Source organism: Anomalospiza imberbis, chromosome 10, assembly GCF_031753505.1.
Source record: "Anomalospiza imberbis isolate Cuckoo-Finch-1a 21T00152 chromosome 10, ASM3175350v1, whole genome shotgun sequence".
Classification (NCBI taxonomy): Eukaryota; Metazoa; Chordata; class Aves; order Passeriformes; family Viduidae; genus Anomalospiza; species Anomalospiza imberbis.
The window spans coordinates 10879770-11167092 of record NC_089690.1 but is presented as its reverse complement, the minus strand read 5'-3'; the positions used below and the strand labels follow the sequence as shown (position 1 = coordinate 11167092).

The following is a 287323-nucleotide window of genomic DNA, read 5'->3' as shown; positions in this document are numbered from 1 at the left end:
CAGCTTCATCTCTGGCCATACTGGGAGGATCCTTCCTCTGCTGCTCCTGTCCACGGAGAGAAACTTCATATCCACCCACCCGAGGCTACCCAAAAAATGCCTCCTCCACAGGGAAGGATTATGTATAATGAAACAAAGAAGAGGAGCCACCAGCACTGGTAGTGAAAGCATTTTGGAGAGGACACTACAATGCCACTGTCCTGAGCAGAGTCCAGGCTCTAGGTTCTGCCTTCCTCTTCGCCCAAAAATGTGTATATTTTTGTAATCCTCTTTGCTACTGGACGTAACTTCTCCTTTCTCTCCCAGCCCATGGAGGAAGGCTAGCCTAGATTCATAGGTATTGCCACTGGAAAGATGAAACCTCCAAGCTTGGGTTAAGTTTAGTATTTGGGAGTAAAAGGGAAAATGATACTGTTTTTATAGACGGATGTTGGTGCTTTTTTTAGTTGGTTGTTTTTATTTTTTTTTAAATAGATGGTAACAATTCAGTCCCATATCCCATTAAGTTAGAGCCCAGTGTGGTGTGTGTAGAAATTAAAGGGACATATATTATATACAAAATCATGAAACCAATAGCTTAAGGGGAAACATAATTTTGGGGAAAAGACTTTACATGTAAGAATGTTTGAAGAGATGTAAAATGCTCTTGTACTGTCTTATTGGCATCATCTTCAGCACCCTCCTTTCCATGCAGACAAAGGGTCAGAAACAAATTGCTGTGGCTTAAGTGGAAATCCACTCTGTCTGTGCACATGCTGTTGGCTAATGGAAGATGCAGTGTAAGGTAGAGACCACAGAAGTTACCAGACTCCCAAAGCATCTGCAGGTTTCCCTGGTGCCAGGGAAGAGCTCAAGGAAAAAGGATTGCCTTCTGTTTTCACTGTGTGTCTCTGGTGAGGCTGTGGCTGTTCCTTAGACACCAAGTGCTGCCAGTGATTGATTCTCCATGTTCCCATCCTGGCAGCTGAGCATGAAGCTTTATCCCTGTGTGTGTTGCTGGTCACCTTTTACACTCTCCTCTTTCCTTGAGGCTTTCTCATTGGGGCTTAGTTTCCCAATCTCTGTTTGCCTGATGCAGCTAGCTGTGTTAAACCAAACTGAATGCACTGCCACTCCCTGATGTTTCCCCAAGGATACCTCACACACTGCCATTCCATCCTGTCTATTTCTTGTAAACACTTACAGTGATGATATGAAGGCAAATTCCAAGAAAACTGACCCAAAGGTTATGGCATTTGCTTGTAATCCAAGCTCACCAAAGAGGAAGAAACAAACATTTTAAAGATATAGCCATCCTTACATATTAAATCTTACCTAAAAAAATAATAATGCTGTTCATCAAAGGGTCCCACCCCTTCCCTGAAACACCCACTCAGTCACTTGGTGTTGGCTGACATTGGGAGTTAAGTCTTGTGATTCCTAGAGGGATGGTGCCACTTTTCCAAAGCTCAGCCTTTTTGTATAGAAGGAAACTGGTGCTTCTGACCAGGCTTTATGATTGTGTTTATGTTCAGAGGCATCAGATCTTTGATTTCCTTCTGTAGACAGGGAGAGCCTCTGGCTGAGCTGTGTACCACATTGGTGGTCTGTACAAGCCTTGTACCTCTGTTGTACCTGACTCCTGCAGCATAAAGTTACTAAAAGAAACCAACCAGAGCATTTGCTTGAGGCTCGAGTTGATGTTGGCCTGTACTCGGAGCTGGGCCATGTGGACTTCCCCTTCTCCATGGGGAATTGCCTGTGCACAGCAGCTGCCTCGGGAGACCTCTTGTCTTGGGAGGTGGCAGCTCAGGTCACATTAAAGAGCTGCTGAAGTCTGCTTTTGTATTTGCATTAACCCTGAGCCAGGGAGCAGATGCTTGTACTGGGAACTTGTACAAAGTGTTTAAACAATTTCAATAAATGGACTTTTTTAAGGAAAATCAGACTATTACTTCATTTCTTGTTTTTGAGAAGAACTTGGAACAGTGCACATGGAAGTGAAGAGTGGGACTTGGGTTTTTGGGAGCCTGCCTGCCAGGATGGAGCTTGTTTAGCTGTGTGTATCGACAGCAGACCTAGGTGGGGACAGATCTTCTGCAGTGAGTCAGGCAGTTGTGGCCTCTGGCAGAAACTCACCCAGTAATTGCTCCGATTGCGGCCCAGGAACCAGAAGGTCTGCTCTGCTCCTCGGCAAGGCAGGCTGCACCCTGGGTGGAGCAGGAAGGGGCAGGGGCAAGGCACACTGTCCCTGGCAGGGGAGTGGGAGCTGCAGGAATGGGGAAGGGATGGGGCACTGGGCCAAGGTGTAGGAGAGGTGCTCTGGGTTCAGAGCAGGGAGAGTCCTGCTGATCCAAGTGTGACTTCTTCATCTCACTCTTAAGGCCCATCAGGGAGTGTGCTGTGCTTCTATTATGACAGCACAGCCTTTTTTGCAGGCCAGGTAGAGAATGGTTCCTGTTGGGCATGGGGTCTTACAAACCTGCACTGATACCTGGCCAGGACAACAAGGCTCTATCCCCCTGCTTCTACCTGCCCTGGAAACCTTTTTCTGTTCATCGGGGTTTTGAGTTCATCCCTTTCATATTTTTAAGTACTTGTGGTGAGAGGCAAACTGTATTTAAAACATCTTCTTAAGCTCAGTCAAGGAGCTGCCTCCTCTAGTCCCTCACTCTCCAAGGGCTGTTTGCTTTTGTAATTACGAACAATAGAAGCAAAGCTAATTAGGCCTTGTAAAGCTGGCAGAGCAAAACAGCCAGGCATGTGGCTGGCTGAGTGAGCTTGCAGTGCCTGGAGCAGGCTGGTTGCCTGGCATAGTTTGGGGTCTATGGTCATTCTTATTCCAACCTGTCAATTAGTCAAGGATTTCCATTGAGATTAATTTTTTCCCATGTTTTCATGCTTTCTCCCTCTCCAAGGACTCTTGCAACTTCTACTCTGAGGCTTCCTGGGCAGAAGAAAAGAGGAAAGCAATCCCACCTACAAAATGGCCAGTAAGACTTCTCAGCAGCTGGCAAAAATAGACCACTGCAGGAGGTGCAGATCTGTGTGTGAGGCTGGCACAGAGGCAGGAGCCAGAGGCTACCTTGTTTGTTTGCTATGTTTTAACTTGGCTTTAAAATTCAAAGCCAGACTTTCATTTCCTCTCCCTTTCTGCCATGATCATGCAATTCTACTCGGCCACGTTTCCTACAACCCTTTGGCCGTCTCTGCTGTAGTTTGCATAGAAAATGAGTGGGAAATGGCATGGGTTGAAAGTTGGGGGAGTTTCTCACTGGATTTCAGTCTTTGCACGTGACTGACATTCCTGCTGCTAAACCCATCTTGCAATGAAATGATGGCATTTGTCTCTGCAGACAATGGGAACTTTGACTGCTTTTTGGCACCTTCTTCCATATCATATTTATCATTCACATGGTGCCAGAGCTCTGTATACTATGCAGGGAACTTCACTGTCAGTGGGAATTATATGCTCATTTATATTGCTTAGATATTTTGAAGGAGTAAGAGACCTCAAGATATTTTTGGAATAGCATCAGCCTGTTGGATTTCTTGGCTTCTCCAACTCAATAATTTCAAGAAATCATCCATGCCCAATGCCTTTTTCAGATTCAGTTTCTGATTTGCACATGAGCTTCTTGTAATAAATCTGGCTTTGTTTTCTGTATTGCTCTGAACACATAGCTAAAGAGTGTTAAAGCACTGAAAACTGACATTTAAGATCACAGAAACAGCTAAGAGACCTGGTGACAGCTGTTGACAGCTGTTAGTGAAACACTTATACAAGCTCAGAATCTTTTTAATACAAGGCAGAAGCAGAAATAATGGCATTACTGAGGGAATGAAGTTAATGAAGGACTTCTTCTTAAGAGAAAATCCCAGAAATGTTATTAACCTGAAGCTGCTCAAAAGCAGCAGCTTTACAAATGTAGATGAGTAACCAGACAGAGCTTGAGCCATTGTCCCTGAACATGGAGACATTTGGTGTAACTTTGGGGCAGCCAGTGAACTGACAGTGATGTGAAATTGTCTCAATCCTTTCACAAAGGACAGCTAAAAGCTGCCAATGGTAGCAGCATCTTCCAGGGTCTTACACCTAAGTCTACCCGAAAAGTTATTTTGTGGTCAGCTCTTTGCACAGTGTCAGCACTGCAGTCAAATCACAGAACAGCCTGGGTTGGAAGGGACCTTTACTTGTCACCTTGTCCATGCCCCTGCAATGGGTGGGGACATCTTGAATAAATCCTGCAGTGTCAGACCTCACAAGTGGCCAAAGCCCTGGCAGCTAGTGTGCATCCTATCAGGATTACTCGCCCACCACCTTAGCACCTACCAGCTGGCAGAGGAGATGGCTGGTGTCAGGCAGGGCAGAGGAGCCACCGGCTCACAATAACCACGTGTTTCAGCCAGGGCTTTGCATCCAGCTGAGCTGAGCTTTCCAAACTGGCCTTTGGATTGCAGCACAGACAGTATTGCAAGGGTGTCCTCCCCGTCCCCCTTCATTAGGCTCTTCATTCCTCCACTCCCACTGGTTCTTCAATTTGCCTTGTAGCTGTTTCTCTGCTTCTAGAAGTCCAGCCTACGACAAGGAGCTTGTTCTTCTACAGCATATTGCTTTTGACCCTTTCTGCAGCTCCTGAAGTCCTGTGCTAGGGCATCTGCATCACTGAGCAGAAAGAGAAAATCACTCCTTTGTTGAGCCTCATGTGCTTGATTGGAAAACATCCCAACTCCTACAGCTTTTCCAGAAAAGCCCTGCCTGGATTCCTAGCATACTGCATCAGGGACTTTGTGTTCCTAGGGTCTACATTTCCTGCAGGGACCTGCTGTGGATACCAGGAGCCCCCTGAGCTATGGAGCCTGTGGGTGCTCCTGCTTTGCTGCCACAGGGGCCACAGGGAGCCTTCAGCTGGTGGGTCCTGCCTGGGCTGGGGACCAAGCCCTGGGCAACCCACCTGGATAACACATCTGCTGGGTTTGCTTTGAGGCACAGAAGCTGCCCTCCACTCTGATCTGGTTCATCAGCCAGGCCCGGGAACAGGTTTCATGTCAGAAACGTGAATTTTGATGTTAAGTTTCCCATATTTTTGCCTTGCTCTAGAATGGCTCTGCTTCCATTGTGTCCTGATTCACTGTAGTTGTAGAGGTCCTCCCTCTGCTAGAAGGAGGACTATTGGGAAAAGTGTTTTCATCACCAGGCAGGTCCATCTGACCATTCCAGGCTGTTGCTGGCTGGTACAGCCAAGCTGGGTGGCACATTCTGGGACATTGCACAAGTCTGCATTCTTACCATGGTGTTTTTGTACTTCACCTACCACATCATAAAATTCCACACTTGCCTCTTGTCCAGGAAGGTGAAGGATGTGACTGACATAAAAACCTGCGTTTTCGCATCAGGGCAGAGGATCCCCAGGACTGAGGGGTACAAAGACAGCCTTTGCTAATGTCCTATAACTTGCAGGTGGGTTTTAATGAGAAAAAAAAAAGGAGAAAGTGAGGGAAGAACAACATGAACTAGCTAGTGCCAAGCTTTCTTACTTCCTAAGCTCCTGGAAAAGTCCCAGCTATGTGAAAGCTGCTCAGTGCTAGTTCCAGTGTTCTCCCCTGCCATGGATTCACCTCCCACTGCAGCCAAGGGCTTTGACTTTTAGTTTCGAACCACACAGCAAGGTTCAGCAGGTGGGAGGCATGGGATGCTGCTGCTCCCAGCCCAGCACTCCTGGCTGCCCTTGGAGCCAGCTGCCCCAGCAGGACAGCAGCCGAGGAGTCTGAAAACAAGCCCAGCCAAGGGAAAAAAAGCAAGAAATAGCATTCTTATTACAAGGTAAACAGAATTAACTCCGTCTTGGGGGAGTAGAAGCCTCACGGCGGTGATCGGCTTTTCTGCCCACAAGCCGTGGAAGGGCGGTGGAACGCGCTCCACCCTCCCCTTGTGTAACACTCCCCAGGCAGCAGCTGTAAATAATCATTTACCTGTGTCTGCTCCTCTTTCGCGGCTTTTCTCGTTCAGTGCAGCTCCCGGAGGTGTGCACGGCACAGCCTCAGTGCCGGGGCTGGCAGAGCTGTGTCCCAGCAGCCGGAGCTGGGAGCCCCGGGCTGCTCCTGCGAGCAAGGCTGGCAGCTGCGCCAAGGGGGATGGGAGAGTGTGGGCTGCATTTGTTGTTTTTTCAGGGAAAAAGAGCTCAACGGTTCCTGTTAATTATTGTTTTCCCAGACCCACAATAACATTTCTCCAAACTGCATTTTCCTAGAAAAGGTCTGGTAAAAACACATTGGCCAAAACACACCTGTCAGAGAGCCAGGTCTGCTTGTTTACCTGACTCCAGGATTTCAACACAGGTGATCTGAAGTTTTCTCTGAACCTTTCCTGACTTCAGGTCCTCAGAAACTCGGGACAGAAAGGGGAAGCTAGTCCCTTCCTATGTGCTTTTCCCCCCTCAGTGAGTAAAAAATGCCTCAGAACTGACCCAGACCTACAGGTAGTTGCTTTTGTTGAGATTTACTGGTCACTGTCATATTGTAACATGACAAAAACATCCTTTGGGAAGTATGCGTGGGATGGGTGCTCTGGGAACATGAGCAGAAATGGGACCATGCCCAGGCAGCCCTGTGCACAGAGCAGGGGAGATGAGGAGGAATGAAACCCTCGGCCGCTGCCTTCCTTCAGGGAGGGATGTGGCCTTGGCCCAGCAAGCAGAGTCTGCACAAGAGGGAGTCTAATTTACAATGCCCTGTAATTTGCTGATGCTGTAATGTGTTTAGCTTGGGGAGAAGGCTGTGTTGATGTTAACGTGTTCACCCACACTGGAGCTGTGGTGTGTTCCATCCACATGGAAAACAGCTCCACACAGGGCTGGGGCTGGGCCATCCCCATGAAAATAACGGGCAGTAGCTCAGCTGGGGCTGAGCTTTGGGGCTTTCATGGGTGGAGCAGCCCCCTGAACCCTCCAGACCCAGTAGGACGTGACAGCCCAGCATCTGCTGCAGTGACACTCACTCTTCATTAAGAACTACTGCCAAGGTTAATTAGACGTCAAGTGCCAGCACAGGACCAAGCAGGATTTCCCTAATGCTTTTGAGCTGACCCCAAATCACTGATTGCACTGTCAGAAAACATAGCTCCATCCCCCTATCTATGACTTTTTCTCTAGCTGGTGCTGGTTTTGAGTCCAGGCAATGAAGGTGAGAATATTGTTGTCAGTACCAACAGTGATAGCAGAAACACTACAAATTTATCTCAACACACAGACTGGGGTGCCAGGGTGATACTGGACAGACAGACAGCAAATAATTACTGCTCTGTGATCAGGTCCTGCTTTGGGATACAACATTATCCTGGCTCAAACACACCTCTCTGTTTGCCTGGTAGAGTTGTTAGCAGTAATTGCTTATACCTGTGCAGTGCTTGAGCTCCTAGGACTGCTCCAGGCTGTCTGCTGCATCTTTCAGGGTAAGACTGCAGGACTAAGCCCTGAAGATACAGAAAACACTTGTTTGAAATTCAAGCTAACTCCAGAGCAAGTACTTCTCTCCACAAGACTTACGTGGCTCTTTCCATCTAAATTCTTCATCATCTTCAGAGCAGCCAAGTGAGGTAGGACGGTGTCTTCACTCTGCTTACAGATGGGCAGCAGGCCTGAACCCTAAATGTCTGAAACCAAGTGAAGTGCCTACAGATCCAGAAGGCTTTGGACTTGTGTCTTCTGTCATCTGTGCTGGTGCTTCTCCTCCTCCACAAATTCACCACACACTCAGGGAGCTCTGTGTGTGTTGGTGTGGGGCTACCCAGATGTGAAGGTTTATTAACTCTGTCTGCAGGCACAGACTACAGATGGACCACTCAATCCTCAAGCTGCCCTGGAAAAGGAGAAGTCTCCCTTTCTCCATCCTTGCCAGCCATATGTTCTTGAGTCCTTCTTTTTGCCATCTCTGGACTCTTCACTCACACTGAGCTGAGTGAAGAGCTCTCTGCTGGGTTTGCCAGTGTGTGGTCAGGCCAGCAGGGAGCTGGGCTGAGACCCTGCAGCTCAGAGGCAAGGGAGAAAAGCAGAGTAGTGGGGTAGGACCACACTTCTGGCATCAATGACTCCCTGGGTAAGGCAGATCAACAAAGATCCCAGGCTTTCCACAGAATTCCTCAGAAACTGGAAGATTAAGTAAGAGACTGCCTGGAGTCCAATGTTTCAGAGGAATGATGAAATTTTCCTGCACACACCTATTTCTACTGAAGGCAAGAGTCAGTCCTGATTCAGAGCAGCTCTTATCACTGCAAGACAATGTTTTAATAGGAATTTCCTTACAATTTGTTCCCAGAACCAGGCTCAGGCCAGCTTTGAAAGATGATGACCAAAGTTCAGAGCAGATGAAAATTGCTCTTACAGAATTGCACTCGGCATGAACCTTTTTCCAAAGAAGACATATCAGGTGTTTTGAAACAAGTTAAAAACATTAATTACAGCCGTAGCAGTAGTTCAAAATGTGGCAGGCCTTTTAGAACTTGTTGCCATAGATCACAATGTCAATATTGCAAAAGAGTGGTTTGTTTCTATCATAATCAAGTTGTCTAGCACTGAATAATGGACTACTGGAGGCTGCCTCGTTATCTTGGCATACACAGAGCTCAGCAGTGTGTGTCAACACCAAGAACACTTGAAGGATTGCATTGCTTTATCTGCTTGGACCCAAAAATACAAGGGCTTTGGAGGGGATTCAAACTGTTTTGTAAAGTATCTACTCTAAGCCAGCTTACCCCCTTCTAATATGGACAAACTTGCTTATCTGTGTCCTGGTGTTCAGAACTTAGCCCTCCCTTTCCTCCTATTATTCACCTGGGTAATGGAATCTGCTGTGCAAAAGGGGCAGTGACACAGAACTTGCAGAGTGCACACGAACTTGCAGAGGTTTCCATTGGTGCACTTCTACCCAAATTATTTCAGTGTTACATAAATGGTGTCAGCCCTCAGCCCCTCTGAGCAGTGGCTTCAGCTAAGCTGTGCCAGGTGCCATACAAACAGCTCAGAGCTTGTAAAAATACATAATATATTAAGGGTGGGACAGAACAAAATATATACACTTAAATCAACTTGTTCATGCATGACTGGAGTGCAGTAACAGCTCCAGTGAAGCAGCCAGTGTTGAGCTCAGTGTTCCTGAGCCTGCAGCACTTGGACTCCCTCTGGGGCATAACTCGGCTGTTCCTATTAATTTTAAAGAAGGCATACCTATGGAAATGATAGGACAAATACAGCACAGAGGGTCTTGGAACTGACCATAGTCTTGTCCCTGTTTAGTTCACTTAAGCATTTCTTACAGAACAGCTGCAGATGGCACATTAAGTGCAGGGCAAGCTCTGCTCCCTTCCTGCTACAGCACAGATGTGCAAGTAAAGCAGTGGATCTGCTAATCTCTTCCATGATGAGATTTAGATAAAGGCTTGTCTGAGACTCCCCTGTGACATGGGTAATTTTGATTCACATCTCTTGGACAAATGGAAGCTAAAAGCAGTGATTACAACATCCATTACTTCCCACAGGAGATTCTTTCAGGACATTTGAGGTTTTATCTTTTTGCAAAATTAATAGAAGTTCAGGAAAAAAATGCTGATAAAACCTAAACACACACTCTTCCTTCTTTCCATGGAATTGAACTGCAAAACAACTTACAATGTAGCTAATAAAAAATGGAAAGTTTCCTCTCAGAGTCATAGCTTTTCCTCTCAAGAGCAATTGAGGCGATTTCCTATGAAAGCCTGTTTCTGCCCAGTGCCAGTAGCAGTGTTTTTCTTCCCAGTATAGGTGGCTGCACACATTTGTGGAGACCACCTGTGCACTTGCTGCTGGATGTGCCATAACACCCAGCCTAGGATGGCAGATGTCCCTCCCCACAAGCATGGGTCTGCTCCTAACACCAGTAACTCTTCATCCCCATGATCCTTGGGGCTCCTGTTGGCAGTGAAATCTCTTCCATGTCAGAGATTTATTTTTTCCTGCTGGATGTTTCTCATGTGGCTTTAATTCTGTTTGTGGAGGCAGCTGCATGCACTGATCAGAGGATCGGGCTGGGCGCAGAGTCAGCTTCCCACAACTTATCTCTGGTTGACTAGGGCAGGTGGGGAAGGGAGGATGTGGGCTCCATCCGTCCCAAAACCTGTGGGATGGCTCAGGATTGTTACTGTAGTGATGATATCTTCTTGCAGAGAAGACCAGAAGAATGTGGTGGGTGCAACCTGGGACACATTCCCACACCCGCCTCTCTATATTTACATTCATTCAGCTCCAACATCCCATTAAGTTTGATGGAAGCAATTTAAAAAGCAGCAGTAGCTGTTCTTTCTCATTTGTGAAAATCAACTAGTGAGATTCTGTTACAGATGAGCAGTCAAATTTTAAGCTGATTGGTGAAGTTAGGCTCTCAGGGTAATTCTGTCTTTTGGAAAAGTTGTGTGTGTGTATGTCAGTGTAACATAACCCAGCCCAGCACAGGGAGCCTTCCAGCAGGGCGATGTTTAACTGCTCAGTAGAGAGGAGAATGGGGATCTATTCTGAGTAGGACCAACAGGAGAAAGAGTGTATTTATGCAAGCATGCACATCTGTAGGTGGCACACACACACACACACGCACACTGGACTGTTTGCAAAGGCCAGTGCCAGGGCCTTGGACATGATTCCATCATCTGAAAAAAGACCTCTAGCAGTATCATAAGAGTAATGAAAGCTTGGAACTGCTGCCATTTGTGGGGCAATTTCTGTTATTTATGTGTGGAAATCCCACTGGGAAAAAGGTTAAGTCCATTTGTTTGTTATAACAACACAGGAAGGGAAGAGGTTTTCCTTTTATCCTGCTAGAACAGCTACCTTTGGCATCATATCCCTTTTCTCATTTGGTTGAGATCCATATTCAAACCAACAGAGCTTGTCCATAGCTACCATTCAGTAAACAGTAAAGAGCTACAGCTAGCTTTTATCTAGATTGAATTAAGCAGGCAGCAGATTGAAGATGTAACAGGTTCACCTTTCCTTTTGCTGGAGCAGGAAGGGATGGATTGGACCCCACTAGGAAAAGGCCTCCCTTGATTCTGATCACAGAAGCTTGTGACTGCAGCTGATTGAATAGGAAGCCCTTGAGTTACAATAAAACATCCTAAATGTGATTGACAAGCCTCTGACAAAACCAGTGGTGAACCCCTGCTTCAATTGGGTGCTCACATCAGTTCTAATCCAGAAATGATCATAATCTCTGCAGACTTGTACTATTTGAAAATGCCATCAGATTTTTCCAACCTGGAAGTGCCCTGAGGCAATCCTTGGCTATTGACTCTGGACTTCCAACAGCAATCGAAACTTAAACTGAGTTCTTTCTCGTTTTGGATAAACAAACCACCCTTTGCCTCCCTGTTCCCCATCCAATAGAACACTCACTCTTGTAAATGAAAGCAAGCTAATTTACTGATCTCAGCTGCTCTTTTCCCAACGTGATACTCAGTGCTGTGAGTCACCAAAAAAGGCTCTCCCCTTTTCCATTAAGGTCAGCAGAAGCTTTAGCAGGGAGTAGGTGCCTGATCATAGCTCCAGGCTGAGCTGGCAGCACCAGCAGCAGTGTCCAGGTGGAGGAAGATTTTTCTGCATCTGCCTCTGCCACAGATACAACACTGTAATGTCAGAGGAGGTCAGATAAGCAAGGTAAGTTGCATTGTCTGAACCTTCTTTTTTAACAACTCTTTTCGTATGCAAATAATTCAGTTTAATACAGGTAGGTGCTGCCCCAGGTCTAAACATAATTTGGGTGACAAATGAGGAATGGCTTAGGGGCAGGGAGCAGTCACCTAACTTTAGAAACAGTTTAATCTCTCTCTTAGAGCTGCAACAATGAGGACTTTTCTTTGTGTTTCTGTCCCCAAACAAACTTCCTTTGTTCTGGTGCAGTTTCTCCTCCCTTGGAATTTGCTGTCCCAACTGCCTCACTCCAGTCATGCTCAGGCTTGCTCCAATGCCAGCAGTGTCTCAGAAGTCTGATGAAACCTGAATGATCCCTTCTCCCCCTCTATGCCTGTGTCCAGCCATCCAAATAGAAGCCAGGAAGCCAATTCCTGCAACAGTGTTGGCCCAACAGCAGTGCATGAAGAGTAGGAATGGAGGGATGGCACCTGCTGGAGCCCAGCCTTTGGATACAGATACTGAGTCACTCAGATGTCCAGAGTGGTGGTTGACTCACCAGGAGCATGTGAGGCTTGTCCTGAGTCCCTGATGAGTGTTTTCACACCCAGACACACCTCAGCTGGAGTGGAGGACAGGAAGCCACCAACTCAAGGTTAGGCCTTGGGGGGAGAGTTGCAGCCTCCATACTGACCAGAACATGAATTAAACCTCCCCTCTTTCACATGGATATGCCAAAGGTCAGCACCAGCACAGGCTGCCTTAGTTCAAGGTGGCCCTGGCTTTGGCTTTGAGCCTATCTAGGGCAGAGGATGGAGAAGTGCACATCGGCTCTTCAGGGAGTCCAGCCTGAGCTGCTCCCTTTAAGGAACTCAGCTCTTGGACACCTTGGCACAGCTTGGTGAAAGCTTGGGATCCTGATGTGTACAAGGACACTCTTGAGTTAGGAGCTACAGGCTAGGAGCCCATCCCATTCCCAGCTGAGACCAGTCTTGGTGGCTGACTGGAAGAGCCCAGCTCTCCCATTCAACCTTACTGAGGAGCAGCTTCTAAATCATGGTGTGACTTCAGAGTCAGAAGAATCAGACACTTGATCAAGAGTCACTCCAGGATTTATGGATTTGAGTGCAAGCTCACCTGTGGCCATATGTCGAGGTCATTGTCTAAAGGGCAATGTTGTAGTACGGTGTCCCTGGCTGGGTAATAGTTAGTATTGACTCTGTGATTCCAGAAGGCTGATCAGTCACTTTACTATAATATACTTATTAAGAAACCCATTGCCCTTACAGACAGACTGATACAGTTTTACTTAATTGGTCCTTGATTCCAAACCACCATCCCTATTGGCTAATTAAGAAATCACCCCTTGGTAAACAAATCTCCATAACACATTCCACATGTTCACAACAACAGGTGCAGCAAGTGAAGATAAGAATTGTTTCTCATTCTTTTCTCTGATCTTGTCACAGCCTTCCCCAGGACAATGCCTGGGAAAGTTGTGTGCCACTCTCTGTAGCCAGAGAGCTGCAGCCACAGGACAATGTCAAAATGCAAAGTCAGTGAGATGCCTGCTGCAAGAACCCCCCTCCATTTCATTGCTGCTGATGGAGCTGTGCAGATATTTCTTCACAAAGAATCAGAGCAGTCCGAAATCTCCTGTGTCATCCTTAGCCCTTATCATGTTCCTCTATACATAATTGCAACAGATAGGATCAAGCCTAGAGTGAAAAAGCAGCCCCATGTTCAGTGAGGAATTCTCACTGGTAGTGTCCAAGCCGTGTTGCTCAAAGGGCCAGTGTAAATTTGGGATCTGGAATCATCAGAGACAGCAAAGTTTTACCTGGAGAGGCTGTTTCCATCAGCACTGCCTGCATCTACCTGTGTGATACCCACTTTGAAGTTGTAAATGGGGGAGCAGGAAGGGACCCACTCTGTCCCTAATCGAGTCTGTATTTACACCCTCACCTTAGCTTCTTGCTATATCCTGGTTTGCATTTTGTCCTGTGCCTTGTGGGAGCAAAACTCAGGTTTCAGGAAGCGTCTCATTAAATTTTCCGTATTTTGAAATGGAGTGACTCACTCTCACCAAACCAGCCACTGTTTTGTCCTTGCTTTGTGCACTGAGACAAGCACAGGACTCACCCCTGCCCCACGACTGGCCCCAGAATTCTGGGGAGTCGGGGGTCCAGGCAGCAGCAAACAATCATCACCTTCCCTCTCAAAAAATGTCCCTCTGTGGCTTTTAGACACAAACATGAATGCACATGAAAGGGCAGTGGGTGGGGGCTCGTGCTGAATAATAAACAGCAGCCAAACAAGTCGAGCAGGTCTGTGGAAGCAATTCAGGCAAGCCAAAAAGATCGGTAAGGTGAGATGTAATTATAATCCCTCTGAGCTGGGACACTAGGAGGAGCCGAAGGACCCAGAACACAAACATTAGCCATGCAGCCCTGTTACACCAGGGGGAACTGGGCCTGAGTAACGACTTGTTTACAACTTCATATTGGTCCTGGCTGAGCCAGCCCCACAAAGATGTAACTCTGAGCATCTTATACCTTGGCCAGGCCACATTTTTTTGGGGTGTAAAAGGACATAGGGAAGAAGCACACAGGTACATAGGTCAAATTTTCTTTTTTCCTTTCATGTGTCCTATCCTAGAAATATTTAACTGAAGAACAATTTATTCAGGATTTCCCCCGTTTTCTATTGTGTGTCATGTGTTTTGCTGGTGTGTCAACGATGGAGGAACGGCAGAGCAATAGCTCACATCCAACAACAGTACAATGAAAGTTCAGAGCCCAAGCAAATGGTCTCCAAAACTCTACTACCCTTTTAGACAATAAAGAAGCCAAACGGTACCTTGGTTATCACCAGAAAATAGCCTGTGGGAACATCCTGCTCGTTCAGCTATCCCTAACTCGTTTTCTTTCTTTAGCTATGTGAGGTTTCCAGTCTCAGTTGTCCAATGGCACAATATGAAAGGGTGAAAGGGTGGCCCTTGGGAACCAAGTGCCCAACCAGAAGCTGAAAGAAACCAGTTACAGCCAAAGACAAAACTTAACCTAATGAGCATCATCAACAGAGAAAAATATGAAAGCAGGAGAGTTTCAAATTGTCCTGTCACTTCAGATAAGATCTGACTTCTACACGTAAAAATGGAAGTAAAATTAAAGGGAGTGGGAGTGAGAAAGAAGCTGGGGAAGTGCTGAAAGCTTTCAGGCTTTGTTCTTTCATCACAAAAAAGAAAAAGGGAAAGAGGGGCACGTTTTCTCCTTTGTAAATTGTATTTAAGAGCTGGACCCTTCTTCATTTCGAGCCAAGGGAATTTTTGCTTTTGAGTTTGAAAAAATCAGAATCAGGGTCATGATTTTTAAAAAGCTTAAATCCCAGGCGTGTTTTAGAAACAGATTCAAAAGCACATGCTCACTGCAATTATCTACGCCTGCGGTGTTTTCAGACATGTGGACTTCAGGAAAACAATAGCCAGCCCTGTTATCAGCACAAAGGAGGATCAGTTTGGAATTACCATACCTGTAACGTAGGCAGCCCTCAGCTCTGAGAGCTTCTATTCGCACTGTTGTTCAGCTGTGAATTTACTTACAACATTCCTGGAAAAAAAATAAAAAGAAAGAATGGCATTCCTGACTGAAGTGTGGAGCAATTGAGAGCTGGCACCCTCTAAGCAATAACTCTCAGCACAGATCTTGCCTAAAATCAGGGGGATATTCTGCTACTGGAAACTGATGGTTTTTAAAGCAGGAAAAAAAATCAGAGGGAGAGGATGTCTGAACACAGGGATTCTCTGGCTCCAGTGCAGGCACTGCACAAGGGTAAAGAGGTGAAGGATGTGTCCCTGGCTGGAATACTCCCCTGTACAGGAGCCATGACTCCTTCCATCCATTTAAAACAGAGGACCGTGATGAACCATTGCAGCTCCAGAAAATGGTTTAATAGAAAGGTTTGTTGCTGGTGGCAAATATCCAGATGCTACCCGGTGTGATCACTCAAGAGGCACACACACCTTGGGTAACTGGTCTGGGCTGGTGAAAGGCTGTCCCTTGGAACCCCTAAGCTTGTTATTTAGGTTAACTGCATGTGACTTTTTTAATGTATTTGAGTTTAAAACTCCCAGGGATAATATTGTTGAATCTCAGAAGGCTCAGTGGGCATCAGGCATGGGCAGGCAAGCCTTAAGGACTTGAGCTGGGGGAAAAAAAGCGATGGTGAGTTTTAGCAGGTCCTGGCTCCCCTGAGCAGCTCCAGAGGAAGTGGTCCCTGTGTGGTGTTTGCATTGCAAACTATGCGGAGCAGGCAGTGACGTTGCCTAACCAAAGTACCAGAACCATCTTAAAAACATCTTAGAAATCCTGGGTCTCTGTGTCAGGGGCTACAAATCCTCAGTGGCCTGGGTCCCGATCTCTGTGCAGCCGAGGGACAGGGGCACAGACCCACACCCGGTATCTGTAGCAGCCATCTCGGCTCCTTCCATAATCGACGGGGAGAAACTGGGAGGAAAGCGTGATTCATCCCACCTGCCCGGCGCTCCGCCCCGGCTCCCCGCGGCTCGCAGCCCTCCTGCCTGGAAAGTGCTCTGCCAGACTGTGCCCGCACTGCCCTGCCTGTCACCCGCACCCCCAGGTGTCCCCTTCGGTGTCCCCCGAAGCCCCGGGCCGGGCAGAACGCTGCCATGTCCCTGCTGGCAGCTTGTGCTGAGAGCCGGGACGGGGCAGAAGCCGCGGTGCGGAGCAGCACCCCCACACCAGCACCCTGCTCCTGCACGGCTGATCCCTTGTTGGCACTTGGGAACGGGAGCAAGTTTGTGTCACCCTTATCTGCGTGATCTCAGCTGTGCATTGCATTTCTGTGTGTGCCGCAGCAGGAGCTGAAACCTGCCCCGGGTGTGATTCATGTGCCATTACCATGGGTAAACCCCGTGGTGGCGATTAGCAATCACTTATATAAACCGGGTTCCAGGGTACTGAGCACCTGTGAACTATGTTACGTCGTAGGCAGAGCGCTTGGGAAGCTTCTGGACCTTTCTGGTCTTTGGCAGGGGCACCCATGGGCTCCCCCCTGCCCCAGGCTAGCCGAAATTGTGATGCTGCGTGGCAGGGAGCCAAGGCAACAGCCCTGCCAGAGGGCTTTCCCCAGCGTGGGGAACAGATACCCAAACCTCCCTGGCAGGCTTACACGGAGGGAGAAAATGCCAGCAAGAGAGAGGCTGGGGTGGGGAGGAGGTAGCTGGGGTGATCCTGGAAGGGAGGGTTGGTTTGGAGAGGGGGAAGTGCTTGGAGGCCTGGCTGGGGAGGAGAGGCTGGTGGAGGTGTAGGGTGAGAAGGTGACAGTGGAATGTGGGGACTCTGAGAGCAGCCTTGCTGGAGTGTGGGATGGAGCTGGGAGAAAACCAGTGGAGGAAGGGCAATGAGGCAGATTGTTTTCCAGCTTTCTGTTGCAAATGAACAGAAGTGGGAGAGGCTCTGAGGATAGATAGGGAGATTCAGCTAATCTCTATCAAATTAACCATTCTTTAAAGACTTGCTGAGCAGGCAGTGCATCCGTGGGGGATACCGGTGCCGCTCCCGATCCTTATCCTCCTGTACCCATGGAAATGCACTGCTCACCACTAACACAGTATGTGCAGAGCCTGAGTGAGTCCCGGCTGGGGGCTGAGGGTGCCCCGTGCCACCCTCACACCCCCGGGTCTCCGGCAGGGCCACACCGAGCCTTTGATGAAGCTGGATAAAGGGATCTGGGAGAACTGGTCCTGCAGGGAGCCCGGCAAAGCCCACCTGACACCTTGTACCCAGCTCTGCTATGCACTGGTTAAAGTCAGCTCCATTCTCAGCCAGAAAAACCCTCTGATAAGTAGTAAGTCAGCCAGCTGCATATTTACCTTCCAAGGCTGGCCAGCACTGACATGCTCTGCAGAGCCAGGCCCGGCTCCAGTGAGAGGGGGAGTGCCCGGGAATGCTGCGGCGGGGAAGTGGGAGGATTTATAGCTGTTTGCGATGGGGGTCGGGTGGGTCACCTGAGCCGAGGGGGCCTCCCAGGTCCTTCTCCTTTGCCAAGAAAGTCTTTCCTTGCTTGGCCTCCCAGATAGTTGGATCGAGCAGCCCCTTCCCAGGGAACGGGGTCACTTCGGAGCAGCTGAGCCTGGGAGGTGAAGCCATGGGTAGGGCTCCCATCCCGCCGGGAGCAGCATCCTGCTGCTGGGACGAGGAGATGGCTCAGAGGGCTGTAGGGAGCTCGGCAGAGAAATGAACTGGGCTGCAGACATTGTTAGACATTGTTCTGTATTGCTGAGTTGTTTTTTTTTTTTTTCCTCTTTTGCCGGCTGACCATCTCTTTATACACCCCCACCCTTCCGGGCTGCCCTCACACCGAGTAACAGCAAAAAATAGATATTTCCCGGGTAAAATGGGGTCAATTCCTGACCCAGGAGGGGTGCATAGGGATGGACGTTGTTTTCGAAGTGCAATGGCTTAGAGAGACTGCTTTACCATTCAGCAGAGCGTTCCACAGGGGCTGTAGCGCCCCAGTGTTCCCCCCAGCATGGACTGACACAAACGTGGCTACAGCTGAACTCCCCCAGCTCTGCTCACGTGCTGGGTTGTTGGGGGTTTTTTTAATCTTTTACCAAGAATGCAGGAACCTGCTGCTCCTGGATGGCTCCGAGATGAGTTTCCTCTTCTAGCCCTGCCACTTCCAAAGCGGAGCGGAGAGTGCAGCCAGCCGAGCTGCCGGAGAACTGCACCGCGCCTTGGCAGAGGCGCTGAGCACCCTGCAGAGCCCGGAGCAGCTGGCCTTGCGCAGGGAAGGGCCAGGGGGCACCCAAGGAGATGTGCAGGGTGACCACGCTGGGCAATACAGCCGTGAGGAGCTGGGCGACATTGTTCTGGCCACTGCTCCAGGGGAGGCTGTGTGCAAGGAGGGCTCATAGGAACAGTTTTCCACAAAACTGGATGAGGTCTCAGAGCGTTTTGAGTGACAATAGGTGACATGTAGGCTTTTCCTCTGAGAGGAGTTCTTGCAGGAAAAGGTAGAAATCTGAGTAAGGTCTAGCAGGATTTCCTACAGCCAGGCCCTGGGGACAGGGTCAGTCTTTCTGGGTCAGTGAATATTGAATAGTTATGCTAATTGAAAAGCCTGGCAAGGTGAAGGCTGGCTCCACAGGTTCATGGTATGGTAGTCCCACTCCCTGTCTTAAACTGTGCTGAACACCATTTTCAACTAATTTTCCCAGCAAATGCCCTGACAAGGTTTGGGTGCTTCTGCTGTTGGCAGGGCACTTTTTTCCAATCCCTATCTCTCATCCTAGTTAGGAAACCAGTTGCAGAGCACCATAGATTCTTCTAAACACGACTATTTCCCAGCCTGGTGAGCTTCCACCTTCCTGAGACAACATCTGTGGCCAGACGAGAGTCTCTGTGTCCCTCTCCAGCCCTGCCTGGCCGCTCCACGCACGGGGCTTTGCAGGCAGGGGATGCTGCTGCTCCTCCTCGGGACCTGCTCTTGCAGCTCCATCTGCAGGAGCTCACTCAGGCTGTGCCTGCACTGAGCTGCTCCCCAGAGCGTGGATTTCCAACCAAACTACATTGCTCATGCTGGGCTTGCACAGTCTGTTGCTGTCTGTCCCTTTCCATCGGGTTCTTGCCCTCGGTTGTGACACCGGGATGCGGCTCCTCCTGGCTGCCCCACTGGCTGCCTTTCCACGTGGTGTGTTCTCATGCCTTGCCTCCAAACTCTTTGAACCAGTCTGTAAGATCCTTCTTATCCTACTCCAGATCTTCCCTGAGAGGATTTATCTAGGACAATAATGAGAAATTAATTGTCTAGCTATGAGGAGAGGAAGGGTGTGGGGTGGAATCTTTATCTCCCATCCCTGCTGGGACATTGGCTCCTGATGTGATGTGACCCATTTGCTGAAAACAACATTTTCAAACTGTCCAGCAGTGAGAACACCCAACAGTCCTGGGTGAGAACAGTCTTTGGAGAACAGGATCACAAAGCCACAAGCCACGGCAGCAAGTCCTGGGAAGGTGGTCCAGGCAGTGTGCAAGGCTCCTGTACCCATCTGCCCACGTTACCCTGTGTCACAGGCAACTGTCCCTGGGCAAGGCAGGAAGGTGTGTTTGGCCTCAGTGCAAAGTCCAGCAGCAGTTAAAGCAGAGCCTGTAACAACATTTCATCATCCCAGTGTCCCTCTGCACTCAGTGCTCCTCAGGACACCCAGGGGACTGTGGCAGCCTGTCCCAGCTTTGTGCAGCCTTTGGCTGCAGCACTTGTGATGGAGGCTTTCACAAACCTTTGAAAGCTGTCCATCAATCCAGGTGGTGGACAGTCAGGTTAGGATCTACAAGGAGAGAATATGAGGGCTGAGAAGGCCTTAAACACAAAAAACATCTCCAGATCAAACTGATACCTCAGGAGCAGTCATGACTGAGGAGGGGCCTTTGGTCTCTCATTACTAATAACATAAATCCTACAAAACCTCGTGTGGGGTTTACACAGGCAATTCATGTCCTGTTGACTGTGCTTTGTGAAAGACCTGCTCTGCGATGTCTGTGGGCAGAGCTTGGCAAACTCTACACAAGTGGGAATATTGAGATATTGGAGCAGACTCTGGGTTTACTTTCCAGGAAGAAAAAGGATCCTCTGCCCAGGGCTGACTCACTGTCAAGTAAGACAGGAGGCTTTCAGGAGGCTGTTGCACAAGATTATAAAATAAAGAGGAACACCAGCCTACAAGGCTTTTAACTTGACAATTTTCCTTGATACATGAAAACAAAATCAGCTGGAGGTGGTCAGTCCATCAGGTTTCCAACTCTGTTTAAGGCAAAGTGTTCAGCCTGGGCTGCTCATGGGATGTGTGTTGTTCCTTTAACCTAAGAAATCAAGAACACAGTCCCTCCTGTCAGCCAGATAAGTACTTTGCACCCTGTCTCTTGTGCCTACATGCATGGGCCTTGCTCATCCTCCTGTCTGGAGAAGATGGCAGCAAGGGCAGTTAGATTGACTACTGGCCTAGAGTCTGGGAACTGTTGGCTCTGAATTTTGGGCTTGGAGAAATTCTACTACTTGTGATATATAAAATGGGGGGTAATGATGCCTCAGCAAAAGTTGCTTAGAGTGATTATGGGGGTTAACTAGTTAATCCTGCAAAATGCTGAAGGTATCTGAAGTGCGATGGTTAGATTACTGCCTTTCACACAGGCACACAGTGTTCACGTCATCTGAGAGCTTAAAGCAGATTGCTCTCATTAAGACTCCCAGAAAAGTTTTTGCAAACTCTTTGTGTATGTGACCTTGTCAGTACTGACATGAGCAGTCTGTGTGAAATAAGCTGTTGTGATCCCATTCATTTTTCTAGCAGGCAAGTGTAGTTCTTTCATCAGCTCACTTGTCTGATGCAGTGACCAACACCTGGGATTTCAGGTTCCTGGACCAAGTCTGGTGCCTTCTTTGGCACAGCTGGGCTGGTGTTGGACTGGCTTCACCTGCAGGTCTGCAAGCTCTCCATCCTGAGTAAGCTGGCAAGAAGCACATGAAGAGCATCAATCCATTTACACATTCCCACATGGTAAATCCTGGCAGCCCTGTCTGGAGCAGAGCGTGCCTCGAGCATTTCAGAGCTAGGAGTGATGCCTTGTGAAGCTACCTAGAACACAGTTAAAGGAATAAAGTAGGTATTTATTAAAAAGGCCTTCAAAGGATACACCTTGGGCACTACCAGAGCCTGGCCATGGCTCCACTCAAGATGAACTTCAAGTAACAAGTTTTCACACTTTTATAAGTTTTGGTCCATTTCCATATTGGGCTTAATTGTCCAATTACAGTTTCAGGTTATAAAGGCCCATCCTCCCAGATTGCTCTCCTCAATTCACTGTTGTTTATACTTCTTGAGCCTGAATCTGCAACAGCGTCCTTGGTTCTCAGGCTGGAAAAGGATTGCTTTGTCTAATTAAACTGTGAGGAGAACTTGCTAACACTTTATACGAAGCTCAAAGTTGTCTACTAATGCAGTACAGAATGCAATACAGAATTCAATAATAATGCAATACAGAGTCTGGACAATATGAAAGCTAAAGCTTAAGGCACCAGGAGAGGGCAATGAGGAAGAAGCTGTTGCAGAGAGCTGGAAAAGGCGGCGCAGCGAGGAGGATCCGTGCGGAGCCGCCCGGGCGCGCCGAGGCGGCTCCGCGGGGACGGCCGGCGGCGGTGGCGGGCAGCGGCCGGCAGGTGGCGCTGCGGCCCCGGGCGCGCCGCGGGCGGCGGGAGCGGAGCCGGTGCCGGGATGCCGGGATTCGCCCCGAAGCGCGCCCCGCAGGCACCGAGCCTTCGGCTGCCAGGAGCCCAGCGCCCCGAAACTGCCCCGCATCGCACCCGGCCCCGCGTGTGCTGCTCATTTGTGCTGCTGGATACCGGCCTTTGTTAGCCGGGCTCGGCCGAGGGGCCGCGCGGAGGATGGAGGAAGGAGTGCGCCCAGGATGGAGGCAGGAATGCTCCCAGGAGCCGCCTGGTCCTGACCTTCCTTCCACTGCCCCTTTCTTCCCCGCTGGAATGCAGGGGTGGCTGCTCGCCCGCCTCGCAGGGAATGAAGGGCCGAGGGGTGGATCAGAAGGAAGGCATTGTGCCCTGCCAATCCCCTGGAGCCCACACTTGTCACTAAAATGTGTGACTTTGTTCCCAAAGCGTGTTTTCTGCCTTCCCAGTACAGCCAGGCGACTTTGTCCCTGAAATGCTGAGTGTTCCTTTCAAGAGGCTGCCAGCTATAACTTCAGACATCAAAATGGGATGGCAGAACTGCTCTGTGCCTCGCCTGTACTATCACTTCTCTTTTCTTTGCCTTGTACATCTTCACTCTCTTAGCAAGAACTATGCAAACTCAATCCTCATACTTCGGCCAAATTAAATTTCCTTTTTACCTTTCCCTAGTAAAGGGAAATGCTTTTCAGGTAGCAAGGGCTCCCTCCTCCAAGAGGGAATGAATCGAGGGCTCAGGCACTGCTGTGTTTTGGTGGGAGTGGATGGGACACCAGAGAGCAGGGGGCTGTGAGGGGGAGCAGCATGTCACTGGGACAGGTTATCAGCCCTCTGCAGGGACAGGACAGTGCATGGGAAGGGAAACAGAGAGATCTTCCACCATGGGCTGATATTTTCCCATTTTATCTTTTAGAGCATTAACAGTCCCAGGATGAGAGCCTGGGCAAGTGTCCCCACGCCCAGGAGCAGGGAGGACTCCCTTGTGGATCTCTGGCAGGTTTTCTGTCTCCTCGGGCTTGTCTGCACCCAGCATGACCCTCAGATCTTCCTCTTGGCCAGCTTTGTCTCTCCTCTGCTCTTGCTTCAGTTTTCAGCTATCCTCCCTGCATTCCAGCCCCAAAGGAAGAGCTGGGAGGAGGGCAGCAGAATGAGACAAGGAGCTGGGGTAGGAGTTAGAGAAAGATCAGAGTGGCCATAACTTCTTTCCAGTGGTTCATTCTCCTCACATGCCCCCCACAATCTCACTGCATCTCATTGCATCCCAAACTTCTTCTGCAATGCAGACCCCTTGCTTGCTTGCTACCCTCCAGCTCCCAAAATAGAGCCTGTACAGTCCTGTACTTTAACACTCCCATACTCTTCTTTTTGCCCTGCCTCCCATTCCAAGGAGAGAAGGGAAACCACTCTCACTGTTCCAGTTTACAGAGCACTGTATCCCCATTCTCCCCCCTGCACGCATCCTAGCCAAGCAGATGAGGACAAGGGGCTGTGGACAAACATCCAAACTCCTGGGGCAGCCATAGAAACCATAACATTGAATAATAGCCTCCCATGAAGCCCAAGCCAAGGGCTGCTCCTTGCACATGCAGCATGCTGAAGCTGGCCTTGATTTTCAGTACACTTGTGAGGCCAAATCCTGATTTATTTATGGCAGTTTTCCAATCAACTGGAGTAGACCAGGACTTAGACTGAGATACATTCTCACTAATGTTTCATAGAGCTGTACTTTTTCTTCCAACACGATGGTCTTGTTAGTAGCTGGAAGGCTTCAGAAATGTGCAGAACAGATGCAGGTAATTTGGGATTTCCAGTCTTGGGAATATTTTGTGCACACTGAAGTCAGTGGGAAAGCTACCACCGCTTCCAGTGGGTGCTGGAATGCCTCTGAGCTATTTGGCAGAATAAATTTGTTTGCCTTAATGAGTAAAGGAGGGCTTAGGTTTTCCACAGGATAAAACAATCAGCAGCAGTGAGCTCTGGAAATGGCTGTGTTATCACTTAGGTCTCTCATAAAAACAGATGAAACCCAGCAACAGCAGCAAAGTCCTGAATGAGGGAAAAAGGAAACAGTTTTTCTTAAAAGCTCTGGGAATTTTGAGCACTGGGATCCATCTTAGTGGAGGGATCAGTGTGAAAATGAGGGTGTTTCTTAACCCCAGTTCGTTGTGGGAATATGCAGCCTGGTATTTCTGTTCTGAGCAAAGATCTTATCTGGCAAATGAGCCAAATTACCCAAAAGGCCTGTGTTTATCCCATTTCTATGACACAACAAGGTCCAAGTCCTGCTCCACAGACTCACACAGCTGTGTGTGCAGCAGAGCTCATTTCAGGATGACCTTTGAGATGTAGATTTCCAGGAGTTCCACAGTGTCCATGGGCTGCTTTTTTCCCACATCATGGGTGTTCCATGCACTCAGCTCACCAAGGCTGTGCCTCCTCCTTCTCAATGACCCAAGGAAGGTTGCAAGTTTGGAGTGAAAGGCTGAGATTCAAACCTTTGCTGCAGCTCTTCTGTTCTATTATGCCCTGATTTCCCTTCCTCCAGTAAGGAACCTCTGAAAAGAGGCAAAAAGAGCCCTCCATGCAAGAACCAAATCTCTTGCACGGTGTAATGACAATTCACAGCCTCCTGTTACACCGATAGGTGACAAGAGTGTCACCTGTGTAGTGGGGAGAATATTCCCAGGAGACCTGAGGAATCTTGTACTAGATACAAAAGTATCTCACTACGGAGATTTTACATCATTAGGCATCAGAGGCTGTTTACAGAAATCATGAAAGCCACAGCCCTCTGAGCTTGTTGCTCAGGGAACTGCATGCTTTCCTCATTTGGGAACAGGTGATGGAAAGGCTTCTTTCCATTATCAAATGCTCGTGACTGACCCTAGCCAGGACAGTGTTTTCCCTATAGTGTATTTTCCCTTCATATTGTGTTATTTCATCAGTTTAATATCCCCTGCTTGTATTTCTTCAGTTCACAGCTACAGAAAGTACCTTCGGCTGTAGCTGTCCTGCAGCCAAAGCGATGTGCTGCACGTAGGAGGCAGGTGACCCTGAGGTGACCCTGCAATGACTTCACTGGGTGCCTCACAGTAACCTATAGATACTGGTGCTGTAAAAATGGTTTTGTGAGAGGCATAAATACAAACACTGTGAGATCACATATTCCGGGCTGTAACTGAATGCAGACTCTTGGAAGAAAAACAACTCAAAGCCCTCCTGGAAAAAGCTGTCAAGTACAAGCACACTTCATAAATTTTTCCACAACCCCAAATGTACCACACAACAAACAGGCTACTCTTAGAAAGTGGGGCTGTGAACCTCACAATGGCTGGGCATTAATTGTATTATTTGTGCAGGATGGGGAGGAGGAAGGGTTATCTCAAGCCCTTGTTGTGTTGATGTCCTTAGGATCTCCATGGGAACCAAGAACATCAGGAAGGAGTCGTGCTTGCTCTGCAAAGAGAGCATGGTGCCAAAGAGAGCATGGTGCCTTTGGTCTGGTGCCACGCAGCAGCTCCCCTTGCCCAGGAAATGCCCAGCATGGCTGTTTCAGGCAGTCCCAGCAGTATAACCAACCTGTGACTCAGGAGATCAGATCAGCCCACCCAGCCCAGCACTGACATGGGCAAGGAGGACACAGACTGTGCAGGAAACTGCTGAACCTCTGTCTTGCTGGACTCAAGTGCCACCAAAGGACCTGAGAGTCAAACACGGACCTGCCCAATACTTTAATTTTTGCTGTCTTTTCTCCCTACTTCTAGGCAAGCCAGAGCAAGGACAGTCCAAGCAGGATTCCTAACAGCTTGCTGTGGAGCCGTCATCCTTCAGATTTCCTTGGAGAAGGTTAACCATCCTGGCAGATGCACCTGCTTGCAGTCAGAACAGCAAACATCTGCTGTGCATGTGATTTAGTGACAGTTTACCTGTCTGTGAAAGGCGCCCTAACGATGACAATTGCAGCATGGCCATAGGGAGCTCAGAGCTCCCTACATTCCATCTCACACTTGTCCAGTAGTGTCTGGTGATGCTGCACAAATGCCTAGAGCAGGCAATCAAAAAGAATTATGAGCTTAATTAAAACCCACCATGACCATTTAACTAGGCATAATGAAGCTATCCGGCCTGGAATTTGCCCAGCACTCAAACACTTGCTATTTCAAAGGAGCAAGAGTGGCCAGAAGTGGTTTTACAGTTCAGGGGAAAACGGCATGTCCAGTCCTACAGTCCCTCTACATCCATGCCAAGGCCTCAGAGCAGCACAGTTGTTTGTGCATCTCCTATCGAGCCCTGTCTGGGCACAGAGCCACCCTCACACAGCCCCTGCCAGGAGCCTGGCCCCAGCTCAGTGTGCTGCACACCACCTTCTGCCACTCTGCATGTTTTTCTCCCTCTTTCCAGCAGTTACTCTTTAATTATTCACTGGAGCAGGGACTGGATGCTGTGACAACAGAGCTTGTGCCACAATCCTGCAGAGTCGCTCCCGGACCAGTAAATAGTTGTTGATATTGAAAATAATCCATCTGGGCTTCTGTTCATCCTCAGAGGAGGAGAATGCAGAGGCTGCACATGGCCTCCACTGCCATCTCCTACTCATGCTGCTTTTAATGATGCTTAGCCATGCTCCTTAAGGCTCTGTCCCAGCGAGGGCCAGCAGCACAGGGACATCTGGCTCGGGAGAGATGCCAGAGCTTGGCCATGATGCAGGACCCTGTCTGTCAGCAGGGTCAGCCCTGCTGACTGCTGCAGAGTTGTCCCCACAGGCACTGAGCATGGGTGGGGGCCCACCTGCACTTCTGGGCAGCACCTCCCAGACCTTCTCCTGTGACTCTGTTAAGCACTCTGATCTAAAGGTTTCCATGTGATCTGTCTGTCTCAGGCATTACCGTGGTTTTGGAATGTTTCAGCTGTAATTGTCCTATTCTCTGTGGCCAAGGTTTGGGACAGATATGTAGTTCTGTGCATTCTTGCCTCTGGTTTGTTGCGAGAACAAAGTTCTGACCAAGCCTGGAGGTTTGGCAGGGAGTGCCCACTTTGAGGTTTTCTGCTTTGCCCAAACTGGACAAGTCACAGGTGTCTGAAAAATTTATTGTAGCACTTGCTCAGTGTGATGGGGCTGGTAGATGCTCACTGATATGGCTGATGTTAATATTAAATTGTGTTCTAGGTAGAACAAATATGCCATACTCTGAAAAATCAGCACATTGATGGCCCAGTAGGCACACCAAATTTGTTGCTATATTCAATTTCATTTTGTGTGGATTAATTTTATACAGCTAACATGGAGCTAATAGTATTTATTTCTTGCACAAGGAAATTAATGAATGTCAGAGCAACATTTAGAGACAGCACAAAACAGTAAGAGAAAAGTTGAAAGTGAAGTTGTGTCCTCAGAGCAGCATTTAAACACTTGTACTGAAGCTACAAAGTGAAGAGGAGAAAACAAAGGATGAAATTGTTTCATGTGACATGAACATCTACTCTGTGGTGTGAGCAAACCACAGTGCTGAGGGGGAAGGAGGAAGGAAGAGTGAATAATGGACAATATGCCCTGGAGATCTCCTGTAGAGCACTCAGCTCACAGGAAGAGCAGGAAGCAAAATAAAGCACCCTCAGCTCTGACACCCTCTGATTTCAGAGAGCTTCACATTTTCCTTCATTTTCCTTAGCCAGTTTAGGAACAGAGAACTTCCTTGCATGACCTGATAAAGCCATTTATTTGTGGTTTGCCTTCAGTGTCCCTGGCTCTTCAGCCTCGCCTGGGCTTGCATCACTCCTGTGGATCTCTGGGGTCCAATGCCTCTTTTGGAAACCTGGCCAGGCTCAACATGGATGTCTTTTCATCTTCCTGGATTACTGGATGGATGTCAAACCCACCTAACCCTGTAACTCACAGTGGGGGTTCATTTCTTCTCCCATGTTCAAGGTGCCAGCTTGGGGCTGAGGGCAGGGAAGGCAGCAGGAGGCTGGGACCCTTCCCCATAACTGGGGGCTAGGAGGGATGAGGGAAGGGGGAGCTTCCCTGGGTTTGTTTTGTGTCATGAACTTAGGCCTCATAAGTTTCTATTTTATTCATTTTTCTCAGTGTCTACCTGCTTGCTGTTTTTATATTGTGAGATCCTGAGAGAGGGGGACTGAGGTTTTTTTATTCTGGATTTTTACAGAACTTTGCACAAACTCTGAGTGCTGTCATAACAGATAAATGATGTAAAAATTCCTGTGTATATAATAGGCTGTGTTGTTTCCTGGCCTCATGATGAGGTGCCTAATTAACATTGCATCTAATGCTTGGACCAGCTCCATAACTGGTGTAAACCAACACAGTTGCCTGTTTCTTGCCCTGTGGTAGCAGAGTTTAACATGACAGCCACTGAAATATTCCATGCGTGGAGAGACTTCTGATTTTCTTACATGCACACGCCACTGTGAGAGATCATATTGGTACAGGGCAGTGTTAGTTATCTCGGCCCTTCAGAGGGAAGTAGTTGCCCCAGGGGGATGATCTTGGATCTGTGTTTTGCTGACCTTACAGTCTGTGCTGGAAATCAGCAGAACCTTTTTGAAATAAATGGGTAGCACTGATACATGACAAAAGTACAGCTCAAAACATGTTCAAGGGAGGGATAGCTTGGCCTTTTCTCTCCTAGCTGCTTGGATAAAGGAGTGAAAATATAGCTAAGACAAGACTAAGACAACCAGGATGGTTGGACACCTGAGGAAGAAGAGGTTGGGCTGCATTCATGGGTGCCTGCCTGGCACCCCTGCTGACATGCTGAGAGGCAGTTCACATATGCAAGAATTTATTGTCTGGGTGTCACATTGCTGGATGTCACAGAAATGTTTCAGACTTCAGGTTTTCTGTGCTAAGTGCAGAAGAAATCTCCATGGCCAAACCACTGCAGAGATGAAGTGCTTTAGCATCAGCTGGCAGCTGCTTTCTCTTGTATTTGGGGCTAACTCTGGCCACTTCTGTGTTGACCCTGCTCATTGTTCAGGGCAGAAGAAACCCAGCCTTTACATAGCTTTTGGGCTGGACACAGGAAAACCTCGAGTATTGCTTTTTTGAGCACAGAAACTCATTCTATTCGCACAGGAATGTTTGTGTGCTTGTGAAGCTGGGGGTGCAGCATGGGAAAGAATGAGTTCCTGTGAGGTTTTGTGATGAAAAAGTGGACACACAGTTAAAGGAAAAAGGTCCCATTTTATCCCAGCCAAGCCTCACTGGGGAAACTCCAACAAAATCAGTGATGTTTGGCCCAGAGAGTGAGCATGTTGGCATAGGCATAAAATGAAGCATCCAAATGGTCATAGATGATTTATGAGAATTCCTCATGCCTTTACTGCCATTTCCTCCGGCTGTCCGAACTCCTTCCACACAATTCTCCCATTGCAGAGCAGGAATTAGCCTCCTTTTTCCTAAATGCTACATTTGGGGAAGACATCTGACTGAGCAGGCCCCTCTCTGCAGATGGGAATGGCTTCAGATATTGAGGGGTTTCTCTTAACACAAACATGCTAGCTCCAGCTCCCCTGGGAAGCCAAACACCTCCCTTGGCCTCCTTTAGCAGGCGTCGTTTTCCCCCGTGGAAAGTCTGTGTGGGATGGATACAGCATCAACTGGGGAAAATCCGGCACCAGCTGATGGGCAGTTTGGTACCTGCACAGTGTAAAAAGGACAGAGCTGTTTTACTTTGGGTTCTCTGCTTGCTTGTTATTTCTTCCTGTCAAGTTTGTCCCAGAGCTGAAGAATGCTTTTACATGTGTCCTTCTCCAGCCTTCAGCTACATCTTCAGGTGTCAGGGCAGGGTCCTCTGGGACCTCTGCAGAGCCACATTTAATGTCCTGCAGAGACCTGCCATGACTGCTGAGGGAGGAAGAAGGCCACAGACTTCTGGTGTTCCTGTCAACCTGACCATCATGAGCTCGAAAAATCTCACTTCCACCGGAGCACAGTGCTCCTAACAGGTCTTGCTGACCCCTCGTGAGCAGGGAGCAGTGCTCAAAGCTGGCTTCTTTGCTCCCAGGTGACCTCTGGCTGAGATGTGTCATGCTGAGGATAGGAGCCAAAAGGAATGACAGTTTTAAAGCAGCTGGGGCTTGAGGATGGGTCACCAAAACCACAGCCCTGGGAGATGCCCTTGGTTGCTGCTACCTGGTGCTGACCCTGATGTCAATATTAGCGCTCAGCACTGTCATCACAGCTGGATTTTGCTATCTTCTCTCCTCAGGTTCTGTCTCTGGCTGCTGTGTTGTCCATGAGCCATCCCCCGGCCTAGGGCTGCCCCTTCCATCTCCACCAGGATGCTGCCCTTTAGGGAGGGAGGAGTTGAAGGAAAAAGCTGTGGGCACAGCCACTCCAGGTGCCACTGATAGACCACAGGATCCTGACTGCAAGCTGCTTTCATGAAGCTGGGGAAAATCCCCTGAAGCTCTACCAGGCAGGGAAGCTGTGGCCAGTGCAGTGTGAGCTATTCTGCTCAGATGTTAGTGCAGAGGCAGAAAAGTTTCCCAGGGATGACTCACAAATTCCTGAATGTGCTGAGGTTTTTCTGAGATGAGGTCAGCTCTCACAGAAGCAGGACTGCTGCAGAAGGGGGTGAGCTGATGGCTTGATCTCCATCCCGTGTGTGTTCAAAGAGACACCACAACAGCCCTGGTGCAGAATCCAGTACTGGCACACATCCCTCTCCAGCGGCTGAGCAAATGCAAGGATCTCTGCCAGCCTCCCCTTTGCCACCTCTCCCTACTGGATTAGTATCTGCAAACTCATCTGGAAGCAGACTATCAGCAGTTCCTTGGGATTTGGTCAGTGCTTATAACCAGCAGTGTAGCAGGCTCAGAGGCAGACACAGAAGCAGAAAGAAACACAAGGAAACACTGCAGGCAGTGCTAACATCAGACATGCTTTTATTTCAGCTTTCAAGGTGGTTTTCCAGATCTAATTGTGTTCAGTAGTTAAAAAGCACATTCATTTCTTTGCTACCTGCATCATATTGGATGTCCCTGTTTTTATGTTGTTTTGATTTCTAGGTGTTTGAGGCTTTAATAAGGTCTTGTGTTTGCTCAAGGAATTATTGCCCACCCAATTGAAAGATAATGGGATGCTGTAGCCTTGCCAAGTGTTTTTATGCTTCAATAAAACAACAAACAATTTACACAAGGCAATAAAACAGTACCCTGCCTTCTCAATGAAGAAACACAAAACCATGTCTAGCTCAGAAAAGAAATCCACCCTTACTCAATGCACTCCATAAAATTAACTGGGTACAAAATCCCCTATATGCTCTCCTTTTCCCAGAAGTTTGGAAAATCAGCACAAGATGTGTTTGAAAATCCTATAACGTATCGGCAGAATTTGTCCCAAGACACGCTGTGAAACAACAGACTGACTACTCATTAAGACTTCCAAAGGGGCATGGGTTTGATCACATACCCCATCCATCCCTTATTTCTTTTCTCTCTGGGCTTTGTCACTCTTTGAACCCCACCTGGTTGTGTGGAACATTGAAGAAGCCCCTCTGATGTAAGGCATTGCCTCTTTACCCTCTCTGCTGCAAGGCTCAGGCATTTGAGGGCATTTTCCACATCAGCATTCAGAAAATTTTGAAGGCTGTGCTGACCTTTTGCCCTCTGAACAGCTCTGGCATCTCTATTCAAGGCCTGAGAGCATCCTTGAGCTCTCAGGGTGGGCTCTTGTTGCATTGCCTGCTTCTTCTGTAGTAGCAAAGGAAAATTTTGGAGTTCCATGGAGACTGTAGCAGGGAAGTAAGAGTCCTGTTCCCTGAGCAGTGTTTTGTTATGTGTCTTACCTCAACTTGAGTCCTGGGCTTCAAAAGCCTGCCTGGAGCTCCATCTGAAAGACCTCCTGGCCATAAGGATGCTCTGGCCTGCCCATTCAGGGACTGCCACAGAGGAGAGATTTCAAACTCTGTCGTGACTAAAGTGGCAAGAAGAGGTCTGAGCCCATAGTGGAGCCCTTCTTGTTCTCACACAGCACTTTACTCTTCAGCAGAAAAGGGTTTCTGCTGGCTTTTCCAGTGGGAAATGCCACAACAAAGCTGAGCTTTGGGTTTTCCTCTATGCAGCAATTTGTACTGTAAGTATTGCTGTTGGTAGTGCAGCATGGGCACCACCTGTAAATACAGGCTCAATTTTACCTTTGCAGATGCCAACCAAAGTGAGGCCCTGAGGCACAGGATGGCAAAAAGCATGGTGGAGACTCACAGCAATTCTTATATTATATATAATATAATATAATATAATATAATATAATATAATATAATATAATATAATATAATATAATATAATATAATATAATATAATATAATATATATAATATAATATAATATAATATAATATATATATATATATATATATATATATACACACACATATATTTACTCTTGGAGTCGCAGTCTCTCACTGCTCTCACAGTAATACTGCCCTAGATTCCAGCTGGGAGCCAGCGAGGAACACACTCCCCACATTCCCCAGTGAATCCCCTGCTCTAAACCCATCCAGCCCGGTATATCCAAGCATGTCCTGGTTAAAAGCTTGGAGTCAATCACAACAGCATTATCCCTACTGGCACAAGGCACCCCCAGAGCAGCACCCAGCTGTGGCCAGGGGCCTTCTGAGATGCTTTTTAGGCCTGCATCTCCACCCAGGCGACTGCTAATCCTCTGGAAGTGCTCTGGTGACCTTTGCTTTGGGGCTCCCACCAGCCTCTGCAGCAGCTGCTGCTCTGAGTGACCTTCCTGGCTTACAACAATGGAGACTGTTTAAAGAAATAAATACACAATCTGGCCCATTGCAAAGCCAGGTTCACAGCAATCTCTCCTGACGAAAAAGGTCAGAATCTCCTTAAACAGAAACATACCCTGGTACTAAGATAAAAGCTTTCCCATATCTCTTCTGCCATTAAAATCTCACTTCTCATGAGAAACAACTTTTCTCCTTCCATAAAGGATCCAGCTCATCTGAGCCATCAGCTTGTCAAAGTATGATGGATTAATGCAGCAAAAGGTTGCTGAGGCTTTTAGCTGTTCTTCTCTGGACATATACTTCAAAAAAACCCACTCTTGACCTGGCATACAGAGCAAATTTCACTCCTAGTCCTGAAGGCTTGGCCAGGGGGATGCTTGTGAGACCAGATCACTGCTCTCTGCAGAAATGACAGGGGTCAAAGAAGTAACCACAGTCTAATTTCTAACAGCTGAGACCTTCGATGCAAGGAGTTGATACAAAAGCAGCACTGTCTGTGCCTTACTTCTTTTCCATTAAAAGCTGGAACAGAAACCAGAAAATTAAGGAAAACTGAATCCTTGCTACTGTGTTTATACATCATCTCCTCTTGGCTACCCTCCAGAATCTTTTTTTGGACAAGTCCCAGAGGTAATGCAATGTAGGAGAGAGGGAGAAAATGCACACTAGGGTCTATTTTTAGTGATTACAGTAAGGCTGAAATCTGTTCCCTCTGCCCAGTCTATCCTCAGCCAAAAAAAAGGCCCCAGAGAAACTGCTGAAGCTGTACTGAACAGGCTGTGCTCTCTGCTGGGGTGCTCACCTTCCATGCCTGAGCCAGCAATGGGTGTCCCATGCAAGGAGTCAGGAGAGCTGGTTCCTCTGTCCTGGGTGATTTCAGGCTGCTTGCTTCCCTGCCTGGGTGCACAACATGTGGTATGCTGGGAATCTGCTCCCTCCACAGCCTTCTGCTGCTCCCCTCAGAGAAACAGCCACTAATCAGAGAAACATCAGCTTTCACAGAGTGCTACACCACAGGGAACACAGAGGCCGTTTCCCTTCCCACTCTTCAAGAGTGTTTCTATTCTGCAGCTTGTATAATTACAGGGAACACTTCAATGAGACAGGGTATTTGCTCCTCTCCACTTCACTATCACCATCTGGGTTTGCTGCTCTTGCCATATGTCCTACAGCTGATGTTACAGTCACCCTCTGTGCCTCTGCTGCTGGCTGGTGTGCAGTTGTTTGCCCTGGAGCTTGGCGTCCCTTAGAAGGGTAGGAGAGGGTGGCACGGGGAAGCCTGAGACAGATACTGATCTCACAGTGTTGTTCTTGAGCAAACTGGAGTCACTCCAGGACTCCAGGAAGGATTTGTCCTTACACCTCTGCTCCACCATATCCCATGGTTTCCATATCCACTCTTTCTGTAATTTACACTGCTGTGAAACCAGAGTGAGCTTGCTGCTGCAGGGGGGTTTGTCCAGCTTTACTTCAACTTTAATGAAGCCTAAATGTTATCCATGGGGGAAGAGAAGGAAAGAGAGAATGAGGGAACATGTCATTGCCTAGATTGGCAGAATCTTTTCCTAACTGAATGTTTTCAACAAATAATGACATGAATCCACTCCTCCAAAGTCTTCTTCCTCCATTCACCCCTTCCAGCCCTTTCTCCAGCAGCAATGGCCCTACAGAGTATCTGTGCAGCATTCATCTCTCCCCAGTTATTGACACAGGTACAAGGGATGGGATGAGAGGAAGGATGATGCTGCAATCTCCTGCACACCTTGGCTGGCCACAGAACCTCAGCTGCCTTATTCCTTTCAGCTGGAGCTGACCGAGTGTTAGGAGGTTTCTCATGGATTGAGGGGGGCAGGAGGTACCCCTGCTGCTCTGTGTTCCCAAGCTGGTGTCAAGCATGGCAGTGTAGGTATTATGGACCCACTGCCAGGGGAATCTGGGCATGGTCCATCATAGGCTCCCAGCACAACTCTGAAATCTTTGTGTTTTCTCTCATTTGCCCCAGGGCCACACAGTTGGCTCTAGCACTCTGACTCCAGTATTACATTTGTAAAGAGTGACCAAGAACCCCCAGAGGACTCTGCATTACACAAAATGTTAATAATTCCAGTTCTGCTTCCTTTCCCAGGAGTAATTTCCCTTAAGACAGGATTTTGCTGAGATATCCTGGGTTGGTTATTCCCTTCCCACATCTGGGTGGGAAGCAGTGTGCCAGCAATCTGTCTGCCTAGCAGCTGTAGTGAAGTGAGTTTTATGTGTATAGCATTAGCAGAACATTTTAGGATTCTCTAGGATGAAAAGTATGGCCATATAAACCTAACACCTTGCAGTAAAATGGATTCAGCCAAATGTGCTCTGGAGTGTAGTTTTAATCACCTCTGAGCCTTTCTCTGCATGCAGTGTGTCTGTAATCTGCCCCAACAGCACTTCACCCTCATGAAGGTTTTTGATTTTCAACCAGGGCAGGTCTTTAAGGAGATCAAAAGCTATTCAAATTTATACTTAAATGTACGTAATTTCTTCTGCTTTCCCTTGTGCTGCAGTTGATAGAGCTGTAGATGTTATATGCACCATTGATGCAGCTCAGTCAGAACTGCATTAATGTACAGGAAAGATGGACTGTGAAAGGGGAGCCACAGAGAGCCCAGTGCTTGTGAAAGAAGACAGCTTAATGTCTTTCATAGTCTCTCAGCCCTGCACTTTTTCACTGAATCATAAAATTAAAACTGGGAAAGGCTGGAAACACAGGAGTCCCCTCTACACCTCTGCCATGCCACTGTTGGTGAGAGCCTCTTTTGTCTGCTGTGGTCCTGGTGGGGGATGGCCCCAGAGGGGGACGGATCACAGTTATCACTGCTGGTGCTTAACCAGGGAGCTCCTCTCTGCTGAGTGTGTCCTGCCATTGACAGATTGTTTTTTCATTTCCTCAGTGGACTTTGCCTTTCGGGCTTCCACTGCTGCTCTCTTCACCCCTCTGGTTTCACAGGCAGGATGTTGGGTTTCCCACTGTGACAGCTCTCCATACTCTCCTGTTGGGTTGCCCTCCTTGTGGGCCTCTTCCCCCTGCCTGACATTTCCTTTTTCTTCAATAAGTTGGGGTCTGGCTCATGTGGAGGGCTCTGTGGGGAAGACAAATATTTACTCTTGGAGTCACAGTCTCTCACTGCTGGGCAATGCAGGGAGAAAAGTCTCTGGATAAAACCTTGCTGTTTGCAAATTATATTTTGGATGGGATGCAACATCTACCTGATCTGGCTCAGCTGCCCCATGGCTTATGCATAATCTTATTTTAAAATGTCTTCTGAGTCCTGAATGATATTTTGAAACTAGAAAAGAGCTGGTAAGAGGAATGACAAACCAAACCAAATCAAACTGAACCAAAAAAAACCCCACCAAAAACCAAACCAAACCAAAAGAACAAAAAAAAAAACCCCAAAACCAAAGCATCAAGGAGCTCAGATTATAAATTAATGCATACAAAAAATAAGCATGAGGTCATACAGAAGAAATATATGGCCCCACTGGATTTAGTGGTAGTTATATTGATTTTAATGAGGGTTTATTTACCATTTCCACTAAAAAGACAGACAGCTTTTGAGAGGCCCTTGAGTATTCCCCTGTTGTCCCACTTCAATGCCCACATCTGACTTTCACAAACTCTGATTCTTCCATGTCACTCAAGTCCTCACTCAGCTGAGGTGAGGCAGCTCAGGCCTCACACTTTTGGCAGGAGCAGCCCCATTGCAGGCAGCAGAGCTGCCAGCACAAGGAAACCTGGGAATCAAATCCACCCGATGTTTACCCCACAGGTTTTGAAGGGCAGGATTTTCATGGGAAGCTCTTCCCTGGAGAGGTGGTGAGTCTGCAAACGCCCACACCAGCTGCACGGGAGCTTGGGCCACTCCTTCCGCACACACACACCTCCATCAACCTCATTCTGGGTGGAAGAGGAGGTTTGCTCTGCATGGCCTCTCTCTGCCATCCCATCTTTCTTCTCCACTCACACACCACCGCAGATTATCCAACAGAAGTGTCACCTGTGGCTCTACATGACTTCTGTGTCCCTCAAACCCTACTGAAAGAGGCCACTTCGGCCAGCCTGTGTCACCATCCACCCACGCCTGTGGCCTCCTAGAGCTGCAGCCAGGCTCCGGCTGTGCGAGCGCACGCTCTACACTTGACCCATCATTTTGGCAATGTCACCGACTTCGGTCCAATTACAGCAGTCATGAATTGGACCCTGTTCACGCTCTGAAACTGCCACAGCTCACAGCTAAACTTCAGACAGTTACACAATGGAACCATTCACACGCCTCATTAACTCCGGACTATGCATTGAAAATAACTGTGTCATATGAGTCTCCGATTAAATTTTCTCAGTTTATATCATTTATAGGTACCTTCCTGTTCATAACAGCAACTCTAGTTATGTAAAACCTTTTGTCTGTCAGTGTAGGAAAAGTGGTATGTAGAGCACAATAGAATAATTCTTTACTGTTATTAATTGTTGTCATCCTAAATAATATAGGCCATAGAAGTATTTTAAATCCAAGCTCAAATGTGATAGGCATGGAGCCAACTCCTTCAAGACACCAGTGTGCTTTTGGTTCTGTATTTTATACTTCTTGAACTTGTTTTTATTGTTTTTTAATTTACAACAGAAGTCAAGTCCAAGTTTCCAAGTAAGAAAAGTGTGAAGGCACTTGGAATTCAATAAGGCTCATACTATTGTCTACACATGGGAAGACACAAGGATCTTCTGCTCATGTGATTTATAGGATTGTATTTCTCTGCCGAGTGCCAACAGCAAGCCTTATGTTGTATTTGTCTGTGCTCTTGTATCAAGGTTTTTATAACAGATGCAGCACAGGGGTTTCTGTGTATCACACAGCACTTGCAAACTAAAGCACACATGTCCAAATCTTCAGGAGGCACAATGGAGGGATGATTGCAGAGATGGCTTTGGGGAGTTAGTTTCAGTTTGTGCTGCAGTGGAGAAGCAATGACAAATTCTAGAATACAAAACCCTGTTCAAAACAGGCAGAGGTACAGTAAATCCCATAAAATGAAGCATAGAGACAGGACAGACAAGGACAAAGAAAAGAATGAGCTGTCAAAGCTGGTATTAGTAATGGTGTGCAGCAGAGAGAGAAGTGGACAAGCCTGTGCCAAGGCAACTTTGCTGGATGCTGCATAGGAAGATATGAGATGACCTTGACAGTCTGTGTGAGGATACAAGAGCAGGTCATGCACTTAGAGCAACACTGTAAGCAAAGCTTTGCTGGCAATCATTTTGTGCTTCTGCAGAGGTAATGTCAAGAGGAAGTCATTAAGGAAAACGAGGCTGTCATCAGCAAGATATGAGGTGGACATGCATTGGAGAAATGTCAGGATGGAGGGCTGCTAGGACAGAGGACATTCCAGGTTCTTGAGACAGTAGTTTATGAAATAACAACAGCTGGCATTTGATCACAGGTCAGATGTCTGGGAGAAAGGTATAGGTGCTCCCAGGTCCTGAGCCAACAGAAATATTGCTAAAAGGAAGTAAAAGTTAAAATGCTTTGGAAGAAAAATTAAAGACCTGTTCACCTGTGCTGACCTCAAGTTATCAGCAAGCCATGCAGACCAATCCATCAGAGACAGACCCAAACATACAGGGGGACAGCTGTGGGGAAGCAGATTTGTAAGCCACCAGCAAAGAAACAACAGGTAAAGCCTGGAGCAGATGCAGAGGCATCCCCAACAGGCACCTTGTGTTCTCTCCATCCATGTTCTACACTCTTGCAATGTGCTACATCTTGCTACACCAAGATTAAAAATTTACAGAGAAAATTCCTCCTAGGTCACTCATCCTTTCACTCTGCCCAAACCCAGACTAGTTTTATACAACTCTGATGATGGATTTTTCCTGAGAGTCTCAAAATATGGTGCATGATTAATACTGCAGCACATCTTTTCATTTGGTATTAATTTCCTGACATTTACTGACATTCACTGACATTCACAACCACTCTCACACCTTCTTGAATAAAAAATGTGTTGGGTAGATGGAGGCATTCAATGGAATTCAGGTATGGATTTGAGTCTAAATCATGAAGTACTTAACGAATGGATGTGATACATTCAATTAACTTTCAGTTTTGTACATGAGGCAAAACCCAATGGCCTTTAATAAAGGTATGTTGTACTTCTCCATCTGACTCAAAGCTCTCTGTCTTACTAAGGTACATGGCTGAAAAGGTCACCTGTGTTTCATTTGGAATTATAAAGTTTGTCCATGATTAAATATGAAAGCAAGTCTACAAATGAAACAGAGAGGGCTTGAAACCTAGGTCTGCTTGTACGGTGCATGTTGGAAAGCCATTTTGAAAGTAATTTTAAGTTTTGCTCTTATCTTGTTGCCAAATTATCAGTGGTTTGACTCACATATCAGAGTTTTCAAGCAAAAAAAAAAAAAAAAAAAAAAAAAAAAAGAGTAAAGCTTCAGATTAACCTATTTACGTAGGAAAAGGTTTTTCAAAACAACTGCATAGGTGCCAGGACCAAAATCTGAACACGGGCTGAATTGTTACATTTGTAGAATTATTCCTTTCATTAAAGGCATGAGGGATATCTCAGGCATCTTGGGGTCTGATTCAGAGTTGTAACATCCTAAACCAGTAATTGCTGTGCTGGGTGAAACCCTCTCTTTATATCTGCTTTGGAAGCAAAGTTCCAAACCCAGTACCTTTCCAGCTCCATGGAGGCAAACCTACCCTGCCTATGATGAGGATGGCTGTAGCAGCAGCACTGCTGGATGTTATGGTGCAGATCTTCTGCAAGAAAAAGGCTCACAATAAAGGGACCAGCAAACTTCTTTCCATCTGCTTGCTGCCCTGGCGGTGAGCAGGCTCATAAAACTGAAAGTGGTTGTTCAAGCAACTGCACCAAATGTTGGAGAGATACCCTGGATTAAGAGCCTCGTATGTGCCAACTCTTGTTGAGGTCTTTGCTGCAATTAGCTAACAACAAACCACCAAGGTGAGGGAAAGCCAAATGTCTGTGAACAACGAAAGTGTGACTCCAGGCAGGGAGACTGCAAAGTGGGGTGGTGGCAGTCTGGTCCTAAAGTGCCTACAGAGAAAACCCTGCAAGAAGGGCAGCAGAATGGGTCAGAACAAATAACTTTTTCTTTGCTGTTTTAAAAAAGACTTTTAAGAAAGATCTGGGCCAGAACATGCAGCAGGGTGAAATAAAACATTTTGTTTGACTTCTCTCTCTCTCCAGTCACTCAGGTACTTTCTGCATTCCTTCCTATGCAGGGCCTCAGTTACCGCTGCAAGCACAGAGATGTTGCTGACTTGGAAGCAACGTGGAATTGGGTACAGCACTTCTGCAAACAGATCATCTGAGATGTACCCTTCAGAACATTCATCCAGGGAGCCAAGCATTTTATCCCTGTGATTTAGGGCAGAGCTCTCCCCAGCTCTAAACTTCTGCAGTCACCAGTGGCACCTCTGGAACCCTTGAGAAGGTTTAAGTAGCCCTCTCATAATGTCACCTCTGGTCCCAGAGGAGTGCTGATAAACTTTTCTTTGCAAAAGGCTTTATCTGGACCTGAGACCTTTGTTCTGCACAGGCAAATGGTTACAGTATGTACCCCTCCCACTGCAGATACCCTTTCAGGGTTGGGTTCTCCTGTTGTAATACTCTCCCCAGCATGCCAGCCTGGCAGGCAGAAGGGTGGAGGGACACCCAAACCTTTAAAACATTTTGTGCCAATTTGAAAGAAAGCAACAAGGACAATTGTTATGAAATCTTTGCCAGATGGGAAAGATCTTCACCAAGAACTCTAGTAATCTCTAGTCATATGGAAAAAAAACTTCCTTTATGAGAAACTGTGGTAAACTGACTCCATAATCTGATGACTTGCCCAATGAGAGGCTGTTGAGCCCTGTTTCTGCTCCAGGACGCAGCAGTATGAACAAGGCATGATTTGATCAAAGTCAGTGGAGCAGCAGAGGGGGATGCACAGCATGACCATGAAGAACATCTGGCTTATTGCAGTAACAAAGTCTGGACCAAGTGGATTTCAAGCATCTCACATTTGCAGCTGTTTTAGTCTAGGAGAAGATAGGCAACATCTGCAGAGATATTCCTGAAATGTCTGAATGAAATAAGGCCACAATGCCTTGTGAGAGACCCTACTGAGAACAGTGCTGTCTGCACAGACTTTGGAGTAGTAGAGCCCAGAACATTTTACAGCTAAGCACCTAGCCAAATCCAGGGTTTGGTCATTCCCCCTCACTCAGGAACAGCTGATTTCAGCCAAATTAACAGTGTTAATAAGAAAAACTTCTTGGTGACAGGTGTTCAACACTGAGATTATTTAAAATGCCAACTAAGATTTTTTTTTCATGTGTCACCAGTCTGCATTGCCAAGTGTCTCGTCATAAGAAAGCGTTAAAATTCATGCAAAAAAAAAAAAAAAAAAAAAACCAAAAAAAAAACAAAAAACCCCTAGTAACATTTTTGGCAGGGCAGGGCATTGCAGCATTGGAAGAGAGAAATCTTGGAGGAATCGAGACAAACACACAGCTGGAAGCTGAAAAAGCTTTGCCAGCCACTCACTGTGCCCATCCCAGATTATTTATTTGCAGAATTCCCGAAGGCAGGAGGATGCCGGGGTAAGAAAGGCGAGTAGGCTGGAGAACCCAGCGAAAAACGGCTCCAGGCAGCAGCCTCGCAGGGAGACAAAACCCAGCATCCTTTGAATAAGGCCGCCAGCGCGGGGATGCGGGGCGGCAGGAGGAGGTGCGGAGTACGGCAGGGGGAAGCGGGAGGAAAATCTGCTGCCGCTGCTGCCGCTGACATCACCCCGGGACGATTTACATTTCCCGACGTCACTCACAAACCCCTGCGGCCGCGGGGGAGCGGGGATGCTCCGAGCAGCCCCGGCTGCTGCCGCGCCCCCTGCGCGCCCCCGGCTCGCCGCGGGGGGGCCGGGGCCGGGCCGGCGGCGCGGGCGGGGCGGGCCGGGCCGGGCCGGGCCGGCGGCGCGGGGCCCTTTAAGAGGTGCCGGCGGCGCGGGAGGCGGCACAGGCCGGGCGTGCATGGAGCCGCGGCCCCGCAGCCACCGCAGCCACCGCAGCCACCGCAGCCGAGCCCCGCGCACGGCCCCCGGAGCCCGCCGCACCGAGCCCCGCTCCCACTGACGGACCCCCGCGTCCCATCATACCGAGATCCATCGCACGGATCCCCGGACCCCGCCGGGCGGACTGCACGGCGCGGACCCCCGCATCCCACCACGCCGGGATCCACTGCACGGCGCCGCTGCACGGACCGCACTACACCGAGTTGCACTGCGCGGAGCCCCGGACCCTCCCGCATCCCGCCGCCCAACGCCGCGGCCCCGAGCGCGCCCGCACCGCGCTGCCCACGGCGCGTCCCGGCGGGCATGGCACCCGGGAGCCGGCGCGGCGGGGCCCGGCTGCTGCCGCTGCTGCTGCCGCTGCTGCTGCTGCCGGCGGCGAGCGGCGGGTGCGCGGCGGAGGGCGGCCCGCTGGAGCCCTTCGATGCGCTGTACGCCAGCGGGGTGGAGGCGTACTACGGCGGGGACTTCGCGGGCGCGGCGCGGTGCCTGGAGCGGGCGCTGCGCAGCCGGCGGGAGCTGCGGGCGGCGCGGCTGCGGTGCCGGCGGCTGTGCCGAGCGCAGGTGCGGCTGGCGGAGCCGGGCCCGGGCGCCGGCGGGGACCTGCCGTTCTTCGGCTCGGTGCTGCGGCGCGCAGACTGCGTGCGGCGCTGCGAGGAGCCGCGCCTGGGGGCCGTGTCCCGCCACCGCGCCGCCGAGGAGGTGCGCGCCGACTTCCAGCGCAGGGTGCCCTACAGCTACCTGCAGCGCGCATACATCCAGGTAGGCACCGCCCGGCCCGGCCCGGCCCTCTCCAAAGGGTTCCCCGCGCTTCCGTTCTCCCGAACATCCCAGGTGTGCCCCCTCCGCCATCTCTGCCAAGCCGTACAGGTGTGGTCCCCCACGACGCTCTCTCTGATGTGTGCGGTCAGTGGTCATGTCTAGTTCCCGAAACAGGGAATCCTGGATGGCAAAGTAGATTCTCTCCAGTTTTTGTTAACCTGTGCTTTTCCTGTCTTGTTTTGAATGGTTTTTCTATTTGCTCTGGGGAAAGGATATTTTTGTTTTACTGTAACATAGTATAATTATGAAAATTGTCTGCCTTCAGTTTGCAGAGGAAAGCCCCAGAAACCCCTCAGTAACCCCCCACTGCCCTCTGCCAGAGGTGTTTCCCTTTCAGACAGCCTGAACTGATTCCATGTTTCAGAAGCCGGGACTGTAGGTGAAGCTGGAAGGTACATAACCTGTAGGTGAAGCTGGAAGGTACATAACCTGTGTTCCAGGGGCCTAATGGTCATTGTCCTGATGTGATGTGAACTACTTTGCCGTATTTCTGCAAAGTAACAGTGTGCAGTCAGTATTTAGCAGCTGCTGACATCCTGAGTATCATCCTCTTATCCCAGTAACTTCTTCCTTATACCTGGTGCCTTCCCTGAGAAAAATTGTGTTACTCTTTGAACTTCCTTGCCAAAAAGAAGAAAAAAAACCCAGAGGAAAAAAAAAACCCCAACCTCCTCCCACCAACCCACACCATGATGATGGTTTTTTTTTTATTCATTCAAGACTTGTGTTCTGTCAAGCCAGCTACCTGTAGTAAGTCTTCCTGTTCATGACTAGTAAGGACAGAAACTCTGGGAATTTTGTTTCATGCCAAGCGGAATGTTTAAAGCATTTCTGGAACATCTCCCTGTGGATTTCTGCTTTATTTGAGCACATTCATAAACTTTCAGTTGCTACAGGCAACTTAATAGGTGAAGACCTGCGTAGCAGAGCACAGGGAGGGTGATTATGCTGAAATCCATTTTCTAGGTGGAGAAGCAAACATCTTTCCTAGGCAATGCTGGTGCCTGTGGTGCAGTTCTTAGGCAGCAACACATCAAGGAGGCAAACAGCACTCTGAAACCTAGTGGAAAATCATAGCTACATTGCTTTTTCTATGCTTCCTTTTCTGTCATTGCCTTAATGTCAGTTTTACAAGTGAGGGACTAGAACTGCATTGGCTTAAACTCTAGTGGCCATGTGATACATAGAGTTCCTGAAAGAAATCCTGGAGGTGAACTGGAACTGTAAATTGGCTTGTGTGCAGTGCTAGTGCAGCTGATGGCCCTTACTATAAAAGATATTCTATGTAGTGTCAGCATCTGTGGGAAGTGACGCAAAATTTGTCATGCTAAAAAATTAAGTGATTTCTCAATCTGTTTTCAAAGCCTTTTTCAGACTCACTGATGTCAATCTCACTGAAGAATTTTCCTCTAAATTAAATAATAGGGTTTTTGTGTCCCACTTCAGTAAAATTGATACATAAAACCCCAGAAAATTTTAAGGTATGGGCTGTTCTTGCATGTATGCTTCTACTGAGACTGAGGTTATTTTCCTCATTTAAAATGGCATTCTAAGCTTATCAAAGCAATGTGTTGAAAACAGCCCTTTTAAAATTTATTTTATGTGTGACTCATCCTCATTTGTTTTTGCAACATCTGGGGATTTTATGTTCATGCTAATGCTGATTTCACTGCTCTCAGATGGAGTAGTGGATGTTCTTGTTACCTGCATGGCTGTCTGGGTGTCGGGCATTGGAGCCAAGGGATGCTACTCTCTGATTAGACTTGTTCATGTTTTTAATACCTTTTTTTTTTAATCCTTTCTGATGCTCTTGGGTTTTGTAAGCAGCACTCTGACCAACCTGGTCCCTCACAGCACCCTGCAGGGATTTGTCCACGTCCTCACCTGGCTGCTGCCTGTACCTGAGCTCTGCTCCCAGGATTGCCCTTTTGCTCTGGCTCAACAAGTCTGTGCACAGGAGAAAATATCCCCCATGGGATTTGCCTGCACTTGCACCAAACACGAGGTCTACTCTCGTACACTTGGATGTGAACCATCCCCTCATGCCAAGGCTGAGTGCCAAGGCTTTGGCATGTTCCCTGGGGGTTGGGATGCATCAGCTCCACACCCTCTGGGTTGACTTTGGCTGCAGCATCTGCTCTGCATTTTGTCTGAAAAGAGGAGCTTCAAAGTGGGGCTTCTGCAGAGCCCCCCTGCCGTGTTGTAGGTGCACAGACAGGCTGCACAGCTCTGGGGGTGGCCACTTCACCCTGGTGTTTTGCTTCTTGAGACCAAAGAGGAAATGAGATGAGGTTCAACACCCTGCTGTGTACCCTGTCCAGCTCCTCCCTGGGCTGCGTCACGAGGCCGGGATGCTGAGCACTAGTACAGAGCACTGGGAGGATGGCAGGGTTTGGTGCCATTTGTGGTTTGAGAGAAGAGGAGCAGCCTGGAATGTGCTTCCCACCTCCCACTCTCGCTGACCTCGTGCTTGTTTGTTTCTCAGGAGGGGAGAAACACATCCCGTCGGGAGGCAGTGACAGAGCAAGGAACAGATGAAAAAAACCGGAGAGTTTGGCTCTTGTGCAGTGCTTTGAAAAACGGTGCTGAATATACATGAACTAATTCTTGCAACACTCCTGTGGGGCAGGAAAAGCAAAGGCTTTCAGTCCTGCTGGACAGATGCACAGCCAAACATTGGCCAGCACTGTGTGTGCCTCTGCTGTTGTGGGAGCAGCAGAGCCACCCAGATGCCCTGGGAGCAGGCAGGGCTCCCCACTGCCTTTTGGTGCCCTGGGAACAGGTTGGGGTCTCCCACTGCCTCTGGTCCCTCACTGCAGAGCAAGCACCAGCACAGCCTGGCCCTGTCGTGATGACGTGAATGAGACTCTGCAGCGAATTGCTGGAAAACTGGTGCTAGATTTGGAAATTTTGGACTTTTTTTGCTACTTTTTTTTTGCTTTTTTGGGACTTTTAAAACTGGATGATAGCAGCAGGTGCACTGGGCTGCACTGCTCCTGCTTCTGAGTAGATGCTGAAGATATTCCTGTGTAGAGCATTGTAAAGGGGCAGAGAGGTGATGATGTATGTAGGTGAAGTGCCAGTGCTATCCCTCTACAAAAACATGTTCTATCAACCTTTGATGTGATCATCCCCATCATCCTATCAATTATTTCCTAATTTATCCATACTTTTCTGAAACAGAAACAGAGGTCTTCGGACAACCATTTTTCTATTTCACAGACATGATCTGAGTGTTTCTGGTGACTCTGGCATGATGTGAGGGGAGGCTGTGATGCACTGCAGGAATGGGACAGCTTGTGGATTCAGCTAAGGGTTTCTGTCAGCTTTGGGCTCAGGCTCTTGAAGTTGACTGCAGACTCCACGGACTGTAGACAGATTGCATTGAACAAGCAACCCAAGTCCAAATGTGTTTGCAAGGCTGCTTTGTGGCTTCTCAATATGTATTTAAGTAGGAGGACTCCTCCTTTTCCTAGGAGAGCTGGTGTTTTCAGGTAATTTGGAAATATAGTGCGTGCATGTGTTTGAGGCAGTTAGGGTGGGGTGGGTTTGAGGTGCAGAAAGAGAGGAGATGAAAACATGCAATGCATGTAGTGGGCTCTCCAGCCCACAGTGGAAAGGTTCTTCAGTGGGTTTCTGCTGTCATGTCCCATGGCCTGGACAGTTTGCTAAATGCTGATGAGTCTCAGTTCTGTGCTGGCTGCTTGGTCTTTGTCAAAGAAATAACCTCTGGGCTTGGCAGGTGGGTGTGGTAGGATCACTTTGCCCTCTTAAACATTTTATTAGTCATGTCCTCCTTGCTTTGCTGCTGTAGTCATATTGTTTCTGTAAAAACCTAGCCTGCAGGCCATGATGTTCTTAACCCTGCTTTTTGGAGTTTTTCTAGCTCTGAGAGTGAGTGGAGGAGGAAATGTACACAATGTACACCGTGACAGTGTTTGCTGCTGCGAGCTGCTGACTCAGGAGCTGTGCTGGAGCTTGCCCTGGATGGTCTGCTATGAACCCTGTGACAGAGCATTACTTCCAGTCCCCAGTCTAACTTCTACAAGTCAGCTTGGTCCAAAAACACCAAGTAACCTGGAAAAGTTGATCACTGTGTCAATTGCAAAACCAAATCTCTTCTACTTACTGACCCTCCCCTTGAAGTCTCTTTCCTTTGTCTTATCCTGTTACCCACATTCCCTGGCCTGCTTGCTGGATTAATAGCTATAGCCTGTTTTAATTTTCTGTGGATATTGGTGTGCTGTTGCTGAGCACTTCCTCCCAGTTTGTAAATACTGAGTTGCAGTGGTCTTGTCTCCCCACATGCCTGAATGCCCCGTTGCACATCAGTGAAGCATGGCAGGAATTGTACTTACGTAGTCTGTAACCACCAGCCTTGGATCTAGATGAGAAAAAGCCTTTTAGCCTGTGCTTGAGTTTAAAACAATAAATAAAACAAGTCCCCATCATGTTGGACATTGCTTCTCTCATAGTAATGCCAGATTGGAGGTGGAGCAAAAGGGGCAAGAGCCTGACTTTGGCTTATCCTGTCTTTGGCTTGAGCTCTCCCTTGCCATGTCTGAGATGTTCTTCAGTTCTGTTACCATCATGACTTCATGTGTTGCAAGCATAAAACAATAATGTTTAGGTTTTCCATGTTGTAGGAGAGACTGTTTATTTGTTCTTAAAAGCTGTTTCTTTTTTTTTTTTTTTTTTTTTTTTTTTATAACGAGGTCTTGTTTGGGGAGAATTTCCACTTTTATCTTCAATGCTGGGTTTTCCACACTGCAGCAGATGGGGCAATGCTGGAGGCACCAATGGGAATGTGTCCTTGGTCACACTGGGCTGCCCTGCCCATCCACACCACCAAGATGAAATGCAACAGGCACAAAAATCACTTGATAAAAGACCACAGGAGAGAAACAGAAGTGGGACAAGTGGGAGGCCAAATTTCAGAAACACTTGTGATACAGATTATTGCCTGACTCCACTTCTCCCTTTGAAAACTCCCTATTTATGACAATCCAGACCCAAGGGAGGAGAGCTGTGTATGTAAACCTCAGCATTTAACCTCTCCACTCTGGTGGATCTGTCCTGTGCCAGTGCTTATGTGATCTCTCCATGAGCCACATTTGGGTGTCTGAGTGCCTGTTCCAACCCTCAGGACAGTGGTAGTTGAGACACTTCAACCAAATCCTTTCCACCTCGAGTAACTACTCGCTCGCTGCCCACCTCTGTGTGTTTCACAGGGCCAGGGATTTTGTCTCTGTGACAGATCTGTGGATCACCTACCTAGGGGCTGTAGAGTTATTCTGGATTCTCACCAATGTAGTTGCTTAGGGAATTTGGTTTGTTTCACTTAAGGACTGCTGTTTTCCATGAACATTTTGCTTAGTTTTCCTTAGTGCCACAATGCTGCATGGACCTAAGCAGATAATGGGGTCCTGTCCTGGGGTATGCCACAGCCTCTGGGGAAATGTGATTTCACATGCAGCATCTCGTGGGCAGTGACACAGGATAATGTGTAAAACTTCTTACATTAAAGTCTTTGGGGGAGCAGCTGTTTCTCACCACAGGCACCGCCTGTCCTGCAAGGCCTGCCTGTGCAGTTGGTCTTGTTTTTGCAGGATTTATGTGACATCTCAGATGAAGACCTATAGTAAAACTGTCATATAATCATTATTATTTGGATTTTTACTATTAGTGGTGTTTATTTATCTTCAATCTTGAGAATTGGTATTACTCAGATACTGGATAAATAAACAGATCTGAGACTTAATCTCTTGGAACGTCTCTTTATTTAGATTTTCTGAGAAAGCATTCCTGCTCCTCAGCAGAGGGTAAATGTTAGTGCTCAGAAAGTTAAAATTATTTTGGACAAAAATAAGCTGAGTTTATGGGGATGGAAAACTTTTGAGTCTTGATGGTTGGGTCAGTGTCCTGGGTTTAGAGCAGGATATTTAGTCCTGCCCTAAGCCCGGGACACTGACCCAACCGCCCCTGCTCCTGTTCTTGCCGATCATTTCAAATGAAATGCTTCTAAAATGTTTAGAGTTGAAAGTAATTTCAGAGAGGGAAAGAGGCGACCCAGTGGTTCAACTCTGCTGCCAGCAAATGCAGACTAGGTATATCTTTGTGGTGAAGGTGTCTCAGAGTCTTCACAGGAGTCTCAGTCTTGACTTTTTGGACTTGAGTATGGGCTTGTGATGTACTAAAAATTGGACTAGCTGGCTGTAGTGATTTTTCTGTTGGTTTATTTTTTTTTCCTTTTTTTTTTTTTAATAGAGCAAATCCAAAAGAAAAACTAAGGTGTTTGTAGTTTGCCACATCATTTCAACTGGTAGTAAATTAGCACAGCACTGCCCAGCAAATCAGGACACAACCAGTAAATACCTACTGGTCTTAGACCCACTAAGCTTGTTTCATACAGCCTAGTAATCATCCATTTGATAGCCAGGGCTGCTCTTTTTGTCTTGCTAAATTCCTCTTTCTCACTTCATAGCTATGCAGTTGTGCCAGGGCTTCAAAATATACTATACAGAGTAATATAGAAAAACATACTAATTATAGACCCGGTGCAGTGGATCCTTGCCTGCAATATTTTGCAGTCTTTTGGAGAAAACAAAGTAAGCCTGAATTCCTCCTTATTTCTTGGCAATCTCTGATGACGTGGTTTGGATGATGGATAAGAGAGGTGTGACTCACATGGTTTGAATGGATTTTTTGAGACCTTGATCTAAAGGCTTCCCAGTGCAGGTTAATATCCCAAGTGGGATAACAAAACTGGGCACCAACAGTGCAGGAGAGCCCAGACTCCTGCTGCTGGGATGGGACCCAGGGACCTGCCCCTTCCCTGTTCTAGCATCTCCTTAGTTTCTCGTGGCTATTGCACTTTTCCCTGCTGGCTGCTCCTTGGCAGAGCCTTGCTGCTGAACTGCCCTGTCCATGTGCCTTGGTGTGCTGGGATTTGTTAAGTGGCTTTTTGAGCTGCCTGTTAAATCTCATCCATACGTCCGAGAGCTCTGCTCTGGCTTCTGCAGAGCCCTTTTGTTGTCCTTGGCCACAGGAATAACAAACGGCAGCTGATGATGAACTGCATGTGAATGAGCAATGCAGCTTAGCCCTGCTAAGCAAACCTGCCCAGTACTCTTGAGTTGTGGCTGAGGTTTCAGCAAGGATTATTCCAATTTCTTGTACAACTGGTGATTTCATCGTGGATGGCACCAGCAGTGGTGAGAAACCATCCTGTCAGTAGCTGTTGCTTTACTGCCAACCTCCTGAGCACTGCTGGAGCTAGCAGGATTCTGGGCTCAAAGCACTGCTGCACGTCTGGAGCAAGGGACTGAGGGGTTATTTATCTTAGTTTTTTCCTTTGGAGGTGGTATGAATTAGTCATTGTGATTGGGTTTGTTCCCAAGGAGTAGGAACCCCTGTACTCTGCACAGGGCATATTTCCATGTGTGTAGTCTGGATTGAGGCCAGGCTGAGTTGGGATAAATCGATGTGAACCTGGAGTGACCCAGCTGAGGGCTGTGGAGTTTCTCTCGTAGCGCTGGGGAAGCTGAGATCAGGACTTGGCCAGTGTATTTCAGCAGTAAGGGATGGCAGGAAGGAGGGCACGAACTTCCCTGGATGCTTTTGTTTCCAGCCAATGTATCAGCAATAAGGTACTGACATTTTTATTTCTTGCCCACGAACTGGTGATGACTAATGAAGACAGGGGGTCTGCCTGTGGGTGGGTTCAGGCAGCAAAGAGCTGTTCCTCATCAGCCTGTACCTCCCAACCAGTCCTTCTCCTTTCCATGACAACTGGTCAGTTAAACAGACCCTCCAGGGCTGACGTCAAGGGTCAGGGATTTGGCCACCAAATAATTATAGCAACAAAATTAGCATCACTTCCCCACCCCTTCCTTCCCACATGATCCTGCTGAATCCCAACTCATAAATGTCCTTTTTTTTCTTTCTTGGATGAGAAGCAAAGCCCACATGTATTAGCTGGAACATATGGCAGGGTTTGGCTGCAGCCCATAAGTTGTGAAGGCCAAATATTCACTTGTAGCTTCTTGTTCACATAAAAAAAACAAGAGGAGAAAAACACGTTCTTTCAGGATTGGATGAAAGGCTGAGTCTGTGCTTGTGCTGGGATGGGAAGCAGATAGGCTGTGGGACAGCATGCTGACCGTGCTGTTGTGATGGGGAAAGTGTCCCCTCACAGCCATTGAGAGGTGGCCTGGTGGCAGTGGCCACTGTCCCCTGCTCCCTGCCCTAATGCTGTTTCTCAGGTCAGGCAGAGTTAGCACACAGGCTGCTCAGGAGAATGTCATCAGCACCAGGGGTGCAGAGCAGTCAGCAGGTTTTACATGTGGGTTAGCCACGGACAGGAGAGAATTCTGTCTTTGCAGCACTAAAGGTTTTATTAAGGGTCATGGGAACATCTGGGAGGGCGCAGAAAACTTGTGAAGGAGAGGAAAATGAAGGGACATTGTCAGAAATTGACTGTCTGCACCACCAGAATGTACCTGGTGTACCCAAATTAAAAAAATCAGAAACATCACAAAAATGCTTGTTAGACACCAACAAGTTGATTTTCACCATGGGTTTTCCAAAGCAGCTGCAATGGTGGCCTCGATCTCACATCATATTCCTGCAGAAAGATGAGCCTGAGACTCTGCTCTGTCCTGTCAAAGTCAGAGGTGGGAGCACATGAATCCACAGAGCCTGCTGCCTGAAAAAAAAGGGTGTGTAAATCCTGCCTCAGAGTATTGCAAGTAGGGCACTGCGTACACCCACAGCTCTGTGAGGTCAGAGCTGGACTCCCAAGGGTGCACTGGGGAGATGTGCTGAAGTTCATTGCCCAGGGCTACGAGTGCAACTTCTTTTGAAGATGGAGCCAGCCATATTCCTTCCCAGGAAAGATCAGTGGTGTACAGAGAGAAAATATCCTTCAGAATATTTGCCGAAGGTGTTGCTGTGACTGCCCAGAGACTGAAGCACAGTCTGTTGGTTGCCTTGCTTAGAAAGCTGCTTTTAAAGTGGTTTTGCCAAGGCACTGCCTGTTCTAAGGTTTATATATATTCTGGGGCATCTATGACCTGAGTTACTCTATGTCTTTGGAAGCAGATGAGAAACTGCAAAGTTTCATTTAAGTAGTCTGAAAAGAAGCTTTTAGTGAAATATTTTAGCAAAAGGGAGGAAAATGTTGTCTTATCCCCATTTTTCCTATTTATGGAGCTGCTGGTCTCTCTGTTGCAGGGGCTGAGAATGGACAGGAGTTTTCTTACCTGTGGGCAGCACTGATCCTGGGGATGTGTTTGCAGGCTGTTAATGAAGAGTTGTGAGATGCACTGAGCTCCAGAGGTGGGTGAGGAAAGGCTGTTTTTGTAGAGGGAACTCATGCTGCTTCAGGAGAGGTTTTTATTGTATGGTGATGCAGGGTCCTGACCTGTGCTGCTGAGAGCAGGTGGTTGGGGCAGGGCTTGCTGAGTGAGTGGTGCTGGTGCATCTTGTGCTCTTAATTACCCTGGTGCACTCAGCACACTGTGTAGGCACTGCAGGATGCTGCTCTAACTGCAGATCCTATTGTGGGCTGCTGGGGAAGCTGGTCACCCTGTTCCCTTTGCTTTAAATATCTTTTAAGGTCTTTTAAATGTCTTTTGGCACATGGTTGTTCCTTGGTTGGCAGCCCTACTCCATTTTCTTTAACATAAGTGTTGCACCCTGGTACACAGGTGGCTCTGCTGCTTCTCTGGAGTGGTCACTCCAGGGTCAATCATAGACTACTCCAGCCAGCTACCTTGGCTCACTGCGGTGCTGCTCAGTAAAACTTGGTTTCAGCTTGGTTCCTGCTACAAGGCAGGCAAATACCAAATAAAACAGTGATGTGCCACTTGAAGAAGCAGCGTGTCCACTCAGCTGTCAACTGCATGTCCCTTCTGTGCAGCCTAGGCCGGGCTGCAGGATTGTGGTAGCTCACTGCAGGCGTGTGCTGTGTGTTGTGAGGAGGCAAAGGACATCCTCAGGCTCCCCCAGAGCTGTTTCCCCAGGTAATGTCCATGTCTGGGCTGTAGTCTCCAGCTGAGTTCCAGCTGAAGCCTGGCTCGGACTGGCTCCTTGCAGCACTTTTGCCTGCATGGGGGAGCTGAAGCTGTTGCACCCCTGTCTGCCATCAGCATGACTTTTATATGCTCTCCCAGCCATCCTTCCTGCTGCTGGAGGTTGCTCCCAGCCTTCCTTCCAAGGTTGCCTCGAGCCTTCCTTGACCAGACTCACCACCCTCTAAAGGGGCAGATCCTACACACACTCAGTGCTTTAATGCTGGATTCAGGTCTCATTCCTGTAGCCTCAGTGACTTGGGTGTAACAAAAGCTCAACATGGGACATCAGTGCCTGGTTGTTCCCCAGTGCAAGCACTGTGAGAGGAGGCAGCTCTGCAAGGCACTGCTCTGTAGAGGAGCTCCCTGATGGCCTGGGATGTGCAGGGCAGTTTCAGTTTTGGCAGCTGGACTCTTCCATGTGATAGCTAAAGCTCTGGGAGTTGGAGTAGGCGATGATTCTTTGAATGTTGCCAAACTCAGATCTGAGTTTAACAATAGAGATTTTCCCATCTTGGGAGAGTCATTCCAACCTGATTACTGTTTGGGTTGTTCAACAAAACAGTCCCTAGAAAATGACTTTTGCACTGTAGCACAAGGCTTCCCACAGTGGTGTTTTTAACTCTGAATCACTGTTTCTTTAATCACTGTGCTTCTGTTTTCCAAAGATATTTTTGGATTCTTGCTGTGAAATCTGGCTAGATGACAGACTTGTAAATAAACCATTTTTAGCTTCTAATAATTTTTGAATCAAACCAAACCAGGTAGAGAGACCTGAATGACCATTCATCTGGACTTTCTCTTTGAAAGTTACAGCTCTTAAAGTTGTCACTGAGTTGCTAGCAATCAGTACACTCATCTGTCTTGAAAAGCACAGTGTAGGAGCCACAGTGTCCCTTCATGATGCTTTGAGAAGTATTAGATAGTGAAGGTTTGCATGTTTCAGGCTTATTGTTTACATTCCTGTCCCTCTAGTGCTGTTTTACAGTGTGGATGTTACAGCTCAGCTCTTAAGTGGTGGAGCCCTGCTCAGAAAGGGTTCCAGGTCCTTTGGGATCTTCTGTGCTGCTCTTTGGGGTTGCTTTGGTATTGCAGCCAACCTGTGCTGAATAACAAAGTCCTGCTGAGTAGGATTGCCAGCTGAGTTCCTGCATGCTCTAGGTGTGTGTTACTGGCTTTTGTTGCATGCACAGATGTGCATGGAGCTGGGGAGATGGACAGGAAAACCCTCCTGGTGTTTGTCTGTGCTGCACACCTGAGATGGAAGGGAGTGCTCAGGTGTAAGAGCTGGCAGTGCTTAGCCCTTGAGTGAGGGATTATTTCATTGGGCTAAGAATGTACTCAAGCCTAGAAAGGACTGTGTTTGGGAAGTGATCAGGATTACTGTGCCAAGTGAATGCTGATCAGTGCTTTTAAGTGCCAGTTGGTCAATGGCACAGCTGGGTCAATAGTGCATTATATCAACCATTATATAAGCCACTTAAGGGCAGCTTTGGAAGTTATTCTCTGCTGTTGAGGGGGGAGAGCTAAACCCAGACAGCTGAGAGTTCAACTGTGTTTAATTTTGCTGTTTTCTCTTGAGTCTTAGGGCTGGAAAGGTAAAAATTATAGGAAGACAAGGAAGGGAGAATCTGCTTTTCTTTTCATAAGTGTTCTCTGTGTCAGGAGGATCATCAGGCGTTTTGGAGGTTATCCTTGTAGATTCCCCTGTTGCAGAACTGCAGTAGAATTATTGCTGTGCTGTATTCTCCCTTTTATATGCCAGTAAACTTGGCTCTCTGCTCTTATCTACATTTAGTGCTTTAGCAGTCCTGAGCACGGAAAACTAGATCTGCTTTTGCTTAGCATTATAAGCCAAAAAGCAGCACTCAGCTATCTCTTATTTCAGAGCCAGAGTGCTGCTGAGTGCAGTCAGAGACTTTGTCCAACCAGTGACGGGTGACAACAGAAGGATGTCAGTGCTAGGGAATTTCAGACAGAGATATGTACCAAAGGCTGCTGAAAATAGCAGGGTTTGAAGCCTTCTGAGCTGCACACTTTGATCTTGGTCCATGCTGAGGACAACTGCTCTGACTGATGGACTGCACTGTAAGTTGGTGATGGATTTAGCAGAGTCCTCACAGGTGTCTGGATTTGAGACCTACTGATATTAGCAATAAAGCTGTGTAAAATGTCTAATGGTGTATCTGTCCTTTAATCTGAGAGCACTGAGATGGAGGTTGTTAGGATAAACGGAAGGGAGTGTGACACAGCTTATTCAGAAAGAAAAAGAGCTGAAGTGGTGCCTATATTTGCTGTGGACTCACATCTGTTCTAATGACTCAGGTTGATGCCTGATGACTTACTAAAGCACAGCTGCATTGTGCATTGAAGCGTGTGTTGAATCCAGACTGTTGGGTTTTCGTTCTGCACAGAGCTCAGATGGGATCTGGCAGACCTCAGGCTTAGACGTAGCAACCGCCTGATCACCCCAACTGTGTTTGATTTGGGAGCGTGTGACCCAGACACCAGAACAGTCCATGGGGCAGGACAGGAACGGCTGGGTTTGCTCCAGCCCAGCACTCCATGCCCTGATTTGCCCATCTGTGGAAGGGTTTGATGTGCAGTAATTACACACCAGGCACTGGGCGTTGTGAGACATGGCTGACATCACATGTTTGGGGAATGGCAGATGCGCTGCGTGGTGTCCGTGCTCTGTGAGTCAGTTCCAGCAGGAACAGCACGGATAAACAGTAGCAGATTAATTAAAGATGTCCTGTTCTGCAGAAGGCCAATTATGGAGCAGTTTGCTCAGAGTCAGTAGTGCTGCCTGGCTTATTAGCAGGGCATGAGCTCACTGTCCCCTCAGAGGAGAGCAGTCATACAGCTGTGGCAATTCACTGTCACAACTGTCCTGCACATGAAAGAGGAGACGTGGATGTCAGCCATGCAAGTCCAGGCTAGGTCAGCTTCAAACCCTTTGTTAAAGCTGCTCCACAGGCAGTAGAGCAGTGTCTGTGTTCCATCCAGCAGACATTTGCAGTCAGGTGTTCCTTACTACCTTTGCAGAGATCTCATTGACTTCAGTACCTTTGGTATGTTTATTCCAGATGTTTCTCCTTGAGCTGCTGCTGCTGCTGCTGTTTAAAGGGCCCTCAAAACCTGATAATATCCCTGAGACCTGGGGAAATTGAGCATTTCAGATGAGTGGGAGTCTAAAATCATCACCAGGCTGCAGAATAATGGTTGTTCTTGTTTTAGGCCTTCAAAGTCTGATAGGATCATTGTAAAAAATGTGACTCAAGGGTTTTCTTTGGAGTGGTTCCTGAGTTACAAACATTTTCTGGTTGGGACCTGGACTGAGTGTGGAAAGCCAGCTGCCAAGTCCAGGGGCAGCAGCTTTCATTTCACAGGACTCATCTGGCTGAGGATGAAGTGTCCTAAATGTCCTAATGTCCTAAGCCCAATCCCATCCCTCTGCCACATCACTTTATGGCCCAATGGGCCATTTATGGCCAAATGCCATAAATCCCATTCTATAGCTCACCATAAATTACCCTGTGAATCTTTTCTACATGTATCCCTACTTCTTTCTGGTGAACATCACCAGCAAGACCCCTACAATCACCATGAACTACTGCAAGGAGAGTCAGACCCATCGGCCATAGGGCTGAGTAGAGCTGACAGCACATCCTGTCTCAGCTGCATTGCTTGAGGAGAGTTGCTGAGAGGGATTCTCCCTCTCCAGAAGGTTTTATCTATTTTTCATATTGCTTTACTTTAAACAAACAAACAAAAAAAATAATTGCTGGAAAAATAATTATTTCAAGGTCCACTGGGATTTGTTTTGGAAAGCTGATACTCTGCTTGATTTCAAATTCACGAGGTGAACTGAAATTTCAGCTCTAGAGCATATTTCGCTTTGTCTTCCACCCATGGGAGAGCTGAAAGAGAAGTGTAATCAAGAAAAGTGGGGCAGGGAAGAGAAGTGGCAAAGGAATCGGAGAAAGGAGTCACAGCAGCAAATGTGCTTGGCAGACTCCTGTGCCAAACTGTAGGAGGACGTCATGGGGATGCTGTTGTATGGAGGGGCACTTGCCTCTACCAGGGTTTGAGAAGGATAAGTAGTGATGGGTTTGTTTGCTTTGAAAGAAGGAACTTGCCAAAAGGTTGGATTTGAACTTCTTCCTGTAGAAAACTGGAGCAAGAGTTCCTGCTGGGGCTAAAGCAGCCAGGCAGGCTCACTGTGGCTGGGAAAGAGAGAGCTGATGGTGATATCTCACAGGGTCTCAACCCTGCACAAAGCAAACAGCTGCTGCTCATGTCTCTCACTTGTCACTTTTGAAGGTTTTGAAGGCCATGTAGCTCTGCTTTCACTCCCTAAAGCCTGTGTGCCAGGTGTATGGAAGAGCCAGCACTCTCACACAGGGGATTTGGTCCTTCCTCAGGAGGGACTCATCCTCCAGGCCAGGTAGGCAGAGAGATTTAACCAGGGTTATTCTCAGGTAGTGTGCATTGGGTTTTCACATTGCTGAAACATGTACAAAAATTGTTATTACTTTTTATCCTACTTCATAGTAGAAGATTTCATATTTACAGTAGGACACTGGTCTTCAGCAGCAAGCATAGACACATTTCTTTTCTGAACTACAGAAATGTGGATTGCTGCAGAAGAAAATTCACTATGATTGGTGTTTTGATGGGCCCCAGGTTAGCAATTGGGAGTGTCATAGCCTGTCCATAAACACCTTTTCTACTATAAAGCAAGGCTTTCCAAGAGCTTTTGGCCTTTGCCTTGGCAAAAAGGATACACTTCCCTGGCATGGGATGCAGTACCCCAAAACCTGCTTTACCCCAGACATACATCTTTGTATCCAATTGCACAAGTGTTAGTGTGTTAAACTGCTGTGTGGTATCTTCCACAGAGCTGGGCAAGAAGGTTTGTAAATGTGGGAAATCTTGGAGCTTGCTTGTGCATGCACACTCATGGGCACTCATGAGTGCAGAGCCTTAGGAAAGAGCGTAACAGCTGTATTCCTTGAATCTTTCCTAGTTCCTCAGTAGAAGAAAACTTGCCAAAAATATGGCACCCTGAAGTTGTAACTGCTCTCTTTGTTCTCATTTGCTCATATCTCCAGAGGAATGAAGTCATTTATTTGATTTGCCCTGCTGCTTCACACTCCTGCTTATGAATGGCTGGGACAGGACTGGGAGTATGAATAGCCTGGCTGCGTGTGGTTTGGAAAGATGTGTTCACTTGCACGTTGGTGTCCAAACAGAGTAGCTGGCTCTGAAATCCTATCAGTAAGGCTTTTGAGTAACTTAAAACCCTTCTTGTAGATGCTTTGAATTTCTTCCACTCTGACATTGTGTAAGCCCCTGTTGAGGTTTCATTACCTCAGTAACCACAGAAAAGCAGCCAGCCTTTTCACTGAAACCTTCCCCACAAAGGTCTGGATTCATTCCCTCACCCCCCTTTTTCCTTGAATGCAGAGCACAGCTTATTGTAGTTTAAATAACAGGGGAGAAGGCCAAGACTGCATATGGATGTGGGTGGCATCATGCTAAAGAAGTAAGAATGTGTCCTGTCCCCTGGCTATCTCTGTGCCACTCAGTACTAAATATGGAAGGTGACCTGTATAATTTTCAACATAATTAGGATATTCAGTACTTTCTTTAGAGTAGCTTATAACAGACCAGTCCCAAGCAGCTGCTGTTTCATGGGCCATTCTTGGTATTTTCTGTGCTTTAAATAACTCCAGAGTTTCGTGATGTGCTCTGGTGAGACTTTTCCCTACTTTCTTTCTAAAATTTGTTCCAGAGCCTTGTGTATTGAGTCATTGATTTAGCAGGGCATTGTGGTGTGAGCAGTCAGAAGGTTTCTCTATTGCTCCTTCTCTTAGGGGCAGTATTCCTGGCAGAGGAACTTCAGCCCTCCCCAGAACGGTACAAATCCTCCTCAGCACAAATGTCCCCTTCCCACATTCACTACCAAGCCCCATCCAGGTTGCTTCTAGCCTGACTCCTCCTGCTACTTGTACTATAGATCAGAAGAGTTACCCAGGAATAAAAAAATGTATTTTTTTGCCAATTTTTCATCTCATCTGGTTTCACCCAAGGAGACAACCACAGTGTATGTCACTGCTATGTAGAGAAGCTAAAATATCCTGTTAAAAAATTGAGACAAACCTGTGCCAGCAGCTGAGGAGCTGCTGAGGGCTTTTCCTTGCTGTGGAATACTGCTAGAATTTGGGAAAGATTTTAATTTTTGCCTTTGTTTATTTTTTTTTCTTTGAGTAGCTTAAGCCCAAACAACTGAAACTGATGGCAAACTGAACATCAAGTGAAAAGGTTTTTATTTGAACCCCACAAATTACCAGTTTAAATCAAGTCCAGTTCCACTTGCTGATGCTTGGAGAGGAAAAGGAAAGACCTTTTTAGACACCAGGCAATATGTTATATGTGCTTCCCCAGACACTTTCATTTTCAGCCTTTTTTAAATTCAGACACCTATAAAATTAGGGGATTATTTTGTTTGGCACAAGATTATGTCTATTTTCAGAAGCACCCAGAGCTGCTCCAAATGCTGCAGTTACTGCTGCTGGGGGAATTGGTGCCAGGCAGCTGCTTTTCATTTCTAGGGAATTTAAGAAAAGTTCACTGTGCTTAGCTGATGTTTTGTGTTTAGTAAAGCCTTTGTTTTCTCCCTCAAAATTTCATTGATCACATTATTTGTTGCTTAAGCAGCAAGGTAGCAGTCAGGCAGAAATGATTGATGTTATTTGCTCATATGCAATCCAAAGTTGTTGAAGCAAGGAAAGAACATGAGAAGACTTCTCGGTCCTGAGAAAGAAAAGCTGTTGCTTCTGGCTGTGCTGTGGGAGATCCAAGGCAAGAAGTTTACCTTAGCTGAGTGAATAAGGACAAAACCCCCATCTAACAGCTTTCCTCTTTCATGCTGGTTATGGCTTTTTTTTTTTCCCTTCTAACTAATGATTTTTCCATGTGTAATCTGCACAGAGCCAGTGTGATTCTGCTCTGTGCTAGAGGATGGGATGCTCAGAGCCAGTAACAGGTGTACAAGCTTTTGGAGTTCTTTCATCTCAGAGAGCCTGGAGTGCTTGCACTGATGTGGTAAATAAATTACTGAGAGTGTTCATGCACATGTTCAGCAAGGTGAAAGCAGGAAGGAGAGTTCCTGCTCTTGGTTTGTGCCCATAGTCAGAATCTGCTGGGCATCAGGCACTCACCACCCTGGTAAGATGAAAAGATATGAAGGCACTAGAAGCGTGATCATGTGCTTTGCCACAGATCACACCGTGTATTATTAGAATTATTCACTTTAGAAGACTAAATGAGCCCAGTAAGTTGCCTTCCATAGAAAAAGTTAAGAAAAAGAAACGAAAAAAGCAATGTATGCCAGAAGGGTGGCAGTGGGAACAGGACTTCTGTCAATCCCTTTCTTAATTTGTTAATTAATTTCTGTGGTGTAGGTATTGAAACGCCTGTGCAGGTGGGAGGGTTTGCTCTGTACATTTTTATTGCAAGTAACTGCAGAAGGAAAGAGGCTTCACCACACCACAAGGGGGACTGAGCTCTGTGTGTTGGCAGGAGGAAAAGAATTATTTCTTCATTAGCAAGCTGTGAATGTTTGCTCTAAACGTGTTGTTGTGCATTGAGTCCTGTAATTCATGTCCTTCCCATGCCAGATGCTGTCAGGCTCATCAGTAAAGCCACTCTTGGCCACCCTGTCATTCTGGTTAGACCTAACCAAACCCACAAGTGTGGTGTGAGGGGAAAAAATTCTTGGTGCATACACGCTTGTGAGCGGGTGAGATCAAGAGACACACTCTTGGTCTTTTCTTAATGTTTCCAAGACAGAGGTTTGCCATTTCTTTGAGTGGATGCTGGTATTGCCCCAGGTCCCTCTCTGGCTGATATTCAGGAAACCATTTTACCATAAAAGCTGTGGTGCTAGGGCTGCTTCCCTGAGACAGATGACATTTCACCCTCCTTGCTGAGAAAGCCTTGCTGTAATCTGCTAGATAAGGAAAGTATTTTTATTTCACCTCCAAATACACTGCTTGCTCGGGGTCTGGCTCAAACTGCCACAACTGCACATTTTTGCAAGGAGAGGGGGAGGCTCTTGTTTACCACAGATGCTGATCTTACCCCCTCACAGCTTGCTGAGTCACGCAGATGCATCCCAGACATGATGTAGGCTGCATCTCAGACTTCCCAGGTTTTTCCACCCTTGCAGACCTCCCATTCTGGTTCCAGCTAAAAATAGAATTGAGGGACTTGATTCATCCTTCAGGGAAAGAACAGGGGAATGACCTGGATTTTCATGTCTTTTCCATGCAGGAATTGAAGTTCCAAAGGCAAACATTGGTGTTGGCTCTTGGAGAGACGATTGGCTTCCTGCTTCATTCCTGGGGACTTGGGACACTTTCTGACTACGTTTTGGGCTGTGTGCTAGCTCCTGTGGCCCTTAGAGGTGGGAAACCTTGCTGGGCTGGGAACTGGCGGTGGTGCCGATTCAGGGAGGCAGATGGGGAAGCTGCTGGAAGATGCCTGTATTGTGACATGTGACCAAAGTGTTTCCAGGAAGAGAGCTGCTGTGCTTCTTTCACAACTTCAGTGATAAGCAGCCAGCCTGGAGCAGAGCCTGGAAAATGTAGAGAGTCATAGGCTGTTTCATTTTTGGTTGTGCACAGCTTCTTCATCTTGGCCCTTGAGAAAGAACAGAGCTCTGGTTTATTATTTTCCAGCTCACAGCCAAGGCAGACTAGTCTCATGGAAACTGGATCCTTGTGGGAGGAAAGCTTAGAGGGTGTTGGTTTGTTTCCTTTGCCATTTATCTTACTTGAGGAGATGATAGACTGGGAATGAGGCAGGTATATCACCATCTGAGTAGTGTGGATTGTCCAGTGTGTTTTGGGATGAATCCCAGTTTCCTTTGGCTATTTTTATCCTAAAAGGTGTCAAGTGCTTAGGTAAATTTCACCAAGTGACTTGTTGATGCTTCTCAAGCAATAGATGCTTCAGTTGAATTGAGACATGTTTCCCAGCATGAGGAAACAGAGGCTCATGAGTGCCCTGGGTGGGAGCAGTAAATTAGGCAGAAGCAGGAGGTACCAGCTGAGGAGAAGGCTGATGGAGACAGTGGTGTACCAGTGGCTGCCTGCCTGCCCCTGACACACTGATCTTGCTCTACACATTGATTTTCTTCTCTGTTTTCAAAGATGTCCATTGTATCAGTCCCCCAGCTCTTTTTCATCTCTTTTCCTTTGTCTATACTGTTGGGTTCAACTGGGTGCCAAGGGGCAGCACAAAATCAGAGGTGCCTGACCAACACAGGGCTTCCTTGACTTCTGGTTTCAGGAGGAGGCAGAGTTGGATGAGAAACAGTTTCCTACCTGGAATTTCCTGTTTGGGTGCTGGGAAGGTTGTTAGGGATTCCAACCTTAATTACGAATTTTCTGTTTCAATTAAGATCTCTCCCAGATAAACTTGAGCCCGATACCAGATGTGTCACAAACTATTGCCTGCCATTCTGCTCCTTTGAAGCTCCTTGCAATGACAGACTATGGACATGCAGCGCAGTGCAGAAACTACATTTGGATTTTCTAATGAGAAGACCTATTTGTCCCAGGCTTTTTGTTATTGCTGTTGTAACTCTTAGTAAGATTAGTGTGCACTAGAAAACACATGAATAATGGTACTGGGGGAGGAGGAGGTTTGCTTTCGGTTTGTTTTTATGCAACTCACAGAGAGAGCAGCTGTATCCAGTTACAATAAAGGTCCCCAAGAGTGGCCAGCACTGGGCACTCAAGGAGGGACAGAAAAACATGTTCAGAGCACAAACAGGATGCTTGTTTTCAATATAAAACACAGTTAGCAATTGCAGTGCTTCATTAAGAACTGGGGCAAATGATCTGGCCTGGCAAATTTGCTGAATTAAAAGTGCTCAAGATCTTTCAGAAATTGTAATTAATTCTCAAAGATCATTGATTCGTGTGAATGCTGCATTGAGAGATACATTAAAAAACTTACATAGTCCAGCCATCTGCTTGGGATGGGTACATGCCAGATTATTACATGTGTTTTTAAAATCCTCCTGAGGAGAATCCTGAATTCCCAAAGGAAAATGACCTTGAAGTTGGGTATTCTTTTTCCTGCTACCTAGATGAACATTTTTACATGGTACAAATTAAGCCAGTGGCTATACTCTGGTTCCTCACCACCTTTCTTTCTGTATGTCAGCCTGCATCTGAAGTGTGTTTTCAGCTCCCCTCTGTGTTTTCGATTCTAATGTGAGAAAGCCAACTGCTTTCAGTCCTCCCTCATGGACCAGACCTTCCAGAGTAATTTTTTCTTGCATCCCGTCTCTGCCCCAACTCTGCTGGATGGATCTGTGTTTAACTTGGTTCCACTTTCCCCAAAGCATACACTTGGCATTTCTGGCTGCTGGTGTCCTGCAGTGGGAATGCCAGGACTGATGTTACTGTGAGATAGGCTGTTTGCAAGAGCAGCCCACATTTTTGGGTTATTCTAGCCCTTACATTTCTGCAGAAATCAGATCATTTGCAGGGCAGGCGTGGCCTTCGTGTTTGGAGGTGCAAGGCTGAGTTAAAGGGCAGAGTGCTTGTGAAAGGGCCCTTCCTGCTGAGGGAGGCTTTCCTTGTCCCAGGCAGGGGCCAGAGGGGATGCTGCCCACCCGAGAACACTGACAGCATGTGCAGATGTTTTGGAGACAATGGGATGGACAAAGGCAGCGTTTCCTGTCAGAGTAGGTTCATGTGCTGAGGAAGGTGGTTTCAGGGCCAAAAGAGCAAGAGCGGAAGAGTCCCTTGGGTGGTTTCTTGCAGTGTTTTTCCAGAGGAGATGCTGATTTAATACTTCCTGTTGTTCAGTGGGATTCTGCAGTTCCCAGGGCAGGAGAGTTCATGGTGCTGAGCCCTTGTGTAATGGTGTGTAGTGCAATGGCCACACGTGCTCCCCACGCCAGCAGATGTGGGAGATGCTGGGTGCTGCTGCCTGTCAGGCTGGAAAACACTGCCAGATTCATGAGGAGGAGTCTGGAGGGCAGGGCCAGAACTGCAGGGTATTGCTCTGGAAGCAGCTGGGATTGAGGCAGCCTCCTGCCTTGCTGGGAGCTGGTGAACAGGATAAGGTCATAGCAGGGGCTCTGAGCCAGCTCCACAGCAGCTCCATAGCTCCATGAAACTGCAACTACTGGTGAAGACAACAGTTCCTTAGTGTTTTACTTATAAGCAAATTCCTTTGCACTGGATTATGAATTATCAGATCCAGACAGAGGAAGTCTCTCGTAATTCTCTTCCTCTGAGGTAACGCAGATTCTTTGTGAATTGTTTTACAAACTAGAAGCACAGGATACAAAAACAGTGGTTAAGAATCTCCTCCAAGTAGTACTCCAGTGTATGGAAAGTTAATGTAGGTCAGACAGCTGTGCCAAATCCCAGCTATCCAAACTGGGTAGCAGACTTTCTGCTTTCCTATATCCCTTCACATCCTCTATGATGTAAGCACCAATAAGCAGCTCAACACGTGTCTATTCCAATCATGTCAATGGATAAAGCCGCGCAGAATGTGTGCTCCTTGGGCTAAAGTTGTCTTTGGAGAGCTGGAGATTGTTTTCCACCCCTCCCCCTCACTCTGTTCTCTCCAGAGAGCTGATAACCTGTCTTCCCTTCCTCCTGGCTTTTTACTTGCCATAAACTGCTGATAGACAATAGCAGACCAGTCTGTGATGAGCTGTCACAGAGCAGGGTTATCATCCCATGCCACTATGAAAGTGGCAAGTGTTTGATACCATTTGTTTTTTTCCTTTTTTCCCTTTTCCATTTTCCATCCTATAGTGAAGCTAAAGTTCACTTGTTTATGGCTGATCACATTTTGTCAGCCTTCCCAGCAGCAAGTAGTGCTTGGCAGGGTAATGCTGAGAATGCATGGACCAAAAATTATAAATACCTTGAAATTCAGGTTGCATGCTCCAAATTTCAGTTTTTTTATGGGAAAAAGTATTGCTTCATGTTACAGAAGGGAAGTGGAAGAAGTGGAGAAAATCAAATGCTTTGAGCAGGTCTTGTCCAGGAATGGAATCCAAACGAATGCTGTCAGCTTGTGGCCTCTACAGACAGAGGCAGTTTGGGAAGGGGACGTGAGCTCGGCACTGCACTCCTGTGTCCAGGGACTTGGCTCTGCTGCTGCTGGAGGATGGGGAGCAGGGCCAGTGGGAGGTTGAAGATGTTGTTTCCAGAATGAGGAAGCCTCCTTAAAAGGAGGAATTAGATGACAAGGGCCCTTCACACTGATCAGTGAAAGAGGAGATGGACACGTGTGGGTGTCCTCCATAGGTGACCTCTGTGAGTGGTGATAAGTTATGGAAAGGAGGGTGTGTGCTGGGGTCCCATCTGGAAGTGTTTGTCCTGTAAATTCTGCATTCCAGTGGAACCTAGGTGAGAGGGAGAGGTGTGTGAGTGACATTTATCCTGCAGAGTTTTGGGATGCTCCAAGGTTATTCTGGAGTGTTGACTACCTGGATTTGTCGTTTCAGTGTAACCACCAAAGTTTTCACCACGTGCACACCTGTGAAATTAGGCTTGTAGCCATGGATAAATTCATTCTATTTGGAAATTTTCATCATACATACATAATAAAAAAGGCCAGATACAAACCTGCGTAAAATTCTGGGTGAGAGCTGTTAGAAAGAAATTTTAGTAGGAGATGAGCAGTGATTTAAGGGAGAGATGATAGTAGGGATTATGGAACAGTTGAACTGATATGTTTCTGCTTTGTTAATTGAAAAAATATCCTGGGGAGAAAAAAAAAAAACAACACAGTAAATTTCTTTCAGGAGCTAAACACCAATGTTTAAATACCCCCTTTGGTTTTGCCCTGTGGTGTGAGAGAGTAACTCCATTCAGCAATATATTCTGATTAATGTGTCAGTTCCCTTCTCTGGAACACAGAGATCAAAGGTTTTTAGAAAATTCTTCCTTCCCACACGGAGGGCTATTCCTAGTATTATTTTTGGAACTGGGGTTACCAGAAGTTTTCCAGGAAGAAAATTGCAAATCTCAGAGCTCTGTGGGCCATCTGCTTAATTTAATTTTTTTTTTCTTACACGAGACATTTTGGAGCCTCTTTGTAACCAGACAGTCGTGTTGACTGATTCTGGCGTGTCGCAGAACGAGCACCTTGTAGCCTGAACCAGATGTGGGGAGGCTAATGAGGTGTCTGTAACCTGAGTGTGAAAACCTGAAGCTGCAGCAAAAATTTGGAATTTGATAACTCTTGAGGTAATGGAAATTAGTGCATTAGGCAGAAGAGAAAGTACAGATTTGGGATAAAGTGCTATTAAAGGCAATGAAGCAGTACATTAATTAGAAAAGAGGGATATTACTTTGAGAGTTGAATACTGGCCTAGAAGGTGAGGTCCCTGGAAAAGCTTTTGTGATACTTCTTTATATTTGGTTATTTTTAACTGGTTCAAGAAAACGCAGCTTGCAAACATGGAGTTTAAATCCATAGTCCGCGTTTACCTGGAGTATGATTTCCTCTCTTGCACTGAGATCCAGAGCAGTGCTGGTGGGAATTGTTTTCCGAGTCCCTGCACAGGGTCTGGAGCTCAGGAGTGGGCCATGAGTGGTGACACAGCCACTTCTCCCACTACTCACTTGTAGATAGAAATGGGGGCATTAGGGAAAGAAACTATTTTGGAAGCCACCTTTTGGATGGTGGGTTTTCTTCTGCCTTGGCAGGAGCAAGAAAACTCAGAATTCCAGCTGCGGGCAGTCCCTTCAGACCACTGTCAATCATTTCGACATGCTTGGACCTCCAGCCCTATAGCTCAGAACTGTTAATGACAGTATTTTTCTCTTCACCTGACCTTTTGACAGCTCTCTTGGAATGTGAAAGCCTGTTGGGCTGCACAAGAACCAGCCACTCTTGTTAGGAGATATGGCTTTGCCTTCACTTTTCTGGTTCTGGATCCTTGACATGCTGATAGTGGGGCACATCCCACCATCCCTGGATAGCTGGGAGTCTGCAAGCTATCTTCTGAGAGCTAAGGCAGGTCCCCCATGATCCCAGTGCCCATTGCCACCTCGGGACCTGAACCCAAGGAGTGGTGCCAGATGGGACAAGCCATGGAGCCCAGGACATGCAGTGCTCGCTGTTGCCCATGTTGGTGAAATCAGGGCTATCCTGTGCGGTGGCTTTTAACCTGGAACTTGCAATTTAGTGTTCCCAGAGGTTTCAGGCTGTAACGAACTCCCTGTTCTCTGGGGTGGGATTCCTGCATGCTTGCAGCATAGCACAGGTGTTGTGAGCTGGAGTGGAGACAAACTGCTTGTGCCTGACCTGGGGCTGCTAAACTCCCCTCAGATATGAAAAACTACACTTAAATTTGAATGCAGAATTTTTGTGGTGTCATTCTCATAAAGCAGCAAGGAATGTTTTTATCATCTCTTGGAAATAGAAGGAAAACCCACATAGCTTGGGGTGTCTTGCACCCGGGGACTTCATGTGTTACAACTATCTAGACAGATAGAAATAACTTCTTTAAATCATCCTTCTTGCTTAGGGCTTTTGTGTTCCATTGGGAGAGGGCTCTTCACTCTCTCACTCATATTCCTTTGAGAAACTTCATGTTTGTTTTCGTCTTGTCTGTTTGGCATGTTGAAGCAAAATGATGTGATTGACCTTTAGGGTTACAGATGAAGCCTGGTTTCCGAGCCTTGTTAATTTAGGATAACTGCAGGAAAATCTCAGAAGCACTGAGATAGATGTATCAGATGAAAGCAGAAGCTGAATGACTTGAAGAGGTTCAGCACTTGGGAAGTTTGTAAATATTCAACTGAGAGGAGCGGAGCATGTGTGTGATTTACTGGGTGTCCTTGGCAACCTTCGCCTGTTTATTGGAGCAGAGCAGGAATAGCCATTATGGGGAAAAAAAAAAAAAAATTCGCCTGAGGCTTCCCTGAGCACACCGATTTGGTGCTCTAAAGTCCCAGTGGGAGGCGCAGGCATGGAGAGGAGGCAGAGAGCAGGGCGGTGCTGGCACTGCTGCTCCTGCCGTGCTTCCCGGTGCATCCCAGCCCCAGCCCCGGCGCTGCTCGCCCCGCAGCTGCTCACGCTGCCTTGGGAGAGCCGCTCCGCACTGTTCTCGGGGATCTTGGAACGTGTTTGCAGCACCACGTGGACCACATGAAGCTAGGTCCAGTTCCCTGCCCGCGGGATGGAAACCTGCCCATCCCTGTTGTCTGCTAGGCCCCTCCCAAGGGAGGGAGAGAGAAGGGAGCAGCAATATCTGAATTCAGCTCCGAGGGGCTGTGGAAAACCAGCCTCTCTCCTATGCAGTCTGCTGTAACAAACATCAGCCCAGAGCCTGGGACAGATGGATAAATCCTCCAAGACTGCTGAGAGGGACCACTCCACGTCACCATGGCTCTGTCAGTACAACACTGAATTTTCAGCGAGGTTGTTCCTGTCAAGGGTTTTGGTTTGAGCATCAGACTAACCCCTGCTGCGTGCAGCATCCCTGCGTGCTCGCCCAGCCCCCGAGAAGTCGAGGCTCTAATGGAGCGAAGCTGCAGCAATTCACTGGCAAGCACTGGGGTAATTACTGACACGGCTGTTTACATATCAAGTTCCCTCGTTGTGATGCACTCATTTGGCACTTTGTACACAGCTGCCGGTTTAATGCTGAAGCCAGCCTTTTCCCAAGCTCGGCTGTGAGAGAACCGCTTAAAAATGTGTTGCCTAATTGCTGTTGCTTAATTAACGGTAAGAGCATGCCAGCTCTGCATCTTGGCTGTGCCAGGGAAGGGAGGCGAGCAAAACTGGAAGGGGGGAGCTCGGAGGAAGCCTGGAGCACAGGCTTGTTTGTGCAGGTAGGTTTGTGCAGGTCTGAATGATCTGCCAAGCACTGCTGAACTTTTTCACTGGGCTGCAAAAAACTGTTAGAAAATTTTCTTTCTCCTGTCCCTTCTTCCCCACATGGAGCCAAGCCTGAGAGGTGGCAGCTTGGTACAGTATAGGTTGGAAGGGAAGGTGTTAGGCTTAACAAGTCACAGAATCACAGAATATTCTGAGTTGGAAGGGGCTCGCAGGGATCATTGAGGCCAGCTCTTATGTGAATGGCCTGTCCTGGAGGTTTGTTTCTGCTACCCCCGTGTTTGCTTTGAGTGTGTGGAGCGTGGGTGTGCTGTGGTTGCAGCATCTGGGGCAGCCAGACCGCATGCAGCAGTGCAGCACCAGCGGAGTTACCAGCAGGGGCTGGAGGCAGAGGGGCTGTATTACTGCTGTGCACTCGGGGGTCTCTGCACCCGTGGGGTGGACAAGCCTGGTGCTTCACCCGTCTCACTCTACGGCTCTAATGTCACCTGATTTTTTTTTTTAATTATTTTTAGTATTATACTGTCTTGCACTACTGGACTGGTACTTACAGAGGTAGGAAAGGCTTGCATAATCTCTTCCCCTTTGGCTGCCTGTGCAGGGGTCCTCTCCTGGCGAGCTGGAGGCTGAGCAGCATTGGCCTGGCTGCCCTTCCTGGTGGGAAGTTCAAACAGGAAGGTGCTGATGTTCAGGCTCAGTCAGCAGCACCCAGCCAGCCTGTTTTTAGCATTAACTGTCTGCTGCAATGGAAAGGCCACGTTCAAGCAGAATATTCCCCTGTAGGTCTAGGATGACTGTGGCATGGGTGAAGGTATGAATGAGTGGGTGTTCTTTTGCTGCCTGCAGATGAATATGTGCAGCTCCTGCCCTTGGAGTTCAGAGAGGGGTTTAGAGCCATCTGCAGAAGTGCACTGAGCCTCTGCCGTGGTTAAATGGCTGTTCAGACTTGGAAGGAAGGAGTGGAACATAAGATCAAAGGTAGATGGATGAGGCTGTAGGTCTCAGACATCTGCTAAGTGCATTGCAGCTGGCTGTGCTGCAACATTAAATTCCCAATGCCTCTTGCAGAGGAGAATTCCCATTGCCTGCACTACATGGCAGCCCAAAAACACAGCCTGTGCTGTGCTGCAATAGAGTTTAATATTTTTCCAGACCAGCTTTTAATCCACTTACTTTTCAATAGGCCTTTTTGAACATCAATGAATGTAATTAAATGTGTGTTTCCCAGCTGGGCGAAGGCAAGGTAGAGGAAGGCAGATGGCCTGGAAGGGAACACAAAGACTTTGGAACATGCTGCTGTGAGGTGCTCTTACGTGGTCTTTGGAGTTCATGAGCATCCAGTGAGGGAGATGCCAGGGAGAACGTGGCTTATACCCATGTGAATTGCCCTGATCAGAATCCTCCTGTTTGTTGCAGAAGTGCGTGGGACTCATCAGGGGAAGTGGTGAGGAAATGAATGTCTTTGGGATCTCGGTTATTGCTCTGTAGGAGTGTGAACATGCTGTGCTGTTGCTGTAAATCTGTTGCAGCTGTGTCATCTGATGAGGTGCTGAGCAAAGAGCTCTTCAGGCCAAGGGGTATCGGTGTCTTTCAGTGTTTTGCAGGATTTGGTGCACCAGAGTAACTTATAAGATAGCTCAGAGTGTGTGTGTGTATGTGAGAGGGAGCATCTGGGTATGAGTACGGGTCAGATTTAATTCTCACACTGCTGTGAAAGCAATTCTTCATTTCTTGTTCAAGTGTGGAGTGGATTGACCTGGACCAGTGGAAATTACTTCAAGTCCTTTGACTGGTGGGACAGCAGAGTTCAGTGCCTGCCTGTGATCAGATAAAACATGAAGCTTGCTACATGGACTGAGGAAAAGGAGTCCCACAAATTTGTCCATAAGTTGGAGCTGCTTAAAAGGACCTCCTGGAACTGAATCTTTGGTTTGTTTGCCCATTATTCTGGGAGGTGAAGTGGGATGTAGTTTCAGTGCCTGAGTTCAATACTTTCAGAACTAGACTGTAAAGATTTTTTGATGGAATTTCTCTGCAAGCTTTAAAGGGAAAAATCCAGTTTACCATCAAATCTTCTCCCCAGGACAAGGTTCCTCCCAGCAGTGCTCTCAGAATGCTCCCACTCATGCTGGCACCAGATCAGTTTGACTCTGGAGGAGGCTCAGGGTGCTGCTGGGAGCAGATTAGTGGCCAGCCTGTGCCTGGGGAAGGTGGCATTGGCTCAGCTGCTGGAAGGGAAGGTAGCCTGAAGGTTAAGGAATAGTTAAGCTGTTGATAGCCTAGAGCTGTTGGCCACTGCTGGCTGGTGGAAGATGCTGCATGTCTCTGAAGCTCTGGATTTTTTTCTCTTCTCATGCAGCCAATGCTAAGACATTCATGCACACTGAGGAAACACGGTAAAGACCTCTCAGGCTGCGGAGCACCAGTTTTGTTTCAGCTGCAAGGTCCTGAGCTGTGTAGCATCTCCCATCAGTGGAGCTGGGAGAAAGGGGCAGGAGCAATGTTTTTGAGGCTTTGGTGGTATGGGCTGTAGCTGGCCTGCTCCTTGCCTCCCCATGGCAGCTGAGTGGGGACAGAGCTGTGCTCGAAGCAGTTTGCTCGCCTCATGGTGACAGCACAGCAGCAGTGCTGTGTGTGGAGATGGAGCACAGCTGCTTGGAGCGGGTGACAGATGACAGAGCTCCTGCCACGGCCTCCTCAGGCCCCTCGGCACCGAGCCCAGAGCTGCTGCCTCAAAGCTGCCAGGGGGGACAAGGTCAGGGAGGGGGTGCAGGGAAGCCACGAGCTGGGGCAGGGTGACCTCTGAGCTGTCCTGTTCCCTCAGTGAGGGCAGCAGGGCAGGGAGGGGGGGGTCAGTGTTTCCAGTCTTGGCTTTTACGCTTTATTGCTGCTGCTTTCAGCAAACTGGTTTGGCCAGAGGAGTTGTGGGGGCTTGCAGACAATGGCTGCTCACATTTTCCAGCTGTCAGATACTTAATGACATTAACTCCCCAGCCTTCTATTTTTTTACTGATTTAATTTATTTTTTTCTCTCTGGCACAGCCAGCTGAAGTGCTTCCAGCAGCCAGATAGACCCAAATCCTGGCCCCCATCAGATGCCTTTTCCATACACAAAATGAATTATTTCCTTGCTCTCCCCTTCCACTCTCAGGGACCCTGCTCTGCCAGGCTGCCCTCCAGCAGCAAAGGGGTTTCTTGCTTATTAGAAGCAAAGTGCTGAACATCTGAGGTGCAGTGGGGATCCCTGATCTTTCCCTCCCTGGCAGAGCTGTAAATGTGCATTAACCTGATGGATGTGTAGGAGGGAAGTGTCTCCCCCTTGAGAGCAAGGAAATAATTCATTTTGAGTATGGAAAAAGCATCTGTTCTTTGCACAGACTACTGAAAGCAGCAAAAGCCGCAGGGTCTGAGCATCGCAGAGAAGGGGAGGGCGCAGGGCTTTGCCAGCTCCATGGCCCTGCTCACACACAGCCACCAGTGTCCCTGCCTTTGCCCCTTTGTGGGCCCTTCCTGCAGAGGGTGGCAGGTTCCCATCGCCCTGAGTCAGTCGCTGGGCTGCAGGGTCAGTGCAGCCCTGGGCAGGGCGAGCTGGAGCCTCACACCCTGGTGTCTGCAGGCACTTTCTTGAGCTATGCCAGTTTTGGCTCGAAGGACAGCTGAGCTGGGATGTGTGCTAAGCCCTGCTGCAGCCCAATTTGTTCACTTATTTTTGTCAGTTAACAGACAGTTTGCATTCAGCTTTTCCTGAAGGGAAAGGGTGGTTGGGGAGAAGACACTCAGTACACAGAAAAGAAAGGACAGGTACCTTTGAACTCTGTCCAGCTGCTTGAATTCCGGAGCTGAGGTGCATCACACCACTTCTAAACTGCTAACTGATCCTTTCCACCTAGCTTTGACTCCAGGCATACAGTTTGCCCTTGATATATATGATATGATATATAATATAATAGTATAGTATATAAAGTGCACGCAGGTGTGCAGACAGTTGGCATGCTGTCACAACATGCTGCTGCTGTGTGTGAGCATGCCTGTGTGTTGAGATAAGAGCTGTAATGCTTGAGACTTTGGCTTGGGAACATCCTAAAGGTTCACAGTGCCTTTATGCCCCACTGTGGGGTGTATCTGCTAGCCGTGTGCTCTGGATTTTGCACAGGATCTGCATGAAAAATAATAATAAAAAAAAGCTCATTAGATCAATTAGGAACACTCTAGAGAGTTTCGGTAAGTTGCTTCAATTATTCTTTGGCACTCCTGCTTTTTATTTTCTTTTTTTTTTTTATAATGCTATAGCAGTAGGTAGCACAAAAAGTCAGTGCTTTAGTTTATTAATCAGTGTACAGGCATGTTAGCAAACCCTTCCTGTCCCAGAGAGCCCAGACTCTGTCTGGGCTGTGGGGTGGTGGAGTGTGAGGGACACAGCATGGGAGAGCCACGGCACCAAAGTCTGGCAAGGTTTAAGCTGTCATTCTGTGTAGCAGCAAGGAGATGTCCTCTGCAGGTTTTGATTTAAGAGCTGAGGGCCTTAAATCAGCCAGGCTCAGACTCGTGAACCAAAATTCATTACTGGAGTTAAACGTCAGCAAAAGAATCTTTGCTCCCCTTCGTGCTGAAGAAAGTGAACTGAAATTGTTCTCAGAGGTAGCAAGTGAGGATGTTCTTCCCCCAGCCATCTGAGTGGGCAGTGGGACCATCTGGCTCGTGTTTCCCAGGGGCTTGCTTTAGCCTGCAGACACTTGCCAATTTACCAGCAGTGCAAAGGCAGGAGTGTGGGAGGATTCCCATGGGGTGGTGAGTAGGAGGTGATAGCTTGTACCTCACAGACCTCCCGATGTGCAAGAGAAAAACTCAAGTATAAAGGGCACTTGAGGGCTGTTGTTCCTGCAAACCTGACATTATTCCAGTCCACTTCACCTGAGGCTTCTCCTTTTTGCACCATTTCATTTTCTGCTTCACTGCCAATGAAAGCAATGTTCTGTTTTGATATTATTAGAGCTAGAAAGCCTAATCAGCCCTTTTCTTTCCTTGACAATATCTGCCCTGCCTGCCTGAGAGCTGATCCACCCTGCCCAGCCAGTCACGCAGCAGGATTTCCCAAGGGCTGTGGCACAGCATCCTCCTCCCTTTCTTGGTGTTTTTCCCATTTACCAGGCACAGAGGGCTGTGGGAAAGAATCAGGCTGACTTTGTCATCCTCCTCTCTCTGAACTGACACATACTGAAGTCATTAACTGGACTATCAAATCTCAGCCGTGGGCTGAAACTTGGCAAAGAAGGTTTTGGGGCAAAGTGTGTGTGTGGAACAGGATATAGTGGATTTTCCTGTAGGAAGCTACCTGGATCAGGGACGTGAGCAAGAGAGGTCATAATGACCATGCCTTCAGATTTCTTCACAGCAATGTGATTTAAGAGCAGGGCACTCATCCTAGTTCAGATTTCTTTCACTGGTAACTGTGGGCTGTGGTTCATGCTGATCTGGTGTGCCTCTGACTCCTTCTTGCCAGCTAAACACATGGTTGAGTCTTGTTAGGGTCATTCATTACAGTGGTCAAAGTACAGTCATAGAAATATGGATTTCTCCCTAGGAGACTTCAGAAGTGCCCCTCTCCCCATCTGCAGATAGGATATTACCAGCCAAGAAAGCTGTGAATTAAGTTGCTCAGAACCAGGCAAACCTGGAGCATCTGTTTTTTGGGCCACTTTACCTGGGGTTGTATTTTGGCCTCCCCTTAGCATCAGGAGATTTGCCATTGACTCTCATGGCTCTAAGTTTTGATGTTTTCCTGTACCTGTATGCGAGCTCAGAACCACCCACTGATATGCAGTAGTTGAGGAAATACTTGGGGCCTGTGTTGCCTCTTCTGGTGTTCTACAACAGAGGGTAGGCTGGGAAACCCACCCAGCACCAGTGTGGCTGGCAGCACCCTGTGAAGTGTGGTGCCCATACTCACTCATGCAGGGCACTGGCTTGCTGCTGTGTGCCAAACATGTGGACATGGCCATCACTCCACTAGAGCAGGTGGTGGAGTGCTGGAAAGGGCATTTCCCTCTGGTAGAAGAAGGGCCAGAGCCCATCTGTGTGTCAGTGCAGCACTACTGTGCCCTGACACCTCTCATGCTTTGCACACCCTGGATGCAAGCAGGGAGAGCTGAGGAGGATTTTCTTTCCTTTTGTTGCACAAGCTTTCTAGTTTGAGTCTGCCTGTCACTTCCTTGATCCAAACTACTTATTTGGCAGGGTCACGAGCGTGAGTCACGGCCGTGGCCCAGGATCCTACCTCCTGCTTTGGCCAGCAGCACTGCAGCTGGGGCAGAGCAGAGCTGCTGCTGATGCTCCAGGGTGCCTGCTTGCTGCAGGGCATGGAGGCACTCACCTGGAGCAGGGGAGAGGGTAAATTGATAAGTTAATGAGCACAAGCACTTATTCTGATGTCTGAGCCCAGACCGTTGTCTAATGTGTTTGCTTTCCAAGGACAGGGTTGTACATTCACTTGGTAACTTCAGCAAACTTCTCCCAAAGGCAGGGTCACTCTCAAAAGAAAAAGTCGGTGGGAGATGCATTTACACACAGGCTGTCTCTAATATCATGGGCTGGGAAATGAAACTGGATTCTAAAAGGAGATATTCCCTAGAGATTGAATGGGCTTTGCAGAATTTGTGCTGAATCGAGGTAACCTTTCCATGCAGATTGTAGGGAACACAGGTTTTGTTCTGTCTGCTGGTATCTGACTACGTGACTTGTGCTGGACCTGCTGCTGAAAGAAGAAAAGCAGTTTCACTTGGCGGCACAATGAAATACAGGGTTTCCTGGAGATATCCCTCCTGGTGTCCGTAATGGCAGGATCCTGTGGGCCAGTCCTCAAGGCTCTTGCACCCCACTGCTAAAAGAAGCAGAGAAAGTGAATATGCAGACCCTTAGAAAAACTGCCTGGCAACTTTGTTGGTGAAAATGCCAGTGCCTGCTTCTAATAAGGAAGACGGAGGGAGGGAGGGAGCAATGTTTTGTTTCTGGTGTAGAATGTTAAAAGCAAACAAAAAGCCCTCTTAGGGATAAAGGAGACTCTCAGAAGTGCTGTAGCCTGCTTGAGACGTGCAGAACCTTGTCCACAACCTTGAGGACTTCCAGGCCAGCTTCAAGCATCGTGTGTGTTGGCCAGACAACAATGAACCCTTTGAGCACACTTTGGGTCAGGGTACTGTTTTCTTGGAGGGGGAAAGGGAAGGGAGGCTGGTACTTTGGTCTTGTATCAGCAGCCGCCTGTGGTGAGCCGCAGATGATTTCAGTGGATGGCAGGGCTGGCTGTGGCTTCTCTGTGCAGGGCTGGCTCCTGAGGCACTGAAGCCTCAGCAGCGGGTCTGCTGCAAAACCATTGCTGTGCAAGACTTGAAGTGCCTCTGCCCTAGCTCCGTGGTTTCAAAGACAGCTTTTAAACTAACGTGGGAGTCTGTGAAATTACCCTGCTGCGATGTGTCAGCTGTTGACACAGCAACATGACAGTATGTCATCACTTATTTCCTGCTTGAGGGATCATAAAGCCTTTTTGCATGGTTTGGTCCCATCTGTTTTCCAAAAGAGAAACTTTATTGTATTTCTCTTGCTCTCATTGTCCTCCTCTTCCAGACTTGGCCTCTGGTGCCTTTCCTGAATCTCGCTCGTGAGCTCTCTGGGGTGAGGTGAGAGAAGGAGTTACCCACCTTTCGTACATGTTTGGGGCTGCACTGGCCCTGCTCTGAGCCATCTCTTTGGACTGCTGTCATCTGCTGACAAAGATGACTATTCTGTGCAGTTAATGGGTACCTAAGTCTGACCTCTTAGCCTGAACAGCCTGGGACCAGAAATGCCAGCAGGCCAGCTGACCTGTTGAGCATGAGACAAAAAAGTGTGATATGGTACTTGGGAAGCAGTAGTTGCTTTGCAGCCCTGGTTTGAGCATCTGGACATGGTGGGAAGCCCTCAGCCCATACCCGAAGGTGAGTTTGAATCTCTAGCTGCAGGGGGAAGCCCACCCTGTCCTGGGCAAACCAAGGGGTGAAGCTCCTGAGGCTTTGGTCCTCCCTGGTGCTTCACTCAGAGCAACTATTTTTTTCCAGCAGTCGAAAGCTGCTACTGTTGATGTTGGTCTGGTGTAAAATGCAGCCCAGAACTGATGGAAAATTGGAAGTTGTTGTCTCTCCTGCCCCATCGCAAGACAGAGATTTGCTGCTGCTGGTGTCCTGCAAAGCAGAACCTTTTCCCTTTACCAGGGCAGGGTCAGGCCGGTGCAGCGGCAGTCGGACATGTGGGCGGTCTCACGGCAAATCCTTCAGAGAGCTGCTGAAGGAGCTTGGCTCAGGTCTCGTGTCAAGTAGGATGAGGGAGGAAAACGCCTCCAGCTTGTTTGTGGTCTGGCAGCAGAGAACTTTCTGCTGCTGTCACTGGAAACCAGTGTTCTTTTTTACATTTACGTCGTTCCTGGAATGTTTCTGCTTCGAGTGGCTGTGCCACAGCCCGGCACCATGAGCTCCAGGGAAGTGCTCCCAGAGAGCCGGAGGAGAGGGATGCTGCTGTCATAGACAGCATCTGTAAATAATAACCCAGAGAGCTGAATGCAGCACTGATGCAACTCTGCAAGTCTGCCCATGCCTCCGTTTGCCAAGTCACCATTTAGGTCATGCAGATTTTATTCTATGCCCAAGATTTATTTTGGATGGAAAGCCATGTGTCTCCAGTGAAGTTACACCTGCAGGGGTTTATGTTTTGAATTAGCTTCAGAAATGACTAAAACACATTTTTCAAAAGTTCTTCATATTTGTACTTTTTAAAGTACAATTTTTTTTTTGGTAGTGTTAGAAGGATGCTCTGCTTTTTTAACAGTAGTCTGATCTGGGAGCAGATGAATGTTTCTCCAAGAGCTTCTTGAAATGAACAGCTGTTGTTCACTAAGTCAAACAGAAGAGTTTTGTGGAAACTAAGTCCAAACTGATTCTCTTAAAAAACAAAACCAAAATTAGATGCGGTATTATGGGTATGTGCATGTGCCAGAGGCTGAGTAAATGTAACAACAGACTTGTGACTTAGTCTTCACCCTATTTAATCCATCAATAGTTGGCTGTAAATCTCCGTTTAGAACAGAAATGTTGGAAAGTGCTGCAGCTCCTGCACTCTGGCTGGGATGCTCTGAGCTGTTGTTAGAGGTGCGTGGTGGCAAATCCTTCTCACTGGCTGTGATGGGATTTCTCAGGTTTTGTAGTTTCTCCTCAGGGGTTTGGGGCAAGCCCCATAGGATGGCTTTACATCCTGCCTGCCTCGCTGCTCTCTGTGACTTTCTGTCTCTGCCTGTCTGTGTTGTCACCCTGGATTGTGTTTAACCAAGTTAAAGGATCTTTGTGAACCAGATGATGATTAGCATCCTTACCAGAAGTTTTGTTAAAATACTTAGCTATGTTTTCTTTTAAAAATCCCTACACTAACATACCTGTTTCTTCAAGCTTTATCTTTTCTGTGCCAAGGAAAACCAGACTTGGTACCAGTGAGAGGCCAGTTCAATTCTGCTGCTCCAGGCCAGAAAAAAGTTAGTGGCATGAAGTCTGCTAGATGGCAGAGTTCCTTTGCCTTCATCCAGGTCATGTGCTGCCGTTGGAGCTGCTTGCAGATTTTATTTTCTAAATAAATAATTTTTAAGGGTTCCTGAGTTTGCTGATAGGGTTTTCAACAAAATGGAAACATTTGCAGAAAGCAAAAGAGTGAATCAACATCTGGCAACTTGCTCAGCCACTATATTTTTTGTTCTTTCTTGTGGATAAATGCAAAAAAGAATTCAAGTGAAGTCTTTATGCACATAAAATCCTCTCTGTCCAAGCATGATTGATTAGGGACGCTTGCTGTTTCCCTAATTCTCTTTCTTAATCTTGGCATCATCCACGTTTTCCATCTTAACTATTTCCAGTGGAGATGAAATGTTTCTTTGTGGAGGGGCAGGAGACACCCACCCACCCATGTCGGAGGCTCCTCAGACAAATGGGTCAGTGTTCCCTGCAATCACGGGTGGGAGCAGGAAGCCAGCCCCTGGCCACAGCTCAGGGCAGCAAAGCCATAGAGAGCCTGACCCTATTTGACTTCTCTTTTCTAGATCTCAGTCTCTATAAACAGCTTTTTATGGTATTTGCCTTTCAAAGAGGAACCAGGGTGTGGATGGGAACAGTGACAAAGAGACACTTATAAGGACTGAGTGAGCTCTTACAGGAGTCCACTGCATAATTTTCAGATCAACAGAAAAATCTTGCAATGTCTTAAGCCCTGACGCGTCATCTGAGGTTTTTAAATGCTGTCATTCAGCTTCTCAGCAGTCAGGTCCAAAAGGTTTGTGCTCCTTTTTAACAGGGAAACTGAGTCATGGGGGTGCTTAGTGCCTGGCAGAAGAATTCCCAGTAAATCAGACCCAGAGCCAGCAACTGAAAGCAGAGCCCCAGTGCTTAGAAAACACTGGCTTCTCACAGGAGCATGACTTCATGTGTTCCTCAGCAAGGGCACACAGCTCCTCATTTTTTGCATAGTCGAGCACAGCTCTGCCCCAGACAGCAGGTACTGTCTCTCAGGGTGACATCAGTGCTGGGGCTGCAGCAGGGGCACACAGCGGGCCAGTGCTGTGAGTGATAACAGCCTGTGCTCAGGGGGTCCCCACAGCATCCCTGTGGGACACACAGGGTATCCTGCTGCGTTCCTGTCCAGCTCCCCTCGCTCCGGGCTGCGGATCGTCCTGCAGCGGCTGGCAGGGCTCCCTCTGCGGAGGGAGCCATCCTTCCCTGGAGCTGCACCAAGCAGCTGCTTTCTCCATCTCAGGCAGGCAGAGCAACGCAGGCAGTGATGGAATAAACACCTGTGTCCTGCCTCAAGTGACACGTGCATCCTTCAGGATGTTGCTTCCCGGTGCCAGTTGAGAATTGAGAAACTGAGGAGCTGGTGCTTGGGTAGGAGACCAGTGAAGGTCATCCATCACCATGGATGCTTTTCAGCCCTTGATGTGAAGAAGGTTATGGAGGGGTGTGTCTGTACAGGGTTTCCAGCAAGCAGGGCCACAAGAGTGTCAGAAGATGGAGCTTAACACTGTCTGTGATTAACTTCATCCAGGCTGTGGCCTGGCTCTATCCACATCTGGCCCCAGTACAGGAATGTGTGCAGACCACGTGCCCAGTCTGTGCACTGCTCTTGCCCAGGGTAGTGGTCTGTGTCTCATTTCTAACTTGTGAGGAAGAAGGGTGAAGGTACGCACCTGTAGGAGAGCATGCAGAGTCAGAAATGTGGCATGTGCCACTGATCAGCCCTTGGCAGAGGGCACATCTCTTGGCTGCTCTCAAGGACAGACATGCACCTGCTTCCCCTTGGGTCACTCACTCCTTCCTTTGGCCACATGTGAACTGGTCAAACTGGGAGCTGACACATCCCATCCATGTCATTCTGCTAATTGTTTTGAAGGGAAAACTGCACCACTGGGAGCACCCACTCTGCATTTCTGTCGATTCTTTACCAAGCCAGGGTAATAGAATCAATGAGCATGCCTGTAAGCCTCAGTCGGTGGAAGCACAACCTCTTAGCTCAAGTCTCCTTGCCTTTGTTCTCCAAGCAGGTTTGCCATAGGTCTCTCCCATTGGATGTGGATGTTTGGCAGCCCGCCGGGATGGATAGCAGCTCCTGGGCAGCTCACAGGGTAAAAGTGATGCTGCAGCAGCAGATCTTGTGATTTGGTGCTAATGGCACTCCATTACTGTGCATTCGTAGGGGGGTTTTTATTCACTAATTAACCAACAGTTTGATTTGATGCCGATACTCTGGGCTCTATTACAAGTGAGTAATTGTAACTCAACATCCCAGTGGGGCCCAGTGGCACAAAGGAGGGGTTTGAAAGCGCTGCTCTGTGTGCAGCACATTTGGCAAAGGCTCCTTCATCCCACCGCTGGATCGAATGTCCTGATAAGGGGATGGAGCTGCAGGGCTTGTTTCACTCCTTCGAGGAATGGCATTAGGAGGCGGCAGCCCCGAGGTCTGGTTCTGATTTGCTGTGAGACATCAGACTCCTTACCTGCAATTCAGGGAAAATGATACCTCTTTGCAGGGGCCTCACAGGGTTCAGCTAAGATTAACAGGGGAGGGAGGGGAGATGAAATATCTGTGGCATTTTATTGTTACTATTAATGATGTAGAGTGAAGCCAGGGCATCTCTGTGAATGATCACTGCATTTGCCTCTTGAGATCTGGCTGTGTTTTTGCCCTCCCCCACCCTCTACTAATCAGAACAAAGTTAAACTTTGTAGTAGAAGGGCTCAGAAAACAGCATTTCTCAGTGTCTGAAGAAAAAGCGGCACGTTTCCTGGTGTAATTAGGTCCAGGCTCTCAGGAAATGAAGGCTGTCTAGCTGATAAGTGTTTAGTAATGATTACCAAGCCAAGGCTGGCGAAAGCAAGCAAAGTGTTTTCATTTCAGAAGCAGCAAATCCAGCTGAGACTTGTGGTGTGTGTCATGTATGCAGACAATTGTCCGAATGGTATGCGGCCTCGCTCGCCGCAGCACGAGCCAAATCTGCCCTGGTGTAAATCCACAGGAGCCTCTGGAGCTGCACCAAGGGCCTGAGAGCAGAGCACACATCTCCATACAGTGCCTCTGGGCTGTCAGAGGTGTCATTCTGGGGACTGGTGTCAAAACTCTGCTCTCAAAGCCAGCAATTTCTCTCTCAAATTAGTAACAGTGCTCATCAAAGCTGGGGGAGCTGGAGGAGGGTCAGAAGCACATTTGCAAGGGTAGAATTACATCCTCTCCAAATGAAGTACACATTTCTTCAGTGGTGCTGGGTAAACTGGATGTGGCAATGCAGGAAGGTGGGTTCTTCAGCATGCTTTTGTTCTGTATGTCAACCCTTACGAAAGGGAGCCTCTCCCCCAGAAATTTCAGGGTCAGATTTTGCAGGGAACAAGTCTGGAGGTTGCTCTGCTGTGAAGTCAACACAGTCCATCCCATGCCAGCTTACTCATCCTGTCAACAACCGTTGAGACCTGATGTGCTCTCAGTGTTCTGGATGAGAAGGTGCCTTGTGGAGCCCTTCCCCTGCCCTGTTTTGTGTCCCTTAATTTCAGAAGATGCCTTTTGGTGGGAAACCCTATCCCTGTTGTATTCAGATGGGTTTGAGTTTTATGAACATTGAGCATTAGAGAAACTGAGGAGTTTTGCAGCGCTGCTGCAATTCCTCTTGCCTTCCAGATGAGTCAATGTGTACTCTGCAGTTCCACGTTTTCTTAAAACTCTGACATAGCCTAGTGGTAGCTCTTTCTCTACCACATGTGTACTCTGGTGAAAATAATATACTGATGTCTTAAAACCTCTCAAATCCCTTGTTTATTGCAGCCTGTATAAATGAGTTCCAGAAGGGATTACACAACTCCAAGGAGGACAGGGCCATCAGGGCTTTTAAGCACAGTGGTCCAGAGGCAAATCTTGGTTCAGGAAGCCTGTAAGCTGCTGGACATTGCTGACAATGCCCTGTGTGGGAGGGTCACTGTGTACCTGCCATGTACTTATGGCTTGCCCACAAGTGTCCGCCCCTGGCCCCTGCTGGGGGAAGATTCCTGGGATAATCAAACCTTTGGACTGAACTTGGCAACTCATACAGGTAGTGTTCCTGGCAAGACCTCTCCTTTGCTTTTCAGACCAACCAAGATTAAATTGCACAACTATGGATATATTTTCACTTCTTCCTTGTACTCTCTCCCTTTCTCTGCAAACTTTGTTTCCAGGGCAGTGCCTTGATGCTGGCCCAGTAGTGGCAAATCAGCACTGAAATTTCTTTTCAAATATGGCAGTTTTCTTCAAACCCACCTACGGCATAAGTTGAGTTTGCCTTCCCTTGGTGTCAGTCAGTTCCCCTCATGGTGAGCAAAGCCCACCCCCAATCTGTAGATGTTCTACAGACTTTGCAAAATGCTTGGATTGGAATCGGATGGTTTATTTAATCCGATCTGCAGTGCCCTAATGTCCATCACCATCATGATGGTTTCCATGAATTCAGCAGCTCTTAGCCATTATTTGCTGGTTTATGACTTGAGCCATGGAAAAGGTATTCAAGAAATATTGTGTCTGGAAAAAATGTGAATTAAAACCATTTCCTTGAAGACTGTCAAGGGTTTTGGGTGATTGGACAATGCATAGATGTGCTGTGTGTCTGTTTTCTTGTTGAAATTTTTGGTTTGTTTACTTCTGCCTTTGCTGCCCCATCACAGATCAGGGAGAGATAACCTCTTCCTCAGATTGCACAATCCTGTTTGCAGCCCACCCTCAGGGCTCTGCACTCTGCTTTTCAAACTGGAGCTCTGGTGCTAATACCACAAACTGACCATGGTGACTGTCCGAGTCAGTCAGCACCTCCTTCAGGAGACCTTTCTATTGCTCAAGGGAAAGGTAGGGAGGCAGTCCTCAGGCTGGCACAGGCCTTAAGCCTGTTGACAAAATTCCATTTACAGCATAAAAGGGCTGCAAAAAACAAGTATCATTTATCACCAGGTCGCTGTGGCTTCCTGGCTCCAGGATGGTGGTGGAAAACCATGTGTCTTCTGAGAAGGGCGTTTTCTAAGGACACACGTAGCTGTTTGGATGTTGTTAAGTAGCAGCAGACAAGCATATACATCTGCACAGGAAACTTTGGCTCCCAAAGGGCATTCAACAGTTCATCAAGTCTGACTCTTCTAAGAGGTGCTGAGCCATTGCTAAACCATAGAGAGGGAGGAAAGTTTCTGCTGTAAGAATTTTTCTGCTTGTCTCAGATTTTTCTGTTGTGTTTTTCTTAAGTGTTTTAGTAATTACTTCCATAGAGATACCAGTGTGGAGACAGCTGGGTTAGGAGTCTGACCCAGTTATCAGTCAGTGCAGCTTGATTAGCTGCGGTGTCCAGGGAGGCAGGATGATGGAGAAAACTCACACCTAAACTGCAAAGCTGCTTTTAACTGCCTGCCAAGTTTGTTTTGTTCTGGTTTTCCTCTAAAAGCATGAGACCCTCCTCCCTTGATAGCAAAGGCTTCCCTCACTCCTCACCAGTGTCTTCAGTAAGATTCACCTTTCTTCTCCCAGGTATTTCCATGACTCTGGGGACAACCTGCCTCTCAGTTATCAGTCATTATCAGTTATCAGATGAAAGCTCATTTTTTGTCTAACAGGCACTGGCCTACAGGAGTGCTGGTGATCCCTTGGGAGGGGATGGTCACATCCTGCTTGTTCCCAGCTGCTCGATTTCATTAGCTTAAAATGCCTGGGCTAATCTTTGATACATTTCCAGGTGAGCAACCTGGAACCAGGCAACCAGGAGGAAGGACATGCAAGAATAAATTCTGCCATGGAAAGCCTGGCTGGTTTTATACTGTCCACCTTTTAGTACCAAGCACTGCTTTTTGCCATTAGTGTGTGAGTGTATTGCTTCTCCCATGCTACTAATCTCCAAGGGAACTGGTTAATTACCTGGCCAAGGAAAACTCCGGGGTGTGGGAACTTCATGGGAAACCATCTGCACAGATTCATGAAGGCTGAATACATCCCACCTTTTCCTCATTGAAAATACTGTTTCACACACAGCTTAGCTGCTCTCAGAATTTGTTATGCAGAACTGAGTGTCTGCACAGGACAAAATGTGGCTCAGTGTGTATTTCACAATCAGTCACATCGAAGGTTCAGTAAACACAAACACATTTCCCACTGCTTGCTCTGCAGATGAATCCTGCAATGCTTCAGTGTGTTGGAGATTTATATGGGAAGGGTACTTCCTGCTGGGAAGTGGTTTTGCTGTGAGTAAATGCCCTGCTCCTTGTGCAGGATTTGATACACAAGTGTGCACTGAAGCATATCATGCACAGCCAGAAACGTGTGGAAATCTTCATTCCTACATGCCTGGGAACAGTTCAAGAAGAGCATGTCAGAGAGGGAAGGAAGGGAGAATGTGAGGGTCAATCTAATTTGTGTTTTTAATGTCAAATGGCCCTTTCAGACAGGGTTATCCAGTTAGTCTGCTCAGCATGGACTTGTGCACACATAAAATAATGCCAGCATGGCTCAAGTGAGAGATTCGTTAAGAAATACGATTTCTGTCTTCATTAATTATGAGAATATTTTTTCCATAAAGAATATTGAAGTGGTGTTTGGTTTTAGATTTCCAAGGATCTCCCACTTTCTGGAGACTTAATTCATCATCTAGTTAGCTCATTTGACCACGCACCTTCCAATCCACATATGTTTGTGTCTTGAAAATTGCTTGTTGGAATACCAAAAAACCCCAAGCCATTTCTAAATTTCCTTTCTCATGAGAGATTTTCCCTGTGCCAATTCTGCAAATTTCTGTTCTGTTTTGGATTTGGGTCTACCAGAGTGATAGGTAGGCAGCAGCATACAAGTTGGGGTGGTCTAAGAGGAACTGTCCAAAGCAGGCTAGCAGGCTGGAGGTTGTCTTCGTTTTGAAAATGAACAAACCTCTGAAAAGATACTTGTGGAGCCTCCAGAAATGCATCATTATTGCCCTCTATCACAGCAGTAGCAGGGATAGGAGGCAGCCCTGTTTAGCTTGAGTTGGAAGACAAGAAACTGGTAAAAGGTTTGGAGAGCAGGGGATGGTGTGGTACTGAATTTAGAGATGGCCTCACACCTTTGGCTCTTGGTACCTATTCCCTGCCCTCAATTAAGGTCCTTTCCTGCTGTGTGCTTGCTTAGCTCTCTGATTTTGGTGGTTCTGTGGGGCCAGTTGGTGCCATAGTGGGCTGCAAACACTTCAAGCATCATTCTGCAAATGTGTGACCCATCAGCAGAAGGAAAATTTCCTCATTAACTTCTCTGGAGAATTTCTTCCTTCTTATTTGCAATAGTAAAATAGTTGAGACAAGGTCAGGTGCTATTTATAGCCTTCTCAACGCTCCTTGCTCCTTCTTGCCTGGGCAGAAAGCTCTGCACAGACACAACGAGATTAATCCTTCATGACACTGAACCTTTTATTTCCCTTGTTGTGCTTGCAGGCTCCAGAGCCTCCTTCTTCTGCAGAGCCCAGTGCACTAAGCCTTCAATACAACACAGCAGCAGTGGAGCTGTGGAAAAGTTTAGAAAAACATTATCTGTTCAGCAAACCAGGGATTGTCTGCGAGGTTGGAAACTTTGGTTTCTAGGTCAGCTGAATGGTTTGAAGTTTTTCATCACAAGCTCCATGCCAGGTTCATATGCTCTGCAATTAACTGAGGTTATGTGCAGGTAGGTCCAGTCCTGGCATGGCAAGAAATGCTGAGGGATCTGACATGTTTTCCAATATATAAACCTTACTTCTGTTCCCCTCAAAAAAAAGGTTTTAATTAAAACTATATTTTATATGACGAAGATACCTTAATATAGAAGCAGATTGGATTATGTTGGAATCCTGGATGCTGAGAATTTTAAACTTTATGTGCTTAAAGGCACAGACCCTCAAGAGAGCACTGCATTTGACCTGAGGTCGTGGAACAGGCTTTTGAAATTGATTTATTGCGCTGGGATTACAGGTGTGTAGTTGATTAGAAGTGTGTAGTATCACAGGGTGGAAAACTTAGAATTTGGGATTTTAGAATATAGAAATAAATATGAAGCAAGATGGAGGTTTTAGGGCGGAGGCAGGTTGTTCTTCTTTACCTCCTTCTTCCTTCTTCTTCATGGGTTTGGGTGATGTTTTGTAATTGGACAGAAAAGTCCGCATTGCAGGCTTTGAGGGATGAGTTACTGGGGTAAAAGGAAAAATAATCTAGGTGTCATTTCTTAAATGTATAGTTTAGTCTTAAAAAGACCTTGTAACAAGAGATAGTTAGCCATTTGTGCCTTCCTAATGACAAGCTGCCGAACTGATGGCTGTGAGACTGTTTCACTGATAAGAAATAATAAACACCTGAGTCCGAACAGGGAATGCCGTCTCAAGTGCCTTCAATCCCGACCTCGAGAAACCGATTGCATTAGGACAGTCAGCGCAGAATGCATGACAGCTGCCAATATCTGATAATAAGTTCAATGCAATGGGAACTCTGTATGAAAAACAGTCTGAGGTCTTGGTTATACCACACCTGTGACCTCTTTTCTCAGGCAGTCAGAATCTGTATTGTTTTGGCTACATTCTCTGAAATCCTCTGACTTTCACACCTCTTTCATCCTTGTTTTTACCCTGAAAAGCTCGGGATGAGCTGGAAGCAGCTGAATACCTGCAGTTTCTCTGGTTACAGCTGCTTTCCCCCATAAGCTGCAGTGTCAGTGTTCAGCACAAACAGTGGTGGTGGGAGGGCAGCCCTGGCTGTGTGAGCTGACTGTAAAGATGTGCAGTGCTTGTCTCACAGCCCTGGCACCCTGCCTGTTCCACTTCCTTATCCCCACTGCCAAGCTCCAGAGGGCAAACTTAAAGGACTGTGAGTTTTGGGTCATTGTAGCTGAAGCCATGGTGCTGCTGTGAGGCCTTTAGGGAAGGGGACAGAGTTTGTGCCAGCTTGCTGAGCATCTGCCACGAGAGGGGCTTTGGTCAGAATTCATTTGTCTGCAAAGAGTGAAGGCAAGTGTGAATTCAGAACATGTGCCTGCCCGTGGAGCCGAGCCAGTCTGAGGTGTTTGGGGCAGGTGTCAGTGATGAGGTGAATCCTCTGTGTTTCTCTTTAGGGGACCCAGCAGCTGAAGTGGGGGTAAAATCAAGCAGCAAGTTAGACATGTTTCAGTGAGACAGCTTGTTTCTTTAAGCCCAGCAGGTTGGTGACTGTGGCATCACAGGTACAAATCAGGTTGCTCAGCATGGAGTTTACTGGCTTAAAGATACCTTGACAGGTACCAGAATGACAATGAATAGTAAGGGTCTCTTAGCATTGTGTTATGTGTCACCATACAGCCCATGAATGCTCCATAAAGGATTTTCTCAATGGTTATCAGTGAGAATTGGGTTCAGTTGTCTAGTGATGATCAAGATGCTCACTCCAGGTCCTTTCTCCAGCCTGTGTTTGTTCCTGCACAAAGCTCCAGTTAACAGCAGCCTTCCTAGTCCAAGCCACCTCTGCAGGCTGGAATCCACAATCCCACTGAAGCCCAGGCCAGCACTGTCCCAGCTGGGAGTGAAACTGAGCAATTGCAGTTTGCTGAAATTCTTTCATCTGAGGTTCTGCTGCTTAAAATATTTTTTCCTATTTTTCTGTGAAACGAACCACTCCTAAATCTCATTGAGGAAAACAAACATATTCCAGCATCACTTATGTGTTGTGTTTTCCCCTTCTCAGCTCTAGGTGTTGGCATGTTAAGATCAAAATGGACAGGGCAGGGTGTTCCCAGGGCTCTCTCAGTGCTGATGCTCTGATTTCTTGTGTCTTCTCTGGCTGAAGTACACAGGGTTTGGTGCAAAGCTGCAGCAACAGTCCAGCGATCTCATTCCAGTGGGGTGAGCAAGCAGACCTTAGAGCACATACTGAGGTTGTGAGTCTACATTTGTCATTTTTTCCTTGCTGATTTTCATTCAGCAGTTGTTGTGCAAAGATCAAAATCTCCTTGTGTTACGTACTTGCACATGCTTATGGCCTCCAAGTTGCTTGCCATCCAAATAAACAAAATTACTACTCTCTGGGAGAAATGCTATTATTTTTATTGTTATTAGTTAAAAACAATGGAAAATCAGGCATAAAGAAAACCAAATTATTTTTTTCCAGTGGCTGCACAGTGAGCTTGTGACAGGGCCAGGAACTGAGTCCAGGTGTCCTGAGTCCCAGCCCAGACCTTTAAGTACCGAAATATCCTGCTCCTTGTGAATTCAGAGTGTTTTGGCAAAAGTTTCCCCAGAGTGTTCCATAACTAATGTCAGAGCTAGACGCTGAACGTGACTTACCAGTTAGGAATGTTGCTTTTATATACTCTCACTGACTTAGAAACTCCCCCCAAACTTAGCAGCTGTTGGCTTCTTTGTGTTATTTGTATTTTTCTAAGGCAAATATGGAACATGATAAATTGAAAAGCATTGAGTTGAAATGTTCTGCTTTGAGTCCACTTAGCAAACTCCAAAGGTCATCTCTGCTGTGTAGAGCCAGCAGGACTAGACACAGAGTGAGCCTTGTTTGAAAGGGATTTTCTGTTGTCTAGAAATCAGGCTTGTCCTATTTCACAGGGGTGGATGTTATCCAGAAGAGCTAAGCCCATCCTGGGATCTCTGACAATTTTTGACAGTTTGCTGAAAAGGATCTAGAGCTAAGGGGAAAAAGAACATCCCACAGCAGACTATTGCAGGTTGTGTCTTGAGGGACCACTTCCCCTTTTGAGAGGTCTTTAGTCCCTTTTAAATCTGCACAGGTAGGGTGCTGTTTGTGAATAGAAATCTGTAGTATGGAAGAATCCAATTCCCCCAGCCAGCTCAAATAGTGGCTTCTTAGCAGTCCTCTGGATCAGGTCAGCAGCTCACAACTCTAACAAACCTTTTGGTCCATCTTGACTGTCTAATAACCAGCTGCAGTGGCATTCCCATAGACAGCAGCACCTGAAAATTCCCTTTGTGAGATGCTCTGGTCAGTCCTTTTTCCCACATCTGATGGTGTCCAGCTGCAATGAACTTTTCCAGAGTAGGATTATGTTGAAATGATCTATTTCAAAATGGAACATATGTTTCTGAAGAGGAATGTCTCTTAAAAACAAACAAACAAACAAACAAAAAAAAAACCCGAAAAACTCCAAACTTCTACTCTGAAGGGGTTTTGGTTTTGTATGTGCTGTCCTGGGTAAAAATTTCTTATAGTCATTTTTCATGCCTGCTGGAAAGACAAGGGATTATTATGGAGAGTGGTGTCCTTTGGAAAACTCCAAATGAAAGACATAGATGTTGGTTTTGCAGTAAAAACTGGCTTCCCTGCACATGTTGTCAGTACAGAGATAATCCTTAAAAACTTCTGAAGTTTACAGAAGGCAAATTTTTTTGCGTTTCTGTGGGCACTGCAGCCCAGCTGTGCTTTGGTGTGCAGGCCTGGGGCAGGCTGGGATGCTGTGGCTCTCACCTTCCTTTTGGGGATATTCCTGTGTGCTTCCTGGGCTAGCTCTGCCCTGGAGCCTGTCTGCCCTGCTGCAGGCTGACAGGATGTCGAGCTCTGCTTCCCTGCAGGTCTCTGTTCTCATTCTGCTGGCAGGGTTTGTCTGCTGGGTGCTGTGCAGGTGAGCTGCTGTACATGTCACATGGATGTGCCTGAGCTTGCTGGCTCTGGTGCCTCAGGAGTAGCCTTGCAGCAGTGGCACAGGGCTTGGTGTGGGTTTTGTTGTCAAGAAGAACTCTTGGACACAGGCTAGCTTGGGCTAGCATTAGCCTGGCCCTGGCTGACAGGTTTGGGTCGGACTGCTGATGTTTCCCAGGGACCTGACTGCAGCTTGCTGGTATTCAGTGGTGTTGGCTTTCTTTCAGAAGCAAGTGTTTTAGTGTCTTCTCTCTTGCTAGCTCATGCAGAGGTTTCACCTGAACATCTGTTCTACTCCTGATGCTCCCAGCAGCTGCCATGGATGTGTTTGGCACTAACAGTTCTGTTTGTTTATGAGGCTTTCTCCAGGGTGAAACTGATGTCTGGTCTCAGTTCTGAATCTCTAAACCCAAAATAATTTGGTATATCAAAATAAACTTCTCTTTAGACCTCTGTCACCATCAGCAGAGTCTGGCCTTCTGCAGCTATACACAGCTGAGCTTAATAAATGGTCCTCAGTCCCTGTCTCCAAGCAGAAGCCCTCACCTTGGACATAGCTCAGCCACCAAGGCTTGTGGAGGAGAGCAGTCTTTGCAGCTGCTTTCCCCTCCTCTCTCCATCTCATATCTCATGAGAGCATCTTTCCACCTGGGACTGTGCAGGGGGTTGGAGTAGCTGAGTTGACAGGAAAACAGTCTGGATCCCATCACCAGCAGACCCTGTTGCAGTGACTTGTCTGGCTCTCAGGAGCTCCAGCTCTTTCCATTTCACTTACATGGGGCTTTCCTCTCAATTCAGCTTTTTTCTTTAGCCTCTGCATTCAGGTTTTCCTTGGTTATCCCATCATTTCCCAATCCAGTGGTGTCAAAAGAATGTCAGAGGATGCAGCATAACCTGCTGTGTTCACCTTCTACATCAGCAATCTCACTTGGTCTCTCTCACCTTGTTACAGCTGAACAAGCTGGAGGAGGCAGCAAATGCAGCTCACACCTTCTTCATGGCAAACCCTGAGCACATGGAGATACAGCAGGACCTCGAGAACTACAAGACCACATCAGGGAAGGTCAGCTTGATTGACCTGGAGGCCAGGCAGCACATGGTGAGTCTAAGGCTGAAGTGGTGCTCAGCTGAAGTATCAGGAAGTCTGGAGAGGAGAGATTAGGAGGCCAAAAGAGATTAATCTATGAATGGGGAAATTCTTACCAAAACAAACTCTCCCTTTCAGCATTTTCCCTTAAGGCAAGCCTGCTCCTGCCTTCTCTAGGCACTCTGCTCTTTGTTTGATTGCTACATCCCCAGCCTGGTCCCTCTATTCAGAGAACTCTGGGGTCATCCATGGCTGTGAACACACACCAGCAGACAGCTTTGATAGAAGCCTCCAGGACATCTCAGATCCCCTGCGTTTCCTCCATGACAGATCTTGGCTCCTGTGTGTTTCTTTTGACCTGAGTTCTCCCACCTGGGCAGGGTACATGCACATGGGTGGCTGTGGTGGTGAGGGTGCAGAGTGGCAGGCAGGAGAGTGTCAGCTCTTTCCACCTCCACAAAGCAAAAGCCCAAGTCAAATGCCAGGGCCACCCCCAACTTCCCAATTTCACAAGACTCAGGGGAGCAGGAGTGGCTGTTGTGTGTAATTAACGGAGGTGCTCATTAGGGGCCATTCTTAGAAACAATTAATAACAAATCAAAGCATTCTAGGTCAGGACCAATCTGTTCCCTTGGCATTCAGTGTTGTTGTTTAGTGGGAGGGTAAAAACAAACAAACAAACAACAACAACAAAAAAGCCCAAACCAAAACAAAACAAAAACCCAAAAAACCAAAAAAAACACCAACCAACCAACCAACCAACCAAAAAAAAAAAAAAAAAACAACCAAAAAAAGACCCCCCCCAAAAAAAATTTTTTAATATAATGCATGATCTAGGAGTGGCACTGAGGATTCTCTAAGTATGAAGGAGTTCAGAAGGGCATTTAGGCAGGTTATTAGGTTCCACTGGTCTGAAAGTCCATTGATGGCTTAAACATGGTTTGGTACAAGTGGTTATATCTGATAGGTATCTGGGGAGATTGTTCTGTCCCTGTCCCAGTCCCCTTGTACCTCCTTTTGAGAAGCATCTGCAGGTGGCAAGGGCAGGATGCTGTGCTCCAGGCAGCATGGCCTGCTCATGGTCTGTGTTCTGTCTGCCTGCTTTGCAGGAGGACTACAGTGCTGGGGTGAGGCACTATGACAGGGAGGAGTACGAGCTGGCCATTGAATTCTTGGAGCGTGCCTTGAAAGGATACTACTCCGAGGATGAGGATTGCCAGGTCATGTGCGAGGGACCACAGAGATTTGAGGAGCACGAGTACCTGGATTACAAGGCTGGTCTCTATGAAGCTATTGCAGGTGAGATCTTTTTGCATTTTTAGAGTTCTCACCCTTGGCCCTGAAATGATTTTAGTTATATAGTTTGGGCCTTTGGCTGGATTTGTTGAAGTGTCTTCCCTTCCATCTCTGCTGCTGGTGAGTAACACTGAAGGAGGCACCTGGAAGCCCAGAAAGTGCAAGCTCAGAGGACAGTGAACTAGAATATCTCATTTTGGTCCTGAACAGAAGCTGGGGTAGACAAATCGCATTTCCAGATGCGTGGAGCATTTGCAGATTTCTGTTAGAGCTGGAAGTTTAGGTGCTTTACACAAACAGCTTCCATTTCCCCTGTACACAGTCTTGCACACCTCCCTGGAATCTAGACATTGCTGGCCTTTGTTTATGTTTTCTGTTTCTGAGAGCATGTGAAGAGAGCAGCAGAGTTCTCTTGGACATCCTCCAGGTGGCCAGGAAAGTTGCCAGAAAGACTCGTAACATGGATTTTCTCCCCATCCAAAAGCATGGATTTGTCATTAGTGGAGGCCCACCTAATTATGATCTTGACTGAAATCTCTGGAGAGAATTGAACATTGCTGTTTAATCTTTAGATTTGCATTTGTGGCTCTGAGCCAGAGAGGATTAAAACAGTTCATTCTCAGTGGAAATGAGATTACATTTAATTAGTCATAAGGGAAGGAAGAGCAATAAATAAGGGTTTGTTTGGTGACAGAAATCTTATTTATTTGCTTATGGTCTTGGAGTTGCATCAAGCCCTGAAATCTTGCTTCTTATGTGGAAAATACTTCACTCAGATGCAGAATGTTTTTTGGGTTTGTATAATTCTGTTTGTGTCGAGACAGGAAATCTAATTGAAACAACCATGAGGAGAAACCACCAGCATACCGTATGGGAAGCTGCCCTGGTGGGGTTTGTTTACCCTTGTGAGAAAATAGAAGTGTTGGAAAGGCCGGCTGGTACCAGTGTGGCTGTCAGCTGATCAGGCCTTCAGAGCCTTGACCAGGACACCAGGACACCCGTCATGAGAGCAGCCCTCAGTGGCAAAGCAAACCCAGCATCCTGCTCACTGGAAGCTGCTGCTCTTCAAAGAGAACAAGCTGTTCCTGTGCTGTGCAAGTCGGGTGCAGCCCCAGTGAGCTGAGGTGTTTCTGTGCTGGCCTTTCCTGAGCACAGACAGGGTCATGGCGTGGTGGTGCTCAGAGCAGGACGTCACCTGGGAGGGACAGCAGCCAGATGGTCCCTACAAGCGCTGTGGCTCTGCCATGTGTGCCTGGCCATAACAACCCCAAACCCCAGCACCATTCAGGCCCCCAAAGGAACATGGAGTTGAGGGAGGGAAATAAGATCCTTGATGCAACTGCTTTTCTGTAGGAAACTGCATGGCTCCTTCCAGGACAGCGTAATCCAAAGTTCACGCCTGGTCCAGGCACTCAGGCCCAGACGTTTCAGTAGGGAGTGGGAACACATAATATACCAAGAAAATAGAGTTTAGGTTTCTTCAAAACTCATTTCTCTTTTTAATCCCAAACTAATTTGCTGTGCTGCTGCTTGGGGATGAAACACTCTCACCTTTCCCCCCCAAGGACAGATACATTTCAGTGAATTGATTACAGTACCAAGAAAAAGCAGTGCTTCTCGGTAATGGATTGATTATTTCGGATCTGGGATATTTAAACAGGTTTAAATTACAACAATATGATTTATGATTTATGTCTTTTCCCTTCTTGCTTTTCCTAATGTAATTCCCTGGATGTGCATGGTAAGTCAGATAACTGCTCAGGCTACCTGTCAATTGCACATAGGCACTGTTCTGAGTTTCCACTTGATTTCATTGCAAATTCCTCAGGCGGTTTTTATGGCAGCTCTAAGAAATGCTTTGGTAGCTGAGCACATGGTTATTTTCAAGCCTGTGTTTGTTTCTTAAGGTTTTTAATGGTGTGCAGAGACAAAGCAAGCAAATTAGATTCGTAAGTACATTGCAGCAAAGGCTCCAAAATGGAATCAGATGTCTGTTGGCTTTGAAATTGTACAGCTGGTACAACGCCTATGCTGTGGAGTCCCACTAATTAAGAAACTTTGCTAATGGCAGATGTTTACCATGTGCTTGTGATGCTCTGGGGGATGCCTCATCTTTGAGAAGCAGCAAACATGGGGATTTCTGCTGCCCAAATTTGCACCTCGGACCTTTCGGACTTTCAAGCCTTGCTTGGCCGTGCTGAGAATCTGCACCACCCCCTCTTAGCTAAACCTCCCTGTGCCCTCCAGAGCTTTCTTGCTGCAGGAAAGGATTAAAGATGAGCTGAAGGAAGGGACTCTGGAGCTTGATGTCATGCGGCAGCACATGTGGCCACCTTGTCTTCACCTCTCTGCTTGCTCTGTGGGTTTGTCTCTTGGGGTTGAAGTGCTACCTGCCACCTGCAGTCCCTGCACGCTGCAGCAGCTCCTGCCACACGAAAGAGATGCTCAAGCTCCCTCTACAGTTGAGAGAAGGAGGAAGGCGTTTCTTAAAGGGGGCAAAAATGTAACTACAACTCTGTCAGACTGGCTTTGGGGACGAGCCTGAGCTCTTTCCCTCGGTGCACGCTCACCTGCCAGGCCAAAGCAGTGTGAGCTGCACATCCTTCAGCTCAGGAGTTTGAACCTCTGTCTGTCCTTGTCCTGGCACCGTCACCATCCCTCTCAGCTCAGAGCACCTTGTCCCTCTTTTCCTGGCAGATCACTACATGCAGGTCCTGGCCTGCAAGCACGACTGTGTCCGGGAGCTCGCCACGCGCTCGGGCCGGATCTCGCCCATTGAAAACTTCCTTCCCCTCCACTACGACTACCTGCAGTTTGCCTATTACAGAGGTAAAGGCTCTTGGACTGCTCCTCATAGCTCCTGCTGAGTGCTGTTCATTTTGTGCAAGTTCACATTGCTCCATGTGCGAGTAAGGCTGTTTCCCCTGATGTCCACACTACAGTGATGCAGAAGCATGGTCTGAAAGAGAAGCAAAGGACGTTGGAAATTGTCTCTTCAAAAGTCAGGTTGACTGAAATACAATTAAGTAGTTTTATGAAGATGTTTTAGATCATCAGTCAGGTTTTAAAAGCCCAGCCTTTAGCTTAAACATTACTATTATTTAAATCATGCTTTTTAAGAGTCCTTTCATTTGCCTTTTGATATTAAAATCCTTGAGATTTATATGTTTCACATTTTCTGAAATGAACTGATACATTTTCTAAATTAATATATAACAGATATATGAGTTAGGTCAAGCTTATCCCAAGATACCAATTTTTGCCAATTACCAAATATTTTAAGATTCACAGTAAAGTTGCAGGAGTTGGCAGCATGGCAAAATGCCAGGGGTTGGCAGTGCTAAAAAATTATGCCAGTTGTGTGGTTCTGTGTGCTATTTTATTATGTTCTGTTGCATAAAAGAAAATAGAAATCTGCAGAAATCTGCTCTCTCAGGCATTTGCTAATAACTTTACTGAAAAGGGCAGACTGTGCAAGGGTCAAAATGGCTATTAAAATATTAAGATTCTTTATTCATCAACACAATGGGAAGAAAGTAGGAGGAGTCCATATATGTTGTACAGGCTTCTTTATTCCTTTGCCCAGTTAGAGGTTAGGGTGAAAACCCCTGGGCCCTGAGAGATGCTGCACAGATGAGAAGCAGTTTGATGCCGGCCAGTATCCACGTCCTGCCCATCCAGCTGGATCCAATTTGGATACCATCTGGTCTGTGCATGATGGCAGAAAAGTCTTGTTTCTATGCCTCAGTTTCCTTGATGGTGAAGTGGAGGGGTTAAGACAAAGTGGCATCAAAAGAGCCCTGTGAAGTCCTGGGCTGCCTCTTCAGCTGATGGGGAGCTCAGGCTGTGCTTCCCTCCCTGCAGAGTCCCTTCCTGGGCTCTGTGTGAGCCCCTTCTGCCCCCCTGACCACTGTTGTGTTGCCCCCCAGTTGGTGACTATGTAAAAGCCCTGGAGTGTGCCAAGTCCTACCTGCTCTTCCACCCGGACGATGAAGATGTCCTGGAGAATGCAGGGTATTACGAGGGTCTCTTGGAAGGTACAGTGGATCCAGCCACCATCAAGCCCAGAAAGGTGAGAGTGAGGGACACCTCAGAGCTCTTGGTGGGAGGCTTTAACAAAGAAACCTGGTGGAAATAAATGCAGCTTGGCAGCTTTCCCCCAGTAGGACCACTTTAAAAAGAGAAGCAGAAGGGCTGGGCTTGCTGGTGATGCTGAGGTGGTGATTTTCAGGGTGCAAGTTAGGAGTCACTAGTCTGGGGGAGAAGCTGGTGGACAGGATTTGCTTTAAATGGGGACTTCAGCCTAGTAAAGCCTGAGCAAGGGCAGGGAGGGCAGTGACCCACAGTGTAAACCCTCCTCTTGCCCAGTGCTCCGGCGGACGTGCGGAGGAGGAATGCAGTGAAACACTGAGCAAAGGGCAGCATCTCTTCAGACAGGGCTGAGAAATACTTTCCCAGGGGAGGCTGGGATCTCAGCATTACTCTCAAGTCTCTTAGCTTGGAGTTCAGGGCTCTGCCTGTTCTGCAGACAGTAGCTCGCTATCACAGGGTTAGGCTGGGGTCAAAATACCAAACAGTGTGTGTTCCATCAGCCAGCAGGACAGGCTTCCTCTCCAGTCTGGGCAGCCCTCATCTGTGGCCCTGGGGCTGCCTTAATCACCATACAGAAGTTCATCCCATCCCATCCCATCCCATCCCATCCCATCCCATCCCATCCCATCCCACGTCATTGGAACTGGCAGGAACGGGTTTTTCCATTCCTTTGGGAATTCCTTGACTTCCAGGCAAATCAAGGTGAATTTGGTAAAGTATTAAAAAATAAAAACAAAATTATAAAAAGGAAAACAAGAAAAAAAGTTGTTTTCCCTCACAAAATGAATCTAGCAATAAAAAAACCTGAAGTTGACAAAAACATTTAATTGTTTACAGTGTTTTGAAGTTTTCTGTAAAAGAAAATAATTAATTTTTGCTTTGCACAATAGTTTTCTGGGAGAAATACCAGTGTTTAGTTTGCAGATTTTTCATTCAAAATAAAGCCCTCTGATGGACAGTTTCCAGCTGGCTATGCTTTGTGGCCCCCATCCAAGCACTCTGAGTGCATCCCAGGGCCAGGCCATGGGCTCTATGTGGGGAACTGAGGCACTGCCCAGCCAGGGTCCCCACCCCACCAGCCTGAACTTGCCCTCATTCTGCAGCTGGGGTTTCTCTGGCCAGCCTTTTGCCCAGATATTTTGAGGCTCTCCAAGGTGCTCAGGAGTTTCTGCCAGCCATGGACATGTTTTGGGGATTCAGGCTTCCTAAACGGGTTGCTGAACACCTTCTGTCATGTATTGAGTGGCTCAGCCTTGTGCCTGGGGTTGCTCCAAGTGTCCCTCACCCCTCAGCAATCTGCAGCATTGCATGAACACCAAACCCCTCTGAGGTAGAGGTGCTTTGCCGCTGTCTTGCAAAAGCTGGCCCATGTGCAACTGCTCCTGTTTTCCTTCTCTTTCCAGGAGGCCAAAACGCTGCTGCGGCGCCACAGGCTGGAGTCTCACCTCTTGCAGGCGGCTGCGGCCGGCCTGGGATACGCCTACACGGAGCCGGTAACGCCTGCTGTGCTGGGCCAGCACCTTCAGGAGTTCACAGCTGTAGCACCAGCTCCCCCCTGCCCCTCTCCTGTAAATCCAGCCCTGTGTAGGTGACTCAGGAGCTGGGTCTTGGCCTGGTTTGTTCTCTGTAGGAAAACGGTGATGGCAAAGCAAAGAAGGCATTCCTGGGGTGAAGGAGAGGCACAGACAGCCTCATCCAGCCCTCATGCCTTGGTGTCGGAGTCTCAGCCACTGCCATGGTGATGGGGTGAGACACAGAATGCCTGGGCAAGCTGGGCTTCCTAGGTGCTCTTCACACTGCCAGCTTGGGTTCACATTTTCAGTCTGGTGAACTCAGGCCACTGCCCAAACTTATGTGAGATGGAGCCAGAGAGGCTGGGAGTCAGGCAGAGCAGGTAATGCCCTGGCTCTGGCTGGAGCATTAAATTAAGAAGTTTGTCCTCTCTTTTCCCACAGAACTACTGGAACAGGTACGGCGCCCGCCAGGACGAGCACAGGTGAGCCACAGTCACCCCAGCTGAGCTGCAGCTTCACCATTCCCACGGTGGGATCAAGGGGAGGTGCTCATGGTGGGGTACCAGCCTGCCACTCAGGGGTACTGCCCACCCATCCAGCACACCATCCTGGTTGAATTACGGCCCTTTGCCCTTTGCCATTGCAAACATTGCCACAAGAACCTTATGTTAGCTGAGTGCCTCAACACCAGCAATGGTCTAGAGGGAACTTGATTGCTGAGGCAAGTGGTGCTGGTCAGATTTGTTGGTGTCTGTGTTTTGTTGGTGGAAACTGTTGCTCACATTACCAGAAAAGCAATGTTTGCCACAGGGTGAGGGCTTCAACTTGTATGGCTGTGACATTTGTACAAAGTACTGATTTGCTTGAGGTTTTTGTGTATTAGTGTCCAAAGGGAGCAAAAGTGCAAGCTGAAGAACTTGTGGCCAAAGTTGTGATGTTCCTCTTCTCTTTTGCTCCTCAGTGTCCCATCAAGTATCAGCAGTGAACCAGAGGATGGACCCCGGCTGTCCCTGACAAAGAAACCCATGCCAAAGCCAGATCGAGAGCTGAAGGAGGGTAGGGCTGATAAATATGTCTCAACAAAACTGGGGTTTTTTTTCCTGTTGCTAGAGACTACAGACTGCAAAGGCTGGCCACTGAGCAATGAGGGCCACTCCTATGTAAGAGAGTTCAAGTTTTGTTTAAGAGACAAGTCTTCAGTGCTGCCATAGCATTTCTGGGTCTGTGGATCCCAGGGCACTTGGACTTGTTTCTCCCACCTGCTGGGCTACTCAGTACAGAGCCCTGAGATGTGGAGCTGGGAGGCTGGGTCTTCCTCACCATGGGGAAAGCAAACCAGCAAACAGTAGTCTTCTGTGCAGGTGCTTTTCAGATCAGTGTGTTCCCTGTTGTCCAGGCTGCAGAAGGATGCATGCTGGAAGCAGCCTGTCCTGATGCTTTGCTAAATTTGCTGGATCACACCATACTAACAGAGTTCTCTTTGCAAACTAGGCTTGTGTCTTAGCTCACATGAAATCACTTGTTTATAAGCCTGTCAGAAGACATTTCAACTGATTTCAGCACATTTTCAGCAACCACAGAAAATACCATAACATCTTCTACTAAAGACAGGATTTTTCCCCTTAACAATTTTGAAAAACAATATTGTAGCCAAGCACCAAAGCAGAGTCCTTGCTGCAAAACAACAGGGTCTCAAGCCAGGAGGTGTCTTGTGTCTCTAGTGAGCCAGCTCCACAGCAGCAGGCAATTAAACCCCCCTGTAAGGCAATGGGTGGTAGCTCTTTTTGGGGAATTTCACAGCTTTCCCCAGCCCAAGTTGTGTCCAGCTGCTCAGTGTTGTGTTCAGAGTGTTGTTATCCCTTCTCTAGCTGTACACAAAATAGGCAAATACCACAGGAAGATACCAAAGATCTTGCTTAAGCCAAGTGCTGGTTGAATTATATTTATTGGCTGTTTGCTGTTTATAACCAAGTAATTTCAGAGTCCTTCTTTCTGTTTTTACTTCTTTTTATGCTCTTGTTCTAGTTTACTTGCAGAATGTTTTTGTTTACAAAGAAAATTGAAACCATCAAAAAGAAACTGGGATTTTTGTCCACCTAGCTGCTGCCTTTCTTTGTTGTCTTTTTTTCTTTCTCTCTTTTTACTTGGAGAAAGAAAAGGCTGAAAGAGAAAAGTCTGTTTTATTTTTGTACTCTTCTGTACTTCTGTCCTTCCCTCCTTCCTCATTTCTGCCAATTCCTTCGCTCCCAAAAGTCCAAAGAACTCCTCCGTTTCTTAGGGTGTTTTTCACAGAGCACAGACACAGGAAACAGGTCCGTCTCTCTGCTGGGGCTTAGAGCAGGCAGAGGCAAGGAAAGCAGGTGGGAGCACACTGTCAGTGTGGGACAAGGGTTCACAGAGCTGCCCCACTAGTTCCCTGGGAGGAACAAGAAGAGATGTTGGAAGTGTTGAGCGATGCCTTCTATGTTCATCCCTCATGTGCTTATGGCTAGGGAAGAGCAACAGCTGAGCTGGAAATCTCAGCCCTTTGTTGGAAAATGCCTAGAGTTTGGATTTGAGAATTCTGATTCTGATCCAGCTGCATTTGCAATAAGTGTGGTTATCAAGCACAAAATCAGCACAGTGAACACCAGAAACATCCCATATTTTCCATTTCCAAGAAACATAACTCTTCAGAAATAAAGCTGTGAGCTAATGACAGGGCTGGTGGGGCTTACGTGTCCTCCATAGGCCAAGGAGACCTGCCAAGAACACAGTTTTGACTCAATATCCAGGAAAAGTAAAAGTTACAAAAGCATTGTCACAGAGAAGTTTCCTTGTGCCACATGGTGGGAAGAACTCTGCAGCTCTGTTTCCTCTATTTCCTTGCTTGTCTCTGACAACAAATAATTTTCTTCACAGTTTAGATGTATTTAGTTTCTCCTGGAGAAACATCTGGTTTAGGCTTTTATTGTTACCATTTCTTTCCTTTTCTTTCTTTGAGGAGATGCATGAAAGAGGCTTCAAAATATGGTGGTTTAGGGGCCTTGCTCTGGTTTTTTGATCAGTCAGATTTGATGGGGATGGATTGAAACCTCTCATAAAAAGCTTGCAGGCAGAGGAAGGCAGCTCAGAGGCAGGATGTGAGGGATGGCAGGGACAGCCATGGCAGCTCCTTTGCCTCAGTGGAGGAGGATTATTCTGAGAGTTCTCTGGCTCACCCACTCCCTGCCCTCCTTCTTGGAGGACAGCAATGCTTGCTGCAAGCTTAGCACCATGTGAGGTTTTCTCTGTGTATAGCCGACAAAAACCACTGGTGGCAGTTGCACAGGGTGGCTTTGCGTGCCAAGCCAGCAGCATCCACACAGCACAAATGCAATGGGAACCTACACTGGAGTTGACCGCTGGGCTGAAGAGCCAAATTAGCCACTGTCCCTGCCTCTCCCTGTGTCCCACTGGGGTTTGGTGTTTCCAGGCTGTGGTCCCTGCATTTGCAAGGCAGCTGTTGAGAAGGTAGAAAATGCTGATGCTCCTGCAGCAAATTGATTTCATCTCCTTGTGTTCCCATTGCTTCTGTTTCTTTTGTTACTGATGGGAGGCCACACTCTGCTCTGCTGTGGAGCTCTTTGCCTGTCAGCACACCTGGGTGACTTCAGCTGGCCTCCAGCCACTGTACAAGATGTCAACAAGGCCAGGGCATGTTCAGCAGGATGATTTTGTGTCTCTCCTCAGGGGGCCCTCTTCTCTACAGTCATGTGAAGTTTGTCTACAACTCCCAGCAGCTGAATGGCACGCAGCGAGTGCTGCTGGATAACGTCATCTCGGAGGAGCAGTGCCGGGAGCTGCACAGGGTGGCCAGTGTGAGTGGCAATGGCCCTGGGCTGGGTGTGACAGCTGAATGTGTGATCAGCCTCTGGAGACCATGGGTTCATGCCTTGCTGAGTGTTACAGTTGATGGCAGGATGCCTGTGGAGAGCAGGTGGATGCTTGTCCCTAATGCACACCCATTACTGCAGCACGGGAGCTGCTGCTCCATCCTGGGCTGCAGGACAGAGCCTGTGCAGAAAGAGTTCTTTCCCCATGTTATAACAACCCCAAAGGATGATCCTCCACAAGTCTGGTTGAGCCTTCTCATTCACCATTAACTGAGCTTGGAAGGGACTGAGGGTGCTTGAACATCCCCAGTTAGGAAGGAGGTGGGTGGTTGATATCCAGCATCTGTGCTCACAGAGAGCTGCAGCACCTTTCCACCCCAACTCACCTGGCCCAGTGAACGCAGCCCTGGGGGATTTGGTAAGAGGGTGCCATGTACTTCCATTGCAGATCCCTCTCTCCTGACAAACCAGTTCACCCCTCATCTGTATTTGTGTTTTCCAGGGGATCATGTTGGCTGGAGATGGTTACAGGGGCAAAACCTCCCCCCACACCCCGAATGAGAGATTTGAAGGAGCCACTGTCCTCAAAGCCCTCAAGGTACAGCTCCCTCCTCCTTCTCCTCCTCTCCTGTGCCCTGCCCCCCAGTCCGCATGTGACAATGACCTCCCTTTGGCCCTCTCCTTGCCCAGTATGGCTACGAGGGCCGTGTCCCGCTGAAGAGTGCCCGGCTGTTCTACGACATCAGTGAGAAGGCTCGCAGGATCGTCGAGTCCTACTTCCTGCTCAACTCCACGCTCTACTTCTCCTACACCCACCTGGTGTGCCGCACCGCCCTCTCCGGTGAGCATTCGGGGCTGGCAGTGGAGCAGGGAGCATGGGAGGGCTTCAGCCCTCCATGGGGGGGTTTATGAGCTAAGAGTAGCTCTGTTTTGCTTAATGCTTAAATTGATGGCCAAGGGCTGGGCAAAGTCAGCATCCGACAGCAGCAAAAAGTGGGCACCGTTGTCCCCAAAAAAGTGATTTCTGGGATGTCTCTTGGTTTTCATATCTGCAACTCTTCCTATTTTCTCCTCCCTTTTCTCTTGCCTCCTCTTGTCTGTCCCTTCTCCTTTCCACCCCAGCCCCATCCCTCCATCTCACTTCCCTGTAGTCAGGAACAGGCAGAGCTGTGCAGATCTTGCCTTTTCTCCCCAGCCATTCCTTTCCTCCTCTCACCTGTGAAAACCACCTAGAGTGGGGTCAGGGTAGGCTCCCACCCCATGATGGGATCCCACAGAGCATAGCATTCCCATCTCATCCATCCCTTCTCCTTCCCCCTTCCTCCACATGATCCTGCCTAGGCCAGCAGGAGCGCAGGAATGATCTGAGCCATCCCATCCATGCTGACAACTGCCTCTTGGACCCCGAAGCCAACGAGTGCTGGAAGGAACCTCCTGCCTACACCTTTCGGGATTACAGGTAGGAAGGAAGGGAAGGAATCTCTCTAGGGACTTCTGTCCCTCTGGCTGTCCCCCACCCATGTCTTAGTGAAACAATATGGGATCTGTCCAGGAGGTGGGGGTCAGCCTTGAGACCTCCCCAGTGCTCCGCTAACTGGGGTTTCCCACTTCCTTCCCCAGTGCCCTCCTGTACATGAATGCAGATTTTGAAGGTGGCGAGTTCATTTTCACCGAGATGGATGCCAAAACTGTGACAGTGAGTTGGTGCTGTGGGCCAAAAGCTGTTCCTCAGCAGTCCATGCTCAGGGCTCTGGGCTTCCCCAGGCACCCTGTGGCTCATACCTTGCAAACAGCCCATACAGAATCCTGCTGCAGAGGTGCACAGACCATCTGCTCCCTCCCTAGAGGCCGTGCCAAGCAGTAAAGCTGTGGATTAGGGGTTCTCCCCACCTCCAGTGCAGGCAGAGGGATGGCTGGTAGTTGTCCCTGGCCTGGAGGACTGCTGAGCTGCCACCCCATCACGTGGTCAAACATGAACTGGTGTCTCCATACAGATGCAAGTGTCTTGTTCCAGAGTGGGTCACAGTGATGGACATCAGACCCTGAGAGGGATGTGGCTTAGGCATGAGCCCTCACCTCTGTTTGGAGCCATTAAGGAAGCTGGGCACCCACTCTGTGGTTGGACAGAGGTCGTGGCACCATGCTGGGGTCTCTGGAAAAGCTGGAGGGTAGATTGGGTCTACTTAGGTGCCTGAGGGTTGGTTTGGTTGGCAATTCTGCTTTTGAAGTCCTACAGGACTCTTGTCAGCTCACCAAGAGAAGAAAGAGGTGTTTCACAGCCATGCCAGGCTTACACTGGACCTCCCAGGAGTTATGCCATGGCCCCATTTTGCTCTAGGTGGTCACTTGTAGCCTTTGCAGAGACTCCATGCTATTATGTCCTTTCTGCACAATGTCTGCACAGCAGGAGCAAGCTTCACACCTCCCCACACAATTTGCCAGCTGTGCCCAGAGCTCTATGTGCCCGCCCCAAGCAGCTCACCAGGTCCTGGGGCGATGCAGAGGGATGCCCAGTGAGGTCCCAAGCCCTGGAGCATGGTGAGCCCAGCCACAGCCAGCGTGTGCAGTCCCTTGCCAGCCTGGCTGTGCTGTTTCCCTGCAGGCCTCCATCAAGCCCAAGTGTGGGAGGATGATCAGCTTCTCGTCGGGCGGCGAGAACCCCCACGGCGTGAAGGCGGTCACCAAAGGCCAGCGCTGCGCTGTGGCTCTCTGGTTCACCTTGGACCCTCTGTACAGAGAGCTGGTGAGTCCCTCCATCGTGATGTGAGGGGAGTTGGGGCACACCCAGCATCCCACAGGAACCAGGACCATCTTATTTTCTCCAGTCCCAGTACATCTGTTTTCCTCCCATTACAGCCCCCACAGCAGCACTCTCATGATATGAGCTGGTGGCCCCAGGGCAGGTTTTTCCTGCCAGTCCTGGTCCAGGGCACCCTGGGCCAGTGGGGTGCAGTGCCGGGCTGGGGTGCTGAGTGGGGCGTGGAAGGGCTCCGTGCAGGGCTGGGCTGGCCATTTCTGACACCTAGTGGCAGCAGCCTGATGGATGGGAACTCCTCCAGAGCAGCTCAGAGTGCTGTGTGAGTCCTGCTGCTAAGTCCTCTCACAGGCATTTTGGCAACTTGAAGTCCATGGCTCTGGGCACCCAAGATGCCTTGGAAGATCTGGGCTTTGATGCCTTTCACCAAACACCCTCCACATTCTGTTTTAAAAAGCTGCTGTACCAGCCCCTGCCTCCCTTTGGTAGCAATTTTGTTCTGTAAAAATAAAAGATGCAAGACTGAGCAAAACTAAATGCAGGGAGAATGCAAAACCCTCATTCCTTTGCCTTGTGATGGAGGTGGGCTGCAAGGTTTGGGGAAAAACTTATTTTCAGACATGTAATTCAGTGTCTCTCAGTTTTTTTGCACTAGCAGAAATTCCTCCAGGCTTGGTGCCTGTATGGTAGGAGATCAGCCCTGCTCAGGGAGCTGGAAATCTACAACAAGCAGAGGGGACACAGGAGGGTGTGCTGTGGCCGTGACTGCTAGTGCAGTGTGATAAGGGAACTACAGAACATCAGCCCAGCCACAGCCCTGCAGGGAGGAGGGAATCGGGCATTGAGGTGGGAAGGGATTTGATTAATTCTGCCCAGCAAATCCCCAGTTCGAGTCCCAGGCTCTTCCCCATCCTCTCACCTACCCTGCTGGTTCTGGGGTAAAATCTTTGCTGTGTGTCCTCCCAGCAGCCTGAGCCTCACTGAATTAGCTGGAGCAGGCACTGAAGCTCTGCTGTTACCATTTCTTCCCTTCCCCTCTTGCAGGAACGAATCCAGGCAGATGAAGTGATTGCGATGTTGGACCAGGAGCATCTAGGACCCAGTGAAATGAACATCAACCCAAAGGATGAGCTATGAACTAGGCCAAAGACTTTTTCTATTAAATATTTATTTAATATTGTTAATCTTATTAGAACCCTTCTATTTTTGTACAGAGATGCTGTATAAATTAACAGGTTAATATGATTGTGGAGTTTCAGGAATGCCTCTTCTGTGTTTAGCACAGCTTTTGCTGGAACCTTCATCCCTGTGCCAGCATCTCCTGGTGGGGCTGCCTCTGCTTCCAGCACTCCCTGTTTTTCTCTAGCACTTCCCAGGACTCATTCAGGCCCACTCTACCCCCTTGGAGAACCTATTTTTTTTTATTTCTCAGCCAAAAGTAGCTGTTTCTCTTTAGCATCTGCTGGAGAAAAGTCTCAGGTGTCCTAATGCACTAGTCTTCCTGCTCTTGCTTCCTGCTGGGGGAAGCTGGAGCACAAAAACTGGTGTTATGACTGTCTCTCACCATTTGAAATATGCCTTTTAGGGGAAAAAAGTGAAGGAAAACCCAAGTCCTAGCAAAATGGAGATTTCTCTGTAGCCATGTGAAGCTGGTGTTTGGGCATTCATTCTGAGCAGAGCTTCTGGAAATCAGCTGCTGAGCAGGGGCATGAGCTGTGCACAGGCATGAGGGGATGTGATTTGCAGCTGACTCTGGTGAAATAGGGTCTGTCACTCATGTTCAGTCCCTTCTCTTGCTGATGGCCTGGGAACAAGAAGGATGCTGCTTCACACTGCATCCTTTGAGCTTCCAGCCCAGTCTGCTGCTGGTAGAACCCAAAGTTTGTAGTCATAATTTCTGGGTCCCTGTTGGAAAGCAGCTTAGAAAGTTCGGTGCCATGGTGTTGGATGGTCATGGTGTAGCTCTGCACTCTGGATGTCCTGGCTGCATCCTCCCATCCTGGCAGTGTGGAAGCAGCAGATGTTCATGGTGTGGTATTACCTATTTGCTCAGAATATTTCTGACCCAGCCTGAGGATGTTGGAGTGAAAGCAAGTAGTCAAGTAACTGCTGCTAAGCCAGTAAATTATTCCTCCCCAACCATTAAATTTAGTCCTGTGTGTGGGATCAGCACAGCCCCTGTCTCAGTCAGAACAGGCACTGAGTCACAGGATTTCTGTCCCAGACATAAGGGCAGCTTTTATTTTGACCCATCAGCTGCTTCTGCTGCTGGAACACAGTTCCTAAAAGGCAGGTTTCAGCAATCTTCACTTGAAATTACTGCAAGGCTGCAATCTATCCAGAAAACACTACAGGGACCTTTGCTGGAGTTCACATCCTTGATCTGCTTTGCTCAGCTCCCTGCTGCATTGGCTCTTTTGTCAGTCCTTTTCTGCTCCCCTCTGTGAGTTTTGGCATTCCCAGGACTTAAAATCTGCAATAGAGAAAGACAGTTCTCTTTCCTCCTGTAGCTTGTGCCTGTTCCCAGGCTCAGAAGCTTCCTCTTCCCATCCAGTCACTGCAAAGGCTGTAGACAAAGATTGTCCTTCTATAGAGACTTTCTCAAAAGCTGGTTCTGGGCAAGATAGAGGAGAACTCTGCATCTGGAAAAATGAGTGCCCAGACTGTGAAGAGGGAATTATTATAACACAAAAAATGGTGGAAGAGTTATTTGCTGCATCTCTTCCAATGCTGCATCTGCAGAGAAAAAGGCTCTGGGCATTCTTAAGCTACCAGCATTGCTTATTCCTTTGTTGTTACCTCCCTTCCTCATAGATTGTTGAAAAGATTCATCAAGTTGGCTCCCCAAAGAACTGCCCACAGGTTTCTGTCTTTGAAGAGCCTTCCCTGCTTTAAGTGCCTCTTCTGTAAATAATTAACTCAATCTCCCTTTTCAAAACAGCCAGATGAAAAGCTGGGGAGAAGAAGGGAAGGGCAGCTGTTCACTTTGGAGAGCTGACCCCATTTCATTGTCCCTCCACGTGCACCATGCTGCTGCATCCAAGGCTCGACTCTGAATCCTGCACCTTCCATGTGGGCCTGTGCTGCCATTCCCCAACGACCATTGCCCAAGTGCATGCTGCAGAGCTGCCCCTCGGTGCAGCCCCAGCCCTCCCAGGGATCCCACCAGCTGGTTCTGCTGCAAGGAGGTGCAGGGGCTAGCACAGGTCATGGTTTGTTTGTTGCTGTGGTGGTTAGCCAGAGCTGTGTCTAAATCCAGGGAAAATAAACTGAACACATCTGGGCCTTTGTCTTTCTTCAGTCAAATATTAGAAGGAGAGACTGGGGAATTTGGGGTCTGCTTCATGATGGTACCTGTGCCTTTGGGGTTTCCTGCCTTAGACCTGAGCACAGCCCCCTCTCCATGCTGGAGGAGCACGGACTGTGTGTGTGCTTTTGGCTGCCTGTCCATCTGCCTTGCTGTGTATCCAGCTGTGCGGTAACTCCCATACCATGGACATGCTCCATGTGGTGGGCAGGAGGACAGCTCCCTGTGCGCTGCTGGGTGTTCAGGGCCACGGCCACCTGGGGTGAAACAGCTCTGCTGCAGAGCCACGGAGCAGCCTCGGGGGCATGCATCACTGCAGGACCCACTGCAAACATGCCCCGAGAAGGGAGAAGACTCTGGGCTGCCTGGGCCATGCCTTTCACCGTGCCAGTGAGACCTGCTGGCAGCCTGGGCCACGCTGAAGCCAGGAAACGTGGGAATGCAGTGAGTCAAAGGCACTTTCCCTGTTTGTTTGTTTGTTTCCAGCTCTCTGCTCTGGCAAAGTCTAGCTCAGAAGTGGATTTGTATTTCTGCTGCAATAGCAGAGGTGGGTGCCAAGTTTATTGGCACTCTGTGGCCTCACAGGAGCAAGCTGCAGAACTCTTTGGGGTTTGCACCAAAATACAACGTAGGTTTTTGAATGTTGTATCCAAGTGGGATGGGTTGCTACCAAGGTGGCTTGGACTGAGAAGTGATTTTAACTCTTGGATTTGATGTAGGGGCCTGGCATCTGCCAGAGCTGTCAGGGTCACATCCAGAGTGCCTGCAGGTCACCTGCATCCCTGCTAAAAGAAAACTGACAATAATACTGAATGTATACACTCCTCCTTAGTCAAATATGCCCCAGGGACAACCTGGTGCACTTATATTTTTGTTTCCTCCTACTTCATTTCATGCTGTTACTCCTCTCCTGACCTGCCAGTCTGGTAATTGCTGCTTCCTAAAGCCCCATCATGAAGCAGCTCCCCAGGGAGGCAGTGCCTGCAGTCACAGCACTGAGCTAAAAACTGATGTGCATTTCAGAGCACACCTCATGGCTCCCAGGCCAGCTCCAAGGCTTGCCCACCAAAGGGAAGCACAACCCACTTAGGTGTTGGCCATGTGTTGTACATTCCCCAGTTCTATCACCAGCAACAGGAGCCCTTTGGAGATGGAGGTGGTTGAACCATGCCTTAGTTCCTTGTTCACTCAGCAGTGCCCTCCCTAATAATAATAATATGTAGAGTGGGATTAGCAGGGTTGATTTATGACAGTCATTGAGGAAAAAAACAACCTACCCATAAAGGAAACGTAATGGAATTTAAAAGTATTTAAAACAACAACTGAGGTGGTTCTGTGTGTGTGTGTTTGGGTGTGGATGTGGTTTTGAAAGTGAAGCCTGCATGTTGTTAATCCATGCCAGGGGACCTTTACTCCCACGGAGATTTGTTTTGCTTTCATGTCCAAGTGGGCCCAAGCCAAGTTCACTCGCCCCTTGCACAAAGCTGCTGCAGGTTGTGGGGCCACTGGGGCAGCCTGCTCTGTGCCACAGGCATGTCTCAGCAAAGGGAAGTCCACCCTATTTCAGGACAATACTGGTGAAATGATGCCTTCATTAAGGACAAGATGCATTTTGCTGTCAGGGATGCAGCAACAGAGTGTGAAGAGCCAGTGGCAGCAAAAGCACCAAGGCTTGGGGAGCAGTGGCTAACAGGAGTCATGACAGCCCAGCAAGGCACCTGATGGCTCATGCAGAGGGCAGGACCATGGAAAACACCTTGTGTAAGCAAAGAACCTCCAAGAAAGGCCAGCAGAAAACCTAAGGCTGAGCCCCCTTGGGCTGTAAATGCCTTACTCCAAGTGGCTGATGAAAGCTTCTCTCCAGCCAAAAGCTCACCCCTGAAACCTTACCTGAAAATAAGACTTGTGGCTACTTACAAATTTCTGAATCCATAATCAAGGCTGAAATACCTAAAGCTCTTTCTGTCCAGTGGCTACAGTCTAAAGGAACCTGGACATTCCATAGGCATTAGCCTGAGAGACTTTCTGAGGCATTAATTTAAAGTAACTGGACCTTGCCAATGTTCTTGTGGAGGCTTAGGGCCATGTGGACAGTCAGTCTCCAACAACTCCACTGGATGATGACCAATCCCCATTGTGTCCAAGCTAGGCTATGGTAAAGTTATAAAATGTGGTGTATTTAGTCTTTTTGTATGTCTTTATTTCCCAGGCTCTAAACTGAGAGAGCCTGGGAAATAGATACAGCAGCTCTGATCACTCTGTGAGCCCACTGACAAGCTCTGCCAGCAGCCAGCCTGGCTGAAAATCCTCTGCCGCTGCCACTCCATCCCACCCCACAGCTGCGTCCCTCCTGCTGTATCCCCACCCTGCTGCTGGCTCTCTGACCTGGTGATGGACATTTTGGGTGGCACCATCCCCACCATGGGGTTGGCAGTCCCTGTGCAAGGGTGTCCCCACCTCAGAGGTGCTGTGGCTGTGGGTGGGAGCAGAACCTGCCCTGGTTTGTCAGCTTTGCATTGCAGCTGAGTGCCTGAGAGCTGCAGCAGCTCTGCCAGAGAAAGGAGTGGACAAAGCAAGGAGATGGGGTTTGCACTGAGCCCTGCTCATCCTTCCTGCTTACACCTGGGCAGAGCCTGGGCACTCACAGGCAGCTGAATATCTTCCCATGAAAAACTGTCATTAAAAAAAAAAAGGTTGTTTCCTCCTGTCCACACCCTTGCCCAGCCTGGGGGAAAAAAAGAACAAAACAGCTGGCAGTGAGATAAAAATGGGCTAGTCCTGCTTTGGGGAAGAAGTATATAAAAAGAGGAAAGAAGCATGTATGTCTTTTGTTTCCACAACTGCTCCTTATGTCTACACCCCCCTGTAAGAGCCACCTTTTCCTGGGGAAGGTGTTCCTGCCTGTCTGCGCACTGAGGGTATGACCCAGGCCAGGTCCAAGACACTGGGCTCTTCCCCACGGCTGGATGGCCCCACATGTGTGTGCTTCTCTCCCACCACTCCATTTCCCCGCCAGCACCCAGATGGAGGAGGTGCCTGGGTGTCAGTGAGAGGACCAGAACCCACGGAGTGCAGCCACGCACAGTCGGATCCTGCACTGCTGTTCACCCCAAGCACAGCCCTGCCTTCCCTTTGGGCCTGGGGCTCCACGTGGACAGGTCCAACAGATGCCACTGACAGCAACAGAGCTCCCCAGTATCCTCCGGGAGCCCAGCGTGTGCTGGCCGCCTGACCATCCCCCCAGTGGAAACTGCTGTCTCCACAGGTCTAGAGGATACCACGGCCAGCCCAGAATTGCTTTTATCTTGCTTTAAACACATGGTGAAAGCTGGCACTGGGTTTGTTTCCTTCTCATTTAGCAAAACTTTTGTTATGCAGAAAAAAAAATCATAAATGTCAGCACATCCCAGCCACCTGGCCAGCATCCAACCCCACCAAAAATAACTGCAGCACACTAGAGGAACTTGAGAAAGCTAAACAGGTGACTCAGAGAGCTGCCTGGCCACCCTCACCTTGTTTCTGGTTGAAAGCACCCCTGAATTTCAGGGGAGAGGGTCTAGCTGTGGTCCGGCTGGGCAGCAGCGTGCAGGGCTGTGGTGGCACAGCACAAGTGCAGGAGCTGCAGTGTGTGGAGCCCTGGTGGGAGCCATGCTGGGAGCAAGCACTCTGGGGGCCCTGTGGACAAACAGAGCAGGCTGGTGAGCAGACACACTTGGCAAAGGGGCAAGTCAGCTAATGATTGTTTCCAGGGATGGTTTGGATAATGAGAATGGCAATTCTAGTAGGTATTTCCTGAAGCTGAGCAGGGCAGGGCAGGAGGAATTTATATGAGCCCAGTTTAGCTTCTACTCCTCCTTTATTTGTAATGATTAGCAGCAGAGATGGCAGGGCACCCTCGCCTGCTGCCCTGATGGGGTGAGCTGATAAGCACCTCCTGCCCGGCCTTGCATGCCAGCCCAGCAGCTGAGCCACAGGGGGAAAAGCTGCAGGGAAAACCACCCTTCCATCACACAGGGCCTTTTTGCAACGGTCCTAAGCTCAGGAGTAAAATGTTGCATCGGCCTGGCCAGCCTGATCCTGGCAGTGCCAGGAGGGGTGCTGGTATCCCTGGGCAGCCCAGTGCCACATCCCCTCCTTGCAGTGCTTCTGCACCCAATGTCAGCTGAAAGCATCAGGTTAAATGCTTGTCCCCATCTTACTGCTGAGATATGAGGCTACCACTTGGCCACCAGTGTGCCCCAGTGCAAGAAATGAGAGTGGTTGGTTGGACTGCATTGTGGCAGAAGCTGTGAAGAAGTGTGACTGCCCTGCAGAGCATCTCCCAGCTGCTCGCAGTGCTGTCACTGGACTGTAGCAAAGGTGGAGAAGAAGCTGTCTTATCATTCCCCCCCCACCCCCAAAGAGAGGAGAATGTGGATCCCATGACAAATGTTGAAAAAAATCTTCATAGCACCCGTGACAAGGTCTGTTCATGGCAAACCCAGAGCCTCCTCCGAGTGTTCATAGCCCTAAGCAGGAGAATTTTGTCAGTAAAACCATTGAAACCCCCAGCTGTATTTTAAAGACTCGTATTAGTTACAGCAACCAAACATGCGTGGGCCAAGTGTGTCCATCTGGGGCAGAAGCTCCAGCTGCTGTGGGGCACCTTGGCACCTGGCTTATCCTTGCAGGGCTCCCTGCCACCACTGGGCATATCTGAGGTTATGGCTGAGCCTGATGTCCTCTTCACCGTGTTGTCACTAGCTACATTGCCCCAAGCTGGGATGTCCATGAAAACAATCTGTGGTGACATGCATTTCTCACTCAGCCCTTTTCATTGAGCCAAATCAACCTGTGCCCATAGCCCAGGGGTGACCAAGCTGCTATAGGGGACATTTTCCCAGTCGTGCGGTGATTATGGGGAGCTGCTCCCACCACCACACAGGAAAAAACAACCCACCAGCATCTTAAAACCAGTTTGCAGCCCCCAGGCACCTGGGGTTTGTTTGTTCAGCTCCTTTCATTTCAACACCTCATGTGAGAGGCTGGGAGCTGGCATTCACTGCTCCTATGGTGCCAGCTCTGAGATTGTTTTATTTGATTTGCCAACCAAAATGGGTGGAAGGGTGGAGACTGTATTTTCCCCTTTATTTTTGTTTTTAAAAAACCCTTCTGGCCCTGGGTGAGGCAGAAGAAGCTGAGTAGTTTCACGTCTATCTACTCTGTGACAGTTACCTGCCTACAGCACAGCCTGGCTCCTCCAAGCAGAAGAACTGGGTGTGGGTGGATGGCCTCCCTGTCTAGGTGGGGAGAGCTCTCAGCCACCTCCCACGGCATTTTTCTCCCCACCAAGCACACTGGAAAAGGCTGTCGTGTGAGCCCCTCCTTCCTTCCTCTGGCCAGCGGATCAAAGGAAAAATGAAGTCAGCCCATGGCCCTGGCAGAGGATGGGGCAGGCTGTGAACTCCTCAGCAGCAGTGGGGTGATCACTGCTCTCATTTTGCACAGCTGCAGGGAAGGGGTTTGTCCCTGAAGTGCCCAGGGAAAGCCCTGAGCCATGTGTGGTTGACACCCGGAGGTGCTCTGAGCAAACACAGAGTACCCATCCCCACAGCAAACTGTGTCCCAGACAGTGACTCCCAGGGATGGAATGGAGTGCATCTGGACTTTCTCTGGAGCCTGGCTGCACCCTGTGCTTCCCCAGGTGACTCACAGAGCCTTCACAGCATCTCTGCAAGCAGAGCAGCCCAGGAGGGTTTTTCCATCTCGCTTATGGCTATGAAGAGACAGATGTTCATGTGCATCTTGCAAAAGTTCAGCCACGAGCAAATGATGTGCCGTGCTCTTCTGTGCCCAGCAGCCTGCCAAGGTCCACCCTGCCAGCCACAAGCCCACAAGATGCTGCCACAAGGCTTTCCTGGCACCTTGGGTTTGCCCACCCTTCTGGAGCCTCCTGAGAGGCTGCAGGGAAAGTAAACGTGCCTGCACCAAAGCCAGGCGCTGCAGGGAGTGAGAAATCCTGGCTGGTGAGCACACACCCTGCCCTGCTCAGCTGGCACTGTGCACGTCCCTCCCTGTTCGCCGGTGCTGCCCCTGCAGCCAGGACCCACACCCTGCTAACGAGACTTTAGATCCCCTTGAGGTGGAAGATGCCACATCCTTTCTCCCTTTTCAGACTAATTACACTGAAACAAAAGGGGAGATGCACCATACCAGGAATGCTACCAAGCCTGTGAGTCCCCCACCCAGCGGGATGAGGTGGGAGCTCCTGATGGAACGGTACAGGAACCAGCAACCAGCCTCCCACTCCTCTTGCTCAACTGCTGGCGCCACCAGACAAAAGATAACAAACTCCTGCTCTTGTGATGGGCCTAGCAGCAAAAGGAAATTTCCAGGTCAGAAGCTCCTGCTGGGTAGCCCATGCTCCAGGCTATGGGGAAGAGCTGCAATGCCAATTTACTCCCACTGTAAGCACTGCACAGTACTCGGGAGACCCACGTGCTGCACACCCCAGGCACTGCCTTGGGTTCTCCCCTGCAGCCTTCAAACTTCATCTCACTTCCAGCACTTCCCCGCTTCCCAAGAAATGACATGGCTGCTGCTAACTCCTTCTAAATACCTGCAGCTTCTGGAGAAAACCCAACAGGACTTTTTGTTTTCCCTTCCTTCAGTAGCTCTGCAAGCCAATAGTCACCGTGTGCCAGGCCATGGTAGTCTGAAGGCAGTTCTGCCTTGCAGGCACACTTGGTATAAACAGGGATAAATGCACCAAAGGGATCATCCTGTTCCACCCTGGAAAGGGGAAAAGGGCAGAGTGCTGCCTGGGAACACAGGCCAGCTCTGGGAGCATCACCTTGACCATTTCTCTCCCTATCATGCCTGGCCCTCCCAGTCAGCACTGCTCTTCTCTCACTTGCAGGGGGGATGCTCACAGCCAGCTACAGCAGCCTGAATGGGAAGAAAATCAGGCTTAGGAAATTTGCCTGAATTAGTATAGATGTCTATCTTGGGCATCTTTTTCTGCAGCCTCTCTGGGTTTGATTTGCCTGTCTCAGCTGGCTGAGAACCTTGTCAAAGCCATTCCAGATGCTCTGGCCTAACCAGGCATGCAAGGGTTAATCTGTGTGCTCCTTGGGCCCAGCATCACTTCACTTCAAATGAGATGTGAGACTCAAGAACTACAGTTTCTTTACAGTTAGATTCTCTCCATGCACTTCATCTCCTGTGAAACACCTTGGCATCTCTCTTCTGCTTCCTGGCCATGGGGGCAGTACTACAAAAACAGCAGCAAACAAACAAACAAACAAACAAAATCCAATTTCATTCAGCTCTCTGGTTCCTGGGGCCTCTACAGACAGCAGCTGGTCACTGCCTGTGTAGGATCCAGGGTGCCTTCACCTCCTCACCTGCCCATCTTCATGTGGCTGCTGGCAGCCCTGGCAGGGCTTTCAGTCATGCCCCATTTCCTCACCTCTGAGGCAAGGCTGAAACCATCTGAGACAGCTGCTGCCCATGGCCTGACTAACGTACTTGGCTGAATGCTTACTTGCTCATATTTTACCCCTGGGTGAAATGATAAGGTTCTGGGCCAGGTGGAACACATTCAGACATCTCATCTTCGGGGCAAACTGAGCCTCTGCAGTAAGAGTTGTGCAAAATTAAGTTTGTGTGTAGTTTTGGTGCATGCATTTTTACTGGGAGCCCTAAACCTCCAATGCACAGCACAATCCTGCCCACTGATAGTTCCTAAACAACTGACTTCCTCCTGTTCAATCACTAATTAAGCAGCAGGAAAACTAGAATATAAACCATAATAGAAGCAACTGTATTGCTACCCAGTCATTTAAAGCTGAAATAAAACTTTTCTCTAAGGAGAGCAAATCACCCTCAGTGGCAGGCAGAAACCACCACAGGCTGCTCCTCCAGCTAAGGGAAGCCCGGCTCAGGATTTTCAAAGGATGTTGTGGGTTTGAGGCCCCCCAGAGAGGGAGGACTGGTCCCCACTGGCCAGTGCTCAGGGCTGGGTATTTGCTCAGCATCAGCCTTGAGAGGGCGAATACTGCCCTGAGGAGAGGGCACTGGGCACTGCTCCGGGGCCAGGCTCCTTACACACAGCATTGCAGCACCTTCGTGGTGGAGGCCAGCCCTTACCTCCTGTTTCTGTGGAAAACATCTCCGTGGAAATACTCCTGTTCACCTTCAGGCCAGCACCTCTCCGCAGGCTCGGCAAGGGCTGCTTGACCATGTCCTAGGAATAAGAAATCAATACCTTTATCTCACATTTTGCCACGGCGCGTGGATAATTCGATGCAATTGTGTAGCTGCCCACGCCTTTAATTAATCAAAGAGTTTTTCACGCAGCACTGTGCAATATTTTATTTCCTAACTCTGGTGTACTAGGGTCTGTTGTAACAGTTCTTACCCAATTCCAGCACTGAGGGCTATGCAGCCAAGAAGAAGATGGATCACATGTGTGGAAATCTTCAGCATTGTCTCCAGAGGTGAGTGCCAAGGAATCAAAAGCTGAATTAATCAGAGCTTCACAAAGAGATTTGGGAAAACAAAACAAAAATAAAAAAGAACCAGCCAACAAATGAAAACAACCTCAGGAAGAAAACAGGAAGAAGTCAGCAAATTTCCTGGGGTTTCACTTAGGAAGATCAGGAAAAACTGGAGGACATCAGAGAATCTCCTAAAAAAAGGGAAATACTTTGCTAAAGTTCACTGTTCTGGGGCAGAGCTGAAAATCCCTTCCAAGGGGCCACCATGATATCTTCCCCTTCAAACCTTCTGCCCAGCTTCATGTTGGTGCTGCTGATGGGCAAAAGGGAAGTGCAGGTAAAGCATGGAGATGGATGGGCCGAATGCTGAACACCTGAACAGAAGTGCCTGAAAAACGCCTGTCCACACCTGAGAGCTGAGCAGCCCTCCCACACCTTCGAGTGCAAATGGTACTTCTTTTCAGGCTCCCTGAACATTGTGGCAACCCCAGCCAGGAAAACTGGGACCTGGGGACCGAGGCAGGGGGTGGGGGTGACTCGCTGCCGAGCAGAGAGGTGGCCCCACACAAGCACTGCCCATGACTGCCAGCACAGCACCGTTCTCCACCTGCCAGCCAAGGTGGGTGCCATCCTTGCTTCTCCTTGGGGGCTGCACACCGTCCCCATGGCACAGCCCCCAGCTGCAGCAGGTGCCTGCCCAGCTGGGGGCTCTTCTCACATTTGGCCTCCCCAGAGCAGGACCCACACGTGCCAGGGCGAGCTCTGATAGACGCACCATCAAACGGAGGCGCAGCCAGCTCGCAGCCTGCGGGCCAGCAGCCCCCGGGCGAGCCCGGGCAGCAGCAGCCGGAGCCGCACAGGTGCGCTCGGGGCGCCGGGGCTGGGCCGGGGCTGGCGGGGCGCCGGGCCCCCCAGCCAGCCCGGCTGTGCCGTGGGAGCTCCTGGCTGCGGCGGGCGCTCTCGGCAATTAGCCGGTGGTGTTTTCTCAGCTGGAAGAGCGATGTGTATCGCTCGGGCAGGGAACGCTTCTGCAGCCGCGGCTCTTGAGTGTGCGTGCAGGGAAGGTGCAGCAGCCCGCCTGCCCTCGGGCACGGCACGCACGGTGCTGCGAGCCCGGGGCGCTGCTGCGCGCCGGCTTTGCCTGGGGGGTGCTGCAGCACGGGGCACCCATGCAGGGCTGCTGCCTCCAACGTGCCTCCTGGGGTGGGTAGGCTCTGGCTCTGAAGGCGTCTCTGGGCAGAGGTTCACCAGCTAAGAGCACAGCTTCAGGCTTCTTGCACCTAAGGGCTGCCTGGGGTGAGAGGAATCATCTCTCCTGGTTTGGCAGGTGATGGGTTTTGGTCTTCATCTTCTGAATTTCTCATTTGTGCTGGACTGTTGGGATGGGCACAACATTGGGGGATCCCCCGTGTGCACAGCAAAAGGCGGGAGAGCAGCAGCTTTCCCAAGAGGCGGCCGCAGGAAGATTTGTTTTGCAACACCAACAAGTCACTAGCTTATTCCGCCCATGTAAAATAAACAAACAGGAGTTGCTGCTGCTGCCCCTGCACGTGGGGTGCAGGGGGTGAAAAGAGAAGAGGTGGGTTTCCAAACGCGTGCCCACGCTGTGAGCGCCGGAGGGGCCGGGGGACACGCGGCTGCCGGGGCTGGAGCGGAGCCCCGCACCCGAGCTAGGCGCGGTGCCGCGCGCGGCCGCCAGGGGGCAGTGGCTGCCCGGCAGCGCTGCGGGCTCGTCCCTCTTTTCTGGGATTTTTGTGATTTTTTTGCTCCGCAAATCCCCTCGACAGGGAACCCACGCGGCGGGAGACGCTGGACACGGGAGAGTCCTGGCTTCTGTGCGGCCAGCTCTCACCCTGTCTCAATTGTTTCTTTTTTTTTTTTTTTTTTTTTTTTTTTTTTTAATTCAAGTTTGGATTTGTTTTCTCTTCTCTTCTCGACTGCTGGCAGCTGAACAGAAGAGGAAAAGAACCATCTCTTCCCAGGCCTGCTGATTTGTTTTGTTGTTCCCCTTTTCCCCGTAGCCCCACACCAGTCTCTTTGCTGCACACGGCTGTGCCATGACAGTGTCTCTCGCAGCACAGCCACAAGCTTTTGGAACCCAGCAAAGCTGATTGCACAAACAGAGCCACCCTGCAAAATATTAACAAACAAGCTTAATCTTCCCTTGGCCTTGATGCAGGTAATAATGAGACTGCATCTTCCAGGGCATGATTCAGAGTGGGAATCTAATATGCCCTGAATGGCTCCCCAGGGACTTTCTTGCCACTGATGATGCAGAGAGCCTAATCTCCTTCCCTAGGCTGTTGGGAGAGACAATGTAAGCATCTGCCTTGCATGCTGTAATGGTTGGTATCAGCCCAGCTGCTGGTGAGTAATTGCTGAGCATGCCAGCAGGCACACACCTCCTGTTGGAGCACGTATCCCCATCATCCGGGGAAGTGGCACAGCCAAAAAGCCACTGGCTGCTGTGCCCACATTACCACAAAGGCGAAGGGCAGTGCACTACAACACTGGTGAGAAAATCAGCTGAAAGGTCCACAGAGACCCTCACCAAACAATCTTAGAGCACTCAAATCGAAATCCAGTGGTCCATGGGCCTCTTATGGATATTGCTGTGGGAGCAGGGTGGGGCATGGCACTGCTGTGACTGCAGCCACCGAGGCAGAAACGCACTGGGCACAATCAATGTCCTCAGGTGTAGCAGGGACCCTTCTGGCCTTGGCTTCAATGCTACAGGTACACAGCCACTGTATACCACCCTCAGTGATACCTCTCAGTGCTCATCCATGCCCTGGACCTGTAGTTGCAGATCCCTTGTCCTGCCCCAATTCCTGCATCTCCTGCCCCCTAATCCCACAAAGTCTTTCCTTTACTCACCTGTGGCCCCAGGCACCTGGCTTATTTAATGAAGGAAGAGCTGATGTTCCTAAGAATAAAACATATGATACTAGGAGTGTTTGCAAGGAAGTCAAAACATTTTAACAAAACCAGTTAATCCTCCAAATCCTCCCCCCAAAAAAATGACTTTGACCAGTTTGAGCCAAGTCCATAGCAACACTCACCCAGCAGCAGGACAAAGGACAACTATCATATATCTCTGAATAAAATTTTGGCTCCTTCATCTTAGGGAAGCAAGCTGGGAGAACGCCACAGCCAGTCCTTGCCAGCAGAGCATAAAGATTAGCTTCCTTCCTGTTTATTTGACCTTCATGGCCAGTGTATCCAAATATCAACAATAAGGCTCCAAAACTCCAGCATCCACCTTCTACTATGTGTTCAGGAAAACAATTCTGCCATGGGTCACAGAGAGGCAAAACAACTCAGGACCCAGAAACCACGAGCTGGAGCCTGGCAGGCAGAGAGAGCTGTTTGCCAAACCTCCGTGGCACAGGCTCAGCTCAGGCACAGCCCACAGGGGCCAGGCAGGGCAGCCCTGCAGGGCCTGCCACGGCTCCCCACTAACCCCCACCCAGCAAACGACAAGAGGCACACTTTCCAAAGCTCCGTAAATCAGAAGGGCAAACAGCCCAAGCTCTGACTCGGTGCAGGGCTGGGCTGCCCACATGGTTTTCCCATGGAGAAACAACTTGGGAAGAGGCAGAGTGGGAGGCCAGGTCCTGCAATCCTTCCCCCATGGCACAGGCAGCTGCTTTGCCATCAGGAAGGGGGTTTGTGAAGGCACACAGGACAGGAAGAACATGATGAGCAAGACACCCTCCACAGGCTCCACTCAAACACTTGCCAAGTTTTGTTGCGTCCGGGTAAGCTTCATTCCAGAGGACTGCTAGCTTCAGCACACTTAGGACTAACAGCAGAGAAGGGCATGCACGTCTTCAGAGGTCCACCCAGGCTTGCAAAGCACAGCTGGAAGCTCGTAATGGATCCCTGCCCTGAAAACTTCATGCTTGCCTACGAAGCATCCCAATATCCAAGACAAAATTCCAATGGGTATGGGTGGAGGGCAAAAGGTAGAGCAGCAGCTTGGGATTCCTCAGCACTGAACCCCTTGCTGTAACCTAAGCAATGTAGAGGCTCCCCACTTCAGCAGTGGATCACAGCAGTCAGAAATGACAACTGTATTTGAAGACTACCTGTTCAATGGAAACTGAAATCTTGTTTTACATGATCAAATCCACTCATCTAGAGGCAGAATCCATCAGCTGAAAAAGCAAATTCTCACAGCTGTTCTAGTAGCACTTCTCTCTTTTGAGACCAACATACTAATTTTTAATACCACATTCAGGCAGTTCCTGACTGCCAGAGTGCAACCAGGGTGCTGTTACCTCTGGATATTGGTATCTGGAGTCAACTACTTCTCTAATAATTAGGGAAAAGGGAAAAGCAACAGCAATCAGAACCAAGGAAATCAGGCAGGCATTCCCTACCCCAATTAAACCAGCTCCCAAGGGAGGTTGGGGCAGCCTCTTCTTTTAAGACCTTTGTGGTGTTTTCTTTCTACTCTCCCCATTCCTAAGCATCTTCCCTCAACTGTAATCCATAAAAACTCTAAGCCGTGGGGCCCCTGTCAAAAACCACTGATGAAGCTGGGCTGTTAATGTGGTGGTCCACAGACAGAATGAAGCCCCAGCTGATGGAGGGGACTCCACTCCCATCCCCTTCAGGACAGCCCCCCCACCAGTTCTGACCTGTTTCTTCAAATCCTTGGAAGAAAAAAGGAGATGCAAAGGAGAAGGAAATGGCTTTGCTAGGATGCATAGGGTGATGCACAAAGCCTTTGGTGAAAGGCTATTTCCCAAGTGTGGACATCAAAGGACGGCACTGATCCTGACTGCTCCAAGCACACAGACCTTCCCTCCAGTACGACATGGAATGTGGGACACTAATTGGTGCCCTGCTCAGAAAAAAAAAGTACAGAAATCTGATGAAAGGCCAAAAAAGAGCCATGCCAAAGGCTGAAGACCTCACAGTTCAGCAAGAGGCTTACGGAGCTGACCTGCATCTGTCAGAAGGGCAGCAGATGGATGTGTGATGGCACTTTGGACCACAGCCTCAAGACATAGATTCTGTGGGGACAGAAGACTGCACCCATGGGCAAAGGTGACACTAAGCCCCAGCTGCCCAGAGGAGGACATTTCCAAGAAGGCACACAGGGAGGAAAAGAAGTTGCTTGGGAATCCAGTGTCATTTTCAGTTCTGGCTTTTATTTTCATTCACTTCAACAACAAGGTGTCGAACACACAGAGGCGCCTTGGTCCAGGTAACATGGTCATTGCTACAAGCATTGGCAGATTCTCAGCTCCATTAAGCCATAACACTTTGATGCATCAAAACAAAACAAAATCACAGCTCTACAGGGGAGGGCAAAAGCTACAGCAGTTCAAAGTCACTTGAAGATTCCAGTTATACAGAAGTGGGCTCCATAATGGCATACAGTGGAAAAAAGGTTTTCACAGCATATATTTTAATCATTAGTGATGCAGCAGAAAAGCTCCATCTCACTGCTGAGCTGAAAAGCAGATACTGAAGTTCTTGTACCGATTCTGGGCACAGCATTAACTGCACTAACCTTTATAGTCAGAAGCTCCCTAGATCCTAAAAGTGACAGTGTCTTTTGTATCAGTGTATGTACAATACTGAAGCACCTCAGAAGGACTACACAATGGAGATGCAAAACCTTGGAGGTGAGAAGGGCACAGCCTAATTCACCTCCAGGGATTTGTAAAGTATCTGCTCTCTTTCCCCATGCTAACACTGCCCTGCTGAATTAATCATTGCATCAAGTCAAGAGCAGAACGACACTCATGTTTTGTACCATATAGAAAAAAATAAAGAGCTATAGCAAGTTCTCACACTGAGCATGTTAAAATACTTTGAAATCTAGGACACTGCTCTTTGAAGTGTTACAAAATAAAATGATACCACAGGCTTTCAGTAGGTGCTTGCTCCCCCCTCAACTGCAAAGTAACACAGTAATCTCAGTATGAAAAATACAAATGTATTCCTCCAGTGACTGGCTGTTTGTTACATGATTTGTAACTGCACACCTTCTGCATAAAAATAATAATTAAAAAACAGAAAAACAAACAACAACATTTAATTGTGGTTCTGTCAGACCCAGTCGCCCAAGAAGAAATAAAACTGATCATGTCGCACTGTAGGAAAACAAAAAAATTACACATACAAAAAATATTTATATACAAACTTGACAGTGTAACCATCTGGCATTAGCATTTATGGCTAACCAAAACAGGCTTGCAAAGCCACCAAAAGGCAGTCTTTGAATGCAAAACAGATCTGGCACAATAGACATATGGAGGATACCAACCATATCGGACTTAAATGAAATATGTGACACAGAGCAGGGCCCACAAACAGCCACTGCATTGAGACAGGAATATTCAGCTGTAGTAAGGTAGGATAACAAGTCATTTAAGCTGCTTTTTTAATCCTTCCCCCGCCAAAAAAAAAAAAAAAAAAAAAAAAAAAAAAAAAAAAAAAAAAAAAGTCAGGCTTACTGTTAAAAAGACCAAGCCAACTTGAAAGCAGCTGTGCAGAGCCTTGCTCCTCAGCTTATGTTGTATTCCTTAGAGTCTCACTCAGTACTTTGGCTAATAAAAATGTGAAAACACACATTGTTGTTTGTCCACAGGACCACTGACAGTCAGAGGAAATGCCTCAGAGCACAACTATGGTAGAACGAGTAAAGAAAAAAAACCGAGAAAAATCAGTTTTTCATGTAAACATGGCTGATTGCAGTAACAGCACTCATAATTCCCAGAAATACTCTTTGTTTTAAGGCAGCTTATGGTTATTCTTCTAGTTGCTTGTCACTTAACCTATAGCAACAAACACAACAGTTTCCAACCCACTACAGATGTATTTAAAGACGAGTCTGGCTTCCTCCCACGTAATCTAGCATGGTCCAAACAAAAGGTTTTCTGAGTTTAGGATAGCTGAAGTCCTACAAACCAGAGTGCAGCTCTCACTCCTCCATTTAACTGAGGCTAGGTGGGCAAATCCTTATGCTGAACTAGCCAGGCTGCATGTGTGGCAAAGCCTAATTCTATAGCTTAAATGTCAGTAGTATCACAGCATGGTTAAAGGTCAGGCGGGGACAGAATTCAAGAGTGACCCACAGTTTTATTTACACTTCCAAGCCTGAAAGATGCCAACCAGGACATACATATGAATGTATACCCAAAACAAGGAGAGACAGCCGGCTTGGCTTTTCCAGAGAAGGCGAGGCAAAAGGAGGATGTATGAAGATACTCTAAGCGCTGGCCTGCCCAGCAAAGTGCATGTGCTGTCTCCGCTGGAGAATATTACACATGAACAGAGCACTCAGCTCCATGGGAAGAGGCTGTTTAAATGCAGCGTTCAGCAGACCGATTCCCATTTATTTTTCAGATCAACTGTCAGTTCAAGGTTGGGTTGTTTTGGGGTTTTTTGCATTTGGTTTTGTTGTTGCAGTGTGTTTGGATGCTTGTTTTTTTTTTTTTTGTTTTTTGGTTTTTTTTTTTCCCCCAGAGTTTTGGGTTTTTTTGGGGCTTTTTAGAATTTTATTTCAACCTTCCTGCTTTACAAAGTGGGATAGCTGGGTGAGAGAAACATGTTTCGGGTCAGGGCACCCACAAGGTGTGTGAGGATTCAAAAGTGAAGAAAAGAAGCCCTCTCCCCAAAGGAAAACACAAAACAAGTTGGCCTTCTCAAGAAGGTCAATGGTAGTCAAAGAAATACCACCCACCTTCCCCCTTTGCTCAGCTCTTCCCCTTGCAAGAGCTGGGGTGGAGGTTGCAGTCCAGGAGCACGACCTAGACAGCACCCAGGGCATGACCTAGCAGGAGTGAGCAAGAAGGTTCCCTCTGCCCTCCGTCCAGGGTGCAGTACCAAGCAGAAGGAAGACAAATGAAGGGCTGAGCAGTTTGTGGCTGGGGCGGGGTGGAGGGGGGCCCGTGGGTCTCACTCCCCCTCCTCTTTGATGCGTTGCTGTTTGTTGCGCCGGGCATCCATGTCGAAGTTGAAGTCGTTCCACTCGTCACGGGGCGGGAAGGAGATGGTTTGGCGCAGCGTGAAGCGCACGGCATCGATGACCCGCTCCCCGCGCGTCTCGCTCGAGCCCACGCTCACCGTGGAGGCGCCGCTGGGGGTGCGCAGCAGGTGGGGAGGGGAGGAGAAGTCATGGAGCTGCCGGTGGTCCAGGATGCCCTTCCAGATGGCATGGCGGAACTGCTCTGGGATCTTGAGGCTCACCAGATCCTGCAAGGCAAAGTGCAGGGCTTAGCAGGGGAATCCCGGGGCAAGCTGGGCTTCAGGCGTGAACACAGCCTCTGGGCCACCAAGAGCCACCAAAGCTGCTAAAACCCAGGTGGCCACGATGCGCAGCAGAAGACAAACCACTGCTCCTGGAACTGGTGGTTCACTCTAGAGCAGGCATGTGTGGCCACAAGGCAGCAACGGCCAGTTCTGGAGGCACAAAGTCTATTTTTAAGTCGCACAAAACACTTTTTCATGCATAAGATGTGGTGATTTAAAGCTAGAAGCTTAACTGGTCTGCAAGGCCTCCAAGACAACCTCAGGGAGATCTGCTGGCTGTCAGTGGTGGGGGATGCTGGGCTGCTGAAGGTCAATGGCCTTGAAAATTTCCATGTTAATTACAAAGCCTGCGAAAGGATTTTAGAATCCAAGCCTGAGCTCTAGTATCCAGAGCTCTGAGTGTGACTCTGCAGGAACTGCCTTAATTACTTTAACATAACAAAATTTAGTAACAGACACATAGCCTTAGAAAACCTGTACTTTAAGGCCCCATAATTTCTGGTGCAAAACCTGAGGGTTGCATTACCTAAACTCTGGGATACACGGTATCAGCTTCTGAAAATATTAGCAACCAACTTCAGTTAATTTGGGTCAGCTTTTCTAATTAGAGCAGCAGCAGAAGGAAGACATCCCATTCTAGGGAGAAAAAGCACCACAGTCTCCCAAAGTCTTGGGGGAAAAAAACAGGACAGCCAGCTCAGAAGAGAGCAATGGCCCTGGAAAGGAAGCAGCAACCCTGCAGCAAAAGCCATGCAAGAGTAAAAAAGTGAAAACAACAAACAGGGATGAGATGCCAGTGGCAAGGGAAGACGATTAAGGTAAGGCCAGAAAACAGAGGCAGGGAGGGAAAATTGCAGACCACTTCTGGAGAGCCTACTTGTCTGCAGGCGAGTGAGGTGTAAACTGAAACCGAGCCTTGCAGAATTAACAGGCGCGTGGGCTGGGGCCACTTCAGGGGCTCAGACAGACAGAGCTGGGCAAGGGGAGACACTCTTTCTCTGTGCCAGGCAAGGCAGTTACAGTGCTGGCCCCAAGTCCAGCCTCTCTTCACCTCACAACAGCTCTACTCTATGCCCAACAGCCTTAAATCAAACTAATAATGTGAAAATAGAAGTATACTCAGTCTGGATTTCTGACCTGTTCCTAAAGCAGGGCCAAGAGCGCAAACAAAGGAAATGGTGAGGAGTTACTTACATCCATGGAGTAATGCTCAATCTGATAGATGGTGGTCAGCCCCTGGGTCGTGAAATAATCCACACAGGATGAGCAGCCCAACCTCGCTAAGAAGCTGCAGAGGAGGAAGGAAGGAAGGAGAGAGAAAATAGGATCACCCTGGCTGCAACAGCCCAAACCACAGAAAAACCAAACACTCAGCCAATCTGCAGCAACAGGAAACAAAGCTTTCACCCTTGGCTTGACCTCCTCCAAGACATCCCAGGCCAGCAAGCCACATCGCTGCCACATGAAACAAACGAGGGAGTCCTTCAGCTCAGCACCCAGCAGACAGCCCTCATGGCAGCATCTTGCCTAAGTCAAGAGCCAGTGCTGCACAGCCTGGGTCTTGAGGCAGGAGGGCTCACACAGACCCTCCTGCCAGGTCACATCACCCAGAATGTGGCTGAGCCCACAGCAGCCTGGTGCATGCACAGAGGGCTTTAGCAAGGCATGGGGTCCAGGCTCAGACACATCATGCACTGCCAGTCAGCACATTCTTCCCTAAGTGTAAAGGATTCCTCATTTATGGGCAGCATCTTTCAACTGGTTTGACCTCACAAAGGGCACAGGGGCTTCTGATCCCAGCCATGGCTTGTCAAGGGGGCAGAGGGGGGAAAAAAAGAAAAACAAGAAATGTTTGCAAGACAGCCTGGCACCCTTAAACTCCACCAGTCCAACAGATGCTGCATCCCTCAGCTTTCTAGCAGTCCTAACATCCCTGTTTCTCTCATCTGCTCAGAGGTGGGGATTTGAGGCTCGGTGGCCAGAGGGTGCCAGCCTCAGGACAGCCAAGAGCCCAGTGGGATCCATTGCTCCAGACCCAAGGGCTCTGCTGCCTTCGTGTGGGCAGTGTGCTGGGCAGCCTGCTCCCGCTCACCTGACGATGCTGCAGTCTGAGGGGTATGGAGGAGGGGGAGTGCAGTGGGACGTTGAAGGCATGGAGAGGGGAGGAGGCAGCGCCTGCGTGGGGCTGAGGCCATTCATGTCACCGGTCATGGCCATGTGGGTGCCCATCATGGGAACTGGAGGAGAGAAGAAGGAGGAGCACATTGTTACCCAGGCATGCCCAGACCCTGGCTTTGCCCCCAGCACAGTACCCAAGGACAGCACCCACAGCTGAAGCAGCCTGAAATCCCCTGTAAAACCCTGCACAGGGCAAGCTCATGAGAAGTTTCAGGCAGGGCCAAGGACCAGATGACAGAGAGTCCTTCTGGAGCTCTCCCCTCACAGGAGAAAGTGCCACTGTCACGTCACCTTCCCTCCCAGACAGGCTGGATAGAAAGCCTGGCTTGCCCTGCCATAGGAGAGGAGCAGGACAGAGCCAGCAGAGTAACCTAATACAGCAACCAAACAGCTTTGTTTTCAGAGACAGCAAGAGCACCAGAAGGGGCTCAGCAACAGGTGTGGGCAAGAGTCCAGCTGTTTTGAAATAAATTAAAAAACAAAACACCAACCAAAAAAGCCTCAACAAAACTCAGCCCCAGAACCATTTCTGGCATCCTGGATTTACAGGGTTGCTGAGCACACAGCAGCAGCCAGGAGGAACAGAACTGTGAGATGTTTCCTTAAAAATTAAGAATTGTCTTAATTGAACTGAGGGAAAAAAATGCTGCCAACGTTTGCATCTCCTCTGCTGGGAAAGGAAGAAGAAACAAGTCTCGAAAGCCAGAGGACAGTGCAGCCGGCTAGATCTGCAGCAAGCAGCAGCTCTGATCACCCTGTGAGGCTCTGAGCAAGATGCTGAAGCCTTGCCCCATGGCACACCAGCGAGCAATATTTATTTGGCTCTGTAGGTTTACACAGAATTACTCCAGGCTCTCCAGCTTAACACTAGCCATGTGGAGATGCCAAATTTCCTTGTCCAGACTAGCAGGGAGCACGCAGGCAACACGAGAAGAAGGAATAAGAGTTTCTTACTGTTGGTTCCCATGCTGTCGGGGATGGTGGTTGGGGTCAGGGCGTTGCGCTGCTGGGGGTTGATGAGCTGGCTGACCGAGGGCAGCTTGTTCATGCTGTTCATTTTGCTGAGTGGTGGAGAGTTGGAGCCATAGGAGGACTGCGACTGCATGGAGGTCCTGCAAACCAAGGAGATGTTAGGACAGGGATCACAGCAGCTGGTTGTTGAGAGTGTGCACCCAAGGGGCTACCTGGCCAGTGAAATCACTGATACCATAGGATCATCACAGGTAAAGATCCTTGGAGAATGAGTCAACAAGAAATAAGAGGTTTCCCAGATATTTTCAGCACTTTAAAAAAGTGAAATACCAAAAAAAGGAAAGCTTAGTTTTTGGTTGAAACTTTTTTATTTAAGGAGAAGTGTCTATGCAAGTTTTTAAGTTGAAAAGAATATATGGAATGCCAGCAAACATGTGCCAAGATTTGAAGAGTATTTTTAAGTTAAACTCTCCTTGTAGTCAAGAACTTTTTCATAGGAACAAGAATTGAGGAAACCATCTCAAACGCCCTTGAAACCTGACTGCAGAAAGTGTTTTCAGATTGGGTCATGCCTACCACCTTGTTTTTTCCAAAATTCCTAGTTATAACAGCCAGAGGCTTCTTGCTCAAGGCAGACTCCATGCATCTTAGGGACCACTACTGAGATGGTCAGAGCTGCCTGGGATGCCAACAGGCAGCTTTTGCTGGTGTTAAGGCAAACCTGGTATCCAAACCCTCTAGGCTGTTTGCAAAGATGATCAGGTTCCTGCTACCACCTGACAACAGCACTAGCCTCCCACAAGTCCATTCAGCCCCAAACTCCACCCAGCATATTCATGGAGTGGGCCAGAGAGGCTTGCCAGAGCTCCCCGCTGCCCAGCCCTGAGGGTCCCAGCTGCAATCCTGCCATGTGAGTGATCCAGACTGCCAAGACTGGGCTGATTCTGAACAGCAGCCCAGCTCCCTGATCGAGTTACGGCTGTGGCATCCCATCTGGAGTGGGGTCTTATGTGGGACACGCAGAAAATTATCATTAAAGCTGGTCCAACAGCACAACTGGCATAGCACTGCCATGCCACAAGGGAGCAGGTTTATCTCTCTCTGACACCAGGGGCATTTGTAGGACTGGGCAAAGGTTTGGGAAATATGTCTGCTTCCCAGGCACAAGTACCCTCAGGCTGTGGTCACCCTGCAGAGCAGAGGTCGAGGTCACCCAGCTTGCCACAGAGCCCAGCACTCCTATCACACTGACCCCATGGTGAATGTCCAAGGGCACATTCTCATCTTATTTCCCACTGGGAAACTTGTTCCCATCTGGGTATAACTGGTTACACCAATTCCTGGGAACTGGCTTTTCTTCTATGCAAATAAAATAATTATTACTCCAAATAAGCAAAGTGTAAAAGGAAAGAAAAGGCTTATTCCTAGACAATTTATTAAAACCTTCAGCATTCAAGGTCAAGTTCCATACAATTATATTGTCTCCAGCTTCCTGCACTTTCAAGACTTGCAGTGTTGGGTGGAGAAAACATCTATGCTAACAGGCTAGAGTATCTAAGGCCCTGAAGAAATGTTACCTAATTACACAATTACAGGAGGTACAGAAGGGTGTGAACTGTCCTTTGGCAGTGAAGATGCAGGACAAGATCCAGCAAACTTCACAGACTCAAGGAAGTGGAAAGCACAAGAAGCTTCACAAATTAATATTAACAATGGCAGCAGCTCCCAAGGGGAAGTGAAACCGAGCCATGAAGTTCAGACCTAACTTTTCAGAGTGAAGGGAAAGATTTCGATCTGACATTTCAATTCCCCAATTATGAAAGTTGAGGCCAGCCATGAAATTCAAGTCAAGTTGACACCGCCCTTAGCCTAAAACGCTTCTGGATTTAGGACCAGTGAGTATTTCTTCATGGGTTTAGGCACTTATCTTAACTAAGCTTCAGCTGAAATTAATACACACCTGAAGAGTCTCTTACAGCAAAATCTGCATGATCTGCAAGGTCATGAAGAGGTCAGTGAACACAGCAAAATTCCAACTCAAATCAACAAAGGCTTCCCAAAGGACAGAGTTGCACTCTTTGAGGTCAGCAGTGGGCCTATCTTTGCCCTCTCCACCACCAAAGCTAATTATGAGACTACAAAATACTTTGGGGGTAAAAGAAAAACAAAAAGCAATCAAACACAAGCCAGCCCAAAACTTTAGAAAACACTTCAGAAAACAAAGGCATACTTTAGCATATAGCTTAGGGACTCCATGCTTATCTCATTCACACTCCTAAGAGTCAAGGTTAACATCATCAAGTTCAAGGGAATAAAACAAAACAAAAGCATTTTTCTTTGTACCCACACTAGTTTCAACTAAGCTATTCCATCACATGAGAAGATGTTTAAAAGGCCGACAGAAAGCCATCTAGCCAAAGAGAAGTCTCAAGATAAACCAAAATGCAAAATTTTATTGAAAATTAATGTCACACATCAATATAGCAAGAGCCTTAGAAACACAAGAAAATGGTTTTGGTATTAAGCACAAGGACTACATGGTGTTTGAGGACCCATTTAAAATATATTGCTTGTTTTCCTCGATTTTTAAAAACAGATATAAGAATGTCATGCACGGTGATTTTCATTAAAATTTTACTTACTGAGTCTCAAGAAAGATTAGAAGTCAGAGCATTAACATTTCTTTGATATCAATGCCAATGAAATGCATTTTAATATCAAGGTATAAGGACTTCAATTAAGAGACTATTATAATTCTTGGAACAGTCTGATACAAAAGGCACTGAGTCACATTCTGCAACTGAGTTTTCTCTCTTCAAGAGGCTATGTAATTATTTAGCAAATAACATTTGTAGTTATGCAAGCTCATATGAGGGCAATCAGTCTTTCATGCTTCAAGGCATATACCGATCATCTCAAGAGGTCAGGAAGGAACTTTCTTGTCCCATATATGAACAAAGTTCAGTTCAGTCTCATATAACTCTACATTTTCCCAGCTCACTGGATACCAGCCCTTCACCAGAGGCAGCAAACTGCTGGGACTGACCAATTACCTGACTGAGCAGACCAGAGTCCTTGTTGGCTAGAGGAGCACACAGCCATGTAAAGCAACCTTAAATGACATCAAAGGTTCATTAAATGCAATTGGGCAGATCAGGCTCAGAGTTTAAGATTCCACCCAAGCCCCTGTGCCTGCAGTTTGCTGTCCCTGCAGACCCAGAGCCAGTCAGTGCAGAGACAGACAAGTAGAATCAGAGCTGTCCAGTTCTGTGTCTGCCCTCTCTTTCAGCAGCCACACCAAGGATCACATCCCAGGTTCACACAAGGCCAGCGTGCTCACGGACAACAGTCTTGAAAGCAAGGCTTCCCACAGGGCTGTGTAGCACTGGGGTGTCACTGATGTAGTCCACTAATGGCACCCAAGTGACACACGTGCTCAGTTTCAATCATCTGCTTTGAAGGCCCATGAAGCAGTAGGACACTGAAAAGCAGAGTGATGCCTTTACTCCCCCCATCCCAAACTGCTTCTATTCTAAAGCAAACAACAGTGCATCTTTTCAGTCACTCCAGTGGTTTGAAGGCTTGGTACCTTACTGGGAGCATGGAAAGGAGGAGCTCCAGTAGTTACTGGGCAGACAGGAGCTACAGCACAGGGCCAGGGGTGGAAAAATAATAACTCCCCTTAGATTTCAAGCACAGGAATTTCTCAAGGCAGGCCATGAATGCAATCTGCTCTTCAGGGAATAGAGCTGTAATAAAGGGAGTGGATATATATCAAGCAGCTGACATAGACTGATATAACCTGAGTACCTGATAAGGCTCAATTAGCCCACTTGGTTATTCCTTGAAAGGAAAGGGCTTATTTTCCTGAAGACACAGAGATAGCAAAGAAGCAATGAAAAGATATCTGGGATAAAGTTTTCACTTCACCTGCAGAGGACAGACTACAAAGCAACTCAAATTGCTTTCAGCTCCAGGTATTTGATAAAAGAAAAAAAGAATAGCACCTTCTAATATAACCACCTAGTAGTTGGAAAGCAAATCAAGTCACCACTAAGATCAGCATCACAATCATCATCCTCTTGTAGCCAAGTGGGACAAATCAGAACAGCATTCCAGAAAACAACAGGATCTAAATAATTTACATTCTTGGTTAGTGGAAGTCTGAGATGTTGTATTGCCCATTACAGTACAAGGCATTTCCTAGAGGCCACACCAAATGATGAACTGAAATCTTCCAGTGCAGGCTGTGGATGCCTCCTCAAACTTGCTGGTGAACAGGTCCAGGAGCAGTGCTCTAAATACAGATCAGTATTTTCCTGTCCCAGTACTTCCATATTGCCATCCAGAAGCAGAAAATGCAAAAATCTAGGAATAAACCTTCAATGGAAGAACAGAAAACAGTACCAAACATAATCCTATGTCTGGGCTGCATTTACAGTTCAGGTTCCCACCTCTCACAGGGAAAGGTATCATATTGCCTTTCTTTTCCCAAATAAAAAGGCACAGAACAATAGTGACCTGCTTTGTGATCTCAAAGAACTTCCTGGAATTTCCAGGCAAGGTAACAAGGCACTTGATTTTGATTACCTTTACACAAGGAACGACTGTAGAGCTACAACTGTATGAAATAGGCACTGCTAGTGCTTAATTAGCTGTTATTTATATACTTAACCCCAGTTTTGGGGGCTCTTTTCTATCAGCCCTCCTCCACACTGCTATGGTAGAGCAGGTCTTGCTAAGACATTGGAGACAGCCAGAGATGGAGTATGGCTCCGAAAGGGGATGTCAGTCATCACCTGCTCAGATCCCTGCTCTGCTGCCTAGAAGCAGATGATGTGATGGTCAGAGATAAGAGTCTTCTCCAAACGCATCAGGCTTTTTTTCCTTGGTGGGTGGCCAGGCGGCCTGCTCTGCATTTGGGAGGCACCTTCTCTTCACATTGCCTAACCTCAAGTTTGTCAGAGCTGTGTCTGCCCCAAATAAATCCAGCAGACTGCACTGCAGGGCACACAGGTCCCCAGCACGATTTATACAGCCTCTTGAGTTTCTCAGGAGCTGCTGACCACTGGCATTTGCAACCAAGCTCTGCTCCCCAGCCACTGTTCCTGGTGTACCTTCAGTAACTTCCTCACATTTCTATGTCTTGCTGCTGTGAAGACTGGAGGGCTCCTCAGAAGCTATGCCTGAGAGTGTGCGTTGAAGAACCCTTCTCTCCCAGCATCAGGGGCTGCTCTTCATGTAAAGATGTTTGAGCACCTCTCAGTGGGCTAAATGTCCACCCTCTAATTCCTCCTCCCTCAATGGAAGTATCCACATCCAGATTGCTCCTCTTTTGTAAACTCTGGGCTTGGCACAGACCCCTCCTAGCCAAGCCCTATATGAATGGCTTTCAGAGACAGAGTTTAATAAAAGCAGTGTGAGAATTTACAAGTCCTTGCTGAGAAAAAGTCTTCTGTGCAGGGATTGCTAAACCCAGAAGCACTTCAGACACAATTAGCAAGACCCTCTGCTTGCAGGATTAATAGGCAAGGTGGACAGGGCCTGAGGCCACTTGGCTGAGCCAACTGCAAAGTGTGATGACTCTGCTTTCCTTTGAACTATGAGGCTTGGAGAGATGGGGGCAAAAGATAGTAGGGTTGATGGAAATGCTCAGGCAACATCTAAACTGAACATCTGTAAGGAAAGGGGCTAGCTCCAACCCCTTTTCACAGCTAGGGAGTTTTGGACATTCTACCCTTTATACCCTGTGCTGCAAAGGGACAGGGACACTGGGCACACAAAGATATCATTACAACTCTACCATACATTCAATTTGTGCAGTTCAGCCCACCACTTGGATCAAGCCCACTGAGTCAGGAGGAACTCCCTAAGCTCAGTAAAGCTGGATCAATGTCAGCAGAGCTGGTGCAAAGTCAAAGTCACACAGCCTTCCTTACAATTTTGATGTACTTTACATCAGACCCTTTAAGGTTGGAAATAAGTGGAAACAACTCATGATGCCAAAGTCGAGGGCTTTTCTGCAGGAAAAAAAAAGGTTTCTTAGCAGTGCCACTTCATATAATTATTACCTCTCCCTGCCCAGAAGTACAAATACATCAGCTACTTATACTAGTGCATGACCAGCACTGAAGCAGGCCAAATTGACTATCACAGACCATTTAAACACATATCCTCTGCTTCCATCCCCCCAGTCCATGGACACATTTTTTAACTTAAACAAGACAAAAACCATTTTAAAATTGAGACCTGCTCAGAGAAACTCTGCTGAGTTCTACAAATACAGAAGAAGAAAGAGTATTAACACATTAAAAAAAAAACAGGGGAAAAAAAGTTACACCAAGACAGACAACATCATGGTTCCTGACCTCACAATGCTATTGGCTACAGCTAAGAGGTCTGTAGAAGTGTCTGTTGTTTTTGAAAAGTTTGAGTCCCTTCAGAAGTTTACTCTCACTATTCACTCTGCTGCTATCAGGCTGTGTATTTGCCCCACTGTTCCTAGTCCTGCCAGCTGGGCAAAGTGGCCCTGCCAGCCTGGTTTATGGATATACTGATGGGCTTGGGGGGCTGGAATGTTTTAGGATGGCATCGGTCTGTTTGGGAGGGTCTCTCCTTGAGTCCATGAGTTCACTCCTGAAGCAGGCCGAAAGGAGACTGTAAAGAAGGAACCAGAGAAAAGAAAAATATGAATGTACAGGACCCTTTGTCAGCCACCACGAGAGAAACAGTTACTTTCCACCTTCATGATCACAGTATGGGCTTTCAAAGAGGGAAAAAGCAGATGTCTTAGCACCTACAGTGAGGGTATGTAACAGGGAGATTTTAGGAAGCTGGAAAGCCCCAGGCACAAGCAAGTGCTTGGCAAGGAAGGGAAAACAACCAGTTGATAGAGAAATCTGATGCTGTCCTAGTCTCATGGGTACAAATAAGGCCCTGATTATGTTTCCAGTGACAAATCCAAGAGGAATAAAAGCACTCAACAAAGAGGAAAAGGAGTAGCAGCTTTCATTGAGTCTACTTCTAACTACAAGCACTTCAAAACCAGAAGCTGGTGCTAGAGAGGGAGAACAGTGCCTCTTGGCCATACTGATTACAGCTCAATTATTCTCCTTTGAAAAGCTGAGGGGTCCCTGGGGCCACCAGCTGATGCAGAGGGCACTGTATCCTCAGAGCCCATAGAGCACTTCTACCTGGCTCCTTTCGCCTTGGCCATGCTGTAGTGAGAACACTATCCAGGTGCCTGGAGTTCACATGCAAGCACAGCACTACAAAACCAAACCAAATCATGCAAAAATCCACTGTTAGCTTTCACACCAAAAGGGAGATTAACGAGGGGAAGGTACAAAGAATGCCTTCCCCACCAGCCCCCTTCCCACAACAGCAAGCAGTGGGATCCTCGCAGCTCAGCTGGAGCACTCCAGGCATGGATAGCTCAGTTCTGTCACAGCTCACTAATGAGGTTAATTCCTTCTCATTTGGATAGTGAGTTGTGCTGCTCACTAGACTGAAGGGCAGCCAGTGGGCTCATAGCTGCAGACCTGCTGATAGGAAAGAAATGTTTGCTGGGGTACAAGATCCCACTTGGATGTAAGAGCCCCCTTCTTGGCAGCCATTAGAAGACTTTGTAAAAACTCTTCAATCACAGGAGTTGGGCTTGGTGTTCCTTATGAACTTTATGTGTCTCTTTCAACTTGAAATATTCTGTGATTCTCTGCCGCAGGAAACTGAAATACAGATAGTTTTGAAAACTGCTCAGCAGAGTGAAACCCACTACATGAAAAAGTGTTTTCTAGTGAAACCCTTAAAGACTATGCAGGTAGCTCCATGGGAATATTGATGGCAAATACATTTCACAGCAGGGCAATGAGGAAATATTCCCTCCCGAGAGCATGAGCCACCTCTGATATCTCTTGCAGCAGTAATCATCTGGCAAATCTGTTTTACACAAATGGTAGCAGGCTATGAACTCTTCTAAATAAATGTGTGTGCTGCAGTTCAAGTATGGGCCCCAGGATTTGACAGTGAAAAAGGAAGAGTAGAAACTGAAAGAAAAAAACCAACAACTTCCCACCTATGATCATGAAGGTATTTGGCATAACAGTAAATAGGAGAAAACCATGCACAAAGGAGCAAGCAGAGAGAGGAGATGAGACAGAGAAATATCGTGGTCTGGCACAATGTGGAGCATTGCAGTATTTTAGTCATCTAGTGGGACAAGAATTCTGATTGCCACCAGATTTGTCCTTCCTATTCCAGAACAGTCAGAGAGCTGCATCTGCTGGCCTGTCAAATGCAATGCTGGTCTGTATGTGCATGAGAGCCATTATACAGTTGTTTTCCAAAATGACAGATTTATATTTTTAAAATTACCTTTCGCCATGATCATCTTAACCTTACTTTTCCTACTCTTCAAAAGAGATGAAGGATGTTGTAGGAGTGACAGGGAAAACTCTTTCCACATACTTAGATAGTTTTCTATGTTAACTACTGCCCCAAAAAGTAAACTGAAAAATCCAGCAGTTTCTCCACCAAGGTGTGACTCTGGAGCACATGTGGATGCTGCTCCATTTTGAGAAGGAAGAACCAAAGGCAACTTTCAAACATTCCATTCCCACAGAGCCCTGCTAGGACCCACAGCTTCCAATACATTCCACCTTGGTCAATGCATACAAGCTTTCCAGTTCCCACTTTTCACATGTGCATTGAACTAAAGGTGAACCGGGACCAAAATGTTAAAGTACACTCCTGCATACAAAATGAAAGGCCAGAACAGACTCAAAAAGGAGTCCCTGTGCTCCCGAGTTTGGCCAGTCTGACAAGGAAGCAGTGGCAAGACATCTCCCAGCAACCTGCTCACATGCAAGGCTGCTCTTATCCAAACCATTCCCTACAAAGCAGCTGCTCTCCCCATTTTCACACTGAGACCTAAAGCTCCTTTTTTGGGGTGCAATTGCATCTTAGAGTCTTTTCAGCCTAAACATCTCTTTGCCCTGAACACATTCCTTCAGATATTAAGTCACACCATGGATTACTGAGGAAAAAGCACCAAAATCAAAAGTGCACCTAAAGAGACTGTTGCCTGAATATGCATTTCAGTACAGAGGACACTGCTTGATGGCATGCTGTGGACAGAGACAACTGCAGCAGCTCTGGACAAATACTGAAAGTTATTTTTCTCCATGCTCCTGGCACCCTTTAAAGCCCTTAATCTTTCTCCCCTGCATGAGCACACTCAGCAACACAGAAAAATGAGTCTGTAACTGGACAAGTGCCAGGAGACATGCCAAAAGAAGTTCCATTAAATTAAATGGCTGAACTTCTACACGCTGGTCTTAAAGGTAATGCAAATACCAACCTCATTTGCCAGGAACCTATTCTACTGATATAGAAAGAATGAAAAAAGTAATTATGGCAAAGCCAACTGTCAGCACCAAGGGAAAGCTGTCATCTGCTGTTGTCCATTTCTGCTTACAAAACCATTTCTCAGCTGAAATGGCTGTGATTCAGGTGAAGCTTTGAAGACAAGCAGTAAAGCACACAAATGCCACAATGCCTAGGAGCTAGTAAATACAAGCTATAGTATACACAAACAGTGCAGATGAATGATAAAAGTAAATAACAATAATGAGATTTTTAAGTGCCCCAAAAAAAGAGCCCAGAGCCCCTGGATGCTCCAGACATTTTGGCAGAAGGTTTTTCTCACACCTCCACAAGACTCCAGCTGACACTAAAAACACACAGGTCGAAATGTGAACACATGCAGAGACCTGGCAGAAAGCTGTGGTATTGCAGAAGTCCTGAGACAAGGCCAAAGCACTGATATAAATCCCTACAGGCTCAAGTGGGACTTATGTGGTGCCTTGGCCTCGTGCTAACCTCTGCAGAGGAACGAGTTATACCCACAGCCTCCAGGAATGCACGAGATCCCAAGCACTGCTGCTGGCAGCCACCTACAGCCCGGGGGCTATTTTCTGTCACCCAAGACAGCAGGTGAAGCAATGCCCATGAATGACACTGCTTACTGCCCGTCTGGGAAGTCATTTTCTGCCCAAGCCTCTGACTGCAAAGCTTTGGGAACCCAGACACCTATTTGGCCTTTCTTTTCCCCATCCTCCTCACACTTACAGCATCCAGGGCAATCCCTGTTAGCTGAGTTCAGAATGGATGGAAAACTTCTCATGAGCAATGTGAAGAGTCATCTGGCAAAGGGCAGTTTTTGACAATACTTCAAAAATGTGTATAGAATCTTTTTTTGAAGTGCCCACTAGCCACAAAGGATTTTTTTTGTGTTTCAGCTTTGCTCTCGACTTTCAGCTGCCTGTTTTACAGCTGAACAACCTGAAGTATTGTTGTATCACTGAAACACCAGCCCTCCAATGCACGAGAAATGCAGTGCAGCGGGGTGCAAGCACTTGGCTGAGCTCGTGCTCACAGTCCCAGCTCTACCCACTCTTAGCAAGGTGGTCAGATGGATACCCTGGAGAAGGCACAGGAGATGGTTCCATGTTTGCTGCCATTGCCATGGAGCGATGGGAGAGCAGTGCACCCAGCCTGTGCTACCCAGCAGGGATGGGCACATGCAGCAGGTTTCTGACCACAGGCTGTCTGTCAATGGCTCTGCCTTGCTGTGCTGTGCCTTGGGCTCTGGCTGGAAGTCAAATGAGGCACTGAGCCCATCCTCATTCACCCTCTAAGGCTAAAAGTTGAAATATGTGGGATGAAAGAGTAGAGAGGGACCTTGCAAGCAGTCAGGCCGTGCGCTGGGGGAAGCTCTGTCCCATTGCTCAGCCCTCAACTGAGCACCATGTCCCTGTGAACACCTGTGCAGAAGCCTTCTGTGTCTCTCTCCTCTCTCCCCACTGCACTGACACTGCAAGCACGCTGGTACTCACTGCTTCTGGAGCAAGTGCTGGTGCTGCTGCTGCTGCTGCTGCCGGTAGGTCTCGATCGTGTGCTGGGGAAGGAACTGCATCAGCTCCAGGGACTCTTTGATCTTCAGGAGCATTTCGTACGTCTCTCGTCCCCTCACCTGGGTCACGGGAAAAGGACAGGGGGTTGGGGGGAAAGAAAAACTTTAAAGGGCTGCATTTATACACCTTATTGATAGCCACCTTAGAAAGTATTTGAGAATGTCAAGTAAACAACCAGAGCAGGATGCAAATAGTCTGTTTATACAGTATGCTCACACAATAAAAATTCTAGCTTTGTTCTAGAGGTGCAGCAAATACTGAAGAGTGATAATCTCACACTGCAGGCTGATGAACATCTTGGGGTTGTCATATGGCTCAGTGTGGATCTATGCCAGCCAAAAGCAACATTCTGATTCAACCTATTTAGACAGAAAATGTCTTTACTTGCCTCAGATGTAAGCAGATCTGGTGCTGAATATTACATGCCCTCAGAAAAGACAGCACATGAATTTGGGAGCTGGGTTTCGCTCTCCCTTCTTCTCCAAGCACAACATGATTTGTGATTTAAGCAACTCAACATGGCTCATGGGAAGGAGCTAAATGGCTAATCAGAGACATTTCTTGCCTTTTCCGAGTCTGCACTTAATACTGCATATTTCACTTCTATCACTGCATTACAATTGCAATAAACATAAAAGCCACAGAAGCATCAGTAAGACAACACCCAGTTTTCTAGAGAAATGTAATGTGCCGCAGACCCAGAAAGGAAAGAGGAGGAAACCTATTTAGATCTCAAAGATAGTGTTTCCACCAGGACAGAGAGATCCCTTGGGATATTCTCATATGCCTTGCATAAGCCATTCTTAGCACCTAGTGGAATTTTTAGTATTTTTATTTGGAATATGTATTTAAAATTTGCAGTTCATGGAGTTAAAGAAAATAAAAATTATTCTTTCACACCCCAGCCCCATTCTCAGCTCTTTCTGACATCTAGGTGAGCCTTGAGTCACCATTAGAGATATTAAACACAGGGTACATAAAAAGAGAGAGAACTCACTGGCAAGTACAAGAGCTCATCATCTGGGGAGCGTCTTTTTTTGATAGATGTCATCTGTATGCCATGAGTTCCTTGTCGAAAAGCTGGAAAAGAAACCCCAAAGGCATCCCATTAAAAAAATGAAAAGGGGTGAAGAGGGAGGGGAGGGGCACACAAAGAAAAAGGCAAATAGAGATACAAAAGAGATATGAAGTGCATGACCAGCTCAGATCTGTAGTGCTCTGAAGGGATCTCTGCCTGAGCCACTCCAGAACTGTCCTTGCAGCTCCTGGCTCCTTAAGGCAGACATGACTGCAGATGCTGGCTGGCCATGTCACTTGAGGAAACATCAGCCAAGGAGTGCTGGCAAAACCCTGGCAAATCACACTCCAAACAAGCACTGGCTCTTTACAGGAAAGTTACAGAAAGTTTTGGTATTATAAGGCTCACAAGCTGCTGGTGAAATCAGTGATCCATGAAGGTGAGACCATTGCCAGGGAGCAGAACTCGCTGAGAAAACAGAGTCCCTCTCTAGTCTGCCTGCTGTCATAACCTGTACCCTGCTGTTCCGCCTGCTGCCTTCACTGCGTACAGGGGAAACCAAAGGTGGATTTCCACATCCTGCATGTCCAGTGAGGACTTGGCTCTCTTCAGAGCACAGAGAGGCCGCTTGCCAGGGCGTCGGCAATGCACAGCAGGGTTTGTGTGCAGCCTCAGTCTACATCCCTGTGGTTGGAAGACACCTGCCACAGCAGAGAACACTGGCTAGATGAAGCAAAGAATAACAGCATGATAGCAAATAAGCAGCAAAGGTTCAAAAGGTTAGAGTTCCATACATATAATTGGAAGGCGGCAAATAAACACCCCCTCCAGTCACCACTGGCAGGGCTAATCTAACACCAGCAATGCTGCAAGGGAGCCCACACACCCAGAATGTCAAACACTGCTTTGGGAACACCAGCTCAATTTTTAGGCTGATTCACCCTGGGAGAACAGACGTCTAATGCCCCCCTGCCTGCAAGCCCATGCACAGCACCACTCTGTCCCAGTGGCACAAGCACCCGGAGACAGCCCCATCTGCCATCTGCCCAGCTCTGCAGCTACTTACGGCGCTTCGTACCATCACCATTCTTTGTGCTGTCAGACACTTGCTGCTTGCGGATGCTGTCCTCGTCTGCCTTGCGGTCTCTGCCTGGGCAAGCACAAATACGGGCTTCGAAACATCGTCGGCCCAAGACTTGCCCACTGGGAAGAGAGGTGAGGAGAAACATCAGCTGGCATCTTGGATGCAGGCGAGCAGGTCTCAGCTTCACACCACACTCTGCACCTTCCATTTCCCAGTCTAGATTTCTCAGGTGCTGGGCAACTCCCAACTGCAAAGATCTAAAAAATATCCTATAGTCCCTTGAATTAAGCTGTTCCTAAGGATGTGGATTGCTGCCCTAAGTAGGAGAGGAGCCAGAAGGGTTACACTCGTGATGCACAACTTACTCTCTGGTTTCCAGGGTCACAATGATAAGGATTGGGCGGCGGTTCATCCCTCCAACACAGCTGCTGTTGCACATGAAGTTGTACAAGACTGTGGTGAACTCAGTACCGACCTGGGTGAGACAAACGTGGAGAGGAAGAGACGGTGGATGGGAAGCTCTGCTTTTCCCAAGCTCTCCCCTTGCATTTCCCAAGCTGGGCTGCAAGTGGACCAGCATGAAATAGGCCCCCAATACAAAGCTTCCTTAAAAGAAATGAAGAATTCCTGCTCTCAAGGGATAAGGAGGGTGTTTCACAGCTCATTTCTGACAGAAAGGAAGAAGGGATTAATTGTGATGAGGATAGGGAAAGCCCAAGATCCCAACTCCTTTGACCAGTGTTACAACCCCCAACCCTTGTGTGCCAGGATAGCACCAGCTCGAGCTCACAACATACCTGCGGTGGCTCGTAGGGGACCAGCACACTCTGCCTCCCAGTGATGGGGTCTTCTACATACTGGGCATGGCTGTTCCCTTCCACTCTGATCAGGTGGCTGGGAGGTGCAATCTGTCCTGCAAAGGCAAAGAGGAAAAAAACAAGAGACTGTTCAGTGAAGTAAGGTCATGCACAGGGTGGCAAGATCTGCCATCAAGGGAGATGCACGTGGCCCCAGAGGTCCATCAGAGCACACACAGGTGCCTCTCAGCCCTTGAAGCATCCCTTCCCAAGATCCCTGCTGCCAGACACCAAAGGCAACACAGGCTTTCTCAAGCTCACTCTCGACACCTGTGGCCAAATTTGAACAAGGGCTTCCCAAGATCCCAGAAGTGAGCCAAAATGTGAACTGAATGGCAGCTCACAGCAGTTCTTCCTGCAGGTAACTCCTGCTGGATTTTCACACCAGCTGAAAGCCTTTATTTTCCTCCCTCTAATGCATTTACAAAGCAAATTCCTTCAAGTCTCAATTTCTATTCTTTTTCCCATCAATTGCCACTCCTCTTCTGCTTCCTTCCATCAGTCTTGATCCTTAAAAAAAAGATTCAAGAAGCAAAAGAACTATGCATTTAATTAATGGTCAGCTTGAAAAATCATGCTTGCTTACAGCAGCAGCAGAAGGGAACATGATCTTGGTTCCTAGGCCACTTTCCAATAATTAAAAGCTTCCTGCCTACACATTTTCTTCAGTGTTTCTACAACATATAACTAAATGCTGAGGAGAGAAGCCTGCTATGGATTCATCTCAAGAAATTGTTTTGTTTATTAGCTGTTAATATCTTACTCAAAATACAGCCTATTTCTACAGAAAAAAATATTTCAGAATAAGAATTTATAGTTTTTTTCCTTTCCTAAAACTCCATTGCTGAATGGTGTCAAACCTCAATAAATCCAGTCCTGTCAGAAAAGCACTTTTCAATATAAAAAACTGTTTTGAGGAACTGTCTCGCTCCACTCTGATTTTACACTCCCAAGTCCTTGCTTATTTCTGGAGCTTGTCTAGCTGGCTGCACTGTAACCAGCAATGGGATCCAGACTCCTAAGACATCCTGCTAACTGACACCAACTGGGTTTTTTTACAGTAGGAAATAAATAATGTATGTAGAATAAAACAGATGCTCATCTGTACTTATGTGAACTTAAATGACCAAGGCAAAATGGAGCCCAGCCCATGAGCTTGCAGAAAACCAAAGGACATTTTAAAAACAGCTGCTACTTCACTAACACGAGGAGAAGCAAGTAAAAGATTAAAACATTAATACTGAGCTGAGAGTATTACATGTAGAAGAATGTTGCCTGCAGGTGATGCCAGCACTTAGCATTACCCTGCCAGAGACAAACAGCCCCTCCGTCTTTGAGGCGTGGATTAGGGACTGGAGATGATATTGCATCCTGTTACTAGATCCCTGTCCCAGGCACATGGAAGCTCATTCCTGAGCACAAGAACAGCTGTTTCTCATTGCAGGAGCAAAAGCAGAGCAGAGAAAGGCTTGCAGAGGGGCAGCACCTGACATGGGGACAGACATCCATCCGACCTGGGCAGGCATGAGGTTTATTTCAGTGCTTTCCTCCCAAGGACGAGCATGCACAGGGACAGCTAAAGCACTGATTGCATGATCCTTCCTGCCAAGCACAGGAAATAAAAAGCTGCACAAGGTGTCACAGGGAGGTCTGTTTCCAAGGCTTGCTCTGAAGCTGCTGTCACATCCCTCAGTGGCCGCTCATCAGCCAAGCAGCCCTGCAGAGCAACTGCCAGCACAGCACTGCCCTCCTTACCCTCGTTGAACTCCCGGCTCAGCTCGTGGTTCGGGCAGCGTTTGACCACTTCAGTGACGTGTTCAGCTTTCTTGTAGACTGGCATAGCTCTGATGACAGCTCCCTGAGGCGGTGGGGTCATCACTTTGATCTGGATGGGACACGTCTTGGCGATCTGGCAGTACAGCTTTTTCAGTTCGGTGGAATACTGAATGGGGAACAGACCAAAAGAGAGTCAGAAGTTCAGCTAGGGATAAAGGCACACCAGGAACATGGAGATGGCTTTGTACACGTAACTGAGAGCACCAGCCACTGCACAGGCACTGCATTTGTTTGTACAACAGCCACGCTTCCAGAAAAGTGACAAAACCCCTAGACCTTTACCTGCTGTAAAACAGCAGAGCTTAAATCTACATCCTAGCTTCCCCAAAGGCAAAAATCTTCAGATAAAGAGCACTTCATTTACTCGAACAAATAAAGCCTTTATTTCTCTTGGGAATACGCTCCCTCTTGCAAAGGACACCCACCACCCACCTAACAAAACAGATGCTATTATTTTCACGGCATCCTGTAATCCTGGAAGCACTCAAAACCACAGACATAAGAGTGCTTCATCCTGTTTTCTAAGAAGCCCTCCTACTGCTGCAGAGGGATTAAATAAAAACATCAACCTTGGAACTGAACAGTACTTGAAAACAAGACCTTGATCAATTTGGGAGTTATACCAAATCTGACATTTCATCCATCTTTTAAAATCATCTCCTACATCTACTGAACATCTCTGTAGCAATCCCCTCACTTCTGAACTCAAATCATTATATCCAAAAATGAGGCAAATGGAATCCAGTATTTTATTTTTCAAAGACCAGAAGAGTTGAACAGCCCAAAGACCAGCCCACAGTGACCATAACCTAGAGCATAACCCAGCAGCTGGCTCCAAAAGGAAGGCTGTGACCATGCAACGAGCACTTGGAACAGAACAAGATGCTCTTATTCACTGTGCTAATTTGGAGCATATTAGATTTCGCTTAAGATGTTCCCCACAACAACAGTAAACTAACACAGCATTTTCATGGAGTGTGTTCACATCTGGAAACCTTAACTCAGCAAAACATCAAGGCTGAAGTTGGCAGTTTCTTTTCAAAATCCCTCACCAAAATAAAGGCATCTGCTTAGCAGGGAGGATGGCAAGGGAAGTCCCAATTGGTTTGGTACTGTACAACCTAAACACATTTTCCTGGCTATTACCCATGAAGGAGACTCTCCAGTCTCCCTTCCTGTACAAGGCTGTTCCAAAACACAGCAGGTTTTTCAGATCCCTACTCCAGAGGCATTCAGTCATTTATGACTGCAGAGCTCTCCCTGTAACAACCTAACCCACAGGAATTGCTGGCATTTCCCCATCTCCTGTGTCCTCAGTTCTTGCAGATAAAGAAAAGTGAAAGCCCAAAGGTGTTTGTTTCCTCACAGGAAAAGGTCTATAGCAGCCATGGGCCAATAGAGCCCTGTTCCCAGCTGTTCAAACACAGCAGTGACAGGTTCATGCTGGCCAGGAGCACTCTGTGGCCATGGACCCCACTGGGACGGGGAGAGCCAGCGCATGCAAAGGTGGGTGGCAGATGATGCAGCAGGAAAAGGATTAGCTAGTGATAGTCGGGGATTATTTGCATTCCAGAGTGTACACACTCCTAACATAGGAAAAACCAAACTTGCAAGAGACACTGGGTAGGAGAGAGGGATTAAACATAAGCCAAGCCAGACACTTCCCTCCTCACTCAACACCATCCTGCCATGTGGCAGAGAAGATGCTACAGGTATTTAAGATACAAAAAAAAAAATAAAATATATATTTCTTTAAAATGCAAAGGCCAAATTGTGCAATGTATTTTACGTGCCTGCAGGCCAGAGATTAAACCCACAGAGGATTTACCCAGCCTGCGGAAACGGGGAACATGCCAAACAATTACAAAAAAAAGGTTGCGAAACACATCTAGATGGTGATTTGTATCATACATCTTTTAAGCCTGAAATTCCTTATTGTTTTTTAATTAAAAAGCAATTCCTTACTGAAGGTAAGAGTGAGCTCACCATGTTGTCTTTCCATCTCAAGAGGAAGAAAAATAATCACTTATATTTAAAAAGGAAGAAAACCCGTAAAGCATTGTTTCCTTCAACACATCAATTTGCTCATAGCACTGTGAAGGTTTCAAGGACAGAAAGCTTCAAAAATCTCAAAAAGCCAACTAATCACCTCGATGCCTTGACATCACTGAAGCATAAAGAATTGGGCACCCAAAGGTGATGGGCTGAAATGCAAGCATAAATACTGAAGAGCAGTGGTGCACAGAAGGCATGGCATACGTGTCCAGTGTCTGCAGGCATCCAGAGAATTAACAAATGGAAGGAGATACACACCCTCAGTTACCGATCAGGACTCATGGTGCTGACTGTAATTTGATGTATAGGATCTTCAAAGACAGAAAGCTGGGGTTATAACAAAGGGGAAAACCAAAAATCACTGCTTTCCAAAGGACTGCGATGTACCCAAAACCAGCACGAATACTGAGGCTCGTGATCAAACAGCCCAGCCCTTCCGTGAGCAGAGAAAGGGATCTGCTTTTCAGCCACCCTTTGGCACCCCAACTGTTGGACCCCTTGGGCTACAATTAGCAAGGAAGGCATTAGACCTACACTCTAAATTCACAGAAAGCAAACAGCCAAGAGCTAATGGGTTATGATGAACAAGCCCATCCAACAAAGAAACACAGGGCAGACTCAAGAGCTGCAGGTTCCAGCCAACAACATGAACTTGGCATGTCAGGAAAGGAGGGTAACCAGGAGCCCACCTCTGCCTCGGAGCACAGTCAGGACATGGGAAGATTTAGTGACAGTGCCCAGCAGAGTCAAAAGAGGCAACAGGGGCTGAGCTGCCTTTTTGTCACCTGACTGCAAGAGGAGTTCAAGCCTCACAGGCATTGCACAGGCTTGGGGACGTGGCACAGAGCCATGATTTCACATCTACCCCAGGCACAGCCGCCTGTGAGTGTGTAATCACTGAAGGGACAGTCATTTAACACCGGCGTAAATCTGTCCATGGGGTACCTGCTGTCAGACAGAGACGGGCTTGAGTTTCCCACCCCGCCAACTTTGCTGCAACCAGGAGTAACCTGATGCACAGCCATTTACTGGCATAAATAGATGCCAACAACTAGGTCATAGTGACTTCGTCCTGGATCAGTGATAATCACTATATCCACAGAGCAAGACAGGATATTGTATATAGATTTCAAAGCAAAGGCACTTCAGAAAGAAAACCCGAGGCAGAAGCTGTTTGTGCACTCAGATAGTGCCTGAAAGCAAGGATCACCCTCGTGGCACAGGTGCTGCTCCTCAGTGGTCCCACACCACCCCCCCCTGCAGGAGGTGACAGTCCCCCCGCTCACCATTTTGCTGCGAACTGACACTTGTTGAGTGGGTATGATTGTGAGCAATTCCCAGAAATCCAAAACATGACTATTAATCAACATACTTGAGCAGGAAAACTAAATTAATTAGGAGTACCAATATAAAAAATTAGTTTGACCAGACAAACAAGTCTATCAGTTAACAAGATAACAACCATTATCTAGCAGTAGGAACAAAGGTTGTGCCAACAGCCTGAGGAGTGCAACACCACTTCCACCAGAGTACAGACCTGAAAGCCATTTAAAACAAAAGAGCTGAGCCTGGAAATGTGTTATCTACTCAAGAGGGAGAGGAAAGAGCTTTGGCTAGGACTTTTCTTTGGAGTTCGACTGCTGCCTGTCAGGAATTTAGCTTTTTGCTTAATAATACATTTTAAAATGAAAGATACAAACGTTGCAGCGCCTGCAGCTCTGCTCTCCCCACCTGCCTGTGCAGACATACTGTATTACCCACTCTAGGCATTCTGGCTGGTAATTCAGTATCACAAACTCGCCAGCTACCATCAGGCAACACCTGTCTGATTTCTCAGTAAGCCCCTTCTACTGAAGGTGTGTCAACAAAGGGTTGAAAAGCAAAACCAAAACACTTCTTGACTTTCAAATGGAGAATTTTTGCTAGAAAGGACTGTAGTCTCCTGAAAGGAAGTGGTCAATGCAATACAAGTCATAATAGCTTTTTACAGAGTGCTCAATTCCTCTGCAAAACTCTTGAAGCAGTGAAATCCCCCAAACACTACTTTCGAAATCTACCTCTAATATCTGTTTTACCATCTGATCCAGCAGAGGGATTACGGCTCCTAAATCTTTAAAAGGAGTGGGGTTCAGTCAGCTCTACAAATGCTGACGGATGTCAGCTTGAAGGTGATCCCAGAGGTTGGCTTAAGGCATGACAGCTCCCTGAGCCCCTCCTGCTCAGATCAACAGGTCTTTCAAATCTTTTGCAAGCTTCTTTCAAGCAGTCATGTTTTAGTTCAACTCAGTTAACTAGATTCATTTTACCTGATGTTTTCAAAGCTGTCAATCAGCTATGCTTTCTCCCCTACCAAACTAACTCCCTATGAAGGGGGAAAAAAAAAAGAACAGGTTAAAAGAGTGAGAATGGAATAGCTACCTGCAGCAAAGTATTCACAGGTGAAAACAAGGAGAGTCACAAAGAAATAGAAAAAATTTGAACATGTTTTAATTATTTAGAAGAACAAAAGGCAGTGTTTTGTTCTCCTAAAGAAAGGAGAAAGAAAGGTAGAAAGAAAGGTAGAAAGGAAGCTACCAACTAAGAACAAAAAGTAAAATTTACACGACCACCTTAAACACTTTTGCTATGCTTGACCATGATTTAACTTTTATTTTACAAAAAACTGCTGGGAGCGTGTGGGGCCACATCAGAAACACACATGTGCACATGCACACACACTCTAGGAACCAACTTGTACCCAGAGGACACTCAGTGAAGAGGAGCTGTCCCAGGAGTGCTGCACACATGGACCTCTCCTTCCAGATTTAACCTTCAGCTCAGCATAACCTTAACCACATGGCTTGTGAACGGACTTGTTGCAGCTTCTGTCTGAAGTCCTCTGTCCCAACGGGCTCCAGAGAAAAGTGGACAGCTTGCTGATAGTGGGCACAGCTGGCATTCAAACCAAGGATGGGCACGGCCAACAGGTCCAATGACACAGATCCACCAAGTATGGCAGCAACCCCCAGCCACACAGCCCCGGGCACCAGGGAGACAGGCATGCCTGAGAGCATCCCACATCGTGCAGTGCCCCGGAGCATGGGAGCAGAAGGGGATGCTGATGCAGCCCCACCAGTGCTTTGCAGGCATTTACCAAATTTCTCCACCCCGGGGCAAAGGAAAAACCATGTCACACTCTTTTTCCCTCTTGAAGAAGGGCAGTGAATCACCCAAGGGCGTTCGCCTTTGCAAAGACTTAGACTTCATTTTCCCCTGGGGCTCTTCTGCCCCCTCCCCGTCCCCACCGCCTCGCCAGGCGCGCACGAACGGTGCTGATGAGTTATTAAAATCCTTCCTCCGAGCGCTTTTCCCCGGGAGCCGCAGCCAAAGGCCGCCTGTTGCCACCTGTCAGTCGCGGGGATTAATTACCTGCGCCGGGCGGGGAGCGGCACATTCCTGCTGGCCTCGCCCGCCGGGATGTTGACATCAGGCAGGTGGGCCCCGCGTCCCCCGGGCCGCCCGCGCCGAGGGGGGACGCGAGCCCCGGCAGCGGCGCGCACCGCGCGGGGCAGCGCTGAGGGGCAGCGGCGCACCGGGCCTGAGCGCGGGGAGCCCCGCGGCGGGCGGCACTCCCCGCGCCGGCAGCCGCTGCGCCTTGCACACCTTCGCGAAAAAATAAATATATGGGTGCGCGCGTGTGTGCTGACCTGCTTAGGTAAACGGGGAAGGGGAGGGGTGGCAGGGAGGAGAGCGCAGAAACGTAGCCTGCGGACAGGGATTCAGGGCCCGGGCCCGCCGCGGAGCCGCTCCCCGGCCGCGGGCGCCGCGGGGCGCGGCCCCCCGGGCCCCTGCGCTGCGCCACCGCAGGGCAGCGAGAGGGGGAACAGCAGCTCTGCCCCTCTGGCAGAGGCACAGCCGCCTCTCGCCTTGGCAGCCTGACAGCTCCGCGCTCCCCCGCCCCGCAGGAGCGCCCTGCCCTGTGAGCAGCACTCCCGCCCGCAAACACACCCTGACTCGGAGGGCAGGATGGAAAGGGGACATGCACACCCGGCAGTGCTATAGAAGACCCCCTGAAATTCCCAAAAACACCGAACTGAGAGCATCTGCTAGATTCTCGCCTCTTTAGGATAATAAAGATAATTCCTTCATATGACAATATTCAGCATCTCACTTGAGGCTCCACAGGGGTTTTAATTCAAAACTACCTCTACCTAACACTGTCAGCAAAGCCACGATAACAACAGAAGTAACACTGATAATTTCCCATACTGCTTTTGCACTATGAAACTATTGTAACTGTGAAAACTTTACATATGTGGGCTTTTACATTTCAGTTTCATATCTACAGACTTACTTCATCAACAAACAAAAACCTCTCGAGGTTCAACTTGGAAATCATTTTAAAAACAAACAATAACAACAAAAAAGAATCAACTGAAAAGTATCCTGTATCAAGAGAAAAAAAACTCAAATGGAAAACTTCAGAGGCAAGCTTTACATATTTTTTGATACGAAGTGATGGGTGTAAAGGAAGGCTTTACTCTTTGGTTTTGTGAGTTCTCTTCCTCTGCTAGTCTATTATTTAAATATTTTTGAAATTAATTTATTTAAAAACCAATATCATGAGACTCCTGCCTTAGCTTGTGCAGCCAGCTCACACACTGCTTGTGTATTGTGTCCAGTTTCTCTGCCAGTTTCTAAACTTTAGGAGTAGCAAACAAGTTTCAGATGCTATCAATGTCTAATAATTTACATTTCCAACAGATTGCTTTGCAGCAGAAATTTTGTGAGGTAGAAGTATGAAATGAGAGCAAATCTGGTGAAAGGCAAGCTGATCTGCTCCTGAACATCTTCCTCGATGATACATCTGCCAGCAACTTCTCCACTATGAATGCACAACAAATAAGCAACCTATTTGCCTATCACAGAAAATACAACATTAAGAAACATACACTATTGCAGGTTCACTCATTCTACCCAAACTCACCCACACTCACCTACGTGTTAAATTCCAGCAGAATAGTGAGGGATGATCAGTGTTAGTCTAAATAATTACTTAAAACTGGATCTGGAAAGCATCCACTTCAATTATTAATTAGTAAGCCAACAAAATTCAACAGCAAAATTTTTAATCATTACAGTGATTGCCAAAGCAGCTTTGTGGATAACTCCATTGCATTTCTTTCCTCCTTCTACAGGCCTACTACTCTCAAAGACACGTGGCTACTTCACATCATCCTAGCAAGAGGGTAACCCACTGCTAACAAAGCACTACACTGGAGTTACAAATATTTGCAGCTCTATAAAATACACACACCTGCTTGCAGGTAATGCAAGTGAGTGGACAGTACACATATGACCACAAGTTTGCCTACATGAAACTAAGTTGATTGTATGACCTCAAGTGGCAGAGCAGCTGAACACTGCAACAGCAACATAACCAGCAATAGTCCTTCCAGGCAATTCTACTCATTACACCAGAATGCATACTCCAATGCTGCAGGCAAAAACCTCCAGGACTTGATTTAGTAAAAAAATCTTCAGGATATGCCTAACTTTTGGTAGCACTGTTAACCAGTGCCTGCTCAAGTGAGTGTGCCTCTGTGTAAGGGAATTTGTGAGCTCAAACCTGAATTTAAGACCTGATTCAACCTGTATTTTATTGAAAATCTGATTTCTGTTATAAAGAACTCCAGAAATGAACTGAAAAAAACATATTCAGGCTCCCAACAACAAGCCCACCCCACCACGTACTGCTCCTGACTCGTCTACCTTGGCCTCTGATACTGAGCACCAGAACCTGTTCGGCTCATGGACTACTTTAAGTAAAGTCCAGGTTGGCCATTTCAAACCTCCTCCTAGATTGCTCTGGGGGATTCAACTTTCTTACAGTCATCTGTCCCAGGCTCAGCCAAAGAGGAAAGCTGCTGTGTGTTTCCTATTAGCCTCCCAGATCTCATTTGTTTCAAGTTCTCATGTTGCAGCATGCTCCATCCTACCAGCCAAACTCCAAAAACTCTCATCAGCTAGAGGAAACATCATCTGGAGTAACCAGACACCAATTTTTAGTGCATCTCCCTGTCACTTTTGTCCCCTGCTGAAAGTCAAAGGGTGATGAACTCAACCATGAGGGAAGAAGCACAGCAATACATAAAGGTTGCTCAATTAAGACAAAGTAAACAGCAAAGCAAAAATCCCAAATCTCTCCAAAATTAGTCTGCTCCCACCAATTCTAACCTGGTTTCAAAAAACATGAGTCAGCAGTAGAAGTCCCAGACAATCAGGTCAGATCTTGCAGCCCCACAGAGAGTAGGCAGAGGCTTTGGGTCCTCTGCAATTTGTGACACAGCCACAGATTCAGGTAGCTCCACACCAGCTAAAGATCAGGGGAAGAAGCAGAGTACAAGCAAATGCCCAATATAAGATGTTAGCACAAAATTCCTTTTAGTTCCTTCACGTGCAAATAAGGGGATTTCATTAATAACTCAGAGGAAAGTGAATAAGTCACTCGTACAGTATCTGTTACACCAGAGGGAAGCCAAGCTGGACAAGAAAACTCATTAAAAAAAAAAAAAAAAAACAAACAACAAAGTTGGTCTGGCAATATAGTCTTTTCAATCAGCAACATCCTAAGCCTGCACATTAGTGTCAGAGTCAGTCCCAGAACTATCAGGCACTCTGCCACAGACTGCACCAGCCATTCAACACCCTGGAAAGCAGGACACTTTACTAGATGGTGACAGATTTCCACCCAAATTCTGGCTCATGCCAAAGGACTAGCCTACTTGTAAAATAGCACAGGGTCAGCACACTGTGAGAGTAAGAGTATTTACGTCAAATACTGGCCCATCTTCCTAGCTGGGGCACGTACAGGGTCACAGGAGATGCAAACCAGTCTTTGCACATTCATTCTGATACAGGAAAGAAAACAATTCCAAGCTAAAAACAGGTTTAATGTCTTATGACCTCTCATACTAAAAACCTTTGCCCAGATACGTTTTCTATCCTATTTGTTCTTTCTTGACTTAGGTTTCCGATTCAATGTACTTTACAAAAAGGGCAAATAATCCCTGAAGAACTTCACATACAAATAATTTGTATTTTTTTCCTTGCCTTCCTACAGTGCTACGGCTGTTGTGCTGCGATCAAGTGCAGGACTGCTACCGGACTGTTTCTGGAGTGGGGAACTGGCCAATGCACCCCATGAAACAGGACTGGTAGCTAACTGGGAGGCCAAGGGGTGACCAACCAAATCAGTAAATGAGTGCTCTTCTGGATGTGCCCTCTCAACAAAGACCAAATGGCTCAGATGGATAAAGGTGATCCCCTTTCTCCTACTCACTTTGCTTCCCCTCCTGTTTATTCCACCTGAGGGAAGGTGTGGATACCTCTCCACTTCATCCTTCTAATAGACTATTAATCACACCAATGGGAGGCAATGGAAAGGAAGACAGAAAGTATTAAATCTGACAGGCTCTCAAAGTGGCAATGCCAGTGAAATGCATCATTAAGGTGAGTAATTTTCCTGTTTACTTCATAGGCTCTGAGCCCCCCCGCTCCTTCCTCCCTGCCTAGATGTGGGCAGGACCCATCAAGGCAAAGCTTTGGAAGCAAGCAGCAGCGTCCCCAATTTCTACATAAATGCTGCAGGCCAAAGAGCAAAGGCAAGTTCCAACTGAGTCCTTGACAGTAATCAAGCACTGCGGCGCCTCTGGTCTTGTCTTGTGCATACCTTGCAAGTAGCATCATGTCTTCCCAGGGAGATTTCACTGGCACAGCACGCAAGCGCCTTGTTCCTTGGCTTCTATCTCAGAAAAAGAAAGTCCTGAAAACACACACACCCACCCCTGCTTTTCTGCTCCAAGGGAGACCATTTCCCTCTAAATCGTCAGTGTACTGTTAGAAGCCCCTTGAGAACAAATTTATGAATTTGCCAGAAATCTCTTTTGTTCTTGTGCAGAAAGGATAGTGCCAGACCCTTGCCAAAGGATAATGCCAGACCCTGGCATTGAGTCTTCTCTGTTAACGTCCAGGAAACTATTCTGAGTCAGATCTTATTACATTTTAAACTAAGCGCAAGTACCAGCAAGTCTCTTCCATGATAACAGCCAGGGCCTGTCCCATTTCCTGATCACATTACGCTCAACTTCCAGAATTACATCTATGCAAATATTGTTCTCCTGCTTGTCGAGCATTTCATTGATAATTAAACTGAAAAGCCAGCAAAGCTTTTCTGGCCAGGATGGTGAGCAAGGCAACAAACTCACACAGACACCAAGCAGGAACCAATGTTCTTCCTATCTATGAAGACCAGCAGAAAAGGGCCCTCTCCTTCTCCTAGACAATACAGAATCCAGACCGAACCAAACCATTTCTGCAAACATCCCTCTGCTTTCTGGAATTACTGACCCAATGAGGCCACACTATAGATCTGAGTCACAGTGAAAACATAAGGATTAGGAAAGACAAAAATTACACCTAACTGAGCAAGTCATAGTTTTACTGAGAACATAAAGATGCAGTAACTCAGATCTTAGTTAGGTCAATAAAGCATGACAGCAGCTCCAGAATATTTAGGATGAATGGTGACTAAGTCAAACCTTTAAACCTTTTATTCATACAATTAAGCTTTGGGGATGAATGGCAAGAAAGTCAACTATTACTTGCATTTGCAGAGTTCTGAGATCTGTGTTTTACCCAGATCCTCCTCCTTCTCAGCCTTCTCCTTCCATCCTCAATGACCTAGCTAAGCACAGTCCTTGAGTCAACTCATGTGGTTTCTCCTGAGCCTACTTTCAAAGTCAAGACATGATTCAGCAAGGTGTTTAAGCAGATGCCTACCTTTAAGGTTGGGAGCAGCCTTGCTGACTCCAACAGAACCCAAGAGATTTCACTGGGAATATTCACGTGCTAGAGGTTATGCACTCACTCAAGTGCCTTACTGAACTGAGACCTTGATTTTCCTACGTACCGTGGGAAACAATTCATCAAGTTCCATGCTGAGGAACACAGCAGAGCTGCTGCAGCAGCCATCAGGACATTCCCTGCTCAAAAACACAGCACCTTGCCTTCAGCCAGCCAGTGAGGTCAATGCTGTGGCATCTTCTCTACTAGGAAGATCAACAAGCCCATACCAGGTTTGGGGTACTCCTTCATTCTGCCTCATACTCCCTGGAGCTGTACAACTGCAGCAAAGGGAAGAAAGCTGTTCCACAGAGCAACACTTAGAAAGGGATGAGGGCTTGCAATGAGTTCGGGAAATGTTAGCAGCAGTCCATCATGCCCCTCAGAGAAATAACTAATCTTGAGTTTTGCATCTCCTGCCCCCTAAGAATAGAATGTAAAACCACATCCCAGTGGACATGCAAGCCAAAGGGAATTGTGCAGGAACATGCCACAGAAGAAATGGAAGGCTTGAACACAGCAAAGTCCAGATCTCTGATTTTTAGGCTGCTTTGAAATTTCAGCAAGTGTATAAAGAAAGCTTGCATGGACCTGGATGCACTTCACAGGCAGATCTACAAAAGCCTACTAGGTAAACTCCAGAGGAATGACTACCCAAATAAGCCATGACATAGTAACAGATCTATAAATTATTGGAAGTAGATTACATCAAGTCTCTCAATACCTAGCAATTGATTTATTTCACTTGGTAGCAAAGATAATAATGCCATCTGCATGATCTAACTGGAAATATAACAGGAATGAAAGTGGATTTTAGATGCAAATCCTTGCAACCACAACCTGAAGACAGCTTTCCAAGGAAAACACCAAACAGCCCTTTGTCCCTGCAGACCTCACTACTCTGCACTGCTTCATTTGCAAACTGCAAGCTCTGAAGACCCCAAGCAACAGATGCTTTGTGAGAAGACCTAGCCCATTCAAAGCAAGACTGCTTTCCCAACCTAAAAGCAGTCTTTGTTACTGGATAACAATGAGAACAGGAATAGTTCCCTGGGAAACATAATTTTAAAGTCAGATTTCCCAACTAACCACACCCAATTAGTAAGTAATGCCATGTTTTTGAGTGATTGTGGAATCCCAGCAGATTTTTTACCAGTTTCAATTTTGTGATTTTCTCTATTGCCACAACAACAACAAAAAAAGGAAACAAAACCCTCTCATGGTCTTATATAGGTGGCAGGTAACAAACGGCAAGCCCCTTCCTCACTAAAAAGGAGTAAAACAAAATGGAACAAAACAAGACAGATTGCAACATCAGAAGTTATTCACTCACACTGTCTGGCACTCCCATTTTCCTTACAGCTCATATGTGGTGCATCAGAGAAAGGTGCAAAGTCTCCATGGGCAGAACAGGCTGTTGCCCTGCACCATGCTGTGTAGATGAATTCCTGCCCTAGCAGAAAGCAAGCTTTGTTCTGAGATAGCTACCATGAATCTCATAAGCCCGCACCACTGCAAGTGCTATCAAGGGTAACACTTCAAAGCATCCCTTTATCAGCTCTGAATGTAATGCTATCCAAATGAAAAGGCAGGAGAAGGGCTGGGACTAACACTAGCAAGCCGTTTGCAAGTGTAGCCCATTGAAGACAATCAACTGGAATCAAAGAAGTCAAGGACTTGGAACCTGCACAAATTCACTGGCTCTCTAGAATTTTACCAGCCACTATGTAGAGGAAGACACCATTAAACAATCAAGTCTTTCTGTTCACCAGTTTCTCAACTGAACAACAGAAAAAATTCACAGGGGAGTAAACATTTAGCTCTCCAGCTGCAGACAGCAAAGCACCAGGATGCAGAAAGACCCTAAATAGGATCAGAGATACTACAAAACACACAACAAGCATGTGACCATGCTACTGCTATGATGGACACCAGTTCACTATTGTGTATTGCAAGCCTCCTTCGCACAAAGCATTGGGCTAGAAGAAAAAAAAAAAAAAAGTTTTATGAAATGTAGAGGCAACAGATTCAAACACTCCAGAGGGAGGCATGTGAGAAGAAGGAAGCTGGTTAGGGAGGAGAAGCCCCAGCCACAGCACACCATCTACCTGACCCTGAAGGACACCAAGGAACAGAGAGGCCCAGATAGGCTGTAACTGTTGCCATGTATTTCGTATTTAAATGCAATTTGTTTAATCTCAAGTTGGATTCAACCATCAAAGGCTCTCTCCTGTAGCACACTGACAGTTCACTCTAAATCTCTGCACCTTTAATCCTTTAATTAGCCAAGAAAAATGCAATCTCAACTCTTCTACCAACCTAAGCTAATTTTCTGCATGAAGCTTCCAACTCCTGTAGGTTACAGGTTTTAGCTGCTCTTGTAGCCAAGGGGAAAAATACTAAACAAAACACACACACCCCCAACACCCCATTCCCACACAGGCTGATGTGTGCTTCTCCAAGGAGCAAGCTCCTTGAAAATCCCAACAAGAGGAACCCATTTTCCCATTGCAATAGTGGGCTGGGAGGCATAATTACATCACCCAATTCAGATAAGGAGCCAACAGAGGTTTCTGGGAGCAAGGCAATGTTTGCACACGGCAGGGATAAAACTGGTGTGTTAAGCCAATGCTTGGCTAAGAGAGGGCCATTAATGGCTTCAGCCGTCTTTCTCAGTGATTTTGGAATGGGAGCTCCTAAGCAAGCAAACACAACCCCAGACAGTCAATCACTTTGGAAACTCCCTCCAGAAGAAGATTTCTCCAGAGATGACCCCTGCTGTTTCTCAAAAGTGTCACAGCAACCCAGCTCTGAAGGAAGAAATGGAAGACTGCATAAGCCACCAGAGCATCAGGACAGAGACCCATTTGGGCAGCTTGAAATACATTTCAGGCACTTCATGTAGCCCCAGCAAGAGCAAACTCAAGGAAGGACAAGAGGGCTACCCAAATTCTTCCTGTCTGAAGCCCTAAGCACACTGGAGTGAGGTATAATCTGCACCTGAACACAACCCTGACTGTCTCTCCAGGTCAGGATAAGTTTTGCAGGGCAAGGCAAAAGCAAACAGTGCTCCTGCTCAAGGCATGGTCCTGGTGCAGCTACAGGGACTGCTGGCTGGTCACATGCTGACCCCATGTGTGACATGCAGGAGAAGTTCAGGCACAGCAAGCCATCCCTGCACAGCCCCTACACCATCCTACTGGCTCCGGCACATTGCAGCTGGAATGACCCTGCCCATTGCTGCAGCACTACACAGACACAGCACATCTTTCTAGGCACAGCCTGCATGTCCATGCAGCACTGCTTGGAGCCCAAGGCCGTGCCTCCCATGTGTGTTTATCTGCCAAGTGTGGACAAGCTGTAGGAGGCCTTCCTGGTAGCTGGCCAGGTAACACATATAAACAGCAGCACCAAGAGTCAGCAGGGATTTGACAAGGGCATGAAGACTTGGGAGAAAGAATAACCTCCCTCTGAAGAGCCAATGCAAAGTGGAAGAGCCCTGTCGATATCAAAGGCAGAGGACAGGTATATGTGCATCTTGCTATTCTTTAATTTGCTTCTGTGTTGAGGTCTTGACAAAGATGACTAGGGCTGCCCCACTTACAAAAGCACTTTTGGTGAAGTCACAGCAGGATTTGGTTTGACAAAAGGGGAGAAAAAAAACTCAACAGTGTACTGGTTTTAAGCACTAGCAAAATACTACCCAGGTAGTACTACAACCCTATCTCTACCTAGAGCAGACCACTTGAAATGCATGCCCCTTTCCTCTGAAAGGATTTTAGAGGCACTGTGTTCACACTGTCCACCTGAACCAGCCCAAATCAGTTCTCTCATCTCCTCAGCAAGGAATTCAGCCTATTAGACAACCAAAAAGATCTGACTAACAATTGCTACATTCCACTGACAACAAATCCCAGTCACACACAGTCTGCACCTTCAACACCCACATGAGCTACACGTGCAAACCAGAAATACAGCTGCACATACATCTCTGGGGTTGTCTTACAAAAAAATAAAAAACCCAAACCAATGCAGAGCTCAATATGATGATGAGAACCATCAGTGCAATGATAAGAGAACCTCAGCATGAGAGCCTCTATTGCCAGCCTCACCACTCCAGCCACTCCTGAGTCATGTAACAGTTCTCCGCTGCCACAGGCCTTCAGAGGTATTTCAAATGCATAATTAAAGGCAGGAAAATGAGCTCTGCAAGCTGCCGTTGCAAGATGCTCATGCTACATTCAGTTCTGACAGGACAAAGAGGATGGGAGTAGCTGGCAAGGAGCTTTGGACTGGGAAGCTGAATTCCAGGGTCCAGGCAGGCAGCCTGGTAACTGAATCTCTGCACTGTCTTTGATCAAATGTATTACAGAACATCCTTCCACCAACAGTCCTCAGGGTGAGTACAGAAAAGTAGCAAACAGTTAGCGGATTTGCTCCAGGTCACAAAGCAAGCTCATCTCACAGCACCAAGATGAGTAGAGATTTTTCTCTTTTAAGAAAAAAAAAAAAAAAAAAAAAAAAAAGGAAAAACTGTTCTGTGCTCAAAAAGCAGCTAATCAGATTATTAAAGTGCTTTAAAAGTTTAATGAAGAAATCAAGGCTATTAAGCAAACATTCAGCTTGATGTCTCTTTTCCTTCTTACCCACCCTTCCTCAATGCATTCAAAACCTCTTTTTGCTATGGTATAACATGTTTGAACAGGTACTGAGATACAAACAAGTCTTGGCCCCATCTCATACAGAATGGATTGGTTGCAGATGTTCTCCTGCAAGCTACATCTTGCCTCCTGCAAGAGCATTCATCTCCAAAACACATCATTTCACCTAGTTTGCCTGAAGCCAAAACTCAAAGGTTATTTAATTTTTAATATTTTTTTTTATTAACTCTAACATACCTACAGCTGTGCAAGCAAAACCCCATCTGGTTTTTCAAGGCACAAAGAGGTGAGCAACTAAGTTTAGATAAAAGTAAAAAAGATGGGGCAGTCATCTTTCTGCTCACCTCTGCAGGAGCCAACAGCAGTGTCAAGGGTGCAATAAAACAAAAAACCTGCTATATTTCAGAGAAGCCTGACATATTTCACTATCTTCCTAGGACAAGTCAGACATGAGCTCATACAGTGGCAGGTGAGTCAGTGACGAGTCAGACGAGCTCCTTAATTAAGCTTTAGGGGCAGATGAACCCTCGAAGGTGTAATCAGATTGGTATGGCCAGTGGAAAAAGGGAAAACAAAACAAAAAAAAAAAAAAAAAAACAAGAAAAACATTTTAAAAGGCTGAGTGAACTGCTACACCCTTGCTGAGCCATGCTGGAAAGGCTGAAGGCAGCAAGCTGCCCCGAGACCCCAGCACGCAGGAATAGCTGGCCATCCTGCACCACTCCCAGGCAGCCAGCACCTGCCTGTGTGCTCAGTTCTGCTCCTCCAGGGAGAAGAGAAATGCTGACTTCCCCAGCAAGCAGGTCACACTGGGGTCACACTGTGGACACAGTGCCATCCCAGGGGGTCCAGTGTAAGGGGCACCCCAGGAGCTCCCTGCTCAGAGGCAAGGGTTGCCAACAGCTCTGACCCATGTGGTGGAGAGGGAAGAGGTCACGAGGCAGTCATTCCCAATCACTAACAGAATCAATCCTGGCCAAGCCATTTATCAACATGTAACATGCTACCCAAGCCATCTTCCTTAAGAGAAAGGTCCCCGTGAATTCTGTGTTTTGGAAGCTTCTCTGAAATTAGCTGCAAAACACGCATCGGCATCGGAGTATCAGTGCACTGAAACAAAATAGCACCATTAAACAGATTGAGATCAGCAGGGTGACTAACAGCATCAGAGCATTTTTGTTTCTTGACACCAGACATGCAGCATGGAAATTGTTTTCTTCCAGCACGTGTCCCAGCAAATTCATCCTGGAACTTGTCTCGCCTATGTAGCTGCTCTTCCTGTGCTGCAGCGCTCCCTTTGAATGCCAGCAGCATCAGCACAACCCAGCTCTCCCCATCTTTATCTTGCACAGATCAGTCTGCTGAAAAACAAACCCAGAAAGACAGACTCCAACCTCAAGAGGTATGGCAAAGGAAATGGGCAAAAATGACTCAGAAGTCAGCACACAAAGGGAATGCCAAATAAAGGTCAAATTTATGAATTCCTTGTAGAAGCTATTGCAAAGCAATCAGTTCACATGCTTTGTCCTCGTCAAACCTTACAGAACTAATGATAACACTTCTGAAGATTTTCCTAGGGCCTCACCATTTTCTTTCTGAGTGCCAATACCATAAGAGGTTTTAGTACGATATCTAGAAGTGCACAGACTCCTTTTTGTTGAAGTCCTGCTTGCTCATATGCCTACAAGAATTCACCAAGTATGGGTCTAAAAAAATGACTAAGAATGAGTTGTATGAGAAATTTGCAGGAGAAGAGATGGGAGACAAGGAACTCATTGCAAAACCAGCCACCACCCTGCTGATTAACGAAGAGGGATCATTCAGTGCTCAGACACTGGACAAACATCTCATGGGAAGACTCTTTCTCTCCCACCCATGGCAATGCTGATGCACAAATGCAGACAGAGTGGATGCACTGCCTGCCCTGCTGCTGGCTCTGCAAACACCCTTCAGGCTGGGCACCAAGCCCAGTGGCACCACTCACATCCCTTCTCCATGGGAATCCCTTCCAGCCCTGCCTTTTAAGGGGTGTCCAAGGAGCTCTAGGTGAAGGTCAGATAGTAAACCTGGGCTCATTTTCTCCCACTGCAAGGTCAGGAGGGAGGCAGCTCCCAACCACAGCTCACACAGTTGAGCTAATGAGCCCCGACAAGTGGCAAGGCGAGTTTGTTAAGGCTCAGCACCACAGCTAACACAGCACTGGTACAGCCCTGTGCTCTGCCTACAGAACAGGAACAGGTTTTCCCTCTAGCCACAGCCCCCAAATGGCCTGTGTGTCAGGAATTCTCACACCTGGCAGGCCCACTGCGGGTAAAGCTCAGTATCTCAAGCAGGGGAAGCAATAACCCAAGCGGTTTTAGCCTGAAGACACGTTTCAGTTGCCTCAAAAGTTAGTCTGTAGAAAGACTCTGATGTCCTGTAAACAAAGCAAAATAAGAGGCCTGAAAGCTAAAGCTAGTGATAGCAAGCAGCAGTGTCCAGTTGCCCCCCTTGGGCATCTCACATCAGGGGTCTAAGTGTTTTACAGCATGGGATCACAGTTCTGTATTTGAGGGTGGGTATGTGGAAGGGGGAGGAGGGGGAGCAGAGGCAGAGGGAATGACTTGCACAATGTTACCCAGATCACATCTAAATCACAGGGCAGGAGCAGCTCCGAGGCTGGGCTGGGAGCCAACAGCCAGGCAGTGCTGCTCCTGAGCTGGGCATCTCCTCTCCCAGGAGGAGAGCACGGTGCACCCCAGGGCACAAAACATGCAGGGAGGAGAGCCCCGGGGCAGCATGGCCATCATGGCTAATGGGGAAAACAACAGGGCCATAAAGTGTAGACCCAAGTCCTGTCATTTGTTTAGGAAAGCCAGGTCAGCCTTCAGGTGCTGTTTTCCTGTTTCCTCTAACACATTTTTCACCTTTCCACAAAGCTGAATTTAGATGGACTTCAGCAGCTAACACATATCAGCAGACCATAAAACACTGCTTCCTATCAGACATGTAACATTTTGGTCTGTTAAGAAAACTCTCACAGAATACATTTAAAAATAAATAAAACAAAACAAATGAGGGAGAAGTAGCACTCTCCTCCTGCGGCTCCACCAAGTTTTGTTCCAATGTTTAAGTGTTATCTCGAACAACTGGAAATGGTAACGTTTGTATCAGTACTCAGGTCTATTTGCAAGAGGATCTAAGCTCTTACTTGAGTAGCTATCCTGCTGTGTTTACAAAAACAAATCTGACACACCTGCACACAGCAAAACCTCATGAAAAGACTCCCATTGCATAATAAAGTTCATACTCTTTCTATACAGAAACCATTCCTACTCAGGACACTTCTTTTTAAAACTAAGTAGGAATTTCTTCATAGCATATGGCTTGCCAAGCACTGCAGCTAAACCCTCAGTACACAGAGCATCACCAATGCAACACAGAATTATTCTCGCTTCAGCACACCTCCAAACTGCTCTGTACAGAGAGTTGGCAGGGACACAATATCTATGACAAATGCAGTATTTCAGCTGACCTAAAGAAAGGAATGATCATCTCCAAGGGCGGTCTTTGTCTATATGGTGAGCAATACCTCTTGCATCAGCCTCCCTGAAAAAATTTACCCAAAAGCAACTTATTCAACAGCCACTCAAGTAGTTTTTGCACATTTTTTTTTTTTTTTGGTAGGGTTGAAATATCTTCTAACAGTGCTCAGTTAGAAGTTGAAGTTACACACATCAATGGTGTGGGGGAAACTGGCGACCTTTTAGGAAACCCTCCTTGCCCTGGAGCTGCTGCCTCCCTTCTGGGCCAGCAGCCCTGACCTTTGGGGAGGTAAGGAGGCAACTGTGCTGATGCCTCCCGCAGCTCTGCCAGGCTGCTTTGCATGCCTAGTACTTGTGAAATCCAGGAGAGCTCAGCAGCTTTTACATGCCAGCCCAGAGGTAGTCCCAGTGGTGAATGCTACCAAAAAAAAAAAAAAAAACCCACAAAAAAAACCAACCAAACAAACAACAACAACACCCCCAAAAAAACCAATCAAACAAAAGAAAAACACCAAAAAACTAAAGCATAAAAAAAAATCTATTCCAAAAGCTGCTGATTTGGAAATTTTGGCACTTCTGGCGCTTCGGTTTCCCTTCTCTAAAATGGCGACTCCACTCCTGATTTGCCTACCAAGCAAAGGTGTTTGCTGATTAGGGAAGTAATGTTTGTGCAGCACTTTGAAGATTTAAAGTACTACATTAATCCTACATGTTGTTCTCAGTACAAGCCAATTTTTAACTAAGAGGAGGAAAAAAAAAATAAAAAAGAAAAGCTGATTTAAATAGTGACCCTCCCCTACTTCAAGATGTTCAGTCATCTCCCAGCATCAGCTATTCTTATCTGTAGATGTTTTTTTAACCCTTCCTTCTCACAGTTCTCAGAAACCACAAGTCTCATTTAGCTTTTATTTGGAAAATGGCTTCTTTCCAGGCTGTGGCTGTTTCTTGTAAAGTTAATTCCTTTGGTAATACTGCTGGAGGCACATTGGTATGTTTGGTGTGTGTATGTACACATACATATTTTCCCCCTTTTCACACGGTGTTGTTTTTATATATGTGTAGTGAAAGATACCTAATCCAGGATTATGATTCTCTTTATTCCTTTCTCATGAAAGTAGGTGGGGCTTTTTTTTGTGCAAGTTGCACTGATGAAAATTATGTTTAATTATGCTTTTTCCTCTCCACATAGACAAAAAAAAGTCTCCTTAAAAACCCAAGAAGTTTCTTGCACCTAGTTTTTCCCCTTTGAGTTTTCCTTCAAAAATAGCTAAAACCTTAAAATGAATTTTATGAAGAAGAAAAAATTTATGATGCCAGTAAAACTAGAAATTGCTTGTACAAAACAGCAGAGGGATCTTCTGCCCCAGTGGGGGACACAACCCCTCCCCATCCAATATTCTAATGCCTCATGGTTTTTCACTTGCAGATCCCAGGAGTAGTGTAGTAGTAGTAGTGAGCTCTAACTCATCTCCAGTTACAGTGGGAGGGAAGCAGCCACAAACATTGCAACCAAGATTAAATCCTAGTAGGGAGAGGAGGTCATTCACACCATCTGATGCTTTCTCCCAGCAGGACAGGCATGCTGGGTGCCCCACACTGACTGTGCAGTTTGAAGAACACGCTCAAAGCGGGAAACCCAAATTTTCAGTTCCCGCTGCTGACAAATACCAGTTCATACAGTAAGTAAATAACTTCCCTTCTCATCCTTCCTTGGCACCACTAGGTTGCACGGGGTACAGACTGTCCCCACAGTTCAGCTCTGTCACCATGGAGGACACTGGTCTAACAGAGCATAGAGCAAAACTCCTGCTCACACACAGAGGCTATACTGCCTTAGTAGGATTTACAAAACAATCTGGGACATAAAAAAGCAGGGAAAAAAAAGCAAGATGGCTCACATAATTTTCTTGAAACTACTCCACAGGTCTGTACAGCTGCTTGTAAGGAGTAACAGAAGATGATAACTAGTAATAAAAACAATATACATGACAAAGATATTATGGGGAAAAAAGACAATTACATTCTAATGGGAACCTAATGCACTGAGATCTCATTTTACTCAAGTATAAAAACCCAAACAGAAGCTAGCAGTCCCCTCCTGACTGGTTCTCACAGGTGAACTGGTTCTTCCCAGCTTTGTGAGCTTGAAAACACCTCCCTGCCGTGAGAAAGGCACCTCCTTCAAAGACAATAAGCCTGGCTCCTCTCTTTCCAGGTAGATGACCTAGGAAAAGTTACTTATGCCTGAACAGCCTTGGTGTTAGGCCCTGTAATGTCACACAGAGGGAAACACCTCAGAAGCTCCTCAAGCAAGAAAACAAACGCCACCTCTCCCTGAATGAGAGCAACGGTGGCAACTGACACCCGACCTGTGCCAAGAGCCCACGCATGCTGCAAGCAGCCTCTTGAGGCAGGCACAACTGCCAAGGGCTTAAGGAAGCCAGATCTGAGCCACTTTTCACCTGAGACAAATGGCCAAGTGCTCACAGCACTGCATCAGCCTGCCGCGCCTGCATCCCAAACTGCAACCGCATCCTCTCCTCCACTGCCTTCTCCTTCCAGGTCGCTTCTCCCCCTTTGGATTGCACCATCTTTTTACTTCCTCTCTGCCTTAACAAGTGGGGGCTATCACCAGTGAACTAAACTTTGCTGGGGAACCTTCTGGGCTGAAGACATTTACTCCCAGGGCAGCCCACAGGTGCCCAATCTGTCTGCTCTGGGAGGGCTGCAAACCCCCTGTACAAATGAGTTTCTCACAAAGACCCTTCTCAGCTGCCCTGTGCAAACAGGCAAAGCCTACACCCCTGCTGACTAGGAGCCTCCGAGGAGAAGAAAACCCAAAATCCTGTAACAAGGCCACATTCAATCCCTCTCTCCTAACAGCTTTAAATACAATGTTAAAGGGTGAAACCAGAAAGCTCAAATGACACAGACAAACAGCACCAAGGAACCACAAAGCCAAGATTCCACAAGAACACTCAGCACAGCCTTCCACATGTATGCACCGAGAGAGTCACCAGCCTTTAAAAAAAGTTTTCACTTATGATACTGAGAGACAGTCAGCAGTCAGGACATACTGGACATGGCCAGAGGTACTGAAATGATGCACTTTTTGAACAGATTATTTAAGAGAATACTGAACACATAATTAGGAACTGTTGAGTCAAGGCAATGAACACATCTAATTGCCCTCTCTCTGCTTCACTGTGTTTATGCAGTCCTCTAATTCATTATATAGAGACTGGCAAAAAATGTCCCAAATTTTCTATGTGGATCGGAACACAGAATGTATTTAAGATAAAAATGGAATGAGTCAATCTGAAACAGAAATACTGAGATAGCCCAGCCAAGGAATCTGTTCTCTCAACCACAAAAACCTGTTATTGCTTGTGTGGACTAATTTAAGTGCATTCTTTTCAGCTTCCTTAAAATGCAGCTTTTCCAAATTCACTAACCCCAGCCAGCACAATCCACTTAGTTGCTTTCATGCATGTCACACACACTATTATCCAGCTTTGCTAGCAAACAGAGTCTGAAATCTGAGCATTTTCTGATGGCTGAAGGTACAGCTGAGTTTACTGAGAATAGGAAAACCAGTGAGCCTGCCTGGAACATGGATTGCAGCTTTGGAGAGCTCCATGTTTCATAACAAACCCTGAAAGGACCAACCCAGCTCAGCTCCAGCCTACTGCAGGGCATGAGAATAAACTGCTAAACTCAGGTATTGCCAACACCTGAATTATGCAAGTCTCACAAGGCTTGGTGTCTTTCTTCAGCAGAAACAAAAATTTGCAAATAAATTTCAGTTTTCATTTAAAGAAACTTAAAGCAATCTCTGCCTTCTTGTGATTATCAAGAAAAGTTTTAAAATATTTAGCAGATGCACCCTAAAGGCTCAAAAACCTGGGAGAGAATAAGAAGAACCTGTTTGTCTTTTAAAAAAAGAGTCTCATGACTTATAAGGTGGTATCTTGCTTTTGGGGATGGGCGGATCAGATTCATTTTTTGATAGCTTGCATTTGGCAGTAATGTTAACTTTTACTTACCTTGACATACAATTCTAATTTTTACTTTCCTACTGCAATCATGCTTTCCCATATTTAACAGGTTCTGCTAGTGGCAGGTGATTGCCAAATATTTTTTAGGGGGAAAAGGGAGTGCAGCTGTTTATTTATTTATTTGAGCTCCAGGTGGCAAAGGCCAGCATGCAGCTTTCACAAAGAAAAAAAAAATCTGAGGTGGCACACTTTTGAAATGCATTGTTTTCTTCTGCTGCAGAAACAGGAGAAGATACTGCGATGCATGGGCATATGGGAATTCTCCCACAATAAATGAGACACTACTCTGCTCTAGTTCTTACTTCACCCAGTTCAGAGGGCTTCTCCCTCAACCTCAACAACCTCCTCTGTCTCATCATTACAAACAATAACTGCTTGTTCCTTTGCAGCATGGTTTTCAAGGAGGTTTTATTGTATGAGGGTGTATGCGAGAAACTTTGTTCAATTTAGACTATAAAGGCTTTTGTTTTCAAACACTTCAATAGTTTCAATTGTTAAAGATTTTCCTTCTGAAAAGGCTGATGAACCTGCTTATATCCTAACTCACGTTCTGAGGTCATTAATTAAAAAAATAATCAAGGATGCTTATAAAGTCCTCTGCAATCCAATCTCAATTTGTCATCATTAATTAGATCAACATTGCATACAAATGAGACCTAACCTGATTAGACAGCATGTTTTACTGGAATTCCTACTTACGCTCATGAAAGACTTCTGAGAGAAAACCTGCGATATTTTCAAAGTGAACTGCTCATACATATGGAATCACCCTGTCACCTAGCATCAGCTAGTGTTTCTCTTTGTAATTTTGGCCTTTTTTTCTTCCTCTGCCCACCCCCCCCCCCCCTTAATTAGGAGCCCATCTCAACCCTGAGCAGAGAAGCTGTCGCACTCATCTCCCTCCCAGCCTATATTACATAAATACTGCTGATTTTGCAAAGGGTGTCCACTGTGCTAGGACAATAAACCTCTCCCTCTGCAGAATTTGGAGGAGAAAAAACAATACCAAAAAGTTTTAAGAAAAAAATGATGCCGGGTCTGTTTTCAGAAATATAGCATCTAAGTAACCAGCAGTTATGCTCTCTACTTTCCCCCACCTCCAACAGAAGTAACCTTGGGATCTAAATGAACAAAGTGGCTTAGAAACATGAAGCACCTTCACAGGTCTCCAATCACTCCAGGAAAGCAGCTCTTGCTTTTTGGAGAAATAATCCATTCCTCTTACCCAGCTCACTGCCTTCACTCCCATGACTTAATCTGACATGACTCAGCCCAGAAGATCAGAGGAGCTCTGGTGAAGCACATTGCTAGCCAGGACAGCAGATCCTCTGCCAGGCACCACCAACCCCTCCCCAGAAAGACAAGGTGGGTCAGACTGGCTCATCCCCTCCATAAAGGGAGAAAGTGCAACACAATGGACTTCCTTACATAATATTGTTATCTGGGGAACTGCAAGAGGTAAAACGGTGAAAATAAATAGAAAACTAAACCAAACTAAGAAACAAGGCTTTCAAGTTTTGGACTCTTAATAAGGGTGGGGCCATCAAGTAATTACACTTTTAATAGGTCACTGCAGTGGAAGAAACTCTTCCAGTTGGGTAAGTTCCTAATCCATCATTAAAAAAGACGACAGGCATTAATCAAAGTGTATGAAGTCACATGGGGGGGGAGCAACTCCAAGAACTTGCTCTTGCTGAGAGGATGGGGCAATCACTCCTGCTTTCATCAACATTTCATGCGTGTTTCCACACTTCTCAGGACAACAGTGGGAAGCAGAGCCTTCACGTCCTTCCCCACCCACCCCACTGATAAAGCTGTCGAACACAGATTACCAACTGCTCAAGAGCTCATGTGAAATGAGTTGGTGGATTAATTAGCAGAAGGGCAGAGCTCTGAAGATGGATAGATGCTCCACTTCGCAAGGCCTATTGATTGAAGGTCCCCAGCCAGCACCACAGGACTGTCATAATCCACTGGGAACGTACAGCACACTGCCAGCTCCTGCACGAGCAGCTAAATCTGGGTCACTCGGCTCAGTGCAGGGACACCTGGACCACACTCCCTCCTCCCTAATCAGACAGCTGTTTAAGAGCCCATTCCTTTAGTAAAATACATGGACTTAAACCTGAACAGACTTGCAACATGCATGGGGAATACACCTTCATCTGTTGGTCCACATCAGGGCAATGAAAAAGTAGGGAAGGCTAATCGAGCCTTTCCCCAGGCTGCACACATCTGATGACTGCAGTCACCAAACAGTAATTTTATTTCTTTTTCAAAATCAGCATGTAATCTGAGCTTTGACCACTACCTAGATCCACACTGAAATTCAGCCCTCACTTTTACCCCAAAAAGCCACTATCACTGAGGTGAAACATCTCATTTAAGCTTGCTAGTAGCTCTCTTGCCTTCATCTCTGCTGGAGCAACCTACTACATACGTTCAAACCTCATTTCAAAAGACTGCTTTTTGTAGTTGAAAGGACAGCATCAAACACTCTGGCTCCTTGCAGCTGCGTTAGATAATTCTTTGTACCATACGTATCAAAAGAGAATGTCTTTTCATATCTCCTTCAAAGGACCCTCTCCAGAACAGTTAGCAAAAATCCAAGCCAGCATTTTCTTGCCCTGAGAAATGCAAAGAAGAACTGACCAAGAGTTTCCTTTCCTAAAGGGAATTGAAAATAAATATTGTGTGTAGCGTAATTAAGAATCAAGGACATAAAAACAAGTGCGAAGTACAGCAGAGCATCACCCCCCAGTGCTGATGAGTAAAAAAATGCAATTTCAACCTCCCTTAGAAATACCTCACCCTTTTATGCATAAACAAATGGAAATCTGGTTGTGACTGGACCTATCACATGTTTACCCCACTTAACACAATTTTCTGAACAAAGTTATTAATGTCAGTTCTAGACAAATTTTACCAGAAAAGGCTTTTAAAATATAAGGGACATAACCTTATAGTGATCTGTGGTTATATGGCATCTTTTTCCAGAGAAGAGCACAAGGGCTCTGCTGCTTTGCTGGCAGCAGTAGCTGGGAGGTTTTTTTTTTTTTTTTAGTTGCATTTGCAGCTAGATTTTATCTGAGATCAAAGTTCCTCAGATTAAAAAGAAAAATAAAAAAAACCCACACTATTTTAATGCTCTTAGCTTTTGGTAAAAAGTCTCTCTATTTTTTGCTTAAAAAAAAATAAAATTAAGTCCTTGCTTTTCTTCGGGTAGCATGGGGCAGGACATTATTCACTGCACCTACTCCAAGTGCCAGCAGGCAAGGAAGGCAAATATTGAACATCTTTAAGATATTAATATTCATGGTAAACATCTCTATTCTAGAGCCCTAAACCACAACAGCTGGACTTACAGCTCCATCAGTGCTGTGTCCTGAGCTATGAAGTCTCTAGAGCTGGAACAATCAAGCCAGGATCAAGAGCTGGGCTTCAGGCTTCAAGCTTCTGCCTTTTTTTTGTTAAGAAGTGTTCTGACAGCGAAGTGTTAAATAAAAAAACCCAAACCACCAAACCAACAACAAAACTGTACACTAAAACAACCCCACACCCTTGAACAAAACCCCTAACAACACACAGGGCTGACCCGAGCTGGTGACACACGGGGGTTCCCACACCAGCTGCTAGAGAAGGACACAGAAAATGACAGCCTCACACTCCCTGGGTCTGAGCAAGGAGCACCATCTCCACCCCTGCTGGCACAGCCCTGCGTGCCAAACCTCATACAAACCCACAGATGTTGGAGAAAGCCAAGGGAAGCACTGAGGTAACGATAATGCCCACCTCAGGTTTTTTACTCCAGTGCTCCTGCTAGGCCCAAAAAGAGAGCCACTTGTTCATTGTGCGTGATCTCTACGTGACTGGTTTTTTTGCAAGGCATTTTAGTCTCCTGGGATTTAGTGGTATTACTGAGGGTTAAATTCCCACCACACCCTCTCAGAGCAACCAAGATAAATGTCTCCCTTCTGTGTGACACATCACACCCTGCAGAGGACTCAGGTCACTTTGCTCTTGCACAAGCCTGCGTATGTATTACATGAATAAAGTCACTATTTATTTGGTGACCAAAGGCAGCGAAGGGATGCTGTGTCCTTACCGTCCATGTTGCTGACTTTGCTGTGCTGGACTGTTGAAATGATACATCGAAGCTGTGAGGCCCTGGGTAGTCTGTGTTGGAAGGGATGGCTGGGGAGGGAGAGAGGGCGTCAAAAGTCGAGCTGGGCTGGGCGTAGGGCGAGGGGGCTGTGACGCTGTTCTGCGCGTGCTCCGTGTTGTACGGGCTGGTGGAGGAAGAGCCATTCTGGATCTGCTGGTCCATGCTGTTCAGGAGCCCCAGGTTCGTGTACTGTGGCTGCAGGCAAAGAGATGGACAGGAGTGTTAGAGGAGCAGCATCAGCACAGGCTGGCCAGACATGGCACAGCCTCCACCATGCAGGATGCACAGCATCATCTCAGCACCACTGATCGTGTCACACCAGGAGGGAGATTTGCAAAGGATATCCCCCTCTTTACGTTGGTGACTGAAACAGAAAGGAGTACAGCTTCTCAGTCACACAGAGGACCAACAGCAGAGCTGGGAAAACAGCCTGTACATAACCAGAAGGTGATTTGCAGGGCAGGAAGCCACCACAGAGAGACAGGCTCGCTATGCTTAGCAACACACAGACCTTTTCAAAGGTACTGCTGAAACCTGATGGAAGTCAGCAGGTTCACTACAGTGCAACTGGCTCTAATTTGGACAAGGCTACACCATCTTCAACAGCCTGATGCTCTACACAAAGACTATGGATCTGATCCCACTAGACAAGATGACATCAGGACCTCTAACTCAGGTGGTAACTGTGCTGAAATGTGACTCATTGGAAAAACAGTTAGGTGCCACCAGCCTATCTGCACCTTGCATTCGAGTTCCAGTGACCAGTCACAGATGGTGGTGGAGAATTAAAGATCTATCAAGCAGAATGGAAACAGACTGCATGGAAGGCTTCTTCTCTTAAGTAGTATTAGTTGTACAGTTAAGCACAGTTAACTAGTAGTAGTAAAGTGCTACTTAGCACTTAAAAGCCTTCAAGTACAAACAATATATGAAACAACTGGGAGACATCAAAACCACAAACCTCTGAGAATAGAGTGCAGAAAGGGCAAAGGTTGGATTAAGGAGAGGTTAATAGAAAAAATACATCTAATACCTAAATTCAATGTGTAGCCATGGTACCCCACCTCAAAGAGAAGGGAACACAGTTTAGAGGAAGGTGACCAGAATAAGCAAATCCTTTTAATGCCCTCCTGTAATGTGCCAGTCGATGACAACTTTTCAGCCTGGGAAAAAGACCATGAGAAGAAAGGTGGAACTCAGCAGGATAGAAGGTGATAAATTCCTAGACAACATGGAATAAGAGCAAATACAAAATTAATTTTCATGTTCTCTTAAAAGAGGAGTTGGGGAATAAGCAAACATCTTGAGCAGAATTTTGGCTTAAACACACAATTATTCTTCACAAAAGACTTATGCTTCACAAAAGCCACAAATAAACATGGATTTTTTTGCCACAAAATGTCACAATACTAAAAGCCTAAGTTCAAAAAGGCAGGAGACACGTTCAGCTTGAGAAAAATCCATTAAAACAAGTGTATCTGATTTTAAAATTCTGAACTACCAACACTTGGAAGCTGGGAAAGTATTCCGAGAAAGTTACACAACTGCCACACGTTTTTAATCCTTTGAAGGACACGGCACTGGCCAGAGCGACAGGGCAGCAGGCAGGTGGGATTCGGTCAGGTACATTGGGTTCACAGCCTCATCCTTGTGTGTGTCCAAAGGGCACTAACTGTGCCCATCTCAGGGCAAGCAGCATCACAAAGGTTTGCAGTGCCCATTCCCAGCAGCTCTGGGTTCAGCCAAGAACATGCAGCAATAAAGGCACCTGGCTCTGCTGTTAGCTGCTGACTCAGCAGAAGGGACTCAGGCTCTTTCTCTCATCCAGAGCTCCAAGCAGCTCATGTCCCTCAACATCCTGTAGCTCCGGTCCCACCCAGAGTGATCAAGCTCATCTGTCAGTATTTCAGCTACTCTGCTCACAACTTCCCTCATCTTTCCAACAGTTATTCCTCTTCATATCAGCCACAAAGCAAAGGCTCCCTGAGTCAGAGCACCAACCACAAGATCCATAACAAAAAGCTTTCTCAATACTGGGAATCCCAGTAGCCCTACTGAAGCTTCAAGTAGCAAATCACTCCTCCAAAGATCTGAAAGGGAAGGGCACAACAGCTCTATCTGCTGAGCTCTCCTGGAAACTTTGGATAAGCCATTTAAAACCCAGCTTTACCAGTCACTTCAGCCACAGAGGAAAACAGGATGGTCCCTTTGCAAAGATGAAGTGTCTTCCATGTGCCCAAAGACCTCACATTCTCAGCTGTACTTCCAGAATGGAACTAGAGAAATTTAAACCACCCACTGCAGCTCTTCCTTAGGTTTCTGTTTCACTAGAAGAAGCTAATATTTTCTGGGGGTTTTATTAAACACTCAAGGTGTGGCTGGTGCTCTGGGATCTTCAGTGAGGCACATGGGACCTTCCAGAGATGGATCAGCTTGCTACTAGGAGCTGTGCTGTGAAGGTCTGGGCACGGGGGAACAGCACAGAAAACTGCATTTTGGAAGCTGGGATAGGCTGCAGAGAGAAGGGAGAGATGGTTCCCTCCTTGGCTCTGTCAGTGACTTGCTGTGTCCTTGGGCAAGGCACCTCTCCTCTCTCCTCCCCCTCCACCCTCAGCCTACTGCAGGCAGCAAGGTCTGCAGGGCAGGGATTGCTCCTCACCGTGTAAAAAGCCCTGCACTTAATGGGCCTCCTTTGTCTCAGGCCTGCAGGCAGAAGAGTAATAAAAGCAATTACATATTGAGTCCTAATCCTGGGTGAACCAGTGACTCAGGTTAGTCATTTGCCCTCCTTGCCTCAGTTTCCCCCTCTGGAGCAGTGTGGATGTCATTAGTGTCCAGCACCCCTGTTAGATGGGAGCTCTTGTATTTAATTGGACTCAAAGCTAAACAGTTGATGGGGGAGAGAGCGATCCAGACTAGTTCTTCTTCTCCAAAAGGAGATTGCAGCTTTGGCAACACAGATGACAGTTATGTCTCATCTCCTGCAGGCTATTCACTCAACCAAGACCTATTTAACGGACTTTTGGTACATGTCTTCCCTTGAGGCTAATTCCATATGGAAAGAGCCAGAATTCTGACGTGCTGTACCAGGAAGAGTCTTTTACCTGATCAATAATTTCGCATTTCATCAAAAAACAACCCTCCTACCCCTGAATACCCTAGTGAGATCTGAAGACTTCCCAAAAATGTAGAAGTATCATTCAATTGTTTCATTCCTCACAGAGATTATAATCACACACACTCCCTAACCAGCAAATGATGAGAAGACAGCTGTGATGAAAACAGTCTCCTACACCAGCTCAGACACACAGACAGCAGAACAATAGTGTTTCAGCTTTCACTTAAAAACTATTTCTCTAATCCCAGGCCACTTAAGCTAATGGGGAAAGACGGCCAAACAAGCGGTCAGTGTTAACAAGACAGCACAGCCTGGAAATGCTGAAGGTGCTGCCTGGGATCCAATTAAACAAAAATAATAAAATAAGTGCCCCATTAAAATGTAAGATATCCTTCAGATATCCCAAGATCCTTTTCATTCCTTTCAGTCCAGGGACCATCTGTCTAAATGTTATCGGCGGAGCAGCCATTCCGGTGCATTTATACACTCACATGCCACAGCCGAATGCCGTGTCCCCATTTGCTCTTTAAATAACTATTAATCTCCTTGCACTTATCCTCATGCTGACACAAGCAGCTGTTGGACTCCCCTTCTGCTGCTTCGAGTCCCGCCAGCCTTTCAGCCTTTCACCTTCCCTGGCCCCTGGGTCCCCTCCCCAGGCAGGTGCTCCATCCCTGTGACAAAGCCACCAGGTTTGCACACACCCCTGCACTAAGCCCGGTCTCCAAGCTATGCCCCAAGGCAGGCGCGGAGTTGTTTGCGCTCAAGGGGTCAACACCTGAACTGCTTGCAAGGTTTTGGAGGAATCTGATAAGGCTTGGGGAGGCACACGCCTTCTGACAACAGGACAATTAGAGGGGCAGCAGGCCCGGGGAAGGCACACGCAGGAATTCACCCCCTTGGCCCCTTGGATGGGGAGAACAAAGAGAGGCTGCAGACTGTCTGCGAGGTATTGCCCCTCAGGAGGGGGCTGCAGGGCGTGTGTTTGCACACACACCGCTTCCTTTCACCATTCACAGAAAGGAACACAACAGCGTTTCATCCAGAAATTAATTCTTGGCAGGTTGGGAGCCCAGAATTTAACACATGCTCATATTTTGCTGTGGGGTTGTTTTAAATGACTGAAATGTAGCCCGACCACTGATTCCTGATATAAAGAGAAAGCTATTTGGTGGAAAGAAATGAATTGCATATAAAGCTGAAAGAAGAGATTATCTATTTTTCAGTGCCTCTGTTTGCTATTTTGTTCCCTCCACCGAGTTTCTGAAACTATTAATATCACTGAACCATTATAAAAACCTTCAGGCAGTCTAACAGCAAATAATTAGAGAGCTACAATTAGATCTTAGACTATGTATTTCAGAACATCATTTCAACAATGCATCTTGAACTATCAGTTTCGCTTCCTATATCCCATCAGCTTCACTTTCAGGTTCTCATGCTAACTCATGCTTGTGGGTCATGGCTCTGCTGGAGGACTTGCTGAATTAAAACCAGACTGAAAACCGGCGATGGTTTAAGCACGGTTCTGCCATCGGGAGGGTGGTTCTCCCCCGGGAACACGGGGGACAGGTATAGCAGAGCCTGTAGCCAGCAGCTCCGGGGCACTTGCCACCAGAGGGCAATGCAAATGCTCCGGCACGGCAGAGCTGGAGCAAGGGAAGATGCCCCAGCCCACCCAAACCGGGGCCCTTCTCACCCTGCCCTGCAGCAAGAACCCACCCCTGCCTCTCCGGTTTAAAGTCCATTGTGTAAATGAATAAGGTTATGAGAAAGATCTGCAAAAAGACCCTCAGTTGGAAAGGAAGTAACGAATGCAAGTCATGAAAAGCTCTGAAGGGGACTTCCACGCCAAAAAATCCCCTGAATACAGAGCTCCAGCTATTAACTACCCAGTTAGAAGCATTTCAGAGTTTTGAGAGTTTCTCTACTTGACAAATTCGATGAAAAGTTACCGTCTTCTGGTGTAGAACACCTAGATGCCTCCACCCCTATCAAAACCCTTCTCCCAATACCAAAAGAACCAGCATTACTATACACACCTACTGACTACATTTTAATTCTCACCACCAGGTCTACACAGCTCAAGACAATGTCCAACTACTCAAAAGCCTTGCAAATGCAAAAACACCTGGTGCTTATTCTCCGAAGATATGAGATGATGAAACTAATAAACTACCATAGTTATTAGCAACAAGACGATTTGCACAGCACTTTGGAAATCCTGTGCTTTGTCCTTAACTGCAGCACAGTGAAGCACTAGGGCTAACTCTTGTAGGACTAGTAAACAACTTACAGCAATATTTCAGTGCTGGCCCAGGGAAACATTCAGACTCCTGTTGGAGAATAGCTATCTTAAAAGCAGCAGGATAAATGTTTCCTATCCAAATCAGATGACAGACACCTCAAATACGGCCAGAAATATTTTATTCCATTTAAATTTTCAAACCTTTCTAACAAAGTATTTTAAGTAGGTGGAAGTAAGTCCCTTAAGCTCAATGGAAGGGCTTCTATCACAATTATTAACCAAGATATTGCTGACTGCCAGTTGCTCTGATGGCAGCTGATACAATACCCCATGTCAGCGCTCTGCTTGTGCCATGACAGAGCAGTGCCAAGAAATAAAGGTCTCCACCCATGGCCCTCAGCTAAGATCAGGGCTGAAGCAGAGACAGCTCACGCACTGCAATGAAAGCTGTGATTTGCCTCTCTAAGTCTGTTTTCTCATATAAAAACCTTGAACAAACAAAAAAAAGCTAACTAAAAAACAAATTTAAAAAAAAAGGGAGAGAAAGCCTGAAAAATTTGTTTATGAGGAACAAACTCAGTTTGGACACTGCTCTGGTCCCCTTCAAGCTATGAGGGGAAGAAGTACACAGCTCATTTCAACACCAGCTTGGCCACACTCCCTCCAGCTCCAGTTCTAAAATGGAAACAGATCCTGTGGGTCTATTTTGCAGAGGCTTTTCCACAGAGCTAGTGTGCAGCTGAATACACCAAACACTTGGAATCCCTCAGATAAAAAGGTAATGTGCACCATATACTCAATGTGAAAAGCAAGGGAACAAATAACTTCAGTTGAACCAAAGATACCAACAGTTATCAAGATTGATTTGTTCTAGTATAGTGCCTGGAAACCTATCTGATTTGAGTAATCCTACTCTTGGGTCACTGCTTTTTCCAGGAAGAGAGAAGGCTATTTCCCATCCCAGTGGTATAACAGGTTCCCAGTGCAATGGAGGGCATTGGCTCAAAAGAAGCCCTGGAGTCAATCACTCCTGTTCTGGATATTAGACCTGCTGCAGCACAACCAAACAGCCTCTCCTCAGTTCAATCCTACCTGTAAGAAGGGAACACAAATATTTCTGCACATTTCCTCCTGTACTATTAATAAGGGAATCTACTTGAGATCTACAGGGCTGTGTGTACAACCACCATAATTTTAAGAAACTAAATTCAAGACTAATAAAGAAAAAACCATTCTTCTTCTAAGAAGGAACCAAAACCAAAACCCCATGAGTGACACACACAATCCTCCTGCACAGGTATTTCATGGTAAGTAGTTAGATAAACCCAGGAGTTGCCTGGACAGCTTCCAACACCACCTAAACACATAAGGAAAGCCTAAGGAAGACACTATTTCAATCAGCTAGGGAGGAGAAAAAAACCAAACCAAACCCCCACAACTACTCTCTCCCCTCAAAAAACTCCACCATTAAATGACATATGCAAATCACACCACTATGCTTCAAGGTTAAAAACGTGACTGCTCTGCCCACTTTACCAGAGCATCCCTTCCATCCCAAACAGCCCTATGGCCCATTTGGTGAACAGTACACCACAGAAGCTGAACAGGAGAAATCAGTGCACATCAGTAATCTGCAAACACACACAGAATCACACTTGAAAAACAATCTGCCTTGTACACTGGAGGAGCCAGAAGGGTCTGTGCCATTTTCACTGGGATGAGCTATTCCAGCAGGCACGCAGTGCCACGTCTACACCCTTTAGGTTCACAGAAGCAACACAATTTTAAGAGCCTAACCCTGTACAGCTGCAGGTCACATTTCACTGAGCCACAGCACTGTTGAACACAGCAGAACTTCATGCTCAAGTTAGAGTCCACATATGCAAGTATTTGTGGGCTCAGAGAATGAGACAAGTTATCAAAAAGCAACGTGAGGGCAAGCTCCTGTCCACCCACAAGGGCTGTAAGCTTTGGATTTGTCTTGTTCCCCCCAGCTGTAATAGTTTTCTGTTTTAGCTAAACTTTGAGTTAATTCATTTAACTCAGCAAGAAGTGTTTTTCAGCCAGGAGCAGCGTGTCTTTTAAAACAAGTACAGCCCAAAGCAGGAATGCCTGTAATTCCTGACTCCTACCACAGGTTCAAGTAAAAGACCTTGTCTAATTCAAGGATTATCAGAATGACAGTGCATCCCACTTCACAGAAGTATTAAGGCTGGACACACTACACTGTCTAAGTACTTCTAAATACTCTCCAGTGCATATAAAAATAATACCCCTGATTTCCCTAGAGCAGCATTTTAGGCTCTTAAAAAAAAAAAAATCTAAATTGGGCTCTTGAAAAAAGTTCTACTTGCGTAGAAAGCAACGATGTTTCTGAAAGTCAGATAATTTTAGGGTTTTTAGACTATAAAGCTTTCATAAAACAAAAAATCCCTTTCATAAACATAAACCACTTTCATTAGAGTATCTCAGCTATGCTCAGTTATTTTGAAAATTCAGACAGTTTAAAACAGGAAAGTCCAAGACCCTCCCCACTGCACACAGTCATTTCTTGACCCTGCACTTGTGCTCAGCAATTTATTTGACACGTAATTTGAAAACATACCAAAAAAAAAGATAAGGCAGCAAAAAAAAAAGTAAATCATACAATATAATCTCTATGAAATGCATGAAATCACATGACATTACAACTCCACAATCTTAAAAGAAATTGATTAATAACCCAAACACTCAGCTTCCTAAAACTGAAAGAGAAGCCAAGAGTTTCCTACGTTCTCCTATTACCAGCTGGACAACACAACATCAACAAAGATCTGAAGAGCCATAAAGCACAGACAAATAGGAAAAGCACCCCCTCACGCTCCCAGGAGATGTACACATAACTGAAGACAAAGACCTGCATCAGAAAAACCAGAAAAAGACTCCAATATCTCAGCAAGGCTTTTTTTTCCTGATTTCAGTGGCTAAGAACAACTGTCAGCTCAGCCAGCTGCCCAGAAATTCTATGTGCTGAGTTTGTAAAACAATGATGAAAAATTGGATAAAAAAATAAAAATAGAACTTGAAACATCAAGAGGAACCAATTAAAATACAAATTGGGAGCTGGGGAGGAGAAGCAGGGCTGGAGAGGAAAACTCCAGTAGTTGATGAAAGCTGCCTTGTTTCTTAAACTCTTTACTGGACAGTAACCATTGATGTTATCAGTCATCTCAGACATGCAGCATTTTATTGTGTTGAGAGGGCAGCTTAGGCTGGACAGGATATCTGTGTGTCATCCATAGTGAAAGGCTGCAGGCACAGTAACCACCAAAGTATGGCCAAAGGGCACAAGGACAGTGAATAACCAGGGTCAGAACAGAACCAGGAATTGAAGCTAGCTCCTAAATTCATCATTATGCTCAATAAAATCCAAATGCATCACCTCTTAGACATGAAAGTAAAATACTCGAGCTAGGTAGCATTTTAGTCAGAACAAGAAATTCAGATCATCTGCAAGTTAAATAAGTCAAGCAGTTAAACACACAGGGAAAAAAAAAAGAAGAAGAAAAAAGGAAAAAAAAAGCCACACACATAAACCCCCCACGCCCACTCTTTGAAGCACGGTGCAACTATGGAATATAAGAATTCATAAGAAGAGTTATAGGAGGGCAAAGGGCAGATTAAAACAAGTTCGAGCAAGCAGAGGAAAAGGGTTACACGGCAGCATCAGAGTCCTTATAGATTAAAAGGAAGATCTAATGGATTTTCTAATGTATTTGGCCATTTCTTCTGTCCAAATCAAGCAAGAAAACTCCTGGATGGTGTTCCCAAAAGCCTGGACACCCAACAGCAGTCTGAAAAGCTTTCAAGGTTGAGGGGGAGTCAAGAAGACTGGATGCCAAATTCTGATTAGATCCCAACTGCAGGGAACAGAAGGAGGCAGGGCTTTGCCTTCCAACACTATTTTTTGTATGAAGGCAGCTCCTGGCCTGCACCAAGCTGGCATTGCCTGAGCCCAATGATCTGTTGGGGCTCAGTACAGCAGGATACACACAGCCTCCTACCCACCCTGCCTCTGTAGTTCACATCACAAACAGCTTCACTCCACTACTGCAGCCTACTCAGAGGTGAGCAGGAACTTTATGTGGTGTTTTCCAAAGATGCCAAGCTGTGCATACACAAAACACAAAAGCTGGTCTTTGAGAGAGGGGGAGTGTGAGTATACACAGACACAGCATGCATGCAAAGGCACTGCTTCTTCCACACTGACTTCACTGCGTGAACTTTACAAACATCAAGAATATTTTCCCCAACTACTTAAATCACTTTGCCACATATGCTGCACAGGCAGGATTTCCAGTGGGCTCTCTGGCATGGGGCTTCCCATGTCTAACAGCAAAACTAAACTCAGTTCTCAGTACTTCCCTCCCTGTCCAATACTGCTGACTTCAGCAAACACCAGGACACACGGTCCATAAGTGCCATGGTCACTTATGCAAGGCACAGCTTCAGAGATTTACATTTGAGTTAGTCAGCTGCACAGACCTTTCCCTGTGCAGACAGAAAGGTGTTCCAGATTTTTGAGTAACAATATACCTACTAATTTCCATCTGACACCACATTAAACTCCCTACCCCTCCAACCTGAACATTCACAATTCCTTTCAGACACAAAACACAGTGGACTGACCAAGGCTCATCTCAACAACTTTCCAACTTTAGTATCAAGCAGTAGTTTCCTGTCTCCAAAGTATTGGTGACATCTAGCCAGGGCACATTCTGGTTTCCTTTAAAAGAACTTCTTGCATACTTTCCTACTGCTGAAAGAAGGTGGAGGGAGATTTACTCATCTATTCAGTTCTAGTCAATCACCACCAGCACTCCTTGGGGAGCCAACTCTTCGACTGAAATGCAGAATAAAACTGCAGCAGTGAGAAGTCAGAGTAGAGGCTTGCAGAGGCTACTAAGAATCTCACAGACATAACTTAAATCTGCAGAATCCAAATTTTACAGAGCATTTAGTAAAAAAAATTTTTTGAGCCATCGCTCTCCAAAAAAGACTTTTGTGATTCCCAAAGACCCCAAGACACTACCTAAAAAAGCCAAAACAAACAAGCAAAATTATTAAATACACTTTTAAGTCATTTCCCATAAAGCAGAGATCCAGTTGCTGACTCAACACTTCTGTTGGCATCCACCTATTCCTATTGTTCTGTTCCCCTTGGCTCCTGAGGCTCCAGCCCTGTGCATCATCCCCTGATACCGCTGGACCACAGCTCTGCAGCACAGGGATTTCTGCCTCAGCAGCACAGCCCAAAAGCTCGGCACCTCCTCCCCTCTCCCCGAAGTTGACAAGATTCTTTGTATTTACTTCCTAGATGTGGATTAAAACTAAAAGATTCATATCTGCTGAGACACAATCCATCCCTTTCATTCCCAGACACTACCCCACCATAAAATATTTCCCCTTCCCTCCCTAAACGGGGCGTTTCCTCCCACTTTCTTGCCCTTGGTAAAAACATTCATCTTCTTGCCATCTTGAGGAAGTTGGACTCATCTCAAATTTCACTAGGTCCCCTTGTATACCACTTCCCAAAGTCCTTGGGGGGAAGTTTAATCCGGATCCAAACTCTGGAATCGATCCCAAGAAGCTGCTGGGCTCCAATCAATGCATTAATTTTCAAGCATGCTCAGCCTTGCCACTTGGGTCCACTTTCAAAGTGAGCAGATGACTGAGCACAAGCCCAGAAATACATCACACCTCAAGCCATCCACTCAAGATATTAACACACACATCCTCGTTAAAACACTGCTCCTTTAGTTGCTCCACTAAGACCCCAGGTGAAACAGCAGTGGCAAGGGATTTGCAAAAATACAAGATATCACTGAGCATTCTTGGATCAACTCCCAGGTGACTCAATTCTAGTACAAATTAAAAAACCCAACAGGCATTAAAAAAAAAAAAAAAAAAAGAGGCAACCATCAAAAAGCTCCCCCACCCATCTCCCATGTTTTTGTCACTTGCATGTGCATGGAGCTGATAACAATGGTCAGTAATTTCAAATAAAACCACCAAATTTAGATTCAAGTTCCCAAAGAGGATCCAAGTTTACTTTGCCAATGGCAAGGACCTAAACTTTTCCTGTGTCTTATCTGAGACTTCCTGAACAGCTGTTTCTTACAGGTTTGCTCCTTATATTAGCAGCCTTCCAGAAGTAAAACCCCAATCACCTTAAATGTCATCCTGCTCTTTGCTCCTTGCTCAAGCAGCTAAGCTAACCTTGGACAGCCTCTCACAGACTCTTCTTTAGCAGAGACCAAGACTCGCCCAGGACCCAGTGTGTTTATGTGAAATAGTGCAGAGAAACACAGGGATGAACCTTTCTGAATTCTTACTGAATTGTCAGTAGCTCACAGCCAAATCATCACTTGCAAAGCCTTGTATGTTCTGGGCTGCCATGGTCTGCTCCTACTAAAAAGCAGCTCTTTAATCCATCTGACAATTACAGTCTCTTCTCCCAACACAGCAAAGTTCTGATGGGAAACTCTGGGAGACTGAAAACTGGAAGATTTCTCAGGAAACATTTACTACTGTAACTGAAGAAGACAAAACAAAACAGGGAGATTTTTAAGAACAGCAAGTTTATTCATTGGCAAGACCCACACGCATGCCTGACCACGGCTGAGCTCATATGTCACTCTAAAGACCACGGCCTTGGAGAGCTGACATGGGACTGCAAGAAGCATGGCACTGAGACTGCAGAGAATCCAGAAAACACGTGCAAGGGGAAAAAAAAGTCAAACCTTAACACCCTTGGTGAGAAATTATTTTCCTCTTAATTCTACTTGATACCAAAAGTGACTTAATACTAATCCAGGCCAAATGGCACAAAGAGCTTTGAGTTAACATCTCTGCTGGAGAGGATGGAGTGAGTGCTGCTTTTAGAGTACAAGAAGCTCCTCTCCTTTCTGATGATTTATGCAACCTAGCTTTAAAAGAGTTGCATTCATTTTATTGCCTACTCTGCACATTCTCAAGAGGCGTTGGAGGCAGTGCCAGAAAAATAACAGGGTTTAACAATGTCTAGCACAAATCCATCGGTGCAAGAGCTCCTTTCTGAAGCGTTTCCAGATTTTTTTTCAGTGGGAACATTTTGTAAATAGAATTTAAAATTTGCCTTGAGCCAGGCAACACCCGCTTTTATTCAGCCCTTCACGATAATGAAATAAGTAGTTTCTCCACTAGTTATAACTAATGCCTTCCAGAGGAAAAAGTGCAAAGCAAATGGTTTACACCCTCTCACATCCCACATCCACAACTTTCCTGTTGCAGATGCCATGTCTTCTTCATAGATCTACTGAAGCTTCTGTATCACAGTAAACAGAGCTGCTACTGGAAATAAACCCTTCCAACATGGCATAACTTGACAAATGTAAACCAAAAGGTTGCTACCAGATGGGCTGAAACACAAGGTGGAAGAAGTTCCTTTCTGGTGTTCTCTATGTGCAGGGAGAAAAAAAAAATGAAAGCAATTTCGCTCAACTTAAAGACATTAGTTTGTTATTTAAAACAAAGCAGGTAAAAAGAAATAAAAATAGCTCCTGAGGGAGCTAGGCAATAGCATAACTGGGCTCATGTTGGAAGAAATCAGAGAAATTGGGTGTTGGTGACACTGTTGAAGATTCAAATCAGACCAATAAAAATAACTACTCAAAACAGCAATTTTAGTCCCCAAGGACAGAACATTACCAGACTGCGGAGATACACACACACACACACATATATGGATAATTTAATCCTGTCTCAACCAAGGTCAATTTACAGCAAACAAAATGGATCATCTGTTGCAACCACTTCAAGATGTAAAACATCCTGACCACACTGCAATGGCAGTTCTTTTTCATGTCTCACACTGAAAAACTGTATTTTCATACTAGAAAATATTTAGTATTATTTTTTGCCAAATTAAACAAGAAACTGAGAAGATAATCTGTCCCTGATTTCATACTGCTTACTAACCTTTCTTTTGACCATGGAAAATTGTAAAACAGAGCTGCCATTTCGAATCTGATGTCAAGTGTAATTACATGACTGCACAAACCCCAGAGCATGTATGTAACTGAGCAGTGCCCACACTTCACACACAGCCAGACTGTCCTGATTTCTGCACAAGTACTGCACAGTTAAAGCAGTGCAGATGGTCAAATGTCAGCATGTTTCATTTTTGTGTGATAAAGCATGCATTTTATTCTTTCCATCCACATGCAGGTTACAATCACTTTTTTCTGGGCTACGCTCATAGCCTTAGACTGCTGAGGTCCCATCCCTCCACCTAAACAAGAAGAGGATTTCTCCAGGCAAAATCCCCAATTCACTTCTCAACATGGGGGTCACATTACCTGTACAACCACAAGATATTTTTGGTGCCCTAAGAAAGAGCAAAAGGCCATCCATGGCATGTCAAACCCGCTGCAGTGAGGGGCTGGATCTTTACTGGAAGCATACTCAACTCTTGCCCTTCCCTGTGTTTCTCCTGCAGCAGGATCCCCTTGTATCATCCAGGAGGGAGGTGGGCACATGGGAAGAGGCAGGTCTCAGCTTCCCACTACCCATCTCTCTGGTCTACTTAACCCTCTTCCCTGGCAAACCCAAACAGGGCAGTAGCATCCACTCAGTCTTTCCAAACAAAAGATCAACTTACTTCCAACCTTAGGCTTTTCTACCACAGATTAAACCTTTGCAACTGGAATGCAGTTTGAAAACGTCTTGGAAAAAAAAAAAAAGAACCTGGTTATATAGGGCCTCTACAATCTTGCAGAAGACCTTCGCAGCTCAAGGATAAGATATATGCCTCTCAAGCCTGCACAGAGGTCATCACATCACAAAAACTTTAATCCTGTAAGTGCAATTACAGCAAAATCGAAGGATGAATGCACAAGAAGCTGGGATTGCAGGGACACCATTAAGAAACACAACCTCCAATGCATCTCCCAATTTCTTGCTCCTAATGACAGGATGTGCCCAAATACATGGGGTGTTGATACCATTTAAATAAAGAAAGGCCACTGGAAGGCATGGAACTCACATCTGAATCCTGCACAGCTCAGGAAGAGATTTCCTTCCCCAGGGATTGGGAATTGTTTGCCTGCTCAGAGCCAGCAGAGCCCCAAGACAGCATCACAAATAGGAAAGCAGGAGAGAGGGTCAAGTTTAGCCAAAGCCGCCTTCTTTGAGAAAAAAAGTTAGGCTTTATATAGCATCTATCCAAGTGTCTTCATCTTGGGGTAGGACAAGATGTGGGGTTCAGAGGGTAATGCACAGATAATCCTTTCTTCCTGGTACCTCTGGGAAGGAAGCAGGTGGGCTGCTCTTCTGGGCAGTGACCAGGCAGCATCCCTCAGTTCTCTTCCTTTACCCCAGGTTTGGCCAAGGGCCACAGAGAAGGGGCAGCAAGAGGGAAAGAGCCTTTGTCAAATGCAGTCATGACTATGCCATGTGGCAAAACCAGCCAGGGAAAGCCACGTCTTTGTCCTCTGGTAGTTCTCAGCCAAATGATAAACCCTGGACAAACTTTTACTGAACACAAATGAAGCGAATGCTCAAAACACCCCCATACTCTTTCACCTTAAACTAAGGTTTGCTGAACCAATATCCCAGATAGGCACAAGAAATGCTTCTCTCACTGAGGAGGTCCGGCTCTCTCAGGACATCCTTCCAGACCACCCCAGAGCCCAACATGCTGGCTCCTACAAAGAAAGGTCTCACATCCAGGGCACTGTAGCTCAAACACACACATATGAATTACTACTTAAAATCTAAGAGGGAAAAGAAAAACAAAACCAAAATGCACCCTTCTGAAGAGGCTATCCTAACCCTCAAAGATATTTGCAGTCATATGTATATAGCTCTTCTTAATTTTCGTCGTGAAAGTATGCTGCCAAAAACCCATAAAGCAGTGCACAAGCTCTTTTAGTATAAAACTAGTTCCCCCCCACCCCTCCCCAAAACCATGATAAAAATCTTAACGGAAAGAGATTCTTTAATTTGTCTCCCACAAGGAGCAGGAAGATCTTTGGGAAGAATGACAGATATAATCAAAAGTCATGGCACATATTTCTTATCAGTGTTTGAACAAGATTTGTTTATTCTTTTGGCAATGATTTAATTTGATTTTAGCAAGCACTCCAAACTTTGCATCATCACTCAGCCAAACTGCAGAGGAACTCAGAGTTCCTAAAGGGAATTTCTATTGCTCTCATCTCCCCTCACAAGGACACAGGAAACTTGGACAAGACCAGACAAACTTGCAGGTTCTCTCCTTCACACCCAATTTTGTGCATGCTTCCTCACAAATGTTTGTACACAACACAAAATTCCACATGTGGAGATGAGGCAGGAAGACACAATGACATTCAAAGGGTTTCTATTCATCAGTACCTCATCATCCTATTAATAACCACCCAAAGTCTCTCTCCTTTTCACATCTCCTACTCATAAGCTCACAAGAGCAGATCTCCAGGGTCATCAAGTCCAGTGCTCTACCAACAAAGAACTTAATTGTTCTTACAGCTGACCCAGATCAAATGCTGGGATAGATTAAGCTGAAAAAGTGGTTCAAACAGGTTCTACCTCCAGCATCTCAGGGCTGTGATTCACATTAACACCCTTCTCCCCTTTCTCAGCTTTTCCCAAGCAGATTTGACCCATTTGGAAGGAACCCATCTGATCTCAGGCACAGGCGGCCCAGGGCCGTGGGCGATGGTGCGAGCTCACGGCCCTGACCACACAGTCTGCACTGGGGCTTGTGCAACGGCCCATTCCCAGGCTAGGAATGCATTCCCGGGGCTGAAGGCACCGCGCAGCCAGCGTGTGAGGACGGCGGAGCTCAGCATCTGCCAGCATACAGCCAACATCTGGGGTGGCTGGGCACAGCACCCCAAGAAATGGGCTTGGGATGAGAGAGGAATCCCTGCTCTTCATCTTGAAACTTGATTTTAATATGGGGGGAATTACTTCGTCCCTTAAATAAGGTCCATTTCTAAACCCAGAAGCTAATTGATACTAAGTTTTTCATGAGTTGGTATGTCTGCCTTGTGACCAACCCAGCAACAGCTCTAAAATCTAAACTGCAATTACCAGTGACAACAAAGTGCTGCTTCTTTTTGCACATTGAGAGCTTTTTTTTTTTTTCTTCTTTTCTAAGGAAATCATGCCGAAGTCTACTTCTTGTTTGCGAGCTTAAGATGGGTGAGGTTCATCATCACCAATATATTTTAATTGATCATTAACAAGTCTCCCTCTCTTTTGAGACAAGTCATTAGCGAGGCTGCTCTTCCTCAGAAACTAAGCCAAGTCAATGCTAATCGTGTTTTCCTTCCCCAGAGTACAATGCTTCGCTGGATGAACAAAGTCAGTGCACCTTGTTCAAATCCAAGGAGGTAAGAGGGAGAGTGAGGGGAGGGGGGGAAAAGAAAAATAAAATCAGAGCTAAAGCCTTTTATAAACCTCCCCTGACAGCAACAGTGACAAGTGGCATTTAAGCAGAGCGAGAACGCTTCTGAGAGCATCGCTTCTGACAGATGAGCCCAGCCACTCAACCATAGGGACTCCACAGCCGCACCGCTGCTATTCAGCGAAAGTTGATCAGATAGCAGCAGACAAATAACACCAAGCAAACACTCCAAGAAGTGCTCTCTCTACATTTAAGAGTTTATAATTAACCTAGGAAAAAACCAAAAGTCACCCGTTTGGGTCTCCTGCGTGGAGGCAGCAGAGGAACCAGGCGCACACAGGGGTTTGGGCTCCCCGCAGACAAGGACGGGCAGAGCACGCTGGTTTCAGTTTACCTCTCGCTCTCCCCGAGTCACAGACCCGCCATCCCAGGCGTGCAAGCCTCGAGTAAACCTTCAACAGACTTCTCCTCACCACCTGTCTCATCTCCTATATGCGCTCAGCCTTTCAGTCTCTATTTTGTTTTCTCTTCCAAGTGGCTGAAGTTCTGTCTGCTTTGGGGCTCATACCCCGTGCCCTCCACTTGAAGCCTTTTCTTCAGGAATACACACACGCGCGCACACACACACACACACAGAGCTTTGGCTGCTTTGCCACTCTGGCAAGTGTCAACACAGCTGCTGTCTCCGCTGGAATGTAAACCAATATTGTCGTTAGATCTCCCTCAACCCCTGGTAACTTCCTCCAAGATTTGCACAGCGTGTGGCAATCCTCTCCACTACCACCTTACAAAGCATTGACCCAAGCAGGTTAAAAGCAATTAAATAAATAATTTTTAAAAACTAAATCAAAGCTGCACCTGAAGTTTGCGTCCCAGTCATGCCCATGAAGTGCAAAGGGCTGTAGAAAGCAAAATGCATCTGTTTTAAACGCATTTATCCTAATATACTTCTACAAACACACTGTGTAAAATACCTTGCTGCTGCTGTTATGAGGCAAGGTATTAACAGCACTGAGTAAAAGAGGTCTTGGTGTAGACGCTAATGCAGTATTTGCAGGAGAAAATCTTTGCATATTACTTTGCTTTAAAAAGTAACCTAAGAAGGGATTTATAACATATTTTTAGTTATTTCCTAGATACCATCCACTTGAAACCACAAGCAGCAATTTTGGCAATAAAAGACTCATAAAAGAGTTATAATGCAGACAACACAGCTAGTATTCAGACTGCTACAGGAATGCAATCTGTGTGCATTGCCCACCATAAAAACTGCCTTGCCTTGCTTCTCCAATGAAAGAAAATTATGTTGGCTGATCAAGCTTCCCAAAACAAATTCGCTGTCCCAAACGTAAAGATTTGAAGCTCACTCTCATTCAGCTATTTAGCCCAACAAACTCTGCTTCCCACTATAAAGTGCAAAAGTCTCACAAAAACAAGTGTATATTCCACACCTAACTTCAGGGGTGAAGAAATTGCGCGTATTCACTAAAAAAAAATACATTAGTGATATCACAACTGAAACCTAGAGTCCTTACCTCGCTATACTGGGACTGGGCATTGTTTTCCAGGTACAACATGTTAGCAGTCAAATTGATCAACGCTGCTGTTCTTTCTTCTGGCTCCAGGATTTTGACAAACACCTCCCACCCCCTAGAAGACCCTAAAAAAATGTGATGCTACTGTGGAGATAACAGGACTCGGAGTGTGCCTCTCTGCATAATTGAAGTTTCCCTTATATACCTAACTATAGGCAAGGAGGAGGAGGTGGGGCTCTCCTGCCTTACCTGTCCAATCTGTCAAAGTGCCACCTGGAGTCCTCCACTCCAATGGAGAGAGGCCTCTCCCAGCTCATTAAGTAGTTAGAATTCCTTATCACCAATCTCTAAAAAGCAAAGGGAAGGGAAGGGGGGGGGTGTGGAAATGGCCAAAAAAAGAGAAAAGAAAAAAAAGAAAGAGACAGGCAGGGAAAAGAAAGGAAGAAAGGAAACAATAACTTTCCCCTGTCACTTTTTTTTACAAATTTGGGAACTCAAAAGAGAACCATGAAATTGTGCTAAAAGATCTCCTCCAAGAAACTTCTACTATTTATTTTCTACAAAGATTCCAGGGCTGTTTTTTTCCAGGCACAGGCTTTGCTGCTACCAAGAACCAAAACGTTCACGAAGGGATCGGGATGCAATGCTCGACACTAGTAGTACAGTAATGCAGCCAAGTATTTGGCTGCTGCTGTGTGCAGATCTGGGACAAAACCCCAAAGAGCCTTCTGAGAACCGATTGCTGCTTCTATGCACCATAATCTAGCTACATTCTCTGTCACCTGTGTGCTCCCATCCACACGCACAGCCAACAGGTCCTGTGTTTGCAGGGCATCACTCCAGCTATGTTTTTTCCCCTCCTTTGCAGTTGCTTCGAACTTGCATCATGATTAAAAAACAAGTAAAAAAAACCCAAACTCGTCTAAAGGGACTCACGATGTTGAGTTAATATATGGGAGAAGTTTTTGGGTGCCGCTCAGTAAAAGCCACCTGGACACGATGCCCACGGCAAACTTTTCAAAAGATAGGAAAAGTACTTAGCCGAGATCTGCAGGAGAGATCCCCTCTGTGATTTTACTCTGGACAAGCCCCCTGACCTGTCCTGGTGTCCGCCAGGGAGCCCCCGGAGCGTGCCGGGGGTGCGGGGTCAGCGCTGCGCCGGCGGCAGCCCGAGCCCCCGGCGAGATCCGCCAGGCGAGCGGGATGCACGGCAGAACAAAAGGCAGCTGCTCCCGAAGCGCCACGAGAAACAGAACACCTTTCCAAAGGGCTGAGGAGGGGGGAGAGAGGAAACCAAACATCCAGCTCAGAGCGCGGCCCAGCCCGCGCAGCCTAACGACAGCGCTCCGAACTTTATTTGAGGACCGGTCCTCAAGCAGGGCTCTGCCGAAATGCAGAGCACGGACTGCCAGCGCTGCCAGGGAACACCGAGCCTCCAGCTGCGGGCGGCGAGCGACCGACCACAGGGGCCTTGCAGGGAGGGACAGGGGTCCTGGGCAGGGCTGCCACCCACACACAGCCTCAGCACCTCCCCGCTTCTGCCCCGGAGCGGCTGCTGCTCCTGCCACGCCTGGCCCCGGGCATCATTTAACCCCAGCTTCTGCGGGCACGCAGGGAGGGACTCGGGCTCACGGGGAGATGGGAGCGAGCAGGCTGTGCTGCTCACGGGGCTGGCGGCTCCTGGGCTGCCTTCCCGACACACGGCAGCTCTGCAAATTAAAGGACACTGCAAGCTCACCAGCCTATTCCAGGCTGGAGCAGGCTGCACATTCCTAAGCCTGCCACTAATAAGACGGGGCAAAACCATTCTCAGGCAGGAAGGGAAACAAGAACACAGAGCAGAGGATTACAGTGTTCCCCTCCCCTGCAGCAGCCGCTTGCCACGAGAACCAGGGGTCTGATGTAGCTCTCACCCTGCAAGCACAGCTCACCGGAGCTGCTGGGTGCAAGCAAAAGGTTGGAAGCATTTCCAGTGCTCCTTCCCAACTGCTCCTCACTGAGCACAGTGCAAGGAGGCACTTCCAAGAACAGGCTGCAGAGAGGAGCACTGAGTCCTCCCGACCTACCACGGCCAGCAATATCCCAGCTCAGGTCGGGGCCACCTGAGCTTCACACATACCTTCAGTGCTCCTAAGCTGCCAGCAAGAGCTGCCGAGCACACAGCCAGTTTCCCACAGCACAGGGACAACTCAACAGACCACTGCCACAGCCCCTTGCCCTCCTCTCCATCTTCCCCAGCACCACCTTAGACCAGGGACTGTGCCTGATGTACTTATCTGATCTCACCCGAGATGGGCACAAGCCAAAAAGCCACACCAGTTCTAATCTGGAGATCCAGGTAAAGTTTGCAGGGAGCAGCCACAGCTCCGTTAGCTGAACGGGGCACTTTGCAGCACCACCACAAAGCTTACACAGAGCTGGACACGAAGCAAGAATTTATGTCACCCATGGATCTTCTGTTGTCAAACAGAAGAGGAAAACATTGTCTAACAGTGAGGAAAAGTTATGCTGTGCTCAAATGACCATTTTGATCCCTAAATATTGTCAAGTTTTTCATACTGGCCCTTGTATGGGGAACTATGGAGGGGAAGGAGACAGCAGGAGAAGGTACATAGATAAATCTCCCAATCTCAGCAGGTCATTGTAAAATCCTCTTTCATAGCTATGCTCTGCAACTCGGAAGATCCTCCTTTTCCAGGTCATTAATGCAGTATTGTTGTATGAGGTATCTGCCATCTTCTGCCCCACAGGTGGCTGGAGGTGGCTGTGGGTGAAGCAACACCCAGATAGAGAGAGATATATGGAAGTTTATCCAAAGAGATCTGCATGTCAAACACGAGGAGAGGTGTATATAGCATGAATAAATTGACATGTCAGCACAAATCCCTGCCCTCTGTACACACAGCCCCAACCTGGCTCAGTGTTTCAGATGCATTACCCTGTGTGGTCACCCTGAATCAGATGCTGGACAAGTGGCTTTTTGCAAATCTGTCCTCCACAAGGGACACAAAAGAGGACACCCACCACGCCAGCAGGGGTGGTAGGAGGTAACAGAGCAGGCACCACTGTGCCCACCAACGCTGCTGCAGCCCAAGCACAGGTCATCTGCCCCTCTCATAACCCCAGGGACCCAAACTTTGTTTCTCTGGCTTCAGACCTAAATGCACTCTCCTCCTAAGATGCTCTCCTGTCTCACAGGCTGGTGCCATGCCTCAGATATTCACACTGGCACCAGTGAAAAGTAAAGGCTTGAACCTTTCTACCTTATCACAAGGAAGAAAAGCTCCCAGACCGTCATTTGATGCCCTCCTTTGCAGGTACAAAACTTTCATATAGATGAAAAAACAACCTAATGGCAGCCAGGCAGCATCTCTTTGGGGTTCTCAGAGGAAAACTTGATTTCCTGAAATATCATGTGCTTAAATGGCTGAGTCATAAAAGCAAAAGGACACCCCCACCCTCCTCACACTGCACACTCACTTTTCAGCTGTGGGACAGTGATAGTCATAGTTTGTCTGAGCCTTCTGAACAGGTCTGCAAGGGAATCACCAACTGTAATGGTCTGAAGTCATGGCAAGACAATCTTTGTAAACAGAGATTATGCCTTATCATACCAATTAGCCTAATCAGAAAAAGCAAACAGATTCAGGCAAAGGACCTCCTTTCACACATTAATAAGAATGACTTCACATTGAGGACAGATGAACAAGGTTAAACTCTGTTTTTAGAGTCCAACAAGCTCTCCCCCAACACAAATAGAAAAAGAATAAAGTAGAAAACAAAGAAAACAAAGTGTCAAGAGAAAAACCTGGCACTTATGCTCTGGATGCTTAGTTGGATAGAAATTAAAAAAGTAGCTCAGCCTCAGGAAAGGAAGTCTTCCTAATGTAATTTACCTCCAATACTGTCGGAAACTAAAAATAATAATTGCTAGTTAGATTTGAAAGTTTCAGCTGCAACTCTCCCAGGTCTGACTCAGATATTCTAGAAAGCTTCTGGCAATGCTTTGTGGCTCCTGCTGGTATGCCTAAGAACAAAATAAAATGTAAACAAGACCCCTAAGTTTCCAAAAGGAGCTGTCGGCCAAGTCAAACTGCTGATTCAGAGTCTTTCTTTGAATGCTCTTTCACAGCTCATCCCAGCTCCTCTCACCAGTACCACGAGCAACTTCTCAATAACCCTCTCTGGTCGCAAGGTAAGTGCAAAAAATTGTGACGATTAAAAATGTCATTACCAGAGCCACCGTGTTTACTGGAGATTGTGTAATTTCTTATAGAAGGGGGGGTGCACACCTGCCTGCGTGTTAGGCAGTTCATGCAGAATTTCCTGCAGATCAAATTTAAAAAATCTGCTCAGACCTCTCCACTCGTATAAAAATAGCATCTGGATCGACTGCATCACCACAGACTGACATTCGCTTGACTCAGAAATGTTTACAAATTAGGACTGAGATAACAGGAGGAGGAGGAAAAAATAGAACATAGTTTTTGGTGGATTTTTTTTTTCCTGTTACCTCTGAATAACTGCTGAATGCTTGAAAAACAAGCCTCTGCCAATTGGCTTTGATAGTCTTTCCAGTGCACATCTTACAGGGACAGATGTGTACTCTGCAGTAGCAGGAAGCCAGGTTAAAGAGCTAAAAGAAAATACTTTCAAAAAAAAACCCCAAAATTCAACCTGCCTTCTTGAAAACTCATGCAGAGCTGATCTTCATTGCTCAAACCACAAGGAAGAGAGGGAGAAACAATGTGGTCCCTGAAACAGGGATTTGCTCTTTTTTGTTTTTAATCCAACCATTTATGGCAAGACAGAACAAATAAAAAAGAGATGAGGTACAAAAGGCAGCATCCTACTTGCTGCTGACTGGCTACAGCCTTGTGTGCATCCCAGCACCACATGGAACTGCAGCTGATCCACACACAAGAGAGGGACCAGGCACCCCTAGCTCCCAGAGAAACCTCTGCTGCACCTGGGAGAACAAATTCGAACCTCCTGGTTTCCTCACCACTCACCCAGGTACAGGTCTGAAGCCCAGACATTTCTTTGAAATGCACTCAAATGTACAAACCTTCACATTAGAAACATGCCCTGTCTGCAAGTGTTTACTACTGAGGATCGAGCTCTTCTTCCAAGGACTTCTAACTGCATTTTTTCCACATTTTAAAAGGCCAGGGTAAATAGCTGGACTTGCCAAAGGCAGGAGGAGAGCCCAGCTCCTAGCGCTGCCCATGGTGCAGGTCGGCTTCTCCTTCCCAAGGAACATGCCCTCCCCAAGGCAATCGCCTGTCACAACAGCCCTGCCCTCCGACCCTGGGTAAACATCTGCGCACGCTGCTTATTTGAGCTCCTACAGTCTCGTTATCTCCCCCAGAACACCCCTAGGGCTAATTAGAGAGTTAATGGCATCATGTCAAGAGATAACGCTACACGGTGGGGGAGCAGGGAGAGGGAAGGTGGAAAGGAGTTGTGAAACAAAACCAGTTCCCTTCACAACCGCTGTGCAATATTGGTTTAGGAAGGGCGCACGCAGCCCCCGGGGCCTCTGCCCTCCAGCTGCTGAGCTTCATTTAATGAGAGAGAGCAAGACACTCCTCCGGAGAGATTCAGCTCTCCAGCCAAGGTGATGCAAGGTACCCACACCTTCCCCACTGTCTGCACAACCAAAAACCCTGTGACCCCATCAAGGGTCATTCCCACCAAAGTGCCAGCAGTGACCGATCTCCCACAGTTGGTGTATGACGTACGAGGCAGACAAAGCATAGAGATCATTTATCAAAAAGTGTTTCTGCTTCCTGGCACACCTTTTATCTAATTGTCCCATTTTTACTGTACCCTAGTGATTCTTTTTAAAGGAATTTGCTTTCACTATGAAAGCTTACAGGTAAAACCATATGGACATGTATCTCGGCAAGGCAGCACATAAGCCCACGATACCACCAGCCAGCAGACAATTTCACACTGATGAATGCAAAGCCACGGGCCAGTAGACACTCGTGTATGTAGATGTGTCCAGGGGACTCTGGGGGCTTAAGCCAGGGCAGCTGTTTGGTTGGAGTAACAACCCTCAACATTAAAACTGCATTTTTGCCTTATGAGGATCTTTGGCTGCTCAACACAGCATGATTGACCACCCCCACCCCCCAATATGTATAAAACATTTTTCAAAAGTTAAGAGAGAATAAGTTACACAAGAAAATTAATGAAAATTGCTCCTAATTGGCATAAACAGTCCCATCCCTCCAGCTGGAGGCAGGACAGGGTCATGGCACAAACCTACATCCCCCGAGACCAAGTGCTTTAACCAGGGAAAGGGAGAAGGAGATAGCAACAGATTACAGAGCTTTTGTTTTCACTTGGAGAAAGGAGAAACTGTTGACAGACCAGGGCTGTTCTTGCACAAGCAGATGAGGGGAAAGTCCCTTATCTTATATAAACTACAGACTGGTCTCGTGAAATGCACAACTGTTTCTAAACGCACAACCACAGCAGCTCTTTCTAACCAGCCTCTGCTCTGCTGCCAACTCCCTCCTACCCAAGCCCTTTTACAATAATCCAGTATCTAAAAGAAAGTTACCACTTCGGGATAACTCAAGAAGAGCCTTCCCAATGCATGGTTACACCCTGACCCTGCAACCCAGGGCCATTCACACTTCTATTAAAACATCACTGTTATCCGATAATGCCCAGGCACTTTGGAGTACAGCACACTTCCCAAGGCAGGAAGTCTGGAACCCTGTTTATGCCTTTTTTCCTATGAAGAAATGCTGCACTTTGCAGTACTGGTCTTCCCCAGAAGACTGATCACTTTTGCTTCAGAATTGTTTAATTTTAATCCAGTCTTGACTTCAGCATGAGGTCTGCTATACCCATCCATGCTCTCAAGGAGGAATAAAAGTGCTTCAGAGTACCTTTCCCTTCTACTTAAACAGGCTGGAGATAGAAGTCCACGCTTTTAGAGTGACAGTTGTATTTGTTACTGAAAACTCCTTTGATCATTCATTAATCTCTGCAAATTCAGCTGCTGATTAGAGAAGAGTTCAGTCAGCAGTGAGCAAACGAACCCAGGCCACAAACCACTCCTTAAATCTACGCTTCACAGAGACAGATGTAATTTTTTTTGACTGCCTGACAATTCACTCCCTCATTAATTTCAGTGCTATCAAATCAGTGACAGTGAGGTGGAAAGCAGATGGTAGAGACATTCAGTAGAAAACATTACCTATTCCAGAAGTCTCCTTATGAAATATTGGAGGGAAAAAATAATAGTCATTAAGAGGACTGTGGGCAGGATCTGCAGAACCACAAAGCAACTTATATAGTGAGACTCTGGATGCCTGAGACTCTCTTCAAAGCAAGAATCCCAATTAATGCAAGAGAACTTTTAAAACAAAAGCTACACCCCACAGCTGGCTGCAGCACAGACACTTTGCTGTGCTGGACAAGGAAGGGGAGCAGGACACTCCCACGGCTGCGCTCCAGGTTTGTCTTAGCCTGGAAGGAGAAACCCCTCCCTGCCATGGTCAGCTCTGCAGCTTGAAACAGCACTGTGAGGTGCTTCCCATCCTCTACTCACCTCACCCCACAAAGAGGGGTACCATAAAGCTCCACAGAGTTTTCATTTGGCTGGATATGAACAGCTCAATTCATCACCCTTCTAGCTAACAACAGAAAAGGACCTTATTTTCCTTCTTCACACAATTTGGTTTATAATTAAAAAAAAAAAACAAACAAAAAATTCCACCAAACAAAAAAAACCCAAACAAAACATCCAGAGGAAGGTGAATTTTGGAGAAAAAAGAAGATCCTATCAACTAGATAGAAGCAATGAGTGAAGTTTCCATCAAGACAGCATAAACCTTAAACTTGCTCCAGAGGAAAAAGTGCCTACCATCTATTGTTTCAAGATCAAGATGCCTTTTAATTAGGTGTTTGTGTAGACCTTTTAAAGATGTAAAATAAGCACTAATGCATTATTGCTCCATACTTGCTCAAGGAGCACATGTAGCACCATGGAAACCTTTGGAGGCAGGCCTAGCTGCTCGAGGAAGATGTTTTCTGAAGCGACTGCTTTTGTTTGGAAGCATTTGCATATAGGCAGAGGATTCCAATTACCACAATCTTCCACATCAGGTGCTCATAGGAATACAGTTGGGGAGTTCAAGCCACACCTCCTGAAACTCCTCATTTCACTGTGACTCTCTCCCTGTAGGTTCGTGTTTTTCAGATTAAAATTAGTTTATTCCTTCCCGAGATGTATGCACAGCAAGATGCTGAAAGGGAAGAAATATTTAAAGGAAGTTTAAATATGCTTCCAAAATGATCACACAGCATACAGATCACCCATTAGTTTTCTTCAGTGCCACTGAGAATCCTGGGAAGTGACATTAAAAATAAAACACTTGGTGTAAGGATACTCATCAACTGGCTGCATTCCTACAGGAAGGAATGTACCCATCCCTGGTCTGCAGCCAGAACCAGGACCAACTAGCAGAGGAAAGAGAAATAGGGAAAATTATTTTAAAGAAACATAAATATGTCTTTAGAGCCCTGCTACACACAAGACAAGGGAAGCCTTCAGACTTTGATTAAACTGAACATACAGATACCTTCTTTCTTATCTGAAAGAAGTGACCATTTCTGGATCTGGCTCAGCAGCCCTACGTGTAATGATCAGATCAATTGGAGGGACCTACACAGCAGATTAAACGTCGGGCAGGCTTACAAAGCCAAGCTTAAATTAGGAGAGCTTCTGAGTTCAACTGCAAACAGGAGAGGTGCTGGAGGGAAGCTTCCAATAGAATAATGCCTTTGCTCATTATGGAAATGTCTCTGCATAATCTCAACTTTCTTTGCACAGCTATGGAACGAATAAATAACCACAAAGAAGAGAAACTTGGCAAGCCTCAAACTCTCTCAAACAAAAACCAGACAGTAATAAAAGCTTTGATCACATCCCTGTGCTGTACAAAGTCCTTCCTTCCTTCTCTGCTATGGTCAGACCTGGAATACTTAGGCATGGAAACAGATGGCCACACAAGCCACTTTGCTGCATCTCCGTATCAAATCAGACTCATCCTCCAGGTGCAAAACCATTTCCCAACAAAATGCAGGGCTGTGGCAGCTGCCAGAGCCCGTGGCAGCACACATCACATGTTAGTCCCCGCACAGAGGCACCATTCCTGCACTGCTCACCACATCACTCCCCACCCTGCTGTGGGCACACAGGGACATCTTTCCATCCCACAGTTCCAACCCTCTGTAACCAGCTTCCATCTGCTTCTTCAGTCATTACTTTGCAACAAGTGGAGTTCTCTTCTCCTGAACCAGAAAAACACTTTCAAGAAGCAATTAAAACTAACAGAGTTCAGAGCCTGCACTTTAATATTAAAGCATTGGATAGAATGCAGCAGTCATGCAGGGCAGGAGGGGGGAGCTTTTTGTGTCCGTCCATCAGATGCACAGCTGATCCTGACCACAGCTCCCACGTGATGGAGACCAGGAATTCTGTGCATGGCCATCAAATATGAATTACTGATTTACATGGTGCTAAGGCTGAGAGCATGCACAAGAGAGCCAGCAACCACCTTGGGCAAGAACAGCTCCTCTACAGCTTGCTGGGCTGCAGCCTGGAAATGTATCCTGTACTAGGTGGTTTGGTCACACTTTCACAAGCCTACAGCAGATTAAATATGGGAAAGGTTGCTTGTTTCCATTGGGAAGCATCATATTCCAACTCTGAGATGTGTCACTGGTAAGAGGACTGAGGATGAGAACCTCAACACCTCCAATTCCTACACAAGATGCATCTGGTCCATCTACCCTACAGCCTACTGTTACCTCCACCTCTATGCATAAGGGAGAACAGCAGAGCCAGAGTTGAAGCTCTCAGTTTTTAAGCTATGAAACACACACATTGCACTTCCAAAATTTCTGTAGCTACCAGGCTTGTGACACCCACAGCCCATAAAGCTGTACACCCAAACACAGCCCTACACACACCACTATCCCCAGGGTAGAGACCCACTCCACAGGCTGCTCAGCACTGCCTAATCAAGCCACACACAGCAGATCCCCACGATTATTTGCAGAAGATGAAGGAGAACAAATAAAAAAATTAAAAAAAAAAAAAAGGCAAGGAATTATCTCTGCCTTTTATGGGTAGGGATGGATCCAGGTTAAGAAAACTCTGACCACGGCACTGTCTGGGGAGCAGGCATTCCGCTGAACTGGTTAGGCAAGGGGCTGCGGGAGGACGGCTCGCTCAGGGGCATGACAGGAAGGTATGTACAGGGGGAGGGGGATGAGCTGCTCATCCCTGGGACAGCACTCCAGCTCCTGCCAACAGGGTCCTCGCAGCCCTGGCCACACTGCCGGGATGGTGGAGGCAGAAGACTCACAGACTCTGCAAAGCCCTCAAATAACACTTTTACCAGGATGCTCTTGCCGAAATCCTTAGCCCAAAGCAGCTTTGGGTCCAGACCAGCAACTCCTAGCATCAGTGAGTTTACAGGACTTTTAAGACATGGTAAGAGAAAGCAATTTTGCACCTGGTAGAGCAGGCTGACAGCACTAAGGTGGCTCCAGGACAATGCAGGTGTTATTGCACTGCCACACACCCACTCCTAGAGAGAGATCGCCAGACCCCTACTCCCTGATGCCCCAGGGCATTTAAGCAGTCAGACACAAATATAAAATTGCTGTAACATTACCTGATTTCTAGCACTGCAGGATACAGGCTTTGCAATCAGTGTTCATCCTGAATGCAGGGAACTAGACATCACACCACCACACCCCACAGCTGCTGGCTACATCCCTGAGCAGAGGAGAGGCTGGGGACCACCTTCTTTGGTGCACTAAATGAATGGCAGGTGGCCCACAAGGACACACATGTACCTTACCTTCCTGGCCGTCTGCAGCTCCTTCCCACACCAGGGCCATGGCACAAAGTAAGTGTTCTCCACACCCACAGGGACCACCAGCCCTTCACTCCAGATATGCAAAAAAGGCAGATCTTTGCTGGGGTTTCCCAGTCTGCCTGTGGTTCACACCAGGGGAAAGGAAAGGCCACAGCTGACAGTCAGGATGGGCCACCCAGGACATTGTGAAAGAGCTGGTCACAAGGCACATGGCTGGGGAAGGTTGCTGACTGTCTAATGTTATACCAGACCCAGAAACCTCTTCCTGCCCCCTTCAGATCTTTTAATACCAAGATAGTGCAGATCACCAGTTTCTCTTATCCCTTTCTTACACAGGCACAGAAGTTTATTTCTTTCTCAAAACAAGTGCATGAGAACTGCAAGGTCTCAGCAAGAGACATGGCTACAGCCCAGATGAGAGGGGTTTCTTCCCTAGGTTTCTCCCCAAAGAGCTGCACTTTCAAGGCAATGAACTCAACTGATGGATGCTCAACAGGGCAGGATTCATGCACATTTTCCAGCCCACTCGTGGGGCAGTTTCTTCAGGCCCTGCAGCTCCTTCCCCACTACTAGTTCTGTTGTAAACAAGCATTTGTACTCCCAAAAGTCAGATAATAAAGAAAACAAATTAAAAATCACAGGTTCCACCAACACAACTCTTAGGCTCAAGGATAGACATCTTTTAAGACTGCAAGTTTCATTTTTCAGCCATAAATCGCAAGAAGGTGTAAATCTTATTTTAAAAGCTGATTGGAATTGCTTTAAAGTCCACACAAGGACAACTGCTTTAAATAAACCACTCTTAATTGCTCTGCATCCATTTAAATCTCACATGGTGATGCATTTTGGAGAAAAAATGGCCTTGCTCTTTTCCTAAGACAAATGTAATACTATAAAGCACTCTGCCTTGATCTCAGTGCTCATCTCCCAGGGCCCCTCTGTTTCTGCTGCATTCCTTTGTGTTTATCTGCCCTCTTCAACCCTTTGCTGCAATCAGCTGCGTGCAGCACCTCGTGTCTAGAAGTGACATGGCAGAGGTTACAGGAGAGACAGGTGCAAGGGAAGCTCGTGCCCCAAAGCCATCCAAAGGAAAAGAGAAGCTGGAGGGGAAGAGAGTTGTAAGGTATTTCAGATTAAAGCAAACACCTTGCCCCAGGCTACACATTCTCTGCCAATGAAAGCTGCAGCCGCTTCGAGCCCCAGAAACAGCAAAGCAAACACAGACTTCTCTGCAAGGGGAGTTGTCACCTGTCAGGGATGTTTGCAAATTTATAGGGAGGTGGTGGTGGTGGTAAGGGGAGTAAAAAGAGCTTTCCTCATTTTAAAAGACGGGCTGTTTGCACAGGTTTGCAGTGCATATTTTGCTTTGTGAAGCCTTTTGTCCAGCATTCAACTGAGAGAAGGTGCCGTCTTCCACTGAAGACAAACTGGAACATTTATTAATGTACATACATTAATGTACTCCGAGCTGCTGCCTTTACAGTGAGGGTGAGGATGGGATGGAATTTCCCCACTCCCCCTTCAGCTTGTCATGTCAGTGAAAAACACTTCTTAAAAAGAAGTCACCCTGCAGCCTGGCCTCTCCAGAAATGCCTCCTTCAAGGCTGGGCTCAAACTCATCATCAGCAAGAAGTAATATCATAGAGAAAGCTTCTTGTCCCCTTCCCAGGCAGCAGTGCTCAGAGAGAAAAAGGGGAAGGGACTTTCCATTCATGTTTCACTGCACCACTGGGGGAGAGGGAGACTGAACAGGCCTTCAGTGAGCCCAGCAGCGCTCTGCAGACAGCTTGGAGGAACAGGAGATGGGGAGATGAGCTTGTGCTCAATGCTACAAATCCAGATTTGAGCATGGAAGGAGAAAAGTTAGTGCTAATGACCTTTAAACTGCTGGGAATTGTTTTTTAGGAGGACATAGTTCAAACAGACCCTTATAGTCCATTTTGAAAATCCAAATCCCCTGTAAACATGGAGAATCTTTTGGACCATTGATGAGACACTATTTCACTGGAGTTGTGCTGTAATGGTGGAAAAAGACAAGACCTAGATGCTGATGGAAGGCTTGCACCCCTCATGCCCCACCATATGCTGAATCAAAAGATAACCAGACGTGATTTAGGTCACCTCTCCTTGTGCACTTGGATTAGTTCACCACATTATCCAGGTACATACCCAACCTCAAAGCAGCTTTTTAACCCTTTGCAACCTGCATGGAAAGGGAAGAGCACTGCAGCCTCCCCAGCACAGCACTGACAGGTCAAACCTCCTGTCACCAGGGACTGCATCCAGAATGACCCAGGAGCTCCTTCCCTGTAGACACAATCCCCCAGGTCACAAACACTACCAGGATACAGACTGCCAACACACCATCACTGGGCACATCAAAAATTGTGGTTGATTAGCCAGGGAATTAAACGACAACAGTTTCTCCAGATGGAAACAGTACAACAAGAAAAATTACAGATACCAACACAAATTTCAAACTATGCTTTATTTTACCCTGAAGTATACAAAACCCAGGAAGAACAGAAACAGGACATAAGCAACTCAAACTCCTGAAATACCTCCTGCTCCAGCCTGCAAGAAAAGCACCTGGCTTCTTCAGAAGAGCTATTGCTAAGAAAGAGCCAGTCTGTAAGTGCCAAAGGCAATGAACCAGCAAGCACCAGTGCCTCATCTGCATTCCAGTCTTGAGCCATATCCCCGAGACACCCATGGCCAAGACTCATTACAAACACTCTCTAGTCTGAAGAAACTTGAGGGGAGAAGAACCCAGCCACAGTATGAGAACACATTTTCATTCATATATGACCCTCAAGAGAAGAAAAACCAGTGAAGAACCTCTGGCCTTGGTCAGCAAAATTGCAACTGTGCCCAGAATCCAAATTATTTTAACCCTGAGGTCAAACTAGCTCTAAGCAGGGAGAGTGCAGAGATGGTTGAGTAGCCTGTGTGAGAGGCTCCTCAGCTCTCCTGCCAGTTCAGCTGCCTCATCCCTCTCTCCTGCCATTGCTGCTGCAGAAGAAGAGCAGGTGAGGAGCCAGCCAAGGTGGGAAGATGGCCCTGGGGCAATGCAGCTGGAATAGCTCCAGCAAAAACTCCCCTTCTGCCCCCAAAGATTAAGGACGTTTCTCATTACTCACCCACATGGGGTCATTGAGCTCGGTGTCCTGCACCCGGACACAATCCATGCTGATCTCAATTTTGTTTGTGGAGCCATCTTCAGATGGGCCGTCAATGAAGTTTAAATCAATCGGCTGAACCGAGCATATTGGCCTGGAAAGAACACAGTAATGGAGTTAAAACTGGCCAAGTTCTGTTTTCCACCACCCCACTTTCCCTCCCTTCCACTGTACCCAGAACTTCGGCACTACCACGAGCCAGTCTCATGACAAAGTCAGGAATTACTGAGGAACAGCCACCTCCTCACCACTATACTACACCAGCCCCTGAACAGGACAGGGCCCTGAGGGACATGTCACTTGCTCTGAGGCAAGAGCAGAGGAGTCAAACCAAAGACAGAACTCATGGAGGATTTAGAGCAGTGATTGTTTCAGCATCAGTCATGGCAAGTCAGGAATGGGAAGAGAGTCAGTTTTCCTTCAGCCAATGGACCTGACAGGGTGAACTCTGCACCATCTTCACCTCCTCTCCCTCTGTGGCATCAGCAAGGGGAAAACATGCAGCCTGGACACCGAGTGATGAGCCCATTTCCTGAGGGGAAATGCCAGCCACAGGAAGCAGCCAGCTCAGCCACCAGAGGCCTGGCAGAGAACCAGCATCACTGCTGACCGCTGCACTTGGTCCCCACAGCCTGGGTGAAGGACCTCTGGAGAGCTCCACAGCTGTCAGTCACCACAGACTGACGCATCCAATCATCACGTCCATATCTAATCAACAAGTACAGAAGATTCCAAACTCCCCAGCATCAATCTCTGAGCAGCCTAATTATAGAGGCATCCTGTCCTAAAACACCTTCCATATGTTCCACGTAAGGGTACTTACTGTTCCAGGAAGTCCCAGATATGCTGGATTACCTCTGGGCTGAGGAATTCCCTGGGCTGAGAGCTTTGGGACATGGCTGATCGGTAGTAACTCTCCTTCCAGGAGAAGGGGCTCGGAGTTTCTACAAACCTTAAAAAACAAAAGCAAAAAAGAAAAAAAAAAAAAAGAAAAAAAAAAAAGAAAGAAAAAGAAAGAAAAAACAAACCAAAAGAAAAAACACACACAAAGACATGTTGAATTCATGAGTCCAGCTTGATGAAAACCCATAAACAGAAGCTATTGTTTGAAAAAGGAGACACACTGAATGCCTGAGACATTCACAGCTGTACAGCACACATTCCACACTGCTGCAGATGCTGCCTGTAGATGGGGGAGAATCTGGCCACCCTTCCCAATAAGTTAAATACTCATCAGAGTCCACTGGGACGCTGTGTCATAAGAATCCCTGAGTGGAGAGAAAAAAAAAAAACCCAAACAAAGCATTTTCCCTTTTCCCCCAAATAATCAACTTCCCATATGAAGCAGGTAGTCTTTGTGGTGGGTGAAGCAGCTAAGCAATGTGGGATTCCACTGACAGGCTGTTTGCCTGTCTAAATGGCATGCCCTTGAATGATTTAGGTGCTTCTACACCCAGCCACTGCAGCTGATGTCATGAACCAAGTATTGTATTGTGTTTTTGCTTGGTTTGGGGTTTTTTTTTGTTGTTTTTCTCTTTTTATTTTGAATAATAATAAAATAATATTTTTGTCTTATTTTCTATGGAAATAAGTAAAATCATATCCAATTTTATCTGCTTATCTACTGCCTTCTCACCTCCACCAATTTCTGAGCCAGACCAACTGATTTCCACCAAATCCGCTAATTATCTTGGCCATTTTTATCCCCTTAAGCTCCCACAAGCCTCACAGAAATAGGTGGGCCCAAGAGGAGCACTGACAGAGCTGGAGCACTCATGCCTTCCACAGCTGCACATTCTCATCCCACTGGCCAATTTCTAAATTCAAACACAGCAGCTTTTATATGCATGTCAAAATACTTGACGGCTGTAGGGATGTAAAGGGGGTGGGAGGAATTTCTCCAGTATATTTGCAGTTGACAAAAACTCTGAGTTCAACAGGGTTGGGGGTGTCCTGCAAAATTTCCATATGAGAGTTATTTCAGCACAATGCAAGTGAGCAACCACATTCTCTGCCAGGGGACTGACCATGGCAGGAGCCAAGGTTACAACTGGATTCCAAAGAGAATTGAACTAATATTTGGTTTGGCACATATTGGTCCTGATTAACACAATGGTCTAAACAAATTGCATGGAAGGCCCTAATTTATTAAGCTGCCAAAATTAAGAATGTTTCAGAGGGAGGGTCACACTATAGTGCTTTTACTCCACTTTTCCTGAAGTATTTACTTCTGGCTGCTGTCAGAGGTATCTACCTCTCTTTACTGAATTTTTATAGCCTCTTTCATTTTGAGGATGATTCTGGTCTGCAAAAAGCTGGCCTTTCCTCACCTCTGCTTTCCACAGAACTGCATGCTGTTAGAAAAGAGCAGATAGTCATTCTAAGCTAAAGGAAATCAAAGTGGCTTAAAAAAACCCTGGAGCCAGTGCTAGGCATGCCTCAAAATAGGTGAAAGCATCACTTCAGTTCCTTATCCTTTTTGTGATTAGGGAAAAAACCTCCAGCATAATTTAAAAGTTCACAAACAGCCAGAAACAAAAATGAAATGCAGAAGTGCATGGGTAATAGCTCTGCTTCACAGATGGGAGTACATGCCCCCACTACATGTGAAAAAATAATCACAAATCCTCTGAGAACAGCAGTTATCCCACAAAGTACCCAAAATTACTCCTTTCAGGCTTTCAGTGAGGTAAGACATTTTCAAGAATGCCATATTGAAACCCAGAAGAACAGATCTGGCCTAAAGCCTGTCATATAAATTGCAGGTCAATGCCACCATGAGCCTTGGAAGAGCACAGTGGGAAGCTCTGCAACCTCCTCTGCTGCTAAACCCTGACAGACCACAGGCATTGCTCAATACCATGCACCCAGTCCTGACCACCAGTAACAGGCAGAGAAACTCCACAATGCCACCTCTCAAGCCATCAAAGCACTCATTATTTGCCACTTACAACAACCACTTTTGACTTGTACACTAAAAATCACCTTTCATTACTACACAGAAACTGATTTCAATGAAAAGAGAGTTATAACAAACCAGGCCTCTCTCAGAGACCTTTCCTTCAAAAAGTCTCAGTACAACAAGGTTCCTGCATGCCACGGCACGCCCCAGCTTTGATTCACTGCTGGACAAAGTTCTGTCTCAAAAAGGCAAAGTGTCCCAGTTCACCCTGCCTGCTCTGTCCTGGTGGTCCTGTTCAGATGCAATTCCATAAACCTGCCCCAGACAAGCAGTGTAGGAGATATCAGCTGCACAAACTGATACAGCCAGGTTTGTTCCTCTACACCTTTGCAGCTAACAGAGCTGCTGGAAAGCATTGCACCAGTTAAGGACACAGCTGGTGCATCCCGCTACTAAACACAGCTCTAAATCTCTCCAGAGAGGGACACTTTCCAGCTGCATCATCTTTATCCCTGTAGCCAGACAAGCACCTAGCTTACTGTTTCTAGGAAAAGCACTGTCAGATTTTACCTGAGGGCCGAAAAGGCACATTTCCCTGCACAAGGAGTCTCCTGGTTAATGCTTTCACAGATACTCCTTCAACACCTTTACTACCTGTACAGCTCTATTTCCAAAGGAGGCAGCAAGATTAATCAGTCAGCCTTGGCAAGGCAGCTGTGACAAGGCCACAGAACTACAGTAAATTCAGTTTGGTGCACCCTGTTCTCAGGTGGGAAAGAGCTGTCAAAAGGCAAGAAAACCAACTTCAGCTCAGCACAAAGCTGCATGCAAGATAAACTGTATCCTTCCGTGTGGGCTCAACAGAATCTAAACCTAATGCTATTTTCCTTAACTAACGGCCTTCAACATAGAGGAGAAGCTTCTGTCTACCAAACACATACTTAAGTGTCTGAATTTCCACTGGAATATAACAGCTAACCCCTATGTAAAATCTGCACATAGATTTTACTACTTTAGTTAATTGTCTTTTCCCACATCAGCAAATGCTCTACTTTCAGTAAAATAATTGTTGAGTGCCTAAAGTTAATCACAAGATTGCATTGCTTAAATTGCTTCTATGAACCAGATGCTTTTTTTTACTAACAAGCATCTTTTACCTACATCTGATCATCCCAAAGGCCCATGGCACTACTGAACACAGCCTCTTACACCAAAATACTGACTACAACAGAACAAAGCATAGCAGTAAGTCTTGTCTAGGTTGTCTCTGTCTGAAGACTGCAAGGTCCCTGCACCAAGTGCTGAACGATCTGGCAGGATGCTTTTCACAAACAGAGAGCACTAACTGCACCAGGAACTACAGGGGGATTTACAGCCCCCATCAAACTGCAAGCTGAATAGGACATTGCATCCACAAGCTCCTCCTTTAAAAACCACCAGGGGATTATTAATAGCAAGTCAAGTCTTCTCACAGAAGCAGCACCTCACCAAGAGCAGCGTTCCTTTGTGCAGCACTGGGGCACTGCTCCTGAGCCGGTGAATCCCAGGACAGGTTTCAGGCAGCCCTGCCCTCCCACTGAGGTCCTATTTATCTGCTGAAACAAGAGCAGCCCAGAGTCCAGGTGAAAGCACTTCTCCAAATTCACTAGGTGGGCTGGAGCCCCAGGCACGCTGATTGTTGTGCTGCCTCCTGAGCACTCCCCCAGAAGAGCTGTGTTACAGCCCCATGAGTGGGGATATGTCCCAGCTGATCCCCCTTGCCACCCCACTGATGAGTGACATCTCTGCAAAACACGGCAATGACAGCAACGTGCACCTGTAGCTGTGCCCACACAGCGCTCCATTGCAGAGCTTACAGAAAAACACCCAAACCAAAACCAACTCACCCTTCCAAAAAAGGAAAAGCACAGCATTTGTCTCTCATAAGCTGTGGCCACACTGCCATCACCTTTCCCTGGAGCTGAGTGTCCCATCACGGGAGGAAATGAAGCCCTGACTGCTTGGCCCCGCAAGACATAAAAGTGGGGGTGAAGTGGAGAGAAAACAACACCATTTCTGCTCCCACTGCTCCGTCTAAGCACATCCTTCCATTCTTCACCACACTGCCCTCTTTCCTACCTTCATAGTTAAGAGACAAAGCAAACAAGCCACTCTCCACCCCAGGAAACAATGACAGAAAGCCATTAAACTCAACTATTGCAATACAGCAATACTTCTCACCCAAAATACCACCTTCCACTGCAACCAATCTTTCCTAGAAAGGGCTTAAACCAAAACACCCAGGTTTGACTTACCACTGGGGAAAAGCCACGAGCCCCCGAGGAAAGCAAGACCCAGGCTTGATACTGAGCATGCACAGCCCAGCCCCTCCTCTGTAGCTTTGGTCCTTAAAGGCAGATGCCACCTGCTTGCACTGATAGAGGGTCAAATCTGACACAGGGTGCAGCCCAAGCACCGCTGGCACAAGTGTGACCAGCAACCTCCTTCCAAAAATAAAGGCTGTCGCAACCAAGAGGTAGCTGGTTTCCTTTGTGTTTTCATCCAAATGGGCTTGGTGCTTCAACACTCTGCACTACTCTGGGGTAAGAGCATGGTTTGTGAGGAAGCCAGAAATGAATAAGGTATTTCAGTGAAGCTGCTGTGTTGGGTTTCAAGAAGTCCAAGCACCTCCATTTCTCCATAACTTCCCTCAAAAAACTGGAGCTCTGGTTTGGTTTGTGTTTCTCTAGCAGTATGCAAGTTCTCAGAAATTATCAGTATGGTTTATGGGTGCAGAACTTTGTGGCTTGATGTTGGTGTAAAGCCACAGTGTAAAATTTTGTAAAATACAATCTTTCCCAGCAGGGATGAGCAAAATGATTCGGAGCTTTCTTTCTGCTTGTTCCCAAACTACAGTGTTGCTTTCTGCTTCTTCCTATGAAATGGCTATCAATGGTGTACCATTTTCTATCACTGAGCCTGTAGTTCTCAGTCAGTGGACATGCAGATGGGGCCAGCAAAGTCTTTGTCTGTAAGCTATAAATTTCACTCTTCTTTCACAAGTTACAGTCCCCTAAAGAATATATTAGTGAAGTACTCAGGAAACCTTGATGCAGAGAGAAGAACATCTATTCTTATGAAGACAGCACTTCCACATTATACAAATGTGCCCAACAAATGATTAATAAGGTCTAAATAATGATATCTAATATGCCTCATTTTATTCATCGTTCTCAAAGTGCTCTACAAAGGGAGATGGTGTGATTACTCCCATATTACCTGTGAGAAAACGAAGACACCAGGAGGCTATAGAATTACTGACCATTAGTCAGCAAGCCATAAATACAACCTTGGTCACCCAAGTCGTAATGTAGGACTTGCTCTAAAAGGAACTAGTGATTTTGGGTGTTTAGACAGAGAAATTCAGAAAAGCCTTAATGTCTTCAGGTAGAGTATACACTGTACCTCCTGCACTAAGAAACTCTCACCCTTCATTTATCTTCAGACACCAAAATGCTGATGCCCAGGAATGAAAATCAAGGGGCTGCAGAAACGCTGTGACCATTTTTAAGACACACAGAGTTCAGGGTGAAAGGAGAATTCCAATCCAGACTAAAACCTAATCTTTCTTCCTGAATTTATACAGCATTTAACCCCTTAAAATCCCTTAATTTGTGGGCATATTAATATATTAGCCTTCAGCCACCACAGAGTATGAGCTGGATAGAGATTTAAGTCACAGAGGAGTCAGCAGCTTCAGCTCCAGCAATCCCAATCCACATGCTCATCCCTGCCTTCTCCAGTTACACCTTGAAGTGCATCAAAAGCAATGGTAAACGATTTAAAGTTCATGAGCATTATGTCTAAATGCCTGAATCTTGGAGTCAGTTGTATTTTTAGTTTTTGCGTGGGGAGGGGGCTCCTTTTCAGATCACACCGTTAAAACTGTAGGAACTTGGCAGCCCTCGTCCTGCTGGAATTCCCCCTGCTCTGCCTTGTAACACTGCAGTGATTTGTAGACATCGGTACCTAATGAAGCTCACAGCTGTGCAAGAGGAGAAGGATGCTGGGTCTGGCAGCACGGGACAAGCGTGCGCCTGGCAGGCAATGTCATCTGGAATTCCCCGACTTGCGGAGCGCTCTTGTCCCCCTGCCTGGAGCAGCCACCGTCAGCCAGCAGAGCACACCCTGGAAGCACCCCCTTGTAACCCTTTTTCAAGGTTAGAGACCTTTGGAAATCAAACAGGTTCGTTGCTAACCCCCATAAACGGGGGCAAAATGAAAGCCAAATGGGAGACAGGCAGGCTCTCCACCCCCTCGGAGAAGATTGCAGTTGAATTTCATCTACCTCTATTGAACCTCTTTCTATGTCTACTTCATCAACAAGCAGCCTCTCTTTGCAGCATGAATTGCACTGTAAAATGCATTTTCCTGCTTCTTTCTTTGCCTGATGCCATACTCCAAGGTCTTAACTCACACGAGCCCAAAAGAGACTGACTCCCATCCTGGCAGAGGTAGGTTGTGCTGAACTGAGCTCACAAGTCGTTATTCTCGTTTCGATTTTAAGTCGAGCTTTCAGTTTAGCATTTTAAAATTTAGGCTTCCAGCAAGTTCTATAAACCCTTCAGATTGTCTTTGCACATAATGCTGCTCCTATGTGTCAGTCCTAAAAAATAACTCCAAGAGAATACTGACAGATGCATGGGTTAGAAAGGACAAATGTAAGGAATAACAAACACCAACACAGGATTCTTTTGAGACAGAATAGAATTTCCACCTGTGGTTCAGTTTTTTTCCCAGTTCCCACATTTGTCAGATGTTTCATTGATCTGGTCTTTCACAAAAAAAATGTGGACAGCAGCACAGGTTATGGAGAGGGGCAGCAGTGAGAAAAGTGGTCGAGTCACACAGGGATATGCATTAGAAAATGAAAGAAACTGACTGCCAGAAGGGTGAACCCTGATCTTAGAAGTGGCCAACAGCCAAGGAGATGTGGGGAACACATGAAGGAACAGGGAGTGGCAGCAGCAAAGGGCTCTGTGACACTGCTGGTGTCCTATGGCATTTGTCAAGGACAGACCAGGGAGGACTGTTAGCTTCTCCTCTTCTCTAGGAAAAGGGTGCTTGTCCTGCACACACCCTGTTTCAACTGTGAGCTGTATGGTATTTGGGGGAAATAAAGCAGTTCTGTCTCACAGGAATGCTGAGTGTTCTGCTAGGGTCTACTCTAACAGTGCATCCTGATCTCCCTGTGACTTGGATTTGTCTTTTGGAAGCATATGTGTGTGAGATGAATGGAAAGTGGTAGGAAAGGATGGTTCAGTTTCCTGGTTGCTCTTTACTCAAGTCTTCAGTGCACAGGCAACACTGACCTAATCAAAGAAAGTGAAACTGTCTGTACAGAGTAATCCTCCTAATTCACCATGCTGCAAAACACAAGGGGGATTTTTCTCCTTTCATCATCTCCTTTCATATTGAGTAAAGACTGCCTGCAGTGAATGCAACATTTGCAGCTTTGTGGCAGCCCCTCAAAGCGCATTATATCACTGCAGCCCTGCGCCCCACACCAGAGCCCTGCTCCAGTGCTGGCTGCAGAGCTCCTCTGGGAGGAAAAGACTCCCTCTGCATTCCCACTGGGGTTCCCAGAATGAGCACTGCATGGCCTGCTCTCTGCAAACTTCTGGGAGTGGCTTCTTGAAGCTGAGCAATTTCAGTACCTCCACAGCCCAGGAACCCACTGAATTTCCTATCAACAGCTCATCTAATCAGCTATCTACATACCATCATTGTCAGCCTGACAACAGGGACCACTTTTGCATATCAGATTTCATCCTCAGGGCTTCAGGCAGCTCAGCACTCCACCAGCACTTGAGACACTCTCCCCTAACTGTAAACCCTGTTTTTTCTCCTTCAGGATTTCCTTCAGCATCTTGTGAACTTTCCCAGACATCTCTTATCTCCCACTCAACTTTTGACACCCCCTTCTTATCCATCCTCAGAAGCTCAGCCATGGACATCCCCTCCTTTCTGCTCAGCCCTGACACCCACTCTCTTTCTCAGCCCTGGCCAAGGTGAAGCACTGCCACAGCAATTTCCCCTTCTGCCCACTTCAATTGGTGCTTTCTCATCTGGGGTACAAACTTTTCATAACCCACAGAAGACCACCCATCCTGTGTGGAGAAGCCCAGTTAGAATGCAAACCTGGAGCTCAGGACACTCAAGCTCAAGCCCCAGTCCCTGGGTGACCTGTCCACCCTTGTTCTTGCATTCCTAAGGTATAACAGTATCTCCAAATTGGTAAAGCACATAAAGACTTATTAAGAATCAGTGCATCTCCAGGGAAACATGGTCTCAAGACTTTCCAAATTTAGATGATAAAAGAAAATATAAATAATCAATTTTAAGAAAGCCTTGAACCCAGAACCAATTAAAAACATTTGCATTATTTTGTAACTCACTTTTCCAGTCAATCCCTTTCCCAAACCTATTGTAGTGGTGGTGAGAAGCACTGCCCATCTGGAGAAGGAAGAGTCAGAGCTGCTGGACAGAGATAAGATCTTTTACTGCAGTAAGTGAGAAAGTCTTCTCAAAAGCAGCACAAGTGGAAAATCCAGGCCCAGCCCTCAAAATTCTGAGGTATTTTTGGTCCATGTCCAAAAATAAGTGCTGTAAGAAAAACTTTACAGGCAAACTGTCCAGAAGCCACAAAACATTTGTGAATCCCTTAAAAAAATAATAAATCTCTTTGGTCTAAGTAATAGATATCATGTGCTCTATTTGAAATACCCAGCTGAGAACATGTATTTGGGTCTAACTTTCGAAGTTTATACAGGAGTTTTGTATCCAGACAGCCCTGGTAGTTTCACAGCAGAGCAGGAGAGGACAAGCACAGCTGTCTGCTGAGGCATCTCTTGATGGGTCAGTGCTGCCTCCAGCCCTGCTGCCACATGCCAACCTCTGCTGTGCAGCTGCAACTGCAACTGGACAACAGAGACCATTTTTTGTCTTTCTGGGGTCAGTGCCTAACTCAAAATCACTCCATGGCCCACTCGTCCACCATCAATAATCTGCAGCAGGTGCCTGGGGGCATGTGGGGAAGTAGGAGCTCAGACACCTCTGCTATTGCATTCTCCTGCACAGATGGGGAGACCCCTCATCTTTCCTGGAGAAGCAGTGTTAAAGGCCCAAAGGAGCCTAAGCCAGTTAACCATATCCTTTCACATACTCAGATCTCTGCAGTGCCAGGGAATATGAAAAGGAATAAAACAACAGACCCAGAAATAAAAGCAGGCAAGGTCATTTTCAGGAGGTGTCAGTCATGAGAAAAATACAGCTATCACAGGTCTTCATCACTGCTCTTCTCCAGTGATTTTAGAGATTTAATAAGGAAAATTGCAAAGTTCTGGAGAGGCAATGGCCAGAAGTCTCATATTCCTGAGGCTTGCAAAATCAAATTCCCCTCTTTTGAAATTTGGTCATTAGTATTTTTTCTGCTATCACAGCATTTACCCAATAAAAATATCTACCTGATTTCATTGCTATTTTTTACAAGGAGCTTTCGGTATTTCCCACAGAAATGGGACTGTCTTAATTATTGTCTGCCAAACTTTTGCAGTGTTTAGTGCAACCAGCTTCTCTATGTTTTCACTGGTCTACCTCCATCACACCAATATAGAGACCACAGCACAGAATGAAAAATTGCTTTATTTATTACAGACGGTAAAATAATTCAGCCAAGCAGATCAGAGCTTCAGGAAGGCAGCCAGGGTGTCAGAAACGGGTTCTGGTTCTACAAGGCTCTGAAAGAGGCCAAAGCCAAGGGAAAAAAATATCCAAACCTAACAGGAAATTCCACTTGCAGCAGGGGTAGAGTGGCAAGGAAAGACCTCAGCTACATCCACACTGCTGCTTGGGCCAGAGTTCAAGGTCCGGTTTGTGTACTGTCTCTTACCTACATGCAAGCATGTTTTTGAGACATGGCCATGGCCTGAGCTCTGGGCTGACTGGAGAAGAAATGCCCATGGACACTGTTAACCCAAACTTCTCATTTTATGTAGTGTAGGCAAGTTAGGCACAGTGTCAGTCCAGTCCAGTCCACCCCAAATGTTCTGAGCTCATCTCTTCCTAAGGACCATGCACCCTCAGAGCAAGGGCCAGCTGCAGGCAGTACCTGACCACCAGAGCCTGAGAGAAACCCCCAGATGAAGGGTTCATCAAGCATGGCTGGGCCCCCGGCAAGGGAGATCTCTTTGAGTTCCTGGCTGCCCTGCTTGGCAACACGAGTGGAGACTGTGTGGTGCAAAGAACAAAAGCCTGTGGCCCTGATGGCTCATGATGGGGCTGTAGCCCGGCAACATGGTCTGAGCTCTGTTCAAAGTCTGGCATGTTGCCTGCAGCCTCTTCCCTGCTTGCACCATATCACTATCAGTAGTATTAAGGGCACATGGTCCCAAGGATGGTAACACACTCTGCCAAGAGTGGAGCTTCTTTTAAACTTGCTGAGATTTGAACTTTTTTGACATGTCAAGGAGTCGGAGTCAGATCATGCCTCTGCCAGGGCTGCCCCAACAGCTCCTGGGTTTTTTTTTTTTTTTTGGATGAGTGCTTGATGTGCTGCAGCTGCAACCTCCAGAAAGGCACTGGGCACCCCTGCATGCTGAGCAGCATGTGCTGAGCCGCTGCTGTCCCAGTGCACACAGGAAAAGCATTTCCCAAATTTGGCCACTATGAGGAGGTGGCAGGGAGAGGACATCCCACATGGGCTATCTCAGCATGGTCCCCCCCATCAAGAGGAAACAAAGCAAGAGAAATCACGCAGCCCACGCTGATTTTCAGCCCTGGGAAACTATGCATTGCAGGGCATTTAGTTGTATAAATATAGTGAGAGAAGAGAGGGACAGACAGGGGACATGAAATACGTGCTTCTTTTTTAGAACAGGAGGCTTCTCAGACTGCTGCAAAACGCTTGTGACATTTTGCGTTGAGCCAGGTAAGACACTTGGCTCCCCTAAGGTACCTACTCTTACAAAAACTGCTTCTATCTTTAGTTACACAAAATCCTTATGAACTGCTCAGGGGACATATAAAGTCCTTCTCACAAGCTTTCTCTCACAAGTTGAATTTTTAAAATATATCAAATAAATCATCATGATAATACAGAAAGTCCCCAGAACTCTTTAGAAGCAGGAAACTGTAAACAGCAACATCCTGAGTTTCAGTAAATAATTAAAATGCAAAACAGAAACACCAGCAAAGCAGATGTTAGTGAAGATTCCCGTAACATGAATTTGGTTGAAGCTCCCCAAACTTGTTACCCCCTCAGTCAACCGGTGAAATCTGGTGTGTTTGGGATACTAAGCATTAACTCCCACTCCTCACCCTTGCCACCAGTGATACTGCTACAGGAAAAGGAGCTCTGCTAAATAACCATGCGGGCTGCATTTGTCAGTGTGTAGCAAGTCTGTGGCAGGGCAGCTATTCTTAAGCCTAAGGGCAGAGAATCCTTCTCTCAAAAATAAGAGCACTTACAAAAACCTTTCTGTGTGTCACAAAATAGCTCCAAGACAGGGCAGATGAAGGACAAAGAATTAAGAGCAGATTATAGTCCTGGAAGACAGGAACAAATGAACTGTTTGTCAGGAACCCTGCTGGTGTGTAAGGGAATGCTACCTGGAGCGCTCACAGGATCTTTGCTTTTGTAACTATGCCGGGTGCTAAGAAATTACAGGGTTGGCTCCCTATAATTTTATCAATACATAGCCACACCTAATGTGATTTATGATTTTTGCTTGTGATAATCTTAAAGCTGTAGCTGCTGTAGTGCTATGAATACATACAGCATCACCCTTTTCATCAAAACCAGGAATGATGTTTCCAGCCTGTATATTTTAAGATGAAAACTCACAAATATGAACAGCCAAACTTGGAAAACTGTGTAAAGAAATTTTGTTGTTTTACATGGAGAGTTTTAACCCTGCAATATTTGACCACCTAATGCCCATGTTAACTCTCAAAGCCAGCTGAACTACAGTTTCACACTTGTTACCACCACCTCATATACTCTACTGACAGCAATTCCAGCCATCCCACTGATATTTCCCCTCAGCTCCTGCTCCTCAGACTGCTGGCAATACAGGCTGAGCCACTGCTGTTTGCAACATCCAGCTCACCAGCACAATTCAAGCTTCTTTCCACGCATTTGTTCAGCCTGCAGTGACTTTTGTGCCTATCAGCATTACTAAACTATACAGGCACTGAACCTCCCAGGGCAAGGTTTTGTAAGCAGGCTCATTTTTATGTTGCAGAGAACCTACTGAAGCCCTGATCACTTACTGCAGGGTTTCCCCCTTCTCACTTGGGGAGGTGGCTGTTCTCTTTATAGCTCCATGCACTAACTGAATTCCCCTTGCTTGTGTGTACTGGTATTTATCACATCAGACCACCTGTGGCATTTAAACACCTGATTGGAAATTACTCAGCAGCAAAATCCTGTGGGGAGGTGATCTGCTACACAGGAGTGATTGTAAACAGGCACCAAAAACTCCCAAGTACGGTCTAAGAACAGATACAGATGTTTTCATGAAGCTATCTGACCCGATGTTATCTGCTATCAGCAGAGCTAGTCAAACCTCAGAAATCTGTTACAGCAAAACATTTTCCTTCTGATTATTTCAGTGCTGATCATGGGCTACAAAGTTTTAAGGTAAAAAGAAGTCAAAATTTGTGTGGCATTATAGCCATTGGCTCCCACCACCATGTCCATGTTCCCAGGAAGGTTTTCACAAGCTGGCACCAAACTGAAAGCCAAGTTTCCTTGATTTCTTCCTCATCCAAGCCCCTCCTTCCTCCCCCATACTTTATTACTCCTACTGAAATGTTTTTATGGGAAGGCTTCAGTACTGTTTTGGACACGTGTTGAATGGTAGAGGATAAACACCTTCCCCAAATCAAAGCTGAGCCCTTTTTCTTTGTATCAGACCAGAAATCCTGGTGTTTGTTGAGAGGAACTTTTGCAAATTAGCTTGTAGCAGAAGGTACAATGTAAATCAGCATGGAATTATAACTTATAACATGCACCATGAACATCCTAAACACCTTTGAACAGATGCATTATTAAGAACTTGATTCTCTAATTTCTTCAGGATTTTTGGAAGCTGGGCAAGGCATTATGAATCAATTATCTCCTCACAGTACAAAGGACCCCATGAAAGATTTCACATATTCTTCTTGCCATCCTTTGGGATCTGAGAAAAAAAAATGGTTGGTTTGCTTCCACTTTAATCCTTTAAGCAGCACTAAAAGGACCTCCAAGAAGACAAGTATTTTCTTGAGAAGCCTATACTGTTTTGAAGAGGAAAAAGCGCTGTCCTTCTCTCTGACTGTGGAGTAAAGAGGTCCAGCAGAGACAGAATGGAGGAGGGCAGCAGGGATAAGCAGACTTCAGGGGCTCTGCCAGGAAGGGAGAACTGAAGAGGGTTTAATGTGCAACTCTTGAATGCTGTTTTGCAAAGATTCTATATTTTAAACCCATATTCTGGTGAGATTGCAGTACAAGAACAGGACAGTGACCAGAAAACAGACCTCAAAGATGAGCTAAATACCCTCCCCTCCTCACCATGAGCAGCACACATGCCTGATGAGGTGCTGGAGGGAGCTGAGAGGTCCCATGCTGGCATCCACTGTAGAGCTGCTCTGCAAAGCCCTCCTTCCAAGGAGGCCACTCTGCAAGAGTTGCTTTGGCACATGGAATGCTGTTCTCTCATGTGCATCTGCCTCCAGCTGTGGTCCTTCCCCCATGGAATTTTTACCAGTAGTGGCAGCATAGCTCTGAATGTGACCACAGGAGAGCTCACAAAGGCCGGAAACAAAAGCACTTTCTCACCTCTCCTTCCTGCATTTAGCCAATTCTGCTCCTTTAGGAGTCACCAGCTGCCCTGAGCACACCACAAGCTGCTCAGAACAATTTCTGGGCCCTCTCTGAGTCTCTGGAAAGTACCTGCTCTTTCACTGGCTTTTTCTGCAAACAGATCTATACCAAGTCATGTGTCTTTCTTTACCTGACTTCAGGTCTTTTTGCCAACACAGCAAATTTGGACTCCCATTGCATGGGTGAAGGCAACTGAAATTTGTCCACTCTGTCATAGCAGGAGTTCACCTATTCCTCAGCAAAGGATAGCATGAGGAAAGAGAAAAATGGGCAGTTGCCCAAAAGCAAGGATTCTGCAGAGCCTGCACGTAGGATGAGATGCTCCTGTGGGACACGACCCTGTGCCAACTTTAGCAAATCTCTGTCACAATGTCACCCAGCTGATACCTGAGTGAAAGGAGGGCTGATTACTCCAGCATTGATTCACAGCCATGAGGGGCTCAGCACTCTGCTGCCTGCAGCCAGCATGCTTTGCCTGATCTGTCCCCTCCCAGCCCAAGGGACAGAAGCCTGCAGCCTCACTAGTGCCTGTTGGCAGTGCTGAGCACGGGGTACAGTGAGTTTCCACCTTTGTGCTGTATTGCAGCATTGACCTTGGCCAGACTCCGATCTGATAATTGCAGTCCGTTCACCAGCCCTGTTTGATACGTGTGGGAACCAGTGAGGGAAGGTGAAGTGACACATGCAATGCTCCTGATGAAAGATCTCTTTGAACACTGGAGCTCTGGCTGGCTGGAACTAGGTCCTGCTCACCAAAATTCATCCAGATACAGCACCCAATAGATGATGTTTCCATGGCCCAAACACTAATTTCTAATACCCTTCTTAAGTAATTTCTTACAATTTTCCTCATTGTTTTCTAAAAATAGATTTTTTTTTCTACATACCTGGTTGGGGGGTTTTGTTTGATTTTTTGGTTTTAGCAACCTCCTCAAAACCCAGAACCATGTCTGAGAAATCAGGTTTCCAGCACAGATGCTGCAAAGGGCAGTGATTTTCAGGGCTGTTCCTCTGTTATTAGCAAGAATTGGGAGGCTGGACTGTATCACATTGTGCTGAGAATACAAAGTGAGAAATGAAAGGAGAAAGAGCAGCTTGTGTGAGAGCCCTTTCATTCAAAAGGGAAGAGTGAGCCACAGTGAACACCTTCAACACAGCACTGATGTGAAATCCTGAGGCCACCAATTAGCCTGGGCATGGGGAACGGGAGGAGCAGAGCAGGCAGGACTACAGTCCAGTGCACCAGCAGGTGCATTCCCAACAGCCCCCAAAGAAGAGGGCTCCTGGGTAAAACACAGCCTAATGACCATTATTTCCAAGAACACAAGTAACTTATCTGTAAACATCACTCCCCCAAACAGGCATTAGCTGAAAAAAAAGCAGCTTTGGGGAGAGATACTAATTACATAGCTCTCAACAGCTGGACTTTGATCATAATTACAGTGCCTTTTTCATCTTACATTAGTGGCTTTCAGCTGTAGCTAGGTGGGCACTTCACTTCTTAGAAGGTGGAAATCCCGCCTGTTTCAGATAATCAGCTCTTTTTATGACTCAGAGCTGACCTGGGTTTTCTGCAGCATGGGATGAGCTCCCACAGTACCATCCAAGGCAGTAATTCATGGGGGTCAGTGGCCTGGCACTTCAGTGCAGGTGCTTCTGTCATTACAGCAGCACTTCCCAAATCCCAGAGCCAGAGCACTGAATGTGCATATTCTTGATTTCAAGTATTTCCCTTTACAAGGGAAGTAGAAGGAGAAAGACTTTGAGGTCTGCTGAATTTTAGCATCTCTCAGCTCTTTCTGTTTAAGAGGAAGAAAGATGGGCAGACTCAGGATACACCTGTCCAAACAACCTCACTTCAGTCACAACCTACATTTGCATCCTTCACTTCTGCTAAAGGATGTACATCCCCATCAGCACCCACTATTCCTCTGCTCCTCTGTCAGCCGGGCTGCAGCTCCAGCCCACAGCAATGAGTGGGGTTGTGAAGGAGGAGGCTGCTGCCCTGTGACCCAGCTGAGTTCTCTATGATTTTTTGTGATGCTTTGCTTTGATACCCACATTTACAAAGAATTTAATAGCCTAAATGAGGGAGCTGGACTGTTGAGACAGAGGCTGAAGTGGCCTAAACAATCACACACGGCACAGAGTCTGGGCACTCAGCTATTTTTCCTCATCTGTGGCACTGAATTACTGTGTTCTTTGGATATATCATTTCACAGTGGCATGTGAAATGACAGGCATAAGGCACATGAGCATCATAAAGGTACATTAGCTAATGCTCCTCAGGGTGCTCTGTGTTCACCTCTTGACCGAGGAAATGTTGTCGCTGGCTCCCACGTGTCCTCCCGCTGGACACCCCCAAACTGAAGAGAGAACTAGATGAAGCAACAGCAGAGGGTAAACCAAAGCCACAAATCTTAGAGTTAACTGGGATTTATAACTGCTTCCCCCTCCACACTGAACTACAGGGAAATCAGTGTGGCATGCATACCCTCCCACCCGTTTAACAGAGTTTAAAACACTTTTCACTCTTGGTTTTTTGCCAGCATACCTCAATTTTATCAGTTTGCTGGTTAGATAATTACTAGACGTAATTTTAAAGTTGCAAAGAAGCACACTGGTATTAGCTAAATATTTTGGCCACATCAAAGCAGAAGTGTTTCAAACTGTGTAAAATAAATGCAATTCTGAAACTATTGAATTTTGTTAAAGCAGTCAGAGAAATGTCACATAACACATCATGAATATGCAACCAATGGAGCTTAAAGATGAAGACCATCTATGTCTCAGACTGAGAAAAGTATCTTTGGGATCAGCTTTGAGCTGATTTTGACCTGTGGCAGAGCACAGTCACTAATAATTGAACAAATGCCTCTCTTGGCTCATCTAAACAGACACGCATAACAGCTGAGATATGTTGTTACTCTAGGCTATATCTCAAACAGGTTTTATGACTGAGGGGTGTCACAAATTCTGTCTATCCTGAGGCTTCCCACACTGCAATGGTCACTTAAAAACTCATCATGCTGCTAAGGCATGTGGTGAGGAGCAGCATTTCTACTGCGAGGCCTGACTTGCTGGATGAGGCAGATTTGCAGGGGTTGAAAGGCTTATTTAAAAAGTTCTACCAAATACAGCCAATGGACTCTTTTTCTCTTTAATTCATGCTCCAGCTGAATTTTTTGCCTGAGCCACTGCCGGACCAATTTTCAGGACCTGTTATTGGGATACAAACTGTCAGGAGACGATGGGCTGGGAAGCTGTCCCAGAGCTCAGGTACACATCCCAGTGCATCTTCTCGCTTTCCAGTGTCAGGGTTTTCCCTTTTTTCCTTTTTCTTCATTTTCAGTTTTGGAATTTGCCTGGCTGTGTCTTCCAGCCATGGAAACATTAATGTGCTAAAGACTCCACTGCTGCCAGCCCAAATCCACCTTTCTGGGCGAGCACTGCTCTGGTACTGCTTTCTCCTGGCCGCAGGCACATCCCTGCCGGGGTCAGCGGGGCTGGGTGCATTTGCAGGAGGTCAGAGCGTGGCTGCATGTGCCTGGCCAGCCCTGGGCTCGTGTTGTGGAAGGTCTCCCTGGGGAATCCAATACTCCCGGCTTCATTCTATCTTCCTGTACCACGCAGCACGGCCAAGGACTGTGTGCTATTTCCCAGCCTCTCTCCTTTCCCTCTGCTGGCCCCAGACGTGGCCCCTCCTCGCTGCCAGATCTCCACTCTCCTCCCCAGGACCTTCACACAGCAGTGGCACCAAACACCCGGATTAGGGGGGGGATAAAAGCCCCCACAAACCTTGTAACCAAGCACAACACTGGGGAGAGAACCCAGAGATCACAAAGCTGCCTGCAATGCCATGGGCTGGGTGATGGTGGCCAAGCCCTTTCTCCAACACAGAGCTATGCAGCAGGGTAGCCTTCCCCAGCGCCCTGTGGAGGATGCAGAGTTAATATTTAACTCTTCCAGGGATTAAAGCCTCCATGTGACACCAGCTAGGACTTTTACAAAACACAGACAAAAACCAGTCTTATAAAGGAGCTCAACAAGTGACTGTGCCCAGAGGATTTCACCTCTCCCAACTTTATGACTGGAAAAATACCATCTACATGTCATTTGCATGCTTAAATATAGTATCTTCTATTGGGAGAAACAAACAAACCGACAATGTGATACTGTGACACCTCGTGTGGACATGCTCTTTTATCTGCTGGAAAGTTATAAAACTCAGTGTAACAACAAAGCTAAAATAAGAGTGGTTGTCAGGCTCTGATGCTGGCTGTTAGAGAGAAGGAAAAAATATTCCTGGAAAATAGCTCTCTCTTAGAAGGCAGTTTTTTCTTCTCTCAATCTTTTAAATTAATTATTTATCCTTTAAATTCCAAAATCTCAGGGCTCAATCGTTCAGCTCATATTATTTCCAGAAGTTTTTTCACTTAAAGAAACAAACAAACACACAACAGAAACCTAAAGCCATTCCTGTATTACCCAAAGTACAATGTAACCTTCTGCTCCAAAACACCAGGGAAAGATACTATCAGCTTTTGTCTTATTTATCATATATTTTTTTTCCCTCTAATGCCAAAGAGGAAAAGGGGATATCTTAAACGGATGCCTATAATTAAACAGTAACCTGTTAGAAAGCCAAAAATAATAATAAGCTCCACTGAGCGTGAAGAGAGCCTCACATTTTTTCCGCGTGCAGCCCAGCTGCCGCCGGCCGATAGCAGGAAAGTTAACAATTACACAGGAGACTCCGATCAAACCTGCGATAGCAGAGTTACGTCACGCTCACACTCACCGCTGGATGCAGGGATCAGGGTAGTACGGCAAGGTGGTGAAAGGTGCTGCTTCAAAATTCATTTCCTTCCAGCCCCTCCTTGGGGACAAACTGAAATAAAATAAATAAATAGATATAAAGCCAGCAGGCTAAAAGCAATAAGGTCAAGTGGTACACGAGGTACAACTTTAGAGATTTATTTTACACTTGCAGATGGGTGGGATCTGCCAGAGACTTGGCCAATGGGATTCATCCAGTTACCCGAGCATCACCACCACTCCCTCCTCGCCAGCTGGGCATCTTCTGCACAGATATTTTCCCCTCCTCTCAACATCCTTAATAAACTTTGGTGTACGCTGGCCACACTTGTTGTTGGGAGCTCATCTGGGGCTTCTCTGAACTTCTGATCTCGCCGGTCATTGGTTGCCTTCCCGCCTGACTTCACAGTTTAATTTTGGCAGCTCTTGCAATTTTACAAACTGCTGTGGCCGTTGGTCATCCTCGTCTCCAGATGGCCGGAGTTTCCTCTGCTGGGTGCAGCGCCCGTGCTGAATTTCATCCTACTTTAAAAGCTTCCCTTGTCGGCTCTGGGGTTAGTACCTGCTTATAGTTGCCCGGGGAAATTTTCAGTCTCCCTCCCACCATACACAGTTCACACAGTCTGTTGTGGTCACAGTTTCAAAACTGAATGACAAAATATGGGGAAATTCCTCAATTAAAAATAACTTTTTTTAAAACTTTTTTTTTTACTTTTGCTTCTCTGCCTCCCCTTCCTGCCCTCCTCCCTGCAAGAAAGCTATCCGATATATTTGTTAATCTTTCCCTTTATAGCCTTTCATTTTTTCCAAAAAAAAGTGAGATGATACAGAAATCTTGCATTGTTCAGGTGTCCTGTAAATAACATACACATTTTCCACATTAAAAAACCCAATATTTTCAATTATTTTGAGGAGAAAGTAAAAGCAAGAAAATAGAAATTACATCTTTGTCAGACATTAAACCTTAGAGAAACAAGAGTGAAGTCCACCAAAACAAACTACCAAAGATGAAAAGCAGATCTGATTTTCCTGAAGAAGCATGAAAGCAAAAAAGGATAGCTTTAATTCTCTCCCCACCACCTATTTTTTCCTTTTTTCTTCTCTCTTTTGAGTCACACAGAAAATCATTCAGGAAAGCAACCTGTTTTGTCCCCCTGTTTTTTCCCCAGCCATGATTTATCCAAATAGTACAGGCTGTAAACCTATCCTGGTTTTGTGGGTTTGGAGAATGAATGAAATATGAATCAGGAGCTAAATTAAAATGGATTCCAGCAGGAAAAAAATAGCACCCACATATCTGTGCACCAGAGGGATTGCATCTTCAAGCAGACCTATACGTTTGTGTTGACGAGGAGAATGTAAGGGACTGCCCTATGGCTCACCTTTTGTGCATATTTTGTGCCAGTGTCAGCACTAATTCCAGCCACCCCTGAAGCAAAAGTCAGGAACCCTCCGAGATGGCAGCAGTTGCCTCTTATTTTTCCCCTCTGTGTTTTCCTAGTAGGAAATGTTGGTTTGAAGAATGTCACGTGGAAACATTTTCTTTGCTGCCTGTGCCAGGATGGCAGGAGAGCTATTTCAGACTTGACATTCTCCACCCACACTCAGCCTGATAGTTTCTAACATCTGTGAATTGTGAATCCTGTAAACTCGCAGGGCTGATCCCTGGCCAAGTCCAAGCACTTTCACTAAGTGGCACTCACCAAGGAAGAGAGGCTGGAAGTGAAGGATATGTTTATTAACTGGAGTTAAGGGTTCCTTACTGCTGGACGCTGCTTTCCCTGCCTGGCCCGGGGAAGAGCTGTAATATCAAACACCTTTTCTGTCTTAGGCTGAACCCTGGAATAAACATCAAACCTTTTAGCTTGTGTTATTGGGGAAGAGATATGGGAATCTCCAAATCTGCTGGCGAGGAGAGAGAAAGATTCACAGCAGGGTTTGCACACACACAAAGCAGCCCAGGGAGAGCTTCAGAGTGGCTGCATCCTCTTCTGCTGCTGAAATCAGGGCTGTGGGCAAATACCTCCAGGGAATGGGCAAGGAGGGCCACACCAACTCACTGCCAGCCTGGCTCTGTTCTAGGCCTTGAGCACCCACCATTCACCACAGACACAGCAAGGAAGTGCTCTCCCTGCCCAGAACATTTGACCAGAGCTTGGGATCGTGCTCTCGTATTCCAGGACATGGCTTCAATCTGCACCCATGGATGTGGGTATGGATAACCTCCTCAAGCCTGACTTCATGGAGGAGTGGTCATGCATTGTGTGCTCCCCAAACAGCCTGGAAAAGTTTGTCTTTCCTCATAGGTTTCAACCTAAAAGGCAAAAGAAATGTCATGAGAAAAGTTCTGCTCTTGTGAAACCCTGCTCTACCTACTTCTTCATGGGAGCTGGAGAAGAGTATTTCCCAGAATAGCCTGGGTGCAATGGCCAATGCATTAGGAGCAGGGAATAACTCCCAGCTGGAGACAGACCCTCTTCTGATTTTGGCCAGTCTCCTCACCCAGCACGTGCCCAGATCACACATCCCAAGGGCTTTGTGAAGTAAAACTGGCAGCTCCTGACATTGCTGCTGCTGGGCTGGCCCCTGTCTCCAAGGATGAACCTGCCCTCTGGTTTTACACTGCCTTAGCTCTGCACAGCCTTGGTACCCCAGGCACGGTAAATACAAGTCTGTTACAGCCCAAACCCAAAATCCTGTGGTTCCTGTTTGCAGTGCTGAACACGTCTTGCAGTGCCGCAGTTAAGTGGTAGTCTCCAGCTAGCAATTCACACCAAAAGAATAACTTCTCCTGAAAAAAAATTAATTAAAAAAAGCAGAACTACATAATTCTGATGAGAAATAGTGGCTTGTAGCAGGGCTCTCTTCTCACTTACAAGGCATTGATGAGAGACATTTCTAGCAAGGACATTTCCACAAAAACTTCAAAAGGGGCCAACAACTCCCTAAGACCTGTACCACCCCTCATGCCAGGGTGTCGGGTAAATGCAAATTGCTCATGATTTAGCTTGCTTTGGCAGTGCACACAGTAGCTGCCTGCTTTTCCCAGAGAACTGGACATTTTCAGCCTCCCACAGAGATCTGGACACGTTGTGAGGTAGCTCAGAATGTCTATCTTTTGCTTTACCCAGCTGGAAAACAGAGCCATGGAAACCCAGTGGCAGTAATGTACAAAAGCCCCCTGCAAAAGCCAGCAAGTGTCCTGATTTCTCTCCTGCAACCCAAACAGCCTTCCTCCCTCCTGCTCACAGCCAACGCTTAGCTATGGGTTGATCGACCAGGAATTTGGGCAGAGATATTCACCAGTGCAGGGAGGTTGCATGCAGCTCCTCTCAGCTGCAAGGCACGTTGCATAGCGCAGGCAGCAGTGGAAACACAAGCACAGGGTGTGTGCCTGTGTGAATTGCCAGTGCCCCGTGCATAGCTGGGAGGCTCTCAGGGCCTAGTGGTATTTGGCCAAGTTAATTTGCACTGCCTTAAAGGAAACCTAGTGGGAGATGGAGCCTGAGATGTTTGAGAGTTGGGGATTTCAGGGGAGGGTCTGAGTGAGTACATGAGCACTAGTAAACTTCATTTTGGAAGAAATTCTTTCTTTAGGGAGAAATTCTTTACTTTAAGAAGAGATTCTTTGCTGCGAGGGTGGTGAGGCAGTGGGACAGGTTGCCCAGAGAAGCTGTGGACCAGGAGAAGCCCATCCCTGCAAGTGTTCAAGGCCAGGCAGGATGGAGCTCTGAGAAGCATGTTCTAGTGGAAGGTGTCCCTTCCCCACCAAGGGGCTTGGAACTGGATTATCTTTAAGATCCCTTCCAACCCAAACCAGTCCATGGCTCTGTGATCCTGGCAGCACAGGCAAGAAGGAGCTTCTTTCAGTGGCAGACCTCCAGAGGAAAAGGGGCAGGTGACATCCTCAGCGTTCGCTGCCCTTCCCTGCCGGTGGCGAGCGTGCGGCTGATGCGCCGCTCCAGGCACGCGTCCCGCGGGAAGCCGGGCTGTCAGGGATCCGTCTGGCCAGCGGATTTACAGCCGAGCCCGCGGTGCTCGCGGCAGGCAGGCAGCGCACGAAGCATGTGTGTAGGTGGGCAGGAATGCGGTGCTTCGCTCCGCTCCGCCGCTTCCACGTCTGCGACAGACAAACAGCCAGGAAACAGCTGTGGAACGCTCTCCCGTTACCCCTCCGTGCACCCTCTCTCGACTTAAGCTGTCGCTGAAATGACCGGGAGATTATCTTTTAGCAGAGACAAACATTTATATCCCCGGGAGGAGACTGCGGGGGATTTATGATGGGCCCCGCACCGCCACCCAAGGTCAGGATGCCTGTGAGCAGCCCCACTCCTGAAAAGGGCACAAGGGAGAGGCAGTTTCCTGACATCTCTGCGCCTCCAGTCCTGTTCCGTGGCTCCGGGGACCTCTGAACCACTTGGAGCTGAAGAAGACAGGAAGATGCTTTGCTCTGAGCCACCTTTGCAACTGCTGGCTTCAGGATTTGCCTGAAATCAGACCCACCCTTTATGCCAGGGGATGAAAAGATTCATTCACAGCTCGGGCTTTCCAGGGGAGTGGTTGTGGTCCTTTGTTGGTTTGTTTGGGCTTTTTTGTTTTGTGTTTTTTTTTTTTTTTTTAAGTTAAAATTAATTTCTTTTAAGAGTAAGAAGTCTGTGGGATATTTCGGGATTTTTTTTTTCTTTAAAAAAGTTGAAGAGAAGGAAATAATTCCCCCCTACCATCAATAAAATGTTTTTAGCTTGGCTATCCAAGGGAACAGAAAGCCACATCAGTATGCCTTTTGAGCACATTTTTCAATTTTAACTAAATATTAGGGATGTTTAAAGCTTTCAAAGGAATTAAGGTTTTAGGAGTTTCATGAACAGAAATAAGAAAAGACAACTCTTCAGAAACTCCAGTGAAGGGAAAGATGAAACAGGAGTATGACACTCACAGAATCTGGAGGATGTACCCGAATGCTGTGATGGTAGGGGAAAAGCTTCCTTAAGAATTCAGATTTTGCCTCCAGCTAATTTCTGATCCCACTGCTTCAGAAGTGTCAAATTTCTGCCTTTTTTTTTCAAGCCGTCCCCCCTGCACCTTCCATATTGAGATACAAGGGACGGACAGGGAGGAGAGCAAACTTAAAAAATAAATTAATAAATAAAACCACCATAATTCCACACATAATCCTGCCCATACCCCCCAGCACCTTTGTCCCTAGTGCAAACACAAAGCAGTAAAGAAGAGCACTCATACCCCAGGCCTCCCATGCTGGCACTGCCCTGTCTGGGGAGCACAGACCTGCTGTGGGGCCTGAGGGACTGAGCCCAGGCAGCAGCTCCCCACATCTGTGCAGGTCATGCATGGTCACCGATGGCCAAGTGTGGGCCCAGGGCTGATGACAATCCAGTGAGCAAGCAGTCCAGCACAACCCTACTGGCACATCTGGAGAGAAGATGGCAAAGGTGACTTAATGTACCACTCCCCACATCCTTCTCCAGCTAAACCTGCCAACAACTGTGGACTTTAAAATACACACCAGCTTCAAGCTGCCATCTCCATGTGAATACCACACACCTGGAACTCTGCACAATCCTCATGCTGGTCATCAAATGCTTAGGTAGAGTTAGGAGGAAACAAAGGACAGGGCACTGTTCCAGCCCTGCTCAACAGGACAATGGGAACTGCTTTCAGAGCTGTCTGATTGCCTTTGGTACCTCCTGTGTCACATTTCTAGTGTCAGAGCGTCATCCACTCCCAGCAAAGGTCAGTATAGTTTGGTGTTTTCATTTGCAGGGATAACAGATGTTTTCATGAGGCACAAACATGAGTGTTTGTCCCCAGGATCTTGTCTCAGCAGGACCTCAGATGACAGGGACTGGAAGACTGACCGACAGGGGAAAGAGGGGAAAAGCTCATTGCTCCATCCCTCTTTGTGGTTTTTTCAGGGCATGCCGTAGTCCTCTGCTTGAGCAATCCTGAAACTATTAATACTTTTAAGTAACCCAGAACAGCTACAACAGGAGTTTCCCACTGCATCCCTTTCTACTCCAACCCCACAGCTTCTAGCAAAGCACTTTTTACTCTTTTCCTGTTCTCCCATATGATTATGGAGACTTCCAGCTCCCATGGGACACTTAGGTTGCTCTAGGCTTTCCCATCTTCCAAGTCCCAGGGCAGAGACTGGTTCCAGGAGAAAGCCCAGAGCACCCATCTCAGCAGGTTAATTGAGTTGTGTTCTGGGCTTCCCGCAAGTGCCAGCTCCTTGTGTTTTCATGGGATCAGGCCAAGCCAAAAAGCTTGCCTGAGGCTGGCCTCACTTCTAATCCATCAGCCTCTTTATCTCACTGACCCCCCCAAAAAGGTCCTCAGAGTTGTGGTTTCCTATGTCACAGTCTCTTGGTTAAGCCTCAGTACAGCCATGGCTGTCCCCTCTCGTGGAGACATTCCCACCACTGAGGGCCACATTGTGTCTTCTTTCTCCAAAAGTGGGGGCAGCAGAAAGTTTTGACCCTTGTTTTTGAGCTGGAAGGAGATGGCATAGGAGCAGACTTGAAGCTGAACATGTGTTTTGGAAGCTGCAGTCTCCATTTTCTCTCCTTTGAGGAGTCATCAAACAAAACCTACTACAAGGGTAATACCATCAGTGAAGAGCAGATATCAGCACTGGAGAGGATTCTTTCCACTGTTACTAAAAAACAGGGCACTTCTCTCTATGAAGAGAGAGGAGAGGGAAGCAGGTCTGAGACACCAAATTTGGAATTTTGCTGCATCTCCCTTGCCAAGCCTTATGGTTACTCAGGCACATGTGAAGAAGGCTAAACACAGAGCAGTGACTACAGTGATAAATCAAAAACAAGGCCAAAAGGAGGCTCCCTCTCAGCTCTGGCCCCAGGAGAGCCTGCCCTGTCCTCGAGAGCTGGCAGGCCACTGTGCAACTCCCACGGGAAACTCCTGCCACCCGAGGCAGGAGGGAGGGAATTTCCCTGCCTGACGTCAGCGCAGCTGCGCCACATCTCCAGGCGTTCCGAGACACAGCGGGGCCACAGCCCGGCCTAAAGTGGGTCTGGAGGGCAGAGCGCCCCAGGACAGGTGGCAACACCCTGCCATGGGGTCAGGATTGCATATCAAAGGGGTGGCAGGGGCTGTGTAGGTGGAAGGCTTGGTCTCCCCATTCAGCTGCCACACGACACGTCTGGCATTCTGGCAAGAGCTGTGCCGCAAATACACACAGTGTCATCACACCCTGTGGGGTCAAGCCCAGGTTGGGGACAGGAGCCTCAGTGACCACATCCCTTGTGGGTGAAGGCCTGCCCCAGCCCTGCTGTGCAGTGGAGGGGGTGGTGAAGGAGGGCAGGACTGGGAGCTCCCTGCAATTTCCCATCAGTTTTCTAGCACAGGCTCACGCTCATCCTCTCACCCAGACCCATCCCAGAGTTTTCTCCCGCTCTGCTCATATCTTCCAGGTGTTCACATCAGAAGCCGCAGAGGCTGGTTCATGGAATTCCAGGGTATCAGCTTCTGAAGTGCTGGTGACAGGCAGGCAGCACCAGCCCAGCAGCAAATGAAAGAGGCTTCCTCTACGTGAAGCAAAGCAAAAGATTTGCTGAATCCAGTTGTCTGTGTGGAGAGATTGACTCAGAGAGAAAGTCACTAACAAGGAGAGCATTTACTGTCAGCCTCGATGGAAGACACAGAAATGCAATAAACCAAGTTTATTGCTCATCACTCTTCTTTCACAGCCTCTGACTCTTCCTTGTGAGTCAGAGCAGAGCTGAATTGTAGCAATGTTATGTTGCTGCTATCAGCCCTGCTGTTCCTGCACCTTCCCATCTCCTGCCTGCTCTGCAAAAGTAGAAACCTCTCTGCCCTTTTGGCAGCTTCAGAAAATAAATCCTCAATGCAAAAGCATTGGTCTCAAAAGAATTTCTCATTTCCAAACAGGATACAACAAAAACTCACTGCTTGGCTGGCAGAGCTCTAGTTCCCAGCATTAAGGCTATGTCTCTCCTGCAATCCAAGGTGCAAGCACAGCTCCTGCAGGCATACCTGAACTAATGGGATTAAAGCCAGTTCAAGAACAGTAGCAATTAAAACAAAAATCCCTAAAGCATTAACCACTAGCAATGGAAGCCCTGGTTGCAAACCTGCACATCCTCTGCTAAAGCCTGCACTTCCACATCTCCCCAGCCAGCAGTACCCAACTCACCATTAAGGTGGGTGTGTTCACTTAGGTAGTAATTTCCCTCCTGTCTGTGCTGGAGATAGAGCCCAAGAATGCCTGCAGTTAGGGGCACAGGTCCTTTTCCAGGCTTACAGTTAGAAAAACACTAGGGGTGGGACGTGCTTAACTCTGCTAAGTGGTTCATCCTCCTCAGGATGGAGCACAAAATCCACTTAATCAGTGCCAGTACAGTACATGGGCATAAAAGAAGAGTTTGGAGTCACTTAAATTAATAAAACCTTCTTTCCTGTCTCAGAGCAAGGCTGAGGAAAGCTGAAGAGCCAGTGTTTCATGTCTTTGTGGAGAAGATAACAACTAAAAGAGAGTCTCTTGCATTATCCCCATCCTTGTGCTTTGATGTTAATAACCATACATGCATCCCTGAAAAAAAAACCAAAGCCTCATATGTGATATGATCAAATCTTCGCACCTCACTTTTTCCAAAGTGAAACAATTTCTGCTGTGACTCAGCCTAAGCACGTCATACATTGCACCCTTGTAGTAGGCAAAAGATAACTCCCCGTCCCAAACTCCCAACTCAGCCTTCAGCTTTTCAAACCGGGGTAATTTTCCCACGGCCACGGGATGGCAGAAGCCAGTATTGCTCATCCTTGGGAGGTGAAGCTGCCAGAAGTGACACCATCGGCAACCAGAGGCACCCACACGCAGGTAATCCTACATTTGAGAAGCCCAATCCCTCCTTCCGAGGGGATCAAATCTCCCCCGGGCGGCAGCGCTGTGGGCAGCCTGAGAACCAATAGTTGGTTTTCAACAATCAGCCTCTTAAAAACCTCGGCAACGCCGCCCGAGCCGAGGCAGCGGCGTGCAGGAAAGGGAGTTACCGGGAGTGCGCGTAACAGTGCCATCTGGTGATCCCTGCCCCCGGGGATCCCTGCCACTGGTGATCCCTGCCACTGGTGATCCCTGCCCCCGGGGATCCCTGCCATCTGGTGATCCCTGCCATCTGGTGATCCCTGCCCCCGGGGATCCCTGCCACCGGGGATCCCTGCCACCGGGGATCCCTGCCACTGGTGATCCCTGCCACTGGTGATCCCTGCCATCTGGTGATCCCTGCCCCCGGGGATCCCTGCCACTGGTGATCCCTGCCCCCGGGGATCCCTGCCATCTGGTGATCCCTGCCCCCGGGGATCCCTGCCCCCGGGGATCTCTGTCCTCTGGTGATCCCTGCCACTGAGGATCCCTGCCACCGGGGATCCCTGCCCCCGGGGATCCCTGCCATCTGGTGATCCCTGCCCCCGGGGATCCCTGCCACTGGTGATCCCTGCCCCCGGGGATCCCTGCCACCGGGGATCCCTGCCCCCGGGGATCCCTGCCACCGGGGATCCCTGCCCCCGGTGATCCCTGCCATCTGGTGATCCCTGCCCCCGGGGATCCCTGCCACTGGTGATCCCTGCCCCCGGGGATCCCTGCCACTGGTGATCCCTGCCCCCGGGGATCCCTGCCATCTGGTGATCCCTGCCATCTGGTGATCCCTGCCATCTGGTGATCCCTGCCCCCGGGGATCCCTGCCACCGGGCATCCCTGCCACCGGGCATCCCTGTCCTCTGGTGATCCCTGCCATCTGGTGATCCCTGCCACCGGGCATCCCTGTCCTCTGGTGATCCCTGCCCCCGGGGATCCCTGTCCACTGGTGATCCCTGCCCCCGGGGATCCCTGCCCCCGGGGATCCCTGCCATCTGGTGATCCCTGCACCCGGGGATCCCTGCCACTGGTGATCCCTGCCATCTGGTGATCCCTGCCCATGGCATTATTGACAGCTGGGCAGTGGCACCCAAAACTCCTGGTACCAGTGTGACTGGCTCCAATGTGCTCCACAGACCCTCTACTGCCAAGTCTCACTGCTGTTGTCTTATGGGGTAACAGGTCAGAAACACTCCAGGGCAGGGATAAGGGTGAAGGAGGGTGCTTTTTGTTCTTCCTTCATATTAGCTTTCTTGGAAAGTCCTGCAGGCATGAGTTTTAGTGAAACTGAGCTAGGTCCCTCTATTCCCCATCCTATTGCCATCCATCAAAAGGCTTTGTGAGCCAAATCCTGCCTTTTGTGGTGGCCATTAACTTTCCATACCTTTTTCCAGGGGGCTACTCCACATTCACTTAGAGACCATGGTCTGTGTGGGTGTGAAAGCAGAGGTCAGCTCTGTCTTGCAGGAGTGCACTAGCCCTGAAAAGCAAGGGTATTTTAGCCTCTAGGTCCACATTTAGACAAGTGAAGAGGTGGGAAATATTCCTGCTTTTTTTTTTCCTGGTGGTTTTGTTTGATTCTTTTTTCCCAAGTCACCCTTCTTTTAGAAGTAGGGTTCCAAAGCATGGCATTAGTTGCCCAAACAGCATCAGTTCAGAAACCTTGACACCACCTGCCTCCTGCTCAAGGATTCCCAGCAATAACTCCACTAAACCTAGCATCTTTTACAAGTCCTGTGGGGCCCAGACAGAATACACACAACTCCTGCACCAAAATCTGGCACAGCTTAAGATAGCACTCAGGGACAACCAAAATGCAAGGGATGCTGTTTAGCCACTGAGCAGTTATGGGCTGTCTGCATGCCTATAATCCACAATAAATATCAAATAACTGGCATTCCTTGTTCCCTTCATGCTCACTATCAAAGAGATGCCACTAAGGTCCTCCAGGGACAGGTTCTGAAAGAGCAGTGGCTACTCAAGGCTGATGACAGCTTTGAGAAAGACCTGTCACTTAACACTGCTCTTTCCAGCCTGCTGCAAAGGGAGGAGGGGACGCCTGTCAAACCTCTCAGGCAGCTGTAGCCCCAGCAAGTGCATCATTAATGGAGCAATGGATGTCCCCATATCCCAAGGAGATACAGGTGAGTCTTTCCAGTAAGCCTTCTCAGAAGATGAGGAAGGGGAATGCTCATAAGGTCTTTTCTCTGATGTTTTCTCCAGTCTCCAGGAATGGTCCAGAACTGTTCATGTTCTCCTTCTGGGAGAGCTGGCTTTACATACCTCTGGCAGGATGTATTATAGACCTTCTTCTGCTCTAATAAGAGCAGGGTGCGAAAAAACAACCCCAAACATATAAACCATTTCCAGAGTCCGCAAAGCTCACAGTAACACTACTCCATGTTTCTTTGCCTGATGCTAACTCCTGATCTGGTCTCCTGCCTCTCAGGAATGAGAAGCTTATTCAATTGCTTCCAGTTCTCACGTCATGAGATCTCTACTTGAAAGTGGTGTTAAATGTGATTTAAATGATATTTCTGAAAGCTCCTTTTAAAACAGATTTATAAATAAAATATGTTCCGGTCTAAGAGCACCTAATTAATGCCTCTTTCCAAATACCTTAACCTGAAGCATTGGCAATCAATGACTAGGCACACAGGTTTTAAGAAAGTCTCTTTTAAAATGAATTGCAACATGCAGATTCTGTGTTGTTAAAACAATTCACATGCCTTTTTCACACATGATTTCAAGTCACTAAGGCAGGCAAGACCACACAATATAACTTAATACATAGCAATCAAAAATTTCCACATCATCCTTTAGTATAAAGCCATGTCCCTATGTAATAAGTGATGCAATAGACTTTCCCTGAAGTCCCAGATCCTACAATTGAAGCTTAAGCCCAGAAAAGAAAGAAATAAAATTCTTTGGTTGCTGCTGAATCACCGGCTGCATTGGGTTATTTTCCTGTGCATGAGACTTTAATTATAACTAAGCTTTAGCCATCTGTTCTACTCCCTAATTACAGATGCAACAAGTATTTCACAATTCCAACTGTTAAAGAGATCTAAGAAAGCTCCATCTATGGTGTGCAAGGTTGGCTTCACTGGGGCCCTTTGCACTCCTTTGTTAAGCACTGGGGAAGAGGAGAGGATCGTCTGCACATGAAGCAGATCTTGTTATGAATTGAGGCCTTTGCTATGTCACAGCTCTTGGAAGGACTATAAACTTCCCTGTGCCAGGGCACAGAGGGCCACGGCAGTACTACATGCTGGTGGCCTCTAACCCAGATGTTCCTGTCCCACAAGGACTTGAAAGAAAGATGAGCAATTCAGAACACCTGATGCATCAGCAGTTACAGCACTTGGGAAAGGACTCTGACATAAATTCTGGGTTTTTTTGGTGTGGATGCTAAAGGTGCTTCAATCCCAGCTGCCCACCTGGCTCCTCTTGCTGTGGCTGTTCTCACACCACACACATCCTACTAGGGTAAGTCCCTACAAGTGTTTCAGCTTTATCACTTCATGGGCCAGTTTCTCATCCACATGAAGAAAGGTGGGACTTCAGACATCATCCTGTGGTCAGCAGCATTTGAAGGCAAAGCCCCCACTGTGTTCCACACCCGCTGCAACAATAATTATCCCAGCAGAGAAAAGGGTTGGTTGTAGACATGATAGCGCCCTAACCACCCAGAGCACCACATCTGGCCTAGCTGGGAGCATGGTTACATGCATGGTCCCTGCACAGCTGGGGCTGGCTCTCTTGCCCATAGGCTGTTGTATAGCCCAGGAGGAGAAGCTTGCTGCAGACTCTGGAGCCTCTCAGTCACCTTCCCCACAGCTCTGCTCACTGTCATGAGACACTGCTGCAGTTGCCTGAGCTGCCACCACCACACTGCCCTGTCCTGACCCTGCCCTGTCCAGAGCCTCAAGTGCACTCGTAGCTGTAGGGCTGTGCTTGTGCCTCCACCAACCACCTGGACAACTGCCCGGTGTTTTGTAATTGCACATGCCGCCACTGACCTCAGCAATCCCTTCACCAGTCACAGTCAGATGCCTGGTGAGCTCCAGAGCTGTTATTCATCACAAAAAGATTTGGTTTCACAGCAGCTGCCTGCAATTGTGTCCATGCCCAGTTGTGGAGAGGAGGGCACGTCCTCTCCAGGTACGTGCCATGGGCTACTTTTTGTGTGTGTGCATGTCTTGGGAAAGCACAGACAAAGAGAATGGGAGAAGAAAAGGTTGAATTCACAGAGCTGAAGTGTGAATGTTTATATTTGTTAGTGTACCAGAAAGAATATAGCTTTTTAGACAAAAGAGAAAGCTCAGAAAGGGTAGAGTAACCCAGAGGCTCATACAGTTTCCATAGTGGGATTTCTCATAGTTATATTTAAACTATCTCATCTCCTGCATCCACAGTAAGTTTTCAAATGATATCCAGTGGTTTCTCACCACAATTATATGTAAGACCCTCTTTGCATTTCTAACATTTAGGTATACGCCCAGACATTCACTCTGAATGTAATGTTAAATTGAATTTTTAAAAAGTAATCAACCAACGCTTCTCTGCTGTACTTTGACAAGGACCCAAAACCACCACGTTTCTTGTGGTTTTTTTCTAAAATCATTATGACAGGGCTGAGTGGAATCACGAGGCAGGTTTGCTGAGTGGTTTGGTTCTGAGAATATAATAGAGTCCAGAGTCAAAGTATTTATCTCTGACATCAGGGCAAGGGATCACAGTGTTTCTGTGGGTATTCATAACCATGTGCTTGCATGTCCTAGCCTCTGGGTGATTATATATCACACAAGGTGATAACATGCACACTGAGAATAACCCTGCAGGAGACACCATGCATGAAAAGAAGTCACTCTCCATGATGACTTCCTTGAAGTTGGTCCTAGAGCCAGAAAATCCTGCTCTGTCATTCTAGTTCAACTTTAGGCCATACGGAAAGCAACAGCAGAATAACATCAGTTGCTTCAGCCTCAGGGAAGAAGCAGAACAAAGTCTAGCATTCTCCAAAGACCTCCTAAAGCTTTCCAGAACCATATGTGGAGTTATGCCCTCGGGTGAAGCAAAGTCTTATTTACCTCTGCAAAGATCCTGAAAACCGGTGTCTTCCCTTTCTGCCACAGGGGTCTGTTTGGTTTGGAGTTTGATGTTGCATTCAGGAACCATTTGAGGAATGACCAGAGCCAAGAGAAGCCCATAGATGAGAGTGCAACGTGAAGTTCAAAGCCTAAATATAAGCAGCAGAGGTTTAAATGACCCAAAAGCAACATAAACAGGATACATGGATCAAGGTCTGGGCTGAAACTGTCCTTATTCTAGTCACAAAAGAATTCACACTGACTTAAGTTAGGTTTTTGCCACTGGGATATTGTTTTCAGTTTAATTAACAGGTGCCAGCTGTATTTTTTTTGTTTTTTTGTATTTTCCCACTCTTCATGCCCTGGGGAGTGCTTAGCAAGCAAGCAGCCTGGGGAACAGGTATGCAGAAATTGCTCTTAGCACAGGAGTCAGAGCTGTGAGCAACTTTCCCTGTGCTGACACTGACATGGACATTGTGAGCAAATGCCTGCAAGGAAGCCAGATGAGGGGATCTGCTTAAGGAGATTAAATAATTCACTGTGGCATTTTTCAAAACTAAGTTAAAAGGGAATCAATCTCTTCATTTGAATTATCCCCCCTCCCCCTTGCATAAAAGGATAAAAACCTGCTTTTCTTCCCACACATGATCAATTTTATTCAATATGATTTCTGTTCCTGATCTTCCTTTACTGCACCCCTGAGCCAGCCAGTTCTGTACTGCAAAGCCCAAGAAGCAGCACAGTGGAAGACAGGAGCCCAAACAGCTGTGTGCTTTGAGTCAGATGTGTGTTCTTACTCACGGATATAGCACAAATTCTGAATCAAACCCCCGGATTTTCCCCACCCACCACCCCATGTTCACTGAACATCCCAAGCAATAAATTCAACACGTCGCTCTGGGAGATGAAGTTATGCTCCCTGCATAGCAAGGACAGCTGCACTGCACTGAGGATACACTAGCAAAGTAGAATTATATTGATTTTGGCTGATCTCAACACTGTTCACCTCAAGATGTGCGATGCCAGATGAAGATTAATGGTGAGGAATCTGGATGGATCAACTACTAGATCCTGTAGACAAATTTGCCGTGTCTGTGAGACATGTATGTTGAGTTGTCCTGCTGGTCTCTGAGCAGACCCATGGCAAGCTCAGCCCCAGCCAGGTAAAATTCAGCTCAGGACCCAAAGCTGTGCAGTTATTTGAGTCTGGCTGAGACCCCAGACCAATATACCCAGCACCAGCATGGCCATGGCTCAGTCTAGTGCTGGCTTTAGTCCAGGCCAGACAGGGGCTTACATCTGTCTGCAAATGCTGCATTGGAATCCTCTCCATCCAGCCAGGTCTGATCCTACGGGGCTCTGTGCTCCATCATCTCAGTTCACAACAACCATAGGCTGTAGGAGAAATTCCTGCACTTCACAATGGTCAAGAACTGTGCAAGCCAGGCTGGGGAAGACGTTCAGCAGATTCAGGTTGTCCTCAGATAATGCAGCTGACCAAAAGCAAGTTATTTGCAAGTGGCTGGACAGCAGTAAACAAGTCATCCTGCTTGCAGCAGCAGAAAGCATCACAAATATGCAAGTTACAGTAACTTTCCAGAAAAGGAGAGGGAGGAATAGGTGGAGACCTGCTTGGAGGTGATTGAATGGATAGAGTCATATGTCCTAACCGCAGTGCACCTGCTCTCAGGCTCTCCTGCTCCAGCCCTTGGCACCCTCACCTCGCCTTCCCGCACTGCCACATCAATGCAAGCCTGATGCACCTCTCCGTGCCTGAGGCAGCTCAGGAATTCCCAGCAGTGCAGGAACAGGAGCAGGGAGAGAGGCAGAGCTGGGATAGGGAGCTGGAAAGGGTAAGAGAAAGAGCAAAGAGCCCTGTGGTCACTGCTTGTTTGCCATGTGGAAAGGATCAAAGGAACAGCAGCCCCTTTCTGCAAACATCCCCTGTCCTGCAAGAGCCGTATGGGCCAAGGTTTCCCGCAGCAGGCACACAGCTGGTGTGGCCACCAGCATGGCTTTCTTGGGCTCCAGTCTCAATGAAATGGAGAGCAACTTTGCCAGGACTGCCTTACATTTTGGCAGCCAGCTAACACAGACTGCCTGTGGTTAGAGACTGCCCTACAGGCAAGAGCACCAGATGCCTGTTGTGGGGAATTTCTGAAGAAAATCCAAGAGGTTTGGACCATCTAAAAGTGTAGAATGAGGTTCATAAGCGTAGGAAAAAAATTAATGACTCTGTCAGGGAATAGGAAAGCAGCCCTTAAGCAAGGAAAGATTAAAAAAGCATGATTATAGCAAACTGTATTCAGCACAGACAGACCCCAGCAGAGACGATAGGCTGGAGTCCCAAAGTTAAGGCTGTAGGGATTCTCTGATGATGTGTTTGAGTACAGGTCTCCTCCAAAGTTGAATATGTAGCTGTAGAAACTAGGGTTGGCAGAAATGGCTTAACAGTGCATTCCCTGTTTGTGCTACAAATCCAAAATATGTGCCATTCTGGAGCAGCCTGCTGGAAGAGGTTTTGCTACGATCTTGGAAAGACATTGGAACATGAGAATGGATCTCCAAAGATATGGGTGGGAGGAAAAAAAAAAGAAATCAATCTAGAAATGTGGCAGGGTGGTATCCTGAAAGGGATACACTCTCATTGCCCTAGCTTCTATGTATTGTCAGTATGAACAATTCCTTTTCTTTCTGACAAAGTTGGGTCACCAAGAAGTTACAATTTTCCTTTTTTTTTGACTAATGGGTCAAGCTGAAGTCAGAAGTTTTAGTACATACACTGTCAATGGCTTGAGCTGATCATACAACCATGATCTTGTACCAACCCACAGCCTTTAAAGACTGAGTTTTTGCAGCAAAGAACATGTGCACGTGGAAGAAAACTCTTGTGAATGTCACCTGGTTTCCTTGCAGACTCATGCAGATGTACACACCAGGTATAGATGATGTACATAAATGTGCAGTGAGGTAGAAAAGAGAGCCTACAAAATAGTCAGGACAAGGATGGTCCTCAGAAAAATCAAAGTTGTTCTCATCTATGTGCTAACTCAGCTGCCAGCGACCATGAACCTCTGTCTTGAGCATCACAAATGAAAAAAGATTCATCAAGGACATGCTGGGCTCAAACACCAAGTTTGCCTTCTAGTGGAAATGACCTGCTAGATATTGAACATTGTGGGTTATTTGCTGGTGCCAATGGGGAACAAGTCACACAAGATTAATTCATAAACGTCAGAACTCAAAATATTAATTCTTGGCTTGCAAATGAATGTCACTTAAATTAAGGAGATGCTGCCTTGTGTCTGCAAACACTGGAGCCACTGAGGCTTTTATGGGCGTGAGGATCAAAACAGCCAAGCTGTTCTGATCCAGTGCAGTGGTACACACAGCACCACTACAAATGAAAGAAAAAGGAGAAAAGAAATCTCCTTCTCCGAGAACCAGGCAGCTAAATATTGTGGTGTGACCATGCTACTCTGGTAGAACCAGGTGAGGATAAACCACATGAAAGACAGCTTGTCCACACTGGAAAGCCAGCTGGAGCTGGTGTTGAGAAATGCTGTCGCCTGCCACTCTGCAGTGGATCCCAGTTGGCCACTCTGTTCCTGAGCAAGAGTAGCTTTAGCTCTGGGAAGTTCAAAGACAACTCATCATCCTGGGCAGCTTGTCTTCTACTCTGTACCCATGACCCATGACTTGGACAAAGTCTGTCATTCTAAAGCAAGATAATTATACCCAACATCATTAGCAACAAAACAATTAATTCCTAATTCCAAAGTGCTTATACAAAGAAGATGAAGATAAGGAGAACAAACCCTTTGCAAATGCAGCAGGGCATTGACTGTCTGCATATGCCTTACTTAATTACCTATTCAAAAGGAACAAAGCGTCTTTCATACTGTGACTCCAAAAATTAATTAGTCTCAGATCTCATTAAATAAAGATCCAGTTCGACTCTAATTAAATTAGGCTGCCTTTGACAATCAGCTGCAGTCTAGCTATTGAAGGCAGCAAGCTCCTTTCCCTCACATCTCTCCCAGGTGTCAACAGAGGCAGGGATGCTGGCAGCATCTGCAGCCCTGACCCTGCCACCAAGCAAGGAGCAGGAGCAGGATGCCCATGGGCCTTGGGGGTAGCTGGCACACAGGAAACCTCTTGGACTTCAGGTCTTCTGTTTCAAGAACTAATGTCTCAGGGAGAACCAGCTTCTCTGCAGCCAGACAACACACATTCATCATTGTATTTCAGCATGTTCTGCTTTTTGTCACTGCTGTGTTCAGCCCGATGTTCCACATAACCCTGCAAACTCTCTATCTCTGGCTGCTGGAGCAGACTCAGCCTGGACTCAGCATTTGTTCTCTTCGTGATTTCCCAAGGACAAATGCAAAGCAAGGATTCATGTTCTAGGCTTCAGCTAGAGGATGGATGACAAGGAGGAGATAGTTTCTCCAAAAAAAAAAAGAAGGAGGCTGAAGTTTATTACATCACCCTATCCCCACTGATGCTGACACACAAAATCTGCCCTCTGAAGGCTGAACCCAGCTTTCAATGCAGGCTTCCCTCCGCACAACTTGAGAATGGTGGGATCTCAACCACAGCAATATCTTTCCTGCTGAGCTGGTGCCTTGCAAGTCTCATTATCCTGCAGCTGATACAGGACAATTCACCTCCCACATTTTCTGCTGTTCTGTCGGACCCTGAAGAGAAGCTTAAGGGAGAGGGACCAGGCTCATCCTTGGGTTAAGGGGGTGGGTTACAGCACACCAGACTCACCAGGACCCTACCTGCAGCACTTTATTATTCTTTAATCTTTTCCAGCTTTGGGAGGAGGAATAGTCAGAATCAAGTCAGAGATGTTAATATAGCATTTAATAACCCAGTCATATATCTTTCATTAGTTCCCTAATTTTAAACTGGAAGGAGCTTTTTGTACTCACAGCTTCCTCTAGTAACAAGTTACACCGTGTAATGGCTAAGTGTGACAAGAGCAACTCTGATAAGAGGAAGGAGATGCACAGCTGCAAGTTGCAGGCATTCTCCTTTGGATTGTTCTGCTCTTCACAGCCACTTTTATGCTCCAGCTCCTGAGAGAAAGTGAGCAGGAAGCATCTGGATAACCTTCTCCATGTCACTCACTAGTTAGTGGACTCCTTTTCCCCTTTCCCTCACTTTTTTGAGGCTGGAATTATCACCTCCTTAGCTGTCTCTTTTATCAGAACTGCTTCATGTCTTTACTCATCAATTGATTCTTTTGAATCTTGACTAAATTACCAGAAGCCTAAATGTTTCCCAAAAATTCATTGGGAAATATAATGAGCAAGAAATTCAGGGTAACTGCTACACCTAAATAGCTTTTACTCCTGTAACATTTTACATCTCCCAAGAGCAGGAAAATTTATGGAGGAAAGGAGATTATAACTATGAATAGATCAACAGTGACAAACCACAGATAAGCATTTCTGAGAATTTGCATAATAATCTGTGTGTCAACGAGCTGGCAATAAAACCTGACTGAATGGTAACCTTGTAAAATGAAGTCCAACTCTTCAGTAGATACCTACATTTACTTTTCCAGGCAGCATCATTATCCACTTCAATCTGAACTATCACCTCTGCAAAAGACCACATGCAGATCTCCTTGTGCCTTCGTCACTGCAAGGTGGCTATTGGGTGACAGCCAGTGTCCTTACTCATTCAGTAAATGGCTGCTCCTGCAGAAAGGCAAATGGACCTACTGATTCCCCTCCTCATTTCTCAGGCAAGTATTGCACCTCCTAACCCCACCAAACATCCATGCTCAGATCTGTGGAAACTTGTAGTGTTCCAACAAGTTCAAGTTACCCTGAACTCCCTGCAATCTGAGAGCTCCCCAAGTGCCCCCACATTAAGGAGATTACACAAAAATGTGAAATGCTCCAGTCATTTGAAACGGCCGTGTGATCAGCACAGAGTAAAGGGACATTACTGGACTGCTTTGGATGGTTCTGTAAAGCCTTGTAGCTTGGGATTCGAGCAGCACTAGGAGATGCACACGCATCCCTTAAGAGATATCAGGCAGAGACGGAAAGGGGGAAAGAAGAGCTGTAGTGGGGCCTTGGCTCAGACAAAATCTGTATGCCAACTACGTCCAGATGCTGCAGCTCTTCTTACCTGGTAAGACCTTCTAGGAATCAGTGAATGAAAACCATTCTGTATAGGGGAGATAAGTGGTGGTGCTGGGGAACAGGACAGGAAATGTAAGCAACTAGAGAGAGAGAGACCTGCAAGACCTGAGCCATTTTCTCAAGCACAGGTAGAAAGAAGTATGTGTTCCAGTTTGCATCCCTACAGCACACACACAGAAACCTCCAGAGAACAGTTAAGGCATCTTTCTTCAGGATCTGGTGCACTGTGACAGTGTCTGAATGCTTTGTTTCCATTTCTCCTTACAAAGGTTTCAGCAGAAGGTGATACTGTCTTTGCAAGAAATCTTTAAAGAAGATTGTAATAACATGCTTTTCTTCCCTCTGCCTTTATAACTTCCCTACTTTCCTTTTGGAACTGGCTAGTTCCCACTGCTGCTGACAGATGCTCAGGAAAATTCCCAATTCTTACAAATTTTATGCTGCCTGCTGATCAGGTAGGTAGAAAACATGAGTGCCCTATGTTCTTTAAAGGGAAGGATGCAAGAAGTGGTTCAGTCTTCATCAGATTTAAATTAATCTTAATGAGAACATCTACAAAACTAGGATATAGGAGAAGTAGCCACGGGGGAGACTATTTTATTAAACAGCAGAGGATCCCTTTGTCCATCAGGGGATCTCTCTGGTCTGCATTTATAATGCTTATTATTACATTGCAGCCTCAATATAATGCAGTAGGGGAAAGAAAGTTTTGGAGAAAAACCCAAACAAAGCCAGCCCTTTGTTATCCACCAGACAAAGCCCTAGGAAATCTGACTTCATTGTCTGCCAATAGCTGAACCCAGCTGCTCATTGTTAAAATTGAAAAATTCATGGTCTGTCTCAGCATGGAGAAAGAGAGCCTGGAAAAGCACTCATTTTACAAGCTTTGCTTTCCCACTGGGGTGAGAGGGAGCTGGGGGTGGATTTGCTGCAGAAGGAAGCAGCTCTGGGTTACTGACCCAGAGCCCGTGCAGCGGGGACAGAGCTGGCCTGGGGACACACAAAGCAGATGTGCACATGCAAGGAAAGCCCTGCAAAACACAAGTGACAAGACGTGGGTTTTGTGATTGCAGCTCTGATTGTGATCACTTGAGCATCACTGCAATGAAATTGCCTACCTGATCAGGGCTTTGGGAGGGACACTCATGGGAACAGGAGCCAAACATTGCTCCAGGGAATGGCTGCGAAGATGTATCCCTGGACCTCAGGGACACCCACCTGTCACTGAAAAAAAGTCATCAGTGGGCATAGGATTGGTTGCTTTGGAGATGTAAATTTGGACAAGCTCCAGTATGGGTGTGTTATTTTGGATGCCAATTACCTTTCTAAGTTAGTATCACTTTTAGTGTTGCGTTAAGGGATGAGGAAGCAGGGGAGGGAGAGGCCAAGTTCCCCAGCTGGAGCAGAAATGAGCTTCTCCAGCTGAAAAATGACAGAATATGCAAGCAGATCCCTAATTCAGAGCAGGTTGTGGGGAGCATTGCTCCACTGAATACTCCTATTTGAGTGGGGTGGGACATGCACAGTGTCTTGGACCACAAGTGAAAGACCATGCTGTCAAGTAAACAAGCAGACAGCAGAAGCCTTTTTCTCTAAGAGCAGCTCTTGGATTCAAAGCCTTTTCAAAGCCAGTGAAAGAGGTACCAAGAGCTCAAATTTACACGGTGATGACAAGTTGCAAGAGAAGGATTCCACTTCTTAAATTGTACATATTAAAATTTCAAGGGCTTTTGACTTTGTCTAATCAAAACCCATTTTCACTACAACACTCAAAGACCTTGGATGAAATCAAGATAACTCCCTTGCCAAATTTTCTCTGAGTAAACTATTTCTCCTCACGTGCCAAGCTGAATAAAAAGAAAGAGTAACAAGTTTTAACATTTTTCTCTGCTATTAGTCAGAGAGGAGAGTTAAACCACGGAGCCTTGAGTTTCCACAAAAAAAAAAAAAAAAAAAAAAAAAAAAAAAATCACTCTAATTAAACAGGGAAAAAAAATAAAGGATAGCACATTTTACCAAGATTCCTGAAAAAGGAACAGGGGATAGAAAAGCTAAGACAACTCAAGCCAAATCACATTCTTCTCATCTACAGTAAGTTCTGTCTCCATGACTGAGGTATGGATTTTGCAGAAGTTCAGTCTGAGCTGCAGACTCTGAACAGCTCCCACAAAGTAGAAACAAAAGCAAGAATCTCTCATGCTGCTTGTACACATTTCTGCAAGGCAGTGCCTCACCCAGTTCTTATCAGGAAGCTTCCCATTAACATTAAGAGATGGATGACAAATGAATTTTTACATACTCTCCAAACCCATTCACTTCTAATGGTTGTATTATATAAACCAAGTCACACAAGTTTTTCAGGGAATTTCTATTCTGTATGTTCAAAATCAGCCAAAATGATTCTGTGGCACATCTTGCCTCTGCACTGTTACTGCAGGCTGCACAAACTTATTTGCACGAGGATGCTCTGGCTGGCTATTGCAAGTAGCCTACACATACTCTGGAAAACTAAGGGATGAGTCTGCATCCCATAACCCCCCTTTTCACATTAGTTTAGATAGAAAGGGGAGTGGGGAAGTAATCAGTCTTCTTCTTTGGAGGGATGAATGCTAAATCACATCTGATACTCAGAGAACAGCCCCCAAGAGCAACCCTACACTGAGGAGCTTATAGGAATTTCCCACTGACCACCTGCTCTTAAAACTGTAGGGGGAAATCCCACATGCTCTGGGATGAAGGGAGTTCAGTTAAAAAAAGCCCTTAACAATTACAGCTGCAGGTTATTTTTAATTGAATTCAGATGATGAATGTGAAATAGATGATTTTAAATGAGATAAGCAGGGAAATACTTGTTCTTGTCAAGAAGGTAAGGAGCAAACAGTTTTCCCAACCAACCTGGATAGGAACTTTTTAATCACTGAAAGAGAAATAATGGATCCAAATGATCAAGATTTATTTTAATCCAAATTAGGGATTTGACTTAAAGTGGCTCAAAATCCAACTCTGCTGGATTATTTTGAAACTGCAGCTGAATCTGTAAATTGAAGGTCTTCAGTACTCAAAATAGCCACAGAGTGAGTCATCAGGAGGTGCAGGTTTGTGTCTCTGCACAGACCTAGAGGGCCTTGAGAAGCTTCTCTGTTCATGGGCTAACAACAGAGTTGGTGCACAGCTCCCTCTGTCACATCAACACCATGGCTGTCCCAGCTGTGTAGAAAGAAGAGGGGTGATGTAGTCACACTCACTCCACAGCAGCTCAGAGCTCGCTACAGACTCCTCATACAAAGTCAGATGCATTGATGAACTTGTCTGAGCAATAGGTCCCCCCAGAGAAACGGGGACAGTACTTCCTTTCTCCCACTCTTTGTCTTGTCAATCTGTGTGACAAGTCCTTTTATATGTAAAAGGTGGTGTGAAACAGCAAGGCACCCAGAATTTGTGGCAATGAACGAGTACCTGTAACTAAACTGTGGCTTTGGTCCTGCAGAGCTGCCAGCTGCTTTTCATGGGTCACTGGGCATTCAGGTGGGCAATTGAATGCTGAAATGCAAACTTTGTAGGCACAATGGATGTCCCTCAGCATTGACAGAAAATAAGAATAGGTTTGATAATTTTGGGGTATTTTCCACAGAAGCTGACAAAAACATTCATGAAAGCTAGGGATACCAGACCAGCTATTAACAAAGCAATGTGGACATGTGCCCAAACTGCCACGATGGGTATCTCCCAGCACCACAACATCTTTTATTTAGATTTTGAGCTCATTTTGCTCATAAACATAGCAGAACTGTAAAAAAAAGACAAAAAACTCGTCTCCAGGCTATTGTTACATGAAAATATTCCAGTGGAACTTGATCAACACTAATTTCCAATGTAATGAAAAGAGCTCACACACAGCTCCTCCCTTTCCCTCAACCCGAGACCTTTGTGGGACATTATTTCCATTAGAAAACATTAACTGTAAGTGCATATGTGAAAAAGAAAGGGATGAGCAAAGCTGGGAAAAAACAAAACATGACTAAATGCATACACAGTGTTTCACAAGATAATTGCAGAACAAATAGAAAGCAGAGCCAGATAAATACAGCCAGCCTGTGCCATGTTCTCATGGCCATCTGAAGAGCATTTTAAGACAAAGATAAATGGAACAGGAGATTTCTACTGAGACATTTTCTGGTATGTCAAAGATTACTAAAAATAAAAATTAGAGTAGAAGCACTACTGAGCTGGCACAGGTGTTGGAGAGACTGTGCACGTTCAGAGTCAATGCCTGTATGCTTGGAGGAACACAGCTCAGCACAACATGGAACCACTCTATTTCTTAAAAGCACTCCACAGCTGCCACATGGCAAAAAAACCTCACTATGACCCAGCCAGGTGGGATTGGGGCTGGCAGTCTCCCTGCAAACATTTTTACAAACCTTAACTACAGCCTGCTCTTCCATTTTCTCTCTGAAGAGATTCAAGCAAGATGGATAAGTTTTATAAAATCATGCTAAGAGAACTAAAGGAAATCCAACAGTTACCTGCCACAATTTAAATGCAAAGTAACTGGTAACTACCATCCAAAGAACTAGAAGAAGAAATAATGGATCCCATGGAGCACCATTCCCGCTCCTGCCCCACCCAGGTTATCTCTTGGCCAGGTGAGCCACCTCCCAAAGGGAGCATCGTTGTGCTCCACCCTGGCTTAGCCCTGGGCTCCAAGCAACTGATCACTGTTAGCTTCCCAGGGCTCTTTCAGAAGTGGCAGGCACTTACCTTCTCCCTGGAGTGTAGGCTGATTTGTTAACTAGCTATTGGAATTAGTAATCCTCAGTTGAGTCAACAGTTAAGCAGTTGCTCATATCACCTTACAAGGAAAAAAATATTGACACTCTTATACTGTCAACAGATCAGAAGTAGGCAAATATAGACAGAGATAGAGTATTCAGATAACCTGCCAACCCTTGCCAACTGCAAGCAAAAATATAAACAGAAGGCTCTCTGCTCTATGAAGATTTGCAGTAGGGCAGCAGCTGCATAAGGAGCCCAGGAAGCATTTTCTGAGCTGAGTTTCAGGCCAGAGGAGCATTATTTTGCTAACTCAAGGACTTTGATTTCTGCTTAGAAGAGCTGCTGATGTTATGGGCTTGAGCAGCTGTTAAGTGTGCCTCCATCCCTTTGGCAGAGGCATCAGGAGTTTACAGATTCAGCTGCAGTTACAAAATAAGGCAACAGACTGGAGCAGTCTGATTTTGAGCCATTTAAAACCAAATTTCTTAATTTAATTTAAAACAAATCTTGGTGTTGTCCTGCTCATTATGGCTTACTGACAAAATATACACAGACATCCTCAGTCCAGAGCCCATCCCAGATTTCAGGGATACAGTACATAGCCCTGCTCTTCATCACTCACCATTTTCTCCCGTGGCTGGTAAATGTCAGAAGATGTTGAGCCAGCAAATGCTTCTGATTACCCTGTCAGAAGCTGTTCCCTTTTCTGTGCTTTCTCCCATTGCTCTGTGTCCTGTAGCCCTTCTTTCCATCGGTATAATAGATATCCTCTTGCAGCCACATACCTGCAGGCTCCTTTCCTTGGGCATCTCTTTATCACTGGGCCATCTTGTACTTCCCATTCTACATGACCTGGGAGGGACGAATTTTTTAACAGGTTACTTCTGTGGAAGTAACTGGCAGATCAGCTTTCCCTACACGGCCAAGTGTCCTTTTACAAAATCTAGCTAATTTTTCTATCTCCTAGAGCAGCTGGGGCTAAGGCTGGGTGAGCAGCTTGTAACCCTTTCAGCAATGAGCTAGGGCTACTACAACTGAAAAACAACTTTGTTGTGCAAAGACCAATTCTTTATGGAGGTGTAATGACCAGGATTGCCCTAAGGGTAAAAATAAACCTCTCCATGTAGCCCCTCACTCTATTTATCTAAGTCAACTCAGAGGAAGACTATTCAATCCCTTTCCTCACAAAAACCACACAGACTCTCCAACAATGACAAGAGGCTGCTTGGGCTAACCACATGCATCCCCGCAGCCCCTACTTTCTAACACCCTCTTGGCAAAGCCAGAGGGACACATCAGTTTGTGGTCCTGTGGGGATTAAATCTCTACAAGAGGCCTGAAGCCCACACCACTCTGGGACAGGTGTGCATGGAATAAATTCTGGCTGATGTTCAAATAATCAGCTTCAAGGTAGGGCAGAGGGGCACACGTGCAGTAGATTTTAAGATACCAGCTATACATTTCTCAATGTCTGTGAAGGTTAAGCTCTGAGGACAGACATATTCCAGGCTTAGATTTCTGAGATGGAAGAAGACAAAATTTAGGCTCAGCCCATCAAGAAATGGGCAAAGGTTTAGTCTGAGCTGCAGTTTCTTCTACCTGAACCAGTTTGCCCAACCCTGGAGATGCTACTCAAGATATTAGCTTTGCTGAGGTTCCCACCTGACATCTTTCAAGGAGAGCAGAAGGGCTCAGAGAACTCCAACTCCACCTTGGCTTATAAACCTGCCAAACATGTTTCTTGGCAAGGTAGCAGAGTCATTTCCCCAAAGGCATGGTGGTTTTGCTTTGTCTTTCACCAGGTTCTAGCCCTGTGGTGCTAGCAGTTGTCATTGGGAGACAATCATAAACCAAGAAAGCAAAGCAAGAAAAAAGTAAATAAATAAAAAGCAACAAAAAACATTAAGACCACAACGACACACAAAAAGGACATGTTGTTGAGCAGACAAAAGCCAAGACAGATGAAAAAAAGAAATGACTCATTTCTTTTCCTAAGTTTTTTGCTTGCTCCAAAGTAAAACCAAATGGTGGAATAAGTAATTTCCATTGTGTTTAGCTGCTCTCTGTGGTTTTCACCAGTAGCCACAATTGTCTGCGTTGACTTAAGTATTATTTATAAGGTAGGAGGAATGAGTTGTGGAAAAGTCAACCAGGGATTTGAGAAACTGCAAGAAAGAGCTTGGAAATTTTCCTCGTCCTCACTGTGCCTGATACTTACCAGCACTGGCCTCTTTTTATCTCCTTCCCTTTTTTGTCCTTGGTAAGAGACTTCTGTCATTTTATCTATTCTGTACTACAGGCTGAGAACACCTCAGCATCAGCTGTGAAATGCACTCTTCCAGCAATAAAAAGAGGAAGATGCTGGCACCTCATTTGTGACAGCACTGGGAATGAAAAAGGGAAGAAGACTGGTTGATTCTCCAGGAGACCTACAACCATCCAGGCTGCAGTGAGACTGTCACTCCTCCCAAAACACAGCAGACCCACATGTGTCAGTGCAGCAGGTGCAGAGATGCCCAAGCAGGCTCAGCACGTGGCAGCCTTGGGTTGACACGACCCATGAAGGCAGTGCATGCACATCATCCTGTGCTGATGGCACACAACCAGCTTTACTCTGGAGGTGGCCTGGTCACAGTTCCAAGCATTGCTCTGCAAACCCAGTCACTTTGTTTCTGAACAGGGTTAACACACTGAAATGGCACTTTTCCAGCCTGCACGTACTGTCTCATGTGTCCAGTTGACCATTTTATGTTCTACCATGGAAAAACCACCCAGTTCTTCCCATGACAAAAACCTCCAGACCTCACTCTTCCTCTTGCCTGTCTTGGCTCAAGTATAATTTGAATTGGAATTTCTAAGCAAACCAAAACCTTTCATTTTAAACCAACTTTTGAGAACTGCTTCAGAATTCTTAATACTTGCAGATCCAATAAAAGTTTCATTTTAATCAAATATATTACAGAAGTTTTACGGAATATATCCAGATCGACATAATGTACTAGTTGTAAAAAATCCTCTCATTATTTCCTGAATATCTTGACACTGTTTCTCCCTTTTAGAATGAATGCAAACACATCTTAGAGTTTCCAAAGGAACAGAAATACATTATCAAATCCTCTGAACCTGCCTGTTAGAACATTCCAGGCTTGCACAGTTTGTAGGAACGGTTTTTGGTTTTGATCAGCACAAGACAGCCCAGCTGCTTCTCTTGAATCAACTCCTAACATGGTGATTTTATTCACAAACTGGGGCAGAAGTCAAATTACAGGCAGCATGATTCATGTGCCTCTCACTTCAATCTACCCTCTTCTTCTCGGAAAATGAATTACTATTTGCTTTGAAGTAATATTTCTCTCAGGTTAACTTTTATAGGATTTGCAACCTGCTTGCTGACTTGGTTTGGCATGAATTGTTGTATTACTGTGGTGATCTCACTGCTGAATGCAGCAGGGTGGTGACAAGAGGAGCTTTCCTGCAGCAGGGCCATGTGGTCCTTGTGCATTCCTCCCAGATTTGTTCTAGACACACCACAGCAGCTCTAGTTGGCACATCACAGAATCACAGAATCATGGAATCAGGTCATAATTAGATTGGAAACGACCTCTGAAATCAGAGTCCAATCTCTGACCAAAAACACCATCATGTCAAGTACACCATGGCACTGAATGCCACATCCAGTCTTTCCTTAAACACCTCCAGCAACAGTGACCCCACCACCTCGCCGGGCAGCCCATCCCAGTGTTAATCACCCTTTCTGTGAGGACTTCCTTACTAATGTCCAACCCAAACCTGCCTTGGCTCAGATTGAGACTGAGCCACCTCTCATCCTGGTGCTGGTTGTCTGGGAGAAGAGCCTGACCTCTGCCTGGCTACACCCTCCTTTCAGGGAGTTACAGAGAGGGATAAGGTCTCTTCTGAGCCTCCTCTTTTCCAGGCTGAACACCCTCAGACCCTCAGACATTTCTCATAGGACTTGTGCTCCAAACCTTTCACCAGCTTCATTGCCCTTCTCTGGACTTGCTCCAGCACCTCAATGTCCTTCCTGAATTGAGGAGTCCAGAACCAGAATAGGGCCCCAAACAGTGGCAAGATTTTTTTCTGTGGAGAGATTGACTCTGCATGTATTAAGACAAGACTAAGGGCTCTGCAAACTTGAATAACCTCAGAGTGATTCTTGTCCTGTATAAGAACTGTAGTTAATCTTGTCTATTGTCAATTAAAACAAATAAGAGAAAAAGAGGTCCAACTCCAAATCCAAGGACATCTGGATTAATTAAACAAGCAGCTGCCTTTTCTTTGAATCTTGCTGTTTCCATACTGATCTTCTCCACAGTCGTCTGACAAGACGACTCCAACCCAATTTTAAGTATATCCTTCACTATTCTCTTTCTAAAGAAAGATATCCTGCCCCAGGCTACCAGCCCTTTTGATTTGCATTGGTCCCTCATCAGAATCTAGAGAACTGTCATCAAATTCCCTGGCTCTCTCAAGTCAGCCCTTGGTAATATGTATCTTGGACATTTTGAAATTGCATACATAATCTTCATTGGCTCAGCCATTCTTAAGCCATGATTAATAATCAAAATAATAAAATGTTAAAAAAAAAGGTAATTACACCCATGCTGGTAACTAAAGTGAATAGATCTCTTGCACACAAAACAAATCCCTGTACATTGACTTCCTCTGAGTCACGCCCCAATACACCCACGCCTCGCCTCACTAAGGTATTTCTCATGTCATCGTAGCCTAAAGCAAACACCTACACTCTCTCTGAGCCTGCAGAAGAGAGAATCCAACCTTGCAGCGCTGGGATCAAAGATGTAAACGCCACCATCTTCCCCAGGATGTCCTGCAATTAGCAGGGGATAACCTGGAGATGGTGGCATGGCCTGAGGTCATTTTTCTCTAGGGAGAGGGTGTGTGATGGCTTCTGGTGTAGCAATAAGCTCCAGACATTGGGCCAAGTGCAACAAAGAAACATCCAGCTCCTGGCCTCAGTCAGTTTGACCCCTTTGAGGACCACAGTTTGGATGGAGTGAAATGAGGTTCTTACACAATGTGATTGGTTTCAGACTGGGGTTTGCAGAGATGCTTGGACAAATGGGCATAACTTGGAATCCAAATAGAGGAGGAAGAAAGAGATGGAGAAATAGAAGAGAGGAACAATGGGGGGCGGGGGGGGGGGAAAGGTGGAGGGAACAGAAAACCCATGAAGACTGAAGTGTTGGAAATGCTTGCAAGAAAACACAGACTCTTTGGTTTCTTTTGTTGGGTTTGCATTTATGAATACAGCCCTGTCTGACAGCTCCAGTTTCTGCTGCAAAGCGACCCTGAGCTAAGACTTTTGCAAGGTCCCACAGCATGGGCAGGGTGTTTTACAGATGAATGTTCTTTTTGCTTTCCACAAAGCATTCTTGCATCAGCTCTAGCTGCTGAGGAATGGTTTTTCCCACCAGACATAGAAAATTTAATAAGTGTTCATGCTCTTGGGTTAGAAAGAAAGGCAGGTCACGTTACGGTCATGCAGTGCCCTCAGCTTGCTGTGAGCCAGCCTGGCTTGAAAGCCTCACTGAATCCCAGCTGCCACAGAGTGACCTCAGGTGCCTCTGGGCTGCAGGTTCTTCTCCTCACTGCTGGGTCATACTGTCTCAGCTTCCTGCAGAGCCTCCTACCTGCCCTGGTTGTCCTCCTGCCACTGCTGCAGCTCGGCTGGACATCAGTTCCTAAAGCTGGCAGCAGCAGCCGTGGTCTCCCTGCCACCACCGCCCTGCTGTCCCCCAGCTCGCCCTGGGCTTGCCCAAGCTGGCTGCAGCTTCACCAAGACGGTCTGGACATCCCAACAGCAAGGCCCCACTCTGCTCATATGTTCCAAATACCTGCTGGAGGCAGAGCAGGGCACACTGGGACTGTGCTCTCCCTGAGGAAACCAGGCTTGTTGAGGAGGGATTTACTGGACCAAGTACCCAGCACCACCTTTGAGCAGTGGCAAACCCTCAGCTGAGGCTGGAGCTGACCCTCAGTTCTGACTTATACGTCAGCTGTGGGTTGGGTGGTCTTGTCCTGTGCTATTTTGGGCAGCTAAAACATTATTTATGCATGGCAAGACTCTTGTAACATCCAAGCCTGAAGCAATAGCTTTCACACCAGCAAGGTTAGCAGTATAACCAACTCCAAACCCAGCAATAGCTACAGAAAGGACACCAAGTGATCAGTCTTCATGGCTAGTGCATTATCTGTGAGGCTTTCCTGCCTCAGAAGGTAGAAGCAGAAATTAAAACTGAGGTCAACAAAGTGGTTTAAGCAGCATTTTCTTGTCCTACACTGTCTCCTTACAGCTGTGACCATCAAAGCAAAGGCTGGGGCCACTGAACTGGATTTTCAGCAACTGTGCCCTTGAGACAGAAGAGGAGTTGGGAGGACCCTTACCTCCTTCCCAGCTCACATGGACATCCTACTGCATCCCTGAATTTACAATGGCTGAAAATCCCAGGAGACTGAGAGAAGTAACACGGGGAGCAATTACCCTGTCAGTAACTGTGGGCTGAAGCACTTTCCATGCCAGCCATGTCCCTACCTTTCCTAACAATACAGAAAAGGAACATAACTAGCAGCAAACAGCACGCTGATGTGTTTCAAAATCTTTGCTGGAATACCAACACCCAGGCAAACAAACAGAGCTGAGCATGCTGCAACTAATATCTGCCCCATCTACAAATAAGAGCTCTCCTGATTTCAGTAACCTGCAGTGAGGAATTCAGCCCATGGGTTTGCCAGGTCTGTGCCAGGCAAACACACATCAGGGCTTCACTGCAGCAACCAAGCAGACAGAGACCCATGAAAAGGAGATAGCGATGGCACAGTTGGATAGTCCCAAAACCAGTTTCCCCATAAATAGGCAAATCAATTAAAGGTTACGAAATGCAGTAATTTTCTCTGGGTGTAGCTACATGCTTCTGAGTTTAATGAGCAAGTAAATGAAGTCGGGAGAGGGAAAGCAAAAACACACTTTGGGCTTCTACTGTTTTGTTCCTCAAACCCTACAAAACTTCACAAGCCTTAGATCACACCTGGTGACCCTTTCAGGGCTTTCCAGTTCATGCCATCCTGCAAACAATCACTCCTGCCCACTATCCCCTTAGGCCTGATGACTCCTGCGAGGAGGGAAAAGTAGAATTGCCTGTCAGGCACAGAAAGTCAGGCGCAGAGATGGGATATTGTCCAACCAATTTTACAGATGGTGTGGGGAAAGGAAAAGGGCTAGGAAAAATGTCAAGAAGCAAAAACCTGCAGAGGGAATTAGGACTGCAAATGGACTAAGTCAAATATTTCCCCATTTTCTGTCCTTTGAAAAAAGGTTTTGTACCTTTTCTTTTCCTCAAGCATCCAAAGAAGTTTTATATCTCCTGCAGGAGTCCGAATCCCTACAAAGGACAGCCACCTGTGTATGGTTCTCTCTCTCAAAAAGCAGAACAGTTTTCCAGATGAATTTCAGGAGAACCCTTCATAATGCCCCAACTTTGCCTCTTAACTTATAACCTGATCTCCCCAGTATCCTACCTTTAAGCAATTCTTTGTTGCTTGAGAGGCAAGTGTTCACATATGCCTATGAACCTTTGGGTTTGTGTGTCTTGCTTCCTTTGCACAGTGAAAATTTCTGCTAATTCAGAGCCACGACTGAGAACTTTGCTCTGATTTCATTCTCTCCTGTACTTTTTTGGGGGTTCCTCCTTCACAGCAGCCCAATTTGTATAAAGAGTGGTACAGTGAATCATTCCAAGTCTTCCCAGCTCTGGGGGAACAATGGGGACTAGCCCATGCACAGGCAATAATAGTCTTTCTGAATCATTCTACAACAATTTCTTGGCATTGCATTTGGGGGATGAGATACACCTCCAGAGTTCTCTACTCCCCAAAATAGAAGATGCTGCCACTTGGGCACATTTAGTAATAGAAAAAGTAGGAATAAAGTTCCTGTTCCATTAGATCTGGCCACAGAATTTCCTTATGTTAGTTTTTGGTGCACAGAACCACATTTGCTTGCAATTTGCCGGTTGAAGTCACTTCTGGGACCACCTTTGTTGTGCTTCATGCCCTAGTCCTATAAATGCTCCAGCCATGGTCAAGGGCTTGGTCCCAGATTTAGGAATGGATGCTCTTAGGCATGACCAGAGATCTGGCATTCCTTCCATGGGAGGGCAGGAGCCCTTGCTCAGTCCAAGGCCCAGAACTACTAAAATCACTGCTTTCCTATCACAGGAGTTTTGATAAACAGAATGAGAGAACTCTGCTGTCCTGGATGTAGACAGAAGCATGGTGATTTCATTGCACACTACATATGGAAAGAAAAGACTGCTTCTGAAGGAAACGTTTTGTCTAATCAGGAGAGATTGCTTAAAAGAATATAGAAGTTAAAACACCACAGTGTAAACTAAAGTGAGAAGAAAATCATTAGATGAAAAGTTCTTTTAACCAACCCCACCAACTTTAGATACATTTTTTTATATCTACTCTAAGCTTATTTACCTTACAGGATTACTAGTAAACAAAACAATTCAGTAGGATCGAAAGTCACAAACCAAAGGACCTATAATTTTCCATTAAAAAACAAGGACAAACATTTTGCCTGACTTCACAACCATTAAAAAAATCTGAATTCCAACACTACAATATTTGAACAGTGTGTTTAACTAACAGATGCATCAGCAGGATCAATATGACAGCATTCACATCCTGGAATAATTTCAGCTTCACATCAGGTACAGAAGGGAGATTGTAAGTGTCATTGTGAACACAAGACCTGCCCTTGCTAATATTGTGCTCTCCCAAACCAGATCTCAGCCTTATATATTGGACTCCTCCTGAGGTACATTTACTGCTGCACAACCATTCCATTCTCTGTGTAAAGGGACAAGAGGAATTCATATTACTTCTAATAAGGAACCACTCCACAGCCCTTATTTTAAATTTGCATTACACAGACACCTTTAAAAAGAAGGTGTCGTTAGGCCAGAGGAGCTGGCTCTGCAACATGCTTCTTTGGTAATAATATCTTCCACATTCTGTAACTTCTGAAATATAGGTATGACATAAACCCTATGGGGGCTCATATCACGGAGATACTGCTAACCCGAGCCCTGCAGCCCTTCTCATTGGGTGCACGGGGCAGACACTGCAGCCAACCACCCTCCCAGGGTAAGCAAAGATGCTTGGATACTGTGCTCTGCAGTCATGCCCTGCCTTCAGTGGTAACCTTAGAAAGACTATCTTTTCAGTTTGGTCATTAGATAATTTACAAAAATATCCCATGCTGTGATCTCAGCACAAAGGGCACACAGGAGCACAGGTGGAAGGAGATCTGCCTTGCCTCAGGAAGATGCTAAGTGGAAACCAAAGTGAAAGTTGATGATGCCAAGGACCCTTCAACAGTTTTTCTGAATTTGTCCTGCTCCTTGGAGAACGTTTATTGACACTCTGGGAGATCTGAGCTCAGCTGCCTGCTTGGAGACATGGTTCTTTTCAACGAGGAGTGTGTACACTGGTTTCAGGCTGAAGTGAAATTTTGAGTAAAAATACCTTCAAGATAGATTTGCAGCTACTGTGATGACAGAATCACACAAGGATGTCAGGAAATTGGATGGTCTACTTCCCGTCCTCCTCCCACACTGAGGAGGATATGAGGATCTGATGTGTGATGAAGTTGCTATTGCCTAATGAGCTATTGCACATCCTCTGACATGGTGCAAGAGATTATGTCCTGGGCTTTGCCTGCAGCAAATGAAGCTTGGCTCTCTTTCTTCACATTAAATGCAATTCACTGCAAAGTAGGTGTCTGTGTGTGTGCACTGTTATCATATGACAATGGATATTGTTGAGCTGCTGTAAAGGGAACGGTGCCTGTGTCCTTTCCTAGGGAGCTGCATTTGACACAACCTCTTGATTGAAAACTCTGTAAAATCCTTGTAACGCAGGATGAATTTGAGCAAGAAAAGTTAGGAAAGGAAAGGTCCTGAAAATCTGAACACCAATCAGAGAGAGATCTCCTGTCAACTGCTTCTATATTGACACTCTTTTTGAGTAAGTCAGCTCTGTCTCTCTGCAACTCCATCATGGAGTTGTGTGCCTAAAACTCAGCAATGGGAACCAGGCTCACGAGTCCTTAATCCCTAATGAGCCAATCCTTCATGACTTTGATCAAAGAAATACAATCCTGCAAAGCATTGGTAAGAAAACCAGATGCATAAAGTAAGACAAAGGTTGGGCTGCAATTCCCCAGAGGCATTAAACTCCCAAATTCTTAGCTTTCTTTTTGTAAGAAACTTTACCTACAGAGAAAAATATGGACTAAGTAGTGTCTCAAAATTGGGCTGTCTTCCAGAGTCTCTCTCACCTCTCCTGAGAGTGTCTGAAAAAACCTGGCATTGCAGAACAAGGGATGTTTGAAAGTTGGCGCCTCTGGGTGCTTCTACGAAGCCTCAGGTGCTTAAATACCTGCATCTGTGATCTTGAATAAATACTAGATTTCATGGAACAATTTTGCTCCAAGTGCATTTACTTCATGTACAATGGAGAGCATTTTTCCTTAAAAAAGAAAGGGAGGGTCCTTTCCTTTGGCAAGGTCCTTGGAGAAAGACAAGGAAGGTTCACAAACACTCTTCACTGAGGCACATTCACCCTGAAAGTGCTTGTGTGGGCATCATGAAAATATTGTGGGCTTCAGCTCACTGAAGAGTGAGAGCTGTGCTCATGAAGCAGGTGACTGATGAGACACGCCAGGGAACAGCTGCTGACTGTTGCACAGTCAGAACAATCCCTGCTCTGAAGAACATCTGAATAACCAGCAGGGTGGATACACAGCCAGCAGACTTGGGGGAATAATTCCTCACAAACAAATTCGTAAATCTGTCTGTTTGCACAACATGAGCTCAGACTTCAGGAGAAAATTCAGTTACAAAATTAAATTTTGACTCTTGAGGTGAGAAGTGATGGTTGCCCTGGATTTTGGAGACAAAAGGAGACATTTTGTAAGAGTCAGTTTTCTATTTGAGGGCCCCCTTTTCCTCTGCCAGGTCCTGACCTAACATACCTCAACCTCAGTAAAGTTCTGACAGCTTTTGGGATTGGAAAGGCCATGGTCTGCCAAGTAAGAGCCATATTCCAGGATCATATCCAGGAGGCAGAACATTAAGAAAAAAACAAGCAAGACTCTGCCACTCAATGGCAGTGAGGTGTGCAGCATTGGGGACTGCGGACTGGGATCATCAGCTCAAGGAAAGGGCAAGTCACTAAAAGCTTAAATGAGTGGTAGAGGTGACCAAACACATTAATGGAATTTGCAGATATTAAGTATCATGAAAGTATCAGGATGGTCTGGGAAAGCACCTGGTTGCAAGCACCAGGACATGTGCTGTTTTCAGACTTATTCCGAGCCATAAATGGGTACAGCCAGAGGCAGCGCTTGGGTTACTCCAGTCCTTAGCCTTTAGCAGATCTCTGGGCTCCTGGAGTTCTCCTCTTGGAACTAATTCCCTTCCATATAAATGCTTAGATGTTCATTATATGACAGTACAATACATTATAGTTCACTGGCCAGTGCTGGCAGATGGTATGTAAAGCTTAAACACAAGTTCCCTAACTCTCTCTTGGGTTTCAGCACGTGAAAGCTCCAGCTGTCATTGCAGAGAGAGACAAAATGACACCATCTTGAGACTCCCCAAAATCTGACTGCCCCCTCAGCAGCTACAATTCTATGAAATGCTGAATTAGCAAAAGGTGCTACAATATTATAAGCTGATGAAATCACCCAAGACACTAGCAAATGGCTCAAAGGTCCCAAGCCCTATTTGCTGGTAACCATGGCACTGCAAATTCTGTTTGCTAAATACTGGCCCTGGAGGGAAGGCAAAGGTGAGAGGCTTGCAGGAGGCAGGGTACAGTGCATGTTGCTAAGCCACTGAGAAATAACATGTTATGTGTTTCATGGGTGTGATGGCATCAGTCAGAACAGGCATGTGACTCAGCCCCACCAACACTGAATTGACCCTTGTAAAGCACATGGCTAAATTCTCTTCTTTTCTCCAGGGGATACCACGGGAAAATAAAAACCCATCAAGAAAAACCTTTCAATTTACTTAACATTCATAGAAGTATCAAAAGATTAAATTGCTAAGCAGGGTAATTTTTCAAATGCTTGATACTTCCTTGATGTAGGATAACTAGGCCTTTTTGAGTTCATCCATCAATACTCAGTCAGTAGGAGCAAAATTAAGTTCCCAGTCACCAGGAATAACCACTTTCAGCCATCCCAAACTTTCAAGATAAGGCTGGTTTTGGAAAGAAGAGCAAGTAGGAAGCTGATCGCTGAACCCTTGGGGCCATAGGAGCCCAGCTTCCATTAATGTCCTGCTGGCAAGCAAAGAGCTTTGGTGCTATGTAATAAAACTCAGCACAGAGATCTTGGTGTTAATAAAATAACCAGTAGGAATTGGCCAGGCCAGGCTCTGGCAGTGCTGCAACCAGAGCCCAACAATGTGGTAATGGGTTCAGTCTCCCTAAAATTCTGCACTGCTTCATGAGCAATGACTTTTGGCCAAAACTCCCTTACATCCCCATTGGGACAATGTGACTTTGAAAATACTACCTTGCCTATCCCACAGCCTAAATGTCAGCCAGGAAAAGAGAAGGAAAGGAAAGCAAAGAGCCACCAAGTGTTGCAGAGTACATGCTCTCAGCTGCCACTCTGCAGAGCCATTCCTGCTCTCTCCAGCACTCTCAGGTTTTTGGGCAGGATAAGGCACTCTCCACCCATCTTTCCTGGTCACCCCATGTGGGTGTTTCTTGCAAGTATGAGTGTTGAAGAGTCTCAAGTGCTTCTGCAGACACTAAACTGCATGTGGTTAGTCAAAATCATAATTTACTGATACCAGCTGACTCCTGGGATGAGCAGAAACATGCTGGGGTCAAGCTGTGCAAATTAACCCTATTAAATTATTCTTCAGTGGCTGCCTGTGCTCGTGAACGCAGTGTGCACATAACTCATGAAAGGAGCTGTGGTGAGAGCAGGTGAAGGAGAGGATGAAGCTCCTGCTCCCGTGACTGCAGTGTGGTAAGTCTGGGAGGCACCATGGCAAAACTTTGTTGAGAAGCAGCTCCCTCACTGAAGCTCAGAGTGCAGGAGAAAACTCACATCAGGAGTTTCACTTCTGCCTTACAGCCACTCAAAGACACGAGGTCAATGATCCGTGGGTGGATTGGGATGGAATAAAAGCAAATTGTTTTGATCCCTTCTCCCAGCTGCCTGCAGCACATGAAACTGTCCTTTGGAAAAATCTAAATTCACACTCTCTAAATATCTTGATTCCTACACACATCAACTCTGTCATTCTCCAGCACTGTAGCATAACCTCCAGAGACCTAGCTGGGTTTTTGGTTTTGGGTTGTTCTGGGTTTTGGGTTATTTTTCAGAAATTCTACCCTCACTGCATTTTCAACTCAATTTAGGGCACCAACACAACTGGCTCCTCATCTTGCACCCAAAACTATTAACCATCAATCTTTCTACCCCACCTTTGTGACAGTTTCTGGGACAGGTCAGCACCAAACCTCTCATTTGGAAATTGGTCTGTTTTTCTAACATATGGCTCAGACTCAAATGCCTACATATGGGATCAAAGTGAAGTTTGGCCCCATGATGTCAGTGGCAGCATTCTCATGCTTTGTAAAGGTTCCCTGAGACCTGAGCCTTCAAGTGCACATGTACCACCCACAGCAGAAGACCTGTCCCAAAGCTCAATACCCTGTTACACACCCAGTGCCCAAGGTGCACTCACTGCATCTTCCATTGGGAAATGCTAGTTGTGTATTACATGTACTGCTGCTCACATGAGTGCTACCCACAGCTTTCTTAGTCCACTTCTTCATTTCTGTCTCAGGGGGGGTCTGTAGCATCAAAGAGTGATGCCCACAGATCTCTGTACCTTATAGTAATGCAGGTACTAAGCACTGTCTGGATGCCTTAAAGTATTGACAAACTAGAAATGCTTTTTTAGAAGATGCTGTACTGAAGTTTAGACAGAGCAAGAGCATGCCATGGACATTAAAAAATGACAGGTAATTCTTCAAAATGTCTGAGAGAGAGACCCTTGGATGCTTCACATTATCACCACACCAGCAGCATTTTCTGTGACCAGTGCTTGGTCACCTTCTTGCAAAGATCCACCTGGTGAATTGAGTGTTTACAGAGATAAAAGTGGTGCAAAAGGAAAGTCCATACACTTCCCTCCTCATTTTTTTTCAGGATCCAGTTCAACCATAATGCATATTACTTTGGACTTTAGGGACAGAATTGTACTTGGCACAAATTTGGCACATTTTTCAGTCTTCAGATCTTCTCCATTCTTCATCAGATTGCAGCCAGCATCTGGATCTGTGCACTCTTTGGAGCAGGGACTCATTGTTCACATGCAGATGGCAACTAGCAGACACCATCTCTGTAGTACTTCACTATCAGTAACAAAATCTAGCAATGATTTTAAAAGAAGACTCATTACAAACCTGCTTAGTTTTCCTGTGAGGTTTTCACCAGATTAGGACTGCAGGATCCAGTGTATCTTTCATTAACCACATTAAGCTCTTTAAAAGACCAGTTTCTATGTGACAAAAAGCCCTAAGAGAGCACGCAGCAGCCAAGGCAAGCTCGTTGTGTTACCTTGGAGGCGCACTCAGTTAATCCTTGTGGAAAGTCCCCTCAGTCCCCTGAAGTCATTGTAACATACACGCAAGTGTGCGTGCATGGGTATAAATAAAAAAATGCATCATGGGCCTTGGTCCCCAAATCTGGCCTTATTTGTAAGTGCTCCCCTTGCCACAGCCTTTTCTAGCCTTGTTGTGATGGGGAGGAGGAAGGTGTCACCTGTTGGTGTCCTTGACAGATGTAAATGTGGGATTGCACGGGGAGACATTTTAGAAACAGGGAAGGAGGGAAAACCACTCTCAGCAGCAACCAAGGGTCCAGCAGAGCCCCTGAGGAACAGTTCAACCCTGAACAGAAACGAAAGGCACTGAGAGTGAAGGGGAATAAGGGACTGGAGAAAATGCAGAGCAGTGTATCTCTGCTCCGGGAGCAATGGAGGGTGGTGATAAGAGCAAAGCATGTTCACCCTAAAGCCCACTTCCACATAACCTGCTCTGTCTAGTGAGGATCAGAGTTTGTTAAAAAGTTTCTAAGAAAACAAAAGAGAAATATGGTTTTTGGACCACCTTCATCACACAGTCACCCCTGTGATTGTGAGATCAATTCCATGTATCTTGCATGTAAGTGGCAAGGTATGAGCTATCTTCTGGTGAAATTTCAAGATTTTATGGCAGTTTTGTACTTTGTTTATGCTTTCCAAAAACAAAAACAAACAAACAAACAAAAAATCAAACTCCAAATAACAAACAAAATGCCAACAGTTTGGATGTCACATCTTCCCTGAAAATTTGAAAACAGACAGAAGAATTTTTTTCCTTGCTGTACTTCTTTACCTGAAATTATTGAGGAGAATTTTTTCACATCATTTCACAGATTCTGGTCTCATCCTTCACCCATTTCATCATCTTATGTTCTCAGGCTTACATGTGCGTGTAAACTTCACTGTGCACAGGGGTGAGCATGGTCAGAGCATCCAGGGCTCGGGACACTGCTGTAATGCAGCCACTAACAGGACTAGGCACAGTTCAGCATCTGGTGTTATGACATTAGAGCAAAGGAGTGGTTCCATGAGTTAATTCCATGAGGTATTAGTAGCTTATCTTTGGCTTTGGTTGCTTTAACCAGAAGTAATTTTATCCTTGAAGCATGGTAAAAGCACGTTGATTTAAAGAGTGTCCTTTTGCAGTCACACAAGTACCTGTGTACAGAGCCTTAAACAGACCAGCACTGGGGGTGCACACAAAACCCACTCTCCTGTGTGCTAGCAGTGCCAGAAAGCCACAGGGAATGAAAAGCATTCCCTCCTTAGCTGAGCACTGGGAACCTGTATTTCAAGTCATTTCTGTTTGCAGAACTAAACTGAACTCCTCTGCAGCTCAGGTGGGAGGCAGAGCAGCTCTGGCTCCTGACAGGCGCATGAGCTGCAGAGCTCCCAGAGCCCCAGACCCAAAAGTAAAACCTCCACAGCAGGCAAGGGCAGAGCAACACCCAAAAGCAACATCCACAGCAGGCAGGGCCAAAGACCTGACCTTCAAAACATCAGAGACAGCAGCTCTGCTAACCCTCCATGAGCTGAAGGTCAGGGAAACAGGAGTTTGGGAAGCTGCCTCCTCTAGGTTCTGGGCAGCAGGGATGGGTCCTTCACCTGCTAATGTCCAGAGGGCAAAAAGTGCCCAATATCTCATTATTTGAGCAGTATTTTGGCAGCCCAGGGTGTTCCAGTGTGGAGCAAGTATTGACACAAGATTGCATGTGCTCCCAGTATGAGGGATGCCCCATTTTCTACACAAGCATGCAGCTGCCATACCAGAACTGGGCAGAACTGGAAAATTATACCATATATTAATGTGGCATGTGAGAGGGTTATGGTTTACCTTTTGTTCTTATTTAATGAGAGAGTGGGAGAGGAGGGGGTTAAGGGAGGGGTGAGATTATGATAGATGAAGAGAACTGGCTTGGCTAACTCTCCATAGCCTGTAGCTACTGCAATATTTATGAAAGGGAAGGTGCACCTTGGCAAGCTAACCTGCCTGAAATTGGAAGGTTTTAGATGTAAGGGAAACCCTGTAAAGTAAGACTGAGTGGTGCTTGAGAGGAGCACGATGGCAGGGAAAGAAAATCTATCTCCTCACCAGAGTTTCCATTTCTGAATGCTTTGATTTGCCCAAAAAAAAAAAAAAACCAAAAAAAACCCAAAAAAACAAACAAACAAAAAAAAAAACCCACAAAGGAAAGCAACTTGGCCAGGCCTGCCTGCTCCCAGAGCACAGGAGCCAAAGTGCCAACAAACATCAAACTCCCTTTTCCCAACTGGCAGAAGTCCTCTGGTATGTGCTAACACTGCACATTGCCCTGCCTGTGAGGCTGGAAGGGTCCCATCCCCAGAGTGGCTGATTTCTATTGCATTTTCCTGAGTTTTGAGGTTATTTGCACAGACAGGGCAGGGCCCTTGGGTGTCCATTACAGGTCTGCTTTTTCAAGAGGAAAAGCTTGAAGATGCTATCACGAATGGCATTTCCTGCTTCTCCTACAGTTCTTATTGACATAGAAAAAAATAAGAGTTTTCTATCAATGTTACCAAGACCTCTTTTTTACCAAACTCTGTATCAGCACAGGGCTTGGACTTTTTTAGGACAAAAAAAGGATGTCGATGATATAAGCATGAATGTCAGGATCCTGCAAAATATTCCCTTGATTACTTTTTAGCACAAGACATGGAAACAACTTTGAAAAATTTCAGGAAAATATTTGATATATACAGATAATTTTTAATTAAGATCTTGCCTGTGGGCAGACCCACAGCCCTGGCATCTCTTATCTGCCAGCACAAGGCACTCCCAGTATCCTGCACTCCCATGGAAGGAGCAAGCTCTGTGCATGCAGGGGTGGGTTTCTTTTAGTTGTTTAACTGTTTCCTCCGCAAAGAAAATATAGATTTCATTCTCTCCTCCCACCAAAAAGAAAGGTTTCAACCAGACTGGATGAGTGGCTGTGCTTTCTATTGCTTTCATTTTTTAAATGATAATTTCCCTAATTTTGATCTCAATCTATCACTAAATACAAAAGAGCGGTCTGAAAGCTTCAAAAGAGAATGGTGTGATTTTTCCAGCAGTTTTTCCTATTGTCCCTGCCTTCCCACGCCAGCCCTGGCGCACAGGGGCAGGGGAGGAGAGTGCTTGGCACTCTGGAAGTTCTCACACCCCTCTCCTGTCTAGACCAGGGCTATGTCTGATTTTCTATCACCCCAAGGCTACAATTTCCAGTGAAGAAAGTATTAAATTCAAAACCATCTGCCCATCTTGGCTCCTTCCGAAAAGTCATAACCCATCAGAGGCCAAATTCCCACGTCTGGCATCAGAAAGGCTCCTCTCCCATTTGCAGCTTTAACATCATCATTGCCCAACCCATGACGTTAAAGGCTCTCAAAGCGTGTTTGGGGCAGGGACAGGCACACAAGGAAAGCCAGGATTTCACAGGGGCACGGAGAAAAGGGTGGCTACAGCACGGAGCAAAGGTGCTGGGAGCTAGGCAGGATTTAACCCATTTAAATTCACTCCTTGTTGGACTCGTTCTGTTGTCCTCTGACTTTTCCCTGCAGAGACCTTTGGCTCAAGCTTGCCTGCTGCTGGCGGGGGCAGAATCTCATTGGCAGCATTAATCATGGGCAGCTCTCCCCGGGGCCCGGTGGCAAGCCGGGGTCAGCGCTGGGCTGCTGGGAGGGGAGGAGGAACAAGGCGAGTCACTCAATCTGCTGCCTGGTGTCACAAGTGATTTATGGCCCGCTTCAAACACAGCCATTGATCTGTCCTGCTTTCCCCAGCACGCCTGTCAGCATGTAATAAAGCCAATGGGAATTCCTGGGTGTTGAGTCAAAGTTAAGTATGCTCAGGTTTACTTATTTAAAAAAACACACCTGAAGTCTCCCCATTTGGGAAACAACTCAAGATTTACAATCCTGGAGAAATTTGCAAGGGTAAGAACAAGAAATACAACCCCAACCAGCCCTTCGGGCAGCTGGCCAATTAATCTTCCCTTTGCTGTCTGCTGCTTGTTCTCCTTTCTGCCTTCAGCAGTTTTGGAAGATCTAAGCCAGGCAGCAGCAGTGACTTCCTCACGCCTGGCCCGCAGTGAACCCCCGAGATCCGTCCCTGAGGTGAACCCAGCCATCCCTGGGCTGCATCTCCCAGAAAGGCTGCTCTGGAAATCACCTGCTGCTCTCAGTGCAGGTGAGCCCCCAGGCCAGGCCAAGCACCATTGGGCCCAGCAAGGCAAGGGCTCTGTAGCCACATGAGCTTACCAGCAAATGTCTGCTCAGCCCCGGCTTGGCTTGAGCTCAGGGACCACTGACCTCAGCAGCTCAGGTCTTGGGGGCCTTTCTAGGAATGGTTCTCTCCTCACCTGGGATTGCTGCGAGGAGGGAGGAGGTGCAGGGGCAAGCCAGGTCAGGCAAATCATGACTGTGCCATTGGCACTGCAGGATGGTGCATGGTGAGGGATAGCGCGAGGCCCTGAGTTCTCCCCCCACTGCTCCCAGGTCACCTGCAGCCACAGCCCATGTGTGGGTTGGCATCCAGGCCACGCGGGACGAAGGAGGGCATGCACTGAATGACAAGAGAGGCGCCTTGCCCAGAAGGCAGCCCAGATGTCAGCAGGCAGTCCATACTGTTCTGCCTTTGCAGGATCTGTCCTTGATTATAACATCTGTGGCTTCTCACTTCCATCAAGAGGGAAACACTGCTCTATGGCATAGCATGACTACATTTAAAATACTGAAAGAGCAACACTTTTGCCCATTAAAATTATGTAAAGCATCTTATTCTCTTGCTTTGCTCTTGATTAAAAAGCAAATTTTAAAAATCCCCAATAAAACAAATTCACATTTTCTCATACAGCCTTTTAAGACAAAAAAATTTGCAACTTGAATCAGAAACATGTCAGCAAACTCCCAAAATTCTGCTTCTCAAGAGCAGTTTTCCTAAAAGTAGCATTTCCAATACATTCTTTTTCTAATCAGAAAACATTGACTGAGGAACCTAATCAGAAAGTAGTTGATAAGCTCCAGCAGTTTTTATCCTTATGATATATTCACTTTCTGGGCAAAGAGAATTCTCATTAACAATTACCAGGCAGTAGAATAATGAGATTGCAGGAGCTGCTCCATGGATCTCATTAAAACTGCCAACCTAGGAGCACATCATGCTCTATTTCAGAGCACTCACAAATGCTCGGCTCCTCTGGAAAGGCAGGGATAAACCATTTGCCACAGGTATCTAAAAAAAATCACAGAATTCCCAGTCAGTGGCCATTGAGAATATATTGGCTCCAGTTCAATGGATTTTCAATTTCAGCTACTGTACATGTCATAACAATCAAACTGTGTGAAATAGAGAGCAGCAGGTTCCTAAGAAATATTAACGCCAAGTCTGATTGAGTAATGAATGAAAATGCACACCTATGGGACTTTCCACAATTCTTATCAGTTCTCAAAAAAAAGCCCCAAGGGACACACATCTTCCAGTCTCTCTCTTTTTTTTTTTTTTTTTTTTTTTTTTCTGGGATGAACTTCCCAGCAGTCTGGGGAGGAGGGAGACAAGTTGGAGGAATAAAAAGTCCCTTTTGAAGGAAACATTGAATTAAATGACAATGAACTGTTGATATTTAAAACACCCACTCACATATTGGCAGTCTGGGAAGGTCAGCCCAAAGTGGTGCTGGATTCCCAGCTTAGTGCATAGAACAGGTTCAAATTTTTCCCTATCTGAGCACTATTTTCAAGAAACTCAGGCTTTGTTATTGTATCTTCCCATTTGAAGATATTCTGTGACATCCAAAGGGACAGGGAGAATTAGGAAGAGGTGGTCTCCTAGGAAAGGAGGCCTTTTTGTGGCCAAACCCAAAACAGCTAGGACAGAAAGAGAGAGTTCTTGCTTTCTGTACTTCACTTTTTATTTGCCCTGCCAAGTGACAGCAAAGCTGTCCCTACAAGTGCAGCATAGACATCAAATGCCCCTGCACTGGGAGTGCCAGCATCTTTTGTATAGATTAACACACTAACTCCTTTGCCTTTCTGAGGCAGATTTGGTGACTTTTCTTGTCCAGAAGGCAAGTCCCAGGGTGATAAAAGCAGCCAGCTTGTCCTGCTAGCAACACAGACACTGCCTCATCTCTGTAGCAGAAGGAAGCCTTTTCCCACCAGACTCTGCCTGGCTAAATCCTACTGTAGCAACCAGCTGGAGTCTGCATGTAAACAGCACACACATCCAAAAGCAGCTGGGCAGCTTGAGTAAATGCTGGCATTCACAGCCAAGCCCTTGGAGCCCTGCTCAGGCACAAAAATTGTCTGCAGTACAATCCTTGCAGTATGGAGCTCTCAGCTTTGTGATTGAGCCCAGGAGTGTTTCCCCTGAAGAATCCCAGGTTAAACTGGTTGCCAAGAAAATATTCTGCTGGTACACATCAACCCCTGACTTCAGTATCAGCATTCTCCCAGCTGGGCAGAATTAGGTCTAGAAGTATATGGCATCGCCTCAGCAGGAAAAGGATTTGTGGGGATCTAAGGACATTGTTTTATACTGGCTGAGAATCTGGCCCTCAATGTTTTAGAAAATTTGGTAGAAAACTGCACAGACTGCCAAGAGGGATGCTTGTTCTGGGGCTTTAGAGGAAAGACAGAGGCAGATTTGAACCTGTGACTTCCCCAGAATCACACAGTAGAGACCCAGAAAGAGAAGTGCTGCTTTTGAAATAGGCTCATACAGTGCCAAACACTCCCTCACACTCTCCCAGATAAAGTGAGAGGAGTTGCTCTTCCACCTCCCAGATCAAGCCTTGAACAAGGCAATTTATTTCAAAAGGGCAATTTGATTAGACTCAATTTTGCCTGGAGTAAAAAAACATCCACTGACTAAAACCAGCAGGTGCTCAGTTTCCTCTGGGCTTTCTGGCTGCGTCAGTTGGGAGTATACACGGTAATGGATTCATCAGAGCTAAAGGTGACAAGCTGGGGTTTAACACAAGGCACTGTAAACCTGGTATTCTGTATTTTTCAAACTTCACACAGGAAATAACCCCACGATGCTCAGGTCTTGATAAGACTGACAGCAAGAAGGGGTACATGGGGAAGTGACAGACACCTGTCTGTGTTCCTGCCACCCTGAACACTGCCCCAGTGCAGGATCTGCCACACCAACAAAACCAGTGTTAAATTCACTTCCAACAAACCAGGATAAAGCCATTAGTGGAAGCTGGGAGATACTGTCCTTGTGGGAGATACTCCCATGATCAGGCTACAACCAGATGGTTCACTGGTCTCAATGGTCTCACTGGTTCAAATATCTAGAAATCTCACATGTCTGCACTCAGGAATGACCTTACAACCACAACTTCCTTTTACCAGTTTAAATGTGGTTTGTTAAATTTATCTGAGCAGCAGATGAGAGCCCTTCCTGAAGGACCACAGAGGCAGAGCTACAGAAACAGTGGGTGAGATTCAGAGCCATCACTGCTCTGTGCCGTGTGTTATCTCCATCCAGGGTGCTGGAAAGTGCTCTCTATGTTCTAACTCAGTGGCTGTGCATATCCACCCACCCACACAGGCTCATTCACTGCTCTGCAGTATTTTCTAGGCACAATCTGGTGATGAACAGCCCACGTTGACACAGCCTGAGGTACACCGCCACCAGGCAAATGATTGCACATTTAATCTGGCAGCAGAAGCAGTAGTGCCTCTTGGGACACCCAATTCAGACCACGGAGGGGAAAACCAGTACCCCAATCACACGGATGCCTTTGGGAGCATCTGTCAGCATTGCCATAACATGGTATCTGCTGGACTCATTTAGCACTAAATGGGTAACATTTTGACTAACTTTAGCTGCTTGAACTAAGGTTGCAGAGGACACCATAAACCATGGCACACAGACTACTGCATGCCCCTATTGGGCTCGAGTTCATGGCAACCCCCTTGGAAAAACTTGGAATATCTGCTTATTCTGCAAATTGTAACAATAGCCTTTGTGCCCTGACTATATGGTAATGGAGCGTGTTTAAGCCACTGACAATGCTGAGTTCCTTGAAGTTGCTAATGGGTTAAAGCTGGGACATCTGGTGAAACACTAGCCTCAGCTGTTCCTCAAGTGACATCTTCTTGGGTCAAATTTATCTCTTCTTGCCAGTCCATCTGCTCACAGCCTGTCAGTAATAAACACTTGAGAGCCACAGAGCAAGTGAGGCAGCAGACAGCAGTGAAGGACAGCATCTTGGAGTCTAACTAGATAGTGATATGGGAGCAAAAATAGCCCCAGTGCTCTCCCCCTCCCAGTCATCTTCCTTCCACTGCCCTCCAGGGTCAGGGTCAGGCCAGGGAAGCAGCGTGTGCCATGCTGAATACAGAGCCCAGACCAGGCCATTCGAGGGCTAAGGAGAGACTTGTTTGTTGCCCAAGGTAACAAGGAAAAGGCCAACAGGCACAACTCAACACACTAGTGTACTTGCTCATCCTTCCAGTGTCCCAGGGGAAAAGTTCACACCTGTGCTTCCAGCTGGTGAATGTTCATGTCCTTCTGCAAGGCACTCCACAGCTTCCCAGTCTTTGCTGGCCACCCTTGCCCACATACCAGCCCAGACCAATGCAGCAAGAGGCACAGGGGAGCTGGAGACTACCAGGGAAGGCACAGGGGAAATGTGCTGCTTGGTTTCTGAGGAGTTGGTACATTCATGGTCCATTGCCTCCTTGCCCATGTCTCTAGGAAAGTCATCTTTCTTCCAGAAGGCAATGATCCTCACTGTAGACATGACTATAACACGCACAGAGTGCTCTCCAAAGCACAAATTCAAGAGCCCCAGGTCACCCTGCAGCCTGTAAAACAACAAGGTGGGGATTGAAAATTACTTCCCTCACTGTTTCAAGGGGATTATGCATCTGAGACCAGAATGGTATAAAACCCTTCCAAAAGAGGAAATATTGCAAGGATTCTTGGAGGTTAACTGGTGTGTGTGTGGGGGTGTGATTGGGCAAGGATTCACTCCACATTAAGGGTACTCTGGGAAAAACAGATTAAATTTTCCTGGGTGTCAGCTGACCAGCAATGACCTCTGAAAATGCATTAACCCTATGGGTCTCAATCTGGTGAATAAATATTTTGGTTTAAAATGGGCAGACACAGCATAAAGACCACACTTTTGCCCCATGAGTTACAAGGGTATATTCACAGTTAAACAAGCACTCTGTGCTCTTATGTCTTGCCACCACAGTGGTGATGTCCTGCAGCTAGTGAGGATCAGTTTCAAGCTGGCCCTTTTCTACGCAATGAGAAACTTCTACCTTGAGTCACTCGGATTCTTTCACAGCAATGTCATAACACTGCACTGTGCTATTGCAAGGCACCTGCTCGCAGCCCGATGCTGCCCCAAACACTGCGAGGAAACATCATCATGACCCCCATGAAGCAACAAGGCTTCTTGGCATGCTATGAATACCCTCGAAGAGAAAAAGCTCTTTCACACTGCCAGTGCTATGCAATTGCTCTAATGAGCCACACGACTACAAGGAAAGCATTTGCCTTCTCCTTCACAGACTTCTCCAGCCCCCAATTAACCACATTACCATCATAACTGCCCCCCTGTGCCTGGCGCGTGCTGGCAGCTGGCAGAGCCCACGGCTCAAGACGTGCTTGATGCATTGCTGCACAGCGGATCAGGGCACAGACATTTTAGTGTGCGTCAGACACCACATTTCTCCATCCTTGAAATTGATCCTGCCAGAGTGTGCTCTCTGCAGAGCCAGGACTTTAACCCGAGAGCGCAGCTGCATTTTTAAGTATCATGTTAATACAGTGTTGTGGTGGGGATTTTGTTCAAGGGAGGATGGCTCCACTCTGACCTTTGGATCCAGAGGCAGGCTTTAAAATTAAAACCTCTCTTCTTCTGTGACCCATCACCAATTTATCTCCATCCATACAATAGTGCAATTCTAAAAACCGTTTGCATTCTTATCTGGTAGTGTGCATGGCACTTTGTACATGCCAGCAAAGGCCAAGAGAAGAACAATACGTACTCTTTATTTTTAACTCAAGAAGTCTTTTATAGATGTGTTAACTCACAAAAGGGAGAAAGATCTTGGTATTGACCATCTGGCATGCTGGTATCCCAGCTCTGAGCTTGGAGTCAGAGCCACACACCAAGAAATTACATTAAACCAAGAGTAGAGCCAAGCCAAAAGGCTCCCTTGGGAGCCTGGACTCTAGTGAAGTGGGAGCAATGAGGATGGTGGCCAAGAAGAGGAGCAGCAGCACTGGGAGCCCTGCTCTGCTTCTGCTGCCACGTGCTCCTGATCCATTGTGGCAAGGCCTCTCCTCGCCATGAGTTTGCTTCTGGTCCTGCACTGCCCCATCCAGCCGGCAGCCTGGAGGCACTGTGTGCCCACTGGGCGTGCAGAGGTCTGACCATCCCTGCTGTACATCCTCGGCACAGCCGGATCCACTCTAAGAAATTAGACTTCCTTATGTTTTTAATTGTGCTACCCTCTAGTGGCCAATGCCATCCCCTTGGAGCTCGGCTCTCCACTCCTGGCAGAGGAGAGGCCTTGGACTGCAAGCCTTCAAGACCAGAAGTGAGCTTGGAGCTGTGCAAAAATGACTTGCACATTTGAAAGGAGACAGACACCTGGCAAGGTCAAATGCCATCCCAGGCTCCACCACCCCAGCTCTGCTTTGGTCTTAGGAAGGGCAAGATCTCCCTGCTCAGGCTGAGAGGTCTTGACCAGAGCAGGGTGAAGCCAGCTCAGTATCAGGTGCTTCCAACACGAAAAGCATCACCAAATTATCACTCTTGGCAGGCTCCCCCAGATAATACACTTCTTGCCTTCTCTGCTGTCTCACACCAGGTGCTCCAGCAGCTTGGATGGCAGCAGAAACACTCAACACCTCAATAAAAAACACGTTAGAATTCAAGGAACATCCTTGCAATTACCAAGATAATTGCCACATTTCAGAACCAAACATTACTTAATGGTGCTCAATTATCTTGTGGCAGGGCCTGCAATGGCAGTAACTAATTGCTTAACTAAAGACTTTCTTCTTTCCACCCTGTGTCAACACTCATGCATGCAATTAGGCCATCGGTGCAGGGAGGAGAGGAGATCCCTGTTGTGAAAAGAGGGGTTAAGTGGCAGCCACAGCCATGTTCCAAAGCTCAGAGGACAGGTGTCTTGCCTCAGACTTTATAAGGATGTGAAGCAGAACCTCAAAACTCCAAGAGGGAACAAGGAAACAGGCTTTTTCTTCCTGTCTCTAAACAAAGACCTCAAATGACTACACAATGTGACTAGTGGCCCTCTTACAAGCCTATATACCCCTGAAGCTCAGATGCATGTCAGTAGCCTTTTCATAGTTTATCAGTCTGCAGAATGATAACAAAAATAAAAAAAAAAATCGTCTAAAAGCTAACAGAAGACTTCCCTTTGGTTACTTTCAAACTTGTTGAAAACCTGCTTGTTAACCTCTTCACTGAGTATATCTCTCATATGAAAGAGAAGCAATGGGAAAATAGGTGCACTTTCCTCATTATTTTCCATTTCATCACTTCTTCACAATTCACTACTATCTCAAGAACTCTCTTAAGCAGAGCCTTTCACTTTGCTTTGACACAGAACTACTCCTCGTCCCTCAAGTTCATGTTCTTTCTCCCTGGCTTTTTCAGCCTCTCCTCTACTTGAGGTGGAAACACAAGACCAAGATCAGGCCATGACCCTTGAAAACATCAAGTCCTGGTTTCTACTCCTCACTGGTCATGTTTGGTTTGTTCCTCTGACCAGACAGGGTTCACCACAGAGCCAGCCCCAGGCCTTGAGTCCTGAACATTGGCTACCCTGCATCCAAGGGCTGTTCCTGTTCAGCTCTGCTCATCCTTTCCAGACTCTCATTTCTCAGACATGAATTCCCGAGGCTGTTTTGCTGGTCAGTTACCAGCTCAATGTTGAAGCCCCTCCTTGCTACTCTTAAGGAAGATTTTTTCTACCTTTCCTCAAAGTTTCCACAGAAGCAGTAAACAAGCTAGGGTTGACTGTCCAGCTTAGAGCCCCCTCTCGGGAGCCTTTAGTTTGATGTAAAACTGTCTGTTCTCACCCTAGTTTTGTACATTCGTCTGTTTAACTTATAGTTACAGTTTACTCTCATCCTTTAAGTTACTGAACAGTCCTGTGAAGATTTGAGACAAAGGCTTCAGGGCCCTAAATTTTATCTTTCAAATCTCCATTTTCCTCTTTGCTACATTAAGAGCTTTCACAAGCTAAAGGACATGGTCTCTCCAGAACACCACACTAGTTTGTCCTCGTTTCTCCCCATTGTTTATGTCCTGTGTGTGCTCTTTGGACCTGTATTCCAGTTACAAGCTGAGTACAGTGGGGTACTAAGATCCTGTGGACTCAAACTGGTCACTTAAAAGAATCATAACCCAGCAAGGGAATAGTTAACACTCCCTAAAACTGAGGCAGTTTCATGGCACACAGTTCAGTTTGCTAGCAATGCACCCTCTCCATTTTCACACGCATGCATATGGGCTAATTGTTTCACAGGAATAACCTCACCTGCAATTAGACACTTATGTTTTAAGTCTTTGATCTCTATAACTCTCCAGAGGACAGCAAGATTCCCACATGAAAGTGTTTTATTATTTTATTCCACATTTGGGAGTGACCCTATGCTCCTGGATTTATTAAAAAAAAAAAAAACCTTACCTGATCTCAGCAATTCCCACTGAGCTGAGCAAGGCTGGGGCAAGTGGAAAAGCTCCCTTTGGGGGATGGTTCTTCCAGGTGTTAAGGATAAGCGGGTACAGCCCCCACCTGATGGCCTTCACTTGCTCTCTGAGCAGACTGCTGCTCTGCCAGCATCAAACCCATTCTGGAGATGGACTTCTTGGGGGCACGTCTTGTCTTGCTGATTCACTTCCTAGGGTAAATTTATTTCTTTGAGCTATTGTCCAATTCACAATTAAGGATCAGCACACGTTGTTCCTTTCCAGGGAGCTTACCTTAGCCATAGGATAGGAGACATCTACATCTGATCCTGTAGCACCAGCTCAGGCCAGAGGGTGCACACAGCTCCTGAAGAGCCAGTTGCCAGATTTTGCCTGGCTGTTTTTCTAAGAAAAGGGATGGGGCAGAGCAGGTAGCTCAGAGGCCCAAGCCATAGGTCTGGTCCCAAAGAAAACAAAACGTCAGGGCCTCAAGGCTCTTAATTAACTCTATTAGAGTGATAATCATGGCCTGCCCAACCCCAGGGGAATGGAAAAAACCCTCCAGTGTGAAATGCATATAAAGGTATTGGACTCAACATGAATATTTTCACCCACTGTCAGCGGTTAGAAAGCAGCAGGGGGTGGGAGGATGGTGGAAAGATCCTCAGCTCAAGGAGATTCTGGTTTAACACCAACACATAGGAAACAACCTAGAAGTCAAAGAGATTTCTGTGAAGTGCATTTGCTTTTTGCAGGGCTGCTTTCGAAATATCTGAAAATTTTAGACTATATCCTTTACAGTTCATTAGTGCACAGTAAAATATGTCCCTAACCACTTCCTTTTAATTTTTTTTTTATTAGATGTGGCTTAAAAAGAAATTGCTCACATTTCCTTGCAAAAGAACAGATAGGACAGTGCTTTAAGAGAGCCAGCACTGCTTCCATGCCTATGTGCAAGAGCTGGGCTCCAGTGACGAGGCTCTTTTCATCTCACAGGGATGTGTTTCCGGAAACTGGTTCAAGGGAGCAGGAGAGGTGCCTGGTTCCCACAGCTACCAGAGTCCATTCAGTGGCTCGTACTGCAGCTTCATAGTATCATGGAGTATCCTGATGTGGAAAGGGCTCAGGAGGATCATGAAAGTCCAGTTTTTGGCCCTGCACAGGATGGCCCCAAGTTCTGTCACTTGGGAGCTTCCTTCTCCCTCTTTGGATATAAAGAGATGTTACAGGAGTCAGGGCAAAGCCAACCCTCCTGAGTACCACTCCAGGGCTGGTGTGAAAGGACACAACATCTGGCAGGTAGCAAGAGGCAGGAGCTACTCTTGTCACTCAAACTGTGTGGGTTTGGAGTTTCAGATGTAGCACCAGCAAGATGCATAATTAGAGCACCTCAGAAGCTGCTTTAAATTATGAAATCAGCTTTATTTGCCTGCTGCCTTTGGAAGGAAAACTTCACACCATCTTTTTTCATCTGAGTCTGCAGACAGGAGATGCTGGCCCCAGCCAGTCAGTGGGATCAGCACAGCTTTTTCCCCTGCCTTATGCAGTTGTGGACCCTCAGCACATGCTGATAAAGGAGGCTTTAGAAGACAGCCCAAAAATGCAGTGCTGTCAGGGTGGAGACCTAGCGGGCTCTCCAGCTCTGCTTTTGGTAGCAGCTTCTCCTGCCAGCTGCCCAACAGTGCAGTGTTGTTGTGCTTAAGCACATGGCACATGAGTGGCAAAATTCAAAAATCCTTCCCTCACTAGGCATCAGCTCAACCCACTGTCTCAGCCCTGAAATGTCTCTTTCATCTTCTGTGGTTGTCAAACCTACTGTGTCAGCTCATCACTTATAAAAGCCTCATATCACAAAGTTTCTCTGAAGTGTGGTTTGCCCCAGTCATAAAAACCCCCCACAATCACAAATAATGTGTACTCAAAACAATCAGTTAAAGGTTGGCTTTGCTTTCTGGCTTCTTCACTTTCAGGCAATGCACATTTCACCCTTTCAAACTTTTCTTTGCTAATCTAGGAACTGAAATTTCACTTTGATGTTAGTGAGTATTGAGATGAGGGCAGAAAAGTGCAAGTGGCTGACTGGCCCTGGCTTAATGCACCACCATTCCCCAGCTGAACCACAGGCTCATCACCCTCCCATCCTGACCCAACAGCTCAGCTCAGCTGTTGCTGCAGCCACTCTGCACTAGGAGAAGCATGTTACTGTCACAGCCTGGACCCTCTGTCATACTTCCAGAGCTGGCATGTTAAAGGGGAAGGGAAGGAAAGGGTCAGTAACATGAATGTCCCAATTAAAAATCACTGAGTTGTGACACTCAAATTCAGACTTTATTTTCATCTTTAAGCCCAAAAAGCCTCTGGAATATGAGCCCTTCTGCATTGGTGTTACTGCATCTCACTGAGGGCAGACCTTGTCAGCTGTTTCATCATCTCCTTTTGTCTCACAGGTCCCTGACCTTCCCATATGACTGGAAGAAGTCAGAAAATCACAGTCTGTGCTGCCCTGGTACCTGCGGGTAGCGTTCAATAACAGGTGCTGCAAGCACAGGGCTGCTCCTGCCCTGACCCTCCTGCCAGAAGACTGTCAGGCAGCTGCTCTGTCTAAACTGTACCCTGCTTAACAGAGGACAGTGCTTGTCATTTTACCCCCCTCCTCCTCCACTTGGAGCTCTTATTTCTCACCTCCCACTGCAACACTTATCCTTCACCTCCAGCTCAGCATCCCCTTCCTCAGACTGGAAAGTCACTGATGATGGGGGTGGAGGTGGCAGCTTGTTCTCAGCTCATTAATCTGTCACAAACCTCTGCAGCAGGCTAGCTGCCTCCAGCCCTGATTCATTTTCCACCACAAAGGATGTTTGTGTTTGATTGGGTATGCTGGATAAATGATTCCAAGCTGTGAATTTCATTTAATCACTAATCACAGACACGGGTTGAAATCCTGTGCATGAAGTCGACAAGTGAACTTCAATTGACCTCCAAGGCAAGGTAGGACACTGGTCACCCTGAAATAAATAATAATGTAAATTAGATCAAAAGGGTCCACAGGAAGGGGATATGCAAGAAGAAATCATTCACATCATCCTTATCTTTACTCCTGGTCTGTGGATTCACATATGAAGGGGATACTTGCTTTCCTGTACCTCTAGTAGCTGTGGAACAGAAACACACCATTAAGGTTCCTCACAGCTCAGATAAACCCCAGAGGCCTCTAACCCAGCCCCAAGATGCTCTCATAACATCAGTCAGACCTTTCAGCTTTGCTGGTAGCTCTGATATCCCTATGGATAAGGGATGCTTCTCCCCTGGGCACAGAGAAATCTCTGCCTACCTCCAGCAGAAAGCTTTCCCATGGGCCTCTCACCATCCCTGCAAGTGTCACTACAGGGCTGGAGGCTAGTGAGGTGGCACAGCTTCAGCACTGTTCATTTTCCAGCAGAGGAGATGACTCAGATTCCCTTTCCAAGGACATAAAGGGTCCCTGCTCCAAAGTGGCAAATCCATCAAGTACTCAACATGGACCTCCTTCCAGGAATCAGGAGAAGCAAAAAAACCCATTTAATTTCTTATTCTTCTTTTCTTAAATGCCAGTAATTGTGCGGTAGGGTCTAGATGTGCATGCCTGGCTCTTTTTTCACAAAGACCCCAAATCCCAAAGTCAGATCAGGGAAATCAGTTACAGATTTCAGAAAGTTTCTCTCAGCACCTCTACTGTGCCCAGGCAAACTCGAGTGAGAGTTGTTCAGTCCTGCACGAAATCAGCTGTCAGTTCTCAGCCCAGCACTGTAGTACAGCATCCTCTTTGAACAAAGCCCCGTTATCACATATAACATCACACAGGAGAGACAGGGGGAGAAAGAAAAGGGGGGTAAACAGGTGACAGGAGGAATTGAGGAGAGATGAGGACACACAGTCATGACCTGTGCTTGTTACTAGTGCAGCAATGCACATCTGCACTTCACAGCTTGTGGTCTGTGCTCTGGAGCTGCTGAAGGTCTAATGGCTTCTTCCACTGCTGTGCCATGATGTGCCATGTCCTTGTCTGGCCATTACAGGCCCAGGAGGAAACTTTTAGGGAAAAGCTGCTCAGTTACCTGTGCTCAGCAGGGCAGCGTGGGCACCGCCTCCCTGACTGAATGATGAATGGCCTCAGCACTGCAACCTCCACAAAAATGTACTTGCCTGAATCTCTGCACGGCACCTCACTGGCCTCCAGAGCCTGATTCCTGAAATTAGGTACTAGGGCAGAGGTTTTTGGTTTCCAAACCAGACAATGTGCTGGAGAGTGGCCAGAGGCTGTGGGTACACCGAGCGAGGGTGGGGTAATTTGGGGGGAAGCTTTCTGCCTACAGGGAGAGCAGGATGCGTGAGAGCAGGTCTACAGCTCTCAGCTGGAGCAAAAATTACCAGCAGATTATCATCTTGATAGCAAGATTTAGTGCAAGGAGGGCCAGGCCAGGTGAGTCACCCTGCTGCTGCTGCTGCCAGTCGTTGGGGCTGCTGATGGCAGTGATAACCCAACAAGCACCCAGTGGGGACCGGCAGGGAGATTGCCAGGTTAGTTATGGAGCTGGGCACTCTGGAATGTCAGCAGCTGCAGCCTGTGCCCCTTTGCAGCATCACATACTGGAGAGGACAGAGCCCAGGGCCTGAGACATGGCAGCTTTTGCCACTTGTTCCCTGGGCAGACTGCACCCTGAGCACAGTGCAGCCAATCCTATCCAGGAATTTGGTGTGGAAGCAGATTTTGCTCCACCGCAAGCTCCTCCTATGGAGTGCACGTGAGGAGCTGAACAGCTCCCAGCCCCAACATGGCAACAGCTGAACCTGGCTCACTGAGCCATGGTCGAGCACCAGGGACTAAAACCTGTGGCAAGCCCAGACCAAAGATCTTAAAGAACTAAAACAGAAGATAATAAATTCCCCAAAACAAGAAACAGCCTCTCTGGTTGTTTTCAAGAACACCAGGCCGTGGTGAGACAAGAAGGTCTGGGCTCTGCTGTCCTCAGTTCAGTCATTTGCCACAGCAGATGAATGGGCTCAGATACTTGTGCTTTGCTTCAGAGTTTGCATACCCAGCACCTCACCTATCCCAGCAGGCAGTGTGACATCAGGTATAGTTTTGACACTGTGGTCTCTTACCCTCCATGTGGGTCTAATCAGAACTGGGATGGGCTCCCAAACAGTCCTGCTCAGTCTGTGAGCCAGGGATCACATTGCACCAGAGGGTGTGGAGAGGCTCCTGACACCAAAATGTTTTGACAATCAAACATCCCCAAGCAACTCTAGGCATTAAGCACAGCTGATACATGGGTGGCTAAAGCAGCTTTGAGCTGTTCAGAGCTACACAGACACACAAGAGAGAGCTCAGCAAATCCTTCCTGAGAAGTGGTGTGAACTCTTGGGTCACTGCTGCACACAGAGCCAGCTGTCCTCTCTGCACACCCAGTGCTACCTATGTTAGTGAGTCTGATGGGAGCCCCAGTCTGTGCAAGCTGAGGTTCTGGTGCATGCTGGTGCTGCTGACTGCTTGGTTCCCAGGAGCCACATACACCCTACAGAGCACAGGAAAGTCATCACCCTCCACAAGCCCTTCCTCATGGCCAGCACTGCACCCACCAGCCCATCCCAGAGCAGAAAGAAACAGAGATTGCAGATGCTGCTGAACAGTCCCTGCAGGCATGAGGCTGCACCACTGTAACCAGCAAAGGATGGAGAGCTCAGACTCCCTGGCTGACACTATTGCAACTCCTGCTAAAGAGAAGAGATAGTGGATGGCCCTGCTTGACATTGGGGGTCTCTATCCCATGGATGCATTCTAGGCCCAAACACATCATCCTCGTGCTGGGGCTCCCATCTTCCCTTTGCTCCAGGTGGAAGCAGTGACTGGATGTGATGAGGGGCTACTTGGCTTGAAAAATCTTTAGATGTTGCAATTTGTTGCTCAGGGGCTGCAGCTAAACTAGATTAGATTACACTGGGCTAACCAGAGAGATTTTTCTCTGGGTTTCTCCAGCTAGAAACTAACCACAAATCATGAAGCAGCAAGAAGACCTAAAAAAATGTTCACGTGTGAAATGCTTTCTCACAGAGCAAGTCCAATTAACAAAAGGGCAAAAGAGAAATTAAAAGTAATCACTGGGGTCAGAGCTTGTACAGTGCACTGAGTATTGGAATAACTCACCCTGCTGCAGTCCAGCTACAAGATTTCCTATTTGCTTTGCCCTAATTTTTGGGTGTTTTACAGTGATTGGAATGATAAATTAAACTCCTACACTAGAAAACAGCTGGTGGCAATGGAGGTGGGGTAATTTCATGAGTTAACCGTGACAGAACAATGTGAGAAGCATTATGGTCTTATTTTGTTTAAAATTTGGAGGCAAAAGTACACCTCAGTCCTCATTTTATTGAAATGGCTTATTCAGCTCAAGAACATATTTTGCATCCCTATTTCCCCTTCTGCACAGTGGAATATGATGCCATGCACTCTGGTTGTCACAGCTCAGATCCTGTCTTACATTTCTGTAATGCCTTGCATGCAGGAGACTCTTAGCATGCTTGACAAACTGCTGTATACATGGCCAGAATCAGACACACAGCCACTTCTGGGGTGGAAGGCAGCAGGAACTGCGTGTGCTGCACTGGGGAGAACAGGATTCTGTCCTGGATGAGATGCTTTTGCATAGCAGGTCATTAACATCAATCTCTGAACAGCCGGCAGGCTCCTGGTTATGATTTTAGCTGCATCTCAAGGACTGGAAATTTTACTGCTGGGATGTGAACCTGTAGTTCCAGGCAATCTATTTCTGCCTAACCTGCTAGGCTGTCAGTAGCTGTTTTCATCTCTTACATACACTATATAGAAAAATAATAGATAAATATCAATGTAGATCACAGCCTCCTGCACCTTTTGGAAGGGGTTATGTCTTCTCAAAGGGTGCTTTTGAGAAAAGAACCTACACCAGGTGGAAAAGGAGTGAAGTCGCCAGAAAAGAGTCATCTTCTCTCTCCCACCTCTCATCATTTGCATGTCTCTTTTCTCACTGCCCCACAAAGCAAGAAGGAGGCACATCCTGGTGGTTGGGAGGGCAAAGGTGGAGAAGGAGGAAGGATATGGCTTGGGCTGTGGTTCTCAATGAGCTGTATTAGCTGCAGAGACTGAGGAGTGGATGGCAGTAAAGTTGTGACACAGGTTCTGTTCTCCCAGTGCCTTCTGCCGTGCGACACTGCAGCCCTCAGGGTCCTGCACATCCCTCCCTGGCTGAAGAGAGAGCAGTGTGACAACACAATTGACTATCACATGATGTCTGGAGCTGGCATGCCCCCACTGAACACACCCTTTAATTCAGGCTCCCAATCGTACTCCCATATCAAATGCCAGATTGCAGACATCCTGCAGCTTCCATGACACCTACCTGGTGTCATTTGCCATAGCCTATCTGCTCATCTCTGTCCCCTTTCCCAAAAACCTGAGTGCCAATAGCATGTCCTGGTGATCAGAGAGAGGTTCCAGCAAGGTTCTTGTTGAGGTACCTGCTCGTTGCCTTCCAGAACTGGGAAGGTACCAGTGAAAAGGCAGGTGATGCTTAGCAGATTGGGAGTTGACCAAGAGCACCTGTGACCTGGCCACAGTGCTGCTACCAGCTTCTTCCTCGGCTGGGCATTAGTTTACTTGTTTTGATTTTAAACAGGCCTAAAAACTGGCTATTCTTAGGGAAGGAGAAAGACAGGAAGATAATTTCTTTTTCCATGCCAGCCTTTTTTAACATCATCCTGATGCTACATGAGGAGAATGATGCCTCTTTCTTCCTGCACACTGAGTAGGTACAGAGGAAAGTGCAGTGCCTGTGGCCCTGAGCACTGCCTGAGGCAGCTGAAGAAAACCTGGTTTGTAGCCACACACCCAAGTGCTGTGGTGTGTGTCCTACCTCAGCCTGAATCACAGCTGCCAGCAGGAGAGAACACCTGGGTTTGCAGGGAATGCTGCCTTTGGCTGCAGCCAGCTCTTCATGCTCAGGAAACCACAGCCCTGAGTATGGTGAAGCTGAAACTCCGGTGAGCATCTTTAAGCAATGGGCAGACTACAGCTATTTTTTAGAAGACCTTTCCATTTTGGTGGAGTAGAGGTTACAGAGTGGTTGGCTATAAAACAGTATCTGACATACTGAAAAAATCAATTGCTGCTGACACACAATAACCCTGAGCCACTTGATCCATCCCTGGTTCCCAGTGGCCATGAGGACACAACAGCCTCCCAAAAGCAATCAGCTGAATATTCTGGATGCAGGGCAGCAGGGTGTTGGGTACCCTGCTAGCTGGAGTTTGCTGGAATGTTAACTTAATTTCCTAAGCACTGATGTAGGAGTGAGAGGCCACTGGTGAGCCTATGTACCAGCCTGTCTTTATAAGGTATGGTGGCTGAACTTGGCTGAGGCTTCACCTCCAAAGCCAGTGTCAGGATAATGAGCTTGAAATTAGTAAAGAGAAGAAAATCAAAGTCATTCCAGGTTCCACCTTTCCTTGCCATGCATCATCCCAGATGCTTCCTGTTCCTCAACAGCATCTTCTACCTTGAGACACTTGAGATAGTGTTTCCCTTCATCTCAAAAAGCAGCATGTGGGGCAGAGAGAAAACAAAGCACTGGTATCTCAGAGCCACATCTCTGCCTTGTGTATTTCTGTACAGTGCCAAAAACCATTGGGGTGGGCAGTCCTGGGATAGCTGCTATCTCCAGCCCTGACTCTTCTCCCTGACCACGGGCAAATGCAGCTCTGGTTTGGGCCAGGATCTCGTACCAGCCTCCAACGTCATTTGTTCCATCACCCGGACCTGTTGTTTTCAAATGTGCAGCGGGCCAAGGGATATATTTGTTGATAGTATGTATGTTGGTTACTACCAGGATTGCAGTTTTAAGGATTTTCCACATATCGTGTGTCCTGTGTCCGTCCACGTTGCAGTGCAGTGATCCAGACACAACACTGACAGCTGCAGGGTAAATAAATAAAAACAGAGTATTTTGATCTTGGAAGGGGAGGTGGTTTGCAGGGGAAGGGGAGGGGGGGGAGCAGGGTGTCAGCAGCCAGAACAGGGTGGCCACAGCTGTGATGGGAACAGATGCGGCACAGGGAGCGGGAGCAGGGAATAAAGTTCTGCCAATGTGAGCAATGCTGGAGAGTCTTGGAGAATGGCATGCATATTTGGGACAGGTGGGAAGTGTTTACATTGAAATAAGAAGGATGATGGCCTGACAGAATGCTGGTCATGTTACCTGTGACCCAAACTGACCAGCCACAGCTCTCATGGGCCCAGAATATCTGAGACCACCATTTCTTTGTCACAGCAGGGCCCACTGAATTCATGTAGGGTTCTGTGCAGAGGTAGTGCTGCTGCTGCTCAGAAGTTTTTTGTCCTTCTCACAAGCAAGCTGATGTTGCCTCTAAGCCAGCCTATATCCCAGTCTGGCTTGTGGTGGGTCTCTGTAGGATCCCTGTGCAAGCCTTGAACCAGGCAGCTACAAGGCAATATCGAGACCTGAACCAGAAAACCTGCCAGTGTGGTCTCCAGCACAGCTGGAGCACAGCTGGCAGTGCCCAAGGACACATATCTGACTCACCCCAAACAGCAGCTCTGCTGTGAATGGGTCTAAGCTGCTTACATTGGTTTATTGGCGTTGGTGCTTGGTTTTTGTTTTAGTTGTTTTGTTCATGGTTTTGTTTTGGTTGGTTGTTTTTTTGTAAGTCAAACAGAAGTTGTTTCTCATTTGATGTTTAAATGATGAAACAACTAGAGCTGCACACCTTTCAGATTCTCAGAAGCAGCCCAGCTGCCAGGAGGAGCTCAGTGAGGCTCTTGCAAAGCAGGTAAGCTGCTGCTGCCTGACTGAAGTGGCATTTGGGTACAAAGCAGTTGTGCTGTGTGCTCTCTGCTGATGGTCATTAAAGACAGGAGGTTGTGGGCCTTGTTGCAGAGGATCTTTGCAATGATTCACTGAATTTCCTCCATCCAAAGGACTCAGCATAACTAATGATGCAAACAAAATCCTCCTTCTGGCCCTTTATACCCTTTGCATAAAACAAGGGCTGGGTTTTTCAAGAACCCTAGAGGTACATGTGTCCCCATTTAAAATTAGTGGAGGGCTGGGAACCCATCTCCCTAAGGTGCTCTTGAAACCCCAGCTAAAGGGGTTTAGCTGAGCCCAGTAAAGGCAGACAGCATGGCTCTGTCACACCTGCATTACCCAAGGGTGGCAAGGAGACGTGTCCAAGGTCATTTTATGTGGTGCACTGAAGAACAGAGACCAGAGGATCCATCTCCTAAGCCTCCAGTCTGCCTCCAAACTTCCCTTTTGCTCCTGGCTGCTTGCTGTCTTGAGTGGCCCATAGCAGAAGAAATCCTTCTGACTGCAGCTATGTCACAGGAGGATGCTTAAAGGCAGCTTGCAAGAAAGTTTGAGCATTTCTAATCAAGTTGGAGAAAGGCTCACAAAGTCATGTTGAGAGACATTCCCTGCATTTATTCACACCCTAGCCCCTAGATAAAAATGGCTTTGTATGTTAAGTTTAGGATCGCAGAAAGCCCAGTGGATAGCAAGGGATTATCACAAAAGGGCAGCAAGGCAGTCAAAAAGAGCCTGAGGGACATTTTGTACGAATTCCATGAAGAGAATAATTAATTCAAACTGTACACAGACAGCTCTGGGAGTGTCCACTCTGGAGATGTTCAAAGAGTCCTTTCCTGCCTTGGGCTCACTTTAAATCGAGTGTCCTAAAAACCCACTTCAGCTACGCATTTCTTTTCAGTTATACAGAATGCTTGAATGCCAAGGGATCAGGGAAAACTTTGTTATTAAAGAGCTGCAAGACTTTAACAAGGTACATAGTCATTAGAAAGTTGTTGAGTCATGAAAATACTCTCAATAATTTGAAATTAATGTTTAGTGTGTGCTGTACCATAAAAATGCTTAGATGTCGTGGCCATGGATACTAAAGAAAAGCCTTAAGGCCATGACTACACGAGCAAGTTACCACAAGGTGAGCGAGGGTGGAATTTTAGAGCACACCACTTGGAATAAGGTAACTTCCCTTTTTCCAGCTCTTGTCCTAGGACCAGGGAAGGAGTTTAAGTCCTTGCTGAACATGGCACAGGCTGCCTTTTGAAGGCTGCTGGCTGAGGCCATGCGTGTGGCTGGGTACAGCCACAGAACAGATAAGGTGCAGTAAATCTGTGCAATTACTGATCTTATCTTTTAGTAACTTTGCTCTCCATAACAGATGCAAGGATGGATGGACTATGTGTAACAGCCAATGCCATAGAAATGACACAATCAGATAATTAAGAAGATTAATAGAAAGGGCTGGACCAATGTGAAGATTCTTTTTCATAAGAACAAATATATATATGCCCATATTAATAAATTCTTGCAAATAACAAACAGGGGTCTAGTTTCCTTATACAAGTGGCTCTATTGACAAGGCTGGGAAAAATGGCAAACAAACAAGTGTTTTCTTCTCTCCTTTTTTTTTTTTTCCAGAAAAACACAATTATCTGATTTCAGACTGCTTCTGGTAATCTGTTCTTTCTTTTCCATCTTTGGATTGTGCCAGGAAAAGTTCCTCAAGTTTCATTTATGATTTGTGAAACTTATTTGTGGAGTTTGTTCCTGATAAAACAGGGCTTCTGTCCCAAGTGAAGGATTCATCCTAGAGCCTGGCCTGAGCCTGTCCAATGCTAGGTGAAGAAACACTGTCTTTCTAACCCATTCTAACCCAAGTCCAGGATATCCTGGAGATTTTTATTTTCAACACAGTAATGATCATTATGCTTTTCTTTTTTTTTTTTCCTTTTTCTCCCACTAGTTATTTTAAAGAAGGGAGAGCTGTAAGTGTATTTCTTACTCAGATTTTGGAAACTGCTTATACCTCCTCTTGTTAAAACAGGAATGGAGCTTCACCAAGAGAGCCCGGCTACTGCTCAGGTGAGCAGGAGGAAGATCAGTCCTCCAGGGCAGGTGAGTAATCCTGATATTCAGACCATCCCTACAGTCTCTCCTTCCATCCAGATTGATGTTATCAACATTTGGGGAGTAAAAGATACTCCAAAGGAAGCCACGAGCCTGAGGAGTACAGCAATCAGCTTTTATTACCTCTCACAAGGTAAAGACTTCATTAGAAAAGAGTGCAGCTTCCTTTGGAAGAGTGTATTATACTCAGCAATAACAC

The 287323-nt window shown here is 46.8% G+C and overlaps 3 protein-coding genes and 3 long non-coding RNA genes across 11 annotated transcripts in view; 4 read left to right on the top strand and 2 right to left on the bottom strand.

Annotated features, from left to right (window-relative positions):
• Positions 1–727, top strand: part of CLDN1 (claudin 1) — a 10455-nt gene extending 9728 nt beyond the window's left edge. The window contains exon 4 of the mRNA XM_068200670.1: positions 1–727. This exon is cut by the window's left edge and continues 35 nt beyond it. Coding sequence (XP_068056771.1) covers positions 1–128 — 128 coding nt within the window. The 3' untranslated portion in view covers positions 129–727.
• A 24065-nt stretch (positions 728–24792) lies between these two features.
• LOC137479562 (uncharacterized) lies at positions 24793–31182 on the top strand. Of its 2 annotated transcripts, none has more exons than XR_011002342.1 (3): positions 24793–25200; positions 25663–25799; positions 30122–31182. It is a non-coding gene; the product is annotated as an uncharacterized lncRNA (long non-coding RNA). The 2 variants fall into 2 exon arrangements; XR_011002343.1 differs by having other exon boundaries at positions 24795–25200; positions 25663–25739.
• A 10900-nt stretch (positions 31183–42082) lies between these two features.
• P3H2 (prolyl 3-hydroxylase 2) lies at positions 42083–107640 on the top strand. Its single transcript, XM_068200669.1, has 15 exons — positions 42083–42546; positions 90711–90857; positions 91955–92144; positions 94839–94970; positions 96071–96213; positions 97637–97726; positions 98189–98229; positions 98709–98803; positions 101459–101586; positions 102104–102199; positions 102292–102442; positions 102943–103060; positions 103222–103297; positions 104204–104344; positions 105401–107640. Exons 1-15 carry the CDS (start codon positions 42091–42093, stop codon positions 105491–105493), a joined length of 2097 nt encoding a protein of 698 aa, XP_068056770.1. The 5' UTR covers positions 42083–42090; the 3' UTR covers positions 105494–107640.
• Positions 76142–76848, bottom strand: LOC137479933 (uncharacterized). Its single transcript, XR_011002603.1, has 2 exons — positions 76544–76848; positions 76142–76436 (listed from the first exon to the last, which is right to left on the bottom strand). It is a non-coding gene; the product is annotated as an uncharacterized lncRNA (long non-coding RNA).
• Positions 107641–123640: 16000 nt separating the features above from the next.
• Positions 123641–275205, bottom strand: TP63 (tumor protein p63). 5 transcript variants are annotated; one of them, XM_068200668.1, is made up of 16 exons: positions 275103–275205; positions 224957–225047; positions 222717–222806; positions 203932–204060; positions 203070–203202; positions 170622–170876; positions 143255–143441; positions 141440–141555; positions 141008–141117; positions 140625–140761; positions 139538–139620; positions 138463–138599; positions 127550–127707; positions 126510–126654; positions 125612–125705; positions 123641–124360 (listed from the first exon to the last, which is right to left on the bottom strand). In XM_068200668.1, the coding sequence occupies exons 2-16, from the start codon at positions 224992–224994 to the stop codon at positions 124064–124066; spliced, it is 2109 nt and encodes a 702-aa protein (XP_068056769.1). In that variant the 5' UTR covers positions 224995–225047; positions 275103–275205; the 3' UTR covers positions 123641–124063. The 5 variants fall into 5 exon arrangements, with proteins under 5 accessions (XP_068056769.1, XP_068056764.1, XP_068056766.1 ...); XM_068200663.1 differs by lacking the exons at positions 222717–222806; positions 224957–225047; positions 275103–275205 and adding an exon at positions 208305–208421; XM_068200665.1 differs by lacking the exons at positions 222717–222806; positions 224957–225047; positions 275103–275205 and adding an exon at positions 208305–208421 and having other exon boundaries at positions 140637–140761.
• Positions 275206–275209: 4 nt separating this feature from the next.
• On the top strand, positions 275210–277000 carry LOC137479931 (uncharacterized). The gene is made up of 2 exons (XR_011002602.1): positions 275210–275321; positions 276101–277000. It is a non-coding gene; the product is annotated as an uncharacterized lncRNA (long non-coding RNA).
• Positions 277001–287323: the final 10323 nt, after the last annotated feature.

Bases quoted from the DNA above. Each gene is read 5' to 3' on its own strand.
- TP63 (XM_068200668.1), bottom strand. From the start codon at position 224,994: ATGCATGACCACTCCTCCATGAAGTCAGGCTTGAGGAG. The intron at 222,807-224,956 runs GTTATCCATACC...ATTTTATTTCAG, and splicing joins ATGAAGTCAGGCTTGAGGAG to TTTGTCCCCAAGGAGGGGCT. The intron at 139,621-140,624 runs GTAAGTAGCTGC...TTTCTTTTCCAG, and splicing joins TGGTGATGGTACGAAGCGCC to CTTTTCGACAAGGAACTCAT.
- P3H2 (XM_068200669.1), top strand. From the start codon at position 42,091: ATGGCACCCGGGAGCCGGCGCGGCGGGGCCCGGCTGCTGCCGCTGCTG. The intron at 96,214-97,636 runs GTGAGAGTGAGG...TTCTCTTTCCAG, and splicing joins CCACCATCAAGCCCAGAAAG to GAGGCCAAAACGCTGCTGCG. The intron at 102,443-102,942 runs GTGAGCATTCGG...GATCCTGCCTAG, and splicing joins GTGCCGCACCGCCCTCTCCG to GCCAGCAGGAGCGCAGGAAT.